At 45.7% G+C, this 288,358-nt stretch overlaps 3 protein-coding genes across 10 annotated transcripts; 2 read left to right on the forward strand and 1 right to left on the reverse strand.

The window, feature by feature from the left end:
• Window positions 1-47,198: 47,198 nt before the first annotated feature.
• RANBP3 (RAN binding protein 3) lies at window positions 47,199-221,429 on the forward strand. Of its 8 annotated transcripts, none has more exons than XM_084614216.1 (19): window positions 47,199-47,611; window positions 83,894-83,949; window positions 100,459-100,509; window positions 103,607-103,807; window positions 119,949-119,985; window positions 120,091-120,177; window positions 129,173-129,244; window positions 142,693-142,758; window positions 144,010-144,102; window positions 144,886-144,995; window positions 164,897-165,016; window positions 170,931-171,034; window positions 174,381-174,459; window positions 175,780-175,882; window positions 176,848-176,957; window positions 178,816-178,936; window positions 185,325-185,467; window positions 209,643-209,826; window positions 219,772-221,429. In XM_084614216.1, exons 1-19 carry the CDS (start codon window positions 47,590-47,592, stop codon window positions 219,813-219,815), a joined length of 1,803 nt encoding a protein of 600 aa, XP_084470342.1. In that variant the 5' UTR covers window positions 47,199-47,589; the 3' UTR covers window positions 219,816-221,429. The 8 variants fall into 8 exon arrangements, with proteins under 8 accessions (XP_084470342.1, XP_084470341.1, XP_084470347.1 ...); XM_084614215.1 differs by having other exon boundaries at window positions 47,202-47,611; window positions 176,833-176,957; XM_084614221.1 differs by lacking the exon at window positions 100,459-100,509 and having other exon boundaries at window positions 47,202-47,611.
• A 21,149-nt stretch (window positions 221,430-242,578) lies between these two features.
• Window positions 242,579-247,693, reverse strand: VMAC (vimentin type intermediate filament associated coiled-coil protein; the record flags this gene model as incomplete). The annotated part of the gene is made up of 2 exons (XM_084614223.1): window positions 242,579-245,117; window positions 247,503-247,693. 2 exons carry the CDS (start codon window positions 247,691-247,693, stop codon window positions 244,760-244,762), a joined length of 549 nt encoding a protein of 182 aa, XP_084470349.1. The 3' UTR covers window positions 242,579-244,759.
• A 2,053-nt stretch (window positions 247,694-249,746) lies between these two features.
• NDUFA11 (NADH:ubiquinone oxidoreductase subunit A11) lies at window positions 249,747-272,589 on the forward strand. Its single transcript, XM_084614224.1, has 4 exons — window positions 249,747-249,904; window positions 253,484-253,576; window positions 270,849-270,971; window positions 272,402-272,589. Exons 1-4 carry the CDS (start codon window positions 249,823-249,825, stop codon window positions 272,512-272,514), a joined length of 411 nt encoding a protein of 136 aa, XP_084470350.1. The 5' UTR covers window positions 249,747-249,822; the 3' UTR covers window positions 272,515-272,589.
• Window positions 272,590-288,358: the final 15,769 nt, after the last annotated feature.

A 288,358-nucleotide genomic window follows, 5' to 3' on the forward strand; every position in this document is an offset into this window, starting at 1 on the left:
ACTTCACCTTGAATGGTCTCTTGCGACATGTGTTAACCCCTTGTATTTAGCTCTGACACTCTGGGCACCTTTCCCAGATCTGAAGAAGAGCTCTATGTAGCTCGAAAACTTGTCTCTCTCTCCAACAGAAGTTGGTTCAATAAAAGATATACCCTCACCCACCTTGTCTGTTTAACATCCTGGAACCAACACAGTTATAACAACACTGCAAACAAGTATTATTATTGTTACTAGCATACTGACAATCACCATATTATACAAAAGCTTTCAAGGGTTGATTCACTCAGAACTATAAACTCTGATCAGTAAAAAGCCTGAAAAGTGTGGGTTTCTTAAGAGCTTCCCTGTGGAAAATGATTTAATTTGTCAAAGTCACAATGACTTCTAGGCTGTGTCCTCCTAGAAATGCTGACCTCCTAACAGAATAGTTCTAATCAGAAACTGGGGCATTAATAGTATCTTAATAGCATGTTCCCAAAATAGACTCTTGACACCAGGGACATGCCATTCTTCTGGCACACAGCTGTCTTTTGTAATTAATTTCTGCAAGTCACAGGGAAGAGGCCTCGGTATGAAGGTAGGTGGAGGTCACTCTGTAGGGAAATCATACAATTCCAGGACCTCATTTACCCTGCTCTAAAAAGAGTAACTCAGTTTATACCCATGGAATTACTCCAGATTTACACCAGGGTAAATTAGATCAGAACCTGGCTTCAGACAAAAAGTGCTGCAGGGACAGAAAGTGATAATGTCTCTCTAATCTGAATGATGCCAATGAAGTTTAGGCTATAACTAGAGCATGATTAGATAACACAGTCTGACCTGCTGTTTTCAGAGACTAGTGATTGCAAACTTTAGGAGGTAAATTTCTTTCTCAGGCCCAAACCCCGAATTACAACTGACAGTATCCTGGCACAATGTCTCTGTAGCTGCTAAGTGGTGCTAAGGTAAAAATATGATTCAAATGCTATGCTCCTAATTAGGTCACATCATAAATTAGAATATTATCACACATTTATTACAGGTGGCACAGACAGCAATGCCTATGCTTAGGGTGACCCAAAACTTCCCCTGAGAAACTTCACCTTGTTTTGAGTTATCATTTTGCCAAACTTTAACCATTTGTGCTGAAGTTTTCCATGCCATGTGTCTGCCTCTGGCTGTGAGGGTTTATTTAGAAAATTTCAGCAAAAATGGTGCAGCCATTTCAGAGAATGAGAGCAAGGGAAAATGTTGCTTTGCCCATGTTAAAAAAAATTTACAATTCTTTTGTAGAGGAGCTCTAGAGCATGCGGACCATCCGGGTAATCTGATCGTGGGCTGTGAGACATTTTGCTGATGTTGACCATCCCCAGGTATGGCCCCCCCAGCAGCTCCCAGTGGCTGCGGTTCGCTGTTCCCAGCCAATGGGAGCTGCGGGAAGCGGCAGCCACCATGTCCTTCTATTGTTTTTCCCCTTAGACTTGCTTCCCATGGGATCTTACCTACCAACTCCCTCAGTTTGTTTGCTAAAGTTTGCCTTCTCGAAATCCATTTTCTTTATTTTGCTGTTCTCACTCCTACCATTCTTTAGAATAATTAACTCTATCATTTCATGATCACTTTCACTTAAGCTGCCTTCCACTTTCAAATTCTCAACCAGTTCCTCCCTATTTGTCAAAATTAAATCTAGAACAGCATCCCCACTGAGTAGCTGTCTCCACCTTCTGAAATAAAAAATTGTCTCCAATACATTCCAAGAACTTATTGGATAATCTGTGCCCTGCTGTGTTATTTTCACAACAGATGTCTTAGTAGTTGAAGTTCCCCATCACCACCAAGTCTTGTGCGTTGGATGATTTTGGTAGCTGTTTAAAAAAACCTCATCCACCTCTTCTTCCTGGTTTGGTGATCTGTAGTAGACCCCACCATGACATCACCCTTGTTTTTACCCCTTTTATCCTTACCCAGAGACTTTCAATAGGTCTGTCTCCTATTTCCATCTAAACTATAGTCCAGGGGTAGACATTTTTAATATATAAGGCAAAACCTCTTCCCTTTTTTCCCTGCCTGTCCTTCCTGAGCAAGCTGTACACTTCTATACCAATATTCCAGTCATGCGTATTATCCCACCAAGTCTCTGTGATGCCAACTATGTCATAGTTGTTTATTTACTAGCATTTTGAGTTCTTCCTGCTTATTCCCCATAATTCTTGCATTAGTATACAGACATCTAAGATACTGATTTGATTCCACTCCGCAGTTCTGTCTTGTCTCTCCTTTACTCCTGCTATAACAGCCCATGCTCCCCCCAAATTTCAAACCTTCTCCCAGGTTTCCATATTCTTGACTTACCTGGGGGCTTTGGTCACCTGCCCCCTTTGAACCTAGTTTAAAGCCCTCCTCACTAAGTTAGTCAGTCTGTATCCAAATATGCTCTTCCCCTTCCTTGATAGGTGGACTCCATCTCCACTGAGCAGTCCTTCTTCCTGGAACAGCATCCCATGGTCTAGGAAGCCGAAGGCCTCCTGGCGACACCATCCTCGCAGCCAGGCATTCACCTCCAGGATGCATCTGTCTCTGCCTGGGCCCCTACCCTTGACCGGAAGGATCACAGAGAACACCACCTGCGCTCCCAACTCTCTCACCCTTACTCCCAGAGCCCTGTAGTCACTTCTTATATGCTGAGGGTCATACCTCACAGTATCATTAGTGCCCACATGGATGAGTAGCGTGGGGTTGTAGTCAGAGAGCTGGATGATTTTCGACAATCCCTCCGTAACATCTTGGATATGGGCCCCTGGCAGGCAGCATACCTCCCAGGTGCCTCCGTCCCCCTCAGAAGAGTGTCACCAACCACCACTACCCTAAGTTTCCTCCTGGGAATGGTAGCTGTGATCCTCCCAGCCTTGGGGGTACATGTCTTCTCCTCCTCCTCCTTTGAGGGTGATTCCTCATCACTTCTGATCCACTTAAGCAATTTCATCCACTAGATTGGTTGTCCTTTCGAGAATAGAAACTGTAGGCCCATATCTTAGTTTGAAACACATAGTGAGGAAGGGGATACTGAATGCTCAGAGGTCAGACCCAGGAAGGTCAAACCTGTGTAAACTTCTTTCCCTAGCGACAGTATGCTCAGTGAGAGCAGGCATCCTCCCCCAGAGTCCTGACTGGCTTCATATGAAGTAGTTCCAGAACATCACCCGGTGACTCCGTGACAACTGGTGGCAGAGGTGGAATAAACTGCACCCCGTGGACAGAGTATCTGCAGTAAGTGACTGGGGAGCAGAAGAATGAAGGGGAATTAGCGAGAGACAGGTGTGCTGAAGGCTCAGAGAGGTGTGGTTCCAGGAGACGAAGGAGCCTATGGTTTAAGCCTGAGAGAGAGTGGACTCCCGAGAAGGGCTGTCACACTGACGGGGTTCCTCCCAGGGACCGTGAAGAGCTGAGACAGCATAGACCTGTGAGTCCATGACAGCTTGGGACAGTGAAGAGGCCTATAACTACCTCCTTAAGAAGGACATTGTAGAGTTGTGCAGAGAGGGCAGCGCATTGGAAAGCTCATCAAAGCACAGCTAATTGCTCAGTTAGAAGAGGATGATAGCTCTAAGGAGCCGGTTCCTGACCCAGCTGGGGCTGTGAGCAGCCAGGGAGCACCAGGGCTCACACCAGTTTCAGACTGAGCTGGGGCCGTGTGAGAGGCTGGGATCAGCTGGGCATCCCCAAGACTTCTGTACCCGACCAGCAGGGGGTCTCCACTGGGTTCCCTGTCAGTGGATCTGAGATGGATGGAATTGGAGCTGAGATCAAAGGAGTCAGAGGACTGTGAGAGACAGGGAAGACATGAAGCAGACCAGCAGGAGAGACAGCAACAGCATGAACTGGCAATGGCTGAGCTGAGAGTCAGAGAGACCTGTCCAGGGGTGAGTGGGGATGGACCCCAGGATGCCAATTCTGCAGGGAACCTCGACACTAAATTGCTGCCCCAGGTTAAGGAGGGGGGAGATATAGATGCCTGTGGGAAGGCTGGCAATTGGAACCAGGCTGGCTCTGCGGAAAGGCTCTGGTGTCTAGCTCCCTTCCTGGGTCCCAAGGCCATAGAGCTGTTTAGCCAAATGGGCGGGGTGATAGACTGGCTCACTCCTGCCCCCAACATATATGTCTGTGTGGACTCTCCTGGGCTCAGGCCCCTTGGACCCCCACTGGGAGCAAAAGGTGATGGTCAATGGGGAGACAGACATTCCTGGGGTGGCAAGACCCTGGGATAGAGAGAACTGTTGTCAGGCCCCAGGTGGTGCAGCCTTACCGGATGCTGAGGGGCTGGGTGACCTGGGTGACGGTCCCAGGGATGAAGCCCCTCGCCGTACCTATGGCCCAGATCCCTGTGCAGACACAGGAGGGGTCGGGCTGGCTGGTCATTGGGGTACCCCAAGATATTGGCTGTGAGGTCCTGTTGAGGGATGACTGTGTCTCTTTGGGACAGGATCCAGGGCCTGCTCCTGTAATGGGCGAGGATTTGAATTTGAATCCAGGGAACCAATTGGCTGAGACTGAAGCAGTCAGTGAAAATGCAAATGACCTGGCTAGTGGGGAGGAGCTGCTAAGCTCAGGTGCCCTGCCTGTCTGTAACCAAAGCCTGGAGCTGAGTGGGACAGAGGGATACTCCTCACCCACCCTGCGCACAGGGGAGGTGGCTCATGCTGGCTCTGATGCTGTGACCAAAGCATCAGGCTCGCTGCCTGCCCTCACTGGGACAGCAGGGGCTTGGTGAGGGCCGGATGGGAGGGGAAGGCCTCCCCCAATGGAGAATCAGTGGTGGAGCATGTACTGACTTTCTGGGAAAAGCTCGCTGAGCTCAAGGGTCCGGCCAGGGAGCACCTAGTCAGGGCCCAAGGGAGGCAGAAGGTCTGGTATGACCGCTCAGCCTATGGCACCAGGGACCAGGTGAGGGTTCTCATCCCAGTGAGGAAGAATAAGCTGCCAGCTGCCTGGCATAGGCCCTTCAAGGTCATCAAGCAGCTGAATGAGGAGAATGATGTGGTGGACCTGCCCAATCAGGCTCGGATGAATGGACAATAAGTTGGATAGAAAGTTGGCTAGATTGTCAGGCTCAACGGGTAGTGATGAATGTCTCCATGTCTAGTTGGAAGCCGGTATCAAGTGGAGTGCCCCAGGGGTTGGTCCTCGGGCCGGTTTTGTTCAATATCTTCATTAATGCTCTGGAGGATGGTGTGTGACTGCAGAGCAAGGGTACAGGGCCCTCTGGCTACTCCAGGTGCCCCGCCCAGGTGGACTCGCTACGGGAAGCACACGGTGTGAAAGGGGATGCTGATTGCTCCAAGGTCAGACCCAGGAAGGTCAAAGCTGTGTAAGCTTCTTGCCCGGGCAACAGTCTGCTCAGAGAGAAGAGGCTCCCCCAGAGTCCTGACTGGCCTCATATGGAATAGTTCCAGAGCATCGCCCAGGGGCTCTGTGACACCTCCAAGAACATAAGGGGATTTTATGGGTTGCTGTATGCCTAATGGCAGCTAATCCTCAACAGGAACCCTTATGTGGTGTGTCTCTGCTTTGGCCACAGTGGGTTTCAATGGCCTGGGTTCTTAGCTAGTGACCAGTGGTGCCTCCACTTGACTGCTTAAGGGAGTCAGGAACCCACCTTCCCTCCATATACGGTTTCAGTTATCCCCGACCCAGTACTTACCCCTATGACTAGCCTGATGCCTTGTACATATACTCTTCTGAGACCTCTGTAATGGATGAACCAACAATCAAGGTACACTTTATTTACACAGGGAAATACAGAGGAAGCATATAAAGGGAAGGGAAAGATGGATTTGGAGTGGGGACATCAGTAACACTATACAACCTGCAAGTAACAACTCCCAGAGTGGATTTCCCTAGATTCAGGAGTCCACTTTAGCCCACACCAGTGGGCCCTGAAATGTGGGGAAACCATGTATCTTGATGAGGCATCAGAGACCTGAAGGTGCTTGAGTGCAGTGAGATGATGAGGGCACGGAATCACCAAGGGGGCAGCAGAAATACGTGTTACTCCCAGTGAGAAAGTCCCCATGGCATAGGGGGCTTCCTCAGTGTTTCCAAGACCAGTTGCTCTCTCCCACAGCAGTTTGGCAAACCACTTTCAAGGCAAAATAGGCAACACCCCAGGCTGGAGGAGACAGTCAGGGGAATGGTCTGGGCTCCCCTCAGGCCTTGTCACAGCTGGGTTTTGAGTAGCCAGATCTAGTAGTGTGAGCCAGAGTCTCCAGTCACAAGACAGAATCAGCCAGGACAGGGTATCAAGAGGTCAGAGTCAGGAGACAGACTGGTGGTCAGAACCACAAATCAGATGCCAGGAGTCACACCAGGTCAGGTCATCAGGAACTCAAGCCAGAGGAGCAGGAAGCACACAGTCCAAAAGAGGGTGGAACCCAGTTCTTGAAATAGCTTCCTGCTCCTGGTGCTGGCTTAAGTAGAGCCAGCAGGCCAATCAGCTGTTCCAGGACTCCACCAATAGGACTACAGGCGTGGAGCCTGAAACTTGGCCTGGGATTCTTGGGTCCCAGGTGAGTAAGCATCAGCAGGCTGTGAGATGAAGGGCTAGTGAGTGGCTGCTCCTGTTAACCCTGCAGGTTAACCCTCTGGGTTTGAGACCTGTGGGTCACGACATCACCCCCTCCTCTAGCGGCACCCTCTGGGCAATGTGGGTTCAGGTTGCTCAGGGTAGCTCCTATGGAAATCCCAAATCAGGGAGGGAGCATGAACATTTTCCACTGGCTCCTAAGTGTGTTTCTTTGGGACATAACCTTCCCACTCAATCAGGTACTATAATTTTCTGCTTGATCTTGGAGTTGAGGACTTCCTGAAGAATGTATTCCTCTTGACCCTGGTGGGGGTAGTGATTGGGTTCTGCAGGAAAATTTGTTCTCAGTGTATTGTTTTAGAAGTGAGACATAGGACACAGGGATTGGGGGGGCTCTAAGGGTTCAAGTGAACAAGTTTGGAGCCCCCCATTGACTTCACAGGGGGCACTCTGGCAGTTCCCCACTTCCCCGGGTGAAGCCTCTTTGCTCCATTCCAGAAGGGGCACTCCCGTCTATAGTGTCCTTCTCACCCACAGGCATAAGAGCTTTTAGGCCCCGGCACCGGCCTCCAGCCCCAGGTGCCCGGTCACTGATGAGATCCATGTGCCCTACCATGAAGCAGCTGAAGCAGTCCCGCTTGCTGGGTGATGAGCCGGACCACACAGGCTCTCCAATAATAGTCCATCTCTGGTCTCTATCCTGTGTATCTCCAAAGTCTCAGATCCAGGCAATAGCCCCACAGTCCTTCTTCTTCCCCTTGTATCAGGGTGACTGTGTATGCCCACATTCTCCACTACGTGTAGCAAAGCAAGGTCAAGGTGGCGCCTCCTGCTGGTCATCTTGGGAATTAGCTCTTTCCAGCCTTTGGAGCACCCTCTTACAGCAGGTGTCTCGCCTGCCTCAGGCCCCATGTCCCTCCCAGACCCCGGTGCCCCTTTTCTTCAGGGTTCTGCCCCAGCAGTACCCCCACTCTCTAAGTCTCCCCTCCCAGGGGAACCCCCAACCCTTCAAGCCCACCTTGCCTCAGTGACTACTGCCAGGCATCATCTAGCCCCCTTTCACTGGGGCAGACTGCAGTCTGTAATGGCCACTCATCATTGGCAAGGGGTTAGGACCTGCTGCCTTTGCCTATCCTCAGGCTGCCCCAGTACCTTTTGGGGCCTTTAACAAGGCCTGCAGCCTGGGGGTTTACCAGGCTGGAGCGCCCCAGCTCCCTTTGCCCTTCCCCAGCACTGCTCCACTTCAGGTACCTTGCTCCCAGGCAGCTAGCCCTTCCCACTCCAGGGCTAGAGTGAGACTTCTCCAGTTCCTGGACCCCAGCCCTCTTATAAGGACCAGCTGGGCCCTGATTGAGCTGGCCACAGCTTTGGCTGCTTCCCCAATCAGCCTATCTGGCTGCTTTTAACCCTGTTCTCCAGGAGTGGGACAGCTGCCCCACTACAGTACCGTACCATAAACTGGTCCAATAGGTCTTGTAGCATATCATTAATGAAATGCTGGAATGTTGCTGGAGCATTAGTCAGTCCAGATGGCATAACTAACTATTCAAAGTGGCCGTAGTGGGCCTGAAAGGTAATCTTCCATTCATTGCCTTCTCAGATACAGATGAAATTGTAAGCGCCCTGGAGATCCAGTTTAGTGAGTATGCAGGTAGCCCCCACACAGTTGTGACATTACCCAGGGTACAATCTGGACTAATGGACAGCTGTGTCTGCTCAATTCTTCAACCTGGGGTGCCTTTTACTGTTTCGCTCTGACAGCAACCACTGCTGATCTGCTCACACACAGGCTCCAGCATGTAAATCACGCCCAGCTCTACTGTATGAATTCTATGGCCAGATGCTCATGAATTACATTACAGGAAACACCAGCAAACTCCCAGTCCCAGACTTCCCCCAGAAATGTATGTCTTGTACTGCCCAGCACTTTCCTGGACAACACACGCTCATATAAAGTTAGGTTTCAGAGTTGCAGCCGTGTTAGTCTATATTCGCAAAAAGAAAAGGAGTACTAGTGGCACCTTAGAGACTAACCAATTTATTTGAGCATGAGCTTTTGTGAGCTACAGCTCACTTCATCGGATGCATATAAAGTTAGTCATTTATTAATAGAAAAGGATATGCACAAATCTTATTATCGAAATTGGAGTTTCCCAAACATTTCAATCCAAACACACTGGTTTAGAAAAAAACAAATTTATTAACTACAGAAAGATTTTAAGTGACTACAAGTAATGAGGCATATAAGTCAGAATTGGTTACAAGGAAATTAAAGGCAAAATGCAACTAACACCTAACTTAACAAGCTAAGTGAATACAAAGCAAACGTTTCTATTTCACCACATGTTCCAGCAGTCCTACTGGCTGAACCTCTTTCAAATAGGATCTCTTCCCCAGCCAGTGCTGCTTCCTTTGTTCTTCAGGGGTTGATGATGCCATGAGTAGAGAGCAAGGGAGAGATGATTTGGGGCATTTGCCCTCTCCTCTTATATCCCTTTCTCTTGCACAAGAATTATCTCCACTTGACATTCAGGAGATAGAAAATCTGTGTGGCCAAAAACCTTGTGACCCGAGTCGCAAGGGGGCCACAATGAGATTGTCTGCCCAATTCTTTGCAGTTTGCCCTAATTGAGCAATCTCCAAAACAGGTGGTTATTCTTATACTTGGGTTCACCAAGCCAGCAACAAAACAGCTTCTACAATACCTTACTGATTACACAGAAGCCATTCTTATACTTGGGTTCACCAAGCCAGCAACAAAACAGCTTCTACAATACCTTACTGATTACACAGAAGCCAAATATACAGTTCCCTTCAAGCAACTCAGCCTTGAGCTTCCACCCAGATAGTCAAGTCAAATATGATGAGAATTACTGAAAATCTTGTTCATCATATAAAAAGTTATACCAATCCCAAAGGATCAGACACATTACCGACCAAGAAGAAGAGGACTTGTGGCACCTTAGAAACTAACAAATTTAAGTCGATTTGTGGGTGAACTCCTGGGCCTGGTTCTCTTGGAGATATTTTCTCAGTGCCTCCAAGTCAGGCTCTGACATGGTGTATATCCATCCAAATGGTATCTTCACCCTGGCTGAAGGTCTGTGGGGCAGTTTTTCTGCATTCTTCTCAAAGACGATCGTTGAGTCATGGTACCTGGGGAAGTGGGCAGAGCCATAGTACCTCAAGTAGGTGTTTCAATGCAGGCAACCATCCCTACTTGAGCCTTCTTGGGTACGGAAGTAATGGTCGCTGGTCTCTGGCCATGCTGTTGGTAGTGTTCGGAAAGGAAGGTGACTTTCTATTCTCACCAGTAAATGAGGAGGTATGAAGGCTCATCCAGGAGATGCCAAGGATCAGGGGAAAATGCAGGTAATGGATCACATAGAATTTTATTATTTCTCTGTTTTCCTGAATAACGGTCTACAGGGAGACAGTCTCCTCCACACCTGGACCTGAGGACAGCAGGGAGCAACCAATAGCTTTGATCGTGTTGGGTTGGTTCTTGCATATCTGGGGGATCTGTAGGGCCAGAGTTGTAGATGCATCCATGAAATTGTCTGCTGCTCCTGAATCAATGAGGGCCTGCTGGAGGGGAATCTGTCAGGGGTTTCCCAGGATGTGCTGCTGGACAGATACCTGAAAATGGGAAGCCTGTGGATGGGGCTCAGGATGTGTCTTGAGGACCAGAGTATAGGGAATTTCTCTTCTCTCAAGGTCCAGACCAGGTCGCTGCACTGGGCCTGGATTGACTTGTTTCTCCATGTTCTTCAGCATTCACACTTGGCAGGCTGAGATGAAGTGGTCAGGGTAAGGGGGTGGGGGGCGCAAGGTAAAAAGTTTTGGGACCACTGCTGTAGAGGGTATAGGTGAACACATTTCTCAGAGAGGATTGACATTTCCTCTGCAAAATTACACATTCCGTTTTGGAACAAGTAGGCAGATTAAATGTTCAGTTCACCTTACCAAACCCCTTTTGTTGCCATCAGTACATATGCCTATCTCATCACTGTGCTGAAAATGGTTGGGTATGTGGGGTGAAAACAGACCTTTGGACTTTCTGTATGCCTGGTGTAGCACTCACAGCTAGCATTTGAAAGCAAATCTAGGGGAGAAGTCACTCTTCTCTACGGGAATGAAAAAAATCTGAAAAAATTGATAGATAAGAAATATTACACCAATAAAGACCAAAAAACAGATCAGCAAACCCATTTCACACTTCATGGAGTGCCAACTTCAGAACCCCTTACTTTTGTCTTCCACATTATAGTGGTTTTGCTGAGAGCACTCAAAAACAACAGCTGGGGTTGGTTCGCTACCCGGTGTGCTTCACCCAATAATCACAACGGGGTGGAGAAGCAGAAAAGTTTATTTGAAGCTTCAGAAAGGTACAGGGAGAATAGAATCTCAAATCCTGCACACAGAGCAGGAAGTTACACAGGCTTTTATACATCCTTTCCTCAGCATACTTAACCAATAGCAAGCTGCCCTAAGTATCCATATAGCCAGCCAATCCAGTTCCCAGCTAGTTCCCTTGTTTTTTGTATCATTTGTTAAACTATACACAAAGCTGCTTTATTCAGCATTGTTCTTCCATATCTGTCCTGTTTGGCCTTGTTTAGTTTCAGGCAGTCTGACTCTGCAACATATTGTTGCAGATCCTCAGCATAACTGCTGTGAGTGCCTCCAGGCCGGGGGGGCAAGGACACTTGGGCCTAGTGCGAGGGGGCTTCATCGGCACTCGTGGTCTTCCATCCCCTCGAGTTACCTAGTGGCCATGCCCCAGTGTCCCCAACAACTCCCTCCTTTGAGAACTCTCAACAGCCTTGGCTCTGAGTTTTCTCACTTGGGCTACTTATTTCTTTATAATAGGACTTTGCATAAGCACTTTGTGATAGTCCTGAAGAGAATGACTTATTAACTTTTGCAAAAGGGCCCGGACACATGATACTGCACAGCATAATACCATTAATACAAGCAATACAGGAAAGAGAAATTTCAATAACCACCCAGGCTAAATAAACCACCAAGCCAAGACGACAAACCCCAGCCTGAAAACAAGGTTTGCAACCAATCGCTCTCTGGGGCAGTATAGGCAACCTGTGGTCCGGCTCGGGCATGGGCCTCAGCCTGTACCACCTTTTCATAGATTTCATAACTGCTATCATTTACATACACACAACATCGGGGCCCGACGAGGGCACAAACCCCTCCTTGGGATGCCAAGGGATAGTCCAAAGCCAGCCTGTTTTGGAGGGAAAACATCCTGAGCTGCTGTACCTCTTTATTTAATGTTTTTACTGCTGACCCTAAATTACTAACCGAGTCCTCTAACTCTAAGGCAACTTTCTTAAGTACCATTTGCAGCCTTACAGTATAGCGGCCTATGCATGCCATGGCTGGCCCGAAAAACAGTGGCGCTATTCCCAGTACAGAGCACCCTACAAGCTTCTCAGTTGTGAGGGAATTCTTCATCTTGCCCTCTAATGCCGTAGTCAGTCGCCGCAGGGTCTTTTCTCGTGACTTAACAGAGGTGTCTCGGGCATTTCTAATCTTTCCTTTGGGCAGTGTGGCAGTTATTGACAGATGAGGAACTTCATGAGCTATATAACAGCTACCTGTCCAGTTGGCTGGCAGCACCTTATAAGCCTTTCGGCCACATACAAAATAGTGAGCCTGTAGGCCCCACTAAGGACTGTTTCTTAAGGGGATTCCTGGGATATTTAAGGCTATTTTGGCTGTTTTTCCAAACAGTTCATATGCCCCTAAGGGGGCATCCCATCCTCCTGATTGGGTACAAGTGAGGGCGTTTCTAATTATGCCGTTCAAATTACACTCGCCATCGGGACCACTACAAACCCACCATTGGCTTGCTACATTGGAGATATTAACTGGATGGCAAGTTATATTTCCAAACCCTTTTTTTGTGGTAAGAGTATTTGTAAGAGTTTCCCTAAAAGGGGAGGAACCATTACACCCACACTGCTGGCCTCCCCTTTTTGTCTTTATCCAATACGCATCAGCCCACTGTGCAATAACACAGGAGCTCTTTCCCACAGGACGCCCATAGTGATCAGATTGGCTTCGGGTAAAACATAACACTCCCTCAGTGAGTACTGCAACTGAATACTCCTGGTCCTGATAGGTGGCTTGCTGTAAAGAAGTCTTATTCCAGAACGGCGAGTCCGTTCTTTCCTGCTCTTTGGTGGCGGCTAATTCTGCTAGGGTCAAGGGCAGCATGTCAAGGGGCATTCCCGTTTTGGGGGACAGTGGAGTTGGAGCACATACCCAGCAATCAGTCTGGTTTGTTAAAGTAGCAACATGGTGCACAAGCGAAACAAAGGAGTTATGCTCCCAATATGCACAATTTGGAAATACCAATACAGAGAATAACAATGTTACCCAATTAATTATCACCAGAGTCTTCCCAACCCAGGGTCTCCAGTACCTGGGTGGGCCCATTTTAGCATTAAGGTGCCCGCTATTTGTGTCTTTTAAACAGTAGCTTTAGCCTGAGATTGTCACTAGATGAGGAGTCAGCAGGTTGGATGGTCCACTGTCCTGCTGACGAGGGGGCAGTTACTGCCTTCAGACGAGAGCGATGGATCCAGTTCTTGTGTCCCTCGATCTTTGCCGCTGTATGGGAGACCAGCAGGACGGTATAGGGTCCTTTCCACTTTTCCTGGAGAGGCTCATCTTTCCAGGTACGAACAAGCACTGAGTCACCGGGCTGTAAGGAGTGGACGGGAGTGTCCAAGGGGAGAGGCTGGAAATCCTTGATATACCTATAAAGAGACAAGAGAAAAGCAGACAGGGAACACATATAGTGTGACAAAAAACCATTACCCAACTCCCATTCCCCTGACAGAACCGGGGTGCCATTCATAGGCCATGCCCTTCCAAACATAATTTCAAAGGGACTGAGCCCTAATGTACCCTTTGGGAGAACACGGATATGAAGTAGGACGAGGGGCAAAGCATCAGGCCATCGCAGTGAGGCTTCTTGGCACACTTTTGAGAGTTTAAGGGTCTGATTGGTACGCTCCACTACCCCACTGGCTTGTGGTCTCCAGGGCGTATGGAGTTTCCAGGGGATCTGTAAGGCATGTGAGATGCTTTGAATGATTTTTGACGTGAAGTGTGTCCCGTTGCCAGATTCCATCCACAGGGGGAGTCCAAAGCGAGGAATGATCTCCTTAACAAACTTGAGGGCCACTGTTCTGGCAGTGCAGTTACGGCATGGGAAGGCTTCTGGCCATCCGCTGAACTGATCCACTATGACAAGGAGATATTTGAACCCTTGGGTCCGGGGAAACTCAGTAAAGTCTATTTGCCACACTTGTCCGGGGCCCGGAGTGGGTTCTAGGGCAGCTGGTGGCACAGGATGTCCCGGTCGGGGGTTATTCTTTTGGCAGACTAAGCAGTCCGCTTGTACCTGGGCAGCCAGGGGTCGGAGTCCGGAAGTGATAAAATATTTTCCCATTAGTTGGATAAGTGCTTCCCTGCCAGCATGAGTGGTTTGATGTAGTTTCTGCAGCACTGGCCGGATTAGGCCCTTTGGTAAGAGGACCTTCCCTTCCGGGGAATGTAGCCATCCCTCCTTTTCCCGGAGACCAAGTTTGTCAGTTAGCTGTCTCTCCTCCCCAGAGTACTGAGGGGTTGGAAGCTCCCCTCCTGATGGGATAAGGGCATGCATATGGGCGTTCTCAGTCTGAGGGGATGGCAGGGTGGCAGCATGCTTAGCCTCTCTATCTGCCCGGGCATTACCTATGGCCACATCTTTATCCTCCTTTTGATGGGCTTTACAGTGTACCACCGCCACTTCCGAGGGAAGTTGTACGGCTTCTAGGAGCCGGAGGATTTGGGGCCCGTACTTGTCTGGGGAGCCTTGGGCTGTCAGCATTCCCCTTTGCTTTCATAGGCCAGCATGAGCATGCAGCACACCAAAAGCATACTTTGAATCGGTAAAAAATGTTGACCCGCTTTCCTTTTGACAGTTCAAGTGCACGGGTCAGGGCTATTAGTTCGGCAAGCTGGGCAGAGGTCCCAGCAGGCAAACCTTCAGCTTCCACAGTGTCATGGAGGGTCACAACAGTATAACCCGCCCTCCTTTGCCCATCTATTACAGTACTGCTACCATCAGTGTACCACTCATAATCTGCATTTGGGAGGGGTACATCCTTTAAATCCGGACGGCTGGAGTACTGGGCATCTATGATCTCTAAACAGTCATGTTTCTGTTCCTCTGTTTCTGGCAAGAGAGTGGCTGGGTTAAGGGAGCGGCAAGGCTGTAAGGTGACTTCAGAGTTCTCTAACAGCTTAGCCTGGTACCGAGCAATCCGAGCCTGGGTGAGCCAAAGCCCTCCCTTTGCATCCAATAAGGCTCGGACCATATGGGGAGTATAGATTTGAATAACCCCTCCCAATGTTAGCTTCTCGGCTTCCTCAAGCAATAGGGCAGTAGCTGCGACCACCCGTAAACATGCCGGCCAACCCTTTGCAACCTGATCCAGCTGCTTAGAAAAATAAGCCACGGGACGTCTCCATGCTCCTAACAGCTGTGTGAGCACTCCTAGGGCCACCCCCTTTCGTTCATGTACATACAACTGAAAAGGCTTAGAGAGATCCGACAGGCGCAGAGCCGGGGCTTCCATCAATTTTCTTTTCAGGATTTTAAATGCCCTGTCAGCCTCTGGGGTCCAATAGAAGGGGTCATGATCTGCTCCTTTTACACAGTCGTACAGGGGTTTAGCCCACAATCCAAACTCTGGGATCCATATCCCGCAAAAGCCTGCCATACCCAGAAATGCCCTGAGCAGCTTACGGTTACTTGGGGTAGGAACTTGACAGGTAGCTTCCTTTCTTTCGCTTGAAAGTTGACGCTCCCCTTGCCTTAGCTGTAACCTGATCCCTCTCCAACTCAGACAACAGGGTTCTCAGGGGGATATTACAGTTGTCTCAGTCCGGCTTGTGACTACTGAGGCACCCCTCTAAGACTGAAATAAACCGGCTTGGGTTCATGGAGAATTCCCCAGCCTGTGTTTTAAAAGCTGCTAAGTTTATTGGATTCAATGGCACATGGGTGTAAGCTTGCATAGTGGTAGCTTGACGTCCCTCTGCCCTTAGGCAAGCCACAACAGTCTCGGTAATCAAAGGATTACCCACCGAGGGGGCAATATCTGTAACCCGAGGCATCCTACCTTTATAAGCTGGAGGTGTGGGGGCCGAAGGGACACCGGCTCTGCCATTACAGTAGGGGTGGGGGTCTGGGGACTAACATTAGCTACTACCGAACCAGTCGGAGTCAAATTACAGCTCTGCAGAATTACAGCTCTGTTCTATCTCTTAAAGCCATAAACACTTGTGCATACAAATGTTTATTCCATTTACCCATTCACTGACAAAACAAAACTAATTGGAGGATCGTGTTGTAATTAATTGACCCTCCTGGTGGCCACCACTCCTGGTCCTCTAGTTGATATTGAGGCCAGTCAACTGTACAGAATTGTTTTAATTGGCTCTTAGTCATCGGATCTGCACCAAATACCTTCCAGTTTGCTAGAATGCACTCTACAGGCGTACACCGTGCCCTAACCCCTGAGCTCTGTCCCTGTCCCATACCTACAGGGTAACTCTGGGCGTCCCCAAGTTCCAACAGAGCATACAATCCGGATTTCAAAAGGTTCCTACCTTATCCAAGGGACCGGTTCCTCACCGTCGTCCGCAGCTGCTCCTACCCCATGTCCAAGGGACCGGTTCCTCACCGTCGTCCACAGCTGCTTCTCCACTATATGAGTGCGTTGCACTGTTGTGTCCTCCGGGGTCGATCAAATCGCGTCTCCTCCGAGGCCGCTGATGAACTCACTGGTGCGCGCTGGGCGTCGGTTCTCGCTGCAATCCTCGACCTCCAGGAGGGGTCCGGGCAAGGCTAAATAGCAGCCTCGTCGCCCACCTAGGGACACCAAAAGCTGTTGCCGGCACCCAGTGCCGAAGGGCAAAACAAAAGCTGGGGTAGGTTCGCTACCCGGTGTGCTTCACCCAATAATCACAATGGGGTGGAGAAGCAGAAAAGTTTATTTGAAGCTTCAAAAAAGTATAGGGAGAATAGAATCTCAAATCCTGCACACAGAGCAGGAAGTTACACAGGCTTTTATACATCCTTTTTCCCAGCATACTTATCCAATAGCAAGCTGCCCCAAGTATCCATATAGCCAGCCAATCCAGTTCCCAGCTAGTTCCCTGATTCTCTGTATCATTTGTTAAACTATATATAAAGCTGCTTTATTCAGCATTGTTCTTCCATATCTGCCCTGTTTGGCCTTGTTTAGTTTCAGGCAGTCTGACTCTGCAACATATTGTTGCAGATCCTCAGCATAACTGCTGTGTGTGCCTCCAGGCAGTGGGGGCCAAGGACACTTGGGCCTAGTACACAAAACTGCTGCGAGTGCCTCCAGGCCGGGGGGGGGGCAAGGACACTTGGGGGCTTCATCGACACTCGTGGTCCTCCATCCCCTCGAGTTACCTAGTGGCCACGCCCCAGTGTCCCCAACAGTTACAAAACAATATCTATTCCAGCATCCTACAAGATACACACTAGGAACTTTCCAAACATTCACCTTAGAGCTAAAATTTCATAAGCTTGGTCAAAAGTAACTGAAAAACAATTGAGCAAACTCCCTTTATGAGAGTGAGGATAACTCAGAAAAATGGCTGAACTCAGACACATCAAGATGGCTGTGTGACTAGGCCCCAGTGAACAGGGAGAGCCTTTGCTAAGTTTGAAACTGAGAGAGATTTTTTGTTAAATATCAAAGTTCTCAATCTTTGAAGGTATGGAACTGAGCATGTTCAGAAAAAAATTACACTAAGCTAGTGTTGTAGTAGCCAGGCAAGGTACTAACAAACTTCAACAGGACTTGATTTTTTAAAGTGGAAACCTCTTTATCAAGCTGCTGCTCAGTAGCTCTCCCTCAGCCTCTTCAACTCCTCCTCCCTCCTTCCTGTTTCCTGTCCTTTCAGACTCCCGACAGTCAGTGCTCCCAATTCTAATAATTACAAGCAACGTCTAAACACCACAGCTAGATACTTAGAAGAGACAATTGACATGCTCATGTTGTTGGGGACACTGGGGCGTGGCCACTAGGTAACTTGAGGGGATGGAAGACCACGAGCGTCGATGAAGCCCCCTCGCACTAGGCCCTGGTGTCCTTGCCCCTCCCCCCCCACGCCCCCGTGTGGAGGCACTCGCAGCAGCTCTGCATACTAGGCCCAAGTGTCCTTGGCCCCCCCGCCTGGAGGCACACACAGCAGTTATGCTGAGGATCTGCAACAATATGCTGCGGAGTCAGACTGCCTGAAACTAAGCAAGGTCACACAGGGCAGATATGGAAGAACAATGCTGAATAAAGCAGCTTTATGTATAGTTTAACAAATGATACAGAGAACCGGGGAACTAGCTGGGAACTGGATTGGCTGGCTATATGGATACTTGGGGCAGCTTGCTGTTGGATAAGTATGCTGGGAAAAAGGATGTATAAAAGCCTGTGTAACTTCCTGCTCTGTGTGCAGGATTTGAGATTCAAATCTCCCTGTACCTATTTGAAGCTTCAAATAAACTTTTCTGCTTCTCCACCCCGTTGTGATAATTGGTGTAGCACACCGGGTAACGAACCAACTCAAGCTGTTGTTCAGCCTCTCGGCACTGGGTGCCGGCAACAGCTTTTGGCGTCCCTGGATGGGCCAGAGGCTGCAATTTAGCCTTGCCCGGACCCCTCCTGGAGGTCGAAGATTGCAGCGAGAACCGACGCCCAGTGCACACCAGTGAGTTCACCGGGGTCTCGGAGGAGACGCGATTTGATCGACCCCGGAGGACACAACAGTGCAACGCACTCATATAGTGGAGAAGCAGCTGTGGACAACGGTGAGGAACCGGTCCCTTAGACATGGGGTAGGAGCAGCTGCGGACGACAGTGAGGAACCGGTCCCTTGGATAAGGTAGGAACCTTTTGAAATCCGGATTGTATGCTCTGTTGGAACCTGGGGACGCCCAGAGTTACCCTGTAGGTATGGGACAGGGACAAAGCTCAGGGGTTAGGGCATGGTGTACGCCCCTAGAGTGCATTCTAGCAAACTGGAAGGTATTTGGTGCGGATCCGATGACTAAGAACCAATTAAAACGATTCTGTACAGTTGACTGGCCTCAATATCAACTAGAGATCCAGGAATGGTGGCCACCAGGAGGGTCAATTAATTACAACACGATCCTCCAATTAGTTTTGTTTTGTCAGTGAATGGGTAAATGGAATGAACATATGTATGCGCATTTGTTTCTGACTTTATGTACTCGACCAGATATTTTACAGCACTGTAATCTGACTCTGACTGGTTCGGTAGCAGCTAATGTTAGTCCCCAGACCCCCACCCCCACTGTAATGGCAGAGCCGGTGTCCCCTTCGGCCCCTACACCCACACCTTGTAAGTCCCCTGAGCAGACGCCAGGTGGATCCAAATGATCAAAGGGATATGACCCGCCTTACCTCCTATAAGGAGTTGCTTTTGCATGGACTCCGTCACTCGGCTGTCCGACATAATAATTGGGCAAAGCCATGTGAAGTAATGCAGGATTTAAAAGAAAGCCCAGGGGCCTTTCTACAGCGTATTCGGGACACCATTCTACAGAACACTAATGCAGACCCCGATGATCAGGCAACTGAGTCAATTATTAAGGGAATTTTTAGGAGCAGAGCAGCCCCTGATATTAAGAGAAAGTTACAAAAAAAGGAGGATTTAATGGGCATGACCCTGGCACAAATCTTAGAGACTGCAAACCGAGCTTATAGTCTGAGAGAGACAGAGAAGGAGAGAAAGCAAGTGAGATTGATGGTAACAGCAGTACAGGCCGGCACTAAGAGAAGTGGCCGGGGAGGAAGGGGCCGTGGACGCGACCGTCTGGGACGGCAGGAGAGACAACTGGGTCGCAAGCAGTGTGCCCTGTGTCGACAGGAGGGACACTGGAAAAATGAGTGCCCAAAGAGGAAAGAAAAGGGGGGTTCCCCTATAATGGTAATGGCAGAGCAGGAATAGGGGTGTCAGGGGAGACGGACCACTCTACCCCTGGAACCCCGAGTAAAGATGCGGGTGGGAAGCTCAGAAATAGATTTTTTAGTGGACTCTGGAGCGGCCCGAACTGCCGTAAATCAGCCTCTTCAGTTGCCAGTAGCAGATTCCCTTACTGTGGTGGGAGCCACAGGCAGGGACACCAAGTGCCCAGCGTATGCCCCAGCGGAATGCACTTTGGGAAACAGGACTATATCCCACAAGCTGGTATACCTCCCTGAGTGTCCAACACCTCTGCTGGGACGGGATCTGCTTTGTCGCCTTGGTGCCACCCTGCATTTTACTGAGGACGAAATAACCCTTACCTTGCCCCCCGAGAATGCATGGATCATGACCCTTGCAGTTGAGCCCTCAGCCATGCAAGCCCCAGAATGGAGCCCATGGGAAGACCAGGTGTACCCCCTCATGTGGGCATCAGGGATTCCAGGAAAGGCCACCCACCAGACCCCCATTACTATTCAGCTCATACCACGGAAAGGCCCAGTGCAAGTAAAACAGTATCCAATCAAGAGGGAAGCCAGAGAAGGTTTACAGGAAACTATAGATCGACTCCTAATGTATGGTATTCTCCGGGAATGTCAGTCAGCCTGGAACACTCCCATTCTACCCGTACAGAAGCCTGATGGCACATATCGGCTGGTACAGGACCTAAGGGCAGTCAATGAACGGGTTAAGACTCTGCACCATCTTGTCCCTAACCCGTATACCTTATTGGCTTCTATAGGGGGACAGTATACCCATTTTTCAGTCCTTGATCTGAAAGATGCTTTCTTTACCATCCCAGTTGCCACCTCGTCACAGGAGATCTTCTCCTTCGAGTGGGAGGACCGAAAAAGGGTAAAAAGCAACTTTGCTGGACAGTGTTGACCCAGGGATTTAAAATCTCCCGCACCCTCTTCGGCCAGGCTCTGGCCAGGGACCTAGAGGAGTGGGATAATGAGGCCCTCCTTTCGCAGTATGTAGATGATTTGTTAATTGCCACTGTGGGCCAAACCCCCTGCCTTAAAGCCACCGTGAGCCTCCTGAATTTTTTTGCACACCGGGGATATCGGGTAGCACGGAGTAAGGCTCAAATTGCCCTCCCAGAGGTACAGTACCTCGGGTTTCACATACGGCAAGGGGAGCGTCAGCTTTCAAGCGAAAGAAAGGAAGCTATCTGTCAAGTTCCTACCCCAAGTAACCGTAAGCGGCTCAGGGCATTTCTGGGTATGGCAGGCTTTTGCAGGATATGGATCCCAGAATTTGGACTGTGGGCTAAACCCCTGTACGACTGTGTAAAAGGAGCAGATCATGACCCCTTCTATTGGACCCCAGAGGCTGACAGGGCATTTAAAATCCTGAAAAGAAAATTGATGGAAGCCCCGGCTCTGGGCCTGCCGGATCTCTCTAAGCCGTTTCAGTTGTATGTACATGAACGAAGCGGGGTGGCCCTAGGAGTGCTTACACAGCTGTTAGGAGCATGGAGACATCCAGTGGCTTATTTGTCTAAGCAGCTGGATCAGGTTGCAAAGGGTTGGCCGGCATGTTTACGGGCGGTCGCAGCTACTGCCCTATTGCTTGAGGAAGCCGAGAAGCTAACATTGGGAGGGGTTATGCAAATCTATACTCCCCATATGGTCCGAGCCTTATTGGATGCAAAGGGAGGGCTTTGGCTCACCCAGGCTCGGATTGCTCGGTACCAGGCTAAGCTGTTAGAGAACTCTGAAGTCACCCTACAGCCTTGCCGCTCCCTTAACCCAGCCACTCTCTTGCCAGAAACAGAGGAACAGAAACATGACTGTTTAGCGATCATAGATGCCCAGTACTCCAGCCGTCCGGATTTAAAGGATGTACCCCTCCCAAATGCAGATTATGAGTGGTACACTGATGGTAGCAGTACTGTAATAGATGGGCAAAGGAGGGCGGGTTATGCCGTTGTGACCCTCCATGACACTGTGGAAGCTGAAGGTTTGCCTGCTGGGACCTCTGCCCAGCTTGCCAAACTAATAGCCCTGACCCGTGCACTTGAACTGTCAAAAGGAAAGCGGGTCAACATTTTTTACCGATTCAAAGTATGCTTTTGGTGTGCTGCATGCTCATGCTGGCCTATGAAAGCAAAGGGGAATGCTGACAGCCCAAGGCTCCCCAGTCAAGTACGGGCCCCAAATCCTCCGGCTCCTAGAAGCCGTACAACTTCCCTCGGAAGTGGCGGTGGTACACTGTAAAGCCCATCAAAGGGAGGATCAAGATGTGGCCAGAGGTAACGCCCGGGCAAATAGAGAGGCTAAGTATGCTGCCACCCTGCCATCCCCTCAGACTGAGAACGCCCATATGCATGCCCTTATCCCATCAGGAGGGGAGCTTCCAACCCCTCAGTACTCTGGGGAGGAGAGACAGCTAACTGACAAACTCGGTCTCTGGGAAAAGGAGGGATGGCTCCATTCCCCAGAAGGGAAGGTCCTCTTACCAAAGGGCCTAATCCGGCCAGTGCTGCAGAAACTACATCAAACCACTCCTGCTGGCAGGGAAGCACTTATCCAGCTAATGGGAAAATACTTTATCACTTCCGGACTCCGACCCCTGGCTGCCCAGGTACAAGCGGACTGCTTAGTCTGCCAAAAGAATAACCCCCGACCGGGACATCCTGTGCCACCAGCTGCCCTAGAACCCACTCCGGGCCCCGGACAAGTGTGGCAAATAGACTTTACTGAGTTTCCCCGGACCCAAGGGTTCAAATATCTCCTTGTCATAGTGGATCGGTTCAGCGGATGGCCAGAAGCCTTCCCATGCCGTAACTGCACTGCCAGGACAGTGGCCCTCAAGTTTGTTAAGGAGATCATTCCTCGCTTTGGACTCCCCCTGTGGATGGAATCTGACAACGGGACACACTTCACGTCAAAAATCATTCAAAGCATCTCACATGCCTTACAGATCCCCTGGAAACTCCATACGCCCTGGAGACCGCAAGCCAGTGGGGTAGTGGAGCGTACCAATCAGACCCTTAAACGGCATCTCTCAAAAGTGTGCCAAGAAGCCTCACTGCGATGGCCTGATGCTTTGCCCCTCGTCCTACTCCGTACCCGCGTTCTCCCAAAGGGTAGATTAGGGCTCAGTCCCTTTGAAATTATGTTTGGAAGGGCATGGCCCATGAATGGCACCCCGGTTCTGTCAGGGGAATGGGAGTTGGGTAATGTTTTTTTGTCACAGTATATGTGTTCCCTGTCTGCTGTTCTCTTGTCTCTTTATAGGTATACCAAGGATTCCCAGCCTCTCCCCTTGGACACTCCCGTCCACTCCTTACAGCCCGGTGACTCAGTGCTTGTTCGCACCTGGAAAGACGAGCCTCTCCAGGAAAAGTGGAAAGGACCCTATACCGTCCTACTGATCTCCCATACAGCGGCAAAGATCGAGGGACACAAGAACTGGATCCATCACTCTCGTCTGAAGGCAGTACCTGCCCCCTCGTCAGCAGAACAGTGGACCGTCCAACCTGCTGACTCCTCATCTAGTGATGATCTCGGGCTAAAGCTACTGTTTAAAAGACACAAATAGCGGGCACCTTAATGCTAAAATGGGCCCACCCAGGTACTGGAGACCCTGGGTTGGGAAGACTCTGGTGATAATTAATTGGGTAACATTGTTATTCTCTGTATTGGTATTTCCAAATTGTGCATATTGGGAGCATAACTCCTTTGTTTCGCTTGTGCACCATGTTGCTACTTTAACAAACCAGACTGATTGCTGGGTATGTGCTCCAACTCCACTGTCCCCCAAAACGGGAATGCCCCTTGACATGCTGCCCTTGACCCTAGCAGAATTAGCCGCCACCAAAGAGCAGGAAAGAACGGACTCGCCGTTCTGGAATAAGACCTCTTTACAGCAAGCCACCTATCAGGACCAGGAGTATTCAGTTGCAGTACTCACTGAGGGAGTGTTATGTTTTACCCGAAGCCAATCTGATCACTATGGGCGTCCTGTGGGAAAGAGCTCCTGTGTTATTGCACAGTGGGCTGATGCGTATTGGATAAAGACAAAAAGGGGAGGCCAGCAGTGTGGGTGTAATGGTTCCTCCCCTTTTAGGGAAACTCTTACAAATACTCTTACCACAAAAAAAGGGTTTGGAAATATAACTTGCCATCCAGTTAATATCTCCAATGTAGCAAGCCAATGGTGGGTTTGTAGTGGTCCCGATGGCGAGTGTAATTTGAACGGCACAATTAGAAACGCCCTCACTTGTACCCAATCAGGAGGATGGGATGCCCCCTTAGGGGCATATGAACTGTTTGGAAAAACAGCCAAAACAGCCTTAAATATCCCAGGAATCCCCTTAAGAAACAGTCCTTAGTGGGGCCTACAGGCTCACTATTTTGTATGTGGCCGAAAGGCTTATAAGGTGCTGCCAGCCAACTGGACAGGTAGCTGTTATATAGCTCATGAAGTTCCTCATCTGTCAATAACTGCCACACTGCCCAAAGGAAAGATTAGAAATGCCCGAGACACCTCTGTTGAGTCACGAGAAAAGACCCTGCGGCGACTGACTACGGCAATGGAGGGCAAGATAAAGAATCCCCTCACAACTGAGAAGCTTGTAGGGTGCTCTGAACTGGGAATAGCGCCACTGTTTACCGGGCCAGCCATGGCATGCATAGGCCACTATACTATAAGGCTGCAGATGGTACTTGAGAAGGTGGCCTTAGAGTTAGAGGACTCGGTTAGCGATTTAGGGTCAGCAGTAAAAACATTAAATAAAGAGGTACAGCAGCTCAGGACGTTTTCCCTCCAAAACAGGCTGGGTTTGGACTATCTCTTCTCATCCCAAGGAAGGGTTTGTGCCCTCGTCGGGCCCCGATGTTGTGTATATGTAAATGATAGCAGTTATAAGATCTATGAAAAGGTGGTACAGGCTGAGGCCCATGCCCGAGCCGGACCACAGGTTGCCTATACTGCCCCCGAGAGCGATTGGTTGCAAACCTTGTTTTCAGGCTGGGGTTTGTCGTCTTGGCTTGGTGGTTTATTTAGCCTGTTATTGAAACTTCTCTTTCCTGTACTGCTTGTATTACTGGTATTATGCTGTGCAGTATCATGTGTTAGGGCCCTTTTGCAAAAGTTAATAAGTCACTCTCTTCAGGGCTATCACAAAGTGCTTATGCAAAGTCCTATTGTAAAGAAATAAGTAGCCCAAGTGAGAAACTCAGAGCCAAGGTGGTTGAGTGTTCTCAAAGGGGGGAGTTGTTGGGGACACTGGGGCATGGCCACTAGGTAACTCGAAGGGATGGAAGACCACGAGTGTCGATGAAGCCCCCTTGCACTAGGCCCAGGTGTCCTTGGCCCCCCCTCCCACCTGGAGGCACTCGCAGCAGCTCTGCGTACTAGGCCAAAGTGTCCTTGGCCCCCCCGCCTGGAGGCACACACAGCAGTTATGCTGAGGATCTGCAACAATATGCTGCAGAGTCAGACTGCCTGAAACTAAGCAAGGCCACACAGGGCAGATATGGAAGAACAATGCTGAATAGAGCAGCTTTATGTATAGTTTAACAAACGATACAGAGAACCAGGGAACTAGCTGAGATCTGGATTGGCTGGCTATATGGATACTTGGGGCAGCTTGCTATTGGATAAGTATGCTGGAAAAAAGGATGTATAAAAGCCTGCTCTGGGTACAGGATTTGAGATTCAAATCTCCCTGTATCTATTTGAAGCTTCAAATAAACTTTTCTGCTTCTCCACCCCGTTGTGATAATTGGTGTAGCACACCGGGTAACGAACCAACTCAAGCTGTTGTTCAGCCTCTCGGCACTGGGTGCCGGCAACAATGTGGATAGCTAAATTTCCAGCCACACTGTGCATGGCCACTGCTGCCAGCATTGCCAATAATAATAGTAAGTAATGCTTAGAATTAAGGTTGCCTAATACTTGCTATTATAAAAACCTGTTTTAAGTTGTTTATAAGCTTGTCAAACTTCAACTGTTCTGGTTAAAATTATGCATGCTTGGTATCTGCCCCTTGCTGAATTGTTCTGGAAATTTTCAACAAAAATGGCTCAGCCATTTCCAAGAGCTAGGTTTCAGAGTAGCAGCCGTGTTAGTCTGTATTCGCAAAAAGAAGAGGAGGACTTGTGGCACCTTAGAGACTAACCAATTTATTTGAGCATGAGCTTTCGTGAGCTACAGCCGAAGTGAGCGGTAGCTCACGAAAGCGCATGCTCAAATAAATTGGTTAGTCTCTAAGGTGCCACAAGTCCTCCTTTTCTTTCTGTGTATATAAAATCTCCCCACTGTATTTTCCACTGCATGCATCGGATGAAGTGAGCTGTAGCTCACAAAAGCTTATGCTCAAATAAATTTGTTAGTCTTGAATGTACCACAAGTCCTCCTTTTCTTTTTGCGGATACAGACTAACACGGCTGCGACTCTGAAACCTCATTTCTGTGTTGTACTATCATTGTAGTCCCCATTTCCCTACTGTTTGTCTGTATAATCTCTGTCTGGTTCCGTGATTGTTTTTGTCTGCTGTATAATTAATTTTGCTGGGTGTAAACTAATTAAGGTGGTGGGATATAATTGGTTAAATAATGTTACAATAATTAGGATTGGTTAGTTAAATTTCAGGAAAATGATTGGTTAAGGTATAGCTATGCAGAACTCAAGTTTTACTATATAGTCTGCAGTCAATCAGGAAGTAAGCGGGGGAAATGGAAACAGGGAATGGGGGTGGGGAAATTGGAATAATGTTTTGCTAAGGGGGGGAAATGGGAACAGGGACACAGGTAAGGCTCTGTGGTGTCAGAGCTGGGAAGGGGGACACCAAGGAAGGAAACTGCAATCATGCTTGCTGGAAGTTCACCCCAATAAACATCGAATTGTTTGCACCTTTGGACTTTGGGTATAGTTGCTCTCTGATCATGCGAGAAGGACCAGGGAAGTGAGAGGGTAAAGAAATAAGCCCTCTAACATGGACTCCTAAACAATTTTGAATGGAGGTGTGGACCCCTTTGGAAATCTTAGGCATAGTCTGCAGCCCCTGGGGGTCCGCGGACCACAGGTTGAAAACCACTGTTTTAGAGACTCCATGCTTTAGAGCAGAGACTTCACGTTTGGCAGTGGGGTTGCTGTGGTGCATGGACACTGCTGAAGGTCTGAAATCTCACCCCAGACCTGAGTACATTTGTTGCTTTGGTGCCCTGCCTCCAGCGGAGTGTTCAGCCGCCAGTATTTTCAAAAGGCAGTTGCAACAATAGTTCATGGTACCAGCTGCTGTTGTGCCTACATGCTGCTAAATGCCAATAGCCCTCTACTCTTCTGGAAGCCAAGCACCACGCAGGAAACTGTCATCTCTGTGGTGAACACTCATTCACTGGAAGACCTAAACAGACCCAAGAAACATACAAGGAGACATCAGAAATATAAAGGATGGGCTGGGTAAAGCATCACATCACTTATATCATGCATGCTCCAGCCAGTTGATGGACCGGAATGTGAATAAGGCCATTGCAGCATAATTTGCCCCCAAAATTATATATCTCAAATAAAAATGCAAAAGCACATCGGGAACCTTCTATTGGCAATGGCATCTTGGATCAGCAAATACCATGCTGACTAAGGACAAGCAGGCATAGTTATGGCGAGCTTATACTATGATAAGCTATGACCTGTGATCTGCACATGGGCCATGGTATGGAGAGAGGATGAAAGATTGTCCTTGGTACTTGCCTGTCACACAAACTGTACCTCTTGTTGCAAGAACAGTGTCAGGAACAATATACGAGGGATGTCACCTACAAATAAATCTGCACAACATTCACCTACCCACTAAAACACCACATGCCAAAAATCACAAGCCATCTCTGAACTTCAATTATTTAGAAAAATGAGGCTAGCCCACATCATGGCAAAATTAAAGCCAGAGGGTGGGACAGGGGATGGAGAACTTTACCTGATTCACTGAAAGATGTGTCAGCAACAAGGATATATTAAAAAGTTGCTTGTTACAGCATGGGGACTGGATGAAGAACAGAATGAGAAATCATAATTTTCTTTGACACTAAACAGTGACTGTGCAACTTTCTAAAATCAAGCCCACCTACAGCGCTAGGCCCAGAGCCTTTTAAGGCCTGGAACACACTACAGAGTTATATCGATGTAAGGCAACTTACGCTGACATAATAATGTCAGTGTCTACACTACAATGTTCCTCCCACTGACGGAACTTGCCCAGTACGTCGACTTAGGAACTCCACCTCTGTGAGAGGTGTAGAGTTTAAGTCGAAGTAGTTAGATCAACATAGTGACAGTGTAGACACTTCATCGCTTATGTTGACTTAATTGGCCTCCAGGAGCTGTCCCACAATGTCCATTGTGATCACTTAGGTCACCGTTTTCAACTCTGCTGCCATGAGCAGTCAGTGTGGTGCGGAGCCACAGACATATCGCTTTTACGTGGCGCTGCATGCTATCCACTGCAAATGTACCTCTTGCTACGATCTCAGAATGATATTCTCCCCCCTTTTCCCCTGTGCTTTAAATTTTACAACCCCTTCCCAAGACACCCGGCACTAGAGTTGCACAGTAGAATAGCTACCCACAGTGCATTGCTCTCTGTACTGCTACTGTGAACGTACTTGGCTGACACAAGGAGTGTAGTATGGACATGCACAACCAACTTAGTTCTTGCAGTGGCTGTATGCCACAGGGAAGTGTTTTACATGATGGTTAGGATGTCAACTATGATCCAAAATCCATTTGAATGACAAAAAAGAAATAGCTGATACCAATGGCTGAGTCCAGCCCCCATCCAGTCCCTTGCCTGCCAATGCTCTGGGCCATCAACTCCCAAATGGCCTTTCATTCTCCCTAAAATAGAGCATTTCCCTCTAATCCTGAAAAGCAAAGAGATGCTTGGGATGTGCAGTTTAATAAGAAAAGGAATTATATTCAGTGGCTCTTGTTTTGGCTTATTTAAGGCCATTTTTAAAGGTCTTTCCCACGGGTGAGGAAAAAGGTGGCTGCATTCTTGCAGGGTCCTTTAAAATCCCACTCAGCTCTGCAATGTTTAGAACTTGTTCAAAATGCTACCAGCGTGAGAGACAGCCCTGGAGATACTTGCATCCACAAGAAAAAAAATCATGTCCCTTTCCCCTAAATAAAAGTGTTCAGCTACTCCAGCCGTGTCAAGTGCGAGTCCATCTTCCTCCCCAGTGAAGAGGTTGCTCCCTCCCTTGCATTTCGCAGCCCTGATTGCTGCTTTTCTGCTCCAGGTACATCCCCCTCCTCCCATTGTATTGGTGTCAGTTTCCTCCTGTTGACACTGGAATATTGTGAATGGGCAGGAAAAGCAAATGCCACCTTCTTTTATTTTCCTTTAACTTTCCCTCCTCCCCAGCCTGGTTGTGTGTGTGCCTCTCCCTCCTCCCAGTCCATGTCTGCTGCTGATCCCTGCTGGTGAAGGGAGGAGAGGAAAGGTGATGGTCCAAAGGGGATCCTCGGCTCTGGGCTTAAACTTCAGAGCAGAGGGAGGCAGAGTGAAAAGGAGACTAGGAGAGAGATTGCAGGGAGTTGCCAGGGCAGGGCATGTGGGCAGAAGAGGGGAGAGGTGCAGGTACAGTGTGGGGCTGCTCGGAACAGCTGCTGTACCCCAGGGCCACCAGCCTGCTCCCCAGGAAGCCCTTGCGTGTTTGCTGCTTGCTCACTGAGCCAGACAAAGAACCCCGCGCCCCGCTCTTTTCCCTTCCCAGCCCGGCTCCCCCCAGCCATCCACAGCCAGGTTCCTCCTCCATCCCTCCGCTCCCCAAAGTCCTGTGCCCAGGTCTACCCTCCCCCCACCCCAAGCTTGGCTCCCCCTCCCCCTCTTCCCAACCTCCGGGTATCCCCCCGCTCTGTTCCCAGCCTTGCCTCCCACCCGCTGCCTGGCCCGGCTCTCGCCAGCTATCCCCAGCCCAGTTCCTCCTCCACCTCCCCACTCCCCAAAGTCCCGTGCCTGGCTCTACCCCCTGAGCTTGGCTCTCCCTCCCTTCCCAGCCTCCAGGTATCCCCCCTGCTCTGTTCCCAGCCTTGTCTTCCTCCCCCGTCCCTGCCTGGCCTGGCTCCCCCTGCTCACGCACATGCAAACTTTTGCTCCTGGCCCCGTGAGGCCCTGCCCAAGCTGGAGCCCTCAGCTGGCCAGCTGAGGAGTGAGTGGACGGAGGAGAGGGGCCAGGGCGTCAGGTCGGGGAGAAGCCTGCCGGGCTGGCCCAGCACGGGGGAGGGGCCAGAAAAGAGAGGAGTCCCCGCTACAGCCAGCGAATCAGGGTGGTGCCCCAAATTTTTGGATGCCCTACACAGCTGTGTATGCTGCGTATGTCTAAGGATGGCCCTGGACAAATGGCTGGCAAGGGCAGCCGGCAGAGCGGAACGGCGGCTGGCGAGGCAGCGAGTGGAGCAGAACGGTGGCAGCTGGCAAGGCGACCAGCCAGAGCAAGTGCTCAGATGGCAGAGCAAGCAAGGTGCCTTCTTCCCGAGCTGGGAGGGGAACTCACACAGATGCACCTCTGAACCCTGGGTCCTCACTGACCAAGGACAATGACTGTGAGTGGGGTATGGTGAGGGAGCAGAAGGGGGCACAGAAAAGCAACTGTTGCTTTTAGGACTCAGATACCCAAGGTGGAAGGCTCTGCCCCACGCACTCTGGGGTGGGCGTCCTGCTTACAACGTTATGATTATGAATCCCGCTTGCAGCATTTCTCCTAATTAATGTCGGTGGTTTCCCTCCTTCCATTAAAAGTTTCTTTTCTACACTCAAACTCTGTGCTCGCGAGTGGAGAAGTATTGCCTCTCAGAGGCTCCCAGGGGTGTTGTGTAATTGTCCCAGGTCACTGGGTTGGGGCTCGAGCCGGTTCTGTGTTGTTTTGTTGAAAAGGAACCCTAGATACTGAACCCAGTTCTGGTCACTGCTGGCTCCACCTGGCAGAAGGGTTACATCACGATGAAAGGGGAGTGAATGCAGTGATCAGAGAGGCTTTGCCAGGTAGTGAGACATGTGCCTTCGCGGCATCTTTGTAACCAATGGCTGAGTAAAGGTAAGTGATGAGGCAGAACCAGGCTTCTCTCATGCGCTGCATGCAGACTAATCAAGATGGAGACACATTAGCACAGAGATGACTGGCCTGTAACTAGTGGCGGATGTTGCCTCCCAATTCAGTGGGTGTATATCACATCCAGCCCTGCTTCCCCTCCCCTCCCCTCCCTCTCCACCCTCATCCAGCCCTGCTCCCTCCCTACCCTCCTGGGGGCATGGGGAAGGAGTTACCATTGCAGCCTGGAACGGGCAGGGACACATGCAGTAGGCACTCCTGCCCTGGTGGTGGTGGTGGCGGGCAGCAGCACAGGTTCGCCAGATCCCTCGCCAGATTTGGACTGGCTACAGAGCTTCCATAATGAGGACAGATACAAGGCATGTGCTCTCTTTAAGCTACTTTAATGCACTGCAACCTATGGGTGTTACCAGCTCAGATAAGGTGTGTTACACACAGTGCCTCCTAGTGGCTGAGCTGTATAATATTCCATTACATCTCCCCCTCTTAGCTTTACATTCCATTTACAATATTTACACATCATGCTATCGTTAAAGTTCAGTATCAGTCTGTTAAGTATCTCTGAATCATACTTGTTTTCTAAATACACACCCTGAACACATAACAGCTTGGTCATCTGGCTTTCCATTAGTTGCAATGACTGGCTGCAGGAGGTTTGGAATCTTGCAGTTCTCTTCTCTCCACCACCTGTAGAGATTGCTCTGTTGCTCTGCTTCTGAGGAGCAAACCAAAGATGTCAACGGTTCTGTCAAACACTCCACTGTCAGTCTTGATCACATGTGATCTGGGCAGTGAATTCTTTTTTATTTTTTAACAACAGCTGGAGTTCTCCATTCTTTTTCTCCATTCAGTTTGACACAAACACAATCACCAGGGTCTAGACCCAAAAGTTCTCTAACTAAATTATGTCTGTTGTAAAATATTCATAAGCTCCTTTTGCCTTTTTATTCAATTTGGCTACTCTCTTTATGTCTGACCACTTTGGAGAAAGATTAATTTCCAAAGTTGGAACAGTAGTTCTGAGATGTCTTCCCAACAGGAGTTCTGCTGGACTGTATCCAGTAGCTGTTATTGGTGTTGATCCATAGCTCAGAAGAGCTAGGAATGGATCTTTCTGCTGTAGGATTTTCTTGTCTGTCTGTACAACTCTCTCCGCCTTTCCATTCACTTGTGGGTAATGTGGACTGTTAGTAATATGATTTGGAATTACTTAAATTCTGCTGTGGTGAATTGTGGTCCATCATTTGTCATTAGTTTTTCTGGAATACCAAAATGAACAAAAGTGCCCTTCAGTTTCTTGATAACACTACATGTTATATCTTTCAAGCATACTATTTCTATATACCTGATAAAACTATAACCAGGTAGTGATGTCATAGAATCATAAAAGATTAGTGTTGGAAGAGACCTCAGGAGGTCATCTAGTCCAATCCCTAATCCCAAATAAATCATCCCAGCCAGGGCTTTGTCAAGCCAGGCCTTAAAAACCTCTAAGGAAGGAGATTCCACCACCTCCCTAGATAACCCATTCCAGTGCTTCACCACCCTCCTAGTGAAATAGCGTTTCCTAATATCCAATCTAGACCTCCCTCACTGCAACATGAGACCATTGCTCTTTGTTCTGTCATCTTCCACCACTGAGAGTAGCCAAACTTCATCCTCTTTGGAACCCCCCTTCAGGTAGTTGAAGGCTGCTATCAAACCCCACCTCAATCTTCTCTTCTGCAGGCTAAACAAGCCCAGTTCCCTCAGCCTTTCCTCATAAGTCATGTGCCCCAGCCCCCTAATCATTTTCGTTGTCTTCCGCTGGGCTCTCTCCAATTTGTCCAATTTCTGTAGTGGGGGGCCCAAAACTGGACGCAATACTCCAGGTGTGGCCTCACCAGTGCCGAATAGAGGGGAATAATCACTTCCCTCGATCTGCTGGCAATGCTCCTACTAAAGCAACCCAATATGCCGTTAGCCTTCTTGGCAACAAGGGCACACTGCTGATTCATATCCAGCTTCTCATCCACTGTAATCCCCAAGTCCTTTTCCGCAGAACTGCTGCTTAGCCTGTCGGTCCCCAGCCTGTAGCGGTGCATGGGATTCTTCCGTCCTAAGTGCAAGACTTTGCACTTGTCCTTAGAATCATAGAATCATAGAATATCAGGGTTGGAAGGGACCTCAGGAGGTCATCTAGTCCAACCCCCTGCTCAAAGCAGGACCAATCCCCAATTAAATCATCCCAGCCAGGGCTTTGTCAAGCCTGTCCTTAAAAACTTCTAAGGAAGGAGATTCTACCACCTCCCTAGGTAACGCATTCCAGTGTTTCACCACCCTCCTAGTGAAAAAGTTTTTCCTAATATCCAACCTAAACCTCCCCCACTGCAACTTGAGACCATTATTCCTTGTCATGTCCTCTTCTACCACTGAGAATAGTCTAGAACCATCCTCTCTGGAACTACCTCTCAGGTAGTTGAAAGCAGCTATCAAATCCCCCCTCATTCTTCTCTTCTGCAGACTAAACAATCCCAGTTCCCTCAGCCTCTCCTCATAAGTCATGTGTTCCAGACCCCTAATCATTTTTGTTGCCCTTCGCTGGACTCTCTCCAATTTATCCACATCCTTCTTGTAGTGTGGGGCCCAAAACTGGACACAGTACTCCAGATGAGGCCTCACCAATGTCGAATAGAGGGGGACGATCACGTCCCTTGATCTGCTCGCTATGCCCCTACTTATACATCCCAAAATGCCATTGGCCTTCTTAGCAACAAGGGCACACTGTTGACTCATATCCAGCTTCTTGTCCACTGTCACCCTTAGGTCCTTTTCCGCAGAACTGCTGCCTAGCCATTCGGTCCCTAGTCTGTAGCTGTGCATTGGGTTCTTCCATCCTAAGTGCAGGACCCTGCACTTATCCTTATTGAACCTCATCAGATTTCTTTTGGCCCAATCCTCCAATTTGTCTAGGTCCCTCTGTATCCTATCCCTGCCCTCCAGCGTATCTACCACTCCTCCCAGTTTAGTGTCATCCGCAAATTTTCTGAGAGTGCAATCCACACCATCCTCCAGATCATTTATGAAGATATTGAACAAAACCGGCCGCAGGACCGACCCCTGGGGCACTTCACTTGACACCGGCTGCCAACTAGACATGGAGCCATTGATCACTACCCGTTGAGCCTGACAATCTAGCCAACTTTCTACCTTATAGTGTTGAACCTCATCAGATTTCTTTTGGCCCAATCCTCTAATTTGTCTAGGTCCCTCTGTATCCTATCTCTACCCTCCAGTGTATCTACCTCTCCCCCATTTTAGTGTCATCTGTGACCTTGCTGAGGGTGCAATTAATCCCATCATCCAGATCATTAATAAATATGTTGAACAAAACCGGCCCCAGGATCAACCCCTGGGGCACTCCGCTTGATGCTGGCTGCCAACTAGAGATCGAGCTGTTGATCACTACCTGTTGAGCCCAACAATCTAGCCAGCTTTCTATCCACCTTATAGTCCATTCATCCAATCCATACTTTTTTAACTTGTGGGAGACCGTATCAAAAGCTTTGCTAAAGTCAAGGAATAACATGTCCACCGCTTTCCCCTCATCCACAGAGCCAGTTATCTCATCATAGAAGGCAATTAGATTAGTCAGGCATGACTTGCCCTTGGTGAATCCATGCTGACTGTTCCTGATCACTTTCCTCTCCACTAGATTCCTTGAGGACCTGCTCCATGATTTTTCCAGGGACTGAGGTGAGGCTGACTGGCCTGTAGTTCCCCGGATCCTCCTCCTTTCCTTTTTTAAAGATGGGCACTACATTAGCCTTTTTCCAGTCGTCCGGGACCTCTCCCGATCACCATGAGTTTTCAAAGATAATGGCCAATGGCTCTGCAATCACATCCGCCAATTCCTTCAGCACCCTTGGATGCAGCGCATCCGGCCCCATGGACTTGTGCATGACTAGCTTTTCTAAATAGTCCTTAATCTGTTCTTTCACCACTGAAGGCTGCTAACCTCCTCCCCATACTGTGTTGCCCAAGACAGCAGTGCGGGAGCTGACCTTGTCTGTGAAGACAGAGGTAAAAAAAAGCATTGAGTACTTCAGCTTTTTCCACATCATCTGCCACTAGGTAGCCTCCCCCATTCATTAAGTGTCCCATACTTTTCCTGACCTTTTTCTTGTTGCTGACATACCTGTTGAAAACCTTCTTGTTACCCTTCACATCCCTTGCTAGCTGCAACTCCAGGTGTGATTTGGCCTTCCTGATTACACCCCCAGATGCTCGAACAATATTTTTATACTCCTCCCTAGTCACCTGTCCAAGTTTCTACTTCTTGTAAGCTTCCTTTTTGTGTTTAAGCTCACTAAAGATTTCACTGTTAAGCCAAGCTGGTCGCCTGCCATATTTGCTATTCTTTCTGCACAACAGGATGGTTTGTTCGTGTGCCCTCAATAAGGCTTCTTTAAAATACAGCCAGCTCTCCTGGACTCCTTTCCCCCTCATATTAGCCTCCCAGGGGATCCTGCCCATCCGTTCCCTAAGGGAGTCAAAGTCTTCTTGTCCTCTGACTTTGCGTATGTAATCCCCAAGGAGCTTACCTAGATTCCTGGGGCTTTGTGTGCTCGTAGCTCAGGGAGAGTTGCACTGTCCCTGGTAGGGAGAGGGAGCCAAGGCAGACTCAGAGTCTGCCCAGCAACCAATAGGGAGTGAGATGCCCCTCCTAGGGAGCTGAGATGGGGGGAGAAACCATTTTTGGGCAGTCTGGTGCCAGCCATGGAAACGGCAGGCCTGGCTGTGTGGGGAGCTGGTGAGTCCCAGGCCTGCATGCAGGGTTCCCCCGAGAACTGGCCTCTCGGGAACTGAAAGCAAAATCCCTCAACTTGAGCCTTTCCCTCTCCCAGGTGACTCCCTGTTTGTAGAGTTTTGCTGGGAAAACTTCTCCCAGCCAGGCTGAGTTAGCCCCCAGCTCCCTAGGTGAGATCAGTCACCACATGGCACCACTGCTCTGGCTGCTAGTCCAGGGCTGCTGTCTGCTGGGAGTGTGTCTGGGCACTGGGGTGGGAGACTAAAGTTTGGGTTTTAATAGAGTTTTGTAATCTGCACCTTGAACCCTACATCTCTTGGTGGTGAGGGGAAATCCTGGGACCAGAAGTAGCCTGACTCCGGCATGAAGAGGCTCCCTGCCAGCAGAGATCAGCCCTTCTGCGGTGACTGAGGAGTCCAGAGTCATCTCTGAACCTGAGTATCATTCAGGGAGTTTGTGAGTGCACTAGTTTTTAGTTAGCTAGTCAGGAGAACTGTTTGGGAGAATCCTTACTCCCTCAACTGTGTCCTCAAGCCAGGGGGTAAGGGTTTGGGGATTTTATTACCTGCTGCCTATTAAACCTGAGGAAGGACTTATCACCTGTGATGTTATATGATTAAAATATGACCATGTAGATCAGTGGTGGGCAACCTGCAGCCCACGGACCGCATGCAGCCCATCAGGGTAATCTGTTTGTGGGCTGCAAGGCATTTTGCTGATGTTGACCGTTCACAGGCACAGCCCCCCGGCAGCTCCCAGTGGCCGCAGCCTGCCGCTTCCTGCAGCTCCCATTGGCCGGGAACGGCAAACCGCGGCCACTGGGAGCTGCAGGGGGCCGTGCCTGCAGACAGTCAACGTCAACAAAATGTCTCGTGGCACACAAACAGATTACCCTGATGGGCTGCATGCAGACCATGGGCCACAGGTTGCCAACTACTGGTGTATATCATTTTTGCTACCACTGTTATACAATTGCAACAAATCTTATACAAAGTATGTCATATAAGGTGTCAATGGAAAAGTTATGATTTGCTGAATATGATTATCCTGTTTTTATATGTATATCATCTTTGTATCTGAAGTTATGAATATTGACTTTGTACGATATTTCAAATGTGTTTGCTCCTGGGATGACACCCACCAGGTAGTGACACCCACATCCAGTCTAGCCAGCACAGTGTGAATGGACCATTCAAGAATGTGTCCATTAATGAACACAATGGGCCATGGAAGAAGCTTATCCCCACCTGATGGACTTTCCTGTAGATGTTTTAGCCAGAATATAGGTAATGGATCCTGCTATGAATCATTGAAGCATGCAAGGTCATGTGACTTGCTCATGTGACCCTAAACTCCATCTTGTGCCTATACTTTTCCACTGACTGTACTAAGAGCAGACCGGCCACATGGCAGGAAGTATAAAAAGCCCTGGAAGCATCTCCATTTTTGCCTCTTTCCTGTTCTGATCTCTGGACTATGGAGTTACACTAAAAGAAGCATTCTAAACGATGGACTGAGAATCTTCCAATCTTTTGGCTGTTACTGGAGACATTATAAACCAGCAGTTTATTCCATCACTGCTCAAACATGATCCAATAACCTTGCAATGGTTGTATGTATTTGATTCTTTTGACCATGTTAACTCTCTCCTCTTTCTTTTCCCTTATAAATAAACCTTTAGATATTAGATACTACAGTATTGGCAAGAGCGTGATTAATGGATAAGATCTGAGTTATATATTGACCTGGGTATGCGGCTGGTCCTTTGGAATCAGAATCCTTTGTCTGATTAAATTAGTTTAAAATAACCTTTCTGTGATGTGTCATTCCATATTCTTTATGAAAATATGCTTATGATATGAACATGACATAAACTGAGATATACTTCATGCAAGATGGCTCATGTGAGATATCATTGGAAAGGTTATGATTTTCTGAATGAGATTATCCTATTTGTATGCATGTATCATTTCTGTATCTGAAATTAGGGATATTGACTATGTATCTGTATTTCAACTGCTACTTTGGGTGACGCTCCTTGCTAACACTTCAGGTACAACAATGGAAAAGGCAGACAGGGCGGATGGCCCATCAGCAAGGACAATGGACTGTGAAAAGCTTGAACCTTCCTGTGGACGCTCCATACTGCCCCTAACTCCTGGATGCTGTAATCCTGCAGAGTCAGGTGGTCTGGTCATCTGATACTAAAACATTACCTGGGACTTCTTGTAACTTTCCACTGTAAGGGAAGGGGAGTCAAACTAGGGAAACAAAGGACTCCCATGTTATGCAAATCCTATTTAAGGGTGGGGAGTGAGGTAATCCAGGTCATGAGTTCTCCCCTGCAACCCCACCCAAGATGACTGCTGGAAACAACTAAGACTGAACTGGGGGAAAGAACTGGACCCAGGCTGGAAGGGCATCTGGCCTGTGAAGAAGATTTTTAGAACCACATTTAGGGTGAGAACTTACATGTAACTAGTTTCTTTAGTGTATTAAGGTTAGGGTGTGTCTTCACTAGCAATGTTAAAGCGCTGCCGTAGCACTGCTTTAACGTGGCTCTGTAGTCACGGCACCAGCGCTGGGCGAGAGCTATCTGAGCGCTGTAAAAAACCCACCCCACGAGGGGAGTAGCTACCAGCACTGGGAGCACAGCTCCCAGCGCAGGTGCACTGTCTACACTGCCATGTTACAATGCTGAAACTTGCAGTGCTCGGGGGGGGGGTGTTTTTTCACACCCCTGAGTGAGAAAGTTGCAGCTCTGTAAGGTGGCAATGTAGACAAGGCCTTAGCTTGCATGCTTTGTTTTATTTTCTTAGTAATCTGCCTTGTTCTGTCTGCTACCTGCTTAACTACTTAAAATACATGTATTATAGTGAATACATTTATTTCTGGTTTATAATATAACCCAGTTTAGGTGATTTCTAACTGGGGGGAGGGGCAGAAGTTGTGAACACCCTCCTCCACATTGAGGGAAGAGGAGAATTTCGTATAATTTTGGGTTTGTACTCCAAGGGGGAGTGGACATCTGGGTGTTGTGGTGGGCCTCTTAAGCTGAGCCTTCCCAGAGTGGATCTCTGGCTCTCTGTGCAGCTGGGTGTGGCCCTGTCTGTCTGCTTGGCTGGAAAAGTCTGGGGAGCCTACCCCAGCAAGACCAGGTAAAAGGGGGCCCAGACTGGCAGAATAGTCTGACTCAGTGGCATCCCAGCACACCAGGTGACATCCCAGGGGGTCCAGCCCATCACACTCATCATTAAGTCTTGTGTCTAGGTGGTGAAACAAGGGCTGGGGTACCTACGGAGACTGCATTTCTGACTTCTGGTTAGCCAGTGTGGTGAGACAGAAGTTTACTGTTGTTGCTGGTTTGGTATATTTTATGGAAAAATAACCACTAATTTAGACGAGAGTCTGCCGTATTTCTCAGCAGTTTGTCCTGGAATCCTCAGCTCTGACCCACTGAGGCACAGTGACACCACCTTATCCCACTTCAGAGTCCTTTGGGCTGTACTGAACCCAGTCAGCCACATTGCTAACTGCTGCACAGATGATATCGTGCTCAGAGCTCATCAAGGGCCCCAACAAAGTACGCACACCAAGGGAACACTAACTTTACATTTGCTATAGCAGGTCACGTGACTGGGGAACTTCACAGGTATTATCAACATGGGCACCGGAGACCATGAGAATAGTGTTTTGCCCTGTTATATTTATCTTCTGTTTAATATAATTACTGTGTTGAATATATTGTATGTGTTTGTGTTATTTCTTGGGAGTCTCCAACTATTTGGCAAGTAAGTGGGGGTTATCCTGTGGTTAGAATTTTCCTCCCAAGCTGTCCTGGTGACCCTGCCAGGAAAGAGTGAGGGGGTGGAGGCACAGCCAAATAAATGGAGAGGGGGTACTACACATAAATCTGCAGCTAATCTCTTCCAAGGTCTGTGTGGTGGAAGTATTGTTATTAAAGGTTCTTTGAGTTGGTCTATTATGTTCATATGCAGATACTTTATTCTTTATGTGCTTACTGATGCCCATCCACCACACTGACTGGCCTGTTCACAGCATTTAGTTAGTCCTTGATGTCCTTCATGGATTAAATTTAGGATTTCTCCTCTCATTGGGTTTGGAATTATGTTGCAAACACTTTTAATTATGAGTCAATTTGACTTCCTTAATTGTACGTCACTTCCCTACTATACTTTAGATTCTTTGGCCAACTGGCCTTAGTGCAACTAAGAACTTCCTGAAGTTGTATGTCTGTCAAGGTTGCTTTCTATAGCTTGGCAAGTCTCTTTTCTGACACTGGTATGTAGTCATCCACAGCATCTACATAAACTTTTACTTCATCTTTGAGCTCAAAGGTAGTTGAGTGTGATGATAGGTTCTGTGACAGAGTGTCTGCTAGTGCCAGATTTTTCCCCTTGAACATATTTAGCAATTGGGTTAAATCACATTAACCTTAGCAAAAGACATTGGAACCTCAGCAGTGTTTGATCTAGGTCTTTTCCATGGATGAGGATTACAAGCAGTTTATGGTCTGTTATCAGAGTAAATAATCCAGTCCACACAGAGATCTGTAAAAGTTCTCACATGCCCATACGCTTACCAGGCACTCCTTGCTAATCTGTGCATATGGTTTTTCTGCTTGTGTGAGTGTGTAAGACCACGATACAACTGGGTTCTACGCCAAGCCATATTGTTGGAACAATGTGCTGTCTATAGCTGCCTAGGCTATAGCTGCTTGCATCCTCACTGACCATTGAGGGTTTGTTCACATCATAGTACTTGAGAACTGGAGCTGTTGAGACCATTTTTTTTACCTTTTTGAAGGCAATTTCTTGATTTGGCTCCCATTGCCATGATGTGTTGGACTTCAACAGTTCACTCAGTGGTTTGTTACTGTAGAATGGTCTTGTAGTTATTGACCAATGTAATTTATCATCCCCAACTCAATTCTGGTACACTCATTGGTGCATTCATAGAATCATAGAATATCAGGGTTGGAAGGGACCTCAGGAGGTCATCTAGTCCAACCCCCTGCTCAAAGCAGGACCGATCCCCAATTAAATCATCCCAGCCAGGGCTTTGTCAAGCCTGACCTTAAAAACTTCTAAGGAAGGAGATTCAATTCTCAAATCACTTTTACTTTCTCTGTACGATGACAGATTCCATCTTTGTTTATTGTCTGTCCCAAAAACTCAATTTGGTGTAGGTGGAAGACACTTTTCCTTCTTTAGCTTCAGTCCAGTCTGATTGATCAATGACCTTCATTGAGGGTTTTGTTGTGTTTTTCCCTAGATGACCTTTCAAAATTTCATCCACGAAAACTACAGTTCCATTTGTGTTCCTTAACAATTCTGCCATCTTTCTTTGGAAAATTTCAGGTGCACTAGTAATCCAAAAGGTAATCTTCAAAAACAAAATCTCCCAAAGGGTGTGATAAATGTAGCCAGTTTAGCATAGTTTGGCTAAAGGAATTTTCAAGAATCCACTAGGAGGAAATAAAGACAATGGATTTCAAGAAGGCAGACTTTAGCAAACTTGGGGAGTTGGTAGGTAAGATCCAAGGGGAAAAACAGTTCAAGAGAGTTGGCAGTTTTTCAAAGACACATTATTAAGGGCACAAGAGAAAACTATCCCACTCATTTAGCACAAAATCAAGACTAGAGAACAAAATTAATCAAGGAACCAAAGGACACAAAGAGAAGATATTCTTTAATTGCATGTACACCAGTGCAAGGAGCCTGGATAACAAACAAGAGGAACTGGAATTGCTTATTTATGAGCATAAATTCAATCTAGTTGGTGTCACTGATATGTGGTGGGATGGTTCCCATGACTGGAATGTTAAAATCAAGGGTTATAACCTAGTTAGGAAGGATCCAGTGTGTAAAGGGCTGGGGAGGAGGGGAGTGGCACTATATGTCAAAAAATGGCATTAACTGTTTCTGAGTCACTGATCACTTGGAAGAAAATGATTTTGAACACTTATGGATCAATGTCCTAACAGATAAATCACAAGATGGGGTATTAGGTGGTGTCTGCTACAGACCACCAAATCACACTAGGGAATAGGATGTCTTTGCCAGACTTTAGCCATTAAGGTTGAAATTTTGCATTCTCAGTGTCTGCCTCAGACTGAATGTTTTTTTTCCCAGAAAATTACAGTGAAAATGATTCAGCCATTTCCAAGAATAAGGCTAGCAGAAATATGCTGTTTTGCCAGTGTTAAAAAACTGAAAATCTTTTAATTGAAAATCTCTAGCTCCCCCATGCTTTGGAGCAGCGACATGAAATATGGCAGGGAGTGGCCTGTGTGTCAGGGATGTGCTATTTTCTGTCCCTGTGAAAATCCATTCAAATATGGCCAAGTTATACTTTTTATAAACTTTTGACCCCTGATGACCCATGTGGTGTCAATATGATGCTGCATGATGGCATTTCTGCTTTTTTTTTCCAGTTTGCTTTTTAAAAAACCTAGGAAATTGCACATCAAAAACTAAGTTAAAATAACACTATTAAAGTTGTAAATTCAGGCATTCAAAAGTTAGAAAATGCCAGAATTAAGGCATAAGCCTGCCCATAGCTCAAGGCCCTCCCGCTTAGCCTCAGGGGAGGAGCCAGTGGACCCAGGCTACAAATGAATATGGGGATGACAACAAATGAAAAATCAGGAAAGTCAGGACAAGTTGACAAGCCTTTTGGATGGGGTGAAGCAGTAGATGTGATACATCTTGACTTTAGTAAGGCTTTTGATAGTGTCTCACATGACCTTCTCATGAAGAAAACAGAGAAATATAGCCTAGAGATTAACCTACCATAAGGTGGTTGCACAACTGGCTGGAAAACCATACTCAGAGAGTAGTTATCAATAGTTCAAAATTCACCTGGAAGGGCATATCAAGTGGGGTTCCACAGGCATCGGTCCTAGGTCTGCTTCTATTCAATATTTTCATAAATGATTTGGCTAATGGCATAGAGAGTACCCTTATAACATTTGCAGAGGATACAAAGCTGGGAGGGGTTGCAAGTGCTTTGGAGGCCAGGATTAGAATTCAAAATGATTTTGACAAACTGGAGAAATGGCCTGGTAATAAATTGTTCTCCTTAACCACTGAGGGGAGGACAAGAAGTAATGGGCTTAAATTGCAGCAAAGGAGATTTAGGTTAGGCATGAGGAAAAACTTCATAACTGCAAGGAAGCACTAGAATAAGTTACCTAGGAAGGTTGTGAAATCCCAGTCATAAAAGATTTTTAAAAACAGGTTAGACAAAAACCTGTTAGGAATGGTATAGGTAGGACTTAGTCCTGTCTCAGTGCAGGGGACTGGACTACATGACCTACCGAGGTCCCTTCCAGTCCTACATTTCTATGATTCTTTGATAATGGTTGAGTGTGGGGCAGGGCATGGGCAGTGGATGTGAGAGAACATGGTGATAACAGGTGGGATATGGGGCTGGGTGCGGGTGATGGATGTGAGGGAATGAGGTGATGATGGGCTGAGTGTGGGACATGGATGGTGGATGAGGGGAAAAGTGGTGATGATGGGCTGGGCGTGGTGGTGGTTGAGAGGGAATGTGGTGATGATGGGCTGTGGATATGGTGATGGTGAGTTGAGTGGGGGATGCGGGTGGCGAATGTGGGGGAACGTGGTGATGAGCTGAGTGTGGTGTTGGGGACACTGGGCATGGCCCCTAGGTAACTCGAGGGGATGGAAGACCACGAGTGTTGATGAAGCCCCCTCGCACTAGGCCCAAGTGTCCTTGGACCCCCACCCCAGCCTGGAAGCACTCGCAGCAGTTATGCTGAGGATCTGCAACAATACGTTGCAGAGTCAGGCTGCCTGAAACTAAACAGGCCAAACAGGGCAGCTATGGAAGAACAATGCTGAATAAAGCAGCTTTATGTATGGTTTAACAGATGGTACAGAGAACAAGGGAACTAGCTGGTAACTGGATTGGCTGGCTATATGGATACTTAGGGCAGCTTGCTATTGGATAAGTATGCTGAGGAAAGGATGTATAAAAGCCTGTGTAACTTCCTGCTCTGTGTGCAGGATTTGAGATTCTATTCTCCCTGTAGCTTGTTTGAAGCTTCAAATAAACTTTTCTGCTTCTCCACCCCGTTGTGATTATTGGGTGACGCACACCGGGCAACGAACCTTGCTGTTGTTCGCCTCTGGCACTGGGTGCCGGCAACAGTGGGGTGCAGGCAATGGATGAGGGGGAACATGGTGATGGGGAGCTGAGCCTGGGGCACAGACAGTTTATGAGGGAACATGGTGGTTCGGGGGGGGGGATGAGTGTGAGATGCAAGTGGTGGATGTGGGGGAACGTGGCAGTGAGGCAGGAATGGTGGATGTCGGGGAATGTGGCAATGGGGCACTGAGTGTAGGGTGGAGACGTTGGATGTAGGAGAATGTGGTGATGGTGGGCTGAGTACGCATAATGATGTGGGGGAACACGGTGGTGAGGAGTTGAGCAGGGCCAGGGTGGTGGATGTGGGGCACATGGCTGTGGAGGAAGGTGGCAGTAGGGGGCTGAGGTGGTTGGGACAGTGGATGTGGGGCATGTGGCTGAGAGGGACCGAGAGTGGGCAGGGAATGTAGGGAAACAGCGGTGAAGGGTTGAGGGGGCAGAGGCAGTGGCTGTGGAGGAAGGTAGCGGCTGTGGAGGAAGGTAGCGGTGAGGGGCTGAGGGGGTGGGATGGTGGATGTGGGGCATGTAGCTGTGGATAAAGTTGGCAGTAGGGAGTCAGATGGTGGATGTGGGGAGCGCGGCAGTGGGGGAATTGAGGGGCAGGCAGGGGCAATGGATGAGGGGGAACACGATTGTGAGGGACTGAGCGGAGTAGGGAGATGGCTGTGGAGGAAAGGGGTTGGTGAGGAGCTGAGGGGGGCAGGGTGCTGGAGCTGGGGGTGAGGTACCGAGGGGGGCGGGGAGGTGGCTGTGAAGGAAGATGGCGGTGAGGAGCTGAGGGGGGCGGGATGCTGGACGTGGTGGGGAGGTACCGAGGGGGGCGGGGAGGTGGCTGTGGCGGAAGGCGGGGGGCGAGGTACTGAGGGGGGGGCAAGGAAGTTGGCCCGGGAAGAAGGTGGGGGTGAGGAGCTGAGGGCGGCGGGGTGCTGGAGGTGGGTGGGGAGGTGGCTGTGGAGGAAGGTGGGGGTGAGGAACCAAGGGGGGCGGGGTGGTGGCTGTGGAGGAAGGTGGCAGGGAGGAGTGGAGGGGGGTGGGGTGCTGGAGGTGGCGGTGAGGAGCCAAGGGGGGCGGGGTGCTGGAGGTGGTGGTGAGGAGCCGAGTGGGCAGGGAGGTGGCTGTGGAGATAGGCGGGGGTGAGGTACTGAGGGGGGTGGGGAGGTGGCTGTGGAGGAAGGCAGGGGTGAGGAGCCGAGGGGGGCGGGGTGCTGGAATCATAGAATATCAAGGTTGGAAGGGACCTCAGGAGGACTCAAAGCAGGACCAATCCCCAATTTTTGCCCCAGATCCCTAAATGGCCCCCTCAAGGATTGAACTCACAACCCTGGATTTAGCAGGCCAATGCTCAAACCACTGAGCTATCCCTCCCCTCTGGAGGTGGGGGTGAGGTACTGAGGGGTGCAGGGAGGTGGCTGTGGAGGAAGGTGGCAGGGAGGAGTGGAGGGGGGTGGGGTGCTGGAGGTGGCGGTGAGGTATCGAGCGGTGCAGGGAAGTGGCTGTGGAGGAAGGCGGGGGGTGAGGTACCGAGGGGGGCGGGGAGGTGGCTATGGGGGAAGGCGGGAGGTGAGGTACCCAGGGGGACGGGGAGGTGGCTGTGGAGGAAGGTGGCGGGGAGGAGCCGAGGGGGGCGGGGTGCTGGAGGTGGGGGTGAGGTACCCAGGGGGGGCGGGGAGGTGGCTGTGGAGAAAGGCGGGGGTGAGGTACCGAGGGGGGCGGGGTGCTGGAGGTGGGGGTGAGGTACCCAGGAGGGCGGGGAGGTGGCTGTGGAGGAAGGTGGCGGGGAGGAGCCGAGTGGGACGGGGAGGTGGCTATGGGGGAAGGCGGGAGGTGAGGTACCCAGGGGGGCGGGGAGGTGGCTGTGGAGGAAGGTGGCAGGGAGGAGCCGAGGGGGGCAGGGTGCTGGAGGTGGGGGTGAGGTACCCAGGGGGGCGGGGAGGTGGCTGTGGAGGAAGGTGGCGGGGAGGAGCCGAGTGGGACGGGGAGGTGGCTATGGGGGAAGGCGGGAGGTGAGGTACCCAGGGGGGCGGGGAGGTGGCTGTGGAGGAAGGTGGCAGGGAGGAGCCGAGGGGGGCGGGGTGCTGGAGGTGGGGGTGAGGTACCCAGGGGGGCGGGGAGGTGGCTGTGGAGGAAGGTGGCGGGGAGGAGCCGAGGGGGGCGGGGAGGTGGCTATGGGGGAAGGCGGGAGGTGAGGTACCCAGGGGGGCGGGGAGGTGGCTGTGGAGGAAGGTGGCGGGGAGGAGCCGAGGGGGGCGGGGTGCTGGAGGTGGGGGTGAGGTACCCAGGGGGGCGGGGAGGTGGCTGTGGAGGAAGGTGGCAGGGAGGAGCCGAGGGGGGCGGGGTGCTGGAGGTGGGGGTGAGGTACCCAGGGGGGCGGGGAGGTGGCTGTGGAGGAAGGTGGCGGGGAGGAGCCGAGTGGGGCGGGGAGGTGGCTATGGGGGAAGGCGGGAGGTGGCTGTGGAGAAAGGTGGCGGGGAGGAGCCGAGGGGGGCGGGGAGGTGGCTATGGGGGAAGGCGGGAGGTGAGGTACCCAGGGGGGCGGGGAGGTGGCTGTGGAGGAAGGTGGCGGGGAGGAGCCGAGGGGGGCGGGGTGCTGGAGGTGGGGGTGAGGTACCCAGGGGGGCGGGGAGGTGGCTGTGGAGGAAGGTGGCGGGGAGGAGCCGAGGGGGGCGGGGTGCTGGAGGTGGGGGTGAGGTACCCAGGGGGGCGGGGAGGTGGCTGTGGAGGAAGGTGGCGGGGAGGAGCCGAGGGGGGCGGGGAGGTGGCTATGGGGGAAGGCGGGAGGTGAGGTACCCAGGGGGGCGGGGAGGTGGCTGTGGAGGAAGGTGGCGGGGAGGAGCCGAGGGGGGCGGGGAGGTGGCTATGGGGGAAGGCGGGAGGTGAGGTACCCAGGGGGGCGGGGAGGTGGCTGTGGAGGAAGGTGGCGGGGAGGAGCCGAGGGGGGCGGGGAGGTGGCTATGGGGGAAGGCGGGAGGTGAGGTACCCAGGGGGGCGGGGAGGTGGCTGTGGAGGAAGGTGGCGGGGAGGAGCCGAGGGGGGCGGGGAGGTGGCTATGGGGGAAGGCGGGAGGTGAGGTACCCAGGGGGGCGGGGAGGTGGCTGTGGAGGGAGGTGGCGGGGAGGAGCCGAGGGGGGCGGGGAGGTGGCTATGGGGGAAGGCGGGAGGTGAGGTACCCAGGGGGGCGGGGAGGTGGCTGTGGAGGAAGGTGGCGGGGAGGAGCCGAGGGGGGCGGGGAGGTGGCTATGGGGGAAGGCGGGAGGTGAGGTACCCAGGGGGGCGGGGAGGTGGCTGTGGAGAAAGGCGGGGGTGAGGTACCGAGGGGGGCGGGGTGCTGGAGGTGGGGGTGAGGTACCCAGGGGGGCGGGGAGGTGGCTGTGGAGGAAGGTGGCGGGAAAGAGCCGAGGGGGGCGGGGTCTTTAGGGCCTCGGCCGCGCTGTGGTAGCGGTGCCTCTGGGCGTGGCTGGAGCAGGGCAGTCACACGCCTGAGCCTCTGCGCCCCGCCCTGGCCCGAGGGCAGAGGCGGGGAGGGATATTATGTGGCTTGGGGTTTAGGAACTGTGGAGTGTGTATTTGTGCGCATGCTCCATGTTCCTCTGAATGCGGAGTCGGACTCCACGCCTCCCTCAGAGTCTCTGATATTCCTGTAGCGGGTGGGTTTGGCGCAGGCGCACTATTTTCTAACCGTGAGCAGCGGAATGAAGAGAACTGTTGTTGTCAGAGCATGCGTACTACGACAGTGAGGAGCCATGTCCAACGGAGCATGCGCTGTGTCTCCTGTCTTGACTGGGGCGCGGGACACGCCGCGCATGCGCTCCATCGCTGTGTCTGTTGTAAGTCGGTGTCCGGCTGGCCGCGCGCTGCACTCTGGGAGTGATTGAGGAAGTAAAATGGCGGATTTAGCGAACGAAGGTAGGGGGGACGCGGTCGGGATCGCAGCTGTGCGGAGGAAGAGTCTGGGTCGGGTGGGCTGTGGGCTGTAGCCGGCCTGGCATAGCCTGGGGGGGAGCTCCATGGGCCCTGTCGGGGATTTCCTCCTCCCTGCCGCCTCCTCCAGTCCCGGCTACCGCGGAGGGAGCCACTGGACAAAGGGAGCGGCTGGGCCTAAGTGGGGCCGGTTATTTCCCTGCTCTCCCGCCCACGGGGGAGGTCGCTGACATCCGCCATGGGGCAGGCACGTGGGCCGGGCCTGTCAGGGGTTGGCTCTTGAGGAGGCGAAAGCATGGGGGTGACGGAACTCGGGGGGTTGGGAGTCGGCGTGGGTACAGGCCTATTGGTGTAGGGTGTGCGGGTCAGGGGCTGTCTACTGAGTCCTTGTCTGCCGGCCTGCTGGTACGGAAGTCCTCTTGAGGTGAGTGACAGCCGTGTTAGTCTGTATTCGCAAAAAGAAAAGGAGGACTTGTGGCACTTTAGAGACTAACCAATTTATTTGAGCATAAGCTTTCGTGAGCTACAGCTCACTTCATCGGATGCATACTGTGGAAAGTGTAGAAGATCTTTTTATATGCACACACAAGATGGAAAAAATACCTCCTCCCACCCCACTCTCCTGCTGGTAATAGCTTATCTAAAGTGATCACTCTCCTTACCATACACCTCTTCTACACTTTCCACAGTATGCATCCGATGAAGTGAGTGAGCTGTAGCTCACGAAAGCTTATGCTCAGATAAATTGGTTAGTCTCTAAGGTGCCACAAGTCCTCCTTTTCTTCTTGAGGTGAGTGTTATTTATTACTGTCCCAGGAGCAAAGCTCTTCTTTTGCTACTAAAACCCCCGATGTAGGATGATAACTACATCCCTTTGTAGAGAGTCTAGCTTGCTTGGTAGGTATGCATGTGTACATTCAGAAAGTGAACAAAACATACATGTATGTTTCCATTAGTCACCCAGTTTAGTTCATGGTGCAAAGTTACATAGCAATGTAAAAGAGACCCTTGAGAGCTGCTGCTTGCTTAATTATCACTTGAACCCCAAAAATTTGAAAAGAAGCAAGCTCAGTACTTCTCACCAGTTTGGGATTAGGTGCCTCCTGATATTTCACCCCTTTCTAGGCAGTGTTCAGGTACCACGTCCCTATGCCCCGTCCCTGGCCTGTCTATATAGTAGTGCCGTGAAATCTTCATTTCAGCTGTTGTTTTCAGTGCTGTGTCCACGCTTATGTCTAGCACTTAAGAAATATGCTTTGTAAGGTTAGGGGAAATTTAGGCATCTTTTGTATAGACATAAATTTGTGAGGGCAAGGGAATTGGTTTTATCCCTTCTTCCCAAGGAGTTTTAGGAAAGGATGGGAGTATGCCCTCTATAGGTCTTAGGGTTTGTCTGCACTGGCACTTTCATTTCTAAAACTTTTGTTGCTCAGGGTGTGTGAAAAAACACCCGCCTGAACGAGAAAACTTTTAGGAATGTAAAGTGCTGGTGTGGACAGCGCTTCATCTGCGGAAGCGTGCTCCCAGGGACGAAGATACCCGCCCCCTCTACCCCCCCTTTTTGGAGGTGGTTTTACTCCTGGCGATAAAGAGCAACCACACAGCACACTTTATAATGACGTGGCTGCAGTGGCAGAGCCGTACTGTTGTAAGGTGCGCAGTGTGGACATGGCCTTAATGTGTATCTCCAAAGTAGAAGATACATAGAAAACTTTAACATAACATAAACTGTGAAGCATTATGTCAGTGTGCCCTAGGGTAAGCACTAAAATCAAAGTTGGAAACCAAGCAAAAACATACAGATAATAGAGAGAAATGTATTTTTAATGTCTTGCACTGTGCCCTTCAGAGTAATGTAAAGAAGGTCGAGGCTTCTAGGGATAGAAAGTGTGTGTGCGTGTGTAGAAGTCACCTCTCTTTTTGGCATTTCAGGTAACTGAATGCTACGCAAATAAAAATGTAGGTTTCAATGGGTTTAATGTTAGTCTTAGCTAATTATATTTGTCTTTCTCATTTTACTATCTTTAAGGTAACGTTACTGCAAATAAGTAGTGTAGATACTTAATGTGGTTTGTTAAATAACCTTGATATGTGACACATCCCTGGGCCAGCTTCTCCAGCTGCCATACCTTGCTTTGCTTCTCCAGCTGCCATACCTTATTCCTTCTTTTCAGAAGATCATTGAATGAGTTGTTTGGAGTTCCTGACCTGCAGATCCATCCAGTGCAGGAAGTCAAACTAGATGATCATAGTGTCACTTATGGCCTTAGACTCTGTGAATCCTAGGTCCTCTCCAGTCTGGCTTCTGCCCCTTGCGCTCCATTGAAACCACTCTCCCCAAAGTCTTTGACCTCTTCCTAGTCAAAGCTCAAAACCAGTGCTTCATCCTCATTCTCAGTCTGTCAGCTGCTTTCAATACAGACCACGCTCTTCTTGACATCCCTTAACTTTTATAATATCTGGCCTCTCATGATTCTTCTCCTACTTCTCTAATAGCTTCTTTAGCATGAACTTTGGAGAATCCTCCTTATCTGCTCACTGACTTTCAGTGGGCAGGTTACAGGGCTCTGTCCTTGGTCCCTTCTCTTCTCCCTCTACATTTTATCTCTGGGTCATCTCATCCTCAAACACAAATTCAACTAGTGTCTCTATGTTGATGACTTGCAGATCTGCCTCTCTACTCCAGATCGGTCTCTCTCTAACCTCTTTTTTGTGGATGTCTAGCCATCAACTCAAGCTTAAGATGACTATAACGGAGCTCTTAGTCTCCACCACCACTACCTTTCTTGATCACTGGACAACACCATCCGACTGTCACTCAGGTCCATGAGCTTGGTATCATCTTTAACTTGGACCTCTGTCTAGGTCCTCATATCCAGGCTATATCTACATTTTGTCGGTTCTTTCTGCATAATGTCTCTAAGATAAGGCCTTTCCTATCCATCTGCACCGCTACAAGTCTCATCTTGATTAATGTCCTCTTCTCTGGCTTTGATGAATGCAATCTTGTACTGCTCACATCCATTCAGAATGCTGCTGCAAAAGTCATTTTCTTATCCTATTGTGCTCTCCTTGCATCCCTCGATTGGCTTCCTCTTCTTTGTTGCATTGAACAGAACTTACCTTTACTTTGAAGGCCTTTTATGGCCTCTCCCCACCATACCTATCATTTCTCATGCAGACTGAGATGTAGATTCCCAGCTCGGATTAGGCATGATGCCACCCTCCATCACCCACTCATTAAATGTTCAAACAAGCACCTTCATGCCTTCTTCCATATTTTTCCTCATGCTTGGAGGAACTCCCTGTAAAAATCCACAAAGCTCTGTCATTAACCTCATTCAAAACTCTCCGTAACGCTCTCCTTTCAGTGTACAAAAAACGTGACCACTTTTAGGCTGCTGGCATGCTGAGGCAACTGCCTATTGTGACCAATTTTGCCTTGTGGTTTCCTTGTACCCCTCTGTCTTGATCCATCTGTGTTCTGTTTTATACTTACATTGTAAGCTCTTTAGGGCAGAGACTGTCGTCTTATTCTGTATTTATACAGTGCCTAGCACAATGGGGTCCTCTTCCATGACTACCACGCCTAGGTACTACAGTAATGTCTCTCTTCTAAGATGACTGGGTTAGTGCTCCCTGACACTTGTTTTGATGAATTCTCCTCTAACAAACTTTCAAGATTGATTTATGTGAATATGCTTGTGACAGGAAGTTGAGTAGCTTTCCATGGTACTTACAGTTATGCCCTTTTGTTTCAGTTTAAACCAATTTTTACCAAAAAAAAATCCTGTTTTTATAAAAAGTATTAGTTTTTTAATTTTCACCCTACTTTTGTATCATTCAAATATATAAAAATAACATGTTTTATTAGGAAAATACAATACATTGCATGAGATATGTATTAGGACAATACATTAGTCTGTTTGTATATGCAAAGCTATCTGAAGTATCAGTCTGGAGCAGTGGTCTCTAGCCTTTTTACACACGATCACTTTTTGAATGAAAGGTCAACCAAGGATCCCCTTCCACAAGGCCTTGCCCTGCTCACTCCATTCCCCCTTCTCTCCATCACTTGCTCTCCACCACCCTCACTCACTTTCACCAGGCTAGGGCAGGGGGTTGGGGTGCAGGAGGGAGTGCAGGCTCTGGACTGGGGCAAAGGGGTTCAGTGTGTGGGAGGGAGGGGGCTCCTCGCTGAGCCTGGGCCGAGGGGGTTGGGGTGAAGAGAGAGGGCTGCATGCTCTGGGAGGGAGTTTGTGTGCAGGGGTCATATAGTCACACTGCACCTAATCTCCTAGAATCCATCGGACATTTCATGAGTTTTACTTTTTATTAGTGTCATTTGTGGTTTATAGATCCAAAATCCTTCAGGGATTGTCACAAATCAGTGTAACGTTCTCAACTATGGGGTGTGCATTGGCTGAGCCTAGGGCAGGGGGTTGGGGTGCAGGAGGGGCAAGGTGCAGGCTCTGGCTGGGAGGCGCTTACCACAGGCGACTTCTGATCCATGGCGCAGCGGGGCTCAGGCAGGTCTGCCGGTCTGCCTGCCTGCCTGCCCTGGTCCTATGTAGCTCCCGGAAGCAGCTGGCTGCTGGCTGGCACATCTCTGCAGACCCCTGTGGGGCAGGAGGGCAGCGGATCTCTGTGCGTTGCCTCTGTCCACAAGCGCCACCCCTGCAGCTCCCATTGGCTGGTTCCCAGCTAATGGGAGCTGCAGGGACGGTGCTGCAGTCACCTCCCCATCCTTCCTCCTTCCAGGGGCCATAGAGATGTGCCAGCAGCAAGCCACCGGACTTTTAGCAGCCCGGAGATCACAATCGACTGGCAGAGGGTCCAGGATCGACCAGTCGATCACAATCGACGGGTTGGTGATCACTGGTCTAAAAGATACACACAATAAACAGACACACAAGCGCTGAAGTATGTGCACATCTGAACTACCACATACACATTTTAAGCTGTTAGCAGAAAATGATTTAAAGATCTGAGCCACTAAAGTAGGAAGAAAATGAAAATCTGTATCAGAATAGTTTTCAGGACACAAGGAAGTATTCAAAAGTTTAAAAAAGAAACAGGAGAAAAGGGTGAAGTTGGGTGTATGCACTGTAAATGGTGTGGCCCAATTATTAAATGTAAATATTTATAGGCTATTAGTTCTAAGTCTATAATAGTAAACTGTTTATTCAAATGAAAGTTTTCTTTTCCACTGAATGCATCCGATGAAGTGAGCTGTAGCTCACAAAAGTTTATGCTCAAATAAATTGGTTAGTCTCTAAGGTGCCACAAGTACTCCTTTTTCTTTTCTTATAGTTTTCTTAAACTCAGAGGTGGCATTGTGTTCTGAGTTCTGTTTTAGTTCTGCAGCAAACAACATTGAATTCCAGTCATCAAAGCATTAATCTACTAAATTTTTTTTCCCCACTGTCCTTCCATCTACCAAAATAAACCCTGGTATTTACCCAGAAGAGTTAATAATTTTTTTCCACCGATTTTTACCTGTTATAATAAACACCGATAAATTCCTGCAAAAAAAATGAATAAAATAAAAACCGAAAATGAAGGGCCCTATTTATAGTTTAAACATGTGTAGTACTAATAGATTTAAAGAGTAATTACTACTAGTATAATACCATTGTTCCTGAAAATGCTCCAGGAATCACTCTCTAAAGGACAGAAAGTATCTTACACTCAGGACCTTAGAGATTCTTTGGTTAGTTTCATGCTCTTCTCCAGAATAGGAGCTGACTTCTTAGAATAAGTGGCTGCACCTTAGTTGAGTCTGGATTGTTGCCTGGGTATTTACATCTTCAGCACTGGATATCTGCACCATTTCCATTCTCCAACTATTTTTTCAAATTCATGAATTTGACCTGAGCATGGATATTGGAGATCTTGATTGTTATGCACATATAATCACTGCACTTGGCAGTCAAAGAACTACAGATCATGATCATAGGCAAAGAGCAGAAGTTTTTTCATCTCTGAATAAATTAAAACATAGAACCAACAAAAATCTGTAACACTTGTTTTCAAAACTGTGATATTGATTTTGTGCCAAATCTGTGTTACAGTGATTTTATTTCTGTTTTGACTTTAAATGTGTAGTTTGACCTACCTTAAAGTTGCGATCTGATTTTTGTGGCGAGAGGAACAAAATGTTTGGAATCTAAATGTGTATCTGTTAAAACAAACCACTCTCCAAATGCTCAGTTGTCCTCTTACTGAAACACTCAAGAGACTGCTAGCTTTTGTAGGGCCTATGAACAACATTATTTTGTTCTTCTCATGCTGGCTTTGTACCAGTTAGCTATCAGATATGAAGTCAAATACTGAATTAGGGCTGTCAATCGCGATTAATTTTTTTAATCGTTTAACAGTGCAATGAATTGCGCTGTTAAACAATAATAGAATACTATTAGTTTTAATATTTTGGATGTTTTCTGCATTTTCAAATATATTTCAATTACAACACAGCATACAGAGTGTACAGTGCTCACTTTATATGTTTGATTACAAATATCTGTGCTGTAAAAAAGAAATAGTATTTTTCAATTCACCTAATACAAGTACTGTAGTGCAATCTCCTTATCATGGAAGCTGAACATAAAAATGTAGAATTGCGTACAAAAAAGACTGCACTCAAAACCAAAACAATGTAAAACCTAGAGCTTGAAAGTCCACTCAGTCCTACTTCTTGTTCAGCCAATCACTGTAAAAGTTTGTTTTATATTTGCAGGAGATAAAGCTGCCCGCTTCTTGTTTACATTGTCACCTGACAGTGAGAACAGGCGCTCTTATGACACTGTTGTAGCCGGCTGGCATAAACATACAGCTAAGGGTAGCATAAAATCCCTCCTTTACCTGTAAAGGGTTTAGAAGCTTAGGTAACCTGGTTGGCACCTGACCAAAAGAATCAATAAGGAGAGAAGTTACTTTAAAATCTGTGGGGGAAGGTTTTTGTTTTGTGCTTCTTTGTGTTGTCTCTGGGACAATGAGGAACCAGGACAGGGAAAATAGATCTCCTAAAGCCATACCTGAACTAAGCATCTAAGATTACAAATTGTAAGTAATAGGAAGGAAATGCGTTAAATTATCTTCTGTTTTAGCTTGTGAATTTTCCCTAGGATAAGAGGGAGGTTTATTTTTGTGTGTTTTGTTTTGTTTGGTAACTTTTAAAGTTTTGCCTAGAGGGGAATTTTCTGTGTTTTTGAATCTGATTAACCTGTAAAATTACCTTCCATCCTGATTTTATGGAGGTGCTTCTTTTACTCTTTCTTTATAATAAAGTTCCGCTTTTAAGAACCTGATTGGTTTTTAGTGCCCTAAAAACCCAAGGTGCTGGTCTGTGCTCACCTTGTTAACCTATTTGGTTGGTATATTATTCTCAAGCCTCCCCAGGAAAGGGGGTGAAGGGGCGGGGGGGCGGGATATTTTTGGGAACAGGAATTCCCAAGTGGTTCTTTTCCTTGAATCTTTGTCTAACTCACGTGGTGGTGGTGGTGGTAGCGGTAGCGATACCGTCCAAGGACAAGGAAGAATTTGTGCCTTGGGGAAGTTTTTAACCTAAGCTGGTAGAAATAAGCTTAGGGGGTCTTTCATGCGGGTCCCCACATCTGTACCGTAGAGTTCAGAGTGGGGAAGGAACCTTGACACCTTCATTGCAAGATATTTATGTGCCAGATGCACTAAAGATTCATATGTCCCTTCATGCTTCAACTATCATTCCAGAGGACATGCGTCCATGCTGATCATGGATTCTGCTCGATAACTATCTAAAGCAGTGCGGACTGATGCATAGAATGTCAGGGTTGGAAGTGACTTCAGGAGGTCATCTAGTCCAACCCCCTGCTCAAAGCAGGATCAATCCACAGCTAAATCATCCCAACCAGGGCTTTGTCAAGCCTGACCTTAAAAACTTCTAAGGAAGGAGATTCCACCACCTCCCTAGGTAACACATTCCAGTGTTTCACCACCCTCCTAGTGAGAGAGGTTTCCTAACATGCAACCTGAACCTCCCCCACTGCAACTTGAGTCCTTTACTCCTCATTCTGTCATCTGCTACCACTGAGAACAGTCTAGATCCATCCTCTTTGGAACCCCCTTTCAGGTAGTTGAAAGCAGCTATCAAATCCCCCTCATTCTTCTCTTCTGCAGACTAAATAATCCCAGTGCCCTAAGCCTCTCCTCATAAATCGTATGCCCCAGCCCCCTAATAATTTTTGTTGCCCTCCCCTGGACTTTCCAATTTATCCACATCTTTCTTGTAGTGTAGGGCCCAAAAGTGGACACAGTACTCCAGATGAGGCCTCACCAATGTTGAATAGAGGGGAATGATCATGTCCCTTGATCTGCTGGCAGTGCTCCTACTTATACAGCTCAAAATGCCATTAGCCTGTTCACTTTCATCATTTGAGTCAGATGCCACCAGCAAAAGGTTGATTTTCTTTTTTGGTGGTTCGGGTTCTGTGGTTTTTGCATCGGAGTGTTGCTCTTTTAAGACTTCTAAAAGCATGGACAGCACTTCAGATTCTTAAACCTTGGGTTGAGTGCTGTAGCTATCCTTAGAAATCTTACATAGATACCTTCTTTGCATTTTGTCAAATCTGCAGTGAAAGTGTTTTTAAAATGAAGACCATGTGCTGGGTTATCATCCAAGACTGCTATAACATGGAATATATGGCAGAATGCCAGTAAAACAGCAGGAGGCATAGAATTCTCCCCCTAAGAGTTCAGTCACAAATTTAATTAATGCATTATTTTTTTAATGAGGGTCATCAGCATGGAAGCATGTCCTTTGCCTCTTCGTGCTTTGGCCATCATTCCATATGAATGTTTAGCATATCTAGTATGTAAATACCTTGCAATGCTGGCTACAAAATTGACATGCGAATGCCTGTTCTCACTTTCAGCTGACATTGTAGACAAGAAGCGGGCAGCATTATCTCCTGTAAATGTAAACAAATTTGTTTGTCTTAGCAATTGGATGAACAAGAACTAGGACTGAGTGGACTTGCAGGCTCTAAAGTTGTACATTGTTTTGTTTTTCAGTGCAGTTATGTAACAAATCTATATTTGTAAGTTGCACTTTCATGATAGAGATTGCACTACAGTACTTGTATGAGGTGAATTGAAAAATACTATTTATAATTTTTACAGTATATTATTTTTATTACAAATACTTGCAAAGTGAGCACTGTAAACTTTGTATTCTGTATTGTAATTAAAATCAATATATTTGAAAATGGAGGCCTTTTGTAGTGATAATCAAGGTGGGTCATTTCCAGCAGTTGACAAGAACGTCTGAGGAACAGTGGGGGGTGAGGGGTGAATAAACATGGGGAAATAGTTTTACTTTGTGTAATGACCCATCCACTCCCAGTCTTTATTCAAGCCTAAGTTAACTGTATCCAGTTTGCATATTAAATTCCAATTCAGCAGTCTCTCATTGGAGTCTGTTTCTGAATTTTTTTGTTGAAGTATTGCCACTTTTAGGTCTGTAATCGCGTGACCAGAGAGATTGAAGTGTTCTCTGACTGGTTTTTGAATGTTATAGTTTTTGACTTCTGATTTGTGTCCATTTATTCTTTTACGTAGAGACTGTCCAGTTTGACCAATGTACGTAGCAGAGGGGCATTGCTGGCACACGATGGCATATATCACGTTGGTAGATGTGCAGGTGAACGAGACTCTGATATTGTGGCTGATACCTTCCACACAACCGTCCTCATGGCTGGACGTTACAAAACATTTACAACACACACTTTGTAGAGAAGCAAAAGAAAAAGGACACTAAACTATCTAAACTACTACATGCCACAAGGGGCCACAACAGTGGTTCCCTTAACCCACCCAACAATATTGTTAATCTATCCAACTATACTCTTAGCCCAGCAGAAGAATCTGTCCTATCTCGGGGCCTCTCCTTCTGCCCCTCCACCTCCACGAACATGATACAGTTCTGTGGTGACCTGGAATCCTATTTTTGACGCCTCCGACTCAGGGAATATTTCCAACACACCTCTGAACAACTTAGAGCTTTCTACCAAGATTACAAAAAGAAGGTCGAAAGAACAGATTGGACTTCTATATAGAGCGCTTCTGCCGACGTGCACGGGCTGAAATTGTGGAAAAGCAGCATCACTTGCCCCATAACCTCAGCCGTGCAGAACACAATGCCATCCACAGCCTCAGAAACAACTCTGACATCATAATCAAAAAGGCTGACAAAGGAGGTGCTGTCGTCATCATGAATAGGTCGGAATATGAACAAAAGGCTGCTAGGCAGCTCTCCAACACCACTTTCTACAAGCCATTACCCTCTGATCCCACTGAGGGTTACCAAAAGAAACTACAGCATTTGCTCAAGAAATTCCCTGAAAAAGCACAAGAACAAATCTGCACAGACACACCCCTGGATCCCCGACCTGTGGTATTCTATCTGCTACCCAAGATCCATAAACCTGGAAATCCTGGACGCCCCATCATCTCAGGCATTGGCACCCTGACAGCAGGATTGTCTGGCTATGTAGATTCCCTCCTCAGGCGCTACGCTACCAGCACTCCCAGCTATCTTTGAGACACCACTGACTTCTGAGGAAACGACAATCCATCGGTGATCTTCCTGAAAACACCATCCTGGCCGCTATGGATGTAGAAGCCCTCTACACCAACATTCCACACAAAGATGGACTACAAGCCGTCAGGAACAGTATCCCCAATAATGTCACGGCAAACCTGGTGGCTGAACTTTGTGACTTTGACCTCACCCATAACTATTTCACATTTGGGGACAATGTATACCTTCAAATCAGCGGCACTGCTATGGGTACCCGCATGGCCCCACAGTATGCCAACATTTTTATGGCTGACTTAGAACAATGCTTCCTCAGCTTTTGTTCCCTAATGCCCCTACTCTACTTGCGCTACACTGATGACATCTTCATCATCTGGACCCATGGAAAAGAAGCTGTTGAGGAATTCCACCACGATTTCAACAATTTCCATCCTACCATCAACCTCAGCGTGGACCAGTCAACACAAGAGCTCCACTTTCTGGACATTATAGTGCTGATAAACGATGGTCACATAAACACCACCCTATACCGGAAACCTACTGACTGCTATTCCTACTTACATGCCTCCAGCTTTCATCCAGACCACGCCACATGATCCATTGTCTACGGCCAAGCTCTATGATACAACCGCATTTGCTCCAATCCCTCAGACAGAGACAAACACCTACAAGTTCTCTATGAAGCATTTTTACAACTACAATACCCACCTACTGAAGTGAAGAAACAGATTGATAGAGCCAGAAGAGTTCCCAGAAGTCACCTACTACAGGACAGACCCAACAAAGAAAATAACAGAATGCCACTAACCGTCACCTTCAGCCCCCAACTAAAACCTCTCCAACGCATCATCAAGGATCTACAACGTATCCTGAAGGACGACCCATCACTCTCAGATCTTGGGAGACAGGCCAGTCCTTGCCTACAGACAGCCCCCCAACCTGAAGCAAATACTCACCAGCAACCACACAACAGAACCACTAACCCAGGAACCTCTCATTGCAACAAAGCCCGTTGCAAACTGTGTCCACGTATCCATTCAGGGGACACCATCATAGGGCCTGATCACATCAGCCACACTATCAGAGGCTCGTTCACCTGCACATCTACCAATATGATACATGCCATCATATGCCAGCAATGCCCCTCTGCCATTTACATTGGCCAAACTGGACAGTCTCTACGTAAAAGAATAAATGGACACAAATCAGATGTGAAGAATTATAACATTAAAAAACCAGTCGGAGAACACTTCAATCTCTCTGGTCACTCGATTACAGACCTAAAAGTGGCAATTCTTCAACAAAAAAGCTTTAAAAACTGACTCAGAGAGACTGCTGAATTGGAATTTAATATGCAAACTGGATACAATTAACTTAGACTTGAATAGAGACTGGGAGTGGATGGGTCATTACACAAAGTAAAACTATTTCCCCATGTTTATCCCCCCTCCCACTCCCTACTGTTCCTCAGACGTTCTTGTCAACTGCTGGAAATGGCCCACCTTGATCATCAGTACAAAACGTCCCCAAGAACCCCCCCCCCCCCCCCCCCGCTCTCCTGCTGGTAATAGCTCACCTTGTTAGATCACTCTGGTTACAGTGTGTATGGTAACACCCATTGTTTCATGTTCTCTATGTATATAAATCTCCCCACTGTATTTTCCACTGAATGCATCCAATGAAGTGAGCTGTAGCTCATGAAAGCTTATGCTCAAATAAATTTGTTAGTCTCTAAGGTGCCCCAAGTACTCCCTTTTTTGAAATAAAGGCTATGTTAACATTGGCAAAGTCCTGTGGCACCTTACAGACTTACAGACGTATTGGAGCATAAGCTTTCGTGGGTGACTACCCACTGTGTCGGATGTAACATTAAAAGTTAACATTCTAACTTTTAAGGTGTTCTTTTTAAAAAGAACATTTTGAATTGTTTTTTTAAACTTTTAATAGAAAGTAGTGAGGGTTGGGGAGGGGGGCGTCTTATGATCCCTACTTAAGGCTAAAAGTTGGCTTTTTTTTTTTTCCCCCCCTTCCAGACATGTTACAGTTGCTTTATTTGATGTATCTGTGGCTTGGGCTGAAGCTGGTGTGGGTGTTTTTTTTTTTTTTTTTCTAAAGTATAGCAAAAACTAGCTGTGCTTTTAAAATAAGCTTTTGGTCTATGTTAGTGCTAAAAGGGAACAGAAGCTGAAACCAAATAGCCAGTTTATACTGGCAGCAAAGGCTTTTTTACATCTTGAATCATTGAATATGATCTGAAATACATTTTTATTTGAAAAAGAAAAAGGGGGACGTGAAAGAGCTACACTATTTCCCTATATTCTCATTGTGCGTATTGATCTGGGGTGGCTGGCTAATTCAGGTTGCAAGGAACAAGTCATTCCCCCCCCCCACCCCTAAATTTAAAGTAGTTGTTTAAACAGAATCAGCTGTTAACTCTGGTTCAGTTCAAGACACAAGAAAAATATTTTGTCAAGAAGAAAGGACTACATTATTTCCAACCTTTTGTGAAAGCAGTACAAATGGCAAGTTTGAAATAATTGTTTTACTAAAGTGATCAGATAGTCCTGTAGTGACAGTTGCCTGGCTTCTAACTGTTGCGTACAAGTTCATTTAAAAATAAGCTGCTCTGATTATCTTGTGTAGTATGAGAGTTCAAGTGTGTTCTCCTGAGTGAGCTGACTAGCTGAAGCCTTTTTTCTTGTTTCTTCTCAACCAGCAATAGCTATCCAGTAATCAGAGGTGCCATTTGCACTTGTGTAAACTGATGATTTTGGTCTATATACATTGCAGTCTATAATAGAGAATATACATATGGTGCCTTTTGCATTCAAATCACTCATACATTAAAGGGAATGAATTGGGATACTAAACGGTCCCTGTACAGAAATTTAGGTCAGACTCTACAATTGATGTTTTTTCTTCCTGTTTGTTTTGGCACCACTTGGAACAAATTACTTGCACTGTAAACAGACACTAGCTACATTTAATTTCACTGAAAACAACTTTTTGAATCCAGAGGAATAAGTGGTGCCAATTGTAGCCCAATATGCTTTTCTTCCTACACACGCAGTTTCCTGACACCTCCTTTTAAATATTTTTTGATAATATCTCTTGTTTTTTCACCAGAATTTTAAGGAAGAGTAAAGAAAAACTTTCTTCGCTAACCCCAAATTAGTTAAAATGTAACTCATTCCTCTATATCCTAGTGCCTTCTCATTAGTATGGATAAACAAATTACATTATTTCATGAGTCCTACAACACTGTGGACAAATTGTGGGACAACAGTACTAGGATAAACAATTATTTTCCTTCTACAATAGAACCTCCGAGTTATGAACATCTTGGGAATGGAGGTTGTTCGTAACTCTGAAATGTTTGTAACTCTGAACAAAACGTTATGGTGTGTTTTTTCAAAAATTTACAACTGAACATTGACTTAATACAGCTTTGAAACTTTTTACTATGCAGAAGAAAAATGCTGCTTTTAACCATCTTAGTTGAAATGAAACAATCAGAGAAACAGTTTCTTTACCTTGTCAAATTTTTTTAAACTTTCCCTTTATTTTTGTTAATAGTTTACATTTATTGCAGTACTGTGCTGCATAGTATTTGTAAAAAGAAAAGGAGTACTAGTGGCACCTTAGAGGCTAACCGATTTATTTAAGCATAAGCTTTCGTGAGCTACAGCTCACTTCATTTCCACTGAACGCATCGGATGAAGTGAGCTGTAGCTCATGAAAGCTTATGCTTAAATAAATCGGTTAGCCTCTAAGGTGCCACTAGTACTCCTTTTCTTTTTGCGAATACAGACTAACACAGCTGCTACTCTGAAACCTGTCATCGAATTTGTGGTTTTTTTTGTTTTTTGTTTTTTTTGTCTCTGCTGACTGTTTGTGTACTTCTGGTTCCAAATGAGGGTGGGTGTGTGTGCGTGTGTGTGATCAGTCAGTTGTAACTCTGAGGTTCTACTGTATTTTGTATGACTCTACCAGTCTACTGTCCTTACCTGATCCTTGTCTTGTTCCCCTAAATTCATTCTTCCCCCACCACAATTTTTCTCTTCTTTAGGCTTTATTATTTCCTCTTTTCATTTGTATATTTTCTTCTTCTTGTCTTTTTGAATCTCATCTCTTTTCTCCCATTCATCCCCTAATTTTGAGAACAAATTGCATACAGCACTATAAAGCTAGAAACACTTTGGCTGCAGTAAAGAACTGACTAGGATTGTGTGGTCTCTGACGTGTTATGTGGCAGTTCAGTCAAGTAGGTGCATCTGGACTGTGTCGGAAATCTGCTATACAAGTTCTTACAGAGAAACTGTCACTTGTATCATGCATTTGTACAGTTGAGAAAATATGCATTGGCTTTGCTTGTAATTAGGAGGTAGTGCATTCCACTCTTATACAATCTGGAGTATAAGGCTCGGGAAAATGTGTAAAAGTGACTCTGGTTTTATATTTAGTTAGTTCCATTTTTGTAAATTAGAACCTTGTGCTGAAGATTTCACTTCTTTTTTGAGCAGAGGGAGCTTTATTTTTGTGGGGGGGGGGGAAGAGAACCTTTAAATTGTGTGTCCCCCTGCTCTCAGCAGGCACCAGTCATCTCTGGCAGAAGCCCCTGAAAACTGCACCTTAACTGTAAAAGAGCCGCATATGGCTCACAAGCTGTGGTTTGGCCACCCTGGACTATACTGTGATATCCCCTGCAAAAGACAGACTGCCTAAGCAGACCTGCTTTGCTTTTTCTCAGAGATGGTATACAGTATAGTTACCACACAGTTCTTTTTAAGCAAGCACATTTCTTCTTATGGTAAAAGCACTAGAGAAAGAGAGCATATTAAAACAATAAAAGAACTTACCTACATTCCCAGAGATCATCCTAACTCCAGAAAGGGCTCTGGCTGGTGAGCAATCCTTCAAACGGCATACAGGCGTTTTTCTGTGGTCACAAGTTCATAACTTCCACTCAGAACAAGCACACTCATTGCTCTGGGTGTGACTCTTTTTTGTCTTTTGTTCTTTGAAGCCACCTTGAATAAGTAATAAGTCAGACGAAGGTTGCCCCCTCTAGGCCAGGCTTCAAAAGGCTGAGTTCAGTATAACTGGAGGAGGTTCCCTAGAGAATTACTGGGAAACCCACTTAATTTGAAAAGTTCATTCTTGTTTTAGCCAACTGTTTAAAAGTTTTCTTTGATACTCCCAACATTTCCCAAGGCATGTTGAATGCATCCCACAATTACACACACACATGCATTTTTAATATAATGGCTCCTAAAATACTTAATTCGGTAACGTTTGTCCAGGATATTGTCATACCTGTCCCGATAAGTAGTTACACATGGAAAAGATATCTGATTGTGGGGGCTTTTCAACTTTGCTGATCAAAGGCATAATAAGATGCAATGGCTGGAAGCTGAAGTTAGACTGGACAAATTCAACCTTGAAGTAAGATGCAATTTCTTAGTGGTAAGGGTAAATAAACATTGGAACAGCTTACCAGGGGAGGGAGTGTACTCTCCATCACTTGGAGTCTTTAAAATGAGATTAGATATCTTTAAAAAAGATGTGCTTTAATCCATTTTTCTGGGAGAATCGGCTCTGGAGTCTGTGGGTCCTCCTGTTCATCCCATTCCTACACGGGCCATGGATAGAATGGATTTACTTGTATTGCCCTCCGTGTACTCATAACACTTGCAGCTGTGCATTAAGATGATGATGATGATCAAATCTCATGCTTCTGGGCTTCAGCCACTTGCCTGAAGGGATTAGAAAGAAATTTGTTTCCCTGATATACAAATGGCTAGATGTATTATGGGTTGTGTGTGGTGGGTTGGTGGTTTTTTTGGCCTTCCTCAACCATCAGAGATTCTCCACAGATGGAGATGGGACACTAGACTGGGTAGACCAGTGCTCTTCAGTGGTACAAAAAGTCTGGCTATGTATGTTACTCACCTATTCATAGGGTCATTCTGATTGCCAGATTTGGGGTTGGGGAGGAATTTTCTCCAGGTACGTTGCCAGGGATCTTGTTTGTGTGTGTGTGTTCACGCCCCTTTCTCTGTAACAAGTGGTATCGTTTGCCTGCTGGGATCAGCTGGTAATATCTCACCTAATAAGTTCCCTGCCACTGCAGGGTCCTCTGGCATTGATTACACCTTGGTTTCTTCGGTTCTCTCCCTGTGACTGTTTTTTCATTTCTTGGGGACGGAAATATTTGGTCTAACAAAAGTCTGTGGACTTAATAAGTGGTATCTGGGTGAAATTTAATGCCTTGTGATATAGTAGAACCTCAGAATTACGAACACCTCGGGAATGGAGGTTGTTCGTAACTCTGAACAAAACGTGATGGTGGTTCTTTCAGAAGTTTACAACTGAACATTGACTTAATACAGCTTTAAAACTTTACTGTGCAGAAGAAAAATGCTGCTTCTAACATCTTAATTTAAATAAAACAAGCACAGAAACAGTTTCCTTCCCTTGTCAAATCTTTTTTTAAACTTTCCCTTTATTTTTTTAGTAGTTTAACACAGTACTGCACTGTATTTGCCTTTTTAAAAAAAATTTATTTATTTATTTGTCTTTGCTGCTGCCTGATTGCATACTTCCAGTTCCAAATGAGGTGTGTAGTTGACCGGTCAGTTTGTAACTCTGGTGTTTGCAACTCTGAGGTTCTACTGTATGCAGTAGATCAAACTAGATATCTGATGGTCCCTTTTGACCTTAAACTCCATGAAACTATGACACTATACCCCATATTCGTCATAGTAATATTATATGATTGTAATAATTATGACGCACTTTGTACCAGATGGGTCATGTAAGGTGTCACTGGAAAAGTTATGATGTGCTGAATATGATTATCCTATTTGTATGCATGTATCATTTTTGTATCTGAAGTTATGAACATTGAGTATAGATCTGTATTTCAAACGGGTTACTCTGGAAAACACCCACAGCCAGCCTTTCAGGCACAACGGTGAAGAAGCTGGGACAGTGCTAATGGCTCATCAACAAAGACAATGGGCTGTAAAATAGCTTAGCCTTCCTGTGAATGTTTCTGCCAGCCTGTAAGTAAGGGTTGCTATGACTCTGCAAGGGCATGTGAACAGATCACATGACTCTGAAGTCCATTCTGGGTACCTGTATTTTTCCACAAACTGGTTTGGGAACCAAGTTTGAAGTAAAGGGTTCCTGCCATATGGAAAAGCTATATAAGGCAGGGAGTGACATCTGTTCTTCACTCCCCACAACTGAACACTTGAAAGAAGTTCCGAAAGAAAAGGATTTGGAATGGGTTGGGAGCCCAAGCTGTAAAGCAAGTGCATCTTGTGCCTTGAGAATGCAAGCCTACTTGTATCATCAGTCAGGGTGGATATGAATTAGCAATTTCTCAATCTTTCTAGTATTTTAGGCTTAGTTTGTGGTTTTGTTTATTTACTAGGTAATCTGCTTTGATCTGTTTGCTGTCACTTATCGCTTAATCTATTTTTTTGTAGTTAATAAACTTGTTTTTTGGCTTATCTAAATCAGTGTGCCTTTAAATTGAAGTGTCTGGGGGAAAATCTCAGCTTGGCTAACACAAGTTTGTTGCATATTCCTCTCCACATTGAGGGAGGAGCAAACTGGGAAATAAATTCACATGGGTCGGGGTTTTGGCCAGGGAAAGAGGGTACAGCTCGTGGGTCTTAGGCTGGGGAGCTGGGGGTTGTCTTAGCTGTAGCTTCTCTATTGTTGGTTCATGCAGTGGCTGGGTCAGCCTGCATGTAACTGCATCTGGGTTTGTGCCTGCCTGTGTTAATGCTGGTGGCAGTGTATTTGAAGACTGTTATCAGCTTTTCCCCCCTGGGTTTGCTTTTTTCAAGACTAATCATGTCCAGTTTTTTAACCTTTCCTTATAGGTCAGGTTTTCTAAACCTTTTATCATTTTTGTTGCTCTTCTATGGACTCTTGCCAGTTTGTCCACACCTTTTCTAAGTGTGACATCCCAAATTGAACACAGTACTCTAGCTTAGACTCACTAGTGCAGAGTAGAGTGGGGTCCTGTGGCTTAGATATGACACTCCTGTTAATACTCCCCAGAATATTAGCATTTTTTGCAAGTGCATCACATTGTTGATTCATAATCAATTTGTGATTCATTATAACCCCAGACCATTTCAGCAGTACTACGACCTAGCCAGTTGTTCCCAGTTGTGTCGCTATGCATTTCATTGTTCCCTCCTAAATGAAGTACTTTGCACTTATCTTTATTGAATTTCACCTTGATTTCAGACCAACTCTCAAATTTGCCAGTCATTTTGAATTCAAATCCTGCTCTCTAAAATGCTTGCAACCTCTCCCAGCAAATTTTATAAGCATCCTATCCACCCCTTTGTCCAAGTCCTTAATGAAAATATTGAATAGTGCAGACCCAAGTGCCACAGATATACCTTCCCAGTTTTACAGCGAACCACTGATAACTACTCTGAATACAGTTTTTCAACCAGTTGTGCCCCCACTTTATAGTTGTCACAGAGTCCCCGGGCAATGCTTTGGAACTGCTCCCTATGAAGCCAGTCAGGACTCTGGTGAAGTCTCCTCTCTGTGAGCAGACTGTCTTCAGGGCAAGAAGCTCACACGGCTTCCACCTTCCTGGGTCTGACCTCTGAGCATTCAGCATCCTCTGCCCCTCTGTGTGCTTCCCACAGCAAGTCTGCCCAGGCGGGGTCCTGGGGAAGCCAAAGGGTCCTGCACCCCAACTTCACAGTCAGACGTGACTCTTAACCAGCCAGTAAAAGAGAGGTTTATTAGATGACAGGAACACAATTTAAAACAGAGCTTGTAGGTACAGAGAACAGGACCCCTCAGCCAGTTCCATTTTGGGGAGGCAGTGAGCCAGCCAACCACGTCTGCACTTCACTCCCCATCCCCAGCCAGCCACAAACTAATTCACTTTTCAGCTCCTCCTCCTCCTCTGGGCTTTGTCCCTTTCCTGGGCCAGGTGGTCACCTGATTCCTTTGTTCTCCAACCCTTTAGCTATCACCTTGCAGGTGGAAAGGGCCCAGGCCATTAGTTGCTAGGAAACAGGGTGTCGGCCATTTATGTACACTGGCCGGCCCTTTGCTCTGCAACAATTACACCCCCTTATCCCACCACCTAAAGACTTAAGAAATGCATAGGGGAAACTGAGGCACTCCTACAGTATTCAGAGGAAACATTAAGAAAAGTCCCACTTCGTCACATCAGAAATTTAATCTAGACCATGTTTCTTAGTTTTGCTTACGAGAGTAGGATAGTGTCAAAAGCCTTCCTAAAATCCAAGTTATATCACATATACTGCTTCTTTCAATTCACTAGGCCAGTAACCCTGTCAAAGAAGGAAATTAGGTTGGACTGGCATGATTTGTTCTTGACAAATCCCATGCTGGCTATTCCTTATAGTTCTCGGTGTTTAAATTAAGTTCTAAATTAATTGTTTAGGACTACATTTATTTGAAATGCCTAAACTGCAAACAGAATTTAGGCATTAGCAGGCATGTGACAAAGCATATTTCTTCATTTTTTTTTTTATCAGACTGAGTAGAAATAATTAAAAAATGAAAATGGATTTTCACTTCACAGAAGAATGCAGTGTTTGAAACAGAGGTAGCAGTGTGGTATGTTGTGGTATGAAGAGTTTATCATAATGAATTTGGGCTGACTATTACTCATGAATTATGCAGTCTACTGTAAACCTGTGCCAATAAAATTAATAGAAGGTGCACATTTAGCTCCTTTTGTAGTGCCAACCGGATACTGCCCCCCATCTCTCTCTCTCTGGTCAGAACCATGGTAATTTTGGTGAAAATGTGAAATCTGTAAAAACCTGACTTCCCCCTAAAATTAAGCTTTTCTGGTTTTCCCATTTTCAACGGAATCTATATGGTTCTGAACTGAGTTAAGGGGTGATGCTGTCTAGTGTGGGTGAGGGCTGGCTGGCCAGCCCTCAAGCTCGGCCTATCTAAGTAACAGTATTTGACACACTAATTGGTAATATCCTTCATCTGTAAAGCCAGGTTGTCTGACTACTCATGAGTGTGGTCTCAGAAGGAGAGAGGTTTTTTTCCCAAATTTTATTTATATGTATATAAAATATATTAGGGTGTGGATTAATTGCAGTTAACTTATGCAATTAACTAAAAATATTAAATGATAAAATACTAATTGAAATTTATTACAATTTTTTGGATGTTTTTAAATATATTGATTTGTTACAATGCAGAATACAAAGTGTACAGTTCTCACTTTATATTCTTTTATTACAAATATTTGCACTGTAAAATGAAACAAAAGAAATAGTATTTTTCATTTTACCTCATACAAGTACTGTAGTGCAATCTCTTTATCATGAAAGTGCAACTTACAAATTTAGATTTTTCTTGTTGTTACATAACTGCTCAAAAACAAAACAATGTAAAACTTTAGCGCCTACGTCCACTCAGTCCTACTTCAGCCAATTACTCAGACAAACAAGTTCGTTTACATTTACGGGAGATACTGCTGCCCGCTTGTTTACAATGTCACCTGAAAGTGAGAACAGGCATTTGCATGGCACTTTTGTTGCCAGCATTGAAAGGTATTTACATGCCAGATATGCTAAATATTCATATGCCCCTTCATGCTTCGGTCACCATTCTAGAGGACTTGCTTCCATGCTGATGATGCTTGTTTTAAAAATAAGTGTTAATTAAATTTGTGACTGAACTCCTTGGGAGAGAATTGTATATCCCCCCCCAACTCTGTTTTACCCACATTCTGCCATATATTTCATGTCATAGTAGTGTAGGATGATGACACAGCATATGTTCATTTTAAGAACACTTTTACAGCATATTTGACAAAATAGAAAAGGTATCAATGTGTCTTTTCTAAAAATAGCAACAGCATTCTACCCAAGGTTTAGGAATCTGAAGTGCCGTCCAAAGTCTGAGAGGGACGAGGTGTGGCACATGTTTTCAGAAGTCTTAAAAGAGCAACGCTCTGATGCGGAAACTACAGAACCTGAACCACCAAAAAATAAAATCAACCTTCTGCTGATGGCATCTGACTCAGATGATGAATACGAGCTTGCTTTGGATCATCATCAAGCGGAACCCGTCACCAGCATGGGCGCATGTCCTCTGGAATGGTAGTTGAAGCATGAAGGGACATATGAATCTTTAGCACATCTGGCAGGTGAATATCTTGCGACGCCGGCTATAACAGTGCCATGAGAACGCCTGTCCTTGCTTTCAGGTGACGTAAACAAGAAGTGGGCAGCATTATCTCCTGTAAACGTAAACAAACTTGATTGTCTGAGCGATTGGCTGAAGTAGGACTGGTTGGATGTGTAGGCTCTAAGGTTTTACATTGTTTCATTTTTGAATGCAGTTATTTTTGTACATTCTACATTAGTAAGTTCAACTTTCATGATAGAGATTGTACTACAGACTTGTATTAAGTGAATTGAAAAAGTTTTTCTTTTTTTACAGTGCAAATATTTGTAATAAAAAGAAATATAAAATGAGCAGTGTACACTTTGTATTCTGTGTTGTAATTGAAATCAATATATTTGAAAATGTAGAAAACATCCAGAAATATTTAAATTGTATTCTATTATTTAACAGTGCGATTAATTTTTTTAATCGCTTGACAGCCCTTTTATTTTTATATATAATTATACAAACCCACCCACTCATCCCCCTCTCTAAAACTTCTTAAAATAGATTTCCTTGTAATAAAAGGTCACAGTTTAAACTTCTGATCTTGTAGCCTACCAGTACTAAAAGCTGTTGTTGTGTCCCCCCCAGGAAATGGAATGTTCCTGACTTTCTGATGGTATAAAGCTCCCGCTTCTAGCTTTGATGGCTAAAGAGATATGGGAGGTTGTACCTGTCACTCTTCCAGGATGGAATATTGCTTAGTCTCAGCAGAGCAGTGCAGATTTATAGTTTCCAAGGCCAGAAGGGACCATTATGAACATCTGGTTTGACTTCCTGTCTAACTCTGTGAAGGGCCCTGGAGCTGGAGAAACCCAGAATGAGGCTCTAGAATGTTGGTGCTAGTCTGTTCTTAGTAGAGTTCCTCTGGCACAGAGTTACACAGCCAGGGTCCGTGAGAGCTTTAGTGGTTTAAATCACTGATCTGAAACATGGTTTAGGTCAGCACACAGAAAACCTTGATTTAAATAATCAATCTTTTTTTGCATTTGTACTGTTTAGTTATTTTCCTACTGAAAGGTTGATTCTTATTGCTTGGTAACCATTAAAACATGTTGATTTGCAACTAAAACAGCCTTTACACTGAATTTCATTCTTATGCTTGGTAACTAGGAAAATATGCCATAGATACATATTTATTTAAACAATTATATAGCTTAACATTTATTTATTCACATTCTTAACTTATACATTTTGTTACAAAATGGTGAGTGACGCCTTTCTATTTAGTAGATTTGTTTTTTTTTTTACTTGTGATTTGTGTCAAGCGCTGTTTGGATGGAAACAAGAATTCAATTATCGCGCAAAACATTTTAAAATTCTATTTTGATTAGTTAAATCACTTTCAATGTGCTGTATACAAACTTTTTTCCTCTTATCAATACATCTTCGGTATTTAAAACCAACTGATTTCTAAAACAAAGAAGATATCTGTAGTTAGTGAATTGAACGGATTTTGTTTCTGGTCACCATTTCCTTCAAGACTCTAGAATTGGTAGATCTCATCCTCACACCTAGTTTTTATTCATAAAATGGAAGAGGAAAACAGGCTTTCCTGCTTTTTCAACTCAGTCACTTTCTGAGCTTTGAATGAACTAGTCATCGAACTAGTTGAATAAACTCATTTGAAGAAAATATTCTCTTTACACCTGTAGAAGAGGCTACTGCTGTCAAGCTGGTTTAGCACTTCAGTAAACTCTGGTACCATCCAGTGTTCAGCTAGTGGCTTCTGCCAGTTCAGTGGCTTGACTTTTTGTAAATCTGTAGCAGTAAACATATACTGCTTTAATGTTGTTGTTGTTGTTGTTTAATTGACTTTAATAGATAATCTAAATTTTAGTCTTTAATCTTAATTTCAGGTTACATTTTAAATTTCTTTTTAAAAATTATTTAATTTAAATAAAGCCAATTTAAATATAAAAAGCCAATTAAAATATCATAGATTTTTATCCATCCTGAAACATTAAAAGGGGACTAAAAAATCCTCCTGTTACTGACCATAAAAAGGGTTAGTGCCCCATCAGCATCCTTCATATAATTCCTGCCCTTTCCTCTTTGATTCAAAGCAAGGAAGGCCCTGCTTCCCAAAAGGAGAAAGTCAGAGTCAAGTTCAGGAGATTGTCTGTCTCCTCCAGGAAACTGCCTGTCTAGGAAATGTAAGCAAAGTGGCAAATTTTTGCAGATGACAACAAAATTATTTAGGATAGTCAATACTAGAGAAAATTGTGCAGAATTTCAGAGGAACTTAACAAAGCTATGGGAATGGACAACACAATTCCCAATGAAATTAATGATTAGCAAGTATGAGGTCATATACCTTGGCAGGAATAATTTGAACTATAAATACAGACTGCTGAATTCTATATGTGCCAATACCATCCAGTAATAAGATCTCAATACTATTGTGAATGGCTCCACTGAGCATTGAGGTGTTCTCATGGGGATCCAAAATAGTAAGAGGGTAGAATAACTGCAACAGTAGTGCCCTCCCCTTGCATTGGCAAGGAGGTTCTGAGATTGACGGGGGAACAGGGAATTCTCACTCATTCACAGCAGACAGTGTGTATCTGTGAAGAGGTGCTTCATATTTGTCAGGTACCTTTTAGATGGAGACTCTGAAAGATGGATGCCCACCAAGCAGGGTCTAGGGACAACATTCTGGTAGACATTCCAGCACCTTCCCCTTTTACCAAGAGCTTCTGTGGGGCTTGATTTCTTTAGGTGTTGCCCCTTGATATTGAGACGCACCACTCTGTATGCTGAATGTAGGGTGTCTGGTAAACTTTTCAGAATGTACATTGTGTCGGTGGAGGTGAGTGAACCGAAAATGAATGATGAGTGAGAGAAATTTGTGGGATTAAAAAAAAAAAAACTCAGGGAGAAGCATGAGACAGCAAACAAGAGGAATGGAGTGTACAACACGGAAGCAAGGCAAAAGCAGACGTGTTACTGCCCCTCATTGTCAAAGTGGTTCCTCAAAGCCCCTCTTATGTTAATAGCAGCCCTCTGGGCTCCTCTAACAGCCCTAGATCTAGCTGTTCAAACTGGGCAGCCAAGCTCTCTGCCTGAGCAAACATTTCACCCTTCGATTCACACAATTATACAAAGTGCAGCCCGTGGCTATGACTACAGGAGTATTATCCTCTGTAAGGTCTAGCCTGCCATTTAAACACCTGCAGTGAGCTTTCAAATGGCCAAAGGCACATTTGACTACTATGTGGCATCTGCTTAGCCTGTTGTTAAAATGCTCCTTGATGATGTCCAGGTGCCCTGTGTAAGGTTTCATGAGCCATGGCTGTAAGGCATAAACTGGGTCTCCCAGGATTACTATGGGCATTTCTACGTCCCTCACTACGGACTTGTGGTCTGGAAAGAAAGTCCCCGCCTGCAGCTTTTTTACAGGCCACTGTTCCTGTTCGTCAGGCCCTACGCTACCAGCACTCTTCAGGACACCACTGACTTCCTGAGGAAACCACAATCCATCGGTGATCTTCCAGAAAACACCATCCTGACCACTATAGATGTAGAAGCCCTCTACACCAACATTCATAGAATCGTGGAGTATCAGGGTTGGAAGGGACCTCAGGAGGTCATCTAGTCCAACCCCCTGCTCAAAGCAGGACCAATCCCCAACTAAATCATCCCAGCCAGGGCTTTGTCAAGCCTGACCTTAAAAGCTTCTAAGGAAGGAGATTCCACCACCTCCCTAGGTAATGCATTCCAGTGTTTCACCACCCTCCTAGTGAAAGTTTTTCCTAATATCCAACCTAAACCTCCCCCTCCTTCCACACAAAGATGGACTACAAGCTATCAGGAACAGTATCCCCTATAATGTCACGGCAAACTTGGTGGCTGACTTTTGTGACTTTGTCCTCATCTACAACTATTTCGCATTTGGGGACAATGTATACCTTCAAGTCAACGGCACTGCTATGGGTACCCACATGGTGCCACAGTATGCCAGAATTTTTATGGCTGACTTAGGGGACGAGAGCTAAGGAGGCGTTGTTCTAACACCCCTACTCGCGCTACGTTGATGACCTATTCATTGTCTGGACCCACGGAAAAGAAGCCCTTGAGGAATTCTACCATGATTTCAACAATTTCCATCCCCCCGTCAACCTCAGCCTAGACCAATCCACACAAGCGGTCCATTTCCTGGACACTACTGTGCTAATAAGTGATGGTCGCACAAACGCCACCCTATACTGGAAACCTGTTGAACGCTATGCTTATCTACTTGCCTCCAGCTTGCATCTAGGACACCACATGATCCATTGTCTACAGCCAAGCTCTGAGATACAAACGCATTTGCTCCAATCCCTCAGTCAGAGACAAACACCTACAAGATCTCTATCAAGCATTCTTAAAACTACAATGCCCACCTACTGAAGTGAAAAAACAGATTGGGAGAGCCAGAAGAGTACCCGCAAGTCACCAACTACAGGACAGGCCCAACAAAGAAAATAACAGAACTCCACTAGTCATCACCTTCAGCCCCCAACTAAAACCTCTCCAGCACATCATCAAGGATCTACAACCTATCCTGAAAAATGATCCCTCATTCTCACAGATCGTGGGAGACAGACCAGCACTTGCTTACAGACAACCCCCCAACCTGAAGCAAATACTCTCCAGCAACCACACAACAAAAACACTAACCCAGAAACTTATCCTTGCAACAAAGTCCGATGCCAACTCTGTCCACATATTTATTCAAGTGACACCATCGTAGGACCTAATCACATTAGCCATGTCATCAGGGGCTCGTTCACCTGCACATCTACCAATGTGATATATGCCATCATGCGCCAGCAATGCTCCTCTGCCATGTACATTGGCCAAACCAGACAGTCTCTATGCAAAAGAATAAATGGACACAAATCTGACGTCAGGAATCATAACATTCAAAAACTGGGAGGAGAACACTTCAACCTCTCTAGCCACTCAGTAAAAGATTTTAAGGGTGGCAATTTTGCAAGAGAAAAGTTTCAAAAACAGACTCCAGCGAGAAACTGCTGAGCTTGAATTAATATGCAGACTAGATACCATTAACTTGGGTTTGAATAGAAACTGGGAGTGGCTGGATCATTCCACATATTGAATTTGTTTCCTTAAGTTCAGTATCCTCACACCTTCTTGTCAACTGTCTAAATGGGCCATCTTGATTATCACTACAAAAGTTTTTTTTTTTTTTCTCCTGCTGATAATAGCTCATCTTAATTAATTAGCCTCTTACTCCTTTTTTTTATGTTTTCTGTATGTATATCTTCTTACTATATGTTCCATTCTATGCATCCGATGAAGTGGGCTGTAGCCCACGAAAGCTTATGCTCTAATAAATTTGTCAGTCTCTAAGGTACCACAAGTACTCCTGTTCTTGTTCCTGAAGATGCGTGCATCATGCATCTTTCCGGACCAGCCTGCATTGATGTCCATGAAACGCCTCTGGTGATCCCCAAGCACCTGCAACACCATGGAGAATATCCCTTCCTACTGATGTATTCAGATTCAAGGTGGTCTGGCTCTCAAATTGGAATGTGTGCGCCATCAGTGGCCCTGCTACAGTTAGGGAAACCCACCTCTGCAAAGCCATCCACTATGTCATGCACATTTCCCAGAGTTACGGTCCTATGCAGCAGGATGCAATTTGTTGCCCTGCACACTTGGAGTAATACAGCCCCAACAGTGGACTTTCCCACTCCAAATTGATTTGTGACTGGCCAGTGGTAGTCTGGATTTGCCAGCTTCCACACAGTGATTGTCACACGCTGCTCTACTGGAAGGGCAGCTCTCAATCTGGTGTCCTTGAGCTGCAGGTCAGGGGCCAGCTCAGCACATAGCTCCATGAAAGTTGCTTTATGCATCCTAAAGTTCTGTACCCACTGGTTGTTGTCCCACACCTGCATGACAATGCGATCCCACCAATCAGTGCTTGTTTCCCTAGCCCAAAAGCAACGCTCTATCGTTTGCAGCTGCTCTGCGAATGCACAAAGCTCTGATAAGTTGCTGCCGTCCTCATTACACTCGGGTACCTGCGATTCATCCTCTGCTAACTTCGCGAGTAACTCTGCGAGTAACTGTGCTACCATGTGCTATGTCCTCACGACAGCTAACAGTTCATAGGAGAGAAGTGCAGGATCCATCCTCTCTCACTGCAGATGCTGGCGCGCACTATAAAAGAATGACAGCTGGAAAAACCGTGCGAAAGAAAGCCAGAGACCTTTGCAGGGGTGGGACACAAAGCGGTGTATGACAGTACATTTTGCACATCCCAGGATGCGCCGTGCTCCATTTCCGCATTCCCACAACAGCTAGCGACGGATGATGTCACCAGGCACTGTGGGATGCATATCCACAGTCATTGCTCTCGCTGTCAACAGAGGTGCCTCAAATGTGGACACAATCTGTCGACAGAGGGAGCAAATGTAAACACGCTTTGGCGACTTTGCTTTTATCGATTTTTTTTCCTTGTTGACATTATTTTCATCGACAAAACTTGCCAGTGTAGACAAGCCCCTAGTGAGTTACACTTAAAGATTATTAGAAAGTTGATGTTGTTAAATGAAGTACAGTGCCCAGTAAACTACTTGGTCCCCTGAAATTTCAAAACATATGGCAGCACACAGGTATTTTTCATCGTGGCTACTAGGAGCTCAGAAAATTTAAAGTTCACCCTAAATCAGTGACAATGTATCCACAGAGTTAAACATTAGAATACCAAAATTTACGGTTATATATTTGGCAAGAGATGACAAAATGTGGAATTGTTTGACTGCAGTTATCAAAAGGCTTCGCAGGGGTGTCTTGGGTTGGGATTTTTAAACTCTCCTGAACATTAGAATGCCCATACTGCAGTGGTCCCCAAACTGTGGGGGTGGGGCCCGAACTAGCCCCCACTGGGGCCTGGGGAGGGCACACCCTCCAGTTCTGCTCCAGCCCTGGCTGCAGCTGCGGCCTTAGCTCCGCTCCTGGCCCACACCCGCAGCCCTGCTTCCAGCTTGTGGTCCTGGCCCCCACTCTCGGTGCCAGGCCTGGCTGTGGTTCTGCTCCCTGCCTGGGAGGGCCCGGGCACATTCCATTACTGGTAAGGGGAGGGAGTGAGAGGAAAAGTTTGGGCACTAATGCCATACTGAATCACACCAATGGTCCATCTAACCTAGTGTCATGTCTTCTGACAGTGGCTGATGCCTCCAGAGGGAATGAACAGAACAGGACATTGATGAAGTCATCCATCCCATGTCCAGTCCCAGCTTCTGGCAGTCAGAGGCTTAAAGACTTCCAGAGCACGGGACTGCATACCTGACCATCTTGGCTAATAGCCATTGATGGAACTATTCTCCATGAATTGATCTAATTCTTTTTTTAACCCAGTTTTGGGCCTTCACAGCATAAGAAAATAAGACTGGTGTCAGGTGTCTCAGAGGGAATGTCAGGTGTCATAAGTGTCAGGTGTCTCAGAGGGAATGAACAGAACAGGTAATCAAGTGATCCATCCCCTGTCGCTCATTCCTAGTTTCTGGTAAACAGAGGCTTGACAGAACAAGGAGTAATGGTCTCAAGTTCCAGTGGGGGAGGTTTAGGTTGGATATTAGGAAAAACTTTTTCACTAGGAAGGTGGTGAAGCACTGGAATAGGTTACCTAGGAAGGTGGTGGAATCTCCTTCTTTAAAGGTTTTTAAGGTCAGGCTTGACAAAGCCCTGGCTGGGATGATTTATTTGGGATTGGTCCTGCTTTGAGCAGGGGGTTGGACTAGATGACCTCCTGAGGTCCCTTCCAACCCTGATATTCTGTGAGCCTAGGGACACCATTCCTGCCCATCCTGGCTAATAGCCATTGATGGACCTATCCTCCATGAATTTACCTAGTTCTTTATTTAATCCTGTTATGGTCTTGGTCTTCACAACATTCTCTGGCAGGGCGTTCCACAGGTTGACTGTGCGTTGTGTGAAGAACTACTTTTATTTTTTTAAACCTGCTGCCTATTAATTTCATTTGGTGACCCCTAGTAGTTCTGCAGTTTCACATTTGAGTTCCTTCAGAACTCTTGGGTGAATACCACCTGGTCTTGGTGACTTATCGGTGTTTAATTTATCAATTTGTTCCAAAACCACCTCTAATGATACCTCAATCTGGGACAATTCATAGAATCATAGAATATCAGGGTTGGAAGGGACCTTAGGAGGTCATCTAGTCCAACCCCTGCTCAAAAGCAGGACCAATCCCCAGTTAAATCATCCCAGCCACGGCTTTGTCAAGCCTGACCTTAAAAACTTCTAAGGAAGGAGATTCCACCACCTCTCTAGGCAACGCATTCCAGTACTTCACCACCCTCCTAGTGAAAAAGTTTTTCCTAATATCCAACCTGAACCTCCCCCACTGCAACTTGAGACCATTACTCCTCGTTCTGTCATCTGCTACCATTGAGAACAGTCTAGAGCCATCCTCTTTGGAACCCCCTTTCAGGTAGTTGAAAGCAGCTATCAAATCCCCCCTCATTCTTCTCTTCCGCAGACTAAACAATCCCAGTTCCCTCAGCCTCTCCTCATAAGTCATGTGTTCCAGACCCCAAACAAAATCATTTTTGTTGCCCTTCGCTGGACTCTTTCCAATTTCTCCACATCCTTCTTGTAGTGTGGGGCCCAAAACTGGACACAGTACTCCAGATGAGGCCTCACCAATGTCGAATAGAGGGGGACGATCACGTCCCTCGATCAACTCGCTATGCCCCTACTTATACATCCCAAAATGCCATTGGCCTTCTTGGCAACAAGGGCACACTGCTGACTCATATCCAGCTTCTCGTCCACTGTCACCCCTAGGTCCTTTTCCGCAGAACTGCTGCCTAGCCATTCTGTCCCTAGTCTGTAGCTGTGCATTGGGTTCTTCCGTCCTAAGTGCAGGACCCTGCACTTATCCTTATTGAACCTCATCAGATTTCTTTTGGCCCAATCCTCCAATTTGTCTAGGTCCCTCTGTATCCTATCCCTGCCCTCCAGCGTATCTACCACTCCTCCCAGTTTAGTATCATCCGCAGATTTGCTGAGACTGCAATCCACACCATCCTCCAGATCATTTATGAAGATATTGAACAAAACCGGCCCCAGGACCGACCCCTGGGGCACTTCACTTGACACCGGCTGCCAACTAGACATGGAGCCATTGATCACTACCCGTTGAGCCCGACAATCTAGCCAACTTTCTACCCACCTTATAGTGCATTCATCCAACCCGTACTTCTTTAACTTGCTGACAAGAATACTGTGGGAGACCATGTCAAAAGCTTTGCTAAAGTCAAGAAACAATACATCATCCACTGCTTTCCCTTCATCCACAGAACCAGTAATCTCATCATAGAAGGCGATTAGGTTAGTCAGGCATGACCTTCCCTTGGTGAATCCATGCTGACTGTTCCTGATCACTTTCCTCTCATGTAAGTGCTTCAGGATTGATTCTTTGAGGACCTGCTCCATGATTTTTCCGGGGACTGAAGTGAGGCTGACTGGCCTGTAGTTCCCAGGATCCTCCTTCTTCCCTTTTTTAAAGTTTAGCACTACATTAGCCTTTTTCCAGTCATCCGGGACTTCCCCCGTTCGCCACGAGTTTTCAAAGATAATGGCCAATGGCTCTGCAATCACAGCCACCAGTTCCTTTAGCACTCTCGGATGCAACTCGTCCGGCCCCATGGACTTGTGCACGTCCAGCTTTTCTAAATAGTCCCTAACCACCTCTTTCTCCACAGAGGGCTGGCCAGATCTGTCACCTAAAAAGAATTGCTCAGTTTTGGGAATCTCCATGACATCCTCAGCCGTGAAGATCGATGCAAAGAATTCATTTAGTTTCTCCATAATGGCCTTATTGACCTTGAGTGCTCCTTTAGCACCTCGATCATCCAGTGGCCCCACTGGTTGTTAAGTTTCAGAGTAACAGCCGTGTTAGTCTGTATTCGCAAAAAGAAAAGGAGTACTTGTGGCACCTTAGAGACTAACCAATTTATTTGAGCATGAGCTTTCGTGAGCTACAGCTCACTTCATCGGATGCATACTGTGGAAACTGCAGCAGACTTTATATACACACAGAGATCATGAAACAATACCTCCTCCCACCCCATTGTCCTGCTGGTAATAGCTTATCTAAAGTGATCATCAAGTTGGGCCATTTCCAGCACAAATCCAGGGTTTCTCACCCTCCACCCCCCACACACAAACTCACTCTCCTGCTGGTAATAGCCCATCCAAAGTGACAACTCTCTACACAATGTGCATGATAATCAAGGTGGGCCATTTCCTGCACAAATCCAGGTTTTCTCACCCCCGTCCAAAAAACACACACACAAACTCACTTTGTTAAGCAGCCTTCCTGCTTCTGATGTACTTCAAAAGAAATTTGCTATTACTTTTTTGGTCTTTGGCTAACTGTTCCTCAAATTCTTTTTTGGCCTTCCTAATTGTATTTTGCCCTATCTCAAAAAAGATATATTGGAATTGGAAAAGGTTCAGAAAAGGGCAACACAAATGACACATGCTTGTTGACCCCCTCAAAGAATTCCAGTAGATTGGGGAGGCATTACTTTCCCTTTACAAATGCTGTGACTTTTCCTCAACATATCATGTTCATTTATGTGTCTGATCATTTTGTTCTTTACTATATTTTGAACCAGTTTGCCTGGTACTGAAGTTAGGTTTACCAGCCAGTAATTACCAGGATCACCTTTTTAGCCCTTTAAAAAAAAAAAATCCGCATTACATTAGCTATCTTTTAGTCATCTGGTACAGAGGCTCACTTCAATCGTCAAGGGGCCCCACTGATTGTTTGGTAGGCTTCCTGCTTCTGATGTACTTTTTTTTTTTTTTCTATTAGTTTTTGTCTTTTGCTAAATCTAATTTACCAATTTTTTTTTGGTCTGCCTAATTATGCTTTTATTCTTGACTTGCCAGAATGTTTTTTTTCTATTTTCACAAGTAGGATTTGACTGCCAAGTTTTAAAGGTTGCATTTTTGCCTCTAGCTGCCTCTTTTGTTCTGTTTAGCCACTGTGGCAATTTTTTTTGTTCCTTTGACTGTTTTTTTTGGGGGTGTTTTTTAATTTTTTTTTTATTTGGGGTGTTTATATATGTTGAGTCTCTGTTGTAGTGTCTTTAAAAAGTTTTTCCATACAGCTTGCAAGCATTGCACTCTTGTGACTGTTTCTTTTCATTTCCATTTAATTAGCTTCTTCATTTTTGTGTAGTTCCCCTTATTGAAGTTAAATGCTACTGTCGTGGGATTCTTTGGTATTTTCCCCCCGACAAGGATGTTTGATTTAATTACATTATGGTCACCATTACTGGGTCGTTCAGCTGTATTCACCTCTTGGACCATATTCTGTTTGTTTCAGTTAGGACTAAATCAAGAATGGCTTCTCCCCTTCTGCTTTCCAGGACCAGCTGCTTCCAAGAAGCTGTCATTAATGGTATCTACAAATTTTTATCTCTGCAACCAGTCCTGAGGTGACATGTACCCAGTCAGTATGGGATAGCTGAAATTCCCCATTATTACTGAGTTTTTTCTATTTTTGTAGCCACTAATCTCCCTGAGCATTTGACAGTCAACATCACCACCCTGGTCAGTTGGTAGCTGGTATATTTCTACAGCTATACTCTTATTATTCAAGCATAAAATTTCTGTCCATCGATATTCTATGGTACTTTTTGAATCATTTTACGATTTTTTTTACTCTATTTGACTCTTTCACATACAGTGCCAGTGCCACTCCTCTTCTCCAAGATGACTTACTCTGTTGTTCCTATATATTATGTACCCTAATATTATTGTGTCCCATTGATGATCTTCATTCCACCAAGTTTCTGTGGTGTCTGTCATATCAATATCCTCACTTAATCCCAGGCACTCAAGGTTACCCATCTTAGTATTTACACTTGCATTTGTATAGAAGCACTTATAAAAATGTGTCAATATTTAGTTGTCTGTCTTCATGTGATGTAATTGAATGGGACTTTTTCATTTGACTGTTTCTCTTCAGTTTCTACCTGTACTTTAATAAGTTCTATCCTCTTCTCTTTATTAGGATATAGACTAGTATCCCTGCTAATAGATCCTCTGTGAAGGGATGTGTTGGTCTGAACCATGTGCTTCTCTGCATCTGTTGCTTTCCCCCAGCCCTTAGTTTAAAAATTCCTCTGCTAACTTTTTAATTTTATACGCAGCAGTCTGGTTCTGTTTATATTAAGGTGGAGCCCATCCTTTCTGTTCAGTACTATAAACTGGATAGCCCTCACTCTGTTGCTGTACTTGTGCCTGCATTCTATTTACTATTTCAGAGTGTCTTTTTTGTGGGGGAAACAGGGTGGGGAGCACAGTCCACTGGCTGCACTGAGGTGGGAGATCACCCTGAAGCCCCCACCTCTCTCCGTACAGGGACTCGGCAGCGAGGCTGCACCTGACCCTGACACAGTGCAAGGGCTGGGCCTGCCACAGAAACACCTCGGCGCCTTGCCCCTCTGTGCCAGGCGCACCAGGTGCTGCTCCTGCTGGGCTGAACCTGCCCAGCCAAGTGTGGAGGGACTTAGTGTGGGGGGATCCAGATGTGGGGTGAAAGGTTTCTGAGTGCTGCAGTCTGGGTGCGGGCGGCTCAGTGGGAGAGCTGGATGCACAGGGGCAATGGGACGCTGCAGGGGATCCAGGTAATGGTGGTTGGGCTGAGCGGGGAGCCTTGGGGATGGGGGGGGTCTGGGTGCTGGGGGAGTGGGGCTTTATGGGTCTGGGTGTGGAGGGCTTGTCGGTGGGGTCCAGGTGTAAGGGGGTAGGACTTGTCAGGGTGAGGGTACAATGGGCTTGCTTAATGGGAGAGCCCCAGCCACTGGTGAGGGGATGCTGCATGCTGGGCTCCCACTTCCCCCTGCGATTCCCCTATTCTTCTCCACCCCTCTCTGCTCACTCCCACATTCCCTTCCCCCTCCCCTATTCCACCCCTCTTCCTTCCCCCCTGCCATGGGCACTCAATGTTCCATGGAAAATTGAAGGCTCCCAGCACACAGAAGGGGAGCACAACTGGGACTAGGACCGAAGAGGCTGCATTCAGCTACAGAGTCAGCGGAGCCTGACACAGACTCCTTCAGCAGGGCAGTTGTGCATTTGCAGAAATGAGGGGTGGGGGCAGTGGCATGTAACCCTGTGTGCTCCCTCATGCCGTGCTTCTGTTTGGGGGGCAGTCCGGCACAAAAACTACACACATGGTCGCCGCTCCCCCTTGCGTGGCTTCCCTTTGCTTCCCTGCCGTTTTCTGCAGGGAAATGTAGAAATACTGGGGGAAGGGGGGAGAAGGGACTTGTGTGCGTGGCATTTTCTGCAGGCGTAGAGTCCCACAGGATCCCCTCCCAGGAGTATATATAGCAAAAGCACTCCTATGCCAGTATAACTGCAGCTACATTAGGGCTTTTACTGGCATTGAAATGTAAAAAAAAAAAATAAATAAAGTAAAAAAAAAATTGCATCCCTGTAGATCTGCCATTAGGCACTTTTGCAAATCCCACCTTAGTTATAACTAGTGTAACTAATACTTGAACTGGGACACATATGGCAATTTCCTGCAATATTCTTGAAAAACCTTACTGTATTAGTATCTGGAGTCCATTTTATTAAATGCAAAAGTAATGATTCCTGGGAGGTGTTGTGAACTTCAAAGGACTGTCTGAACAATGGGCCAGACAAGAATGGATGTTTGGACAAACAATGTTAACTGGTTTGTCTAGGGAATCTCTATGGGAAGGTGAGAGCAAATTTCCAACTCTGGTTATGCAAAAGCCCTTCTTTTTGTATCTACGACCCGAGGAGGGAACTATTTTCTACTGATAATTTGTTGGTGCAATCTCAAGATCCAAGGCCCAGGCTGTAAAGGAAACATTAACCTGTGCATGGTTGTGTTTATTCTGAGCTAAGGCTGTTTATGAATTTGTAACCACACACAAACCCATTGCTGCCAGAGCTCTTGCTGAAGTTTGGAGGTGAGCTCTGATAAGCTTATTAGCAAGTATTTAGGTTCTTTTATCATCTCTAAAATATTTTCACTATAATGGTTTCACCATAAGAATAAATGTGCTTGCTTATAAAGAGCTATTTGTAACTCATAACTGCTGGCAATTACATTATTCCTAACCTTTGAAGAGAAAGCAAAGCGCAGTTGTTGGCAGTTTTGGCAGTCGGATTGCTGGGAATATCAGTTAGGCAGGGAACTGTACAGCCTGGAAAAAACCCAATTAGAGGGGAGAGGGATGCGGCCCTCTACCCAAGATAGGTGACAGCTGAGGAGCCTGGTGTGTGTGCCCTTGAGGGACCAGAGAGGGGTATACAAGTGCAGTTGCCCTGAATTGTGAGGTGAACATTTTCAGAATTCATTCTTTTTCTGTGAAAAACATCACAGAGCATAACTTTGTAATATTTAATGCTGTTGGAAAAAACAATTTCTTTTTTTGCAGAAAAACCTGCCATTGCTCCACCCGTCTTTGTGTTTCAGAAGGATAAAGCACAGAAGGTAAGGAGCTATCACTGTGTATGTACTCATTTTATGGCATATGGTCATCCTGACTAATATTTCAGTAATTTGTATATGGTGTTACTCTTCTGAAGTTAAGGTGAGATACTAGATAGTTGTCATTAGGGTTTGAAATTCAAGGAAAAAATGTGGGAAGACAAAGATTATAGGTTAGTGGGAGGAAAGCAGGAGGGACAGAAAGTGGAGGAAATCTAGAACAATTTCAAAGCAGAATCTTAAACAAAGACAGATGGGAAAAAGGGGCAGACCTTATTACTATGTAGAAATAGAAATGAAAGCAAGAAAAAAGAATAACAAAATGAAAAGGAAAGTTAAAAGGAAAAAAACATGGTTCAAGTTAGTGCTAAAATTTAACATATTACGTACAACTACTGATTGATTTCTTGGTTAATTGCTCATCATTAAATTTAAGTTTGGGGAAATGGAAAAACGTTGCTGTCAGCTGTGTAACTCAGTGACCTCAGAGCATTTTGCATTTTAAATGCACTTAACATTCTTCAACTTGGAAAGAGAGACTGACACGGTTTTTCGAATGAATTCCGTGATCCATTAAGCTAGGTTCAAACAGAAAACCTTCCAGTATTTTAGTTAGTTGCTACTAAAAATTATTTTGTCAAGATGTGAAATCTACCCTCAGATGTCTGTTTTGAATCCAGTGCAGGTCAATAGTGAGTGAAAGATGTTACCAAATTATATGCAAAATGTTTTCTCAGTCCATTTCCAGCCATAAATGATACTCCTCATGGAAGTGTAAGCAGAGATATCATGAAGATTTACTCCTAAAGGTGCTTTATCCAGTTCAGTGTTGAACCATGTTGGCACAGGATTTGGTGGGAGAAGCTTAGATTTCTCTGCTGCCAGTATCCTAGAATATCAGGGTTGGAAGGGACCTCAGGAGGTCATCTAGTCCAACCCCCTGCTCAAAGCAGGACCAATCCCCAAATAAATCATCCCAGCCAGGGCTTTGTCAAGCCTGACCTTAAAAGCTTCTAAGGAAGGAGATTCCACCACCTCCCTAGGTAATGCATTCCAGCGTTTCACTACCCTCCTAGTGAAAAAGTTTTTCCTAATATCCAACCTAAACCTCCCCCACTGCAACTTGAGACCATTACTCCTCGTTCTGTCATCTGCTACCATTGAGAACAGTCTAGATGCATCCTCTTTGGAACCCCCGTTCAGGTAGCTGAAAGCAGCTATCAAATCCCCCCTCATTCTTCTCTTCCGCAGACTAAACAATCCCAGTTCCCTCAGCCTCTCCTCATAAGTCATGTGTTCCAGTCCCCTAATCATTTTTGTTGCCCTCAGCTGGATGTTTTCCAATTTTTCCACATCCTTCTTGTAGTGTGGGGCCCAAAAGTGGACACACTACTCCAGATGAGGCCTCACCAATGTCAAATAGAGGGGAAGGATCATGTCCCTCGATCTGCTGGCAATGCCTCTACTTATATATTCCAAAATGCCATTGCCCTTCTTGGCAACAACGGCACACTGTTGATTTCTATCCAGCTTCTTGTCCACTGTAACCCCTAGGTCCTTTTCTGCAGAACTGCTGCCTAGCCATTCCGTCCCTAGTCTGTAGCGGTGCATTCTTCCTTGCTAAGTGGAGGACTCTACACTTGTCCTTGTTGAACCTCATCAGATTTCTTTTGGCCCAATCCTCTAATTTGTCTAGTGCCCTCTGTATTCTATCCCTACCCTCCAACATATCTACATCTCCTCCAGTTTAGTGTCATCTGCAAACTTGCTGAGGGTGCAATCCACACCGTTCTCCAGATCATTAATGAAGATATTGAACAAAACCGGCTCAAGGACCGACCCTTGGGGCACTCCACTTGTTACCGGCTGCCAACTAGACATGGAGCCATTGATCACTACCCGTTGAGCCCGACAATCTAGCCGGCTTTCTCTCTACCTTATAAAGAAAAGGAGTACTTGTGGCACCTTAGAGACTAACCAATTTATTTGAGCCTGAGCTTTCGTGAGCTACAGCTCACTTCATCGGATGCATACCGTGGAAACTGCAGAAGACATTATATACACACAGAGACCATGAAACAATACCTCCTCCCACCCCACTGTCCTGCTGGTAATAGCTTATCTAAAGTGATCATCAAGTTGGGCCATTTCCAGCACAAATCCAGGTTTTCTCACCCTCCGCCCCCCCCACACAAACTCACTCTCCTGCTGGTAATAGCTTATCCAAAGTGACCACTCTCCCTAAAATGTGCATGATAATCAAGGTGGGCCATTTCCAGCACAAATCCAGGCTTTCTCACCCCCCCCCCCCTTCCCGGGGGGAGACACACACACACACACACACAGATACTCACTCTCCTGCTGGCAATAGCTCATCCAAACTGACCACTCTCCAAGTTTAAATCCAAGTTTAACCAGAACGTCTTGGTGAGGGGGGGGGGGGGTTTTGTAGGAAAAAACAAGGGGAAATAGGCTACCTTGCATAATGACTTAGCCACTCCCAGTCTCTATTTAAGCCTAAATTAATAGTATCCAATTTGCAAATGAATTCCAATTCAGCAGTTTCTCGCTGGAGTCTGGATTTGAAGTTTTTTTGTTTTAAGATAGCGACCTTCATATCTGTGATTGCGTGACCAGAGAGATTGAAGTGTTCTCCATCTGGTTTATGAATGTTATAATTCTTGACATCTGATTTGTGTCCATTTATTTTTTTACGTAGAGACTGTCCAGTTTGACCAATGTAAACTGGACATTGGGAGACATTAGGAAACTCTTGGGAGACAGGCCAGTCCTTGCCTACAGACAGCCCCGCAACCTGAAGCAAATACTCACCAACAACCACATACCACACAACAGAACCACTAACCCAGGAACTTATCCTTGCAACAAAGCCCGTTGCCAATTGTGCCCACACATCTATTCAGGGGACACCATCACAGGGCCTAATAACATCAGCCACACTATCAGAGGCTCGTTCACCTGCACATCCACCAATGTGATATATGCCATCATGTGCCAGCAATGCCCCTCTGCCATGTACATTGGTCAAACTGGACAGTCTCTACGTAAAAGAATAAATGGACACAAATCAGATGTCAAGAATTATAACATTCATAAACCAGTCGGAGAACACTTCAGTCTCTCTGGTCACGCAATCACAGACATGAAGGTCGCTATCTTAAAACAAAAAAACTTCAAATCCAGACTCCAGCGAGAAACTGCTGAATTGGAATTCATTTGCAAATTGGATACTATTAATTTAGGCTTAAATAGAGACTGGGAGTGGCTAAGTCATTATGCAAGGTAGCCTATTTCCCCTTGTTTTTTCCTACAACCCCCCCCCCCCACCCTCCCCAGACGTTCTGGTTAAACTTGGATTTAAACTTGGAGAGTGGTCAGTTTGGATGAGCTATTGCCAGCAGGAGAGTGAGTATCTGTGTGTGTGTGTGTGTCTCCCCCCGGGAGGGGGGGGGGTGAGAGAGCCTGGATTTGTGCTGGAAATGGCCCACCTTGATTATCATACACATTGTGAAGAGAGTGGTCACTTTGGATGGGCTATTACCAGCAGGAGAGTGAGTTTGGGGGGGGGGGGGCGGAGGGTGAGAAAACCTGGATTTGTGCTGGAAATGGCCCAACTTGATGATCACTTTAGATAAGCTATTACCAGCAGGACAGTGGGGTGGGAGGAGGTATTGTTTCATGGTCTCTGTGTGTATGTAATGTCTTCTGCAGTTTCCACGGTATGCATCCGATGAAGTGAGCTGTAGCTCACGAAAGCTCATGCTCAAATAAATTGGTTAGTCTCTAAGGTGCCACAAGTACTCCTTTTCTTTTTGCGAATACAGATTAACACGGCTGTTTCTCTACCTTATAGTCCATTCATCCAGCCCATACTACTTTAACTTGCTGGCAAGAATACTGTGGGAGTCTGTGTCAAAAGCTTTGCTAAAGTCAAGGAATAACACGTCCACCGTTTTCCCCTCATCCACAGAGCCAGTTATCTCGTCATAGAAGGCAATTAGATTAGTCAGTGAATCCATGGTGACTTCCTGATCACTTTCCTCTCCTCTAAGTGCTTCAGAATTGATTCCTTGAGGACCTGCTCCATAATTTTTCCAGGGACTGAGGTGAGGCTGACTGTCCTGTAGTTACCCGGATCCTCCTCCTTCCCTTTTTTAAGGATGGGCACTACATTAACCTTTCTCCAGTCGTCCGGGACCTTCCCCTATCGCCATGACTTTTCAAAGATAATGGCCAATGGCTCTGCAATCAGATCTGCCAACTCCTTTAGCATTCTTGGATGCAGCGCATCCGGCCCCATGGACTTGTGCTCGTCCAGCTTTTCTAAATAGTCCCGAACCACTTCTTTCTCCACAGAGGGCTGGTCACCTCCTTCCCTGCTGTGCTGTATTTACATTCCAGTCCTGTATTTGTTCTGTAAGGAGAGAGCTAGAGAAACCTGTCACCCTGGCTGACAACTTGGTACTATTTAAAGTGGTTCCAATTTAAAGTCTGCCACAATTCAAATTTAAAAATCTGTCTTTTCTACAGATCTACTGTTTTCAAGTTTCACGTTCTCCAATCAAATAAATGTTGTTAATTCTTCCCAAAAGTTAGTTCTTATCGCTATCTGACTGTCATTTTATATGTAATCTAATCTGTAAAAACTCCCAGAATATTAAGACATGAATAGTGAACTACATCTTTACAGAAAGGTAATTTTCCTTAGGTTTGTGGTAAAACTTCAGTTTTGGCCTTTGTCACAATTCTTACCTGCTCAAGAAACATGAGTTAAGGATTGACTCTATTAGTTAAGGATAAATGAAGTGGTTTAATAGATTTGTAGCCAAAGTAGAGATTATTAAAGTTAAACTCCAGTAATTTCTTCCAGTGCTAGGTAGCTCAATTATATTTAACCTCCTAATGAATATTATTTTTAGAAGTACCTGTCACTTGTGTGATACCCAGAATTATGAATGGTTTTGGGAGGGGAGATTTGATGTTAGTGATTGCTCCCATTTTATTTCCCAGCAGTAAATTCAGTACACCTATGTAATGGCATAGTAAGTGTTAGTGGACAGATTAGTCTATGCAAAAAGTTGGGGACTTACTGTTTTAAGGCAACTTGTACAAGTTATTAAATATTAGTGTATGTATTATACATATAAAATGTTAAATGGCCAAAATATATGTAAGGTAACTTAACTTTAAAACAGCCGTGAAAGTCTCCAGGCTTTGTTGGAAACTGAGGGTCAAATCCTGCTTGCTCTATTTGTGCAGATCCTTTAGGTGAAGTCTGTGGAACTGCATACGTAAGTAACAAAAGCATAACTTGACCCCATGTTACCAAAAAACTCAAGATGGCAACTTTGAATTTCTTTGTAATTGTTACATTGTGTAATATGCTTATTGGGATAACCTGGTTTCCAATTAAACAGTCATCTTATTCAACAGAAGTTGCCCAAGATTCACAAAGGCAGCATTTTAGCTGACACCCATCATCGCAATTTTAGTTAAAACAGCATTGTCATTGAGCAGCGGTTGACAGCATTTGCCATTAACTACCACTGGGCTTAGAAACCAAACTACCACTCAAAGAAACACCTCGGTTAAGTGGATTCCTTGATTACATGCCAAACCTGGCAATTCTTTATTAAGATTACTCAGGAAGAATTCCTATTAAAGTTGATGGGAATTTTGCCTGTGTGCATGTCTTTTGGGCAGGAGGGGAGGGGCAGAAGAGCAAGGCTTTATTTTAAGTGTACTGTAAAGAATTTTTAAAAAATTGGCACAATACACAGTTTTAGATAATAGAAAATAATAATTTATACTCTAGCAAAATGTGTTTGGCTGGAGGTAGTTTAAACTTCTGTTAGCTTTACAGTTAGGGTTGCCAACCCTCCCGGATTGTCCTGGAGTCTCAGGAATTAAAGCTCAATCTTTAATAAAAGATTGTCATATGATGAAACCTCCAGGAATATGTTCAACTGAAATTGGCAACCCTATTTGCAATCCTGGTCAAGTTGACCCTTGTCAGACACTATACAGAATGCTTCTTTTCTTCAGCAGGCTATCCTGGAACCATCAGTGGGAGAAGGAAAAAAGTAGCTTATCAAGGTGTGCCCCCATGTGACAGTCTAACACATCTGGGCCATGTCTGATCATTAATAGATACTTAGAATTATGGAGAATTCAGGTACTACTCCAATTTGCTGCAGAAAATGAAACTTGACTTTACAAGGCCTCCTGTTATTGTAGCTGGATTCTGTATCTTCAGCTGACTTTTCTGGAGATAGTACTCTCCATTATTAACCTTTAGGTAGGCTAGGCAGGATTTGATTTTAATCGGTAGTTGTCGGTAAATATGGATTTCAGCTGATATGCTAAAATCAATGAAAAAATATTGCTCAGTAACTTTGCTCAGAACCCTCTTAGGGTTCAAAAAAGAACTAGATAAGTTCGTGGAGGATAGATCAATCAATGGCCAGGATGGGCAGGTGTCCCTAGCCTCTGTTTGCCAGAAGCTGGGAATGGGTGACGGGATGGATCACTTGATAATTACCTGTTCTGTTCATTCCCTCTGGCATTGGCCATACTGGCCTAGGTAGACATTTGGTCTGACCCATTATGACGGTTCTTATGAGTCCCGCTGTTGCGGCCCTGCTCTCTTAGGGCAGCGGTTCCTGGGCAGGGACTGTTCAGCAGCACCCCACAGCGAGGGGCTAGTCTTTGTCCTTGCGTTCCTGGCCAGGAGTCCCTGTCCTGCCCCTCTAAGACTATTTTCCTCCCATGGTCAGATGTTGGCTGTGTGTGGGTTCTCTCTGCATGCTATACTGACTCTGGCCAGATAACCTGTACAGCAGGCTCCGATCGAAGTGCCCAATAACCAGAGACTTGGTTTGTAGTGAAGGAACTTGGTCAGGTTTATTGTCGATGAAGCATGGTATTGGTGCCTTATACTTACTACAAGTACACTCAGTGAATGTATGCGCGTGACAATGGACGCAGCTTAGTTAGTGGAGGGACTTTCCGCTGTCCCCTCAGCTGGCCAAAGACGCTCCCTCTGAGACTCCGTTTTATACATCAGTACAAACAAGTTACATACTGTCCCTCTGATGTAGTTAGTTGACACCCTCTGGCAGAACCGGTTTCCACCTATCACCTGGTACATCTCTATCCATCACACTTTCATCCTGACCTTATCTTTAGGGTGGGTCAGCATGTTCCTGTTATCTTTGGGGAATGTGTTGGTATCGTGGTGTTCTGGTACCACCCTCTTGAAATGTGTTTGTGTGAATGCTCTGTGCCTACCACCTCCTAGGAATGTGTTTTGGCAATATCAGCCCTGTTCTTGCCAGATTCTGTGAGCAGGGCCTTATTTTGTTTTCTATCAGCAAAGGTTTGACCACTACTTTTAGCTCAGGCCTCTGATACTAGGGCTTATGTTTCAGACCCTCTTCCGACTACATTCCCCCACTTTCTGTCTTTTTATGGGGAGGATGTTTACCCATCATCTCAAAAAAGCATAATGCATGGACTGAAGATGACCCAGTGGGCTAAACACTGTTATGTGGTCACCTTACTTTACCATCCATACATTCATGCCCTATCTGTCCCGTAGTCTGCACATTCCCTTGTATGACTGATGGAGAGATTTTATTTTCCAATTGATTGTAGTCCCTTACGGCGGGCCTGGGAATGTTAGGCCCAGGGCTTTGATTGAGCCCAAGAGGCACTCCTAAATAATTAATATATATGAATAATATGGATATGGCGTATATATTTGTAGTGTACGTGGGTATATATGTAGAGTATGTATGTGTACATATGACACCACCTTATAGTCAAGCATAATAATCGTTTTCCAATCTGTTATTGGGGTTTGGCCCTAGTGGTACTGCAGATAGCAACACATCCTATTAGGCCATTTACAGTTACCGCCTGTATTATTTTTGGTAGTAGGCTGAGTGTTTTGAAGTACTGAGATAGGTATTACTACAGTGTGTTTTACAGTGCTATGTATATGAGAAGTACAAGAAATGTTGAGTAGTGACATTACAAATGAGGCCTTTACATATAAATATTTGTAGTTAGTTACTGCCTGGTACTGTCCATTCATGTTATAGGTTATCCTTACTGCTCGTTGTCACTCTGATAAGTTTTGCTGGGCAGGAATCAGGAACGGCTATCTTCTCTGCTGCATTGCTCTGTGATACCCCATTTGTTGATGTAGAGCCAGTTGTTCCTTATGGACACTGTCTTCCAGATAATCTGCTGAGTGGACAGTAACCAACTGATCAAATATTGCTGTGCCAGGGTTTAGTGTTGGTACCCAGACACTGAACAAGATTGTTTTGAATAAAATGTGTCTTGCTTGGGATGCAGAGTCACTGACCCCAAAGTATGACTGGTCCTACCAGGGAATTTGTTTACTACTGTGGAACTTAATTTCTTTACCAATTTGTTTTTCTTGCCTTCATATTGTTTTCTGCCGTTCGTGTGTCGGTTAAGCAGTTTAGCAATGTTATGCTCATTGTAAATGCTGTACAGCAGCAATACAACAGTACAGCAATAGTACAACAATATAGCAGTAATACAGTTGCTTTTACACAGCCGCTTTTACACAGCCAAATTCAAATTAAATGACAGTTGTTTCTAGCTGATTGCCAATGTCATTGTCTAACTGTGGTAGATTGAGGTGTAGTTGACCAGTCTCTTATTTATAAATCTCTTCATTTTTCTTTTCTTGATGCTTGGTGGTTTCTTCACTGTATACGGATACCTTCTGATACTTTTGTGGTGTGATATCTTCTGGTGTCTTTAGTCTGTAGGATGCAATCTTAAACAGCTTGAGGCTGAGTCTACACTTGCAGAGTTTTTGTGCTGTCAGTTTCACCGGTGAAAGAAAAGCGCTGGCTTGTGTGCTCACTTACTTCCACAAGCATCACTGTGTGTTTACATTTGCAGCACTTCCATGCTGATGAGAGCAGTGCACTGAGGGCACTATCCCACAGCGCAGCTCTCTCCGTTTTGACGATAGGTCTTGTGGGAAGGGGGGGAGGGGGAGGATGATTGTGGGGCATCCTGGGTCCCTGCACAGCCTCCTCTCCCCAAACACTGATCAGCACCTTTAGCTCAGCATTGCTCTAAGCCAGGGAGCAGTCATTGTCACCTGGCCAGATGACAAGTGAGCACCTGCCAAAAAAACAGGAAGGGAGTTTACAGCGGGAGGGGTGGATGTCTGTTTACCTGGCGTCAGAGCAGCAGAGCTGCTGGCCAGAGTGGTCACCTAGGCACTGTGGGATATCCTCCGGAGGCTAAAAGCTCTGTAAACAGGAAGAACGTGTCTTCACTTGCGCATCACTGGCAAGAGCTGTACGCCCCTCGTGCAGATGGTTTTCTTTTTGCAGTGAAACTTCAAACTTTCTGTGAAGAACATGAGAGCATAAGCTTTCGTGGGCTACAGCCCACTTCATTGGATGCATAGAATGGAACATATAGTAAGAACATAGATATATACACATACAGAGAAGTTGGAAGTTCCATACAAACTTCAAGAGGCTAATTAGGTAAGATGAGTTATTATCAGCAGGAGAAAAAAACTTTTGTAGTGATGATCAACATGGCCCATTTAGACAGTTGACAAGAAGGTGTGAGGATACTTAACTTAGGGAAATAGATTCAATATGTGGAATGACCCAGCCACTCCCAGTCTCTGTTCAAACCCAAGTTAATGGTATCTAGTTTGCATATTAATTCAAGCTCAGCAGTTTCTCATTGGAGTCTGTTTCTGAAGCCTTTCTCTTGCAAAATTGCCACCCTTAAATCTTTTACTGAGTGGCCAGAGAGGTTGAAGTGTTCTCCTCCCAGTTTTTGAATGTTATGATTCCTGATGTCAGATTTGTGTCCATTTATTCTTTTGCGTAGAGACTGTCCGGATTGGCCAATGTACATGGCAGAGGGGTATTGCTGGCGCATGATGGCATATATCACATTGGTACATGTGCAGGTGAACGAGCCCCTGATGACATGGCTAATGTGATTAGGTCCTATGATGGTGTCACTTGAATAAATATGTGGACAGAGTTGGCATCGGACTTTGTTGCAAGGATAGGTTCCTGGGTTAGTGGTTCTGTTGTGTGGTGTGTGGTTGCTGGAGAGTATTTGCTTCAGGTTGGGGAGTTGTCTGTAAGTGAGGGCTGGTCTGTCTCCCAAGATCTGTGAGAGTGAGGGATCATTTTTCAGGATAGGTTGCAAATCTTTGATGATGCGCTGGAGAGGTTTTAGTTGGGGGCTGAAGGTAATCACTAGTGGAGTTCTGTTATTTTCTTTGTTGGGCCTGTCCTGTAGTTGGTGACTTGCGGGTACTCTTCTGGCTCTCCCAGTCTGTTTCTTCACTTCAGTAGGTGGGCATTGTAGTTTTAAGAATGCTTGATAGAGATCTTGTAGGTGTTTGTCTCTGACTGAGGGATTGGAGCAAATGCGTTTGTATCGTAGAGCTTGGCTATAGACAATGGATCATGTGGTGTACTGGATGGAAGCTGGAAGCATGTAGGTAAATATTGTGGTCAGTAGGTTTCTGGTATAGGATGGTGTTTGTGTGACCATCACTTATTAGCACAGTAGTGTCCAGGAAATGGACCGCTTGTATGGATTGGTCTAGGCTGAGGTTGACGGTGGGATGGAAATTGTTGAAATCATGGTGGAATTCCTCTAGGGCTGCTTTTCCATGGGTCCAGACAATGAATAGGTCATCAACGTAGCGCAAGTAGAGTAGCGATTTTAGGGGACGAGAGCTAAGGAAGTGTTGTTCTAAGTCAGCCATAAAAGTGTTAGCATACTGTGGGGCCATGCGGGTACCCATAGCAGTGCCATTGACTTGAAGGTATACATTGTCCCCAAATGCGAAATAGTTGTGGATGAGGACAAAGTCACAAAAGTCAGCCACCAGGTTTGCCGTGACATTATCAGGGATATTGTTCCTGATAGCTTGTAGTCCATCTTTGTGTGGAATGTCGGTGTAGAGGGCTTCTACATCTATAGTGGCCAGGATGGTGTTTTCAGGAAGATCACCAATGGATTGTAGTTTCCTCAGGAAGTCAGTGGTGTCTCAAAGATAGCTTGGAGTGCTGGTAGCATAGGGCCTGAGGAGAGAGTCAAAAAGGCTGAAAAAGGAGGTGCTGTCGTCGTCATGAATAAGTTGGAATATGAACAAGAGGCTGCTAGGCAGCTCTCTAACTCCACGTTCTACAGGCCATTATCCTCTGATCCCACTGAGGATTACCAAAAGAAACTACACCATCTGCTCAAGAAACTCCCTGAAAAAGCACAGGCATTCACTGTGCAGACCCATGCCTAGAACCCAGACCAGGGGTATTCTGTTTGCTATCCAAGATCCATAAACCTGGAAATCCTGGACGCCCTATCATCTCAGGCATTGGCACCCTAACAGCAGGATTGTCTGGCTATGTGGACTCTCTCCTCAGGCACTACGCCCTCCTTCATCTCCGAGTCTAAGGCCTAGTGCCCTCGTCCATCGAAGTGCATCTGGCAGCCATATCAACCTTCCTCCCGCCTGTCCAGGGCCACACAGTATTTTCTCACGCCATGATCGGCTGATTCCTTAAGGGCTTAGATCGCATCTGTCTGTATGTTAGGCCCCCTGTTCCACAGTGGGACCTGAACTTGGTCCTGGCCAGGCTGACAGGGCCTCTATTTGAGCTGCTTATCACATGCTCCTGGTCCCACCTTTCATGGAAAGTAGCCTCTCTTGTGGCAATCACGTCTGCTAGGAGGGTCTCGGCGCTCCAGGCCCTGACCTCCTAACCCCCGTATATGGTATTTCATAAAGCTAAGGTGCAGCTCCACCCACACCCTTCGTTCCTTGCCAAGGTGGTCTCCACCTATCATATGAACCAAGACATTTTACTTCCTTCAGTCCTAAGCCTCACACGTCTAGTGAGGAGCGCTGTCTCCACATGCTAGATGTGAGACAGGCCCTGGCTTTTTACCTGAAACGAACAAAACCATTCAGGAAGTCTTCACAGCTGTTCATCAGTATGGCTGAACGAATGAAGGGTTGACCGATCTCCACTCAGTGGCTCTCCAGCTGGATCACTTCATGTATCTGTACTTCTTATGACCTGGCGGGAGTTCCCCCGGAGCTGATTGTGAGAGCACACTCGACAACGGTGCAAGCCTCGTTGGCCACCCTTTGGCTCACGTCCCTATTCAGGACGTTTGTAGGGCTGCTACATGGTCATCAGTCCACACGTTCACCTCGCACTGTGCGATCGTCTCCCAGACCAGGAAGGACGCCGGGTTCGGCAGGGCAGTGCTCCGTCCTGAGTGTCTGTGAACTACTTACCTCCAACAGGTATAGTTTGGGAATCACCTACTGTGGAATGCACATGAGCAATCACTCGAAGAAGAAAAGATGGTTACCTTTTCCATAACTTGTGTTTTTCAAGATGTGTTGCTCATCCATTCCACATCCCACTCTCCTTCCCCAGCAAGAAGGAACTGAGGGTCGGGGGAGCGCGCAGCACCCCTTATACCGTGCCATGGTAGTGCCATTCCAGGGGTCACTAGGGGTGCTCCCCTACAGGTACTGCTAAGGGAAGAACTTCAGGCATGTGGCAAGCACAGACACCTACTGTGGAATGGACATGAGCAACACATCTCGAAGAACACCAACTGTCTTTCCTGCCCTGATGTCTTGCAGATTAAAGACACACACAAACAAAAAGCATAGTGGATGTGAATGCATGCAGACAAATGAATATGGACCAGCAATATTACGTGGAGTGTAGTTTAAAAATAAAATAACTGGGATTAGAGGTAGGGAGTAGGGAAAGGAAAGAGGGGAAAGAGGAGAATCACATATTGCTTGCCAAACCATGATTAGCAGGATGTCTGTTGTAGGTGGTATTGCAGTGGGGAACCCTAAGGAGGGATTTTAGTGGGGAGTTTTTTCCATGCATGAGAAAAAGAGGAGTGATGATAAGGGAGAAGCTGACTGGTAGGTAGCAAAGGCTGGGAATACTAGCAGAGCAAAGGGAGAGGGCTGACTTCTCAATAGGTTACTAGGTAAGCTAAGATTGGCATAGATATGAAGGGCTTTAAGAGTAAAGACAAACTTTTATTTGTGGAGGCAAAGGGGGAGTCAGTGCAGGGACTCAGAGTGGGAGAAGGGGTTAATATGGTTAGAGTGTCATGCCAGGAACATAATTTTAGCAGCAGGATAATGAATACACTCTGAGAGCAGAGACTCTGAAATTTGGCCAGAAAGAGGGCATTTCAGACTTGAGTGAGAAAAGTTTCATTGGGATGGGTGAGGGCAGAAGCCAGATCAGCAAGGACCAATAATGGAATTAGATAGTAATGCCAGATGGCACTTGCATACTGCACATTCAGTTAGTTTGGAGAGGAAGGATAGAACAGATTTTGGGCAGTAATTCGAACTGAACACAATAATTCAGTGGTGGTCTCCCTCCCCAATGCTATATTCAGAGATATTGCCTCCCTAGTTCTACTTGAAATTCCCCCCCTTAATATATGCAAGCATCATTTTAATTGTTTTCACTTTTGCATTGCACTGGGAACTCATGTTCAGTTGGCTATCCTCCATGCCCCCTGAATCCTTTTTAGAGATCCTGCTTTCTAAGCTGCAGTTCCCCATTCTATAAATTATGTCCCATTTCTTTGTTCTTAGATGTATTACTTTGCATTTGGTATTATTAAAATGCTTGTAGGATTCTTCCAGCTTACCACGCGATTCAGATAGTTCTGTATAAGAGACCTTGGGTTTGTCATCATTTGCCACTCCACCAATCTTTGTGCAATCTGCGACCTTTATCAGCAATGGTTATAGAATTTCTTCTAGCTCACTTATTAAAAAGTATAGAGTAGCATTAGGAAATGAACAGATTCCTGCAGTTCTCCATATAACCATATCCATTTTATGATGATTCACCATTAGCAGTTATATTTTGAAATCAGCCAATATTGAACCAAACCTGTAGTCTTATCAAAAAATGGTAGTTTTCTTGACAAAACCATTTTCCGTAAAACAGTGATGCTGGGCATTAATTATGTTACCATCCCTCAGTTCTTTGTCTCATATCCGCCGTTCTATTCTTTTGTCCAGGACTGATGTCTGGCTAATGCCACTAGTAATACTAGCCCATTTCATCAGATGCATCCGATGAAGTGAGCTGTAGCTCACGAAAGCTTATGCTCAAATAAATTGGTTAGTCTCTAAGGTGCCACAAGTCCTCCTTTTCTTTTTGCGGATACAGACTAATACGGCGGCTACTCTGAAACCTTTCTTATTCATGATACTACTGGCCAGGGATTTTTCACTGATATCTTTAATCTTCCCTTTTATTAATTGTATGCATTTCTGTTACTTTGAATCTACTGATGTTACCATTTATGTTGTGGTAGCCCCTAAAGGCCACAATTTGGTTAGGCCAAGTTATACTAGGAGCTGAACAGATGTAATAAATGAGTGTCTGTGCCTCAAAGAGCTTAGTCTGGAAAACAAGACATAACACGTTGACAAGACAAGTGGTCTGCATTGGGGGATACAGGGGAGACAAGGTGATAATAGATGTGTGCAGTTCTTAGCCAGTTAGTAGCAGTGATCATAACTTCTCACCTGCCTATTCATTATCAGGTAGTAGTTTTATGTGTGCATTCCAGCAGAGGTGAGTTTTAAGGAGGAATTTGAAGGAGGAAGGGTGATGGCTTTACAGATTTTGATTGGGAGCTTTTCCTAAGGGTGGTCTGAGAAAAAGCATGGAAGTGCTTGTTGAAGAAATAGGTGATGGAAGTTAACATCATCACTAGAACAGAAAAGGTGGGGTTCAGCCTGATGAGAGGAAAATTGTGGAGGGGTTTGAAAGTAAGGATGAGAAATTTTGTGCTGGATGCAGTCGAAGTGGTGAAGCTCTTGGAGAGATGTCAAGAGTGGACGTTGATATAGGTGGAGACCAAGAGCCAGGAAGATGATTGCAGTAGCAGCACTTTAAATAGCTCTGAGAAGTTGAGATTGCCATATTGAGTGGGGCAGAGAAGTTGAGATTGCCGTACTGAATGGGGCAGAGAAGAAAGTTCAGGTCTTGGAGATCTTCAGGAAGAAACAGTAAGATTTAAACATGGCTTGGATGTGTGGGTCACTGGAGAGGTTTAGATCAAAGATGAAGCCAAAACTATGGCCTACTGACAAGTAAGATGGTGGTGATATCCACCATGACTGATAATGGTAGGAGGGGAGGGCTTTGAGGGAAAAGTCAGGCCATTTCAAGTTTCAGGTGAGGGCTAGGCACCAGGAAGAGTTTCGATGGAGGGAGATCTGCATAGAGATATCAGTCAATGCCATGTATGTGGCCAGTCAAAGAACTATGATGTGATTGGAATAACAGAGACTTGGTGGGGTAGCTCACATGACTGGAGCACTGTCATGAATGCGTATAAACTGTTCAGGAAGGACAGGCAAGGGAGGAAAGGTGGAGGAGTTGCACAGTATGTAAGAGAGCAGAATGATTGCTCAGAGCTCCAGTATGAAACTGGAGAAAAGCCTATTGAGAGTCTTTGGGTTAAGTTTAGAAGTGAGAGCGACAAGGGTGATGTCATGGTGGGCGTGTGCTATAGACGGTCGGACCTGGAGGATGAGGTAGATGAGGCTTTCTACAGGCAATTAACTGAAGTTTCCAGAACACAGGCCCTGGTTCTAATGGGGGACTTCAATCACCCTGACATCTGCTGGGAGAGCAATACAGCAATGCACAGAAAATCCAGGAAGTTTTTGGAGAGTGTTGGGGGCAATTTCCTAGTGCAACTACTGGAGGAACCAACCAGGGGCCGTTCTCCTCTTGACCTGCTGCTTACAAACAGGGAAGAATTGGTAGGGGAAGTAGAAGTGGGTGGCAACCTAGGCAGCAGTGACCATGAGATGGTTGAGTACAGGATCCTGAAAAAAGGAAGAAAGGAGAGTAGCAAAATACAAACTCTGGACTTCAGAAAAGCAGACTCTGATTCCCTTAAGGAACTGATGGGCAGAATCCCTTGGGAGGCTAATATGAGGGGGGAAAGGAGTCCAGGAAAGCTGGCTGTATTTTAAAGAAGCCTTATTGAGGGCGCAGGAATGTGCAGAAAGAATAGCAAATAGGGCAGACGACCAGCTTGTCTTAACAGTGAAATCTTCAGTGATCTTAAACACAAAAAGGAAGCTTACAAAAAGCGGAAACTTGGACAGATGACTAGGGAGGAGTATAAAAATATTGCTCGAGTATGTAGGGGAGTAGTCAGGAAGGCCAAAAGACAACTGGAGTTGCAGCTAGCAACGGATGTGAAGGGTAACAAGAAGGGTTTCTACAGGTATTTTAGCAACAAGAAAAAGGTCAGGGAAAGCGTGAGACCCTTAATGAATGGGGGAGGCAACCTAGTGACAGATGATGTGGAAAAAGCTGAAGTACTCAATGCTTTTTTTTGCCTCTGTCTTCACAGGCAAGGTCAGCTCCCACACTGCTGTCCTGGGCAACACAGTATGGGGATGAGGTGAGCAACCCTCAGTGGTGAAAGAACAGGTTAAGGACTATTTAGAAAAGCTGGACATGCAGAAGTCCATGGGTCCAGATCTAATGCATGCGAGGGTGCTGAGGGAGATGGCTGATGTGATTGCAGAGCCATTGGCCATTATCTTTGAAAACTCATGGCGATCGAGGGAGATCCTGGACATTTGGAAAAAGGTAAATATAGTGCCCATCTTTTAAAAAGGGAAGAAGGAGAACCCGGGCAACTACAGACAGGTCAGCCTCACCTTAGTCCCTGGAAAAATCATGGAGCAGGTCCTCGAGGAAACGATTTTGAAGCACTTGGAGGAGAGAAAGGTGATCAGGAACAGTCAACATGGATTCACCAAGGGCAAGTCATGCCTGACCAACCTGATTGCCTTCTATGATATAACTGGCTCTGTGGATATGGGGAAAGCAGTGGACCTGATATATTTTGACTTTAGCAAAGCTTTAGATATGGTCTCCCACAGTATTCTTGCCAACAAGTTAAAACAGTATGGATTGGATGAATGGACTATAAGGTGGATAGAAAGATGGCTAGATTGTCAGGCTCAGTGGGAAGTGATCAACAGCTCAATGTCTAGTTGGCAGCAGGGTGCCCCAGAGGTTGGTTCTGGGGCCGGTTTTATTCAACATCTTTATAAATGATTTGGATGATGGGATGGATTGCACCCTCAGTAAGTTCGCAGATGACACTAAGCTGTGGGGAGAGGTAGATACTCTGGAGGGTAGGGATAGGGTCCAGAGTGACCTAGACAAAGTGGAGGATTGGGCCAAAAGAAATCTGATGAGGTTCAACAAGGACAAGTGCAGAGTTCTGCACTTAGGACGGAAGAATCCCATGCACCGCTAGAGGCTGGGGACCGACTGGCTAAGCAGCAGTTCTGCAGGAAAGGACCTGGGGATTACAGTGGATGAGAAGGTGGATATGAGTCAGCAGTGTGCCCTTGTTGCCAAGAAGGCTAACTTGGGCTGCGTATTTTAGGATCATTGCCATCAGATCGAGGGAAGTGATTATTCCCCCTCTACTCGGCACTGGTGAGGCCACATTTGGAGTATTGCGTCTAATTTTGGGCCCCCCACTACAGAAATGACGTGGACAAGTTGGAGAGAGTCCAGCGGAGGGCAACAAACATGATCAGGGGGCTGGGGCACATGACTTATGAGGAGAGGCTGAGGGAACTGGGATTGTTTAGTCTGCGGAAGATAAGAGTGAGGGGGGATTTGATAGCAGCCTTCATCTACCTGAAGGGGGGTTCCAAAGAGGATGGAGCTAGGCTGTTCTCAGTGGTGGCAGATGACAGAACAAGGAGCAATGGTCTCAAGTTGCTGTCGGGGATGTTGAGGTTGAATATTAGGAAAAACTATTTCCGTAGGAGGGTGGTGAAGCACTGGAATGGGTTACCTAGGGAGGTGGTGGACTCTCCATCCTTAAAAGTTTTTAAGGTCAAGCTTGACAAAGCCCTGGCTGGGATGATTTAGTTGGGGTTAATCCTGCTTTGAGCAGGGAGTTGAAAGAGACCTCAGGAGGTCATCTATTCCAACTCTAATTTTCTATGATTCTGTGTGGATGAGATCACCCAGAGATAGGGTATAAAGGAACAATAGGAGAGGGGAGCTGAGGCATTGCTTTCAGCTTCCCTTTTTTCCACTTGTTATTTACATTTGGAATGTTTATTTTACAACCATAAGGGCGAAACATAATTGCCTTTTCAAGCCCTAAGGGGGAGGGGAGGGGAAAGGGCATCAAAATTATGTAATTCCTTAAATTTTTGGGTGTAAATAAAGTTCTTCTCCACTACTTTCTTCCTGATTTCCTAGACCATTTTAAATTGGTGTTTGGGGTTGGCAATAAAGCTTTGATTTTGAAAACTTAAAACACCCCAGTATCCTGACCATTCCTGAGCAAAACCTTGTCTTTCAGATGAGACATAAAATCAAAGTTTTGTCCTCTTATGGGTCATTTACAATCCAATTCACTTTTCACAAAAGTAGAGATGTAGTTTGCATATTTACCACTGTGCTTGCCTAAAATAAACCCTATTGATTCAGTTGTATATAGCATTCTTGACTTAATGTAATGTTCCTCAGTGCTTTTAAACAGTTTTTGTGTTTGACCTGGAAGGTGGCTGCATTTCAGTGGTGGATGAAATGATCATGTAGTTGTGTATCATCTGATGTTTGAGAAGGGCTTTGAATTCTAAAGGATGTGAGGTGCTGTTTAAATAAAACATGGTAGTGGTGGTAGTTTCTTATTAGATACACTTGGTCCAGAAGAAGGGTTCTCTTCTGTTGACTGCTTTGTAAGAGAGATTCAGCCATGGCTACATCTACCTTACAAAATCTCAAATCTTTGCATTGCTTGGGAAATTTTGTTGTTCTACAGATGGAGAGCTGAGAGACAGGAAATTTAAGTGATTTGGCCAAGATCATTCAGGGAATCTATGGCAGAGGTGGAGCTGAACCCAGATTTCCTAACTATGAGATCCTTTTCATTCTAGTAATGATGTAACATAATTTAATGTAAATTCAAAGAAAAGACTATCTGCCACTGTTTTTCAGAGAATGCATTGACACATGAACACAAAAGTGTTTGTTTTGCGAATATTGATATATTATGTTTAAAAACCAACAAACACTACTCTTGAGCTGCATAGCCTGTAACAGTGGAATAATCCATTATTTCCAGCAATTGTCTGTTTGCTAATTGTTTCTCTGAGTTGTTCCCACTAGGTAGGTAGAAGCTGTCAATCAAGGCTCAACAAAGGGAGAAACTAAACCCCAATAACCCTATGGATCGGGAGGTTGGGGCTGGCAGAAAAGCGGTTTTGGTTAGAGGGCACTAGAAGTTTTGGCTGCCTTTTTAAAGTGTATGTGCTCTATCTGATGCTTATTTGATGGGGGACTAATTCAGTTATAGGTTCTTACCTGTTTCATGCTATCTTTCGTTGGAGCAACAACTTCTGCCAGGTCACAAAAATGGTGAATGTAAAAAAGGATTAGTAAATCCTGTCACTTGGACAACTGCTCCATCATGTTGCAGCCTTGCATTGAAGGGACACTGTCTTTTTTGCTCCCAGTCCCCTGCAGAGCAAAAAGGTTTGTCGGATTCAGGCGAGGACCCACAGGGAGAGGCTGAGTCCCCCCACGGTGGTATGGGTCACACAGAATCAGCTGGTGAGCGCGACTTTGAGCTTCCTGCTCCCGCTGTTGCCTCAGTCAGTGCTCTGATTCCTGCTTCTGAAGCCCAGCTTGCTCCTATTCAACAAGAACTGGCAGGGGTAAGTGCGAACGTACCGAGTACTTCTGCTGCTGAGGGGATTTAATTTTTTTAAAATTCTGTCCATTTCCCTAAAGGGGTTAAGTGATTGCTGTTAACTTTAGGTAATAAGTCTCATTGTTAATAGTTTTCCCAGTTTCTGTATTACTCCCTCCAGTAAAGCCAGTAGTTCAGCTGGTAGAAATAAAAGTTCTTCTATAATAGGACTCTTTTAGTAGGGAGAGTTTTAAGAGACCGGTCCTTTATCAAAAATCTCTTCAAAGGGTAAAAAGAGATGTAGTGCTTCCAGGAGCAAGAATTTTCCCAAGCCAGAAGGGGAGGTGGAGAGGGGGGTTAGGGAGGGAGTTCGCAATAATCTGAAAAGCAATGGAAGGAGCTATTGTCCAGTTATCTGTGAAAGAAGGGGATTTTTCTGACAGTAGGTCATAATCCTCCAGTACAATAAAGCAAGAAGAGCTAAAGAGCATGTCATTCGCCCGTTTTAGAGGATGTAATTTAGAAGCTGAAAGAGAATTTCCTAATGCAGGCAGAAGAGTGAAACTGTAGATTTGAAAAAAAAAAATGTAAATTCAGTTCAGAAAAGTAGGTAAAGTTGTGGCTTTGTTGGCTAAAGACTGTGATCCTTGCAGAATAGGAGACACTATTTTCAGAAAGATCAAATGGACAGACTGGTGTTACCATGTAATCTGTCAAAGCTATTCTAGTATAGCGCTTAGAGACGAAGGACAGTACACCAATCTGGACAAAACTGAAAAGTCCTTAATGAGAGAGTCTCTGTAAAGCCTTTTTATGAGATGCCTCTGTGAAAATGCAGAGATTTTCAGATGGGCTGTATGTTCAAATAAGGTTGCTAAATATCATTGGCTGAGACAATGGAAAGCTGATACCCAAATGAAATAGTTGCTAGTATCCTCTAAATTGGCCAGGAAAAGATTCTTTGGACAGCCCTTCAAGAAAGTGAAGCCCAGAGAAAAGAAAATAGCATTGTTATCTGTCGAACTCTTTTAGAGTTCAAGTTCTTATAAAATCTAAGTAGTCCTATTGTCAGGCTAATTAACCCAGAGTTTGAATAGATTCTGGACATGCAAGAACAGTCTTTGGAGTCAGCATCTGGAAGAGAGATCATACAGGAGTTGGGTCTCCAAGCGGACTCTGACAGCTAATTGTCCTTTGTGACGATCATCAGAGCTTTCAAAGAACCCTCAGGAAGATGGGAGCTATTTACTCACTTCTGTGGGGGAGAATGACATTCAGCAATGGCCAATAATTGACCTCTGGAAGTAGGTTCTATCAAATACTCTCAGGATTCCTCTTGATTTCTAGAACAAGATGCAATTAATCTCTTGCCTCAAAATATACTACAGAACCCCTAGCTTTTTTCTGTGCATCTTCTGAGTGCTGATATCACTAAATTCCTGGTTCCATCATAGGCTTTCAGAACATAATTCATCATTCATGTCCCTCAGAAGGCTGGGGAAGTAAGGCTAATTCTAGACCTGGAGGAATTGTAAGTAATGTTGATCTGGCAGTGCACCTAGCACTACTATTACCTGTAGAGACAGACAGACATTGGCTAGGTTCCCTGTTTGTCAAGTTTACCCTTCGTATCGTGGGGATGGAGGGCTTTGAGAGCTGGTTTCAGTTCCTTGATTTTCTGCTAGTCGTCTGGCCCAGGTTAGCGTACACCAGAGGCTGCTCTAATCTGCACTAGCTTGCAACGGTGCCCAAGGGATCATCTGCTAGCTGAATTTACCTGGAGGAAAGTGTGCTCAGGTCTCTCCTTCCCACTCTCTGCAAGTGAGGCTGCAGGGCATGTGGCATGGTAACTAGCTATGTAAGCTCAACTCCATCTAGGAGAATGCATCTACAGGCTCTGTCCCAGCGCTCTAAAAAACCCACCTCCATGAGGAATGTAGCTACCAGCACTGGGAGCATGGCTTTGTTTACACTGGCGCTTTACAGCACTGTAACTTGCTGCGCTCAAGGGGGTATTTTTTCACACCCCTGAGTGAAAAAGTTGCAGCACTGTAAAGTGCCAGTGTAGACAAGCCCTAAATTCTGCCTGTTTTGCCATGACCCTTTAACAATGATGTATGTAAACAAATTATTGTAGCAGCCAGGCAAGATACTAACAAACTTCAACTGGACTTTATTTTTTTAAAGTGGAAACCTCTTTTCCAAGCTGCTGCTGCTGCACCCTCAATAGCTCTCCCTCAGACTCTTCAACTCCTCCCCCCTCCTGCCTGTTTCCTATCCTTTCAGACTCCCAACAGCCAGTGCTCCCAATTCTAATCATTACAAGCAACATCTAAACACCACATTCCCTGCTCTGTTAAGAAACTTTCCCAATTACAATAAACATTGTTGTTCTAACCACAGGAACAAATAGGAAGCAAGGCACTATACTGTTGATGGAATTATTACACTAAAAACACTATAGATACTATATAACATAGTCTCTAGCCCAGACAGGTGGTTGTCTGGGTCTGACAGGCTGTCTCTCAAGCCCTGGTTCCAGTGCAATGTCTTGTTGTGTTGATACTACGGTGAAGTCATCCAATGCAGACTGGGTGTTGGCATAATCTCCTCTTGGTGCATAGGCAGGTGCAAGATAAGAAGCATTCCATACCCACCCATCAGAAAGTCGATAGGTGTAAGCTCCCTTCTTTTCTCTATGATTTTAAGATGAACTGTGAATTTATGGTCCCCTTTGCATAAAATTACAGGTTTTCGTATCCTAACGAAGGAACCACACTGGAACTTTGGTTCCTTAGCACACTGCCGCTTGTTTGTGAAAGCCTTATCCTTTGCTTGGTTCTGTTCAACTGTTTTTCTCTTGTAATTGTTTGTCTGCAGCGATAGTGAACTTTTCTGCAAAGGACTCACAGCCTGGACTGTGCCTCCTGTATCCATGCCCATTATTTTGGCTTCAGCTGTAGCTGACTCAGTCTGGGTAGCAATGGTTATTGCTTTTTCTAGTGTAAATTGCGTTTCTAGAAGTAAACGTTTTCTTACACGAAGCATGGTTGTTTTCTCAATGAGTGGTCTCTAATCATCTCATCTACCATATTCCCAAAGTCACAAGTTACAATCAGACTCCTCAGGGAAGCAATATACTGCATTATAGTCTCCCTGGTTTCTGCTCATGCTGGCGAAATCTGTAGCGATTAGCTACTACATTCACTTTTGTTTCAAAAAAGTTCTTTAATGCAGTGAGTGCAGTCTCATATTTATCATCTGCAAGGGGAAAAGTGTAAAATATACACTGCCCTTCTGCTCTAAGGCAGTGGATTAGCAGAGCATGCTTGCTTTCTTCAGAAATCTCTGTAGCACTGATTGCAAGCAGGTAAGTCTCAAACATATGGATCCAGGCAGTAAAAGCAATTGGAGGATCACCAGGGCTTTGTAGAAAGGGTGCAGGTGGGTTCAGAGGCAGAAGATCCCACCCTCATCACCAAAATGTTGTAGTAGCCAGGCAAGGTACTAACAAACTTCAACAGGACTTTAAAAAATAAAGTGGAAACCTCTTTTCCAAGCTGCTGCTCAGTAGCTCTCCCTCAGCCTCTTCAACTCCTCCTCCCTCCTTCCTGTTTCCTGTCCTTTCAGACTCCCAACAGACAGTGCTCCCAATTCTAATAATTACAAGCAACGTCTAAACACCACAAAAATATGGAATTTAAGGACACAATGGACAAATAAAGAAAAGATAGTGTTTGTGTGCATTGAAGAGAATATGCTGTCTCTTCAGGCCATGCATTTTACAGGAGAAAGACACTCAGGTGAATTGACTGAGCAGAAAGATGCTACAGGATGAATGACATCTGCATAGAGAAACATTAATGAATACCATTTTATTTAATTTACCATAAATGACCTCTGAAATGTAGTAATCCGAGGTTCTCTTCTTCATCAGGGAATAAATTGAAGTGCTTTGTGTAGATGCCATTTTATATGACTGGCTGCTGCATCTCCTTTTCCTCTAATTTCAAATGTGTATGGAGAGACTTTTGAGTCACCATGGTGGTTCCTTGGTGGTTCCTCTAACAGAGAAGGCCAGGGTCCTCAGTATTGTTTGTTGTTTTTGTACTACTATAAATGTTCATTGTCCTTTGCAAAACGCAGAATAGGACACAGCCCACAAAGAGCATAGTCTAACTCTTTGGTCTTAAAACAAACCCCCTCACCCACTTATCACTGGTGAATGGGAAGCCCCAGTTCTCTCCAGTTTTTGCAGTTTCAGGTTACTGTGTACAAGGGGTGGCAGAACTCTTATGCTTATGAAGATAACATTCCAGATGTTAAATGACTGTATGTTAATGTGGTGTTGTCTTTCTGACTCTGTAAACATGTGACAGCCCACTGCCTCTGCAGCTGCTTCTGTTTACCAACCAGCAGCAAAGTAAAATTAAGATTCTGGGCAGCAATGAAACTGTCAATAAACTTGTCAATATGATGCTTCTGTTTGAGAAAGCATTTGGAAGGTTGGAGTAGAGGCTAAAGTAGTGGAGAGATGCAGCAGCCAGGATGCTGTGAAGGAGGAGAGGAAAGCTCCTCACAGCAGGAAGGGGTGGAATTGCATTTTTTTCAGACTTTTGCTAACTAGAGACTAATACAACAGGTGAAGCCTTTAAGCAGTGTCCAGTTTCAAAGATGACAAGGCATTTAGATGTACTGTCTGAGTCCTTTGAAACATCAAGACCTAGAACACTATATCCTGGTCCCCATGTGGTCTGCAATTCTGTAGGAGTAGAATTTGCTGTGGAACTCACCCTTTGCCACAGAATTGCTCTCAAGTATCTAAGCTTTAAATTAGAAGGCTTGTTTCTGGCCCTCATGTTTGTGAAGGAAACCTTGCTAATGTAACTGTGTAAACCAATGAAATGGTGTCTTCTGAGTTTGTAGGTAGCCTAAGACAACAGTTGTGAATTTTGCTAGTCATATCACTAGAGTGAAAGATCTGAAATCTAAAGACTGCAATTGAAATGTCAGCATTGAAAACTGTATCACTCATAATGGTAGCAAAAACATCCAGCTAATTCCACATGCCTCCAAAAGTGGCAACTGTCCCTGTCCCACTTGCTAAATACTACAGCTTCTCCTTACAGCTTCTGCAATGCAGCTGTTTTGTTAGTACAGAAATCTGAGATACTGAAAACTTGAATGTGTGGAGAATGTAAAATAGAATTTACCATCAAAATAAACAACGTTAGGACACTACTGCATAGATTGTATTTATCATACTTAATTTTAAAACACTCATTCTTTAATTTAAATGAAACTGAGACAAAATTGAGTTTCAACCTGCCATGGAGTACATGGACTATATACAATTACCTGGCTATTGAAGTGAGGTTCCTGTGTACCTTGACCTCATCAATCATATCATGCTGTATTTGACAAAAGGAGGAAATTGTCTTCTTAAGTGTATTCTAAATATTGGATTAGAATCAAGCACTATTTCTGGGAGAGAGAGTACCTGATCCTAGGAATATTCTTCAAGAACTATAAGAATGACTCAAAGTCTGGAAAACTCACCTTATGGTGAGAGACTTAAGAAGCTCAATGTTTAATTTATTCAAGAGAGGATTAAGAGGTGATCATAGTCTGCATGGGGAAGGTATTTCTGATAGTAAGAGGGCTCTTTAATCTAGCAGGAAAAAAGGTCCAGTTGTTGGAGGCTGAAAATAGACAAATTTACACTAGACATAAGATGTTAATTACCATCTTTGTTGAAAATTTATCATTGAAACAATTTACTTAGTGACGTGGTGGGTTCTCCATCATCCAGTCTTTAAGACTGGATGTCTTTCTTAAAAAAGAAGTTTTGGGATTGATGCAGAAATTACTGAGTGAGGTTCTGTGGCCTGTGTTATGCAGGAGATCAGGTTAGATCAGTGGTTCCCAAACTGGGGTTCGTGAAATGTTACAGTGGGTTCTCAGGGAAAAAATTCCCTAATGGCTGACAGAGCTGTCCCTAGGGACCCCGGGGTCAGCAGCCCAGAGCCCCTGGACTTCCAAGAGCTAAGCACATCAAAGATAGCATATGTATCACACTGAGGAGATTTACACTTCAAGACTCCTTATAAGAAATGCAAAGGGAGGTGGATATTTTTTGCTGTTTTTAAAATGAAACAGGCAGCTAGTATTGTTTTAAAAATGATGATGAAGAACAAGTTTAAGCTTCGTTGTAATGTGCGTGGTTTGCCTGGACTGCTCAAGACCTGAATGCTTGTGTAGGAGGAATTCTTGATTTGAGTTGGCTTTTTAAATCCCTGCATGCTGTTTCACATCTGATACTCCTCGATGAAACGTAGGAGCCTTGTTGTATAACAGGCTTATTCAAAGTGATACAAGCGACGGATGTGAGATCTCGGAAGAGTGTTGCCGTTTTCATAATATAATAGATACTGTCATGATAAATAATAATTAATAATACATAGTGTGTAATCAGCATGTCATAAAAACCAATTTTATATGTCCAAGATCACTGCTTTTCTAATTTATACTGAGGTAAAGGAGAAAATTCTTGGAAATGTTTATTTTTAGGAGGGGGTTTGTGAGACTTGACATTTTAGTGAAAGGGGTTCATGGGTTGTTAAAGTTTGGGAACCACTGGGTTAGACTAAAGAAGACTGATTCTTGAGTTGTAGAAATTCAGTGATCTAAGTATTGGCACACTTAGAGCAGAAACTTTAGTAATGATGATGCCTTAATTTACCTTTAAATAAACATTAGGTTAATGTTGCAAAGTCAAGCACTCAAAAGCTGAGAAATGCCAGAATTAAAGTGGTCTGTGCGATCTTAATTTGTCCTCCTTTTGCATATGCATTTTGATAGTCTTTGATTACATGTTATACTGTCCCATTTCCCTCCCTGATCTCTCTCTGACCCAACTGGTTACAAGTTCTCCTCCCTAGGCTTCTGACCCAATCTGGGTCCTCCTTGACCCAGTCTCTTTGCCCAGCGAGTCCCGGTTCTCCCTATGGCTCCTTGTGAAATGTCTCCCTATCCTCTCCAACTGGTTCCCTTAGGTCTCCCCCTGCCCATTTGCCTCAGACCTAGTTTCCTTGCCAAGCTATTCCTAGTTGCTGCCACCTGCTAGCGTTCAGTCCCAGTCTCCATCCCTGCAGGCTCCTTGTCCCAGTCTGTTCCCTAGTCCTCCTCTGTACTGCCTGAGGTCCAGCTGTTGTCCCCTCTGCATTCAAATTACGTGACTTCCTCCTCCGTGCTGACTGGGTGTCAGCAGGGAATACATGGAGAGCACAGGAGAAACTGGTTTCCTGCTTTCTGTTCCAGTGCTCAGTCTGGCCCCAGCCCAGAGCAGCCATTACAGGAAAAGTCCAGCTTTGCCCCTATAGCCTAGGGCTGGAGGATGCTCACTCACTTTGTGGGGATGGTGCATGCATTATCTAATCAGGAGTAAGAGCTGTGAAAGGCTCAGACATAGAATATAAGTGTTGGAAGGGACTTCAGGAGGTCATCTAGTCCAACCCCCTGCTCAAAGCAGGACCAATCCCCAACTAAATCATCCCAGCCAGGGCTTTGTCAAGCCTGACCTTACAAACTGTAAAGGAAGGAGATTCCACCACCTTCCTAGGTAACGCATTCCAGTGTTTCACCACCCTCCTAGTGAAAAAGTTTTTCCTAATATCCAACCTAAACCTCCCCCACTGCAACTTGAGACCATTACTCCTTGTTCTGTCATCTGCTATCACTGAGAACAGTCTAGATCCATCCTCTTTGGAACCCCCTCTCAGGTAGTTGAAAGCAGCTATCAAATCCCCCCTCATTCTTCTCTTCTGCAGGCTAAACAATCCCAGTTCCCTCAGCCTCTCCTCATAAGTCATGTGTTTCAGTCCCCTAATCATTTTTGTTGCCCTCCGCTGGACGTTTTCCAGTTTTTCCACATCCTTCTTGTAGTGTGGGGCCCAAACTGGACACAGTACTCCAGATGAGGCTTCACCAATGTCGAATAGAGGGGAACAATCACGTCCCCCGATCTGCTGGCAATGCTCCTACTTATACATCCTAAAATGCCATCGGCCTTCTTGGCAACAAGGGCACACTGTTGACTCATATCCAGCTTCTCTTCCACTGTAACCCCTAGATCTTTTTCTGCAGAACTGCTGCCTAGCCATTCCGTCTCTAGTCTGTAGTGGTGCATGGGATTCTTCCTTCCTAAGTGCAAGATTCTGCACTTGTCCTTGTTGAACCTCATCAGATTTCTTTTGGCCCAATCCTCCAATTTGTCTAGGTCCCTCTGTATCCTATCCCTACCCTCCATTGTATCTACCTCTCCCTCCCAGTTTAGTGTCATCTGCAAACTTGCTGAGGGTGCAATCCATACTGTCCTCCAGATCATTTATGAAGATATTGAACAAAACCGGTCCCAGGACCGACCCTTGGGGCACTCCACTTGATACCGGCTGCCAACTAGACATGGAGCCATTGTTCACTACCCTTTGAGCCTGACAATCTAGCCAACTTTCTGTCCACCTTATAGTGCATTCATCCAGCCCATACTTCTTTAACTTGCTGGCAAGAATATTGTGGGAGACCGTGTCAAAAGCTTTGCTAAAGTTAAGGAACAACACGTCCACCGTGTTCCCCTCATCCACAGAGCCAGTTATCTTGTCATAGAAGGCAATTCGATCAGTCAGCCATGACTTGCCCTTGGTGAATCCATGCTGACTGTTCCTGATCACTTTCCTCTCCTCTAAGTGCTTCAGAATTGATTCCTTGAGGACCTGCTCCATGATTTTACCAGGGACTGAGGTGATGCTGACTGGCCTGTAGTTCCCAGGATCCTCCTCCTTCTCTTTTTTAAAGATGGGCACTACATTAGCTTTTTTCCAGTCTTCCGGGACTTCCCCCGATCGCCATGAGTTTTCAAAGATAATGGCCGATGGCTCTCCAGTCACATCCACCAACTCCTTTAGCACTCTTGGATGCAGCGCATCCAGCCCCATGGACTTGTGCTCGTCCAGCTTTTCTGAATAGTCCCGAACCACTTCTTTCTCCACAGAGGGCTGGTCACCTCCTCCCATGCTGTGCTGCCCAGTGCAGTAGTCTGGGAGCTGACCTTGTCCGTGAGGACAGAGGCAAAAAAACCATTGAGTACACTAGCTTTTTCCAGATCCTCTGTCACTAGGTTGCCTCCCTCATTCAGTAAGGGGCCCACACTTCCCTTGACTTTCTTGTTGCTAACATACCTATAGAAACCCTTTTTGTTACCCTTCACGTCTCTTGGTAGCTGCAACTCCAGGTGTGATTTGGCCTTCCTGATTTCACTCCTGCATCCCTGAGCAATATTTTTATACTCATCCCTGGTCATTTGTCCAATCTTCCACTTCTTGTAACCTTCTTTTTTGTGTTTAAGATCAGCAAGGATTTCACTGTGAGGCCAAGCTGGTCGCCTGCCATATTTACTATTCTTTCTACACATTGGGATGGTTTGTTCCTGTAACCTCAATAAGACTTCTTTAAAAAACAGCCAGCTCTCCTGGACTCCTTTCCCCTTCATGTTATTTTCCCAGGGGATCCTGCCCATCAGTTCCCTGAGAGAGTCACAGTCTGCTTTTCTGAACTTCAGGGTCTGTATTCTGCTGCCCTCCTTTCTTCTCTGTGTCAGGATCCTGAACTCGACCATCTCATGGTCACTGCCTCCCAGGTTCCCATCCACTTTAGCTTTCCCTACTAATTCTTCCTGGTTTGTGAGCATCAGGTCAAGAAGAGCTCTGCCCCAGTTGGTTCCTCCAGCACTTGCACCAGGAAATTGTCCTCTACACTTTCCAAAAACTTCCTGGATTGTCTGTGCATCGCTGTATTGCTCTCTCAGCAGGTTATCAGGGTGATTGAAGTCTCCCATGAGAACCAGGGCCTGCGATCTAGTAACTTCCGTGAGTTGCCGGAAGAAAGCCTCGTCCACGTCATCCCCCTGGTCCAGTGGTCTATAGCAGATTCTCACCACGACATCACCCTTGTTGCTCACACTTCTAAACTTAACCCAGAGACTCTCAGGTTTTTCTGCAGTTTCATACTAGAGCTCTGAGCAGTCATACTGCTCTCTTACATACAGTGCAACTCCCCCACCTTTTCTGCCCTGCCTGTCCTTCTTGAACAGTTTATATCCATCCATGGCAGTACTCCAGTCATGTGAGTTATCCCACCAAGTCTCTGTTATTCCAATCACATCATAAATAATTCCTTGACTGTGCCAGGACTTCCAGTTCTCCCTGCTTGTTTCCCAGGCTTTTTGCATTTGTGTATAGGCACTTGAGATAACTCGCTGATTGTCCCTCTTTCTCAGTATGAGGCAGGAGCCCTCCCCTCTTGTGCACTCCTGCTCCCTCCTGGTATCCCACTTTCCCACTTACCTCAGGGCTTTGGTCTCCTTCCCCCGGTGAACCTAGTTTAAAGCCCTCGTCACTAGGTTAGCCAGCCTGCTTGCGAAGATGCTCTTCCCTCAGACATGCTCAGTGAGGACAGACTCGTTGGTGATTTTAGCTGTCAAGCTCTAGCAAGTCTCTACTGAGCATGTGCAAGCTGGGATTTTTTTAAAAATTAGGGTGAATTTTTACAGAGGGTGGCAAAAGGCACATTGCTGATATGCAGCTCAGCAATTTCAAGCCCTTGCTCCAAAGCATGGGGTCCCTAGAGTTTTCTAAAGAAAGGGGGTGACCAGGAATTTAGCAGCAAAAAAAAGTATTTTTCTCTAGCTTTGTTCTTGGAAATGGCTAACCGTTTTGGCTGAAACTTTGCAGAACAATTCAGCCTGAGGCAGACACCCAGCATTGAAAATTTCAGCCCAAATAGTTGGGCAAAGTTATAGGCAACTGAAAACAGCGTCTTATAACGGCAAGTGTCATGAAACTTTAAGCAGTGCTACCAGCCCTGCCTATAATAAAGGATTCCAAAATGTTTAAGCAAGTTCTTCGTCAGTGTTCTTTCAGCCACCACTAAAACACAGCAATTGCTGAGTAGTGTTGGTGTGCACTGTTAAACAGTTTGGGACAAGAAGGGAATCATACTTCCTCCAGCTAGAACTGTAGAGGAAATTTTTAAGCAGGCTGAAGTTAATTACCCAAGTTGAATTTTTCTTTTGCTTATCTTATTTTCTCACCCTTGTATGATTTTGTTGCGCTGCAAGTTATATCTTAGTTGTTAGGGTTAGTGGAAATTGCTGATATTTAACATAGTTTTGCTAACATAAATTGCAGCTTGGAAAGTTTTTCAGTCTGGAATTATTGGTGGTTGGTGCTTTCTTGTCTGAGCCCTGAATGACAGCTTTGAACCATCTCTGGATTCTGGTGTGGGGGAGAAACCCAGTCATTCATATCAATGGGCATGCTAAGCAGGAAAAAAATTAGCACATGAGAGATTTTCCTCTTTCTGTTGCTTGCAACCACTGTCTTTTTAAATGATATTGGCAGCATCTGCAGCCACTAGCAAATTTGGCATGCATGCTTTTTATTTTGCCTTAACTGCAAAGGTTTTGGTCTATACTACAGCATAGCAGATTTAGATTAAATCTCAGGAAAAACTTCCTAACTGTAAGAACAGTAGGAAATGGAACAGCCTGCCTTGGAAGGTTGTGAAAGCTCCTTCACTGGAGGTTTTCAAGATGAGACTGGATAGTCATCTGTCTTGGATGGTTTAGACACAACCAATCCTGCATCTTGGCACGGGGTTAGACTAGATGACCCTTGCAGTCCCTTCTAACCCTGTGATTCTATGATCCTGTTTAGGAGTTGGATTAGGACATATTGACTAAACCAATCGTAAGTGCACACATTGTACAGCAGTGTCCAAAATGCTAGAAGTCCCTTGTTGCTCTTGATTATTTGTGCCAGAATGAACATCAGAATGTCTATACTTGCTCAGACGAATGGTCCACCTAGCTCAGTATCCTGTCTTCCGGCAGTGGCTGGTGCCAGATGCTTCAGAGGGAATGAACAGAACCGGGCAATTATTGAGTGATACATCCCCTGATATCCAGTCCAGCTTTTGGCAGTCAGAAGTTTAGGGACACATAGAACACAGGGTTGCATCCCTGGCCATTTTGGCTAAGAATCGTTGATGGACCTGTCCTCCATGAACTTATATAAAATAGTTTTTGAACCCAGTTATACTTTTGACCCTCACAACATCCCCTAGTAATGTGTTCTACAGTTTGACAGTGTGTTGTGTAAAGAAGTACTTCCTTATGTTTGTTATAAACCTGCTGCCTATTAATTTCATTGGGTGACCCCTGGTTCTTGTGTTATGTGAAGGGGTAGATAATGCTTCCCTATTCGCTTTACACACCAGTCATGATTTTATAGACCTCTATCATGCCGCCCCCCCCCACCCCCCAAGTAGTCTCTTTTCTAAGATGATTTAGTTGGGGATTGGTCCTGCTTTGAGCAGGGGGTTGGACTAGGTGACCTCCTGAGGTCCCTTCCAACCCTGATATTCTATGATTCTGTGACTGCCCTAGTCCTTTTAATCTCTCCTCGTATGGAAACTGTTCCTTACCCTTGATCATTTTTTTTTTTTTTTTTGCCAATCTCTATACTTTTTTCAGTTCTAGTAGATATGTTTTGAGATGGGCTGACCAGAACTGCATGAAGTATTCAAGGTGTGGGTATATCATGGATTTATATAGTGGTATTATATTTTCTGTCTTATCCTTTCCTAATGGTTTCTAACCTAACATTCTGTTTGCTTTTGTGAGTGCTGGTGCATACTGAGTAGATGTTTTCAGAGAACTATCCATGATAACTCCAAGAACTTTTTTGAGTGGAAACAATTAATTTAGATCCCATCATTTTGTATGTATAGTTGGAATCATGTTTTCCAGCATGCATTACTTTGCATTTATCAACTTTGCATTCTGCAACTTTTGAATTTATCAACTATTACTTTGCATTTATGTTTTCCAGCATGCATTACTTTGAATTTCATCAGCCATTGGGTTGCCTAGTTAGCAAGTTTAATGAGACCTTTTATGTAACTCTCTTCAGTCAGATTTGGCAGTAACTATGTCAAGTAATTTTATATCATCTGCAAATTTTGCCATCTCACTGTTTATCCCTTTTTCCAGATTATTTATGGACATGTTGAACAGCGCTTGGTCCTAGTACACAGCCTTGGGGGATTCCACTGTTTAGCTCTCTCCGTTGTGAAAACTGACACTTTGTTTCTGGTCTTTTAACCAGTTACTGAACCATAAGAGGACCTTCCCTCTTATGCCATGACTGCTTATATTGCTTAAGTGCCTTTGGTGAGGGACCTTGTCAAAGGCTTTCTGAAAGTCTAAGTGCACTGTGTCCACTGAATCATCCTTTTCCACATGTTTGACCCCCTCAATGAATTCTAAAGATTGGCAAGGCATGATTTCCCTGTACAAAAGCCAGGTTGACTCTTCCTCAACATACTGTGTTCATTTATATGCTTGATAATTCTGTTCTTTACTATACTTTCCAGCAATTTGCCTGGCACTGAAGTTAGGCACACTAGCCTGTAGTTGCCAGGATTGCCTCTCAAGCCTTTTTTTAAAAAAAATTGATGTAACTTTAGCTATCTTCTAGTTGTCTGAGACAGGATCATTTAAGCAATAGGTTACATACCACAGTTAGTAGTTTTGCAACTTCATATTTGAGTTCCTTCAGAACTCAAATTGTCTTTGAAAACTCATGGCGATCCGGGGAAGTCCCGGACGACTGGAAAAAGGCTAATGTAGTACCCATCTTTAAAAAAGGGAAGAAGGAGGATCCTGGGAACTACAGGCCAGTCAGCCTCACCTCAGTCCCTGGAAAAATCTGTACTGTGTCCAGTTTTGGGCCCCACGCTACAAGAAGGATGTGAAAAAATTGGAAAGAGTCCAGCAGAACGCAACAAATGATTAGGGGGCTGGAACCCATGACTTACGAGGAGAGACTGAGGGAACTGGGATTGTTTAGTCTGCGGAAGAGAAGAATGAGGGGGGATTTGATAGCTGCTTTCAACTACCTGAAAGGGGGTTCCAAAGAGGATGGATCTAGACTATTCTCAGTGATAGCAGATGACAGAACGAGGAGTAATGGTCTCAAGCTGCAGTGGGGGAGATATAGGTTGGATATTAGGAAAAACGTTTTCAGTATGAGGGTGGTGAAACACTGGAATGCATTACCTAGGGAGGTGGTGGAATCTCCTTTCTTAGAAGTTTTTAAGGTCAGGCTTGACAAAGCCCTGGTTGGGATGATTTAATTGGGGATTGGTCCTGCTTTGAGCAGGGGGTTGGATTAGACCTCCTGAGGTTCCTTCCAGCCCTGATATTCTATGATTCTTGAGTTCATACCACCTGGTCCTACTGACTTACTGTTTCAGGTTTTTTCTCCAAATCTCCTCTATTGACACCTCAGTCTGGGACAGTTCCTCAGATTTGTTACCTAAAAAGAATGGCTTAGGTGTGGAACTCTTCCTCATCTTATGCAGTGAAGACCGATGCAAACAATTCATTTCGCTTAGAATCATAAAAAGAAAAGGAGTACTTGTGGCACCTTAGAGACTAACCAATTTATTTGAGCATAAGCTTTCGTGAGCTACAGCTCACTTCATCAGATGCATGCTGTGGAAAATACAGAAGATGTTCTTATACATACAAACCATGAAAAAATGGGTGTTTACCACTTCAAAAGGTTTTCTCTCCCCCCACCCCACTCTCCTGCCTGTAATAGCTTATCTAAAGTGATCACTCTCCTTACAATAAGAAAAGGAGTACTTGTGGCACCTTAGAGACTAACCAATTTATTTGAGCATGAGCTTTCGTGAGCTACAGCTCTCTTCATCGGATGTAGCTCACGAAAGCTCATGCTCAAATAAATTGGTTAGTCTCTAAGGTGCCACAAGTCCTCCTTTTCTTTTTGCGAATACAGACTAACATGGCTGTTACTCTGAAACCTCTCCTTACAATGTGTATGATAATCAAGGTGGGCCATTTCCAGCACAAATCCAGGTTTTCTCCCTTCCCTCCTTTCCACACATACAAAACCACTCTCAGCCACACTATCAGAGGCTCGTTCACCTGCACATCCACCAATGTGATCTATGCCATCATGTGCCAGCAATGCCCCTCTGCCATGTACATTGGTCAAACTGGACAGTCTCTACATAAAAGAATAAATGGACACAAATCAGATGTCAAGAATTATAACATTCATAAACCAGTCGGAGAACACTTCAATCTCTCTGGTCACGCGATTACAGACATGAAAGTTGCGATATTACAACAGAAAAACTTCAAAACCAGACTCCAGCGAGAAACTGCTGAATTGGAATTCATTTGCAAATTGGATACAATTAACTTAGCCACTCCCAGTCTCTATTCAAGCCTAAGTTAATTGTATCCAATTTGCAAATGAATTCCAATTCAACAGTCTCTCGCTGGCGTATGGTTTTGAAGTTTTTCTATTGTAATATCGCAACTTTCATGTCTGTAATCGCGTGACCAGAGAGATTGAAGTGTTCTCCGACTGGTTTATGAATGTTATAATTCTTGACATCTGATTTGTGTCCATTTATTCTTTTACGTAGAGACTGTCCAGTTTGACCAATGTACATGGCAGAGGGGCATTGCTGGCACATGATTATCCTTACAAAAGGTTTCCCCCCTGCCCGCTTTCCTGCTGGTAGTAGCTCACCTTACCTGATCACTCTCATTACAGTGTGTATGGTAACACCCATTGTTTCATGTTCTCTATGTATATAAATCTCCCCACTGTATTTTCCACTGAATGCATCCGATGAAGTGAGCTGTAGCTCACGAAAGCTTATGCTCAAATAAATTGGTTAGTCTCTAAGGTGCCACAAGTCCTCCTTTTTCCTTTTGCGGATACAGACTAACACGGCTGCTACTCTGAAACCTGACAAAAAAGTATGTCTCCATTAATGTTAATTACTGAGCATTTGTGCTTTTTGTTTACATCCTGTTAAGTGAGAGTCTGTCTGCTATCCAGTATGTTTGAACATAATTTACTCTAATGTTTTTACAGTTTGAATACCAATCTGTGATAGCAGAAAGTCTCCAAACCAACAATTAAGGCATATGGGATGGTCTAGAGAATGGGGTATTTTTTCTATCAGTCTGTGATATAATATCTTAACTTATCTTGTGATTACAGAGGTCAGCAGATGGGTCAAGTCCAGAAGATGGAGACGGTAAGAAAGGAAGTGTTTTAGTTATTTTTTTAGTTATTTTAGATCTCTAGTTGCTGTCTAATCAGAATTTTGCCTGTTTTATCTCTAAATCCTTTATCTCTACAGAATCTGACCATGAGGATGGGAGTTACTGTCCTCCTGTAAAACGTGAAAGAACTTCATCTTTAACACAGTTCCCTCCTTCACAGACAGGTAAAACGTTTTCTAATTCTTTTACAGCAAGAAAATAAGGGAGAAGATGTACTTCCTTGATTTCTGTCTAATTCTCCAGTCCTGCCATCATCTTCCATTCTGTGGACAGACTATGTAAGGTGGAGGGCGAGCAGATCCTCTTTCCTTTAAATTGTGCTGCTTTTGCCTCTGCCTTCACTCACGAACCTAAGTCTCATCCACATCACTGCCACAACTGAAGCAAAACAGTAAGGAATGTGGACTTAAATCAGTAGACAAAGCAGGGATATTAAACAACTTTCTTTACTCATAGATTAAGGCCAGGAAAGATTATTGTAATCATCTAGTCTGACCTCTTGCATAACACAAACCATAAAATTTCACTCAGTAATTCCTGCATCAAACCCATGACTTCTGGTTCAGCTAGACAGAATCATTTAGAAAGACATGCAATTTTGATTCAAAGAAAGTGCATCTTATTTCTAGTCTGAATTTGTCTAGCTTAAGCTTCCAACCATTGGATCCTGTTATATCTTTGTCTGTTAGATACAGTACAAACTGTATCTACTGAAACCTTCTCTACTGTTCATAGACTTATCAAGCCACCCCATAACTAGTCTTAGATAAAATAAATAGTGACCTTTTTTAGTTTCTCACTGTAAAGCAAGTTTCCAGGCCTTGGATCATTATTTCTGTCACTGTGGATAACACCATCACTTAGGCCTGTAATAGAAGCGTCATCTTTGACTCACCCCCGTCTCTCGATCCACACTTCGGAGCAGTGTCCAAGTCTTGCTGCTTCTACCTAGCTAAAGTTTCCAAGATTCAGACTTTTCTTTCTGTCCAGACCATCAAGGCTCTTGTTCAGGCATTTTCATCTGCCTTGACTACTAGTCTCTTCTCTGGCCATGAAACCAGCCACATCATTCTATTCAAGTCTATTCAAAATGCTGCTACTGGGTTCACCTTCCTGATACATCACCTCCCTCTGTGCCTCTCTACAGGCTCCACCTCCTCCACCGCTTCAAACAGAATCTTTGCTTTTTGAGACTCTTCACCATTTAGTCCCACCCTTTCCTTCAGATCTATTGACTTATCAAGCTGTTGACTTCGCCATCACTGGCATGGTGAAGGTGATCTTCATCACTTGCGTGTCTACTCCTCCCTCCAGCATCTACCAACTCTCTTACACTGTTCCCCATACATGGCATGGGGGGGGGGGAAGAGGGGGAGACACACACACTCACTCACTTACTCACACTCTCTCTCTCTCTCTCTCCCCAACACAAATGGTAAAGCTGCCCATTTTTCCTGCAAGTTGCTCCTTAACGTGTCTGCTTCTGTGGTGCTTCAAAATCACTGTCAGCTAGCATTGGTTAAGCAAGAGATGAACTGAGACTTCAGTTTTTTTGCTAATTTGTTGTTCCTGTTATTCCACCCAGTTTGTATTCTCCACTGTCGTGTCCTGTCTGACATCTAGCCTGTAAGTTCTTTATTTTCTGTCTGTACAGTACTTGCATGATGTGTCTCTGATCCTTGATTGGGGTTCCTAGGTCCTGCTGTAGTACAGATAATTAACAATCATGTTGTAAAAGGGGCAAAGAGTCCTGTGGCACCTTATAGACTCACAGACGTATTGGAGCATAAGCTTTTGTGGGTGAATACCCACTTCGTCGGATGCCGACGAACTGGGTAGTCACCTACGAAAGCTTATGCTCCAATACGTCTGTTAGTCTATCAGGTGCCACAGGACTCTTTGCCCCTTTTAGAGATCCAGACTAACACGGCTACCCCTCTGATGCTTGACAATCATGTTGTAGGTTCCCTGAAAGCCTTAGTGATAGCTGTTTAGTTTCATAGATGTAAAGCTAGAAGGGACCATTAGACAACCTAGTCTGGCCTTCTCTAGATCATAGGCCATTAAATTTCACCCAGTTGCTCGTATTCTTAGCCCTAAAACTTCAGTTAGTCTAAAATATTCATGACTCAGATTAAACAGTGAAGAGAACAGGAGAGACCAAGGTTTCCACCAATGCCTGAGGTCCCTGCAACGGCCAGGTGATGATGTCCAGATGATCCTAGCAGGTAAACTATGCCCCGTGCTGCAGAGGAAGTTGAAACCCCCCAAGGTCCCTGCCAGTCTGAACTGAGGGCAGTTTTTTTCCTAACCCCAAATCTGGCCATCAGTATGACCCTGAGCATAACACACCAGCCATTCTTCTAAGAGGAAAGTGTCCTACCTGAAAGCACCGATCCATCCTATTCAGTGTCCCCTCTCAAGTTGTGGACAGTCTCTAATGTTTCAGAGGGAAGTGTGTATGTGTGGGAGTGGGGGACAGAAGAACTATTCTGCTGACTCAGATTTGAGCCCCTGTGGAGGCAAGATTAGGTTTAATTTTTGCTGTGCTTTGTCTGAGCACCTCTCTGCTGGTGCTCTTCATCACAGTGCTCATTAAATGGAAGTGCATTTGGGACGGGAACTTGGCACTAGACCCATGGTCACTGGCATGTGGCACAATAGTCTCTGGGGCACATGGAGCATCAATTCACAAGGAGTCATCACTGGTCGGTCCTGCAACATGTAAAATTTATAACGCGTTCAATCTTAGGTGATTCACCCAGTGTGGCTAGTAATGAAGAGACACTGCTTGGAGGCCTCATTGAGTTTGTCATTTATTTGAAATCCTACTAAAATGGAGTAACAGCAACTCCCCGCCCCCCAGTTTCATTAGGGAGAACCTCTGCCCTGTGAGACATTTTGGTATTTAGCCTTTGTAGGATGTCTTATTCATCTGGTGGTGATTCTAACCTGGCCCTTGCAGTTGCCCTTTAAGGCAGAGACTGTCCTTAATGTTTTCATTATTTGGGGAATGTTAGTCACTTGGCTAGTTAATTCTCCCCTCTCCAAAAATATTCCAGAATAAACTAGGATATCAGCTTTATCAGCATTGTGACTGGCACTTAATTGGAGGTGTCCGTGTCAGCTATTGTTGTTGCTGGAGGGTAGTAATTTGTTGGCTTTCACTGACTGGGTGTGTTCACGTTGGAAGGATTTACTACTCAGATCTATCTTTTGAGAGGTGTCAGAATATCATTCTGTATGGCAAGATCCAGCTGGTCTTTAATCATGCAGCTGTATCGCACGTGGGTCAGCAAGATGAGACCCACGTGATCCCAAGCACCGCAGGTTTGGCAGACACAGATTGTTTTCATCATTGAGCACCAGTTTTACCTGTACTCTGAGTACATGATCAGGTGACAGCAAACTTTTAGTGTATGACATTGTTGGTGGGGAATGCAGATACAGTGATCTGCTCATCTCAGGACAGTCATCAGAATATTGTATATATATATTGTAGTCATCAGAATAATGACATTAGGATTTCCCTGTCTTGTGCTGACCGGTATCACATCTTCTCCAAGACTGGACCTCCAAATCCAACAAGGCATGAGAAATTACAGATTATATCTGGGATGGAGAGCTCTAGCAGAGGGGATTCTTGGCCCAGAGTACTTGCTTATTGTTGGCTCAATGGGTATTTTATTATTGCTTTGAAGATAGGGAGTGTCCTGAATTCCTCAAAGTTGGAGTTAATTTGAATGGCTCTCCAGATCACCAATATTGTTAGCATTCAGAGAAGACTTGGTGTTTGTGTTACCTCTGTGTGGCTGGGGAAGCCAACTTTGATGTGTTTGCCATCAGTGTTCTTCACATTAAAAACTCTCTAACAGAATCAGAGGTTGCGAGGACTCCATGTTCCAGCAGTCCCAGGGTGGCCCAGATATGATATGATATGATATGATATTCCAGCAGCCCCATGCTAATCCTGATAGGGATTTAGACTCAACCTGGCTTTTACCAAGATGAGTCTCTCAGCCGGGGTCTTGCATTCCATCCCAGTCAAACAGCCTGCTCCCAGGTGACGGGGTCCAAGACTTGAAACACCCTGGTGAGGTAGGGTGAAAAACTATTGATTATAGCAATGGTTTGTGAATCCACTTTGAGCCTCTGTTATCTAATGATCTTAGGGTTTGTTGCACGGGCAGTTATTTTCTGATTTTCTGATTCTTATTGATTTTAAACCTCACAAAAGGCAATTCATAATTGGACCAACCTGGTACCAAATACTTGCTAAGATAAGGTGGTGCATTTAAACTCTCATAAATACTTCCCTTAAGCATTGTCTACGTGAGTAAATTTACTGGTATAACTATACCAGTATAATTCTAGCACTGTAGCTGTGCTGATATAACATAACCCCCTGTGTGGACACACATTTTTTGAATGTGGAGTGCTTTTATTTAGTTTAGTTTTGTCTCTTGGGAAGTAATTTAAGCTAAGTTTCAACTCTTGGTAAGACAGTTGACTACTGTTATCAAAAAATGTGTTCTTTGAGTAGTTGTCCCTATGGGTGCTCCCCTCCAGCTGTGTGCGCACACCCATGCGCTTTTGATCACAGGTTTTTAGTAGCAGTGTTCAGGTGGTCTGTTCCTGTGCTGCGATCAAAGAGTGTATATGGGAGAATGGACATGTGCGATCACTCTAGTTCCTTCCTAACTGTCTGTGGCTAGCGATGGAGTGTTGTGGTGTCTGTTAGCTTTGAGTTCATCTAGCTTGCTTGTCTTTATTTTTTATTCTATTTTATTGTATGTATTCCCTGCACACATTGGGTGCTTTTGGGTGGTTTCCCCATTTTGTTTTTGCAGTTGGGACCTCCTTTCTCCCCCCGAGACCTTGGCCTCTCTTTGTTGTCTTTTTTAGAGGAGCATGCCCAAAACTCCAGGCTTCAAACCCTGCCAGACCTTTAATAAGTCTTTTTCCCCTCAGTGACGAACATTCCAGCTGCCTCTACTGTCTCGGAGAGTCTCCCATTCCATCTGAGTGCAAGGTCTGCACTGGCTTTAAGAGCAGATCAAGGAAGCTGAAAGAAGACAGGCTCAAGTTACTGCTCGTGGAACATTCCTTGAGACCTGCTACTGCTTCAGGGCCCGAATACCCTCTTCTCACTCCCCACACCTAGTACATTGGCCTCAGACAATCTGGGTGCTCCAGCAACTTCTGTGGTTCCAGCTTCAATAAGCAGAGACCTGTGGATAGCTTCAGAGACCCTGACATCTTTTAAAAAAAACAAAACAAAGCAACCCCCCCCCCACCCCCCCAAGGTCCTCCAGTAGAGAGCCTAAGAAGAGGGAGAAGTTGCCCCAGAAGTTGGGACGCAAGGAAACCTAGTGTCTGGGTACGTATACTATCGAGGCTCCTATCCCCTCCAGTGCCGACCTCTCCATACCAGCAAAAAAGATGTCCAGTATTTCACGCACCCAGAAATCTCTCAGTAAGCAGCCCAGCTTGGCACTGATGCTGGTCTTCCAGACACAGAAACTCCTTGAGGAAGCCAGCTTCATCGCTGACCCTGGCCCCCACTTCTATGGGCCATGGGCATAAGGAACATACAGATTGCCCGGCCTTACCATCCCTGGTATCTTCAGCTGCATTGCAGCCAGCCACTCAGTGCCCTTCTTTGCCAGTGCTGACTAGATTCCTTGTGCAAGAGAACTTGCAAGTATCTGAAGAACCTGATTGCCCTCTACTGAGAGGTACCGAGAAGGATCTTCTGCTGGTACCGTCTCACCCTCTGATGACAACATAGCTACTGGGAATGATGCTTCTAGCGACTTGCCCCACGCTCGCACATGCTAGAAACTGTACGATCCCTTCTGGGACTTGGAGATCTCTGTCCAAGATTCCACTGTCTTTCCACTTGACACCCTCTTCCCCCGCCCCTCCTGAGATGTCTATGTCTGGTTAAGACATCTCTCAGGATCAGAATTATGGAGGCACAATGATCAGGTTGGGTTTCAGGAGATGGTGGGAATGGCAGCCAAGGTGGGGAAGCTCCTTCCATCTTCTTCTGACACTCAAACACTCTCACGGTAGCCAGATTTCCCTCCCCACCCTTCGCCAAGGTTTTCTTTTTGAGGACCCTGAAAGAGAACTCTCATTAATTTGTGAACAAATTAGGCCTAATTTCCAACCAAATTTTGGTTCATTGATTTCTGGTTTCACGCTTGTTCATGAAGCATGACTTTAACAGTCCTTGAATTTTAGTAGTAGGCCTTTTTGTTTAGACTAATTTAATCTTTGTCTTCATTTTTCACCTTTTCCCACCAACATGTGTTCTAGGTTATTCTGACATTTTGTGGACTTTCACTTTTCACACTTGCTCACAATTAGAGTAAATTTGTAGGCCCAATTATTGCAACAACAACCATAGGAACAGTTGCTCAAAGGAGAAGGCTAAGTTACTTACTTCTATGGCAATTAGAGTTCATAGAATCATAGAATATCAGGGTTGGAAGGGACCTCAGGAGGTCATCTAGTCCAACCCCCTGCTCAAAGCAGGACCAATCCCCAATTTTTGCCCCAGATCCCTAAATGGCCCCCTCAAGGATTGAACTCACAACCCGGGGTTTAGCAGGCCAATGCTCAAACCACTGAGGTATCCCTCCCCCCATTCTTTGAGATGTTTGTTCCTATGGGTGCTCCACTACCTGCCTTCCTTCCCCTCTACTTCAGAGTCTTTGCCTCTGGCTGGATTTTGTGGTTTGAGAAGAAACTGGAGTGGCATTGGTTCCTTCCTCCCCTATGTGCCCTCAAATCAGAGCATAAAAATGTATAGGGTGCAGGTGCAGACCAAAAATCTCTGTTTGAAGGTGCATGGGTGCATGCGCATCTGGGGTGGAGCACTCAGAGGGACAAAATCTCTCTAAGAACTCCAGTTATTGTATAAGTAAGTAACCTCTCCTTTCATAGATGTCTAATTGCATCTCTCCATGGTATGAGCCATTATGTGTGGTACTGGGAGACTCCTGCTAGTCATAGGGTCTGCTCATTGCTTGCACTATCCGGAGTAGAGAATCTTTTGGCCAAAGTCAAGTCTGTGCTGCCCCAATCACGGAGATGACCGTGTGCTTTTATGTATGCTCTTCAAGCCACATCAGCTTGGCCTCAGTTTCTAGGATGAGTTCCTTATCAGACTATCAATACAATGGTGATTGCTTTTCATTTGAGAAGATTCATTTTCTTCCATCATCTGGTGGTTTTGTTTCTTTAAGGATGTCCTAGATTTCAGAAGCCTGATACTAATGCTTCCACAGGGCACACATTTTATCTTAGCAATTGCCTTGCAATTGGTGTAGCTGTATGCACTTTTTACATAGACATGAGTAGGAGATCTCTTGAGCTACCTACTTGCCAAGACTTTGTCTAGACTAGAATAAAAGGTGTGACGTTAAAGGGTGTTTGCTACAATGTGCTAACAATTTGAAAAGTAGTATAGATAAGGCACGCTGCATACTAACCTGTTAGAGTTAAAGCCTAAAAGAGAGCCTAAGCTTCAGCTTGACCAGTTTAGCAAGTGTTAAAGTATTCGCTGCCTTTCCTACACTAGACTTTTCAAAAGTGTTGATTCTAATATGTTAGAATATTAAGCAAACATACCTTCCAATCCTAGTCTAGGTGGGACCCAACAGAGGAAATCCTGTATGTGGTATCTTTAAAGAAGTAGATATTACTCTTCTGTTGCCAGCCTTGGCATTTCCTAACTTTTGAGTGCTTGACTTTTAACATCTTTTCCAGTTTGAAATTCACATTGATATATTCATAGCTTTTAAGGCTGGAAGTGACTATTGTGACCAATCAACTGTAACCTCCCAGAACACAGGCCATAGAACTTCCATTAAGTAATTTTTGTTTGAACTAGAGCATATCTTTTAGAAAAAACCTCCAATCTTGACTTAAAAATTCAGTGATGGAGAATCCACCACGACCCTTGGTAAATTGTTCCAGTGGTTAATTACTCTCACTGTTAAATGTACACCTTATTTCCAGTCTGAATTTTTGTAGCTTCTACTTCCAGCCATTGGCTCGTGTTAGACCTTTCTCTGTTAGATCGAAGAGCCCATTATCAAATATTTGTTCACCATGTAGGTACATATAGATTGGAATTAAGTCACCTCTTAGTCTTCTCTTTGTTAAGCGAAATAGATTGAGCTCCTGCAGTCTATCACTGTAAGGCATGTTTTTCAATCCTTTAATCATTCTTATGGCTCTTCTCTGAACCCTCTCCAATTTATCAACATCCTTCTTAAATTGTGGACACCAGAACTGTACACAGTATTCCAGCAGCAGTTGCACCAGAGCAAATACAGAGGTAAAACAACCTCTCTACTTCTGCTTGAGATTCCCATTTATGCGTCCAAGGATTGCATTAGCCGTTTTGGCCACAGTGTTGGACTGGGAGCTCCTGTTCAGCTGATTACCTACCATGACCCCCAAATCTTTTTCAGAGTCACTGCTTCCCAGGATTGAGGCCCCCATTGTGTAAGTATGGTCTACATTCTTTGTTCCTTGGTGTATACATTGACATTTAGCTGTATTAAAACACATATTGTTTGCTTGCGCCCAGTAGACCAAGTGATCCAGATTGCTCTGTATCAGTTACCTGTCCTCTTCATTATTTACCATTCACCCAATCTTTGTGTCATCTGCAAACTTTACCAGTGATGATTTTATATTTTCTTCCAGGTCATTGATAAAAATGTTAAACAGCTTAGACCCAGGAACCGATCATTCCAGGACCCCACTAGAAACACACCCACTCAAGCCAGTTTCTTAATCTGTTTAATGTGTGCTTTAAGTTTTATGTTCTAGTTTTTTAATCAAAATGTCATTCAGTACCAAGTCAAATGCCTTTATAGAAGTCTAAGTATATACATAACACTATTACCTTTATCAACCAAATCTGTAATACCCTCACAAATATTGTTAGGATCTGTTTTCCATTAAACTTATGTTGATTGGCATTATTTATGTGTTACCCTTGTTTAATTCCTTATTTGAGTTCAGTATCAGCTGATCAATTATTATATTGAAGGGAGGGACTTTACAATGAGGGAAACTAACTTTCTTGTGTCCGTATATGTGGTTTTTTCTTAGTAACTTTTTTCTTGACTACAGTAACAAAGAACAATGTCTTTATGCCATCAAGCTTCTGTGAACCTTCTGCAGGAAATTCTGACTCAGAACCAGGTGAGCTTCCTAATCTCTTTGCCTTTTTCAGCAAGTTGTTATGGTTTGCGCTTGTGATCTAGAGCAGGCTAATTAACATTTTAAAATTAAGCCCTTAGATGAAAGAATGTAAATTAGCTGCTAGAGCTCGTCTCCCCTCATAAGCAGATTGTTCTTATCAGTCATTCATAGAGGGTTTGTTTTCTGGAGCTTGTAGATATAAACTGTTTGTTTTCAGTTCCCACTTTGCAATCCATCTGAACTTCAGGTGAAGTGGAATGTCATTGTTTTGTACAATGGAAGGTGGTATGATTCAGGTTTTGTATCTGTTACCTTACTAGCTTAATAGCTTGTTGTCATGTCAGCTGTATACGGTTACAAATATAACATAACCCACAAATCATGCAAACATTTCATTACTGAAAAGAGAATCTAATTTAGCCTTATGTGAACTTTTAAAATGTCTTTAGAAGATGGTTTTAATTTCACGCCTTTCTTTTCAGTGCATCAGACAGTTACCACAGCCCCAGTTCTTTCCTCTGTTTGGAACAAGGGACTTTGCCCACTTTTGCAATAACTTACAGCATGTGCTATCTTTAGCACTTCCCCAGCTGTGAGTAGAAGTGTGTACACATGCCCCCAAACGGTCTTTGTGGTCCAGCACCATTCGAAATCACTCCCAATGAAGATTCTCAGACAAACACTACATTAAGATAGAGTTAAAATTGTGGTTACAGATTAGTAATTTTGACTAAAGGTTGTATTTTTTCCTAAACTAAGACCTATAAATTCAGAGTTAATGTTACACTTGTAAGAAAACATTTTAAGGTATAGCACATGTAAAATCTTAACTCTGTCCTTTCGTGACACCATTCAGTAACCATAAAATTATCATAGAATCATAGAATATCAGGGTTGGAAGGGACCTCAGGAGGTCATCTAGTCCAACCCCCTGCTCAAAAGCAGGACCCATCCCCAATTAAATCATCCCAGCCAGGGCTTTGTCAAGCCTGACCTTAAAAACTTCTAAGGAAGGAGATTATGATAATTTTTTAAGTGGGCATGGTCCTACATTAGATATAACTTGTGTTGAATTAGATTTTGTCTTCCACCTTCATGGTGTCACTACAGGACATTCTTCAAATTTAGCCTATGCAGAAGATTTCAGTGAGTTTTAACTATACAAGAAATTTGAGGAGATAGTGTTACTCTGTTACTTGAACCATTCGAGATGAGACAAGGGCCTTAGGTGCTAAATTTCTTAAAGAACTCATTTTAAAATAATCAGTTTTGATTTATCCACTAACAAATTTACTTACAAATTCTTAGTAAACTTATTCTGTACTCACAGTAAGTATTGGAGAAGATCAGTGTATTCTTCATTCATAACAGAGAAGTTGAATCCCTGCTTTAAATACAAAACTGAATCTTAACAATGGAACCCTCACTAGCTCCACCATAATAAAGAGCAGAATGAAACTCCTTAACACTGGTACCCAACTCAAAAGCCTAGGGTGACTTTTACAACCTCCATAATACCCACTGCCCCGTTAGCCTTATTGCTATGCTACTGTTTCTGTTGTACTTTCCTTCCCATTTGTCATACACAGTTTGCAGAATGGTGAAGTGCAAAATCACAACAAATTGATCATCATAAACATCCATGCTGCCTTACCCCCAACACCCATTTTGCATTTCTTCCCCTCAGAACACATACATTTGTATAATTCTCTGTTTGAGGAGAACTGGATTCTTCTTTGAGTTAATCTATTACAAATTCTGCTTGTGGTGACCAGCAAAGGTCCTTGCCATCTCTATTGTCAGGCACTGAGGGTCTGGAACTCAGGCCTGTGGAGTTGTCTAGTGGGAGATTTATGCACTGTGCTGCAGTCAGATGAAACTGCAGCTGATGCCCCACCACCAAATGTTATACCCACTGACTAGCAGATGACTGCTGATTGGACACCACTGGGTATAAAGCTTCCTGTTCCTGTCCCACCACTTGTTCGAGCAACAACTCACAAGATCTGATGCTGCCTAGAACCCAGAGGTCAACTCCCTGCCTCTTTGCTTGGCTCGTACTCCTTGTTCCTGGCTCCTGCTATCTTGCTTTGCTCCTTGTTCCTTTTATCATGTCTAGTTCCACACTCTTGCTACCATGCCCAACTTCTAGTTCCTGTTTCCTTGCCCTGACCACTGCTGCTGACTCCTCCTTTGACCCTAGGTGTGACTTCTGACTCCAATTCTGACTTAATTCTTGACATGGCTCTAAATTTGACCCTTGGTTTGACTTTGGACTCAGACTCTGGCTTTGATCTTCGGCATGACTCCCAGTTGCAGCCCTGACTCCACCCCTTGTTCTGACCATTAGGTCTGACTGTTCTGTCAGAGACTCTAACAGCTTGCTCAAATCCTCTTGGTCTCCTCCAGGACTCGCTGCTGAACCCTTGGACTAAGTATGGACACCTCCGAGGCACTTGCCCCACTGTTGCCCCAAGGGCCTGTGAGTCTGCAGGAGCAGATTGCACTTCTCTATAGGATGAAAACCAGAAACTGAGGGACCAAGCGCTACAGCTACAGATGAGAAATCGCTCCTTGCAGGAGCAAGCTACAGCACTTGGAGCGGCTGTGCATACCCGCTTGTCTGCCCTTATGATGCCAGCTTGGTTGACCAGCCGCAGAGTCCCTCTGCTGGAAATATATAATGATGCCTATGATAAGTTTCATGGGTTCCTTACCTAGTGCAGACTTCGTTTTAGGCTTCAGCCCGAGGAGTACGTCCCAATCAAGTAAATTGGGTCTAGTACTGAGCCTGCGTACTGGAATGGCTCTAGCATAGGTCTCTCCCCTTCTAGAACAGGATCACTCAATGTTGACCAATTGGGACTTATCTGTACAAGCGTTTGCTACTATTTTTCAATGACGCTCACAAAGCCTGCATGGCAGAGTCTGCTGTATGAAAGCTTTGGCAAACACTGGAGTCAGGTCCTTTTGTCACCCAGTTCTGATGTTTGGCCATAGATATTGCCTGGAACAAGGCTTCACTCCTGCAGCATTGTCTTCGCGAAGAAACCGCAACTGGAACATAAGAGGGTCCCACCTACCTTCTGCTCTTACCTAGGCTCAGTTCTCAAGCCCAAGCAGTCTCTGCCTCGTTTGAGCCCATTCACAGTAACACAGTACAGCACCGCCTATTCCCTGGTGAGTGAGAGCATAGAAAATGGGAGACCCTCTGCTTGTATTGTGGAGGAGCAGGGCATGTGCTGAGGTCCCTTCCAACAGGGCATGTGCTGAGGTCCCTTCCAACAGGGCATGTGCTGAGGTCCCTTATATTCTATGATTCTATGTAGTATCTCCACTGTTAAGTGTTGTGGAATGTTACTGTTCTTGGAGCTCCAATATCAGCTGCTCTAGCAGATAGTGCAGCATGTTAATTCAGAAGACCTTGATGTTCCTCATAGAGAACGACCACAGGCTCGGTTCAGTGGTGAAGGCACTCAGCCAGGTTTATTGTTGCCGAAGCATGGTATTAGTGCCCTGACTGGTTACGGGTGTACTAACACATGCATGACCGCGACAATGGTACCTTTTACTCAAGTTAAAACTTCTAAAGGCCACAATCACTTTTCCATAGGTGTTTTACATTTTCCTATAGAATCTAATAGAAAATGTTATCCCTGTGATAGGTTTTTAGATTTTTAATAGGTTATCCCTGCGATAGGTTTTTAATTTCTCAAGGTGCTTGATCTAATTCCCATTGAAGTCAATAGGAATCTTTGGCAAGGCCTACTCTACACACTTAGGGTATGTTTATACTACAAAATTAGGTCGAATTTATAGAAGTAGATTTTTTAGGAAGCTATTTTATACAGTCAGTTGTGTGTATCCCCCACTAAGCGCATTCAGTCGGCGGAGCGCGTCCACAGTACCGTGGCTAGTGTTGACTTTCGGAGCGTTGCACTGTGGGTAGCTATCCCACAGTTCCTGCAGTTTCAGCCACCCATTGGAATTCTAGGTTAAGCTCCCAATGCCTGATGGGGCAAAACATTGTCACGGGTGGTTTTGGGTACATGTTGTCAGTCGCCCCTCCCTCCTTAAAAGCAACAGCAGACAATCGTTTCGTACCTTTTTTCCGTGCGGACGCCATACTGCTCTCAGCAGACTGTGCAGTAGGACTGCTAACCGTCATCACTGAACCACCGCTTCTGCTGCAGCTCTTCTCTCCTGCTCTTGTCTTGATAGCGAATTTCTCCATGTTGGCTGTCATGGGCTCCTACTTCCGCTGCAACTCTGCTCTCATGAATCCATCTCGCAGGTCCTCTCGTAGTTCTCTATAAATATCTATTCTTGTGGCATCCGTCGTCAGCCACCGCTTCCGCTGCAACTCTGCTCTCCTGCAGATGCCATACCATGGCAAGCATGGAGCCCGCTCAGATCACCGCAGCAGTTATGAGCATTGTAAACACCTCGCGCATTATCCTGCAGTATGTTCATAACCAGAACCTGAAAAAGCAGGCGAGGAGGTGATGGCAGCACAGTGACAAGAGTGATGAGGACATGGACACAGACTTCTCTCAAAGTACAGGCCCTGGCAATTTGGACATCCTGGTGGCAATGGGGCAGGCTCATGCTGTGGAACGCTGATTCTGGGCCCAGGAAGCAAGCCCAGACTGGTGGGACCGCATAGTGTTGCAGGTCTGGGATGATTCCCAGTGGCTGCGAAACTTTTGCATGCATAAGGGCACTTTCATGGAACTTTGTGACTTGCTTTCCCCTGCCATGAAGCGCCAGAATACCAAGATGAGAGCAGCCCTCACAGTTCACAAGTGAGTGGCGATAGCCCCATGGAAGCTTGCAACGTCAGACAGCTACTGGTCAGTTGGGTATCAATTTGGAGTGGGCAAATCTACTGTGTGGGCTGCTGTGATCCAAGTAGCCAACGCAATCACTGAGCTGCTGCTATCGAGGGTAGTGACTCTGGGAGATGTGCAGGTCATAGTGGATGGCTATGCCGCAATGGGATTCCCTAACTGTGGTGGGGCGACAGACGGAACGCATATCCCTATCTTGGGACCGGACCACCTTGGCAGCCAGTACATAAACCGAAAGGGGTACTTATTGAATGCCAGCCTTCTGTTGGTTGGGCAGTCCTCTGGGGTGGAATGATTGGGTGCCTGGAGTGCGCCACCCTCCCCCTTCGCTGCAGTGGCGGTCTGTGCTCCTGGTGCCTTTCCTGCAGCTCAGCCATATGCCAGAGCATATCAGTTTGATCCTGCAGTAGCCTCAGCATTGCATCCTGCCTCCTCTCATCATGCTGCCACCACATATCATCTTGCTCCTGCCACCCCTCCTCTCGCAAGTGCCTCCTGTCCTCGCATGCATTTTGTGCTTTCCTGGACTCTGACATTGCTTGCCTCCACGCATTCTGCTGAGCTCTTTCAGTGAGGGAGGACTGCATGAGCTCAAAGAACATTTCATCGCGAGTGCGTTTTTTTTTTTGCCTTCTTATCTGCGCTAGCTTCTGGGATGGAGATGATCATAGAATCATAGAATATCAGGGTTGGAAGGGACCCCAGAAGGTCATCTAGTCCAACCCCCTGCTCAAAGCAGGACCAATTCCCAGTTAAATCATCCCAGCCAGGGCTTTGTCAAGCCTGACCTTAAAAACCTCTAAGGAAGGAGATTCTACCACCTCCCTAGGTAACGCATTCCAGTGTTTCACCACCCTCTTAGTGAAAAAGTTTTTCCTAATATCCAATCTAAACCTCCCCCACTGCAACTTGAGACCATTACTCCTCGTTCTGTCATCTGCTACCATTGAGAACAGTCTAGAGCCATCCTCTTTGGAACCCCCTTTCAGGTAGTTGAAAGCAGCTATCAAATCCAGCTTCTCGTCCACTGTCACCCCTAGGTCCTTTTCCGCAGAACTGCTGCCTAGCCATTCGGTCCCTAGTCTGTAGCTGTGCATTGGGTTCTTCCGTCCTAAGTGCAGGACCCTGCACTTATCCTTATTGAACCTCATCAGATTCCTTTTGGCCCAATCTTCCAATTGGTCTAGGTCCTTCTGTATCCTATCCCTCCCCTCCAGCGTATCTACCACTCCTCCCAGTTTAGTATCATCTGCAAATTTGCTGAGAGTGCAATCCACACCATCCTCCAGATCATTTATGAAGATATTGAATAAAACCGGCCCCAGGACCGACCCTTGGGGCACTCCACTTGATACCGGCTGCCAAGTAGACATGGAGCCATTGATCACTACCCGTTGAGCCCGACAATTTAGCCAGCTTTCTACCCACCTTATAGTGCATTCATCCAGCCCATACTTCCTTAACTTGCTGACAAGAATACTATGGGAGACCGTGTCAAAAGCTTTGCTAAAGTCAAGAAACAATACATCCACTGCTTTCCCTTCATCCACAGAACCAGTAATCTCATCATAAAAGGCGATTAGATTAGTCAGGCATGACCTTCCCTTGGTGAATCCATGCTGGCTGTTCCTGATCACTTTCCTCTCATGCAAGTGCTTCAGGATTGATTCTTGATGATAGGGGGAGCATTGAAACGTTTGCAGCTGCGGGAGGAGAAAAGGGAGCGTAGTATTTAAAAAGACATTGTCGAGAACAATGGGTAGACTCTTTCACGGTGAACCAAGCTGTTAACATTACATAGCACGTGTGCTTTCAGTACAAGGTGTGTCCCCCGTCACCCCCCCCTCCAATTCTCTGGGATGATCGCTTCACCTCTTCCCCCACCACGTGGCTAACAGCAGGGATGATTTCTTTTCAGCCACAGGCAAGTAGCCCAGCAGGAACGGCCACCTCGGAATGTCCCCTTAATAAAATTCCCCTATTTCAACCAGGTGGCTATGAATGATATCTTTCTCCTGAGGATAACACAGAGAGATAAAGAACAGATGTTGCTTGAATGTCAGCAAACACTGGGACCATATGCTGCCATGCTTTTTTATGCAATGATTCCAGACTACGTGCTACTGGCCTGCCGTGGTAAAGAAGGGTTTCTTCAGGTATGTTGGCAAGAAGAAGAAAGCCAAGGAATGTGTGGGCCCCTTACTGAATGAGGGAGGCAACCTAGTGACAGAGGATGTGGAAAAAGCTAATGTACTCAATGCTTTTTTTGCCTCTGTTTTCACTAACAAGGTCAGCTCCCAGACTGCTGCGCTGGGCATCACAACATGGGGAACAGATGGCCAGCCCTCTGTGGAGAAAGAGGTGGTTAGGGACTACTTAGAAAAGCTGGACGTGCACAAGTCCATGGGGCCGGACGAGTTGCATCCGAGAGTGCTGAAGGAATTGGCGGCTGTGATTGCAGAGCCATTGGCCATTATCTTTGAAAACTCGTGGCGAACGGGGGAAGTCCCGGATGACTGGAAAAAGGCTAATGTAGTGCCAATCTTTAAAAAAGGGAAGAAGGAGGATCCTGGGAACTACAGGCCAGTCAGCCTCACTTCAGTCCCTGGAAAAATCATGGAGAAGGTCCTCAAAGAATCAATCCTGAAGCACTTGCATGAGAGGAAAGTGATCAGGAACAGCCAGCATGGATTCACCAAGGGAAGGTCATGCCTGACTAATCTAATTGCCTTTTATGATGAGATTACTGGTTCTGTGGATGAAGGGAAAGCAGTGGATGTATTGTTTCTTGACTTTAGCGAAGCTTTTAACATGGTCTCCCACAGTATTCTTGTCAGCAAGTTAAGGAAGTATGGGCTGGATGAATGCACTACAAGGTGGGTAGAAAGCTGGCTAGATTGTCGGGCTCAATGGGTAGTGATCAATGGCTCCATATCTAGTTGGCAGCCGGTATCAAGTGGAGTACCCCAGGGGTCGGTCCTGGGGCCAGTTTTGAATAAATGATCTGGAGGATGGTGTGGATTGCACTCTCAGCAAATTTGCGGATGATACTAAACTGGGAGGAGTGGTAGATACGCTGGAGGGGAGGGTTAGGATACAGAAAGACCTAGACAAATTGGAGGATTGGGCCAAAAGAAATCTGATGAGGTTCAATAAGGGTCCTGCACTTAGGACGGAAGAACCCAATGCACAGCTACAGACTAGGGACCGAATGGCTAGGCAGCAGTTCTGCGGAAAAGGACCTAGGGGTGACAGTGGACGAGAAGCTGGATATGAGTCAGCAGTGTGCCCTTGTTGCCAAGAAGGCCAATGGCATTTTGGGATGTATAAGTAGGGGCATAGTGAGTTGATCGAGGGACGTGATCGTCCCCCTCTATTCGACATTGGTGAGGCCTCATCTGGAGTACTGTGTCCAGTTTTGGGCCCCACACTTCAAGAAGGATGTGGATAAATTGGAGAGAGTCCAGCGAAGGGCAACAAAAATGATTAGGGGTCTGGAACACATGAGTTATGAGGAGAGGCTGAGGGAGCTGGGATTGTTTAGCCTGCAGAAGAGAAGAATGAGGGGGGATTTGATAGCTGCTTTCAACTACCTGAAAGGGGGTTCCAAAGAGGATGGCTCTAGACTGTTCTCAATGGTAGCAGATGACAGAACAAGGAGTAATGGTCTCAAGTTGCAGTGGGGGAGGTTTAGATTGGATATTAGGAAAAACTTTTTCACTAAGAGGGTGGTGAAACACTGGAATGCGTTACCTAGGGAGGTGGTAGAATCTCCTTCCTTAGAGGTTTTTAGGGTCAGACTTGACAAAGCCCTGACTGGGATGATTTATTTGGGGATTGGTCCTGCTTTGAGCAGGGGGTTGGACTAGATGACCTCCTGAGGTCCCTTCCAACCCTGATATTCTATGATTAAGTGTCCTACCATGGAAGACAGAATAAGGCTGCACTCCCCAGAAACCTTTTGCAAATGCTTTGGGAGTACCTCCAGGAGAGCTTCATTGAGATGTCCCTGGAGGATTTCCGCTCCATCACCAGACACGTTAACAGACTTTTCCAATAGCTGTACTGGCCGCGAATGCCAGGGCAAATTAATCATTAAACATGCTTGCTTTTAAACCATGTATAATATTTACAAAGGTACACTCACCAGAGGTCCCTTCTCTGCCTTCAAGGTCCGGGAGCCCGCCTTGGGAGGGTATTGGCTCCAGGGTGATAAACAGTTCCTGGCTGTTGGGGAGAATGGTTTCATCCTTCTCCTCATCATCATCTTCCTCATCCCCAAATTCCTCATGCTTTTGCATGAGACTCCCTGTTTCAGGAGTCCACGTACAGGGGTGGGGTAGTGGTAGGATCACCACCTAGAATTTCATGCAGCTCATCATAGAAGTGGCATGTCTGGGGGTCTGACCTGGAGCAGCCGTTTGCCTCTTTGGATTTTTGGTAGACTTGCCTGAGCTCCTTAAGTTTCATGTGGCACTGCTGCGGGTCCCTGTTATTGCCTCTGTCCTTCATGTCCTTGGAGATATTTTCATTTCGTCTTTTGGAACGGAGTTCTGGTAGCGCGGATTCGTCTCCCCATACTGCAGTCCTATCCAGTACCTCCCATTCAGTTCATGCTGGAGCTCTTTTGCAATTCTGGGACTGCATGGTCACCTGTGCTGATGACCTCGCCATGCTGGCCAAACAGGAAATGAAATTCAAAAGTTCCTGGTGCTTTTCCTGTATACCTGGCTAGTGCATCTGAGTTAAGTGCTGTCCAGAGCGGTCACAATGGAGCCTGTTATACGACAAGGCTCCTATGTTTCGTCAAGGAGTATCAGATGTGAAACAGCATGCAGGGATTTAAAAAGCCAACTCAAATCAAGAATTCCTCGTACACAAGCATTCAGGTCTTGAGCAGTCCAGGTAAACCATGCATGTTACAACAAAGCTTAAACTTGTTCTTCATCATAATTTTTAAAACAATACTAGCTGCCTGTTTCATTTTAAAAACAGCAAAAAATATCCACCTCCCTTTGCATTTCTTATAAGGAGTCTTGAAGTGTAAATCTCAGTGTGATAACATATGCTATCTTTAATGTGCTTAGCTCTTGGAAGTCCAGGGGCTCTGGGCTGCTGACCCCGGGGTCCCTAGGAACAGCTCTGTCTGCCATTAGGGAATTTTTTCCACAAGACCCCCCTGTAACTTTTCACAAACCCCCAGGGGTTCATGAACCCCAGTTTGGGAATCACTGTCCTATGGGGAATTAGTACCATGCTTTGTAAACAATAAACTTGGCCAAATGCCTTTGCCACCAAACGACGCTTGTGGTCTTTCTGGATAAGTAACATTGACGTCTGCTAAATCAGCAGCTGCGCTCTGCTGGTGCAGCGAACACCGGAGCTCCCAAGTACAGCAGCACTAGCAGCGTTAACAGCACTGTAGCGTCATCCGCTCTCCACAGCAGGAACAGTACCTGCCACCAGAGGTTACACCCACTGTCTAGCAACAGCCTGCTGATTGGACACTGCCAGGGAAAAAGCTTCCTGTTCCTGTCCACCCATTCTCTGAGCAACTAGTTGCAAGGCCTGTCGCTGCCTAGACCCCTGAGATCAAGGCACTGCCTCTTTGCGTGGTTCCTTTGTCTTGTTCCTGGCTCCTGGTACCTCGCCCTGCTCCTTATTCCTGGTTCCTGCTTTCTCTTCCTCACCCCTGCTACTGACTCCATCTTTGACCCTTGGCGTGACTTCTGATTCCAACTCTGTCTTAATCCTTGGCATGACTTTTTACTCTAATTTTGATTTTCGGTGTGACTCCCAACTGCGGCCATGACTCCACCCCTGGCTCTGACTAAGTCAGACCACCCCATTATGGTTCCTGACATCCAACAGCTGATTGTTCTGCCTTCATAATATGTCCTGCTTCTGGTAGCCTGGGGATACCGCCTTTCTCTGGGGGCTGATTGTGCTGTCTCTCTACCAGCTCCTGGCAGGCTGGCACTGTTAAATCATTTTTTTTTAAATTGTCTCCTTTTAACTTGGCTGAACATGTCTGTTGCTCCTTTCCTTTCCACATCATGAAACACAACTGTCACTTTTAAGAAGTCTTTCTGGAGGAGGGAACAGTGCATCCTGTCTTGAGGCCACTGCTCTGAGAGCTGAACAGAGTCCTTGTGTATGTAAATTCTCTGCTTTTTGCAATCATGGGTTTATTTTAGTAGTTTAATTTAGGGATGATTTGCCTTGAGCAACTCTTTTTTGTTTAGAAAAAAAATTTGTTCAGTGAAATCTCTTTAAATGGGTAAAACGTATTCTTCTAAAAAGTGTGTAATATTCTAAGAAGGTGCAGTTAGCCTGCTGGCTATTAGGTGTGGGTTTTTTCCTCCTCCTATGGTAGTGACTATAAATACTGCCAGAGGCTACTTGGACCATTGATGTGTCCCAGAGTGACTTTATTAAGTTAATAGATAAATACTTTTGTGTTCAGAATCTGAGAGATGGGAGTATTTTGCTGAGCTTGTGATGGATAAAGTATTTTGATAGAAGCAGGTATCTATACATATATATAAGTAATAAATGTTTCCTCTCTCATTCCTCTCCTTTGATGCATTATTACATCAGTCACTTACCCTAGAAGTGGTGAAGGAAAATGAATGTCGTCTTTTGGGTTCTCTCCCCCCCCCCCCCCCGGCAACTATTTTGTATGTAATGAATTAATACAAATCCTGGTGTTCCTTAGCTCTCTGGTCTGAAAGTCTTAAGTTGGCCTGTGTTGAGGAAGGTAGGGAGGTTAATGTAATAAGTAAATGGAAGTTCTTGGGGACATAGAATTTTCCATGGTAAGATTAAACATCTGGTCTGCTAAGTCTACTGTTCAGCCTCCAGTATCTGTTGCTTCAAAGTTAAGTAACCCTCTCACTCACTGGTATATCTCTGAACCCATAGTGCAGTGTTCCAGGTTAGTCAAGGTGAGAGATTTTTCTTGACACCCCACAAGCAATTAATTTATGCCCTGAAATATGAAACTTGATTACCTTTATTTTAATGTAGATACCACTTGATGCCATAGACAAATAGAAAACCATGTATTCTGTAGAATTCTGGTTCAGCATAAACGTTGCCTGCCTTCACCAAAGGGTTAATTGCCTTCATAGTGTTGGAAATTTGTTAGTCTTTTGTGCTTTTAATGCTCATTGGATTACTTTCGTGTTCTTCATTTTCTAGTTCCATTTCTGAGCCCTCAAAAAGTATCATTTCCTCCTCGTGTAGTAGTGTTTTAGCAAACTGTATCTCAGCAAAGTGGGGCTACAGAAACCAAAGACTATTCACAGCAAAATGTCCTGTACAGGCTACTTGAACAAGTATTGTTGCTTCTGTGCTGGGGGCATGGCTAAGGATAGGCCTTCTGTAACAGGAAAGTTTGACATATCTGAATAGATTATAAGCGGAGGGGGGAAGGGGGGGTGTTCTGTTCACTATGATAGTGAGCAAACATTGTCCTATACCGGGGGGGAAAGTGGATGGGGTGGTGGGCTCTCTCTTTGACCATACAACAAGTAAGGCCTGGTCTATACCAGAAAACTAGATTGTTTAACTAAGTCAGGGGTGTGAAAAATCCACACCACTGAGCAGCGTAATTAAGACAACCTAAGTCCCCGTGTATACTGCATTAGGTCAATGGAAGAATTCTTCCGTTGACCTAGCTACCGCCTCTTGGGGAATTGGATTACCTATGTCGACGGCCGAAACCCTCCCATTGGCATAGTTTGTGTCTACACTGAAATGCTACAGTGGAGGAGCTGCAGCAGCGCAGCTGTGCTGCTGTAGCGTTTTATGTGCAGGCAAGTCCTAAATCTCGTCTCCCAGAATTCTAGGGTTTTTTTTTTTTTTTTTCAGTTCCTCATTACAGGTCTGTCCCCTTAAACTATTTCTATAATCCTCAGTTAAGACTGGTTCAGTAAAGGCATCTAAACCCAATATAATAAAGGACCTCCGATATCCCTTCCTTTTTTCCCCACTCAGGGAGACCAAGTAGATATATGCTGCTTGCTTGCATCTCTTCCAAGTATATCCTGTCAACAGTATAATCTCTTGTGTTCTTTAATGGTAGCTGCTGTTGGATTTTGCTATGCTTTTAGTTTTACTCTTTAGTCTGATCACTCCACTTGGTTAAAGCATCTTTTGTTTCTTAATAAGTATTTATTTTTATTTTTTGTGCCAGGGAACTCATGATTTACAGCCCAACAAAAAATCTGATTGTATCTTCCTGAAAACAATAAAATTTAAAATGTATATCTGGTGACAACTCATAATTTGGCCCTCTTGATTTAATTTTGATGTCTTGTTGGCTAAGACTGTATGTGGTGTTGAGGAAAACAAGATATCCTTCTCCAAATTGGGGGAAAAAAACATTTTGCAACATTCTTTTTATATTAGGCATTTCTGCTGCTGGTGGGCATTACATTGGGAAAAGTGTGAGCTTTCTGTGGTTTGTGTCTGAAAGTACCATCTCCATTGTCTGCTGTCAGTGTGCTTAATTCTTTGCATTCTGCTTGGTCCCCTGTTTTGGCTACATGCGTCTGAGAACCTACATTCTTATATTTTGTGTTGTACTTCTAGAGGAAAAGAGCAGTGGATTCCGGCTGAAACCACCAACACTTATCCATGGCCAGGCACCCAGTGCAGGTAGGTTTAATATTTTCTGAGGCAGAGGAAAAGCACATTAAATGAGGAGCTTGTTTTATTCAGGAATTTCCTCAAACTAATCTTCCAAATTAGAAGGATTCTAGTTCCTGTTTAAAAAATCTTCTTCTATTGCATGAACACTGAAGTTAAGAAATTTGTTTTGTATATATAAATATGTGATTGAGGGAGCAGTGCTGTTACAATTACCATAGGAGTTTAAAAAATAAAACTGTTTTTCTGTGTTAGTGGAAGCCATGATTTGTAACTTAAACTGTTTTGTTTCTCAGTACAGACTGGAGTTTGTAAAATGTTAGCAAAGCTTATTGCTTTCTCATGTTTTGTTTTGCTCTCTTCTAGTGCTCAAAAGCCAATTTATACAAATCAAAATTAGGGCATGTGTACAAGGATGGAGGCAATCAGTATATCTAGCAGTCTCCTTAGCCTCTATCCAAATTCAGGACATCTTTTTGGATACTTTGGAAAATGACTCACTTTCAGTACAAGTGAAATATTAATGTTAAAGGTGACAATTTTTTCATAACATTTTAATGGACGAAGTGTTGCTTTTTTTTTTTACTTCCTAGGAGAAACCCTAAATGATCGGGGATTTCCATAGACTTCTGGAGTTGATCCAGTTGGGAGGGGTGGGGTGGGGTTCCTAATAGACTTTTTAAGGTCCAAATGTGAATGGAAGAACTGTAGCATATTGTGTTGTTTTATAGAATTCTAAAATGATCAGTTTGACCCCCCAGAGCCGGTCAGGATTAAATGGAACAACGTGCTAGATTAGTGTTTTCAGTAAGTTTCAGTTTACAGGCCGTGAAAAGTGTTTCACCTTCCACAACCTGTAAGAGAATTCAGGGGGAAGGATAAGACCTAGTGTGTGGAGCTGGGTATGGCTTTCAAATACAGCTGGGACTGCAAGTTCTCTGCATTTCACTCTTAATTGAATTTTCTGGCTTTTATTCTGTCTTAATATTTTTTAATGTAACTTTTGGTGGGCAAATGCAGAATGCATTAAGGAACTGTTTAAAGACTAGGAGCAAAACAGTAATCTTACCCTTTCTGAATAAAATTTTTTGGGGGGAGAGAAAAATGTCTTTTTCCAGGGGACAAGTACGATATAATTTGAACTTTGTGCCACTTCAATCTTGCGTTGTCTCAGAAACGGTTAAGGAGAAGACTGAGTAGATGTTGATTTTTGCAGCTAATGTACTTGAGGGCGCTGGAAAAGTTTGCTTTCATTTTTAGGTCTCCCAAGCCAGAAACCTAAGGAACAGCAACGAAGTGTACTACGCCCTGCTGTTTTACAAGCACCACAGCCTAAGGCTTTTTCACAAATGGGTAAATCACATTCCTCTATTGCTCTATAATATTCCCTGCACTTTGATCATGTGTGCATAGTGATGTTGGGAAAGAGAACCAAAAGGCAACGGACCTGTAACTCTGAGGTTAGTTGTGTTTCTCCTCAGAGTGACCTTTTTCTTTGTTTAACGTCTTCCAGATTTCCCTCTGTTTCAAAGGAACCTGGAAGTCATTAGGGTGAAATGCAACTGTCACATAAGAAACAACACACAATGAGATATGCAGCGTTTGTATAGTAAATGCGTCCTGGGTGAACTGTAAGGCATTATCTGTCTCCAGCACCTGAGTAGTATGTTTGTCTCATAGCCACAGACCCTGAAGTCTGGTGTTGTAAAATATAATTAACTTTGAGTAAAACACATTAAGTAATTGAGTCATGCACTTGCTTCATAGTTGCACGATTTGGGGCCTTAGTAAAACCGTTTCCTCATTTTATAAGACTTTAAGTGCACATACATTATGAAACTGATCTTATAAAATACTCAGGAAGAGCATAGGTCGAATTTAAATATGTAGAATTTTCACACTAAACATTTTATAAACACATTTTATAATGGTTCCAAATTGATTTTTTTTAGCCTTCTAGGAATGTAGGAGATGAATGATGTTGGACTCTTAATGGATAGCTACGGACTTCTAAAGCTTCTTAGGGGCTCTAGTGGGTTGGAAATTTTCCAACTGCAATTTTCCATTATTTTCGAAAGCTGAATATCCTTTTGGATGGCTCTCCAAATCTTCAGCATATAACATTTCTCATTACAGTTCCCAGCAGTGGGACCAATGGTGTAAACGTCCTACCAGACTCTGCGGTGGCAGCCACATCAGAATCATTAAGTAACACAACACAGAAAGCTTCTGATGATGAAGACCAGGTGAGTTGGACAGTGATCTAAATGATCAGTCGCAGTTTTGTAAGTTCTCATTTGAATGTTGTTTAAACAAGTATTTTCTAAAAAGCACCAATTTGTATTGCACTCATTAGAAATATGATTGTATCCGTGATAATAGCCCATCATTTATTTTAAATACCTCCTCATACAGCGATCAAGAATTGTAAAGCAGGCTTACTGAATCCAAGCATTCTTAATTAAGAAGGTACCTTTTGGCATAATGAATGGATTTTTTTCCCCTCAAAGATGCTAGTAGAACAGTGCATTTCTTACAGATGACTTCTGTCCTCAATGGCTGCCTGGTTGGATCCACTGCCCAGGTGTCTCTGTTCGTAATCTAGACCCTAACCATTCTGTCTCCTAAGTGATGCTCCTCCCCATTGGTGTCTGCTGCAACCCCAACACACCACCAGCTGCACCAGACTAATCTGCTAAAGTTTGCTGACAGAAGCCTAAGTGTGACGTGATTTAGTGAGGGTTACTGGGCTGGGTCTCCTGTATGAACTATAGATTTGCCAGTATGATAGGGAGGGGGCCATCTTCTCGGAGCTGGAAGATATGCTTCTCGTGCTGCTTTGCCTGCAGATGTCTCCCTTTCTTTGCCCTGTGTGCAAGTTGGGGCAAGAGGGGTAGGAAGCTTTAATGTAAATGTCGCATGAGAAGTGAAGCTTCTCTATGAAAGAGGCACCTGCTGCCTGTGGCAACTGTTGTGCGGCTCACCAGAGGATCCTGAGTCCAGTGGACCTTACAAGGTCAGTCTGACTGCATCTTCTGCTGGCCAAATTTATTAGGTTAGTGGGAAGCTCAGGAAGAGGGAAAAGGGCACAGAGAGAGCTTGATAGAAAGCCTGGCTATGGATTTGTTAGGGGCAGAGATAGAGAGCCTGAGAAACAAGATTCTTTACTGCCCAGTTTCCTTCATCAGCCCTGCTAACTAAACCAATGCCCCAGCTTTTCCCTCCACCCCAATTTCCTGTACCATACATGTTTAAAGTGTTTTTATAGATGCTTATATTTTAAATGCTTGAACTCATTTATTAAACCTTTGAATGTAGAATGTTGCTGAGAATCATAGAATATCAGGGTTGGAAGAGACCTCAGGAGGTCATCTAGTCCAATCCCCTGCTCAAAGCAGAACCAATACCAACTAAATCATCCCAACCAGGGCTTTGTCAAGCTTGACCTTAAAAACCTCTAAAAATGGAAATTCCACCACCTCCCTAGGTAACCCATTCCAATGTTTCACCACCCTCCTAGTGAAATAGTGTTTCCTAATATCCAACCTAAACCTCCCCCACTGCAACTTGAGACCATTACTCCTCATTCTGTCATCTGCCACCACTGAGAACAGCCTAGTTCCATCCTCTTTGGAACCCCACTTCAGGTAGTTGAAGGTTGCTATCAAATCCCCCCTCACTCTTCTCTTCTGCAGACTAAATAACCCCAGTTCCCTCAGCCTCTTCTTGTAAGTCATGTGCCCCAGCCCTCTAATAATTTTTGTTGCCCTCCGCTGGACTCTCTCCAATTTGTCCACATCCCTTCTGTAGTGGAGGGACCAAAACTGGACACAGTACTCCAGGTGTGGACTCACCAGTGCTGAATAGAGGGGAATAATCACTTCCTTCGATCTGCTGGTAATGCTCCTACTAATACAGCCCAAAATGCCATTGGCCTTCTTGGCAACAAGGGCACACTCTTGACACATATCCAGCTTCTCGTCCACTATAATCCCTACATCCTTTTCTGCAGAACTGCTTAGCTAGTCGGTCCCCAGCCTGTAGCGGTGCATGGGATTCTTCTGTCGTAAGTGCAGGACTCTGCACTTGTCCTTGTTGAACCTCGTCAGATTTCTTTTGGCCCAATCCTCCAATTTGTCTAGGTCACACTGGACCCTATCCCTACCCTCCAGCATATCTACCACTCCCCCCAGCTTAGTGTCATCTGTGAACTTGCTGAGGGTGCAATTCATCCTATCATCTAGATCATTAATAAAGATGCTGAACAAAACTGGCCCCAAGACCGACCCTTGGAGCACTCCACTTGATACGGCTGCCAACTAGACATCGAGCTTAATCTTGAAGCCAGATAGGTCTTTTGCCCCCCACTGCTTTCCTTGGAATGTTGTTCCAGAACTTCACTCCTCTGATGGTTAGAAACCTTCATCTAATTTCAAGTCTAAACTTCCTGATGACCAGTTTATATCCATTTGTTCTTGTGTCCACATTGGTGCTGAGCTTAAATAATTCCTCTCCTTCCCTGATATTTATCCATCTGATATATTTATAGAGAGCAAATTAGCAAATTATCCAGAAATTAGCTCCCTTCCCTTTTTTGTCGTTACGCATTTACTTTTAAAAGGGGGAAAAGGAGGAACCGGGGAACTATAGGCCAGTCAGCCTGAATTTGATACCTGGGAAGCTACTAGAGCAGGGGTGAGCAAACTTTTTGGCCCAGGGGCCACATGTGGGTTTGGAAATTGTATGGCGTGCCATGAATGCTCACAAAATTGGGGTTGGGGTGCGGAAGGGGGTGAGGGCTCTGGCTGGGGCCGCAGGCTCTGGGGTGGGGCCAGAAATGAGGAGTTCAAGGTACGGGAGGGCACTCTGGGCTGAGGCTGGGGGGTTGCGGGGGAGGTTGGATGAGGGGTGGGGTTGGATGAGGCTCTGGGGTGGTACTGGGGATGAGGGGTTTGGGGTGTAGGAGGGTGCTCCAGGCTGGGACCGAGGAGTTCTGAGGGCGGGAGGGGGATCAAGGCTGTGGCATAGGGTTGGGATGCGGTGGGGGTGGCTCTGGGCAGCAGTTACCTCAAGCAGCTCCCGGAAGCAGCGGCATGTCCCCCCTCCAGCTCCTATTCGGAGGCATGGCCAGGTGGCTCTGCTGCACGCTGCCCCATCTGCAGGTACTGCCCCTGCAGCTCCCATTGGTCGTGGTTCCCAGACAATGGGGGCTGTGGGGGCAGCGTGTGGAGCGGAGCCCCCTGGCTTCCCCTGCACATAGGAGCCAGAGGGGGAACATGCTGCTGCTTCTGGGAGTCGCGCGGAGTGGCCCCCGACCCTGCTCTCTGGTGGAGCGCCGGTCTGGGGCAAGCTCCAGACCCACTCCCCAGCGGGAGCTCGAGGGCCAGATTAAAACGGCTGGCGGGCCAGATGTGGCCGGCGGCCCGTAGTTTGCCCACCCTTGTACTAGAGCTACGTATAAGACATCCAATTTGCGAATACCTGGAGGACAAAGGGGTAATCAGAAGCAGCCAGCATGGATTTACCAAGAACAAATCCCGTGAAACCAGTATGATTTGTTTTTTTGACAAGGTATCTGGTTTGGTGGATAGGGGCAATGCAGTGGACATATTATACCTGGAGTTCAGCAAGGCTTTTGACACAGTCCCACATGACATTCTGATAAGGAAGCTGCAGAAATGCAGGCTAGATAAAATTACTGTTAAGCAGATATATAATTGGTTAAATAACCGCAAACAACGAGTAACTATTAATGGAATGATGTTGGGAGGGGGGTCTCAAGTGGGGTTCCACAGGGATCTGTTCTGGGTCTGGTAGTGGTAATTACCTGATGTAGGAATAGAGAGCATACTGATGAAATTTGCAGATGAGACAAAGCTAGGGGCAGTTACCATCACTTTGGAGGATAGACCTAAATTCAGAGGCATCTTAATAGATTGGAGAACTGGGCTATAGACAGCACAATGAAATTCAGCAAAGACAAAATGTAAGCTGCTACACTTACGGAAGAAAAACCAAATACACTCATACAAAATGGGGGATAACTGGCTTGACAGCAGTAGTCTTGAGAGGGATCTGGGAGTTGTAGTGGATCACAACCTCGACATGAGTCAACAATGTGATGCTGTTGCCCAAAAAAAAAAAAAAGGCAAATGCAGTTTTAGGTTGCATTAACAGAGGGATAGCATGCAAGCCATGGGAGGTGATTGTACCGCTCTACTTGGCGCTGGTTAGACCTCAGGTGGAGTACTGTGTCCAGTTTTGGTCACCAACATATAGAAAGGATGTAGAGAAACTGGAAAGGATCCAGACGTGAGAGACAAAGATGATCAGAGGGATGGAATGCAAGCCATAATAGCAAAGCCTGAAGGAACTGGTTATGTTTATTTTGGAAAAGAGGAGATTAAGAGTGGACATGTTAATAGTTGTAGCAGAAAGTGAAAATTTGAGACATGGAGGCCTGGTATAAGAGACTTGGTAGGAGGCCTGAACTAAATTAATCAGACCCAGCTGATATAAAGCAAAGTTAGCAATAGTCAGGCTGTGAGCAGAAGTCAGGCCCTGTTACAAAACATGCCTGCTTGCAAGTTCACAGAACCTGGTAAGAATAGGTCTGGTATTGCAAAAACACAAACTCTCCTGAGAAGTGCTAGGCACATGTAAACACATTCCAGAGAGTAGGACCAGAACACACTGATACCAAGTATGGTATAAACACACTCCCCAAAGATAACAGGGACATACTGACCCCTCCTAAAGATAAGATCAGCATGACAGCGTGATGGATAGAGAAGTTTTGATTATGTACAAGGTAAAGGGTGGTAACTCACCACTTCAGAGGGGCAATACATAACTTGTATATCATAGAATCATAGAATCTTTATTCATGTTTATACAATTAACTTAGGCTTGAATAAAGACTGGGAGTCAATGGGTCATTTCACAAAGTAAAACTATTTCCCCCCCTGCTGTTCCTCAGACGTTCTTGTCAACTGCTGGAAATGGCCCACCTTGATTATCGCTACAAAAAGTCCACACCCCCTCCCGCCCCCGCTCTCCTGCTGGTATTAGGTCACCTTATCTGATCACTCTCCTTACAGTGTGTATGGTAACACCTTTAGTTTTGTATGTTTCATTCTTTCATGTTCTCTGTGTATATAAATCTCTCCACTGTATTTTCCGCTGAATGCATCCAATGAAGTGAGCTGTAGCTCACGAAAGCTTATGCTCAAATAAATTTGTTAGTCTCTAAGGTGCCACAAGTCCTCCTTTTCTTTTTGTGGATACAGACTAACACAGCTGTTACTCTGAAACCTGTTTAACTGTAGGAACAGTAGAACGACGGACCAGACTGCCTAGGGAGACCATGGAAGCTCCTTCACTGGAGGTTTTCAAGAGGAGGCTGGATAGCCATCTGTCTTGGATGGTTTAGACACCACAAATACTGCCCCTTTGCAGGGGGTTAGACTAGATGACCCTGGCAGTCCCTTGCAACCTGTGATTCTATAGTTTTGGATGAAGGGGAACCTAAATGTATGGATCTGAGACAGTCTGATCCTGAACACTTTCCTGCCTTGGTACAGGATATATATATATATATTTTTTAAATTTCAACAACAGGAGCTTGAATTGGAGGCCGATTCTTCCCTGGATGAGAATGTGGGTGTTGCTTTGGCATCATCGCCTTCTGAGGATGTTACTCAGTCCCATGGACTAGTGGACAGAGTAGTGACAAAGTTTTTAAATGGCCATCGGTATCTTTGGAAGCAGCCAACCTCCTATTTTCCACTATAAGGAATAATATGTGTCTGCCAATACTAGAAGGACTTCGGCAAACAGCTAAAGCAGAATCCATCCTCATGTCATCCAGTTTCAAAGAAGGCTAACAAATTATACCGTATTCCATATGAAGTGTTTTCTTGCTTTCATGTTCACCTTCCAGCTAATTCACTTGTTGTGGCGGCAGCAGTCTAGAGTTCTAAGTCAGGTCATGTATATTCCACTCCATATGAAAGAGAAGGGAAAACTTTGGACTCTGTAGGAAGAAAACTTTTCTTCAGCTTCTTTAACTATGATAGTGGCCAATTACCAAACAGTGATTTCCAGATATCTATTTCATCTTTGAGAGACTTTTCACTTTCCATCAAAAATCTTCCAGAGCACCAACAAAAATTAATGCAATTATAAAGGAAGATCATAATGTTGCAGAACACACACACACATCATCTTTTGATGGTTCAGACACTGCTTCCAGATTGATAGCTCTCTGTAGACGTGCATGTTTAAGATCTTCATCATTACCTGTAGAGACAGTCTAGAATAGAGCACTTTTTTTTTATTTAATTTAATTTTATTTTTTTAAGTGAGTCATCTCTTCAGGACTAAAACTGATAAAGTTTTAGAAAAGGAAAGAGACATAGTCTATCTCTAGATCTTTGGATCTGCTACATTTCCTTGCTCCTACGTTCCTATGCTGGTATGCAGTGCTATCCACCACCTTCTTCGTATTATGCCCAAAGAAGACAGCAGTCCCCATAGCAGCGACATCAGTAACACAGGAACAGATCCTATGACACCTCAGATGAAGCCAAAGAGTTCTTCAGCTACATCTTCATTGCATAATGGTCAGACCACAGGTTTGACATGAAGATTGAAACCTGTGAGCCTGTCTTAGAGAGCTCTACCCATACTTTAGGAGACAGTCTATCTCATTTCTATGATGTGAGAGTTTTCCATACCTTTGGACACAGTAAAGGAAGGTTATACCATCCAATTCGAATCCCTTCCTCCATACAACCTCCCCTCTCTTTTCAGGGACCCTTTTTATGAGAGGATACTAAGGACAGAAATACAAACTCTTTTACAAGCAGGCCCAGTAGAAGAGTTTCCAATAAGTTCCAGGAACATAGGTTTTTATATCTGTTTTCTGATCCTAAAAGAGGACATGGTCTGTGATTTTTAGATGTCAGGAATCTAAACAGATGTATCAAGGGTTTCAATTTAGAATGCTAATTCTTGCATAAATTATCTCCTCCCTTTCTACTTTAGATTAATTCACTGCTATCTTGAAAGTGCTTACTTGCATATCTCTGTAAGACCTTCTCATTGAAAATATCTTTGTTTCACACTCAGTTGAGACCACTTTCAGTGCAGAATCCTACCATTCAGCTCCTCCACTGAGCCCAGAGATTTTACGAAATGCCTCTCTGTGGTAGCAGAGTATCTGAGAAGATGTGTGTGTGTGCGCTCATCTATCTATAATTAGATGATTGGCTCTTAAAACCTTTCTTCAAAGAGGAATTGAGAAATATTCAGTTCACTTACTGCCTGTTCAAGAATCTTGGCCTTCTAATAAACAAAAAGAAGTCTCTTCTATCTCCATCACAGAGAATCATCTACATTGGTGCAATCCTCGATTCCAGAGAGGGTTCATGAAGCTGTGCTTCAGTATTCAGGGCCTACTTCTGTAGCCCTGTCAGAAAATGATTTACTTGACTTTAATAGGTCTTTTGACCTCAACAACATATTATGTACTGCAGATCCAGAATGAGGTCACTTCAACGCTGGGTATCAGGAAACATCAAACCGAGTATGCACAGCATGTTCAAGACAATCGCTGTTCTGAATTTTTTTTTTTAATATCTCTTAACAGGTTGGCTGAAGCCAGAGAATGTTCTCAAAGTACTTTTATTCATCCCTGCTCCTCCTACTGTAATACTTTGGAAGTGTCTGATGAAACTAGGTTGGGGGGCACATCTAAACAGTTTATTAATTTGAGGCTTTAAGAATCTCCAGGAATCCCTTTTACATATAAATGTGTTAGGTCTGAGAGCTGTCCTTCTAGGTCTCAAGTTGTATCTCCCACAAATGCAGAACTCAGTAGTCCAAGTTCCTATGGACAATATGTCATCAATGTATTAAGTAAACAGACAGAGAGGAGCTTGTTTTGTCTTCTCTTTTCAAGGAGGCAATAAAACTGTGTGATTGGTGTATTATACTCAGATGGCTTACATGTAGCGGGAGCTCGTAGTGAAGTTGTGGGTTGGTTGAGCAGAGATTCCAGGCAGATGCACAAGTGGAGAGTAAAGGATTCGGTGGCTGAGGACATTTTCAACCTATGTGGCTTCCTAGACATTTGTTTTTTTGCCACCAGAGTCCATAGCAAGTGTCCCTATTTAAGAGTGAGCTCACAGTCAGTGACAGGTGCATTCCTCAGTTGGGCAATAGTTGTACTGTCTGAGTTTTTCCCCCTTCCCACTAACGTTAAAGGTAGTAAAGCAGGTAAACCAGGACTCGACCAAAATTATTCAGAATTGCTCCAGTTCTGTCCAAGACAACAATGTATATCGACTTACTTCTCCTGTTCAAAGGGAATTGTAAGATGCTACTGGTGACAGTGGACCTATTTTCCCAGCAGGGAGGGGAGAGTCTTTCATCCAGCTTCCAGTCATTGCATCTAATGGCTTGGGCAGCAGTACTTTAACTGATTTAGAAGTCTTGTTCTATTGAGGTGCAATGTGTTTTTAATTCTAGGAAACCATCCAGTAGAAAATATTATGACCTTGAAATAGGAAAGGTTTGTTTTATGGGCGTCTGATAAAAGCGTTGATCCAGTCTCGACTCCTAATCAGTATATTATAGAATATTTGTTTCACCTGAAAATTATGGGTGTAGCTACCTCCTTGCTTTAAATCCACTGATTAGCGGTAACAGCTTTTCATATACATATTGATGGTAAATCTGTTTTCTCACACAACTCAGTTGAAAGGTTTATTGAGTTTGGATCTGCCAGTAGAAAACCCAGTTTTTCTATGGTATTTAAACTTAATATTAAAACAACTTATGTCCCCTTAGTTTGAAACTCTCTCAAGGTGTTCTTTATTTCACCTGTCCATAAAAACAGTTTTTATAATAGCAATCACATCTGCTAGAAGGATTAGTGAAATACATGCTTTGATGGCTGAACCTCATGTGGTTTTTCATGAAGACTTCACCCCTGATTTCTTCATGAAGTAATTTAAGATTTTCAAGTTAATTAATATTAATTTTACCAGTGTTCTTTCTTGGACGCCAGGCACATAACGATCAGCCCACACTGCATGTTTTAAATGCAAAAAGAGTTGTATTGTATTACCTGGACAGAACTAAAGACTTTAGGGGTTCTCCCAAATTATTTTCTATGTTGAGCATGGTAAGGGCCTAGTTGTTTCTGCCCAGTTCTAGCCTGAGTCTAGATGGCTCAGACAGTGTGTAGAGGAGAGTTATAAGATTTCGTCTCCCTCCTCCTCCTGGTCTTAGGCTATGTCTATACAACAAGTGTTACAGTGGTACTGCTGTGGTGCTATGGCTATGTTTCCTACATTGACAGAAGGGCTTTTCCCATCCATGTAGTTTATCCACCTCTCTGAGAGGTGGTAGCTAAATCTTCTTTTGATCTAGTTGCATCTACACTGGGGATAAAGTTGACATAGCTATGGCACTCCGCATGAAATTTTTCACAGCCCTGAGCAATGTAGCTAGGTCAGTTGAATTTTTAAGTGTAAACCAGGCCTAGAACTCACTCTACAAGAGCAGTTGAAATATTTAAAGCTGACACTTGAGGTTCACTTCACACTTTCAGTAAACACTGTGTGTTAAATTTGCAGCCAGATCTGATGGCAGAGTGATACTTCAATCCTTGTTTAATTTGGACTTCTTGTCCCCCCTCCATTCTTGGAATACTGCTTGCCAAGCTATCCCAAGAGTGGGAATATGCTGAGGACACTCCAAAAAGAAACATAGATCATTTACATAAGCAGAGTTCTTCGATATGGACTCTGTGTATTCATACACAGGGTTTCTACAGGTATATTAGCAACAAGAAGGTGGTCAAGGAAAGTGTGGGACCCTTACTGAATGGGGCAGGCAACCTAGTGACAGAGGATGTGGAAAAAGCGAATGTACTCAATGCTTTTTTTGCCTCGGTCTTCACAGAGGTCAGCTCCCAGGCTGCTGCACTGGGCAAGACAGTATGGAGAGGAGGTGAGCAGCCCTCAATGGTGAAAGAACAGGTTAAGGACTATTTAGAAAGGCTGGACTTGCACAAGTCCATTGGTCCAGATCTAATGCATCCAAGGGTGCTGAGGGAGTTGGCTGATGTGATTGCAGAGCCATTGGCAATTATCTATGAAAATTGGTGGTGATGGGGGAGGTCCCGGACGATTGGAAAAAGACAAATATAATACCCATCTTTAAAAAAGGGAAAAAAGAGAACCTGGGGAACTACAGACCAGTTAGCCTCACTTCAGGTCCTGGGAAAATCATGGAGCAGGTTCTCAGAGAACCCATTTTGAAGCACTTGGAGGAGAGGAAAGTGATCAGGAACAGTCAGCATGGATTCACCAAGGGCAAGTCATGCCTGACCAACCTGATTGCCTTGTATGATGAGATAACTGGCTCTGTGGATATGGGGAAAGCAGTGGATGTGATATATCTTGACTTTAGCAAAGCTTTTGATACAGTCTCCCACAATATTCTTTCCAGCAAGTTAAAGAAGTATGGGCTGGATGATTGGACTATAAAATAGATAGAAAGCTGGCTAGATTATCGGGCTCAGCGGCTAGTGATCAATGGCTCGATGTCTAGTTGGCAGCCGGTATCAAGCGGAGTGCTCCATGGGTTGGTCTTGGGACCGGTTTTATTCAACATCTTTATTAATGATCTGGATGATGGGACAAGTTGCACCCTCAGCAAGTTTGCAGATGACACTAAGCTGGGGGGGAGGTAGATACAATGGAGGGTAGGGATAGTGTCCAGAGTGACCTGGACTAATTGGAGGATTGGGCCAAAAGAAATCTGATGAGGTTTAATAGGGACAAGTGCAGAGTCCTGCACTTAGCAAGGAAGAATCCCATGCACTGGGGCCTGACTGGCTAAGCAGTTCTGCAGAAAAGGATGTAGGCTTACAGTGGACGAGAAGCTGGATATGAGTCAACAGTGTGCACTTGTTGCCAAGAAGGCTAATGGCATATTGGGCCGTATTAGTAGGAGCATTGCCAGCAGATTGAGGGAAGTGATTATTCCCTTCTATTCGGCACTGATGAGGCCACACCTGGAGTATTGTGTCCAGTTTTGGGCCCCACACTACAAGAAGGATGTGGGAAAACTGGAGAGAGTCCAGTGGAGGGCAACAAAAATGATTAGGGAGCTGGAGTACATGATTTATGAGGAGAGGCTGAGGGGACTGGGATTATTTAGTATGCAGAAGAGAAGAATATGGGGGGATTTGATAGCTGCTTTCAACTACCTGAAAGGGGGTTCCAAAGAGGATGGATCTAGACTGTTCTCAGTGGGAGGAGATGACAGAATGAGGAGTAATGGTCTCAAGTTGCAGTGGGGGAGGTCTAGGTTGGATATTAGGAAAACCTTTTTCACTAGGAGGGTGGTGAAGCACTGGAATGGGCTACCTAGGGGGGTGGTGGAATCTCCTTCCTTAGAGGTTTTTAAGGTCAAGGTTGACAAAGCCCTGGCTGGGATGATTTAATTGTGGATTAGTCCTGCTTTGAGCAGGGGGTTGGACTAGATGACTTCCTGAGGTCCCTTCCAACTCTGATATCCTATGATTCTATGTGGACAAGGGGGATCCAGTGGATCTAGTGTACTTAGATTTTCAGAAATCCTTTGACAAGGTCCCTCACCAAAGGCTTTTACACAAAGTGGGATAAGAGGGAAGGTCCTCTCTTGGTTCAGTAACTGGTTAAAAGATAGGAAACAAAGGGTAGGAATCAGTGGTCAGTTTTCAGAGTGGAGAGAGGTAAATAGTGGTTTTCTCTAGGACTCTGTACTGAGCCCAGTCCTATTCAACATATTCATAAATGATCTGGAAAAAGGGGTAAACAGTGAGGTGGCAAAGAGCTAGAAAAGGATCTCACAAAACTGGGTCACTGGGCAACAAAATGGCAGATGAAATTCAATGTTGATAAATGCTAAGTAATGCACATTGGAAAACATAATCCCAACTATTCATATAAAATGATGGGGTCTAAATTAGCTGTTACCACTCAAGGAAGAGATCTCTGAGTAGTTGTGGATAGTTCTCTGAAAACATCCACTCAAAGTGCAGTGGCAATCAAAAAAGTGAACAGAATGTTGGGTATCATTAAGAAAGCGATAGATAAGACAGAATAATCATATTGCCTCTAAATAAATCCATGGTATTCCACACCTTGAATACTGCATGCAGATGTGGTCGCCCCATTTCAAAAAAGATGCATTAGAATTGGAAAAGTTTCAGAAAAGGGCAACAAAAATGATTAGGGTTATGGAACAGCTTCCATATGAGGCGAGAATAATAAGGGATTATTATTTTCATCTTGGAAAAGAGATGAAAAAGGAGAGATATGATAGAGGTCTATAAAATAATGACTAGTATGGAGAAAGTAAATAAGGAAGTGTTTTTACACCTTCTCATAACAAAAGAACTAGGGGTCACCAAATTCAATTAATAGGCAGCAGGTTTAAAACAATCAAAAGTGAGTATTTTTTCACACAATGCAGTCAACTTGTGGAACTCTTTGTCAGAGGATGTTGTGAAGGCCAAGACTATAACAAAGTTTTAAAAAAAAGAACTAGATAAATTCATGGAGGATAGGTCAATTAATGGCCATTAGCCAGGATGGGCAGGGATGGTGTCCCTAGTCTCTGTTCACCAAAAGCTGGGAATGGGCGATGGGATGAATCACTTGATGACTACCTGTTCTGTTCATTCCCTCTGGGGCACCTGGCATTGGGCACTGCTAGAAGAGAGAATACTGGTCTAGATGGACTTTGGTCTGACCCAGTTTGGCCGTTCTTATGTAATGGGCATGCCCAAGCAATGTCTTTACAACAGTTAAAATTATTCCTATTGTTATAGGCATTACATTTGAATATAATGTGTATTTTATTTTTAACTGGCTGTACTTTAACTCAGGCATGTATTTAACAACACAAAATACACAACGCAGTCTTTGTCACAACGGTAGACCCATGGTGTTCTCAGTTGTTCTGCTGGTGCCAGCTTGCCTGTACACTGTTTGAAAAACAAAAACATTTTCTAGCCCCTGGTGGGGACAGATTATGGCTTAAAACACCCTTTCCATGATTTCAACTGAGGAATGGAACCATTTGAACTATGCCTTGTTTTGTTTGCTTGCCCAAATTTCTACCTGATATACTGTTGGGCTGGCTTTTTCTACAATGGTCACTGGACCTTCCCATTTCATCCCCAGAGAATGGTTCTTCTCTGCAAATTTATGATACATTACTTGGTCTCCAGCATTCCATTTGATAGTATTCTTTATCCAGCCCAGTCTTTTATTCACTTTTTAAAATATTAATACACAGTTGTTTTGCTATTTTGTTGTGGATTCCTAGTAGTTTTTCTGTTAGGGCCTGAATCCATTGACCATTTAATACTTTGGGCTGCCACCCATCTGGGATATCTACAGCTAGCCTCCAATGTTCAGGTGTCCTCATGTCCCTTTGTTGCTACAAAGCGGGTATAACCATGGCTCGCTGGAACAGACCTTAAGGCTAGAAAAGTTAAAGACAATGGTTCATCCCAATCTTTTTCATTTTCTTTAAGCATTTTCCTCAAAGCATCCTTTAAAGTTCGATTGGTTCGTTCTACCTGTCCTGAGGATTGAGAGTGGCCCGCAATATGAAATCTTTGTTTGAATTCCAGTATTTCACACAGTTCTTTCATAGCTTCCCCCAATGAAGTGTGACCCTTGGTCCGAATCAGTTTTCTTAGGAAATCCCCATTGACTAAACACTACATTAAACAATTCTTGGGCTGTAGTTAGAGCTGTGTTAATCTTTGTGGAATCGCTTCTATCCATTTTGTAAATGGGTCTCCAATTATCAAACAATACTTATTTTGTTTTGGTGACTGGAAAAGGTCATATGTAATAGACTTGTAACCAGGCCCATGGGCCCTCGATTCTTTAGTGGGTGATAGGACCCTTCTGTATCTTTTGAATCAGCATTGACCACTACACACTGCAGACAATTATTACACCACTGTTTTATATCTTCCCTAAGTGTGGGCCACCAACCTGTATCTTTGACCCTTTCTACTGTTTTGTCCACCCCAAAATACCATCGCTAATGCACATATTGAATTAATTCAGTCCTTACTTGTTTAGGCACTAACCATCTTTTGGGCTGTTCCCTGAGGTCCAAACCATCCAGGTCTTTGTTTATGTACCCTTTCCCTTTGATTGTTTTCTGCTCCAGGATCTGTTCCATCTCCTTGTCCCCTTCTGTATGGCTTGCAAATCCAACATCTCTGGGCTTACCACCTGTTTGTGCACTCTAGTTACTACACTGATTACCTCCTTTTCTTCACAATGTGTGAGCAGAGCCCCTTGTTTGGTTAACATATTTGCTCTGTTATTCCAATCTCCTTCCTCACTTCTCGGTTTCTGATGTGCTTTAACATAAGTATCTCCCTCTCTATCCTTGATTAAGGCCGTCACTTATTCCAGGTGGTGTTCATAAGCTGCTGGCTTTCTATCTCCTATGCACATATCCCTAGCTGCCCAGGTGGGTAACTAAACCACTCTGCTCTGCATACCCAATCCAAATGAGTGAATATTGCCAGTGTGGCATCTCGATCCACTGTCTGTGACACCTTTAGGACTGTCACCACTTCAGCAGCCTGTGCTGAGTGTGGTTTTACTGGTCCCTTTAATTCCTGGTTAGTATTAACCTTTTTACAGTACCAAATCCTGTCTTAGCTCTCCCTTCACTGTAATAGCTGGACCTATTCACAAACGAAATTTGCATGTCTCCTTTCTATGCTCTCTGTAGGGTGAGTCCTGACTTTACTGGCTACTCTACCCTTTTATGGGAGCAGAGGGGACTCATGTTCTTGTCCTTGCACTATTAATCCGTATGGTACAGAGGATAGTATTTTTCCTTTTTCTACTATTATCCCCCAGTTTATGTGGGCAAAAGTCCATTGTGCCAACCGAGGATTGACTATCTGTACCTCCTGGGCTTTTCCTGATACATTATACTTCAGTGGAGAATATGTTGTTTGTACTGTGATTTAGGATCCCCCAATCATGTATTCCCAGTGCTGCAAGGCCCGTACTAGGGCTAAACAGTTTTACCCCTTGTGAAAAAGCTTGCTCCACACTGCTTAGCATTTTACATCCATAAGCAATGGGTTGTAACTTTCTCGTGCTTTGTTTCTGCAACAGCATTGCTCCCAGTGCTACGTCAGTACCAATTGTAGGATAAATGGCTCCTTCACTTTTGGGTATACTCGGGCTGGGCTAGATCCTCTTTCAGGATCAGTAACGTTATTGCCTGATCAGGCCCCCATGCCCATTGCCACCCTTTCTTTAGAAGAAAATACAGTGGGTGACTTTTGGCAGCATACATTTAAATAAAATCTCTTGAGAAATTCAAAGTTCCTAACAGAGCACTTAATGATGTTATATCGGGGGGGCTGGAAGTTTCCCAATCAGTTCCACCCATTGTGCATCTGGGGTTCATCCCTCCTTTTCCAATATAACCCCTAAATATTTTACCTCTTTCAGTGCCAATTGGGCCTTGGCTCTGCTAGCCTTAAATCTGGTTTCTTGGATAATCCTTACCACATTTTCAGTGAGTCTATTGACCTACCCTCGGTCAATTCCATGCGCACATATGTCATCAACATAGGACGCTACCTTCTTTTGGTCTCCAGGTGCCAATTTTTCCCACATTTTGACCACATGGGTGTGACAAAGTGCAGGTGTGTTATGAAACCCTGGGGCATTCTTGTGAAACAGAATTGCTGTCCCCTATAGGTGAAACCAAATTTGTACCAAGACTCTGGATGTAAGGGAATGGGAAAGAAAGCGTTCGTTAAATCTATCACTGAAAACCACTATGCTGTGGCTGCTACTGTGGCAACTCGTTCTTGGTATTTAGCCACCACTAGAGCAGAGGCTGAAGTCACTGCATTCAATGCTCTAAAATCCACTGTCCTTGTTCAAGTCATCCCATACCCCTCAGGTACAGGCCAAACAGGGGCATTGTTGGTACTGGCCATTTGTCCAATATTGCTGCCTTCAAACAAACTTTCTATGGTTACTTTTATTCCTCCGCCTCTTGGGGATATTTATATTGGCACTGTGGGGAAGGATCAGGTCCTCATATCAAGACTTCTGCACCAATTTTCCTGCATTCCAATTTATTTTTGGCCTATACCCCAGGGAACCTTTCCACCCATGGATCCCAGTTGTTTACCTGCCCTCCTTCCGGGGCCTTAATTGCTGTACAGCTGTCTATGAGATTTATAACATAAATAGGTATACTGAATTCCAATTATTTGTCCATAAAAATCCATTGGCTAAGTCCACAACCAACTTTTCCTTTTTAAGGTAGGGCATTCCCAATATTCCATCTGTCTTGCCTCTACCTCCAGCCTGATTCTGTAGCTGAACAAAATATTTTACCCATGACTCCCTGACAAACATGTTACCAGAACTTTAAGATTGCAAAGATAAGCACTCAGATGATAAAAATGCCAGAATAAAGGTTTCAGTGCAACCTTAATTTGGCCCTCCGTGCATATACATTGATAATCTTATCCAACATCATGTACAAAATCTGTAGTAGAGCCAGGAATAGAACTAGCTCTCCTGTGTCTCAGTTCAGTACCTTAAATATAAGAGAGTATCCTATTTCTTCTTGCCATGTTGTGCCTCATTCAGTGTCCATCCTGTATCCTTAATTGAGGGGGTCTGTAGAACAAATAGTATGTAAAATGTAATTAGATTGTGTCCCCCTCTGTGGCAGTGTGTCTTGTGGCTGTGAAGTTCACCCCTTGCCACCAGTGGTGCAAGTAGAAATAATTTCTTGCCAGTACTGCGCTCATGGGAGGGACACAAGGGGGGGCACGTGACCCTCCATGTGACTCCTGCCCTGCCCCCACACTCTCCCCGTCCCCTCCAACATCCCGCTTTGTAATACAAACGTCAACATGCTTAACTACTCACTTTCCCCCCACATATGTAGTATTCAGTCGGTTTATATGGAATATGGGAGTTGGGTGAGAAGCCATTTCAGCATATGTATGACATATTAAAAGACAAATTTTAAGTAGAACTGTATCCTAAACTGCTTTATGGTATTGTACCCAAACATTGCATTTGAATGGGGGATTCAACTTCCTTTCTAGGAACAGAACAAGCTCCTGAAACTCTTACCAGTCCACAAAAGTGGTCCATAGTCATGCAAGTAGTCCCATTGTCTTCAATGGGATTGATCAAATGATTAAGGGTTTACATGATTAGGTTCCAAGTTCGTAAATTGTTCTGGATGAAATTGACAATGCCTGAGGTGTCAGATCAGAAGGAGCTTCATTCAAATAAAGGTGGGCAGATGTGTGATAAGATGAGGAACATATTTTCAACGAGGTTCCTGGCAGATTCCTGAGGCAGCTAGTTTAAGGCCATCAGCGTCTGGCATTCTAATCTTCACTTATAGTTTTCTCACCCACATGGTCCTGCTTTGAGCAGGGGGTTGGACTAGATGACCTCCTGAGGTCCCTTCCAACCCTGATATTCTATGATTCTATGAAAGCTGGAAAAGGAGGCATTTGTTTTCTTTGTTTTGCTGCTCCAGTTCCAGTTAGCAAAATGCATGTTAGACTAGTTTGGCTGCAAAGAAGAATTCTTGGTACACTGGGGACAACACTTGATTCCCATCAGACTGCAAAACTGGGCTGACATCAGAATCCAAACATCTTCTGGTCAGTGCAAGCAGAGGCATTTCTCTAATGATTTGGATTTGATGTGATGCAGTATGGATGTCATGGATAATTCAGACCAATGGGGAGAAACAGAATAAAAAATACTGTTTAAACACCTTCCGTCCCCCCCACCTCTCCCCTGTTGAGGACTCCTGACCAATGTAACAACACAATACATGTGATAACAAACTTTAAACAAAGCGTTTGTTTAAGTTTGTTAGCATATGTATTGTGCTGTTAAAGCCATTTAAAGAATGAATGCCTTTCCTAGCTGCTTTCTGCTCCTTTAAGGAGCAGAGCACAGCCCCACCCCATCCGGGGGGGACGACACCTAGCCCCAAGTCTTTCCGGTACCCCGTATCTGCTAAAATGCTCTTGCCAGTACTGCGTACTGGCGGGTACCACCCAACTTGCACTCCTGCTTGCCACAGAATTGTGCTCCAGAATCTGAACTTCCATTAAAAAAAAATCATGCTTCTACCTCACATGGCTGTGGAAATGTCCTCTGTTCATGTTTTCAAGGTTAACAGATGCAGTGAGTCTGCTGGAAACAATAGCTCTGAAAGATGTGAACTGCCCCATTCATCTCAGTCAGGACCCTGTGGATTCCATTTCCATAGTTGTAGAATTTGGCATTTTCCCAAGATGCTATAGTATTTTGCCATGGACTTCACTAAACTTGGAGCTAGTTGTATTCCAGTGCCTGTTTCCTGCACTGTTCCATGGAGCAAGACAGCAGGGGGTCAACAACATAGAGCTGAAAATCTGGCCTGCAGCCAGGAAGCAGAGGGAACTAGAAGTCCAGGATAGCGAGCTAGCAGCCTGGAAAGTAGTGTAGTGGCAAAGGCTGAGAGAAGTGGGGCAGGAAATGAGCCACTGAAACCAGCCAAATGCTCCTTTCATTGACTCCCAAGGGAGGAGGAAGTTTCTGAGCTGAGTCACCTAGACAGTGGAAGTGACTTAATCATTTTCACTGAAGCTTTGCAAAAAATATGTCCAGGGCAGAGAGCAGACATGGAAAATTTCAGCCCGATGGCTTAAAGTTTGATAAATGTATACACAACTGAAAGCAAGGGCTTATAATGGGAAATTTTAAGCAGCCTTAAGACCGGGAGCTTGCAGAGTGTGTGTGAGTGTGTGTGTGTGTTAACAGGCATCATAATTCCCTCTATCCCCTATGTTTTTGGCCACTTGTTGATATCATCTAAAGAAAAAAAAACAGCCTGCAAGTAAGCGGAACCTTGCAATTATTCTCTTTAGAAATGATCTTTGTGAATGTATCTGGAACATTGCAGTTATAAAGAAACTGTAATGCATATAGGTCTAATAGGTGTCTAGTTGTCTCCATTCTGTGAAGTATTTGCTCTTCGTTATCCGCTTATGTTATCAGTGGTTCTCTAGATGAACTATTCTATCTGGTCCAGTCAATATTTGTATTGGGGTCCCATTGTTCATGGAGGATAGATCCATCAGTGGCTATTAGCCAAGATGGTCAGGGATGTAGCCCCATGCTCTGGGTGTCCCTAAACATCTGACTGCCAGAAGCTGGGACTGGATCACAGGGGATGGATCATTTGATACACTACCCTGTTTTCAGAGTAGCAGCCATGTTAGTCTGTATCCGCAAAAAGAACAGGAGTACTTGTGGCACCTTAGAGACTAACAAATTTATTAGAGCATAAGCTTTTGCGGGCTACAGCCCACTTCATCGGATGCATAGAATGGAACATATAGATAGATATAGATATACAGAGAAGGTGGAAGTTGCCATACAAACTGTAAGAGGCTAATGAATTAAGATGAGCTATTATCAGCAGGAGAGAAAAACTTTTTCTGTTTTTTTTTTTGTTTTGTCCCTCTGAAGCATCTGGCACCAGCCTCTGTTGGAAGACAGGATACTGGGCTTAGATGGACCATTGGTCTGACCCAGTATGGCCGTTCTAATGTTCTTACATTAATTGCTGATTTATTGTGGGTTTTTCCTATCATTATCCATAGACAAATTTTATAGTAACATTGACATGTTCGTAGAATCATAGAAGATTAGGGTTCAAAGAGACCTCAGGAGGCCATCTAGTTCAACCCCCTGCTCAAAGCGGGACCAACTCCAACTAAATCATCCCAGCCAGGGCTTTGTCAAGCCGGGCCTTAAAAACCTCAAAGGATGGAGATTGAAACCATTGCTCCTTGTTCTGTCATCTACCACCACTGAGAACAGCCTAGCTCCGTCCTCTTTGGAACACCCCTTGTTCCTAGTGCATAGCATTAATGAAAATTATTGGAAAGGAAAAAGTATAGTTTTTAACAAAAAATGTTATTCAACAAACTGATCTAATTTCTCTAGGCTTAATTTTTCTCTTTTTTTTTTCCCTTTAGGTCAGAGAATGTCAGAAAAATGAGTCTCACAATACTTCAGAGGATGAAAATGGCGAGAAATCAGAGCACAATGCACAGCAAGCATTTGTATTTGGGCAAAACTTAAGAGACAGAGTTAAGGTATATATTTAATCAGAAAAACAAAGATTATGTGATTGAATTTAAATGAAAGTAGCTACTCCAGGTGAAAACTTTAAAGTGAAAACATCCAGTATAAAAAGCTGGCTTCTGAGTCCTGGGAACAAGGTGATGGCTTGGGCTTAAAATGCCCAGAGTTCGTTCTCTTTTTGTGTGTGTGATGGGGTGTGTATTTGAAAACTCCTGTAATTCTAGTTTGTTGTTCTTTGAGTGCTTGCTCGTGTTGATTCCAAATAGGTGTGTGCATGCTACGTGCACAGTCACCAGAAGATTTTCCCCTAGCGGTATACATTGGTTGGCTCTGGAGCCCCCTGGAATCGCACCTTCCTGGTGGTGCATATAGGGTCTTGCCAACCCCCTGGCCTCTTCAGTTCCTTCTTACCATCTGTGGCGGTTGACTGGAGTGTATCTCTCTTGCATCTGCAAGTGCTGCCATAGTGGTCTTACCGTTTTCTCCCTTTATATAGTTTGTTAGTCAACCTGGGTATATATATTTAGTTTTAGTGTAGTACTTTAGTGTACTTCTTTCCTGTCGTAGGACTGGACATGCCTCAGTCTCCAGGGTTTAAACTGTGCACGGCTTCCAATAAGCCTTGCCCAAGAGCGACCCTCACACTTCTTGTTTTAAGTGTCTGGAAGGATCCCATCAATAGGAGTGCTGCAAGATCTGCAGGGGATTTCGTTCCAGAGCTCAAAAGGAGAGGGATCAGAGGCTGAAGTTCCTCGTGATGGAGATAGCCCTTTGTCCCCACTTAGAGCCAAGTTCAGCTGAACTGGCACCCAGCACGTCCGCAATGGTGCAAAGTTGCACTGGCATTGACGAGGGAGACCTTTACACCAAAAAAGGACTAAGTCTACAGATTCTCAACACCAGCAGGTTTCTCCGGTACATAGAGGCTCTGCTCACGGCACTGCTCCCAGTCACCGGTGCCGCGCAAGAAGCAGAAGAAAACTGACAGGGGGTGCTCATCCACATCGAGGCCAGTACCACAAAAGAACTTGAGCAGAGTGGGACCTGCACCAAGCCACTCAAGCTCTGCACTATCCAGCATGGCACCAGTGTCTCAGACCCCAGTGAGAGACCAGTCAAGTTTGGTGCCAATGGACTCCCCTCCTCGGGAGAGCTGTGGAGAGACACTGGAGCTGCTCTCCAGGCCTGAAACTTTTGAGGCAGCTAGGGAACTAATAGCCTTCATGGCGTTGCCGTCTCCCACCAGGCGACAGTGTGCACTGGGCCCGAAAGCGCCGGCACCACAAAGACTCCTGGAACCATCCTGAGGGAAGCCAGCTATGGTACTGCACCGGCCTCCTTTGCCCCAGCACCACTCCCCAGTACCATCCGGGGGCAAGCCAGCTATGCTGCCACACCAGTTCTCCCCTTTGGCCTGTCAGTGGCCCGTCGCATGTTCACCAAGTACATGGCAGTCGTCGCAGCTTTCCTAGGGAACCAGGGGGTACAGGAGTTTCCAAACCTCGACAACTGGTTGATCAAGAGCCGCAGCAGGGCTCAGGTAGAGGCACACACAAACCTAATAAAATCAATTTTTGACAGGTTAGGCCTGCTGGTAAATGCAAAAAGGCAACCTTCGCTCCCACTCGGAATTCATAGGGGCAGTTCTAGATTCAAGACAAGCCAGAGCATTCCTACTAGAGTCTCGTTTCCAGGCTTTATGCTCCATCATAGAGGACCCCAGACGATACCCCACCACCATGGCACAGAACTGCCTGAAGCTTCTGGGGCACATGGCTGCCTGTACATATGTAGTACAGCATGCAAGGCTGCGGCTCAGGCCTCTCCAGTCTTGGCTGATATCAGTGTATCGCCCAAGCTGAAACTGCTTGGGCAAGGTAGTTGCACTTCCCCCACTGGCCATTGAGACTCTCCTGTGGTTGCTCAATCCTCAGACGGTCTGCGCAAGAGTGCCCTTCTCCAGACCTCAACCCTTGCTGTCTCTATTTACAGATGCATCAGTGATGGGGTGGGGAGCGCATCTAGAGAGGCTCTGGACTCAAGGCCTCTGGTGCCAAGTGGAGCTCTCGCTTCACATCAACATCAGAGAGCTAAGAGCAGTATACCTGGGCTGCCAGACCTTCCAAGCCCATCTGGAAGGAAAATATGTATCGGTCATGACGGACAATACAACAATGATATCTTATGTAAACACACAGGGTAGAGCATGCTCCTCTCCCCTATGCCAGGAAGCCCTCAAGCTGTGAGACTTCTGCATAACACACTTGATACACCTAGAGGCATCTTGCCTTCTGGGATCCCAGAACAAGTTGACAGACCATCTCAGCAGGTCTTTCCACAACCACGAGTGGTCCATTCCCCCAGACATCCTGAACAGCACCTTCCAGTGATGGGGAATTCCCCATACAGACTTGTTCGCAACAAGACATAACAGGGAGTGTCTGCAGTTTTGCTCCTTCCTGAATCACAGCTTAGGCTCGATTGCAGACAATTCCTCCTTCCCTGGAAGGACCATTCGTTCTATGCATTTCCACCCATCCCACTCGTTCACAAAGTTGTCCTGAAGGTCAGAAGGGAAGGGTTGTCTTTGATATTGACAGTGCCAGCCTGACCTCATCAGCACTGTTGTACCACACTCCGAGACCTGTCGGTGGAGACCCCAATCAGCCTGCCCCTAGTCCTGACTTGATCACTCAGGACCACAGCCACCTTCAGCATCCTAATCTCAAGTGTCTCCATCTCACGGCATGGAAGCTCCATGGCTAAACCCTTTTGGAATTGGCTTGCTCAGGATCTGTTAGAGAGGTCCTCCTTGGTAGCAAGAAACCATCCACTAGGGCCACGTACATAGCTAAGCAGAAAAGATTCTCAGATTGGTCAATGCAAAGGGGCACTCCACCTGTACAGTCAATATCCGTCATCTTGGACTATCTGTTACACCTCAAGCAGCAAGGTCTGTCAGTGTCGTCAATAAAAGTTCACCTGGCTGTGATTTCAGTGTTCCACCCAGGCGCTGCTGGCCAATCAGTCTTCGTTAACCCTATTATCAGCCATTTTCTTAAAGGACTAGATAGGTTATACCCTCAAGTGCAACAACCGATCCCTGCATGAGATCTGAACCTGGTGCTCTCTAGACTAATGAGACCACATTTTGTTATACCAATAAATTAAAAACCAGCAGGATCTTATTAAAGGGAAAAAGGCAAAATACCACATTTATTGTGAATACAGAACGAATCATAGTAAGCAGTTAGTTACAGCTATAACATTCCATTCAATCTCATATTTATTCACACATTCATTCACACACACACACACACACAGATTCTGCAAGGTTGTTATCATAGTAAGCAGTTAGTTATAGCTATAACATTCCATTCAATCTCATATTTATTCACACATTCATTCATACAAACACACACACAGAGGTTCTGCAAGGTTGTTATCATAGTTACCAGCCTTAGAGTTGCTCATGCCAAGCCACTGGCCAGGTGGCCTGGACATGAGGAGGGAGCAGGGCCTTGTCAGATGCTCATCTGATGCTCCTGGAAGTTGGTTTACAGAATCAGACCCCAAAGCTCTCACTTTTTAGAGTCTATTTTTATAGGAATTTCTTCCTATGCCAGTCTATGGGAATTGCTTCATCATGCTGTTGCTGAATCAATCAGCAGATAGCACATTCCTGACGGCTCCGTGCTGCTAGATGTTATCTTGTTCTTTGGTTCTCCCATTCCTGAGGCTGTTGGGTGGATTCCAGTCTGCCCTCTGGGAGTCCTCTGGTTATTTCCACTTGACGCCTTCTTCAGCCAATGGACACTGGATTCTTAGGCTGGCACCTCCCTGATCATTCAGTTATTATCCACACCAAGCATCCATCCACATACGTCCTCTGTCTCTATTTTAATCACAATTGTTAATACAACAAAAGGGCGGGGAGTCTCTGGGTGCTGTTTCTGTTGTTAGAGTATTGCTTTGAGTCTCTCTCTCTGTGAATTGCTTTGAGAACAGACTCTGTCTTAGAATGTACTAACACAATTAGCAGCTTGCAAGTTTCACATATAGAGGGAGAGAAACAGCACCAAAAACCAAGAGACCTCTTCATTAGTAATACCCTGGAATTGAAACTATGGGGAATCAAACTCATTTGTGATTTTAATACAGAACTTCTTTAATATGATCCAACAATTTGAGCCCCTACCAACATGTTCACTACTTTACCTTTCCTGGAAAGTAGTGTTCCTGGTGGCTATAACTTCAGCCAGGAGGGTATCTGAACTTAAGTCCCTGACATCCAGTCTTCGATACATGATCTTCTATAAGGACAAGGTCCAACTTCGACCTCCCCCAGCCTTCCTTCTGAAGGTAGTCTCTTAATTCCATTCAAACCAGGACATTTTTATTCCAGTCTTCTACCCAAAGCTGCACACCAGCAGCTGAGAGCAAAAGCTCCATTCCCTCGATGTCAGATGGGCATTGGCTTTTTATATTGAAAGGATAAAACCATTTTGAAAGACAACTCGGCTGTTCTTGGCAATAGCAGACAGAATGAAGGGAATGTCATCGTGGATCATGTCCTGTATCTGAGCGTGCTACAAATTGGCAAAGATACCTGCCCCCACACTGACAGCACGCTCCACAAGGGTGCAGGCACCTCGGCAGCTTTCTGGTGCAGGTCCCGATCCAGGAAATCTGTAGAGCTGCAACATGTTCTTCAATCCACACCTTTGCTGCACACTATTGGATTACACAGTAAGCCAGGGACGATGCCGCATTTGATAGAGTGGTGCTACAATCTGCGACACAATGAACTACTTGGAGTCGACACAAGCAAGCACTTGAAGAAAAAACGGTTACCTACCTTTTTGTAACTGTTGTTCTTCGAGATGTATTGCTCATGTCCATTCCAAAACCCACCCACCTACCCCTCTGTTGGAGTCAGCTGGCAAGAAAACACTGAAGAGGCAGGGTCCGTTATATTGCGCCATGAAGGCGTGACTCCAGGGGTCTCCAGAGCCAACTGACGGATACCACTAAGGGAAAACTTCTGGCCACTATGCACGCGCACACCTACTTGGAATCAACATGAGCAACACATCTCAAAGAACAGTTACGAAAAGATTCCTAGGTAGGTAACCATTTATTCCATCTCCTGGATAAGCAGAACAGTATTAAGCATATAAATGTAGTATTAATTTCATTTCATATTAGCTTCCTATTTCAACTTTCAAACTATCATGAGTTCCTTTTGTTTGAATACATATATAAGGCATTATTTTCTAAAGAAGCCACCTAGAGTGTATTTGCAAATCCTACATTTGTGCAAACTGTGGACATTAGGGCAACAAAATGGTAACCATGTGCTTAAGCCAAATCCATGCAGTACAGGTTCCAAGGGTGTTGCAGGGGCAAGAAGAGAGGACCTGGGGTGAAGTAGGCTTATACCTAAACATAGGCTAACTGAATTAGATTAACAAGAGGTATTGACAACCTAAAGAGAGGGGGTTTATGCAAGCATATCGGGGAGCGTGTGGCCAGTGGGAGTATGTGGCTCCTACACAACCTGACAGGAGAGAGATTGGCCAGAACTACAGAGGGAGCAACACAGCTCAAAAAGTACGTAACTGTGATAGATTTAATAATGAAGGAGAAAAAGGTTTTGAGTATAAACCAATACCGTTTTAAAAGCAATTGCAATGCTGCTTGAAGGTGGCCCTGGTTCTTAATTTAGCTATATATGAATTCAGTACACTGGCACTCCTATAGGAGTGCAGCTTGCAACAAGGAGAAATTTGTTGTAGTGGGAAATACACTTTGGTCTTACTGTTAAGTGTATATGAGCAAAGGTACATATTTTGTGAGACAATAGTTCTGATGATCTTGGTTTTGGTATTGTTAATTGTGTATAAATGTCTATCTCTTTTGTAGTTGGGAAATGAAAGTGATGAAACAGCTGATGTACAGAATGCTGGGCTTCCAAGCTCGGAAACGCCATCGGCAACAAACTACTTTCTGCAGTACATCAGTTCCAAGTAAGACTGCAAATAAATTCAGAGCAACTTACTTTACTGTAGTATATGTAGAGCGTTAATAGTAGTGTTGCTGTCTACAAGAGGAAGGGTTCTGTTTGAACTGGGTTGGTATCCAGCACTTTCTTGAGGCTGCTGCCTTGTTCTTCAGATTCCTAGTTTTTTGTTTTTTAAAAAATACAGTATATTATTAGTTCTTATGGTTGCAAAGGATAGCTTCGGGAGGTGCAGAGTATGACAAATACAGCCTGCCTGAATTTGCGGAGAGCTTGAAATGAACCTGGCACCAAGTATTGCCAAGACCCCCTTCCACTGAAGGGATCGAATGTACTCAGAAAGCTGTTCAGGCTGCATGGATCTGATTATCCTATGACAGCTAACAACCAGACCACTTTCGTCCCTTGAGTTTAACCATTAACTCTAAAAGAATGCATGACGCAAGACCTATGAAGCTGGTTGATAAGAAACCCAAGTTAACTGGTAGTTTTTCTAAATGAGGAAGGAATTAGAAAGAAGGAATTCAGGTGAGAAATAAAGTGCAAATTTTTCTCAATAACTGATCACTGGAGCAACTTACTTAGGGATGTTGTGGATTCTCCATCACTCGACATCTTCAGTATTGAATGTCTTTCTGCAAGAGCTACTCTAGCTCAGCTAGAAGTTACGGGTTTGATGCAGGAACCACGGGGTGAAATCTGTGGCCTGTGTTATTCCGGAGGTCAGACTAGATGATCATATGCTCCCTTCTGTCTTTAAAATCTATAAATAACTCTGAAATGTGTGAAATGCCACATTCCCTTTAATGGGTCGTTGATTCAGATGCTCAGTGATAATTTAAAAGTTGTCATTGTTCGTTATTTCACTGCTGATCAAAACAGGCAAGAAAGGAGAGGGATGATCTTATATTTAAGATCAGCACAATCTGCAAATGTGTGACCTCTCAATTTGGTGCCACCAGTGGATGGTGGTTGACAATATCACCACTTTCCACACCCTCCAATTCTACCTGTGGAGCAAAAGGCCCAAAGGGAAGGAACAGAGCAGATGATTCCCATATTCTTGACCAAAGTAGCAGGGGTCACCCTACTCTGGTGGTGGATATGAGTCCCAGCTGCTTCCTGGCTGCTGCTGGTTCCTCTAATGGAGATTGTCTGCAGACTGAAGTAAACGTCACTGCAACTGTGATGTTTTCAAGTTTTTCTTTGCAACCATGAAAACTCTGTGGCAGCCATGAAGAAACATAATTAGATTTTGATGCTGTCACATGACTGGTAGCAGGACCTGCCTTGGCCTTAATGTGTATGTATCTGAACCCACTGAGGGCCCTATTAAACACCTGTGATCTAGATTGGGCAACTACACAATCTACTGAGAGTGATGTCTCAAGTTGGCACAACTGAGCTTGTGTGTGGGTGTGGAGCTTGAGAATTCAATTCCTTCTCCCTGATTTGAGCCTGACTGTGGTCAGAGCAACAGACTTAGTATTTCAGACTTTGGACACACAGTGATGGTTGCATGACTGATTTTTCTTCAAAGGCTTTATTCATAGAATCATAGAATATCAGGGTTGGAAGGGACTTCAGAAGGTCATCTAGTCCAACCCCCTGCTCAAAGCAGGACCGATCCCCAATTAAATCATCCCAGCCAGGGCTTTGTCAGGCCTGACCTTATTGTGTGTATATGTTATATCAATCTGCATTTAACAGAGAACAGCTTGTGTCTCATGGTGAACATTTTATCTGCAAAAGGCTCTGCATGTATGTTGTGTATTTACAGTTCTTCTAGTATGTGTCAGTGTGGATCCCACTGTTGTAGCACACATTTTTCATGCACATGAGATTAGATTCTTTTGAACATCAGCATTCATCGCTGCTGCACAAGCACCTTGCGCCCTCTCATGCAAGAATAAAGATTCCTGTCATTGCAATCTGTGTTACCCAAGATAAAATAAAACCAGGCTACACTAGTGCAGACTTGCCATGGGTCATTAGGCCATTTGTTGGCATGGACATATGTGATGCTGCTTGCCAGACTTCACCTGTAGCCCTTCAATTCTGGCTCAGGTCAGTCAGCTGGAACTAGTGCTCTTGACTGTAGGAGGTGCCTGAATACAGCATCTTTAGGGCCCTACCAAATTCACGGCCATGAAAAATGTGTCACCAATGTGAAATGCAGTCTCCGCGCGTGAAATCTGGTCTTTTGTGTGGTTTTACCATATACTGTTAAGATTTCACAGGGGAGACCAGCATTTCTCAAATTGGGAGTCCTGACCCAAAAGGGAGTTACAAGGGAGGTCACAAGGATATTTTAGGGGGGTTGTGGTATTGCCACCCTTACTTCTGCACTGCCTTCAGAGCTGGACAGCCGGAGAGCGGCGGCTGTTGGCCGAGCACCCAGCTCTCAAGGCAGCATTCCGCCAGCAGCAGCACAGAAGTAAGAGGGACCATACCCTACCATGCCACCCTTTCTTCTGCACTGCTGCCTTCAGAGCTGGGTGGACAGAGAATGGTGCCTGCTGACTCAGGGCCCAGCTTTGTAGGCAGAAGTGCAATATGATACCATACCATTCTTACTACTTTGCTGTTGCAGACAGCGGCTCTGCCTTCAGAGCTGGACTCCAGGCCAGCAGCTGCCACGCTCCAGCTACCCAGCTCTGAAGGCACTGCTGCTCTAGGGGTTTAAAACCCAAAGCCTCTGTCTCATTAACAAGTTGGAAAACAGCCAGCCTTGGTGCCAACTATTCAGTCAAATGCAAGACTGAGAAAAAACTGCCAAGGTGGCTGCCAAGCGCTGTAAGGGTAGCAGTACCGTAACCCCCCCTACAATAATGTTGCAACCCCCCACAGATCCTTTTTGGGTCAGGACTCCAACAATTATAACACTGTGAAATTTCAGATTTAAATATTTGAAATCATGAAATTTACTATTTTAAAAATCCTGTGACCACAAAATTGACCAAAATGGACCGTGAATTTAGTACGGCCCTAAGCATCTTGCTAGATCTTTTGATACTGGATAGACTCTTAGGATACACTAGGTGATGGTCAGATTTCTCATTGTGTAATTTAAACATAGATATTTGGAGGCTAGTACTCAGAAAAAATCTTCAATTATGATAAAATACTTCTTTATTCTAGGAGAAAGTGTTTGGGGACATTAAGTCCCATAACCAGTTATTGCTGTGTTGCTCAGTGTTGCATCCTAATTAATCAAACACACACTTGTTTCATAGTTTTATTTAACAGAAAACTCAAGTTCAAACCAGTGATAATTCCTCCCTTGTTCTTGCAATTTTAGTGATTATGGAAACGTCTGTTTGCACTATATTAATGAAAACATTTCTCTCCAGTTTAGAGAACTCAACAAACAATGCAGATGCTTCCAGCAACAAATTTGTATTTGGACAGAACATGAGTGAGAGAGTCTTGGTGAGTGTTGGTTGTTAAATGTAATATTTCTTTGAGTATTATCTATGTGATATGAATGCCTCATGCATGTCTGGTCAGCAGTGTCTCTTGGGGCTGCACATGAGCCTTGAGCGTCTTTGTGGCTCCCACCCAAGGACATTCAGATGAGTGTGTGTCCCCCGACTGCCACTTGATTCCTTCCTACCACCCATGGCAGTGAGCCAGAACACAGCACTGTTTGTCCCACTTGCTATAGCAATCTTCTCCCCTGAAACCTTCTCCCTTGCGAATGACTATTGTCAGTCTAATTTAGTGAACTTTCATAGTTAATAGGATAGCTGTCTGCCACCTTGGCAGTTTTTTCTCAGTCTTGCATTTGACTGAATAGTTGGCGCCAAGGCTGGCTGTTTTCCAACTTGTTAATGAGGCAGAGGCTTTGGGTTTTAAACCCCTAGAGCAGTCTTGTGTCAGTTACTGATGGCCACGCAAGGTGCCTGATCTCTCAGAAGGCCATAGCTGTGACCGATGGGATGTCCTTTTCCAGCAGGATCCAACAAGCCGCGGCTGCCACATGAATCTGTGCTTCTTAGAGCAGTCCATGAAGGTGACTTTGGATTCAAATTACCAGGAACCCAGTTTGTGACGAGAGTGATCTTCAGCTAAGGTGCCCAGATCCCTCAGCGCTCTAGTGAGCTGGGACTCTGCACCTTTGTCCCTTGCCACCAATAACAGTGCAAGGAACTTGGCCCCCTCTGTGCGCCACTCACAGTTCCCAAGATAGAGCATTTTGGCTACAGCAGAGCTTGCTTCCTTCTCCCAGGGCTGTTTCTGCTCCAAAGAAACATCTGGCACCAGCACTCCCACTCAGAGCTGAGGAGGGAGAAGATGAGTCACATAAGTCTCCCTTGCAAGGGATTCCAGGTCCAATCCATGTAGCATCAATCTATCTGGTGGAGAAGCCAGCTATCTTGATGCCAAAGACACATTGCATGATTCAGCATCCTCAGCTTTAGATCATAGCTTCCACCCTGGCACCACAGAATTACCAGCTGCTGGTGCTAGTGTGACCTGCACTGACAGCAAGGGGCCCATTATTTCTTTTTCAGTGCTGTACACCACCATCCTGCCATGCTAGCACCCCTCCTTTCCGCAGCATCAAGTTGGTCAGAGTAGTCGGGAGTTTTCCTACAATTTGTACTAAGGAACTATGTACTTCAGGGAGTACCAGATACTGGTACCTTTATAAAATTACTAAAGGTGGAGGACTGCCTCAAGAATCACATTAGTGTTCTTGTTTTTGCAAATCCAAAAGTTCATCTATTCTGCCTCTTTTCCGTACAGAGCCCACCAAAATCAAATGAAGCTGGTACAGAAAGTAGCAAGGAAAATGCTGCTGCAGAATCTGGCTCTGAATCTTCTTCACAGGAAGCTACTCCAGAGAAAGGTAAATAGTGGAATATTTTTTAGAACTAATTCTTAGAAACAGTGTTCTGTTACTGCTTGTTTTATGCCTAATCCTTGTTAAGTGCTTGCACTTGGGGTTTTATTACCATATGAAAATATAAAACCTCTCCATGCCTTTATTGTCCCTTCCAGCCAACGTTTTTTTAAAAAGTGGAGGGGGAGGTTCCTTGGTCCCCTCAAGGTCTGGGGAGGAGTGGGGTGTTGTGTGTTAACAGCCCATCCAGGCTGCTCTAGCACTGTCAGGGGTACTGTTGTTCACTGCATGTGGATCAGGAGTATCTCCAGCAGTGTGAAAGTGGCAGAAATTCGGAGGGCATATAGTCAGCCCTGTTTTATTACAGAAGGTTGGTGGCAAGGGATTATTTTTATTCTGTTTAATGGTTGCTGGATGTAATGTAAACTGAACCTGAGTAAGTAGTGTTTATAGTCAGAGACTATAAAATAAAGGGCTACATTTTCAAATGTTGGTATGTCTGTGTTACCTGTAGCAATGCAGACATTAATGTTACACTGTAGAGGTGAGCATAAGTATCTGTTTTGCACAGATTTTGCAAAATCCTCTTCTTAGGGAGACTCAGATAATTTATGGACCAGATTTTCAGCGTTACCAGTATCTGTGTTTGGGAATTTTTTCCCCCTCTTGATTATGGTTTTAAGAAAAGAAGAGGAACCATACCTGAAAAGACAGACAAAACTTTCTTCAGACTTCATATCCATTTCTAGATCCTGATACAAGCACAATTGGCTGGGCACTAAGAACCTGGCAGGATGACAGTTGCACAAGACAGTTATGCTCCAGAGGAAAAGCATATTAACTGGTAGCTTATTCAAGTAAATGGCAGGCTCTGTGTAGATGCACATGGGTGTCCATCTGTATGACATGGATCTATGTGACTACTTCCCAAAATAAACTTGTAAAATGTTGTTCAGCTAATAATATTTCAGAATCACTGGCAGAGTCTGCAGCAGCCTATACTAAAGCAACAGCAAAGAAGTGTTTGCTGGAGAAGGTAGAGGTGATCACTGGGGAAGAAGCAGAGAGCAATGTGCTACAGGTAAGAAATTGGTCACACAATTGACCTTCAGTCTTGTTGGGATTCATACGATCATCCAGCTGTATTCATTCTATAACGATTGCTTGCCACTATTAATTTCCCATTCACGTTCTTGCGACTCAGCTTCATGGCACCATCCTATATGCTTTCCTATGTTATATAACTGAGACAGGTCTTTTTGTTGAAATTGTTACTGCTCTTTATCTTAAACAGGACACAATTTAATGAACTGTGGTTAGATTTCAGGATTCAGACAATCAAAATAAAAAGTTCTTCTCAAATCAATACTGTTTCCCTAGTTGAGACTGTGGAATGAACCTCTAAGAACCACAAACGACACCACCTTATATTGTAAGAGCAAGGTGCTCTTGCACTTCAACTTGCCTTTCCTAATCAGACACAGTCCATGGCACGTATACATTTAAAAAAATTAAATACATAATTTAAAAAGACGCAACGTAGTATATGTGATGGGATTGGTCACAGAAACCCCCTTGGGACTGTCACCTGATGTGCTGAGACCTCTTCTGAGCCTGTTTTCTCTGCCAGTTTGGGCCTCCAGAACCCTGCCTTGTCGAGCCAGACACACCAGTCTGCTCCAGCACAGACCCAGGGTCTGAACCATGCGCCCCAAAGCTGAAGACTTAACTGAAAACAGCTTAAGAAGTGCTCCTGTCTCTAGCACCCACCCAATGGGTTCCAAACCCCAAATAAATCAATTTTACTCTGTATAAAGCTTATATATATGTCCACCCTCTACAACACTGATAGATATGCACAGCTATTTGCTCCTTGCTAGCTATTTGCTAACTTGTAAGTAAGTTAATTACTTACTCTGGGTTAATTAATAAGCAAAAGTGATTTTATTAAATATAAAAAGTAGGATTTAAGTGGTTCCAAGTAATAACAAGCAGAACAAAGTAAATTACCAAGCAAAATAAAACAAAACGTGTAAGTCTAAGCCTAATACATTAAGAAGCTGATTACAGATGAAATCTCACCCCCAGGGATGTTCCAATAAGCTTCTTTCACAGACTGGACTCCTTCCTAGTCTGGGTCCAAACCTTTACCCTGGTTCAATTCTTGTTAGCTCCAGCTCAGGTGGTAACTAGGGGATTTCTCATGACTGGAACCGCCTTTTTTCTGTTCCACCCCCTTATATAGCTTTGGCACAAGGCAGGGATCTTTTGTCTCTCTGGGTCCCCACCCCTCCTTCTGAATGGAAAAGCACTAGGTTTAAGATGGATTCCGGTACCAAGTGACATGGTCACATGTCCTGGGAGACCCCAAGCCTTCATTCTTCCTGGCCTGACTCAAAGGAAGGCTTGCAAGTAAACAAAGCCATTTACAAGCAATTGTCCTAGTTGAAGGGAGCCATCAAGATTCCAAACCACCATTAATGGCCCACAGTTCGCATAATTACAATAGGACCTGAGAGTTATATTTCATATTTCTAGTTTCAGATACAAGAATGATGCATTTTATACAAATAGCATGACCACACTCAGTAGATTATAAGCTTTGTAATGATACCTTACAAGAGACCTTTTGCATGAAGCATATTCCAGTTACATTACATTCACACTCATTAGCATATTTTCATAAAGTTATATGGAGTGCAACGTCACAGTATATTTTTGAGGGCTTTAGTTGCCAGAGAGAATATAAGACTTTAGTTTCGAGGGTATTAATCCAGCACATTTTAGAAGCCTGAAATTTCACTGTAGTGAATACCTTTGAAATCTATTCAAATGTAGATTGGGAGATTTTTGGTTCAGTAATCATGATATATTCTGTAATTATAGTCAACCATTACATTAAAGAACTTCAGCAAGAAGGCATTTTTTTCCCCCCCCAGATACAATGCAAGTTGTTTGTGTTTGATAAGAACTCTCAGTCTTGGGTGGAAAGAGGTAGAGGACTTCTGAGACTCAATGATATGGCATCAACAGATGATGGAACATTACAATCTCGACTAGGTAAGATGAGCTGTGGGAAGTGAATTATTGGTATGATATTCAGTGTTACTACCACAAAATGCTTCCTTGATAGTTGGAGGCATCCGCTTTGGGTTACTGTGTCTAATCATAGCAGTTTTTTTAAAAAAAGCAGTAAAATTTGAAGTTCATGTCAGTCTCCCAGGATGGCCCTTCTGTTACATTTTAATGGGCAGATTAGAGCTTGTCTGAAAATACCAGTTCATTGAACATGAAACTTCTCTGCAAAGCAGTTGGGTTTGATGGAATCCTCCCAGCTTACCTGCTGTGGAGCTCCACCATGCAGTCTGCCCCAGGACTGAAGACCACAGGTTTCTTGGGACCATGGCTCTGCAGCAGCCCCGCCATGCAGTCTGCCTCCAGAGGACTCCAGGCTACTAGGGTCTGTGGCTCTTGGACAACCCTGTCATACCTGGCTTTCCAGACTTCCTGCTGTGCAGCTTAGGAATGAGAAAGCCCTGGGGACTCTCAGGGTTTCCAGGCTTACTGCTGCAGAAGCCTAAACTGGGAGCCTAGGAGTCCTGGGATTGGCTCCCAGGGTCTGCATCTCTAGGGCAGCCCAGCCAAGTGGACTATTCCAGGGCTTCAGACTCCTGGGGCAGCTGGCTCCCTGGGGTGCCAAGCAGGCCAGGAAGCCTTGGGGTCAGTAGCCCTGGGCAGTCTGCCTGGCAGGGTTGCCCAGAGGTGCAGATCCTGGGAGCCCTGGCAGCTGCTGAGTGAAATTGAGAATGTCAAGAACGTCAGTTTGACTCAGTGAGACAAGGTCTGTAGCTTCTCTTGCCAACAGAAGTTGGTCCAATAAAAGATACTCCCTCATCCACCTTGTTGCTTTATTATCTAGGGACTGACATGTCTATAACACAGCATACAATTTCACTCACTGTCTGCTGGTTCCAGGGAGCAAATTGCATTTCTGAAACATCGTGTGTTGGTGTTTCTGAAACAAATATTTCTGGGAATTTCCAGTTTGCTTATGAGCCAGAAATCCTGGATTTTGGACAGATCTAGTGTAGATTTCCTAAAGCGAAGAGGGGAATCTCTTTGCAGATTTGGTGCAGTGATCGCCAAGCTGCTTGTTATCCCACTGCAGATAACACATTCCTAAAAGCATAAAGAACATAGTTATTTCTGTTGAATGTTTGTCCTTTAAAATCAAGCAGGCTTCAGCAATTGGAATATTGGTGGCTAGAAGTTCTTATAATATCATGTATATCTAATCACTTAACCACATATTTACATCTATAGAAAAACACGGCTCTATAACTTTGTCTCCTAATATCAGCCTTCTCCCAGGTTTCCCTCTGGTTGCTAATGTGTAAACTAAAAGTACAGCTTGATTTAGGGTAGAAAATACCATTCCTGCTTCTGTGGCATTGCTATGCAGCTGCATATTTTGTGGGGGTATATAATGTATCTGCTTAAAGTTGTTGACATCTGTGCATTAGGCTGCGGCTGTTTCTTAAACAGCTAACTGTGGATTAAGTCATATATAGTGTACTTTTCTCTTCCTTGATATAATAAAGGCGCATTAGTGACTAGGTTGAGCAGAGCTTGTTTAATGATTGAAAAATAAATCAAAGTGCTCTAAAATCCACATGTGTAGTCATATTGTTTAGTAAATTGCTGTGCCTTATTGCGCCATGGGGTAGCAATTAGCTGTACAAATTTGGGTAACTTAGTTAAGTGGATCCTGAGATACAGTACCTGGAGTGGGAGATGAGATCAATAAAATTTTGCAGTTTTTGTAACTTTTTTTGCACCTGTCTGTGGCTCAAACTATGGCACTAATCTGCACCATCCTGTGATTACCTGATCAGATTGGACCTTTTTTCCTCCTCCCTGTGGCCCTCCAATCTGACGAAGAGTATGAAGAGGCCACTGAGGCGGGCAGAGCTGATAGATTAGTTGGTAGCAAGGTGTGCCCAAGAAACCACCACAACGGATGCCCATCAGTCATGCCCTTCTCATTACTACCCCTTTCTTTTTTTTTTTTTAAAGGGAATTCGTTGCCAACAAATGTTGTTAGCACAGGCTTAAGGTTGCCAAGCACTGCCTTGTACCGTTCCAGAATTTGAATAGAGTCACAGAGTAAGTCCAAAAGGGGCTATTAGGTCATCTAATTTGACCTCCTGTATATCACAGCCCATTAAATTTCACTCAGTCACTCCAAAGGGTGGCTAAACTTAAACTTTGGAAAACCAGAAAATACAGAGTTAACGTAACGTCTCATACACCACAACCCTCCATTCCCCAACTTTAACCCTGTCCTATTCAAACAATGCCACGGCTTGGCCTTGTCAGAGATCATTAGACTGTTCTTCCTGAGTTTGCAAAGGAGAGGGGAAAGTATTAAAGTAATGGTGGGAAGTGGGAACTCTTAGGCCTTGTCTTGAGTAGGATAAATATCAAATTTAGGTTAGGCTTAGTGAGGAGGAGCTAACTAAGCCTGACCTACATTTGACCACTTTAGTTACTCAAGATAAATCTCAGACTTGCCAGATATTAACAGCTGTTCATCCTTGACCTAAGAATTCATTCTGGAACCTCCCCTTCAGCTATAAGAACGGCCATACTGGGTCAGACCAAAGGTCCATCAAGCCCAGTATCCTGTCCTCTGACAGTAGCCAATGGTAGGTGCCCCAAAGGGAATGAACAGACAGGTTATCATCAAGTGATCCATGCCCTGTCACCCAATCCCAGCTTCTGGCAAACAGAGGCTAGGGACACCATTCCTGCCCATCCTGGCTAATAGCCATTGATGGATCTATCTTCCATGAATCTATCTAGCTCCCTTTTGAACCCTGTTATAGTATTGGCCTTCACAACACCCTCTGGCAAGGAGTTCCAGAGGTTGACAGTGCATTGCGTGAAAAAATACTTCCTTGTGTTTGTTTTTTTAAACCTGTTACCTATTAATTTCATTTGGTGGCCCCTTGTTCTATGAGAAGGCATAAATAACACTTCCTTATTTACTTTCTCTATACCACTCATGATTTTATAGACTTCTATTATATCCCTCCTTAGTTGACTCTTTTCCAAGCTGAAAAGTCCCAGTCTTATTAATCTCTCCTCATACGGAAGCCGTTCTATACCCCAAATGATTTTTGTTGCCCTTTTCTGAACCTTTCCATCTCAAAAAAGATATATTGGAATTGGAAGTGATCACATCTACAGGCAGTATTCAAGGTGTGGGCGTACCATGGATTTATATAGAGGCAATATGATATTGTCTGTCTTATTATCTACCCTTTCTTGATGATTCCCAACATTCTGTTTGCTTTTTTGACTGCCGCTGTACATTGAGTGGATGAATTTAGAGAACTATCCACAATGACTCCAAGATCTCCTTCTTGAGTGGTAACAGCTAATTTAGATGCCATCATTGTATATGTATAGTTAGGATTATGTTTTCCAATGTACATTACTTTGCATTAATCAACATTAAATTTCATCTGCCATTTTGTTGCCCAGTCACCCAGTTTTGTGAGATCTTTTTTTAGCTCTTCGCAGTCTGCCTGGGACTATCCCTGACTGAGCCCTGTGGAGCTTTGAGGTATACCACGAGATTGCTAGAATTCCCCGGAACAGTAGTGCTGCAGAGGACAGGGCGGGTGTATGAACGCCAGTGTGGATGTGGGGTTCTGATAGGCACTGTGAATACGCAAGAGAGTGTCAGAAGGGGATGAAACACTCTTATGTTCCCCTATCTTCTCGACATACCCAGTGAAATGCCTGTCTCTGAATAAGACAGTGGTAGACGTTCCAGCAGCTCCCCAACCTTATAGATATTTAACTCCTTCATACATTTTTAGATTTTTAGAATCAAGAAGGGCCATTGTGATCATGATTGTGTACCTGGACCTCCTGCATAGCAGAGCCCAGAAATTAGATTGCCCTGATTCCTCTAATTGCAGCTGCACTGCTCCTCAGTTGGCAGGGTGAGCTCTGGCAATTTGCTGCAGCTAATGCCTGGATCAACACAGCTCCCTCTAGCACAGTGAGGGGGCAGCAAGTACATCAGAGGTCTTGATGGTATAGAATTGGGTTGGACCCACCCAGCACAACACAGAAGTGGCAGATGTTAGGGATGGGTCAGGTTTGGCCCCAATGCCTATTGCCAGCTACAAGAGAGAGAGAACGGGGTGGGCAAACTACGGCCCACGGGCCGGATCTGGCCCCTCAGGACTTTGGATCTGGCCCGCGAGATTGCCATGAAGCATCCGGCACCACGTCCCTGCGGCTCCTGGGGGAGGGGGAGCAGAGGGCTCAGCGTGCTTTCCTTGCCTGTGGATACCTCCCCCAAAGCTCCCGTTCGCTGGGAACGGGGAACCGTGGCCAATGGGAGCTTTGGGGGAGATACCCACAGGCAAGGGCAGCGTGTGGAGCCCTCTCCTCCAGGGCTGCAGGGACGTGGTGCTGGTCGCTTTCCGGAGCAGCGCGGGGCCACGGCAGGCAGGCAGGGAGCCTGCCCTGGCCCTGATTCGTGGAGGCTGAATCCCTCCTGCCCCCTGGCTGCACCCCAACCCCCTGCCGCACCCCAACTCCCTGCCCTGAGCCCCCTCCCGCACTCTGCACCCCCTCCACCCCAATCCTCTTCCCTGAGCCCCCTTGTATACCCCGCACCCCTCCTCTGCCCCAACCCCTTGCCCTGAACCCTTTCCTTCACACTGCACCCCCTCCCATACCCCAATCCCCTGACCCAGCCCTACATTCATGGCCCTGCATGCAATTTCCTCACCCAAATGTGGCCCTTGGGCCAAAAAGTTTGCCCACCCTGGGGTAGAGTGATGGAATTATGGCTGTATAGAGATGTGGTGTGGGAGACATTATCTTAACTCTCTCCTGATTTTAAGAGGTTTTAATGTAGCCACTGTTCACGTCCTAAAAAGACACAAGGCATTGCTGGATAACTTTGTTAATGCAGTAAAAGTTCTTGGGCAGTAAAAACAACGAGGAGTCCAGTGGCACCTTAAAGACTAACAGATTTATTTGGGCATAAGCTTTCGTGGGTAAAAATCCCACTTCTTCAGATGCATGGATACAGACTAACACGGCTACCCCTCTGATTCTTTGGCAGTGAATACAATATAAAGATTTTATAAATTCCTCACCGTGTCTTATGCATCGATAAACACACAGTCTTTAAAGATGAGTAAATATATGCTAAGGAATGATCCTATGCTTTCTGGAAGCTGGAGTTTTCCATCTCTAGTCTGTAATATATAAATAGAGACTTTGGGACTGATTCTGGTGTCCTCCCTGGCCCCTATACATTCCTTCAGCAAAGTAATGAATCTACTATGAATGACACTAAACTGAGAGGAGTGGTAGATGCCCTGGAGGGTAGGGATAGGATACAGACAAATTAGAGGATTGGGTCAAAAGAAATCTGATAAGGTTCAACAAGGACAAGTGCAGAGTCCTGCACTTAGGAAGGAAGAATCCTAGAGACCAAGTGGCTAGGCAGCAGTTCTGCAGAAAAGGACCTAGGAGTTACAGGGGACGAGAAGCTGGATATGAGTCAAGAGTGTGCCCTTGTTGCCAAGAAGGCCAATGGCATTTTGGGATGTATATGTAGGGGCATTGCCGGTAGATTGAGGGACTTGATCATTCCCCTCTGTTCAGCATTGGTGAGGCCTCATCTGGAGTACTGTGTCCAGTTTTGGGCCCCACACTATAAGAAGGATGTGAAAAAATTGGAAAGAGTCCAGCGGAGGGCAACAAAAATGATTAGGAGGATGGAGCACATGAGTTAGGAGGAGAGGCTGAGGGAACTGGGATTGTTTAGTCTGCAGAAGAGAAGAATGAGGGGGGATTTGATAGCTGCTTTCAACTATCTGAAAGGGGGTTTCAAAGAGGATGTATCTAGACTGTTCTCAGTGATAGCAGATGACAGAACAAGGAGTAATGGTCTCAAGTTGCAGTGGGGGAGGTTTAGGTTGGATATTAGGAAAAACTTTTTCACTAGGAGGGTGGTGAAGCACTGGAATGGGTTACCTAGGGAGGTGGTAGAATCTCCTTCCTTAGAGGTTTTTAAGGTCAGGCTTGACAAAGCCCTGGCTGGGATGATTTAGTTGAGGATTTGTCCTGCTTTGAGCAAGGGGTTGGATTAGATGACCTCCTGAGGTCCCTTCCAACCCTGATATTCTGTGAATCAACCCAAGTCTGATTCTTTTAGTTATGCTTTCTCAGTGCTTTTCCCCTTTGCTGCTTGTCTTGAAGAGCCGTGCAAGTTGTATATAAACAGGACTCTCCTTTTAAAAAAAAAAAAAAAAAAATGTTCTGAAAGTGACAATAGGGTTCTTGGAGTCTTCTGCGATGTCCAAATGTCTAGTGTCTCCTGCTAATTTACTTTGTATGTTGATTCTAGTAATGCGGACTCAGGGGAGTCTCAGGTTAATCCTGAACACCAAGCTCTGGGCTCAGATGCAGATTGACAAAGCCAGTGAAAAGAGTATCCGTATCACAGCCATGGATACAGAAGACCAGGGAGTCAAAGTTTTTCTGATATCGGTGAGTGTTCTTTGTTTACTCTCTAATTTTCCTGCCAAAAAGAGTTGTTCTTCGAGTAGTATTCATATGGTTGTTCCACTTCAGGTGTGCGGGCAGCCCACGTGCCTTCAGTCAGAGATTTTCATTAGCAGTGTCCATGCATCCCACACATGCACCCTTATGCTTTCTTGTGCCCTGCACTGATGGGCAAACAACCCTCAGTTCCTTCTTGACTGCCTCGGCCTGCAATGGAGCTTTAACATGTCCACATTGAGTGTGCCTTGGCTAAAGTTTTTTTTTTATACTAACTAGTTTAGTTTAGCCTAGTCTAGTTTGTTGGTTAGATTAGCTTAATTTAATAGTTGAGAGGATAGGTTTTTTCCCTCTCTCCTCCCTCTGGGGAGGCTCACTTTCCTTGGGAGGGCATTCCCAGCTTGCCAGCGTTCAAACACTGCCTCGCTTAGATTAAGTTGAGGCTTACTAATGATGGAGCATTTCCTTTTGCCCCACTCCAGAGCTAGGTCAGGAGAATCTCTCTCTCTCTCTCTCTCTTCTTCCCGCCCCCAGTACAGCAGTCTCTGGGCGGATCCCAACTCCCCTTAGGCCTTGGCTCAGCAGTCCCCCAGAAATGGGAAGACTCCAGAGACCTCCTCAAAAGATCCCAGAAAGAGGAGCTCTGACTTCCTTCAGGAGCCTGCTCCACAAAGATGTTGGTCTCCCTGTAGGTCGATGGTCTCAGAACTTCAACCTCTCAACCGAGTACTGTTGAGATATCAGTGGGGCAGGAAAATCCTGGCGCTTTTCCAAGAACAAACATGGCTCTGAGAGTGCTTTTGTACTGTCTAGACACAATAAAGATGTCAAGGAGAGACACTTCTCCAAACCAGTCCCATTGGACCTGGCGCTAACCAGGTATCTCCCCCAAAGCGTTCCTCAGCATCATACAAGCCTAAGTATCTGACTCCGTCAACGCCTACCTTGGAGTGCTCTAAATCTCAGCTACCATCTACCTCTACATACAACCTCGGTTGTTACCTCCTCTCCTGTATGGTCCCCCACAATTGTCATCCTGGGCAGCATACCAACAACAGTTGTTAAAGGCATTTAGCTCCACCCTCTGGGACTATAGGGACACAACCTCCTTCTCTACAGCCTCAGCAGGAGGAGATGTTTGAGGAGCAGGAGGGCAGGGCATATAAGGATGCGACCCCTCAAACTACCATTTACTCATCATCACCAGATGCAGCAGTAATGTCTCCACCACTGTCAGTGGTGATGATTTCCAGCAAATCCAGGACGTCATAAAACGGGTATTATGTTCTCACCAACAACTCCGAGTGTTTGTTCTCCCACTCCCCACCTAATTCTCTGGTGGTTGATGCAGCGACTGAGTGGGGAAAACACCACCACACCAGGTTGACAGTGTATGATAAGACCAGAAGTGCCTGAACCTTTTGGGACTAAGTCCTACTCATCTGTTGTTCGAAAATTCCAGATCGCTAATTACCAGGCAATCATGGCAAAATATAATTACTATACCAGATGTATTGTTCTTATCGAGCACCTTCCACTGGAGCAAAGAGAGCAATTTCAGGCCATCGTTTTTGAGGGACAGTTGCTTGCCAAGACATCCCTTAAAACATCCCTAAATCTTGCATACACTGGGGTCTATTCTGTCTCTACCGCAATAGTTAGGTGCAGAGCAGAGGTAGGCAAACTACGGCCCGCGAGCCATATCTGGCCTGCAGGACTGTCCTGCCCGGCCCTTGAGCTCCCGGCCGGGGAGGCTAGCCCCTGGCCCCTCCACTACTGTCCTCCCTCCCCCCCAGCTTCAGTTCGCCGTACCGCCACAACTCTGGGCAGCGGGGCTGCGAGCTCCTGCCGGGCAGTGCAGCTGCAAGAGCTGCCAGCCTGCCACGGTCCTCTAGACTGCGCGGTGGCCTGGCTGCCAGTCCTGGCGCTCTGAGCGGCATGGTAAGGGGGCAGGGAGCAGGGGGTTGGATAAGGGGCAGGAGGTCCTGGGGGGGCAGTCAGGGGAGAAGGGAGCAGGAGGCGGTTGGATGGGGCTGAGGTTCTGGTCGGAGGGGGTCAGGGGATGGGGAATGGGGGGGTTGGATAGACGTGGGAGTCCCGGGGGTCTGTCAGAAGGTGGGGGTGTGGGTAGGGATCAGGGCAGTCAGGGGACAGGGAGCATGAGGGGTTAGATGGGGCAGGAGGTCCTGGGAGGTGGCGGTCAGGGGCAAGGAGCAGGGGAGGTTTTATGGTCGGGAGTTCTAAGGGGGGCAGGAAGTGGGAGGGGGCGGATAGGGGGCGGGGGCCAGGCTGTTTGGGGAGGCACAGCTTTCCCTACCCAGCCCTCCATACAGTTTCAGAACCCTGATGTGGCCCTCAGGCCAAAAATGTTTGCCCACCCCTGGTGTAGATCATCCTGGCTCCAACTGTTCAGGTTCCCTAGATAGGTGTAGAGCATTATAGAGGACCTCCCTTTTGATGGTCTGAAAATGTTTTCAGAGAAAACAGAAAAATCCCTGTACACTTTGTAAGACTCCAGGGCCACTTTCTAATCTCTGGGAATTTACGCACCGATGAACAAAAAAAAAAATCTGGTAGATCACAAACCTTCCAGATATCCTGTCCGATCCAATTCTCTGGTTTCCAAAGAGCCACTGAACCCTCCCCCTTCTCCCCCAGCTGAAAAAAAACAGGTTCTAGAGGAGGATCTGTCTGGCCCAAGTATGCAACAAGGGTAGTCTACTGAGACACCAGTTTTGACAATTTGATTGAGGGTTCAAATCGTCCCCATTCTTTAGTTCACTAGCTGCAACATTTTGTCCCCTTGCCCCTCCTGTTTTGGAGACTGACTTTCCCATTTTCAGCATTTATGGAAACAGATTACTACAGACATGAGTCTTGGAGATTGTAACATCAGGCAACACCATTCACCTTACCTCCTTGCCTCCTTTCCACCCCCTTCTGTTTTCAGGGACCCCTCTTACAAGCTCTTGCTGAGACTGAAAATAAACCCATTTCTTCATTTAGGAATGATAGAGCCTGTCCCTCCTCTACACAAGGGAAAAGTTTTCCACTCAAGGTACTTTCTTGTACCAAAGAAAAACAGAGGATGGAGACCAATTTTAAATTTAAGGCTCCTAAACAAATTTGTAAAGTCTCAAAAGTTCAGAATGGTGACTCTGGGAGCTAGAATTCCTTCATTAAATTCAAGGGAATGGCTTTTCACCCTCAGCCTACAAGACTCATATTTCCATATAGTGAGAGACCCATCTCACAGACGATATTGTTATAGGTCAGGATCATTTTCAATACCAGGTGGTTCCTTTCAGACTCTCCTTGATGCCGAGAGTGTTTTCAAAGGTTCTAGTGGTAATTGAGGCAATTCTAGTGTTCCTATACCTTGACAATGGCTGTTCAAGGGTCAGTTTTATGAAGTGCTGGGAGCCACGCAGAGAGACCTTTTTCTGTTCATGAAACTAGGTCTCTGGCTCAATGACAAGAAATCCATGTTGACCCCTGTACAGAAAATACAGTTCATGTGGCATCCTTCGATTTGTTGGTAGCCGGGACCTACCTTCCCATGGACAGGTTGATACACTGTCAGATCTTGTCAGGAGTATTCAAGAGAGCCCTCAAACCTCAGTGAGAAACTGTCTTCAGGTCCCAGGTCACATGGCAGCCTGCACTGTGGTAACAGATCATTCAAGATGATGCCTTTGTTGCTTCCAGGGGTAGCTCAGAGCAGTCTACTCACCAAACAGACACAACTTAGACAAACAGGTTTTGGTTCCCCACGAGGTGAAAGATTCCCTAGACGGATAGAAAGATTATCACAACATCGATGCAGGAGTTCCCTTCCTCTGACCAATCTCAATGGTCACTGTAACAACGGATGCATCTCTGTTGGGATGGGGAGCACATCTCAGCACTCATACAATCCAGGGCAAATGGTCACCTCAAGAAACCAGTCTCCACATCAACTTGTTGGAACTTAGGGTGCTCAGAAATTCCTGCCTTCACTTTCTGCCTCTCATCAGGGACAAGTTAATCAGGATCATGACTGACAATGTGGCCTGCATGTTTTGTGTCAAGGAGGAGCAAGATCCCCTCTCTGTGCGTTGAAATAATAAAGCTGAAGAACTGGTACATAATCCATCAAATACATATTTCATGCATCCGACAAAGTGGGTATTCACCCATGAAAGCTTATGCTCTAATACGTCTGTTAGTCTATAAGGTGCCACAGGACACTCTGCTGTTTTTACAGATCCAGACTAACACGGCTACCCCTCTGATATTTCGGCAGTGTACCTCTCTAGTATTCCAAATACCGGGCCGATGCTTTTAACAGACACTTTTCCCAGGACTACAAATGGGAGTTGGACTCTTTTACCCTCCAGGGCATATTTCAAACTTGGGGATTTCCGGAAGTGGACCTCTTCACCACCTCCATCAACAGGAAGTTTTGTATGTTCTGTTCATGACAGGGTCGAGGCCATAGTTCCCTGAGGGATGCCTTCCTCCTGCCTGAGACGAAGGGATTGTTCTGTGTGTTTTCCCCCCAACACGTCTGATACTGAAGGTGAACAAAATCCGACAGGACAGGCATGGTATCCTTACCTGTTTCACCTGTCCCCCTCTCCAGCAATCAAGCTTCTGATCATCCCTCATCTCCCAAGACTCTGGTCAATTACTTCATCCCAATCTAAGAGTTCTCCACCTCAAGATGTAGCTCCTCGGTGGTTTGCAGGGTTAGAGTCTACCTGTTCTGCGGAGGTACAGCAGGTGTTGTTAAACAGTAGGAAAGAATCTGCCTAGGAAATAATTACCTTAAAAGTGGAAAAGATTTAGCCATTGATGTGAACTTCAAAGACTCGCACCTGACTCTTCCTCGGTCTCCATAATCTTGGTTACCTGCTGCAACTGAGGAAAACAGGATTATCATCTAACTTGGTCGCAGTTTACTTGATTGCCATAGCAACCGATCATTTCCCCAGTGAAAGGGATTTCAGTGCTTGCTCACCTAACAAATGTAAGGTTCATCAAAGGATTGAGGAACCTTTTTCCTCAAGTGAAAGTTCTCACTCCAGTTTAGGATAGCTCTTACATATCTCACAAGACCTCCCTTTGAACTGATGGCAACCTGCTTCTTACTGAACTTGTGTCTGAAGATTGCCTTTTTGGTGGGTATCACATCGTCCAAAGAGTCAGAAGTTGGGGACTTAATGGCAGACCCTCCCTGCACGGTTTTCTGGAAGGACAAGGTTTTGTTACGTCCACAGGCTAAATTACTGTCTAAGGCAGAGGTGGCCAGTCTGAGAAGGAGCCAGAATTTACCAATGTAAATTGCCAAAGAGCCACAGTAATACATCAGCAGCCCCCCATCAGCTCCACTCCCCGCTCCCAGCGCCTCCTGATCAGCTGTTTTGTGGCATGCAGGAGGCTCTTTGGGGATAGGGGGAGGAGTGAGGGCATGGCAGGCTCAGGGGACGGCGCAGGAAGGAGTGGAGTGGAGTGGGGGCAGGGGCTGTGGCAGAGCCAGGGGTTGAGCAGTGAGCACCTGCCAGCACACTGGAAAGTTGGCGCCTGTAGGTCCAGCCCCAGAGTCGGTGCCTAGACAAGGAGCCGCATATTAACTTTTGAAGAGCCACATGTTGCTCTGGAGCCCCAGGTTGGCCACTCCTGACCTAAGGTGTCACCCAAATTTCATCTTATTCTGACCATTCATTTACCATTCCCCAAACTCCCAAAAAAAAGCATAATTGCAGACAGGAGGCTTCCTTCCATACCTTATATGTCAGACGAGCATTGGCCGTCTGTCTAGCTAGGACTAAATCATTTTGGATGTTTCCTAGTCCATTTGTTTCCATTGCAGACAGATTGACAAGTTCCACAGTCTCCACTCAGATGCTATCAAGATGGATCTCGGAGTGTATTATTGAATGTTTTGAGGCAGACAGCATTCAACCTCCTTCTTAGGTGATAGCCCACTCTACAAGGTTGCAGTGAACATCTATGGCATTACTTAAATACGTTCCAGTAACTGTGATCTGTAGAGCCGCTACATGATCTTCAGTATATACCTTCCGTAAGCATTGCCTTTGCCCATGCCTCTAGAACCAAAGTGGCAGTTGGTGATGCAGTTATTTTCAGTTCTGGACCCAATTCTGAAGCTCTCATCCCTAGGAAGACACTGCTTGGGAATCACCTGAAATGGAGCATCCATAGGGACACTACTCAAAGAAGAAGTTGCTCACCCCATGCAATAATTGTAGTTCTTTGAGATGTTTCCCTATGGGTGCTCCACTACCCTCCATCCCTTCTGCTTTTGCATTCCCTCTGAGAGACTTTGCATTAGAGACGGAACTGAGAGTGGATTGCCCATGCAGCCCTATGTAGCCTCAGTGCACACACAGCACAAAGATGCATTGGATACATGCGCAGACGCTGCTAATGAAAATCTCTGATTGAAGGTGCTTAGGGCGCTCACACACCTGAAGTGAAGCCCCCATAGTGAATACATCTCGAAGAACTACAGTTACTGCAGAAGTGAGTAACTTCTCCTTTTCTTAAATTGCTCCCGTCTCTCCCCTTTCCTCCATAAAAAGGACACTGACAGCCCTTTTCATTGTCAAAGACATTATTTATGGGAGGGGAAAAAAGAAGTAAAAGCATACTTGTTTGACTGAAGTGCTGTGCATTGTAAGGTTGCTTTGTTAAGCAGGATTGTCCAAACAGTGGCCCTTAGAATCCTGAAGTGTTATTCATGGATGCTCTTACTGTAAATGCTGTGTCAGGCCAAAGCTGGTCATTTCTAGTGATTGATGGAGGAAGGTACAAGCCAAGCAAATACTTTGGGTTGGGGCATTTTGAGTACATACGTTGTATTTATCAAAGTTCCTGTAGAATGGAATGTGTCATTGGACTTAATGCCCTTATGCACAGAGCTAGGTTCTTGGGCTTAATTTTACACTTGCTCTCTGGAGAGTGACTGCTTGTGTATGGGGACCTAGTGTCATAAGAACTGAGGCAAATAGTTCAAGTTCATCAGGGCATGAAAGAATCCCTGTGAGATAGTGGTTAATGAGAAGAAGTCCTTTCCAGGGACACTGATGCTGGGTTTTGTGACCGTGGAAGATGAAAGAGGCTATATTTACTGTCAAGAAATTGCTATGTCTTTCAAGCATTACAGATCAGATTTAAACATTCCAATGGCTGTTGGGACTAGACATTTTGTACTCTTTTCATTTCCTTGACCCATAATCAGAGCATACTTTTGGAAAAACCAAGGTATCTGGCTTATTAGTGAAACAAGGTGGTGAGTAGTTTTCTGAAAACTGCTGTTTATATGCATTCATGCTGATCTATCCACAAGAGCACTGAAGGAAGAACAAAGTGTCAGAGTTGCTAGCAAAAATATACAATCGCTCATTAAAATGAGCTGCTATATTAGCGTTTTAGAGGGTAGCAAATGTTGTACCTTTATTTAAGAAAGGCACAAGGGTGATCCAGGCAATTACAGACCAGTGAAGCTTGTTTCCGTACCTCATAAATTCATTGAAATGATCATTAAAATTCTCCTTTGAGTGTCTGTTTGCCCTTTGGGGATTTGTGCTGACAGGTGCAGCAGGACAGTAGACCTTCTTCTGGTAGTAGTGCCTGTTAGGCATTCATGCTCCTCTACCCTCCCTGTTTAGTGCTTGAGCATGTTTTGAGGGCATGGGTATAAAGGGGACATCGCACCATTGCTGCTTCAGTTCCTTCCAACTGCAGCAGCAACAGGACATGACCCACTGGATCTCAGAGCCACTGGTAGATAGTGCCTTTATCTGTTAATAGTTTTTAAAGATAGTAGTCTCTGGCTAGTTAGTTTTAGGATAAATTAGGCTAGATTTAGACTAGGCCATAGTTGTAAGGAATAATTTTATTGTTTGGTATGGCCGATCCCTTTTGAAGAAACAAAGGTTTAAATGGTGCCCGTCTTGCCCAGCAGTCTTCCCTGCATCTGATGCACAAGTTTAGTGTCTAAAGTGTTTGGGGAAGAACTATTCCCCCGCACGTTGATCAGTAGCACTTTCACACCTCAGGTCTGAAAGAGAGACACAACAGACTTCAGGCCCTTTCATTATAAAAGACCATTCTGTTAAGCCTCTGGGATCTGAGAACTCTAAAGGATCCAAAAATAAGGAGAGGTGGCTTGAATCAGCTCAGACTACATCCAGATCCAAGAAAATTGCAACAACGAAAGCTTCTGCATTGACACCAAGCTCCAGTTCCAAATTCTCAAATCGGACTGTTCCTAAGCTTTCGGATCCAGTTCCAAAATTAATACATTTTTCTGTGGAACCAGTTTCAGTCAGTTGTCATAAGGGTCCGAGTAACTTACCAGAACTGGTTACCTCAGTTCAGAGGCAAATGGAAGCTAAATTAAAACATACCTCTGGTAGTTCATCAGACTGTTCACGTGTGGATCCAAGACCAAAAGACAGTAGACCTATAGACTGTTCTAGAGATACAGATCAAAAGGAAAGATTACTGGATCTGCACACATCAACTCAGCAACACACTAATGTCATGATGTGGATTCACTTGGACCCACAGCTACTAACAGATCCAACTGTTCTCGGGATTCTTGTGATAAATATTTGGGACAAAGGGATCCGAGGGATAAAGTCCTCGGATCGCTACCCTTTCCTGCTTCTCCACGTGGGCACTAATGATACTGCCAAGAATGACCTTGAGCGGATCACTGCAGACAACGTGGCTCTGGGAAGAAGGATAAAGGAGTTTGAGGTGCAAGTGGTGTTCTCGTCCATCTTCCCTGTGGAAGGAAAAGGCCCAGGTAGAGACTGTCAAATCGTGGAGGTCAACAAAAGGCTATATGGTGTCGGAGAGAAGGCTTTGGATTCTTTGACAATGGGATGGTGTTCCAAGAAGGAGGATTGCTAGGCAGAGAGGGCTCCACCCAACAAAGAGAGGGAAGAGCATCTTCGCAAGCAGGCTGGCTAACCTAGTGAGGAGGGCTTTAAATTAGGTTCACTGGGGGAAGGAGACCAAAGCCCTGAGGTAAGTGAGGAAGTGGGATACTAGGAGGAAGCACGAGCGGGAGCGCGCGAGAGGGAAGGACTCTTGCCGCATACTGAGAAAGCAGGACAATCAGGGAGTTATCTTAAGTGCCTATATACAAATGCAAGAAGCCTCGGAAACAAACAGGGAGAACTGGAAGTCCTGGCACAGTCAAGGAATTATGATGTGATTGGAATAACAGAGACTTGGTGGGATAACTCACATGACTGGAGTACTGTCATGGATGGATATAAGCTGATCAGGAAGGGCAGAAAAGGTGGGGGAGTTGCACTGTATGTAAGAGAGCAGTATGACTGCTCAGAGCTCAAGTATGAAACTGCAGAAAAACCTGAGAGTCTCTGGATTAAGTTTAGAAGTGTGAGCAACAAGGGTGATGTCGTGGTGGGAGTCTACTACAGACCACCAGACCAGGGGGATGAGGTGGACAAGGCTTTCTTCCGGCAACTCTCGGAAGTTACTAGATCGCAGGCCCTGGTTCTCATGGGAGACTTCAATCACCCTGATATCTGCTGGGAGAGCAATGTAGCGGTGCACAGGCAATCCAGGAAGCTTTTGGAAAATGTAGGGGACAATTTCCTGGTGCGAGTGCTGGAGGAACCAACCAGCGGGAGAGCTCTTCTCGACCTACTGCTCACAAATATGGAAGAATTAGTAGGGGAAGCAAAAGTGGATGGGAACCTGAGAGGCAGTGACCATGAGATGGTCGAGTTCAGGATCCTGACATAAGGAAGAAAGGAGAGCAGCAGAATACGGACCCTGGACTTCAGAAAAGCAGACTTTGACTCCTTCAGGGAACTGATGGGCACAATCCCCTGGGAGAATAACATGATGGGGAAAGGAATCCAGGACAGCTGGTTGTATTTTAAAGAATCGTTATTGAGGTTGCAGGAACAAACCATCCCGATGTGTAGAAAGAATAGTAAACATGGCAGGTGACCAGCTTGGCTTAACAGTGAAATCCTTGCTGATCTTAAACACAAAAAAGAAACTTACAAGAAGTGGAAGATTGGACAAATGACCAGGGAGGAGTATAAAAATATCGCTCAGGCATGCAGGAGTGAAATCAGGAAGACCAAATCACACCTGGAGTTGCAGCTAGTGAGGGATGTTAAGAGTAACAAGAAGGGTTTCTTCAGGTATGGTAGCAACAAGAAGGTCAGGGAAAGTGTGGCCCCCTTACTGGATGTGGGAGGCAACCTAGTGAAGAGAATGTGGAAAAAGCTAATGTCCTCATTGCTTTTTTTTGCCTCTGTCTTCACGAACGTGGTCAGCTCCCAGACTACTGCACTGGGCAGCACAGTATGGGGACGAGATGACCAGCCCTCTGTGGAGAAAGAAGTGGTTCGGGACTATTTAGAAAAGCTGTACGAGCAGAAGTCCATGGGGCCGGATGTGCTTTAGCATCCGAGGGTGCTAAAGACGTTGGCGGATGTGATTGCAGAGCCATTGGCCATTATCTTTGAAAACTCATGGTGATCGGGCTAGCTCCTGGACAACTGGAAAAAGGCAAATATAGGGAAGAAGGAAAACCCGAGGAACTACAGACATGGCAGCCTCACGTCAGTCCCTGGAAAAATCATGGAGCAGGTCCTCAAGGAATCAATTTTGAAGCACTTAGAGGAGAGGAAAGTGATCAGGAACAGTCAACATGGATTCACCAAGGTCATGCCTGAGTAACCTAATTGCCTTCTACGATAAGATAAGTGGCTCTGTGGATGAGGGGAAAGCAGTGGACGTGTTATTCCTTGACTTTAGCAAAGCTTTTGACATGGTCTCCGACAGTATTCTTGCCAGCAAGTTAAAGAAGTATGGGCTGGATGAATGGATGATAAGGTGGACAGAAACTGGCTAGATCATCGGGCTCAACAGGTAGTGATCAATGGCTCCATGTCTAGTTGGCGGCTGATATCAAGCGGAGTGCCCGAAGGGTCAGTCCTGGGACCGGCTTTGTTCAATATCTTCATTAATGATCTGGAGGATGGCGTGGATTGCACTTTAAGCAAGTTTGCAGATGACACTAAACTGGGAGGAGTGGTAGATACGCTGGAGAGTAGGGATAGGATACAGAGGGACCTAGACAAATTAGAGGATTGGACCAAAACAAATCTGATGAGGTTCAGCAGGGACAAGTGCAGAGTCCTGCACTTAGGACAGAAGAATGCCATTCACTGCTACAGACTAGGGACCAAGTGGCTAGGCAGCAGTTCTGCAGAAAAGGACTTAGGGGTTATGGTGGACGAGAAGCTGGATATGAGTCAAGATTGTGCCCTTGTTGCCAAGAAGGGCTTACAGCATTTTGGGCTGTATAAGTAGGAACATTGCCAGCAGATCGAGGGACGTGATCATTCCCCTCTATTTTGGCATTGGTGAGGCCTCATCTGTAGTACTGTGTCCGGTTTTGGGCCGCACACTACAAGAAGGATGTGAAAAAATAGGAAAGAGTCCAGCGGAGGGCAACAAAAATGATTAGGGGACTGGAGCACATGACTTATGAGGAGAGGCTGAGGAGACTGGGATTACTGAGTCTGCCGAAGAGAAGAATGAGGGGGGATTTTATAGCTGCTTTCAACTACCTGAATGGGGGTTCCAAAGAGGATGGATCTAGACTGTTCTCGGTGGTATCAGATGATAGAACAAGGAGTAATGGTCTCAAGTTGCAGGGGGGGAGGTTGAGGTTGAATATTAGCAAAAACTTTTTCACTAGGAAGGTGGCAAAGCACTGGAATGGGTTATCAAGGGAGGTGGTGGAATCTCCTTCCTTAGAGGTTTTTAAGGTCAGGCTTGACAAAGCCCTGGCTAGGTTGATTTATTGGGGATTGGTCCTGCTTTGAGCAGGGGGTTGGACTAAATGACCTCTTGAGGTCCCTTCCAACCCTGATATTCTATAATTCTATGACAGCAAACGTGGAGAATCTCCAGTACCTATTCCACCACCTATTACTCCAAATGGAGTATTAAAAGATTTTTCACCATTCTACATGACCCAGTTTCCTACTGCTGTCATTTCACCTGCAGCTTCAGTATTGGATGCGGGATCGAATTCACTATAAGATGTAGAGTCTGTTCCCACAAGTATGCCTACGACCTGACCATTTTCAGATCAGAATTTCCCTTCTCGGTACCCTGTGTTCCAAACAAGGGATGTGAGATAGGATTGGGGTGACTGCCAGAATTGGGTTCCTTGCTCATATTGATCAACCCTCAACTTACTATTATCACTCCAGGAAGCATGAATCTTCCATGCCAATACATCTTTTACCAAACTGAAGGGTCCAGATCTTACCCCAAGAGAATGTTCCCAATCTTGCCCACAGGAGACATTATTTGAGGAGGAGCATCAGAGAACGTCTCCTCTACAAGAATTTCAACAGTAAAATATGGAGCTGGACAGTGGCTCATCTCCTGATGAAAATGGAGGTGTAGCTATAGTATTGTCTCCTTCTGAGAACGTAATTCAGTTTCTTGAGCTAGTGGATAGAATGGCATTAACTTTAAAATTACCATCAGTAGCTTTGGAAAAAGCCACCCATCCAATTTTTGATATTTTGGGTTCTACTGCAAAGAGTACGATTTCATTACCCATATTGGGAGGTCTCTGGTAATCAGCAAAATCTCTCTTGTCCCATCTTCATGTGAATCAATTTCAAAAAAGGCAGATAAACTATATCGGGTCCCACAGGAAAAATTCTCCTGTTTTCATGTACACCCTCAACCTAATTCTCTTGTGCTAGTAGCATCAGTTCAGAGATCCAGGTCAGGTCTTCAGCACTCAACTCCTTGTGAAGAAGAAGGAAAAAAGTTGGACTCTGTAGGAAGAAAATTATTTCATCAGCTTCTTTAAACATGCATGTGGCCAATTATCAAGCAGTAAAGGCCAAATACCAATTTCACTTGTGGGAGAAGATATCAATCTTAACCAAGAATGTCCGAGAAAATCAGAGAAGACTAACAGTCACTCTCATAAAGATCAGCCAGAATGTGACAAAACATGCCGTTAGGTCAGGAGTAGTCAATTATTTTTTGTCAAGATTCCCATATCTTGATCAAGATATAGTCAAGGTCCTGACTCCAGAGAAACATTTTTTCACACAGCAATAATAATGATGATTATAAGTAAATAAAAAGATTTTGCGGTCTGCTCAAAAAAGTCTGGCGGTCCAGATTTGGCCCGCGATCTGCCTATTGACTACACCTACTTTAGGGCATCATTTGACATTTCTGAGACTGCACCAAGATTTGTGGCATCAGTTATAGCTCTCATCAGACATGCACGGCTATGATTTTCATCTTTCCCTATGGAATCTAAGACAAAAACTGAGGATTTACCTTTTTGAAGGAGATGGATTCTTTAGTGCAAAAACTGATGAAGTTCTGGAGAAAATGAAGAACCCATGCTCCAATATAAGATCTTCTGGGTTACTGCTTCCTTATCGTAGAATGACATCTGCATCTGTGTTCAGATACTATAAACATTCCTTTCCATCTTCTCCCTCTTCTTCTTATACCCATAAGAGGCAACCTTATTATCAGCAACAACAGACATCCTCTCAAATGCAGGAGAGGAAAATACCCTCCAAGCTTAGGATGAGGATGAAGAACTCCTCAGTTGTATCTTCGTAATGTCAGACCTTGGGTTTGATGTGATGAACAAAAGCTTCAAACCTGTTTCTGTCAATACTACCCACGTTTTTGGAAACACTCATCTCTACAGCACATGGATAAATATTGTCTTGGACAGATGGGTTTTAGATGCAGTAAAAAAAAGTTTATACCTTCCAGTTCAAATTCTTTCCTCCATGTAAACTTCCCTTGCGCCCTTTTTAGGGACCCTTCTCACAAGCACATGCAGCGGCTATAGAAGAAGTTCTGTTAGAATAAAGGAACATTTGATTTTTTACTCTTGGTATTTTCTAATCCCAAAAAAGAATGGAGGTCTCAAACGAATTCTAGACTTCAGAACTTTAAACAAGGTCATCAAGAAGTTTCAGGTCAGGATGGTAACTGATTATTCCCTCCCTGTCCACTTTAGATTGATTCGCTGCTCTTGATCTCAAAGTCTCATATTTCAATAAGACCCTTGCATCAAAAATATCTGTTCTTTTTTTTTCTGTTGGTTCAGACCTTTTCCAGTAAAGATTCCTACCCTTTGGTCTTTAACAGCGCCCAGAGTCTTTACAAATGCCTGGCTCCAGTAGCAGCACACCTGAGAAGACAGGAAATTTCCATCTTTCATTACATAGATGATTTTCTTCTGAAGGCTCCCTCCAAAGAATTACAGAAAGCCATTCAGGTTACTCATTCTTTGTTCAGAACCCTACATCTTCTCATCAATAAAGAAGAGTCTCTTCTCACACTGTCACAAAAGATTATGTTCACTGATGTGATTCTTGACTCAATATAGGTAAGAGCTTTCCATCTGAAGGAGCAAATTAATGCAAGTATGTAGGGACAAAATTAGAAAAGCCAAGGCACAAAATGAGATCAAACTAGCTAGGGACATAAAAGGAAACCAGAAAACATTCTACAAATACATTAGAAGCAAGAGGAAGACTAAGGACAGAATAGGTCCATTACTCAATGAGGGGGGAAAGACAATAACAGAAAATGTGGGAATGGCAGAGGTGTTTAATAACTTCGTTTCAGTTTTCACCGAGAAGGTTGGTGGTGATTGGACGTCTAAAATAATGAATGCCAGTGAAAATGAGGTAGGATCACAGTCTAAAATAGGGAAAGAGCAAGTCAAAAATTACTTAGACAAGTTACAGAGTAACAGCCGTGTTAGTCTGTATTCGCAAAAAGAAAAGGAGTACTTGTGGCACCTTAGAGACTAACCAATTTATTAGAGCATAAGCTTTCGTGAGCTACAGCTCACTTCCTCAGATGCATATCATGGAAACTGCAGCAGGCTTTATATATACACAGAGAATATGAAACAATACCTACTCCCACCCCACTGTCCTGCTGGTAATAGCTTATCTAAAGTGATCATCAGGTGGGCCATTTCCAGCACAAATCCAGGTTTTCTCACCCTCCACCCCCCCCCCCCACACAAATGGGCTATCACCAGCAGGAGAGTGAATTTGTGTGGGGGGGGTGGAGGGTGAGAAAACCTGGATTTGTGCTGGAAATGGCCCACCTGATGATCACTTTAGATAAGCTATTACCAGCAGGACAGTGGGGTGGGAGTAGGTATTGTTTCATATTCTCTGTGTATATATAAAGCCTGCTGCAGTTTCCATGATATGCATCTGAGGAAGTGAGCTGTAGCTCACGAAAGCTTATGCTCTAATAAATTGGTTAGTCTCTAAGGTGCCACAAGTACTCCTTTTCTTTAGACAAGTTAGAGGTTTTCAAATCACCAGAGCCTGATGAAGTGCATCCTACAATATTCAAAGTGCTGACTGAGGAGATATCTGAGCCATTAGCAATTATCTTTGACAGGAGATATTCCAGAAAACTGGAAAAGGGCAAATATAATGCCCATCTATAAAAAGTGAAATGAGGCGAGGAATTAGAGACCAGTCAGCTTAACTTCTGTACCCGAAAAGATAATGAAGCAAATAATTAAGCAATCAATTTGCAAACACCTAGAAGATAATAAGGTGATAAATAACAGTCAGCATGGATTTGTCAAGAACAAATTGTGTCAGACCAACCTGATAGCTTTTTTTGACAGGTTAACAAGCCTTGTGGATGGGGGGAAGCGGTAGATGTGATATATCTTGACTTTAGTAAGACTTTAGACTTTTGATACTGTCTCGCATGACCTTCTCATAAACAAACTAGGGAAATACAACCTAGATGGAGCTACTATAAGGTGGGTGCATAACTGGTTGGAAAATCGTTCCCAGAGAGTGGTTCACAGTCATGCTGGAAGGGTCCCGCAGGGATCGGTTCTGGGTCCGTTTCTGTTCAATATCTTCATAAGTGATGTAGATAATGGCAAGGAGAGTACACTTCTAAAGTTTGCGGACAATACCCAGCTGGGAGGGGTTGCAAGTGCTTTGGACGTTAGGATTAAAATTCAGAATGGTCTGGACAAACTGAAGAAATGGTCTGAAGTAAATAGGATGATATTCAATAAGGACAAATCATAGAATCATAGAATATCAGGATTGGAAGGGACCTCAGGAGGTTATTTAGTCCAACCTCCTGCTCAAAGCAGGACCAATCCCCAACTAAATCATCCCAGCCAGGGCTTTGTCAAGCCTGACTTTAAAAACTTCTAAGGAAGGAGATTTCACCACCCTCCTAGTGAGAAAGTTTTTCCTAATATCCAACCTAACCCCCCCACCCCCTGCAACTTGAGACCATTACTCCTCGTTCTGTCATTCAGCTTCCTATGAGAACAGTCTAGATCCATCCTCTTTGGAACCCCCTTTCAGGTAGTTGAAAGCAGCTATCAAATCCCCCCTCATTCTTCTCTTCCGCAGACTAAACAATCCCAGTTCCCTCAGCCTCTCCTCATAAGTCATGTGTTCTAGTCCCCTAATCATTTTTGTTGCCCTCCGCTGGACTCTTTCCAATTTTTCCACATCCTCGTTGTAGTGTGGGGCCCAAAACTGGACACAGTACTCCAGATGAGGCCTCACCAATATCGAATAGAGGGGAACGATCACGTCCCTCGTGAAGATATTGAACAAAACCGGCCCGAGGACTGACCCTTGGGGGCACTCCACTTGATACCGTCTGCCAACTAGACATTGATCACTACCCATTGAGCCTGACAATCTAGTCAACTTTCTATCCACTTTATAGTCCATTCATCCAGCCCATACTTCTTTAACTTGCTGGCAAGAATACCATGGGAGACCATGTCAAAAGCTTTGCTAAAGTCAAGGAACAACATGTCCACTGCTTTCCCCTCATCCACAGAGCCAGTTATCTCGTCATAGAAGGCAATTAGATTAGTCAAGCATGACTTGCCCTTGGTGAATCCATGGTGACTGTTCCTGATTACTTTCCTCTCCTCTAAGTGCTTCACAATTGATTCCTTGAGGACCTGCTCCATGATTTTTCCAGGGACTGAGGTGAGGCTGACTGGCCTGGAGTTCCCAGGATCCTCCTTCTTCCCTTTTTTAAAGATGGGCACTACATTAGTCTTTTTCCAGTCTTCCGGGACTTCCCCCGATCGCCATGAGTTTTCAAAGATAATGGCCAATGGCTCTGCAATCACATCCGCCAACTCCTTTAGCACTCTCGGATGCAGCGCATCTGGCCCCATGGACTTTTGCTCGTCCAGCTTTTCTAAATAGTCCTGAACCACTTCTTTCTCCACAGAGGGCTGGTCACCTCCTCCCCATGCTGTGCTGCCCAGTGCAGCAATCTGGGAGCTGACCTTGTTCGTGAAGACAGAGGCAAAAAAAGTATTGAGTACATTAGCTTTTTCCATATCCTCTGTCACTAGGTCGCCTCTCTCATTCAGTAAGGGGCCCACACTTTCCCTGACCTTCTTGTTCTTGCTAACATACCTGAAGAAACCCTTCTTGTTTCTCTTAACATCTCTTGCTAGCTGCAACTCCAGGTGTGATTTGGCCTTCCTGATTTCACTCCTGCATGCCCAAGCAATATTTTTATACTCATCCCTGGTCATTTTTCTAATCTTCCACTTCTTGTAAGCTTCTTTTTTGTGTTTAAGATCAGCAAGATTTCACTGTTAAGCCAAGCTGGTCGCCTGCCATATTTACTATTCTTTCTACACATCGGGATGGTTTGTCCCTCTAACCTCAATAAGACTTCTTTAAAATACAGCCAGCTCTCCTGGACTCCTTTCCCCCTCATGTTATTCTCCCAGGGGATCCTGCCCATCAATTCCCTGAGGGAGTCAAAGTCTGCTTTTCTGAAGTCCAGGGTCCATATTCTGCTGCTCTCCTTTTTTGCAAAGTACTCCTCTTAGGAAAGAACAATCAGTTGCACACATACAAAATGGGAAATGACTGCCTAGGAAGGAGTACTGCAGAAGGGGATCTGGGGGTCATAGTGGATCACAAACTAAATATGAGTCAACTGTGTATCGCTGTTGCAAAAGAAGGAAACATCATTCTGGGATGTATTAGCAGGGGTGTTGTAAGCAAGACACAAGAAGTAATTCTTCTGCTGTACTCCGCGCTGATTAGGCCTCAAGTGGAGGGAATATTGTGTCCAGTTCTGGGTGCCACATTTCAGGAAAGATGTGGACAAATTGGAGAAAGTCCAGAGAAGAGCAACAAAAATGATTAAAGGTCTAGAAAACATGACCTATTGAGGGAAGATTGAAAAAATAGGGTTTGTTTAGTCTGGAGAAGAGAAGACTGAGCGGGGATATGATAATAGTTTTCAAGTACATAAAAGGTAGAAGGAGGAGGGAGAAAAATTATTGTTCTTAATCTCTGAGGATAAGACAAGAAGGAATGGGCTTAAATTGTAGCGAGGGCGGTTTAGGTTGGACATTAGGAAAAACTTCCTACTGTCAGAGTGGTTAAGCACTGGAATAAATTGCCTAGGGAAGTGGTGAAATCTCCATCATTGGGGATTTTTAAGAGCAGGTTGGACAAACACCTGTCAGGGATGGTCTAGATAATACTTAGTCCTGCCTTGAGTGCAGGGGACTGGACTAGATGACCTCTCAAGGTCCCTTCCAGTTCTATGATTCTATGAAATTAAAAACTACCATATGCAGACTGCTTCAATAGCCCTCTCAAAATTTGTTAACTTTGAGTCTGATGGCATCCACGACCTATTTCAGGCTCAGAATGAGACCATTTTGGCACTGGCCACTATGGAATTTCAGACCCGTTATGGACAGGGGGATGGTATAGCTCAGTGGTTTGAGCATTGGCCTGCTAAACCCAGGGTTGTGAGTTCAGTCCTTGAGGGGGCCATTTAGGGATCGGGGCAAAAATTGGGGATTGGTCCTGCTTTGAGCATGGGGTTGGACTAGATGACCTCTAGAGGTCCCTTCTGACCCTGATAGTCTATGATTCTGTGATTTGCAAAAGGTATTTGCTGTTCTGAGGAAGGTTTGTCTTTCTCTCAGATGGTGGCTATAACCTCAAAATGTCCTCAAGGAAGTTTTGTTCAACCCACATTCTCCTTCTTTAATTATAACCACAGATACATCAAAGAAAGGGTGGTTTACACATTTTTGTAGTCTGTACATTGAAGCTCTTTAGAACAACGCAGAATCCCTATTGCACAAAAATGTATTGGAACTGAGGGCAATCCAACTAGCTTTCAGAGCATGTCTCTTACAAGTATGAAATGCAGTAATTCAAGTGGCCATGGACAGTGTATATGTGAACAAATAAGGAAGAGCTCTGTCTTATCAACTTTTTGCAAAGAGGCAGTAGAACTTTGGGATTGATGCATCACGCACACTGTATACCCAGTTGCCGTGCCTGTAGCAGTTCCATACAATGTTCTCACAGACTGGCCGAGCAGAGATTATTTTAGATGCACAAATGGCCCCTAAAGGATTGGTGATTCAGGATATATTCAATCTTTGGGGATTTCTGGACATAGATCTGTTTGCAACCAGATTCAAACCACATACAAAGTGTCCCCATTTCCATTCAAGAGCAGGCTCAGATAGTCTGTCATTGACAGATGCATTCCTTCTAGGTTGGGGAGCGGTCTGATTTATGTATTTCCTCTTTTTCCCCCTCCTTCCCACAGTCCTAAAAAAGATAAGACAAGATTCAGCCAGAGGGTGATTCTTACTGCTCCAGTGTGGCTGAAGCAGCAGTGGTGCATCAAGTTACTCCATTTATTCAAAGGCAATTACAAAATCCTCTTGTTATCAATGGATCTGCTATCCCAGCAGGGGGGAAAAAGGTCTTCCATCCAGCTCTCCAGTAGTTACATTTTATAGCTTGGGTACTAGCCTTTGACAGAGTTAGAAAGATCATGCTCATCCGAGGTGCAGAGAGTTAATGCCAGAAAACTACCAGATAGATAAAAAATTATAAGTTCGACAGAAAAAGATTTGTTTGATGGACAACTGGGAAAGGTTTCAGCTCCAATATAACTTATTCTGGGATATCTGTTACACTTAAAAATAAATGGGTTGTCTCTGCCCTCCATTAAGTTTATTGCTAGCAGTATGCCATACTCATGTTAATGGTGAATCTTTTTTTTTTTTTTGCATATGCCGGTTAAGAACTTTTTTGAAGGACTATTGAAATTGTCTCCCCGTGCAGAGAAGTTGGGTCTTGGTTCATACCCTAAATATCTTCCTAGTTATGTCTGAGTTTCATGTAAATCAAACCATAATTGACCAGTGTTCTTTCCAAAGCCTTATTCATCTAAAGAGGAGGCCAGGTTATATTTGATGTCAATATGTTGTTGGATGTCAGCATGTACTATCATACTACTTAGATAAAGAACAAAGAGTTTAAGGTCATCTTCCAAGTTTTGTTTCATGTTCTGGTAACTCCAAAGGGAAAGCCATTTCATCTCGGTCCCTGTCTGGAACGGTTAGATAGTGCATTGACACATGTCTCCCACTCCTAGTCTGCTCAGAGTTTATTCTACTGGAACAGTAGCTACAGCTTTTAATAAACACATTCTCGTAATCAAGATATGCAAAGCCACTATGTGGACGTCCGTTCTCTTTCAAGAAGAATGATGCTTAGGATATGGCATTCTAGTCAGATGCCCAATTTGGTAATCCTGGTTTAATTAGAACTCTGCATCCCTTCATCCAGTTTACCATACTGCTTGTGAAACTATCTGAAGAGTGGGAATATGCAGAGGACACTCAAAGAAGAAATTAAGGTAACTTACTTGTAACTGGAGTTCTTCAAGATAGACTCTGCATATTTTCACTCCCCGCCAACTTTGCCTAATCCGCAGAGTCCAAATTAAAATATTTGCATTTTTCGGTATTGGTGGTGGAAGAAACTGAGGCAGCAACAGCACCAAGCCTTCAGAAAACGCTCAAGTGCTAGGCAGGGAGGGCAGAGGATCATGGATGTCTAACCAGTACTGCTACCAGTCAGCATGAGTCCTAAAAGTGTGAATATGCAGAATCCAGCTCAAAGAACTCTGCTACAAGTAAGTAACCTTCATTTATAATTTTATAAAACACCTAGAAGATCATGATATATGACCAATAAAAGAAAATGGTTCCTCGCTAATCTATTAAAAATTCTTTGAACTTGTGAATAACAACATTGTGAATATAAGAGAACTGGTTGATAAAATTTAGACTTTCAAAGGTTCTTTGTCAGAGTGCCACTCAGGAGGCTACTAAAGAATCTAAGTTGTTAAGAGGTAAGTGGCAAAGCAAGGGGGGGGGAGAACAGGAAATAAATGGTCAACTTTCATCATGGCAGGTTAGCAGCAGCATGGCCCACATACCATAGAAGGATTGGTGGTGTTTGATGTAAGTGATCTAGAAAAGGTGGTGAGCAGTGAAGTGACAATTTGTAGATGACAAAATTACTTTGCAAAAAGAAAAGGAGTACTTGTGGCACCTTAGAGACTAACCAATTTATTTGAGCATGAGCTTTCGTGAGCTACAGCTCACTTCATCGGATGCATCCACGGTATGCATCCGATGAAGTGAGCTGTAGCTCACGAAAGCTCATGCTCAAATAAATTGGTTAGTCTCTAAGGTGCCACAAGTACTCCTTTTCTTTTTGCAAATACAGACTAACACGGCTGTTACTCTGAAAATTACTTTGGTTACTCAAGGCCAGAGAAGACTCTGAGGAAGTTATTTATTATTTGTATTCCTATAACACCTAGGAGCCCCAGTTATGGACCAGGAATCCATTGTGCTAAGAGCTGTACAGAATCAACAAAAAGATATGATTCCCGCCCCAAAGAGCTTAAAGTCAAGTCTAAGTATTAAGTCGAGACAACACATGGAGACCGACGGGGAGTACAAGGAAACAATGAGACAGTATTGGTCAGCATGATAGGCAGTTGTCTCTGCACACCAGCAGCCCAATTGTTGTCAAGTTTTTTGTAGGCTTCATGGCAAAGAGTTTTGAGGAAGGTTTTGAAGGAGGGTAATGAGTTAGTTTTTCAGATATTTATGGGGAGATCCTCTCAAGCATGAGGGACAGCATGGGAGAAAGCACCAACGAGGTTAGTGGGCATCAAAATGGCAGATTAAACTCATTGTCAATAAATGCAAAGTAATGCACATTGGAGTGAATAATTTGAACTATTTATATACCTTACAGCAGTGCTTCTCAAGCTATCTGATGTGGGGGACTGGCAATTTTTTTTTCCAATGTGCGCGTGGACTGGCAGCCAATGGCCACCACTTTGAGTAGCACTGCCTTACAGGGTTCTAAATTAATTGCATCAATTCAAGAAAAAGATCTGGGCATCATTATGGAGTGCTCAGTGGAAACTTCCACCCAAAGAAATTTGAGAATAACAAAATGGACATATAAAAATAAAACTCCTCGCCTGAAATAATGTGTTCAGTACTGATCAATCTATCTCAGAAGGAATATTGCAGAATTTGGGGAGGGGAGGGATCAAAGATGGCTGACAAGAATGATTAGGGCCCTGTGTTCCTTTTAAACTGAGCGGTCGCATGGCCACCCAGGAGTGAGTCAAGCATTTGATTAGCAGAGCTGAGCAGATTGGGCAGCGTGTTCAGGTCCATTCTCCCCCACTCCCCCCCTCTGCCTTGGAGCCCCTGGCCAGCTGCTCCTGGGACCCTCCCGCTTGCTGTACAGAGTGGGGGAGGGAGGTGCTGATGTCAGGGTGTCTGCCTCCCTTCTGCCCATGTACCCCATCTTTGCAGAGCAGGATGGGGGGACAGGACAGCTGCTGGTAGCTGCTGTGGTCTGAACAACTAAGCTTTCTGGTGACAGCCTTAAAGAGATGGTGCATGGTCTCTCATAGACTATCCCAGCAGCCAGCACACACACTGTGTCTCTGTGTCTCTCTCACACATATACACTGTCTGTGTGAGTGTGTGTGTCTCTCTCACACACACACACTCTCTCTCTCTCTCTCCCCCCCCCCCCCCCAGGTTCAATTATTGCTGGGATTCATGGTCTGTTACTGTCCTGTTTTTAAGGTCCCAGCCACTTTCAGCTTTGTGACACACATTACTTTATAAATTATACCCTTGCGACAGCAGGGCTTTCAGCTGCCGGTTTGGATAATATCCACTGAATAGTTAGTTTTGAAAAGGCTACAACTTGTTTTGGGACATAAGGCAGCCATTAATTCTTGGGAGCATGCAAGAAAGTCAGAGAGAGCATACTGGGCTTCATGAATCACAGGTCTGATCTAGTCTGGCGATTCCATTATTAAATGTGTTTTGTTAGAGATTTAGGATTTTTTGGAGATACATGATAAAATAATCACAATCAAGTCATTTTAGTAACAAATATGTGTACTGGATGTATGACTGAAAATCCAGACAGATTGTTTGGGGTTCTTTAAAAGGTGAAGATTTCCCTTTGTAAAGAAAGTATAAGCTTAAATTTAGCCAAAAAAAGCTATTTGGCATGCATGGTATTTGGCATGCAGCTGGGTGGCTCTGAGACTCCCCTTTGTGCCCTTTCTTTGTTGCCGGTTCCTCTTGCGTACCTTCTTGGGATGAGGGAGGTTGCACATGGTTTTTTCTGAAGTCAACCAACATCATTCCTTCAGTCAGCCATAGGAGGTGGTTGGAGAGAATCACTGAGTGCATTCTTCCCTTCGGGAACTGAACGTGTCCAGCCCTTGACCACCAACACTGTGATTCCACTGCCACTAAATCTCTGACCTGGTCTGAAAACTTGACCTGGTCTGAAACACTGGAATGCGTTACCTCGGGAGGTGGTAGAATCTCTTTCCTTAGAAGTTTTTACGGTCAGGCTTGACAGAGCCCTGGCTGGGATGATTTAATTGGGGATTGGTCCTGCTTTGAGCAGGGGGTTGGACTAGATGACCTCCTGAGGTCCCTTTCAACCCTGATATTCTATGATTCTATGAAAACACCCATCTGGATACCAGACTTACTGACTCTGAAATCAACAGTGTGAAATTTCAAAGCAGTGAAGTTTGGTAGGAATGTTTTGCTCTGTATAAGAGGTTGCATAGAATAAAACATTTGTAAACTTTTAAAATCTTGTTTGTTTGATATTTTAAAAATCCATAGGCAAGCTCTAAAGATACAGGACAGCTGTATGCTGCATTACACCATCGGATCTTGGCTCTACGGTGTAGAGTGGAACAAGAGCAAGAAGCGAAGATCACAGCACCTGAGCCAGAGGTAACACAATCAAATGAAGAAGATAGTGATGACGATGATGTCATTGCTCCTTCAGGATCTGCTGGAAGTGGTAAGCAAGCAAATGTGCTAAACTTCCTAGTTTCCTGTACTGTTCTCTCATTGTACTTAAACCAAACTGACTCTTCCATTAATGCCTAACTCTCTTAGTTACATTCATGAGTGTTCGTAGTATAGGGTCCATGACATGGACTAAGATATGGTCACAGCCAACTCTTCCAGTCACCTAGTAGAAATCCCCTCACATTTGTCACATCCCTCTAAATGGATGTTAAAAAGTTCCCTGCATGGCTTGGCACAGAGGGTCCCCGGTGGGGCTGTGGCCTAATTATAAGATATTAATTAGTTCAGCATTGCCCACTCTCATTAGTTTCATTGTTTTTTGGGGGGTTAAAAGTTGTCATGAGTTTCTGATTTCTGCCTTCAACCTAGCGAAATGTTGTCCTTACCCAAAAAGTCGGGAGAAGAGCAATTAAAATGATTACAGGCCTACAAAACATGACCAATGAGGGAAGACTGAAAAAATTGGATTTGTTTAGTCTGCAGAAGAGATGACTGAAAGGGAACATAACACTTTTCAAGTACATAAAAGGTTGTTACAAAGAGGAGGGAGAAAAATTATTCTCGTTAACCTCTGAGGATAGGACAAGAAGCAGTGGGCTTAAATTGCAGCAAGGGAGGTTTAGGTTGGACATTAGGGAAAACGTCTAACTCTCAGGATGGTTAAGCACTGGAATAAATTGCCTAGCGCAGTTGTGGAATCTCCATCATTGGAGGTTTTTAGGAGCAGATTAGACAAACACTTGTCAGGGACGGTCTAGATAATACTTAACCCTGCCGGGACTGGACAAGATCAGTGGTTTTCAAACTTTTTTTCTGGTGACACAGTTGAAGAAAATTTGTGATGCCCGTGACCCAATGCACCTGGGGCAGAGGGGTTTGGGGTGTGGGAGGGGCTCAGGCCTGGGGCAGAGGGTTGCGGTGCGGGGGTGAGGGCTGCGGGGTGGGGCCAGGGGATGAGGGGTTTGGGCTGTAGGTGGGGGCTGTAGGTGGGGGGGGTCAGGGCTGGAGCAGGGGGTTGGGCTGCAGGAGGGGGTCAGGGCTCTCAGCTGGGGGGTGCAGGCTCTGGGGTAGGGCTGGGGATGAGGGATTTGGGGTGCAGGAGGGGGCTCTGGGTTTTGGGGGGGGTCAGGGCTGGGGAAGGGGATTGGAACCGGCCAATGGGAGTGTGGAGCTGCTGCTCAGGGTGGGGGCAGTGCGCGGAGCCCCACCTAGAAGCCGGACCTGCTGCTGACCGCTTCCAGGGCTCAGCACAGTGTCAGAACACATAGAGACTAGCCTGCCTTAGCCAGGCAGCATCACTGATGGGACTTTTAATGGCCCAGTTGGTGGTGCTGACCAGAGCCACCATGACCCTGTGCCTTACGTTCTGTGACCCAGTACTGGGTCGCAACCCGCAGTTTGAAAACCACTGGACTAGATGACCTCTTGAGGTCCCTTCCAGTCCTATGATTCTATGAAAATGATGACCACCTCCCATTGTTTCCAGTGGGCTGAATCCAGGCTGACCTTAGGGAAAATGGTGGCCCTTTAGTCACCATGTGAGGGCCAGTCAGAAAACAGGAGAATACAGAGAAGTGGGTAATGTGACCGTGGGGGCAACTGGGAGTGTGGCTGTATTGGGAAATAGGCAGGAGTCAGAGGAGATGGAGGTGCAGAAACAGGAGGGAGACTAAAGGGTGGGGAGCAGAGGGAGAAGGGGCCATTTCAGGACTCCTGGATGGGAGCCAGCTATGTTCTGTCTTCCTATAGCTGGAAACCTCTCCTCCTTTTGCTGCTGCCAGTCCTACAGCCGGTCTCATGGTAGAAAATAGCAAGGATGATTTGCAGCAGTGGCTGGGTTTGGAGCACCAGCTCTGTGCTGGCAGAATGCAAGGCTTAACATTTTAGATGTCTATACACAAATGCAATGAGTATGGGGAACAAAAAGGATATTGGCAGACATTAGAACATAAGCTAAATTATGAATTAATTGGCATCACAGAGATTTGGTGGGATAAATCTCATGACTGACATATTGGTATACGGGGGAAGCAGTAGGTGTGGTATATCTTGACTTTAGTAAGGCTTTTGATACTGTCTTGTATGATCTTCTCATAAACAAACTAGGGAAATGCAACCTAGATGGAGCTACTATAACGTGGGTGCATAACTGGTTGGAAAATCATTCCCAGAGAGTAGTTATCAGTGGTTCAGAGTCATGGTGCAAGGGCATAACGAGTGGGGTCCCGCAGGGATCGGTTCTGGGGCTGGTTCTGTTCAATATCTTCATCAATGATGTAGATAATGGCATAGAGAGTACACTTACAAAGTTTGTGGACGATACCAAGCTGGGAGGGGTTGCAAGTGCTTTGGAAGATAGGATTAAAATTCAAAATGGTCTGGACAAACTGAAGAAATGGTCTGAAGTAAATAGGATTAAATTCAATAAGGACAAATGCAAAGTACTCCACTTAGGAAGGAACAATCAGTTGCACACAAAATGGGAAATGACTGCCTAGGAAGGAGTATAGCGGAAAGGGATCTGGGGGTCATAGTGGATCAAAAAGTAAATATGAGTCAACTGTGTAACGCTGTTGCAAAAAAAGGAAACATCATTCTGGGATGTATTTGCTGGGATATATTAGCAGGAGTGTTGTAAGCAAGACACGAGAAGTAATTCTTCTGCTCTACTCCACGCTGATTAGGCCTCAAGTGGAGGGAATATTGTGTCCAGTTCTGGGTGCCACATTTCAGGAAAGATGTGGACAAATTGGAGAAAGTCCAGAGAAGAGCAACAAAAATGATTTAAAATGATCTCTTGAGGTCCCTCCCAGTTCTATGATTCTTCAGGAAAGCTGGGTAAAAAAGGGAGGAGGTGGTAATGGGGGACTTTACTTTTTCAGCAGATGTCTGGGTAGTTAATTCAACAAAATGCAAAATGTCCAAAAGTTCTTAGAATGTATCTGGGACAATGTTTTGTTTCAGAAAGTGGAGGAAGTAACCAGGGGGAAAGCCATTTTAGATTTGATTCTGACCAATAGGGAGGAATAGGTTGTGAATCTGAAGGTGGAAGGCAGTTTGGGTGAAAGTGATCACTAAATGATAATTGCATAATTCTAAGAAAAGGAAGGAGTGATAACAGAATAAGGGTATGTCTACACTACGAAATTAGGTCGAATTTATAGAAGTCGGTTTTTTTTAAATCGGTTTTATATATTCGAGTGTGTGTGTCCCCACAGAAAATGCTCTAAGTGCATTAAGTGCATTAACTCGGCGGAGCGCTTCCACAGTACCGAGGCAAGCGTCGACTTCCAGAGCGTTGCACTGTGGGTAGCTATCCCACAGTTCTCGCAGTCTCCGCTGCCCATTGGAATTCTGGGTTGATATCCCAATGCCTGATGGGGCTAAAACATTGTCGCGGGTGGTTCTGGGTACATATCGTCAGGCCCCCGTTCCCACCCTCCCTCCCCCCGTGAAAGCAAGGGCAGACAATCATTTCGCGCCTTTTTTCCTGAGTTACCTGTGCAGACGCCATACCACGGCAAGCATGGAGCCCGCTCAGGTAACCGTCACCCTATGTCTCCTGGATGCTGGCAGACGCGGTACGGCATTGCTACACAGTAGCAGCAACCCCTTGCCTTGTGGCAGCAGACGGTACAGTACGACTGGTAGCCGTCATCGTCATGTCTGAGGTGCTCCTGGTCGCCTCTGTAAGGTCGATCAGGAGCGCCTGGGCAGACATGGGCGCAGGGACTAAATTTGGAGTGACTTGACCAGGTCATTCTCTTTAGTCCTGCAGTCAGTCCTATTGAACCGTCTTATGGTGAGCGGGCAGGCGATACGGACTGCTAGCAGTCGTACTGTACCATCTTCTGCCGAGCAGCCATGAGATGTGGATGGCATGCAGTCCTTCTGCACCGTCTGCTGCCAGCCAAAGATGTAAAAGATAGATGGAGTGGATCAAAACAAGAAATAGACCAGATTTGCTTCCCCCCCTCCCCTGTCTAGGGGACTCATTCTTCTAGATCACACTGCAGTCACTTACAGAGAAGGTGCAGCGAGGTAAATCTAACCATGTATCAATCAGAGGCCAGGCTAACCTCCTTGTTCCAATAACAACGATAACTTAGGTGCACCATTTCTTATTGGAACCCTCCGTGAAGTCCTGCCTGAAATACTGCTTGATGTAAAGCCACCCCCTTTGTTGATTTTAGCTCCCTGAAGCCAACCCTGTAAGCGCCCCTCCCAGCGTCAGAGCAATGGCAAACAATCGGGCATCTGAGAGTGCTGTCCAGAGCACTCACAATGGAGCACTCTGATGGGGCTAAAACATTGTCGCGGGTGGTTCTGGGTACGTGTCGTCAGGCCCCCGTTCCCTCCCTCCCTCCGTGAAAGCAAGGGCAGACAATCGTTTCGCGCCTTTTTTCATGAGTTACCTGTGCAGACGCCATACCACGGCAAGCATGGAGCCCGCTCAGGTAACCATCACCCTATGTCTCCTGGGTGCTGGCAGACGCGGTACGGCTTTGCTGCACAGTAGCAGCAACCCATTGCCTTCTGGCAGCAGACGGTGCAATACGATTGGTAGTCGTCCTCGTCGTGTCCGAGGTGCTCCTGGCCACGTCGGCTGGGAGCGCCTGGGCAGACATGGGCGCAGGGACTAAATTTGGAGTGACTTGACCAGGTCATTCTCTTTAGTCCTGCAGTCCTATTGAACCGTCTTATGGTGAGCGGGCAGGCGATACGGACTGCTAGCAGTCGTACTGTACCATCTTCTGCCAGGCAGGCAAGAGATGAGGATTGCTAGCAGTCGTCTTGTACCATCTTATGCCAGGCAGGCAAGAGATGAAGATGGCTAGCAGTCGTACTGTACCATCTTCTGCCAAGCAGCCATGAGATGTGGATGGCATGCAGTCCTTCTGCACCGTCTGCTGCCAGCCAAAGATGTAAAGGATAGATGGAGTGGGTCAGAACAAGAAATAGACCAGATTTGTTTTGTACTCATTTTCCTCCTCCCCTGTCTAGATCACACTGCAGTCAGTCACAGAGAAGGCGCAGCGAGGTTAATCTAGCCATGTATCAATCAGAGGCCAGGCTAACCTCCTTGTTCCAATAACAACGATAACTTTGGTGCACCATTTCTTATTGGAACCCTCCGTGCAGTCCTGCCTGAAATACTCCTTGATGTACAGGCACACCCTTTGTTGATTTTAGCTCCCTGAAGCCAACCCTGTAAGCCGTGTCGTCAGTCGCCCCTCCCTCCGTCAGAGCAACGGCAGACAATCGTTCCGCGCCTTTTTTCTGTGCGGACGCCATACCAAGGCAAGCATGGAGGCCGCTGAGCTCATTTTGGCAATTAGGAGCACATCAACCACCACACGCATTATCCAGCAGTATATGCAGCACCAGAACATGGCAACGCGATACCGGGCGAGGAGGCGACGTCAGCGCGGTCCCGTGAGTGATCAGGACATGGACACAGATTTCTCTGAAAGCATGGGCCCTGCCAATGCATGCATCATGGTGCTAATGGGGCAGGTTCATGCTGTGGAACGCCGATTCTGGGCTCGGGAAACAAGCACAGACTGGTGGGACCGCATAGTGTTGCAGGTCTGGGACGATTCCCAGTGGCTGCGAAACTTTCGCATGCGTAAGGGCACTTTCATGGAACTTTGTGACTTGCTTTCCCCTGCCCTGAAGCGCATGAATACCAGGATGAGAGCAGCCCTCACAGTTGAGAAGCGAGTGGCGATAGCCCTGTGGAAGCTTGCAACGCCAGACAGCTACCGGTCAGTTGGGAATCAATTTGGAGTGGGCAAATCTACTGTGGGGGCTGCTGTTATGCAAGTAGCTCACGCAATCAAAGATCTGCTGATATCAAGGGTAGTGACCCTGGGAAATGTGCAGGTCATAGTGGATGGCTTTGCTGCAATGGGATTCCCTAACTGTGGTGGGGCTATAGACGGAACCCATATCCCTATCTTGGCACCGGAGCACCAAGCCGCCGAGTACATAAACCGCAAGGGGTACTTTTCGATAGTGCTGCAAGCTCTGGTGGATCACAAGGGACGTTTCACCAACATCAACGTGGGATGGCCGGGAAAGGTGCATGATGCTCGCATCTTCAGGAACTCTGGTCTGTTTCAAAAGCTGCAAGAAGGGACTTTATTCCCAGACCAGAAAATAACTGTTGGGGATGTTGAAATGCCTATATGTATCCTTGGGGACCCAGCCTACCCCTTAATGCCATGGCTCATGAAGCCGTACACAGGCAGCCTGGACAGTAGTCAGGAGCTGTTCAACTACAGGCTGAGCAAGTGCAGAATGGTGGTAGAATGTGCATTTGGACGTTTAAAGGCGCGCTGGCGCAGTTTACTGACTCGCTTAGACCTCAGCGAAACCAATATTCCCACTGTTATTACTGCTTGCTGTGTGCTCCACAATATCTGTGAGAGTAAGGGGGAGACGTTTATGGCGGGGTGGGAGGCTGAGGCAAATCGCCTAGCTGCTGGTTACGCGCAGCCAGACACCAGGGCGGTTAGAAGAGCACAGGAGGGCGCGGTACGCATCAGAGAAGCTTTGAAAACCAGTTTCATGACTGGCCAGGCTACGGTGTGAAAGTTCTGTTTGTTTCTCCTTGATGAAACCCCCCGCCCCTTGGTTCACTCTACTTCCCTGTAAGCTAACCACCCTCCCCTCCTCCCTTTAATCACCGCTTGCAGAGGCAATAAAGTCATTGCTGCTTCACAGTCATGCATTCGTTATTCATTCATCACACAAATAGGGAGATGACTACCAAGGTATCCCAGGAGGGGTGGTGGAGGAGGGAAGGAAAATGCCACACAGCACTTTAAGCACAGCACTTTAAAAGTTTACAACTTTAAAATTTATTGAATGACAGCCTTCTTTTTTTTGGGCAATCCTCTGTGGTGGAGTGGCTGGTTGGCCGGAGGCCCCCCCACCGCGTTCTTGGGCGTCTGGGTGTGGAGGCTATGGAACTTGGGGAGGAGGGCGGTTGGTTACAGAGGGGCAGCAGTGGCAGTCTGTGCTCCAGCTGCCTTTGCTGCAGCTCAACCATACACTGGAGCATTCTGGTTTGGTCCTGCAGCAGCCTCAGCATTGAATCCTGCCTCCTCTCATCACGCTGCCGCCACATTTGAGCTTCAGCCCTGTCTTCAGCCCGCCACTTACTCTCTTCAGCCCTCCACCTCTCCTCCCGGTCATTTTGTGCTTTCCTGCACTCTGACATTATTTGCCTGCACGCATTCGTCTGTGCTCTGTCAGTGTGGGAGGACAGCATGAGCTCGGAGAACATTTCATCGCGAGTGCGTTTTTTTTTCTTTCTAAGCTTCACTAGCCTCTGGGAAGGAGAAGATCCTGTGATCATTGAAACACATGCCGCTGGTGGAGAAAAAAAAAGGGACAGCGGTATTTAAAAAGACACATTTTATAAAACAGTCGCTACACTCTTTCAGGGTAAACCTTGCTGTTAACATTACATACATAGCACATGTGCTTTCGTTACAAGGTCGCATTTTGCCTCCTCCCACCGCGTGACTACCCCCTCAACCTTCCCCCCTCCCTGTGGCTAACAGCGGCGAACATTTCTGTTCAGCCACAGGCAAACAGCCCAGCAGGAATGGGCTATACTGAGTGTCCCTGAAGAAAAGCACCCTATTTCAACCAGGTGACCATGAATTATATCTCACTCTCCTGAGGATAACACAGAGAGATAAAGAACGGATTTTGGTTGAATGCCAGCAAACATACACTGCAATGCTTTGTTCTACAGTGATTCCCGAGTATGTGTTACTGGCCTGGAGTGATAAAGTGTCCTACCATGAAGGACGAAATAAGGCTGCCCTCCCCAGAAACCTTTTGCAAAGGCTTTAGGACTACATCTAGGAGAACCGCAAATGCCAGGGCAAAGTAATCCTTTCACATGCTTGCTTTTAAACCATGTATAGCATTTTAAAAGGTACACTCACCAGAGGTCCCTTCTCCGCCTGCTGGGTCCAGGAGGCAGCCTTGGGTGGGTTCGGGGGGTACTGGCTCCAGGTCTAGGGTGAGAAACAGTTCCTGGCTGTCGGGAAAACCGGTTTCTCCGCTTGCTTGCTGTGAGCTATCTACAACCTCCTCCTCATCATCATCTTCTTCGTCCCCAATACCTGCTTCCGTATTGCCTCCATCTCCATTGAAGGAGTCAAACAACACGGCTGGGGTAGTGGTGGCTGAACCCCCTAAAATGGCATGCAGCTCATCATAGAAGCGGCATGTTTGGGGCTCTGACCCAGAGCGGCTGTTCGCCTCTCTGGTTTTCTGGTAGGCTTGCCTCAGCTCCTTCAGTTTCACGCGGCACTGCTTCGGGTCCCTGTTATGGCCTCTGTCCTTCATGCCCTGGGAGATTTTCACAAAGGTTTTGGCATTTCGAAAACTGGAACGGAGTTCTGATAGCACGGATTCCTCTCCCCAAACAGCGATCAGATCCCGTACCTCCCGTTCGGTCCATGCTGGAGCTCTTTTGCGATTCTGGGACTCCATCATGGTCACCTGTGCTGATGAGCTCTGCATGGTCACCTGCAGCTTGCCACGCTGGCCAAACAGGAAATGAGATTCAAAAGTTTGCGGTTCTTTTCCTGTCTACCTGGCCAGTGCATCTGAGTTGAGAGTGCTGTCCAGAGCGGTCAGAATGGAGCACTCTGGGATAGCTCCCGGAGGCCAATACCATCGAATTGTGTCCACAGTACCCCAAATTCGAGCTGGGAACGTCGATTTAAGCGCTAATCCACTTGTCAGGGGTGGAGTAAGGAAATCAATTTTAAGAGCCCTTTAAGTCGAAATAAAGGGCTTCACTGTGTGGACGGGTGCAGGTTTAAATCGATTTAACGTTGCTAAATTCGACCTAAAGTCCTAGTGTAGACCAGGGCTAAGGACAATGGACTTAAAAAAAAGCAGACTTTAACAATCTCAGAGAACTAGTAGGGTGCAGTCCCAAGGGAAGAAAACCTTAGAGATAAAGGCATTCAGGAGAGCTGGCAGTCTCTCAAGGAGACAGTATTAAATGCAAAACTTCCAATTATTGTGATGCAAAGGAAATATAGGAAGAGGCCAACATGGCTCTATCAGGAGCTCTTTAATGACCGGAAAATCGAAAGTGAATTCTACAGAAAAGTGGAAATATGGACAAATTGTCAAGAGGAGTAAAAAAAGAACAGCACAAGCATGTAGGGACAAAATCAGAAAGGCTAAGGCACACCTAGCATTAGCTGAAACAATCTCAGAACCATTAGCAGTTATCTTGAAGAATTCATGGAGGACAGGTGGAGACCCAGAGGAGTGGAGAAGCGTAAACATAGTACCCGTGTTTAAAAAGGGGAACAAAGGGGACCTGGGGAATTATAGATTAGTCAGCCTAACTTTGCTACCTGGAAAGACACTGTAAGAAATTATGGAACAATCAATGTGTAAGCACCTAGAGGATAATAGAATTATAAGGAATAGCTGGCATGGAGATGTCAAGAATAAATTGTGCCAAACCAACCTAATTTCCTTCTTTGATAGGGTTACTGGCCCAGTGGATGGGGGGGGAAGCAGTAGAAATCATAGTGGTCGTTGAGAAACACTGGTCTAGTTTATAGGGGGGAGAGAGAGGCATGGAGCACTGGGAATAGCCAGCTAGGATCTTCATTCCATAGTTTGCATCATAGAATCATAGAACATCAGGGTTGGAAGGGACCTCAGGAGGTCATCTAGTCCAACCCCCTGCTCAAAGCAGGATCAATCCCCAATTTTTGCCCCAGATCCCTAAATGGCCCCCTCAAGGATTGAACTCACAACTCTGGGTTTAGCAGGCCAGTGTTCAAACCACTGAGCTATCCCTCCCCCCCTAAATAGCAAAGTAAGTTTTACAAATAAAATAAATATTTCTTGTAACCATGATCTATTTTTGTTTCAGGTCCTAATGATGAAGGAGATGGGCAGAATATTGGCAGCACATAGCAGCTGTGAGCCCATCTGCCTGCAAGGCTGCTGCAAACACCATCTTGCAGGCATCTCTGTGGATACCCCAGGCCAGCGATTGTTCCAGGCAGTGCTGAAGGCTCCAGGACTTAGGAACTGTGCATCCCTGTTCTGTTTGTTTGGTTTTTTTGGTCTGGATCAGTAGATTCCACACAAAAAAAGCAGACTTGGAAACTGCCTGAATGTGGTTTGGGACATGAAAGCTCATCATATTGATGAGCGGAAAAATAACATTTCCCCTTTTCCTTGTAATTGAAATGGCACATTATGACTTGTCACAGCTTTTCATTGGGACCTTTTGACTGTTTCTTCAGTAGCTCATGTTTTGCAGGCCTCTGAGATAGAACTTTCGAGCACGGTTCCAACTTGAATTCTTCTTTCTTAACCCCCGCTTCTCCCTTTTCAGTTCCTGCTGCCTGCAGAGAAGCTGTGCTCTTCTCTGTTCATGCACTCACTGATTACCCTTCTGGCTTCGTTCTCTTTGGATTGCAGAGAGGGCAGCATTTTCTTACCTTAATCCCAATGTGATTTGTGGATACCATTGTCCTTTGTCGGTCGGTCTGTACACAGAGGTTAAAAAAAAGGTGTCTTGACAGGAAAGCCTTGTACTGAGTTAATAAGAGACTTTAAAGTTCACTGGACATTTTGCTAACCGTTTCCTTCTTCCTGCCCACTTCCAATGTTATTATTTGGGGGTTTATATTGTGCTGATACTTTTGTTTTTATTTTAGATCTGAATAAGTTGCTCTTGTGTGTTGAGAAAGTGAAACTATTGTTTTGTACTGTTCTTTTCTGTTACTATTTAAGGGAGAGCTAAGCCACTATAAATAATAGGTGTTGCATACAATTTTTCATAGTAAACTTATGTTCTTGTGGCTGTGATTAAAGCTTAGGGTGGCATACAGATCACACACCTTCAGAACAGCTGAAACACAGCTGTCTGCCTTTGGAAGAATGATATGGGCTCATTTGGTGAGTTGGGCAAGCCATTACAACAGATCTATACACAAAAAAGCTGTTCTCATTAAAGGTGTCTACATTGCAGTTAGACGCCTGCACCTGCCCATGCTAGCTGATGGGGGGTCCCGGGGCTCGGACTGGTGGGCTGTGTCATTCCAGTGTAGACGTCTGGAGTCGGGCTGCAGCATGAGCTCTGGGGCTCTCCCAACTCACAGGGTCCCAGGACTCAGGCTCCAGCCCAAGCCTGGAAGTCTACACTGCAGTGACATTACCCCCCAGCCCGAGCCTTGGGAGCCCAAGTCAGCTGGCAGAGGCCAGCCGCAGGGTTTATTTGCATCCCCTCAATGACTTGAGTTTCAGTTCAACAAAGTACTTAACCATTGTCCCTAACTTTAAGCACATGAGTAATCACATTCACAGTAAGGGGATTACTCCTATGCTTAAAATTAGCACACATGCTGGAGCACTTGCTGAACTGGGGGCCTTAATGAGCAAATTACTTTCTAAACCTCCCTTTCTTGTCGCCTTAGGTTTTGCAGTATGAAGAATTATTGCTAGCTTTGATTAACTTGTGCTGAAGAATGATGATTCCTGTTTTGCCAAATAAAGGCAAAAAAGTGTTTTTCTGTGTAATTCTGAAGGGTTCCTTCTGTAACCACAGTTCATTTTGCTTTTGTCATTTTCTAACCTTTCGGCCTCTTGTGTCAAACTCACAATGACTGTGTTTTAGTAACCAATTGATACAATATCTCATTCCTGTCCAGTAAAGATGGAATGCATAGCCAGCTAAGAACAGTGTGTAGCCCACTTTCCTATAAATATCCCCATTTTATTTTATTTTCTCATATAATTGCATACTCTTTGTACAAATTTTTCATTTAGATTGGGGAGAACTAAAATGCATCTTCAAAAAAAAAAAAAAAGAAAGAGGAAGAAGAAATATTTAGTGCAGGAAACCTTGAAAATGGAAACCCAAGAGTTCTTGTAACACAAAAGCAGCTGGGGAAACCATTCAGATTGATTAAGCAGCTTTTATATTAATGAAAACCCACACCTTTTATAGTCAGGAGTCCAAAGTGTATTTAGCTTGTTCTCTTTGTATTTTTCCTGTTGTCAATAGCTAACTGTTGCCAGGGGTTTTAGTTGCTTGTTTTCCTGACTTAGCCCATTGAAGGAACTCCTGGTGTTACTCTTTCTGGGGGTGGAAAGGGCTCGGGATTAGCTGTGCCTCTCTGGATTGTCTGCTCATGCAGTCTGTGGGTATTGTTCTTTCTCCATAGAGGGAATTGTATCTTTTGTCATGCACAAGCCGATTGACGCTCTCTTTTCGTGCTCCTCACAAGCAGAAATCTGGCAGAATTTTTTTTTTTAATCCTCTGCAAGTGTTTATCTGCACCCACACACTTTGGGAATTCTTTGGTTTGCATTAAGAGATCTGCATTTCTTTTGGACCTTTTTTACATAGATATTCAAATGAATTTAAAATACTCTCTTAAAATAAATTTTCAAAGTAAAGCTTCTGATTTCCAACATAAAGATTATTACAGAAGATAAAGAAGTTAATAAGGTGTCTTTGTTGCAGGGCCTAACTGTGGAATACTAGATGTTACTTCCTGCTCCCAAACTCCACTTTTTTTGGAGGTGTGTGTGTGTGTAGGGGCTCACTTTCGGGCATTTCACAATAGTGTTACATTGACAAATGCATTAACATCCAGAAGAATGGAATAAGCATGCTTGTTTTCATGGGGTGCAGTAGTATTAAACAGTTACCTACAGAGTTTTCTTAAAATCTGGCAGCTGTTTACTGGTAAAACTTGGGTTTCAGCTAGAAGCCTTGCATATATGTTTATAGTATAATAACTATAAAATATTTCATCTTCGTCCAAAATATTATACTCTATAAACCATTCACAGAATTGGCCAAAAGTTAATTTCAAGCCCTGTCCAGAAAGATATAGTTAGGCCAGATCTAAACGTTATTACACTTATTGCTTTAAGCCTTAGTAAACTAGTGACAAGTAAAACCAGATAATGCCCATGTGTTTTGAAAGATTTATGTAAGATTGTCATATCAATTGTATTTGGGAATTACATTAAAACTTTTAACAAAAACAAAAAACCAGTAACCCAAGCCCTGTGTGTATTCTGTCTAGCAATGAGTGTTGGAAAGAAGGAAATGGTTTTATTATTGCAAAAGACTTTTTGTTTCCTATATCTTTGTTGCTATGATCTTTAGCTGTATTATTGTGTGTGTTGGTGATAGTGTTTTATCAGCATTTACTAAGATGAGCTGCTTGGGGCTGTCAAGTAACCTGGCCATAAATTTTCCAAACCACAATGTGTATTTTTCCAGACAAAAAATACATTAAAGTAGAGTTAAGTTTGAGAATACATATCTGTAATATAGGGGAGAGTAATATAATTTAATATAAGTAATGTAAGTTTGAGAATACATATCTGTAATATAGGGGAGAGACATGCATCTGACGAAGCGGGTATTCACTCACGAAAGCTTATGCTCCAATACGTCTGTTAGTCTATAAGGTGCCACAGGACTCTTTGCTGCTTTCATAGGGGAGAGTGTTACAGGGATATTGTAATTATGGCCCAACCAAGCCTTGTAAAATCAGGAAATTCAGAGTTAAGCGTACGCTTACAAGCCAAACATGTCATGGTATGGAAATGCATGGTTAGTGCATCTGAACAACCTTAACTCTCCCTGTAGTGACACCATCCAATAATGATACACTTTTGATTAATACATAGTAGTTTGTGATACCGGAATAGATTAAAATGATTTTTAGACATATATGATTTTTCTCCACTTCCTTTTCAGTACCTTAACATGCTTAGATTTCTTTTTAGTTTAACTTTTACTTTCAACTTCAACTCCATCTGACAATAGTTTAGTCTAGGAATTCTTAGTCTAGGAATTCTAATTTTTAAATTAAAATTTTCACAAATACATAGTAAAGAAGAACCCAAAAGAGAACATTACTATGTGATATTTCTAGTGATTTGAAAACATGTACTATCAGCTTTAAATAACTTTTTCATTTTAAATTTAGAGGTCTACATTCACTAGTATGCTGAATAGCACAAAGCAACCAGGATGTACTAGCCAGTTAAGATGGGCTTATAGTGACTTTCCATTCCTCAAAGCAGACAGTGTATACCCTAATTTTCCTCTACCTCTTACCCTCTAGATCTGGTGCAACATATTCTTTGGTTTTTTTGTTTTTTAAGAAGTATTTAGTATTAATGGCCTTTTATGCCATTATTTTTTGGTAACTGAAAGCTTGTGTGTCATTTTAAGTGTTCGAAGATTATTATTAGTAAATTTGCCCTCTTTCAAAATAACTGTTATTTCCAAAGAAATGAAGCCAAGCTGCTCTCAGGGAAGGTAGTAATCCACTTTGCTGTCAGGAGCAATGAATGGAAGTGGATGAAGGCAATGGACATCTTTGAGGCCACAGGCTGCCTTTAGCAATCCCGTTGAGAACAATTAGAGATGGTCATTTTGAAAGAGGGCAGCTCTTCATGAAATCATAGAATCATAGAATATCAGGGTTGGAAGGGACCTCAGGAGGTCATCTAGTCCAACCCCCTGCTCAAAGCAGGACCGATCCCAGACTAAATCATCCCAGCCAGGGCTTTGTCAAGCCTGACCTTAAAAACTTCTAAGGAAGGAGATTCCACCACCTCGCTAGGTAACGCATTCCAGTGTTTCACCACCCTCCTAGTGAAAAAGTTTTTCCTAATATCCAACCCAAATCTCCCCCACTGCAACTTGAGACCATTACTCCTTGTTCTGTCATCTGCTACCACTGAGAACAGTCTAGAGCCATCCTCTTTGGAACCCCCTTTCAGATAGTTGAAAGCAGCTATCAAATCCCCCCTCATTCTTCTCTTCTGCAGACTAAACAATCCCAGTTCCCTCAGCCTCTCCTCATAAGTCATATGTTCCAGTCCCCTAATCATTTTTGTTGCCCTCCGCTGGACTCTTTCCCATTTTTCCACATCCTTCTTGTAGTGTGGGGCCCAAAACTGGACACAGTACTCCAGATGAAGCCTCACCAATGTCGAATAGAGGGGAACGATCACGTCCCTCGATCTGCTGGCAATGCCCCTACTTATACATCCCAAAATGCCATTGGCCTTCTTGGCAACAAGGGCACACTGTTGACTCATATCCAGCTTCTCTTCCACTATAACCCCTAGGTCCTTTTCTGCAGAACTGCTGCCTAGCCATTCGGTCCCTAGTCTGTAGCGGTGCATGGGGTTCTTCCGTTCTAAGTGCAGGACTCTGCACTTGTCCTTGTTGAACCTCATCAGATTTCTTTTGGCCCAATCCTCCAATTTGTCTAGGTCCCTTTGTATCCTATCCCTACCCTCCAGCGTATCTACCTCTTCTCCCAGTTTAGTGTCATCACCAAACTTGCTGAGGGTGCAATCCATGCCATCCTCTTGATCATTAATGAAGATATTGAACAAAACCGGCCCCAGGACCGACCCCTAGGGCCCTCCGCTTGATACTGGCTGAAAACTAGACATAGAGCCATTGATCACTATCCATTGAGCCCGATGAGCTAGCCAGCTTTCTACCCATCTTATAGTTCATTCATCCAGCTGGCAAGAATACTGTGGGAGACCGTGTCAAAAGCTTTGCTAATGTCAAGGAACAACACGTCCACTGCTTTCCCTTCATCCACAGAGCCAGTTATCTCATCATAGAAGGCAATTAGATTAGTCTGGCATGACTTGCCCTTGGTGAATCCATGCTGACTGTTCCTGATCAATTTCCTCTCCTCTAAGTGCTTCACAATTGATTCCTTGAGGACCTGCTCCATGATTTTTCCAGAGACTGAGGTGAGGCTGACCGGCCTGGAGTTCCCAGGATCCTCCTCCTTCCCTTTTTTAAAGATGGGCACTACATTAGCCTTTTTCCAGTCATCTGGGACCTCCCCTGATTGCCATGAGTTTTCAAAGATAATGGCCAATGGCTCTGCAATCACATCCGCCAACTCCTTTAGCACTCTCGGTTGCAACGCATCCAGCCCCATGGACTTGTGCTCGTCCAGCTTTTCTAAATAGTCCCGAACCACTTCTTTCTCCACAGAGGGCTGGTCACCTTCTCCCCATGCTGTGCTGCCCAGTGCAGTAGTCTGGGAGCTGACCTTGTTTGTGAAGACAGAGGCAAAAGAAGCATTGTGTACATTGGCTCTTTCCACATCCTCTGTCACTAGGTTGCCTCCCTCATTCAGTAAGGGGCCCACACTTTCCTTGACTTTCTTCTTGTTGCTAACATACCTGAAGAAACCCGTCTTGTTACTCTTGACATCTCTCGCTAGCTGCAACTCCAGGTATGATTTGGCCTTCCTGATTTCACTCCTGCAAGCCCGAGCAATATTTTTATACTCATTCCTGGTGATTTGACCTATCTTCCACTTCTTGTAAGCTTCTTTTTTGTATTTAAGATCAGCAAGGATTTCACTGTTAAGCCAAGCTGGTCGCCTGCCATATTTACTATTCTTTCTACACATCGGGATGGTTTGTCCCTGTAACCTCAATAAGGATTCTTTAAAATACAGCCAGCTCTCCTGGACTCCATTCCCCCTCATGTTATTCTCCCAGGGGATCTTGCCCATCAGTTCTCTGAGGGAGTGAGAGTCTGCTTTTCTGAAGTCCAGGGTCTGTATTCTGCTGCTCTCCTTTCTTCCTTGTGTTAGGATCCTGAATACGACCATTTCATGGTCACTGCCTCCCAGGTTCCCATCCACTTTTGCTTCCCCTACTATTTCTTCCCAGTTTGTGAGCAGTAGGTCAAGAAGAGCTCTGCCCCTAGTTGGTTCCTCCAGCACTTGCACCAGGAAATTGTCCCCTACACTTTCCAAAAACTTCCTGGATTGCCTGTGCACCGCTGTATTGCTCTCCCAGCAGATATCAGGGTGATTGAAGTCTCCCATGAGAACTAGGGCCTGCGATCTAGTAACTTCCGTGAGTTGCCGGAAGAAAGCCTCATCCACCTCATCCCCCTGGTCTTGTGGTTTATAGTAGACTCCCACCATGACATCACCCTTGTTGCTCACACTTCTAAACTTAATCCAGAGACTCTCAGGTTTTTCTGCAGTTTCATACTTGAGCTCTGAGCAGTCATACTGCTCTCTTACATACAGAGCAACTCCCCCACCTTTTCTGTCCTTCCTGAACAGTTTATATCCATCCATGACAGTACTCCAGTCATGTGAGTTATCCCACCAAGTCTCTGTTATTCCAATCACATCATAATTCCTTGACTGTGCCAGGACTTCCAGTTCTCCCTGCTTGTTTCCCAGGCTTCGTGCATTTGTATATAGGCATTTGAGGTAACTTGCTGATTGCCCCTCTTTCTCAGTATGAGGCAGGAGCCCTCCCCTCTCACGTGCTCCTGCTCGTGCCTCCTCCCGGTATCCCACTTCCCCATTTACCTCAGGGCTTTGGTCTCCTTCCCCCGGTGAACCTAGTTTAAAGCCCTCCTCACTAGGTTAGCCAGCCTGCTTGCGAAGATGCTCTTCCCTCTCTTCGTTAGGTGGAGCCCATCTCTGCCTAGCATTCCTCCTTCTTGGAACACCATCCCATGGTCAAAGAATCCAAAGCCTTCTCTCTGACACCACCTGCGTAGCCATTTGTTGACTTCCACAATTCGACGGTCTCTACCCAGGCCTTTTCCTTCCACGGGGAGGATGGACGAGAACACCACTTGCACCTCAAACTCCTTTATCCTTCTTCCCAGAGCCACGTAATCCGCAGTGATCTGCTCAAGGTCATTCTTGGCAGTATCATTGGTGCCCACGTGCAGAAGCAGGAAGGGGTAGCGATCTGAGGGCTTGATGAATCTCGGCAGTCTTTCCATCACATCGCAAATCTTAGCTCCTGGCAAGCAGCAGACTTCTCCGTTTTCCTGGTCGGGGCGGCAGATAGATGACTCAGTCCCCCTGAGGAGAGAGTCCACAACCACCACCACCCACCTCCTTCTCTTGGGAGCAGTGGTCGTGGAACCCCCATCCCTAGGACAGTGCATCTCATGCCTTCCAATCGTCGGAGTCTCCTTCTGCTCCCTTCCCTCAGACGTATCATCTGGTCCACTCTCTGCATTAGTACCTGTGGAGAGAACATGACAACGGTTACTTACCTGTATCTGCGTTGCTGGTACATGGACGTTCCCCTTCTTTCTTCTGGAGGTCACATGATGCCAAATTTCTTCACCATCCTTCTGTCCCCAATGTGCAGCCTGCTCTGAATCTTCAGAACTTTGTGCCTGTAGAAGCCTATCCTGACATCCGTCCAGGAAATCTTCGGTTTCTCTTATGCAACGCAGCGTCGATACCTGTTGCTCCAGACCTTGAACCTTCTCTTCCAGTATGGAGACCAGCTTGCATTTTGTACAGACTGTCCTGTGGAAGAAAGACAAACATAGCATGAATGAAATGAAATGAATCTTTCAGTGAAGAAGAATAATGGCAAAAAATGGCTTTTAATCATTAATAATAAAAACTGAATGTAGCCTGTGCATAGGACTTCAGTGACATTTAACTTTTTAATGGACATTGGAAGAGTCAGCGTTTTTCTATTCTTAAATCATTGGGGACAAAATAGGACTGACACAGAGCTAAACTCCATAAAGGACACATTTTAAAATGAGCTTTAACTCCTAAACTAACCTAGAGATTTACTTTTACATTTTCAAAAAAAATTTGTTGTGAGCTCAGAAGAAGTGCTGTAAAGTTGGAGGGGATACAGCTATTTTTACATAAGAGACTGAATCCCTCCTTTGAGTGCAAAACTCAACTCAGTCTGAACCAAAGAACTGCGACTGTCTAATAAGGTACATACACTATTTTGATCCAAATTTTGATCATATTTGTGCTTTAATTATAAACCTGCTAAACACTGGCCCCTCAAACCCAATATTCAGATTGGTTGGCTAGCTGTGCTCCTATGATAGACAACCAGCATTAACAAAACTTCCTTCTTATGGAGGGAGGGTTCTCTCATTACTATCAACATGGCTGCACAGGAAAAATGTAAGATCTATTTTCAGCATGATGAAATAAACTAGAGGACACTTGACTGGGTTCAAAAAAGAATTAGATAAGTTCATGGAGAAGAGGTCCATCAATGCCTATTGGCCAGGATGGGCAGGGATGGTGTGTCTAGCCTCTGTTTGCCAGAAGTTGGATATGGGCAATGGGTTGGATCACTTACCTATTCTGTTCATTCCCTCTGGGGCACCTGGAACTGACCACTGTCAGAAGACAGAATACTGGGCTAGATGGACCTTTGGTCTGACCTAGTATGGCCATTCTTATGAGTGTTCCAGAAAGTCCTTGGTAAAGCATGGTCCTAATAGCCTTTTATCATTTAAGAAAATGGAGCAGGTCCTTGAGGAATCAATTTTGAAGCACTTCGAGGAGAGGAAAGTGATCAGGAACAGTCAGCATGGATTCACCAAGGGCAAGTCATGCCTGACCAACCTGATTGCCTTCTATGACGAGATAACTGGCTCTGTGGATGAGGGGAAAGCAGTAGGCATGTTATTCCTTGACTTTAGCAAAGCTTTTGATATGGTCTCCCACAGTATTCTTGCCAGCTGGATGAATGAACTATAAGATGGGTAGAAAGCTGGCTAGCTCATCGGGCTCAATGGATAGTGATCAATGGCTCTATGTCTAGTTGTCAGCCAGTATGAAGCGGAGGGCCCTAGGGGTTGGTCCTGCGGCCAGTTTTGTTCAATATCTTCATTAATGATCAGGAGGATGGTGTGGATTGCACCCTCAGCAAGTTTGCTGATGACACTAAACTGGGAGAAGAGGTAGATTCGCTGGAGGGTAGGGATAGGATACAAAGGGACCTAGACAAATTGGAGGATTGGGCCAAAAGGAATCTGATGAGGTTCAACAAGGACAAGTGCAGAGTCCTACCTTTAGCAAGGAAGAATCCCATGCACTGCTACAGGCTGGAGACCAAGGGTCTAGGCAGCAGTTCTGAAAAGGACCTAGGGGTTACAGTGGATGAGAAGCTGGATATGAGTCAACAGTGTGCCCTTGTTGCCAAGAAGGCTAATGGCATTTTGGGCTCTATAAGTAGGAGCATTGCCAGTAGATCGAGGGACGTGATCGTTCCCCTCTATTTGACATTGAGTACATGGAGTACTGTGTCCAGTTTTGGGCCCCACGCTACAAGAAGGATGTGGAAAAATTGGAAAGAGTCCAGGGGAGGGCAACAAAAATGATTAGGGGCCTGGAACACATGATTTATGAGGAGAGGCTGAGGGGACTGGGATTATTTTGTCTGCAGAAGAGAAGAATGAGGGGGGATTTGATAGCTGCTTCCAAAGAGGATGGATCTAGACTGTTCTCAGTGATAGCAGATGACAGAACAAGGAGTAATGGTCTCGAGTTACAGTGGGGGAGGTTTAGGTTGGATATTGGGAAGAACTTTTTCACTAGGAGGGTGGTGAAGCCCTGGAATGGGTTACCTAGGGAGGTGGTGGAATCTCCTTCCTTAGAAGTTTTTAAGGTCAGGCTTGACAAAGCCCTGGCTGGGATGATTTAGTTGGGGATTGGTCCTGCTTTGAGCAGGGGGTTGGACTAGATGACCTCCTGAGGTCCCTTCCAACCCTGATATTCTATAAGTCACGGAATCTTTCTGGGGCTTTGTTTCCCCATCTGTACAACCCCTAGCAAGTTGGTATGAGACTAATTTTTGTTAAAAACCTACATAACCCTTAGCGGCTCTATATAATCCCACTACAGAAGAGGGGGAGAAATGGAAGTGAGGTGAACTCCACACTTCTCTCTCATTTTAGAATCGTTAGCATGAGCAGCCTTCAGGATCTGTGGGTTAGTGGCCAACTAATTGCATGAGTCTCCGCAAAATATTCCCCTTCTGAGGATACTGGAGGGTCAGTGCTGCTCACCCAAGTGAGAGGAGAGTATGAGGTTGCCCTGAAATGGGACAAATTCCCAGTGGTTGTACAGGCCCTCAGTCATGCTCAGACAATGAGGCTTTCTTACTGAGGCTGCTGGAAAACTATAGCAAAATTCTTTTTGCAAAGGGGGGGGTGGGAACCCAGCTTAGATAGAAAACTTCCACCTGGCTCTGCTTCTAGCAAACCAGCCAGTCTGTCGTTGCATTAGTAGCACCCCTATCTATCAAACAATGCTGGAACAACACCCACCTTTCTCCTTGTTGATAAATTGTATAGTCAATTGCTTGAGCACACTTCGGTTCCTTATTTAGTTATGAAATATACTCGAGACCAAATAACCTCCGTCCATCAGGGTTATTAATATGGTGCAGGAATAAGGTTCTATATGATACCAGCCTCCGAAGAGCGAGCAGTCCTGTGCAGCCGTGTTACATTCACATTATGTAAGGTGTGCTCCCCAAAGTTACACCTCCAGAGCCCTCCTTTTATACCCTACTTGTTTTACCAGAAGAAGGTGCAGCATACGTCATTTGGAACTGAATTTAATTAATCAACTTTCTGTCTTTATTTCTGGTACCAAGGTCTACGCCTTTGTCATTTTTTCTGAACACCTGTGTTCCAGGTACTAAGAGGCATAAAGGCACCTCCTATGTTTATGTGGGCAGCTCCTTTCCTGTTGTCATGAGGAAATAATTATATGTCCTGATACTGTCAGTTTTCCTATTTACACAAGCCAAGACTTATGCCAAGTATTCCCTAACATCTTACGTTAGATGGAGTACTGTCATGGATGGTTATAAACTGTTCAGGAAGGACAGGCAAGGCAGAAAAGGTGGGGGAGTTGCACTGTATGTAAGGGAGCAGTATGACTGCTCAGAGCTCCGGTACGAAACTGCAGAAAAAACTGAGTGTCTCTGGATTAAGTTTAGAAGTGTGAGCAACAAGAGTGATGTCGTGGTGGGAGTCTGCTATAGACCACCGGACCAGGGGGATGAGGTGGATGAGGCTTTCTTCTGGCAGCTCGCAGAAGCTACTAGATCGCACGCCCTGGTTCTCATGGGTGACTTTAATTTTCCTGATATCTGCTGGGAGAACAGTACAGCAGTGCATAGACAATCCAGGAAGTTTTTGGAAAGCGTAGGGGACAATTTCCTGGTGCAAGTGCTAGAGGAGCCAACTGTGGGGGAGCTTTTCTTGACCTGCTGCTCACAAACCGGGAAGAATTAGTAGGGGAAGCAAAAGTGGATGGGAATCTGGGAGATAGTGACCATGAGTTGGTTGAGTTCAGGATCCTGACACAGGGAAGAAAGGTAAGCAGCAGGATACGGACCCTGGACTTCAGGAAAGCAGACTTCGACTCCCTCAGGGAACGGATGGGTAGGATCCCCTGGGGGACTAACATGAAGGGGAAAGGAGTCCAGGAGAGCTGGCCGTATTTCAAGGAATCCCTGTTGAGGTTACAGGGACAAACCATCCCGATGAGTCGAAAGAATAGTAAATATGGCAGGCGACCAGCTTGGCTTAACGGTGAAATCCTAGGGGATCTTAAACATAAAAAAGAAGCTTACAAGAAGTGGAAGGTTGGACATATGACCAGGGAAGAGTATAAAAATATTGCTCGGGCATGTAGGAATGAAATCAGGAGGGCCAAATCGCACTTGGAGCTTCAGCTAGCAAGAGATGTCAAGAGTAACAAGAAGGGTTTCTTCAGGTATGTTGGCAACAAGAAGAAAGCCAAAGAAAGTGTGGGCCCCTTAATGAATGAGGGAGGCAACCTAGTGACAGAGGATGTGGAAAAAGCTAATGTACTCAATGCTTTTTTTGCCTCTGTCTTCACGAACAAGGTCAGCTCCCAGACTGCTGTGCTGGGCATCACAACATGGGGAAAAGATGGCCAGCCCTCTGTGGAGAAAGAGGTGGTTAGGGACTATTTAGAAAAGCTGGCCGTGCACAAGTCCATGGGGCCAGACGAGTTGCATCCGAGAGTGCTGAAGGAATTGGCAGCTGTGTTTGCAGAGCCATTGGCCATTATCTTTGAAAACTCGTGGCGAACGGGGGAAGTCCCGGATGACTGGAAAAAGGCTAATGTAGTGCCAATCTTTAAAAAAGGGAAGAAGGAGGATCCTGGGAACTACAGGCCAGTCAGCCTCACCTCAGTCCCTGGAAAAATCATGGAGCAGGTCCTCAAAGAATCAATCCTGAAGCACTTACATGAGAGGAAAGTGATCAGGAACAGCCAGCGTGGATTCACCAAGGGAAGGTCATGCCTGACTAATCTAATCGCCTTCTATGATGAGATTACTGGTTCTGTGGATGAAGGGAAAGCAGTGGATGATGTATTGTTTCTTGACTTTAGCAAAGCTTTTAACACGGTCTCCCACAGTATTCTTGTCAGCAAGTTAAAGAAGTATGGGCTGGATGAATGCACTATAAGGTGGGTAGAAAGTTGGCTAGATTGTCGGGCTCAACGGGTAGTGATCAATGGCTCCATGTCTAGTTGGCAGCCGGCGTCAAGTGGAGTGTCCCAGAGGTCGGTCCTGGGGCCGGTTTTGTTCAATATCTTCATAAATGATCTGGAGGATGGTGTGGATTGCACTCTCAGCAAATTTGCAGACGATACTAAACTGGGAGGAGTGGTAGATACGCTGGAGGGCAGGGATAGGATACAGAGGGACCTAGACAAATTGGAGGATTGGGCCAAAAGAAATTTGAGGTTCAACAAGGGCAAGTGCAGAGTCCTGCACTTAGGATGGAAGAATCCAATGCACCGCTACAGACTAGGGACCGAATGGCTCGGCAGCAGTTCTGCAGAAAAGGACCTAGGGGTGACAGTGGACGAGAAGCTGGATATGAGTCAACAGTGTGCCCTTGTTGCCAAGAAGGCCAATGGCATTTTGGGATGTATAAGTAGGGGCATAGCGAGCAGATTGAGGGACGTGATCGTCCCCCTCTATTCGACATTGGTGAGGCGTCATCTGGAGTGCTGTGTCCAGTTTTGGGCCCCACACTACAAGAAGGATGTGGATAAATTGGAAAGAGTCCAGCAAAGGGCAACAAAAATGATTAGGGGTCTGGAACACATGACTTATGAGGAGAGGCTGAGGGAACTGGGATTGTTTAGTCTGCGGAAGAGAAGAATGAGGGGGGATTTGATAGCTGCTTTCAACTACCTGAGAGGTGGTTCCAGAGAGGATGGTTCTAGACTATTCTCAGTGGTAGAAGAGGACAAGACAAGGAGTAATGGTCTCAAGTTGCAGTGGGGGAGGTTTAGGTTGGATATTAGGAAAAACTTTTTCACTAGGAGGGTGGTGAAACACTGGAGTGCGTTGCCTAGGGAGGTGGTGGAATCTCCTTCCTTAGAAGTTTTTAAGGTCAGGCTTGACAAAGCCCTGGCTGGGATGATTTAGTTGGGGATTGGTCCTGCTTTTGAGCAGGGGGTTGGACTAGATGACCTCCTGAGGTCCCTTCCAACCCTGATATTCTATGATTCTATGAATAAGTGCACAGCATTATAACAAAGGTACAGGCCAGTTTGGGCTCTAGAACTACTATTCTAAAACTTCAGTGTCTGGAGTACATATATTCAGGGAGTATTACCAACGCAATATATATGCTAGCCGGTGTGTATTAGTAAATGCTCCTGCAGGGCTGGTGGTTACAAGAGATGTCTGTGTATATATCGACATCGATATAGATATAAAGTTAGTTAATAGGTAAAGTGACAGTGGATGATGCTTAAGAACACACCAAATAGTTCCTGGGTTTTGTAGGTCCAATATAGCTTATTGTGCAGGCCAAATGGCTTCCTGGGTGCTGCTCTTTGCATCAGATCTTAACAGCAAAGAGGTCAGTCTGTGCATGTGATTTCCCTGCATTGGGCTTCTGTATCACCTGATGAAAAGGGGGGGAAATTGCTCCTGCTTGCATCAGTGTTCCTACAGGAGGTTCAGTCTCCATCTGCAGCGCTCACCTTAGAGAACAGGCTAAACAAAATAAGCTTTGTCTTAAGTTTTTAATGTGATATTATGCATATTATGGTAACATCTCCAGGGCATAGCTGAGGTCAGGGCCCCACTGCACATCCACGCGGTAACAGCCAGTCCCTGCCTTTGTGTGCAGTCTAAATAGACAAGACAGGCAAAGGGTGGGGAAAGGGAAGGATTGTGCCAGGATCAGCATGTCGGGCTGTGCTGGTACCCTATGCAGCGGAGCCCAATTCTACCCCGGGCAGGGCAGGGAGCTCTGCAAAGGAAGTGCACTCACCTTCTAACTAAACCTAGTATGTGCTTGTGGGACTCTACTGTAGAGCTAGAAGAAATTTTATTTGGCATATATAATTTTTGCCAGAAAATGAATTTTTGGAGACTCTGAAACTGAATTTGGTTCAAATTCTATTAATAGTTTTGTCCCCCCAAAAACCCTGAAAAATTGGCCAAATTTGAAAACAAAAACAAAGAAGATTGAAAATACCCCAAATCAGGTAAATTGAAATGAAAAACTCAACCGGGAGGGGAGGGGGAATGCGAAGAATTGTGACCAGATATTTTTTTCTTCAATTTCAAAAATTTGAAAAATTAGTTGTGGTTCAAATGGACCTGGATTTTTTTCTCTAGTTCAGCCCCCAAACTGAAAGATCCGTTCTTTGCCTAGCTAGAACTGGAGGCCACATCTGGAGTATTGCATCCAGTTTTGGGCCCCCGACGACAGAAAGGATGTGGACAAAGGATGAGAGAGTCCAGCGGAGGGCAGTGAAAATGATTACAGGGCTAGGGCACATGACTTACGAGGAGAGGCTGAGGGAACTGGGCTTGTTTAGTCTGCAGAAGAGAAGAGTGAGGGGGGATTTGATAGCAGCCTTCAACTACCTGAAGGGGGGTTCCAAAGGGGATGGAGCTCAGCTGTTCTCAGTGGTGGCAGATGACAGAACAAGGAGTAATGGTCTCAAGTTGAAGTGGGGGAGGTTGAGGTTGGTTATTAGGAAAAACTATTTCACTAGGAGGGTGGTGAAGCACTGGAATGGGTTACCTAGGGAGGTGGTGGAATCTCCATCGTTAGAGGTTTTTAAGGCCTGTCTTGATGATTTAGTTCGTGTTGGTCTTGCTTTAATCATAGAATCGTAGAATATCATGGTTGGAAGGGACCTCAGGAGGTCATCTAGTCCAACCCCCTGCTCAAAGCAGGACTGATCCCCGACTAAATCATCCCAGTGAGGGCTTTGTCAAGACAGGCCTTAAAAACCTCTAAGGAAGGAGATTCCACCACCTCCCTAGGTAACCCATTCCAGTGCTTCACCACCCTCCTAGTGAAATAGTTTTTCCTAATATCCAACCTCGACCTCCCCCACTTCAACTTGAGACCATTACTCCTTGTTCTGTCATCTGCCACCACTGAGAACAGCTGAGCTCCATCCCCTTTGGAACCCCCCCTTCAGGTAGTTGAAGGCTGCTATCAACTACCTGAAGGGGGTCGGGTGGTATTGTATTTTGAACTCTTCAGCTGACAGCTCATCCCTAGTTCTTCTTACCGAAAACAAAGGGTTGGTTAAATTAGGACTTTCTAAACATAACTGAATGTAATTGTCAGGGGCAACCCTACTGTTAACATCATTGAGAACTAACTATCTCCCTGTGTACGGCTTCGACGACCTGCTGAGCTGAATTTATTCACTCAAGATTGACAAAACAAAATTACTCACAATACACTGAACCCGCAAATCTAAGTAATTCTCATTACCAACTTCTCACTCGCTCCATTTACACGTCTGTTTGGGGGTCTGCATTTGCATTTTCAGAGTTACTTGGGGGGGTTCCTCTATTGGACCATCAGCTGTCTTCTACGTCAGACGCTATTTGAGAGTCAGACTCCGAGGGGCCAACGCGAGGATCATCAGGAGTAGAGAGGGACCCTTCCAGAGAGACCTTTGGGGAATTTTCTAAATCAGACTCTGTGTGAGAGTCACCACCGCCCCGCAGGTAAGATTCCGCCTCCCCATTCTCAGACACACCAGTCTGAGAGCCTCCAATAAGGGGCATCTCTTTGTTTTTTTTTCTCATCACCTCTTTAGCCTTTTTTAAAATTTTTACAGCGACCCTGGCCTGTAACTTTTGGGCAGCCGTCCGTTTACCCTCCAAATGCTGTCCCCCCTTTTGTGTACACCTTAGCTAATGTGTTGCCTTGAAGATGCCCCTTTTACCCAGGCCCCTTTCCACAACTAGTCACGCCTGCTCAGAGCCACCCTCTGGAAAAATTGAAGTATTTTTCAAAAAGTCACCCGCAAGAGCTTTTGCATTTTCGAGGTAGTTTCCAGCCCTCCTCCTCCTTTTTCGAGCCCCTGCGGACATGGCGCCCACCAGCTTTCTGAACAAGGCGGCACATTTTCCCCAAATCGTTTTAGAATACCGAAGAGCTGCGCCGAGCTCCTTGTGCTGGCAGAATGGTTCGTAATAATTTTCAGAAGCCTGCCTCTGCACCCTGGCTGCGCTGCTGACCAGGAGCCACCGGATAGAAGTTGGCGCCCCAATCCCCTGCCCCAGCCCTGAGCCCCCCAAACCCAGAACCCCTTCCTGCACCCCAAAACCCTCATCCCCAGTCCCACCCTAGAGCCCTGACCCCCTCCAGCACTCCAACCCCCTGCCCCAGCCCAGAGCCCTCTCCCACACCCTGAACCCCTCATTCCCGGCCCCACCGTGCAGCCCTCACCCCTGCACCCCAACCCTCTGCCCCAGCCCTGAGCCCCTCCCATACCCCAAAATCCTCATCCCCAGCTCTGTTGGGTCACGGGCATCAATTTTCTTCAACTGGGACCCCTCATAAAGAAAAGGAGGGGGTGACAAGATAATGGATTTGAAGGTATTATTAAACCATGAGGGAAATCCTCAGGGGGGGACTCTCAAAGTACCTGCAAACTCATTAAGCCTCACAATAGCCATGAGAAGTGGGTATTTTCTCCTTTAACAGATAAATAAATTCAGGCTCCAAAGTTAGGGCTTGTCTACACTGCCCCTTTACAGCACTGCAACTTTCTTGCTCCAGGGTGTGAAAAGAACTCCCCTGAGCAGTGCAAGTTTCAGCACGTAACACGACATGACAGACCTGCCCCGTGCACCATGGCAGCGCTGTAAAGGGGCCAGTGAAGACATGCCCTTAGCTGAGCTGCACACGCTCATGAGACACCTGGGCTCCAATTCCTAGTTGCCCACTTTCACCCCTCGGGGTCACTGCCCCGCCTGTTGTTTACTCTTCTGTCCGCACAGGTACGCCAGCTCTGCCAACAAGACTGTGCTCTGCAGCATCTGTGATGCGTAGAGTTGACTGTCCTGCAGCAGCAGATTGACTATCAGCCAGGGTTTGTTGGCAGACGGCTCTTTTTCTGCAGAAGACGTGTTTGGTTCACCAGGCAATAATTGTCCTAGCAACTGAGGAGCATTTAGTGTAATGCTGCAGTAGCTGGAAGCTGGACCAGCCGGCCGAAGAGAAACATGCGTTTTCTATTGCTGCTCCAGGATCACTTTTCACAGCTGCTGACTTGTGCAAAGGTACTCGAAAGACAGAAGGGTTAGCAGAAAAATAAGGTGCTGCCACGTGTTCCCCTTAAACAGCCTCCAGCCTGCGGACAGCAACCCGGTTCTACCTGTACCAGCAGCAGCTGCTGTCGAATAGGGAGGGGGAGCAGCCCGGCAGACGCCACTTCCTCGTTCTGGATCCCGGCTGACTCTTGGCAACTCAGATATAAGTGCTAACATAATAGACAGTAAAAATTTTTAAATAAATCCTAGCAACTGGAGCTTCATTACATGAACTTTGAGTTGATTTCTCCCCATCACTAGGACACCACATACTCAGCTTCCACGTGTAAGCGGGGGACTGGACCCGCTATTATACACTACACCGGTGAAACGGGCTAGTGAAAGGATCCACGTGCTCACTCCCACTCCCTTTACCCAGAGGCCTGCCTGACCTCGAGGGCTCCTCCCTTCCACTCTCCTGTCTGGCAGAGTCCTCGTAACCCCAACAAGGCTGGGCCGGGGATTCCTGGGGGGCTCATAGTCACTTAGGACCAGGAGCGGCAGGTTATATGGGCCCATGGTGCCCAGGCTCCAGGGCCTTGGTTCCACCAGTGGTCGGGTCGGGTCTCTCTCCCAGCCCCGCCTGCTGCCCCACACACCTCCCCCAGAGCTTCCCTGCCTGTACCCTGGGCGGCTGCACTGCCCCTTGGAGCTGTGCTCCTTCCCCGGCTGCAAAAGGGAGTGGCGCTGGCAACAGGCTCGGGGAGGAGGGGAGGAGATGCACACATGATGGCAGCCCTCCCCTCCCCAAGCTCTCACCATAGGGGAGGCGAGGGGACTTCCTGACCTGAGAGGGGCCCAGCCCCTAGGAGCACGTGCAGTGACAGTGTTGGGTGAGTGTGCTCTCAGGGGCGGGGGGGGGGCCGCTCCCCTGGAGCTCACTGCTGCCAACAGGGAGAGAGCTGGGGGGAGTGGGAAGGGGACGACTGTGGTGTCCTCCTCTCTGGCCCCAGCCCCAGGGCAGCCTGCCTGCACCCCAAACTCCTCATCCTCAGCCCCGCTGCACCCCAGAGCCCACACCCCCAGCCAGAGCCCTCACCCCCCTGCACCCTAACCCTCTGCCCTAACCCTGAGCCCCCTCCCACACCGCTCATCCCCAGCCCTCATCCCCCCACACAGCCCCACATTTTCCCTATATTGCCCACTGTTAAATGCTTACTGTTTCCAGTCCATTTTTACATTATTTAAAAAAATCTCAGCATACAAGGCAGCAGTGGGGGGGAACTTGGAACCATTCTGGACACAACCAAAAATTATACAAACCTGCCACCCCTGCTTAGGGCAGGGGCTAGAGTGTCCCCACTCTGGGATGCTCTCCCCACACTGGATGCTTCCCTGACCCACTGATCATTAGATTCTGTTCAAAGCAAATAAAATGTATTAATCAGCAATCAACTTTAAAAACATAAGGAAAATAGGGGAAAGGTTAAAGGAAAACACATCATAGAATCATAGAATATCAGGGTTGGAAGGGACCTCAGGAGGTCATCTATTCCAACCCTCTACTCAAAGCAGAACCCATCCCCAGCTAAATCATCCCAGCCAGGGCTTTGTCAAGCCTGACCTTAAAAACTTCTAAGGAAGGAGATTCCACCACCTCCCTAGGTAACGCATTCCAGTGTTTCACCACCCTCCTGGTGAAAAAGTTTTTCCTAATATCCAATCTAAACCTCCCCCACTGCAACTTGAGACCATTACTCCTTGTTCTGTCATCAGCTCCCACTGAGAACAGTCTAGAGCCATCCTCTTTGGAACCCCCTTTCAGGTAGTTGAAAGCAGCTATCAAATCCCCCCTCATTCTTCTCTTCCGCAGACTAAATAATCCCAGTTTCGTCAGCCTCTCATATGTCATGTGTTCCAGTCCCCTAATCATTTTTGTTGCCCTCCACTGGACGCTTTCCAATTTTTCCACATCCTTCTTGTAGTGTGAGGCCCAAAACTGGACACAGTACTCCAGATGAGGCCTCACCAATGTTGAATAGAGGGGAACGATCACGTCCCTCGATCTGCTAGCAATACCCCTACTTATACATCCCAAAATGCCATTGGCCTTCTTGGCAACAAGGGCACACTGCTGACTCATATCCAGCTTCTCGTCCACTGTCACCCCTAGGTCCTTTTCCGCAGAACTGCTGCCGAGCCATTCGGTCCCTAGTTTGTAGCGGTGCATGGGATTCTTCTGTCCTAAGTGCAGGACTCTGCACTTGTCCTTGTTGAACCTCATCAGATTTCTTTTGGCCCAATCCTCTCATTTGTCTAGGGCCCTCTGTATCCTATCCCTACCCTCCAGTGTATCTACCTCTCCTCCTCCAAGTTTAGTGTCATCAACAAACTTGCTGAGGGTGCAATCCACACCATCCTCCAGATCATTTATGAAGATATTGAACAAAACCGGCCCGAGGACCAACCCTTTGGGCACTCCACTTGATACCGGCTGCCAACTAGACAGGGAGCCATTGATCACTACCCATTGAGCCCGACAATCTAGTCAACTTTCTATCCACTCTGTGGCATGTTGTCTCTGGAATGTAAGGGAAGTTCAGTCTGTTCATCACATTTCCCAGGCCTCCTTCTCAGGCCTTGGCAGTGCTACAGGATGGGTCAGACACTTTCTCTGGCAGTGGCCACACACCTTCAGGCTCCAGGTGGCAAGGCCCTTCTTCCCAGTGTCAGCCCCTCCACCCCATCAGGGTTATGAGCCCCCTCCAAGTCTGGCCTCCACAGCATCTTGGCTGGGGGCGTCTCCCTGTGCTGGGCTCGCTGCCCAGGGTCCCCCCCTCACTCTCCCCAGCTGCTCACCACACCCAACTCCAGAGACTGCTCCAGCCCCAACTCCACTCTGCCTCCAGCCCCCTCGGCTGCTTTTTTGGCCCCTCTGGCTCTCTGCAGCTCTCCTCCCAGTATAGGTCTGCTCTGTGGGCTGCTTGTGTGCATCTACTCCCAGCACCAACCTGTTTCCAGGGCTGCTTTTCTGGCTTTTGTTGCTACGGCTCTGCTCCATGGACTGCTTCTTTGGCCGCCATGGCCCTGCTCCCCAGCTCAGCTCGGGCCCCTGCTCTTCGTTAGCTCAGACCCATTCTGTTCCAGCTCACACGGCAGACGGGAGCCCTCTGGCCTCCTGATTCCATTAGCCTGCCTGCTCTGTCAATCTGGCTGACCTGGAGCATTGGCCTCCCCCCATTGTTCCGGGGTACTGTCAGTCTGAGTCCCTATTTCCCATCGACCCTTCCCCTTTCTTTTGGTACTGGGAGCTAGCCAACCAAAACTCCCCCTCTGAGTTTTAGTAAGGGGCCAACAATTCTCTTACAGATGGTTATGAAAGACTCTAATACCACCTGCTGCCCTGGAACTGTCCCTAGGACTAAAATATGCTTGTAAAGGTTAGGACTCACTCCCAGCCCCGATCACAATCCCTCTGTATCCCGCACACCTGACAGCTCACCTGCTCCCATTTTCAAAGCAGACTGAAACCCAGGCTCCAAGAAGCCAAGCCAATCAAAGAATGCACTAGTTACCTAACAGGCACCCAATTTGGGTAGGCCTTGTTCCCATATGCCTGCACACAGCCCGCCCTTCCTTTGGCTACAAGAAAAATGGCACATACAGTAGACGTGGACGATAAAGGGAAATTTACAACCCAGCTGGCAACCTTCATCAAGGGCTTTTTATATTAAATAATATACTGTTTCCTATATACTGGAAACAATAGTGGCTCTAGGTACTATCAGCAATGACTGTGCCCCTGGATGTTGGTGCCAACTCTCCTTCACCACTCACACACACTACACAATCATGTGCTGGAGAGTTGGGAGTGCAGGACTGCACCTATCCACATGCAAAGGAGATTCTACTGCAGGTAACTGATGGCAGCACTGGCCTCATGCCCCTTTCATACAAAGGTGAATTGGGTGATAGGTGACAATATTGTAACAGGGAGATTCAATAGTAATTATACATCTTGAAAGGATCATAAACAAAACATCCCAGGGGACTAGGGAGGTCAGAAAAGGATAGCTAGTTGTGTTTTGCAAATGTGTTAACGATCCAAGAACAACCAGAATTATTTACCAATGCCGGGGAAAAGGGCATTTCAAACTAGAGGGGCCAAGTTTGAAAGGAGATCAGATGAGACAATACAAAAGTAAACAGCCTAGTGAAAACACTGGATAGATGGTTCCTGGGTGTTGCTGACCAGTTGAGTCACTTAAAACTGAAGAGGCAAAGAAAACCTATGGAAACAACATGACTTGAATATGCCAAAATATGTTTATTTTGTATCCTGCAAGAAAAACTTAAGCGAGGACATATGCAAGTGCAAATAATAAATACAGGCAGCTGGATGATACTGGTAGAATAATCAGTGAGAAAAATGAAATGAGTTTTTATTTAAAACAGTAACTAATTGCTTAGCCCTTCACCCACAGTAACAAACAGATGATAAACGGATTAAATGTTGACACAAGTTTACATCCTTAAAGTTTAGAGAGAGGCCTGGAAAGTTAAGGAAGGCAAAAGATTTTAAAAACTCTGAATTGGACAGGAGGTGAAGGAAAGTACAATATCATCCTCTTTCTCAAAGGATTTAAAGTAGGTACATCTGCTTGGGATTTGCACATTTACTGTAGACTTGTAAAGAAATAATAATCCCTTATGTTTACATAGCACCTATAATTCCAAATCAACAAGTGCTTTTACAAACTCTTCAAACAAAGGTCAGTCACTCCACCCACTACAAAAATACTATTCTCACAGTATGTAACTGTGTCCATCCTGTGCCACCAGCACTGTTCCCACACATCTGATGAAGGAGAAGTTAAGAATTATTTATTGACTGTAAATGGCAGAGACTATATGGAGGCAGAATGTATTTACCTGAGTTAGCATTTGGCAAGGACATAATTGCCAAAACCCTGTTTTTCAAGAAATGCAAAGGAACCTTTAGTGACCAAGAGTAGTCAGGGGTTTAGATTTATAAAAATACAGGAAATTCACTCTGGTGGTATAAATATGTTGCATGTGTTTATAATAGTTTCTCAAAAAGGAATTTTAAGAGTTTTTCTTTTACTCTTATTTGCAGTGGAATACCCATTCTCACATTTTGTTTCCCACTGAAGAATTTTGAACAAGGAACATCCCATATAAAAGCAGGTCTTTATGAGAGATATAAAAAAGTACTTAGCCAGCTACAGGGAATTGCATATAGAGCTGCTGTCAGTCAGAGTTTAAACAAGATGAATTTGGAAAAGAAATCTGGTTAGACCACAGAGAAAATCTACATGTTCTAGACAAAGGCAGAGAGGTTACAGCTGGCCACTTTATGCAGCAAAGTTTCCAGGCAGTGACTGGTGCCAATCTTAAAGCTGTAAGAGGACAGTAGAGGCTGAATTTTAAAAAGCTTAAAATAGATTCATTTTTCTACCAAGTTTTAAATGTAACTCAGAGTGATCAAGTCAGAAACCAACCCTTCTACCCAGAAACTTAAATTTATGCATAATATTCCTTAAAATCCCACCACCAACTCTAGTGACTACACCTCTTACTAATGAATGTGATATTTTCCCCTTCATTCCTCCACTCTAATTTTAAAACAGGTAACACACAATCTGGAAAGAAGGTGAATTTCAGAAAATGGATTCCCTCCAGTTACATTGTGAATCTGCCTCAAATCCATACACTAGTTTCCTTCTTTCTGTGCTAACTCCATAGAGCAAAAGAAAAGAGATTTGATTCATCTTAACTAACAAATCTAATCTCAAAAACAAAACAGCAGGTTAGGAATTCAACATATAACTCAACCCAATGAAGCCAAACTTCCCAGAAGAGATAGCTTTTCACTAATTTAACAGTCCCTTAGCTGAAACATGTAGAACTTTGAGCGCTTAGATTTTTCATTCCCAAGACTGCAGAATATTTTATAGGTTTATAGACTCAGACATCAGATGTCCTAGATTTTGGTATATAAACATCCTGCTCTAATCAACCACCGTCTATGGCTCTGATATACAGCAGACCTGGATGAGGAGCAGCATTTAGGCCAACAGAAGCTGAAAGTCGATGGTGATACATTTGGCCACCAGTGCTGGAAGGTCTACTATACAGCATTTGACTTAAGTATCCTTAACATGAAGTGTTTTGGGTCAGAGAGGAAAGTAAAAACTGAAGGACAAGAGGAATTAAAAGATCCCCATGATAAAGGAACAGTGGAAAACCCTTAAGTGCCCATTTCACCAAGGGTTAGTATCCACTCAGGTAGGTAGTATTGCATAGAGCCCACTTTCCTGAGTCCTCAATGAAGGAGATATAGAAAAGGCTACTTGCAAGAACTGAGGGGGTGAGGGACAGACTCCCACCTGAACCTGGTTCTTTCAGGACAAGATTGAAAAACAGAACTGGAGTGTTTGTAATAAAGGTCATGTTCCACACTCAGTTCACACTGTCGTCCCAAACTGGCTCGTATCCAATTCCTGATCTTCCAGGTCATCTTCACAGAGAGAGAAGTCTTTGTTCTTTGATATCTGGTTGGTGATGCAGTTTGACTCCTGGAACTCGTCATGAACCGGAGAACTGGAATCACTTTGGGTCCCTGGAAAGGTACTTAACTGTTCCCCTTCTGCCATGTAAGACAGAAGATTGTCCAGGATGGGTCGGTTTCTGCAGATTTTAGTCAGAAGATGACTCCTGTGCTTCAGCTGTACAATTAAGTCATCTTTTTTCTGGATGACATTTAACAGCTTCTGAATCGTCTCCTCAGATGAAAGCAGCTTCTGCTGCAGAGCAGTAATTTCTCTTAGAAGAAAACAGAAGAAAACTAGTCTCAAAACAAGGCTACTAGAATGTAGCCATGCACAGAACTACTGTTCCTCACTGGACAGCTTTATTTGCCCTCATCCTATAAAGACCTAAGGGGTTTTTTAGTTTCAAAAAACAGAGGGTTATATAAAATGTTGAAGAAATGATCCCCGTACCCTTTCAAGCTTCCTGAATCTCTCTCTCATGCCCCTCTCTTTGGGTCAGCTGTTTATGTAGTTCTAACACAGCACTGGCAGTGCAAATCGTGATACTTAACACTTTCCATTATAAGACCTTGTTTCTTATAGTTTTGCCAAACTTTAACCTTTCAGGCTGAAATTTTGCATGCTGGGTGCCTACCCCGTGGACTGAATTTTTCTGGAAGTTTCAACTAAAACAGTTCAGCCATTCTAGATAAGGAGTTTAGGGAAAACTACATTGTTTTGCCCATGTTAAAAAAATTCTTACAACCATTTGTTTGAGAAGCCCTGTAACAGGAATCTGAAATTTAGCAAGGGAGATCAACTGATGTCAGTGTTTTGCTGTAACTGTAAAAATTTGCCTACATACGGGCAAGTTAAAAGCCAGTGAAAACTGTAGTTTGCACATGCTCAGTAGAGGTTTTTTAGAAGCCAACAGCTAAATTCTCCAAAGACTCTAGCTGCACTGATTTCAGAGTAACAGACGTGTTAGTCTGTATTTGCAAAAAGAAAAGGAGGACTTGTGGCACCTTAGAGACTAACCAATTTATTTGAGCATAAGCTTTCGTGAGCTACAGCTCACTTCATCAGATGCATACTGTGTATGTGCTATCTCCATACAGCTCCTACATGCCGACTGGACTGCACATGTCCCCCACCACGATATTGTGACTGAGCATGCTTCACGCATGGCTGCAGGAGCTCACCAGAACTTTTCCCGTCCTTGCACCTCTGTTGTAGCACCAAACTCCAGAATATGGAGACGCTTGCTCCTTTTCCTTTCATCCTGCTAGCATCGAGGCAGCAAGGAGGCAGCAGAAGCAGCCTTACTCACCCCTTTGTATCTGAGGAACAGAGGAAGGACACAGGCTGGAAGCAGAAAGGAACAGGTAGACAAGTGGATATGCATGTAAGACAGGGAGGAGAACAGAAGACAGGGACAGAAGGGTTTGTAATCACTAGAATATACTCTCCTCTGGAACCTAGAACTGAACCCAGGATTCCTGAGTCTCAATATTCCTCTGCTGTCAGCAGATAGTACCAATCCCACTAGCCAGATAGGTATCTCTTCCCCTCTAATCGGTCCACATACAGGATAATAGCCTATTAATGCTACCAGATGTTCAATTAACTCAAGTGGTAGAAGTCTGCAGTTTGATCTAAAGGTCCTGATCCTGCTAGTAACACATTTGATAGTGAATATAGTTCACATGAAGGTATTTCTATTGTTTCAGTTGGCTTTTATAAAATTTAAGAAAACCCATTAAAAGAACACCAAATTTTCAAAGTAAAGCACTGAAAAGTTAGGAAATACCAGAATTAAGGAATATATGACCACATACTTTTTCTGCAGAAGCCCTGTCTTATTCAGTGTGCAGGATGAGCCATGTTCAGGAAATCCCCATCATGCATGCACACAAGGGGACTGAATTAGAATTGCACAAGCAACCTTAGGCTTGGTATTTCCTATCTTTTCAGTACTTGACTTGGCAATTTTTACTACGAAAGAACATGGGCATAATTTTTCCCTACCACTGTTCTCAGAAATGGCATGACTGTTTTAAATGAAACTTTCCAAAACAAATTCAACCTGAGACAGAGACTGGATATGGAAAACTTTATCATGACTGTTTGGCAAAGTAACAAGCAACTGAAAATAGGGTCCTCTAATGAAAAGTTAAACAACCTGAACCTAACAAGCTCGGCCAGCTATTGTACACTACATCAGTCATGTTGGGGGGGATGCTTGGTCAAGATCAGAAGTAAGCAATCCAGTGACATACTTTCCATACGCCGCTACCATCGGCCAAAAGCCCACCCGGGGGCCGCTCCCTGCCCACGCTTTTCTACCTCCGGGCACGCTCCTGTGAACGCGCGTTTTACCTCGGCTTGCCCGCGCGTGGCCCCCGCGCACCCAGCGCTAGCCAAGGGTCTGCAATTCCCCGCCGTCCTCGCTATTCTGGGCCTCCGGGCTGGTCTCACAGCGGGGCCCCCCCGGGCCGGCCCAGCCCAGCCCAGCCCCTGCCCGGGGCGGGACGTCGGCCAGGCCAGGCCAGGCCCGGCCCGGCGGGCGGGCGGGACGGGGCAGGTGTTACTCACTCCCCCGCCCGCCCGGCCGGCGCCCGCTCAGCCCCCGAGCCGGGCCGGGCCGGGCCGGGCCGGGCGCTGCCCCCGGCGCTACCTGTCCTTGGCAGCCCCCAGCTCCCGCAGCGCCGCGCGCAGCTCGCCGTCCTTGCGGATGAGACTCTCCGCCTGCCCGCGCACCGTGCGCTCGGCCGCGCCCAGCCGCCGCTCCAGCTCCGCCACGCGCCCGTGCAGCGCCGCCAGGTGCGCGTTGGCCTCGCGGATCTGTACGGCCGGGGGCACCGACATGTCGGCCAGGCCCGGCCAGGCCCAGCCCGTCCTGTGGGCTCCCGCCCCGCCCCGCCGGCCGCGGAGCGAGGGCGGGGCCTGGAAAGCCCCGCCCCCGCCAGCCCGCTCCATCGCTGGCCTGGGTCTATGGCTTGGGGGCCCCGGGGTCGCTCTGGGGGCAGAGTGGCCCTTTGGGGGCAGGGAGATGCCCCCCCCCGACAGAGGGGCCCTTTGGGGCAGGCGGATGGCACCCTGGGAAGAGGGGTGCTTTGGGGGCTGGGGCAGCCCAGGAAGAGGGGTGCTTCAGGTAGCGTGTAGGGGAGTGCTAACTTGAAAGATCCTTACAACTCTTTTGCCCAATTTCACCTCGTCTCACTTTTGATAACACAACAATTTAGAGAGCAAAGGGGTATACTCACTGTTTGTGAATTGGTTAGAGTGCAGCCAGAAAAGCAATGTTCATGAAGTGTGGAAAAAGATGGATTTAGATAGCTTCTGGTTTACATTCATAAATAATGCATAAAATTCCAGTCCATTTCTATGCTAGCAGGGTACTGTAGCTGCTCTGTATTTCTTTCCATAAAGCTCTTTCCCAGAACAAGACACACACTTGTTGCAGGAAAGAAAATGGTTTACAGTTTGATTGGGGCACAAAGTTTAGCAAGGAGAGAGTTCCCGGACAGCAGTTACACCATAAAAACAAACACGCGCGCACCAGCTGCTTCAGCCTGATCCCAGCTGCAGTACTGGACTAATGTACAGACTCTACAGTGGGGAAGGATGGCTCTTTCTCATGGCCCAAGCACATTCCTCAAGTTTACAACAGGTATGTCTACGCTGCACCTGGGAGCGAGCCTCCAGCCGCGACCAATAGATTTGAGGTAGGAAGGCTTATGCTATCATGACAGGTTTCAGAGTAGCAGCCGTGTTAGTCTGTATCCGCAAAAAGAACAGGAGCTCTTGTGGCACCTTAGCGACTAACCCATTTATTTGAGCATGAGCTTTCCTGAGCTACAGCTCACTTCATCGGCTGCATGCCGTGGAAACTGCAGCAGACTTTATATACACACACTCTGTATATATATATATACTCTGTGTATATATAAAGTCTGCTACACTTTCCACAGAATCCATCCGATGGAGTGGGCTGTAGCTCAGGAAAGCTCACGCTCAAATAAATGGGTTAGTCGCTAAGGTGCCAGAAGAGCTCCTGTTCTTTATGCTATCACGCTTTGCTAGCCTGAGGGGGCCAGAGGGTGAGCGCACGAGCTACAACATCAAAGCAGTGCCCACGTGGCTATGGCCGCTACTCTTTTGAACACAAATGACATGACCCATACAAGCCTCAAATCCCAACGTGCAATGCCTCCTCTTGATGCAAGCGGCGGGGCTGCGCAAAGCTGTTTTGATGTTGTGGAAAGTAAACCCTGATTGTGGGAAAGCCTATTTCCTACGTTTCTTTAAACTCCAGGTCCTGAGCTAGCGGCCTCTGGGATGAGGCACAGTAAAAAGTCCTTTACAAAATATAAGGTCTTGTGCCGCCACAGTTCTCGCCCTTAGCAGAGCCCCAAGTGATTCTGTAACGGCAAACTCCTGGCATGGCTCAATGCCCCACGAAAGCGGGCGGCGCTCCTCTCTTCTCGCCCAGGGAAATGAAAGATGGAGAGCGAGGCTTGGCACGCGTGGACCCTCCATCCTCCTGCCTAAACGTCCCCCAGTGACGGGTTAACTCTCCAGCTCCGCGGGCGGCCAATCGCCACCCGGCGGTTCTCTCGGATCGATTATCGACTTTCCAAACCCACGTCCGAGAGCTCCGCGCCGGCGCTGCGAAGACCCTTGTGGCCACGGCCCTCACTCGGCATCCGTGCCAGCTAGGCCTCTCCCACCCTCCCCGCCCCGGGGGACTGCAGCTGGGCGCTGCGCCTCAGGGCAGCGGCCGGAATCGCACCTCGCACCGGCGGCAGCCCCGCGGCTGCGGCGCCGGCGCCGGGCCTCGCCGTGCGCATGCGCGCGGGCGGCTAGCGGAAGTTCTTTCACAGAGGGGGACGAAGGAACGCCCGCGAGAACGAGAAGGTGTCGCGAGACCCCAGCTGGCCCGCGAGTTCTCGCGGTGCTTTGTTTCGTGCCCTTGCGGAGCCGCGGCCGCTGCGATGTCCGGCTACTGGGAGATCCCGGAGGGGACCGACTGCGCCCGCAGGGCCTGGATCACCGGCCGCCTCGGGGCCGCGCTGGGTGAGGAGACTGGGGTGGCTTCGCAGCCTGCCGATCCCGCTCGGCCCCGTCCGCCCGGGCCAGGCCGCTCGGCTCCCCTCCGCGCAGCCCCCGCTGGCCGCCATGGCTCGAGCCCGCCTGGGCCCGCGCTCGGCTAGCGCGAGCCTCCGCTGCCGGCCGGGTTGCCGCGTCTGTACCCGCGGGGCGGCTCCGCGCCGCAGCGTAGCCGTATGAGGCCCGGCTTGTGTCCGGCTGGCTCCTGCCCGCCTCTGGCTGCGGCGCTGCTGGCTGGTGTCTACACTACCGCGTTAAGTCGACCTACGCGGTGCAACGCCAGCTACATGAATAACACCGCTGCAGCCGACGTGCCTGGGGTCGAGATCGGCGGGGTCCACTTACCTTACTCCTCTCCTCTCCTCTCCTCCCGGGGAGAGTAGGGGGCTGACTGGGGAGCGATTGGCTGTCGATTTGGCCGTCTTTACTAGACCCGCTAAATCGACTGCTGGTGGATGGATCTCAGCCCTGGTCTGCGCTGGGGGGATGGGGATCGATCTAAGTTACGCAACTTCAGTTATGTGAATCAGGTAGCTGAAGTTAGCGGGGTGTCTCCACCGCAGTGAGTCGACTGCTGTAGCTCCGCCATCGCTTGTGCCTCTTGCAGTACGGGAGTCGACAGGAGAGCCGCAGGGATCGATTTATCATGTCTAGATTAGATCCGATAAATAGATCCCCGCTGGATCGATCGCTGCCCGCCCATCTAGTGGGTAGTGAAGACATACCCTTGATCCCCACTGTAGTGTAGTCTTGGCCAAATGGGATGAAAGCTGAGCCCTCACCTGCTCCCTTTGTGGGCGGGACTCCAGGAGCTGGGGCTTTAAGCAAAGCATGAAGTCTCACAAAAGCAGCCGGCGCCAGGAAAGGCAGCTTGAAAACTCCTCAGTCCAAAGAGCCCTGGGGAGACCCGCTCCCTTTCTTAAAGCAAGTTATATGCAAAAATTGTAGCCATTAAAGTTGTATTAAGGGCTGAAAAAGTCAAACACTTAAGATGCAAAGTCCAAAAGTTAAAAATTCTACAATGTTAACCTTGGTCACATTGCCTGTACATAGTTTTCCAAATTCCCTTTTAAATGTAATTTTTAAGGTATTTACCATAAAATTTACAGACTATACAGGGTGGTTAAAGTAGTGCTGTAATAGCAATATTTGCTTTTGAATGTCCTTGGTGAAAGCATTTCTAAAAGTTAGAAGTGCTCTGTTTGTGTGCATTAAGTAGTGTCATTTTGCCATGAAAGTAATGAATTAGTGCCCTTTTACTGAAATTTTATTTCATTCTTAACATGCAAATCACATTAACCTGGGTAAATTGCTTTATCTCCTTGCCATTATTTCCCCATTGATAAAAAGAGATTAACATTTGCCTCATAAGGATATTTGACTTTTAATGGTGAAATGGTTGGGGTGATTCAGAGAGGAAAAGAGTGAAGTATTTTTGTGTGGGGAATGGTCAAATGCTGCATCCCTCTTTGTGCTCCTCTTAATGTTTATTACTTTTAATTAATGCACAAACACTTTGCATATCTGTAGTATTTTTCATCCTAAATAATCTCAAAGTGCTTTGTAAATTGTAAAGGGATCACTTCACCTACCTCTGACATGTTATCACTTCAGGGGCAGATTGCAGTAGCTATTTTAGCAATGTAAAGCAAAACTATAGCTGGTTTAGGTCAGTGAATAAGTTGTGGTAGCAGTATGCAGTTCACATGTGTTCACATGTGGAATTTTTCAGGAATGGCCTTTAAATTCATACTCTATCTTAGTCCTGATTACACCTAAAATTTCACACCCTGTGTGACATCGTTAAGTGATCCTAACCCCCACTGTAGATGCAGGTTGGTCAGCAAAAGAATTTTTCCACTGACCTAGCAACCACCTCTTAAGGGTTGTGATTTCTGGAGGTGGCGGTGGGTCTGATCTTCCCCATGCTGCTTCAGAGCTGGCAGCAGCTACAGAGCTTCCTGCAGCCAGGATGGTACCTGGAGGTAGGTCTGATTTCCCCTCCTGCCCCTGAGCAGCCATGCAGGGGAAGATGAAGTCCTGTCCTCCCTATCCCAGTGGACTAGCAGTTTGGGCCCGGTGAATGGTAGGAGCCACCAGCTGGGGCACCCCAGCATTCCCTCTCCCCCACCCCTTCAGTAGCTAGATTTCATGGGGGAGATTTAATTTCACAGTCCATGATGTGTTTTTCACAGCCATGAATTTGGGAGGGCCCTAATCATAAGTGACTGAAAGTTGAGGAAAAAGAAAAGGAGTACTTGTGGCACCTTAGAGACTAACCAATTTATTTGAGCATGAGCTTTCGTGAGCTACAGCTCACTTCATCGGATGCATACCGTGGAAACTGCAGCAGACATTATATACACACTAACCAATTTATTTGAGCATGAGCTTTCGTGAGCTACAGCTCACTTCATCGGATGCATACCGTGGAAACTGCAGCAGACATTATATACACACAGAGATCTCTGTGTGTATATAATGTCTGCTGCAGTTTCCACGGTATGCATCCGATGAAGTGAGCTGTAGCTCACGAAAGCTCATGCTCAAATAAATTGATTAGTCTCTAAGGTGCCACAAGTCCTCCTTTTCTTTTTGCGAATTCAGACTAACACGGCTGTTACTCTGAGACCTGAAAGTTGAGGGGAAGTGATTTTCATTTTAGTTTTTGATTCATTTAACACCTATTTAACTTGAATGCTTAATGAAGAGTCTTTGATAAAGAGTGAACATCTTTAAAATGTGAGGGCTGAATCCTGGATGGTGCCGAGCAATCTGGTCCAGTCCAGCAAAGCACCTATGCATGTCCCTGGCACCCTTCCGGATTGAGCCTTGAGGACTTGCAGTAAACTCTGATGCCCCCCAACAAGTCCTCCAACAAAGCCTAGAAAGCTCAGGCTTGATATTATTAAAATAAAAACACAAGCAACAAAAGACTATTCAGAGTAACTGCCTTCTTTCCCAACAAAACGCAAAACCGCTTTACCTTTCAGGCCTTCTGTATGCATTAGAAAGAAGCAAAAAAAGGGTTAGAAACCCAATTTAAAATAAAACCCTTTAAATTGCCCTGTAGCATCAGTATGACTCAGCCATGCGTATCTTGCGTTTGGTGGAAGATCAAAAGCGTGGCTGCACCACTAGCCTTGTAAATCTCCTTGAGTTTCAGTGCAGGGGATGACAGGCCCTTTGAATGCAAATCTAATTTTGTTCCCTAGTTTTACTCTTGCACCTTCATATTGCTTGAGATACAGCACAAACAAAGCATAACATTGGGCTTTAGATGGTTAGGCTGAAATCCTGGCTCTATTGAAGCCAGTGGCAATAATCCTCTTGACTTAAATGAGGCCAGGATGTCACCCGTAATGCGTCTCTTGTCCATAATACTGGTGGTAATAGAAGTAGTAGAGGTTTCTGGTGCGCATTGTGCCATGTAGGCCAAGCACAGTAATAAACAAGCATGTTTTGTGCTCATGGAACCTGCGTTTAGGTTGTGCTTCTGCACAGGCTCTGACCTGCTGCTCATTAAAACTGTTTTCCCTTTTATAGGCTTGATTGGTTCGGCATATCATATTATATTGTTCCAGCCTGAGTCGGCCTTTAAGGCTGTGCAAACGGCAGCCACGAGCACTGTCACGATGGGTAAGGAGACCTTGTTTCTTTCAGCAACTGAGTTTCTTGTATAAAGATGCCTTTATTCAGCTAAATGGACAGCCCATTGTTGAAATTATTGGCCTCTCAAGTAAAGTGACTGGTGAGGCAGGTATGGTCTGGTGATATTATGCGAGGGATTGAGTGCCGGATTTCCTGGCTTCTGTCCCCAGGTCTGCCACTGAATTTATGTTGGCTATTAGGTAACTCAAACTTCACCACTCGGCCTCTGAGTTCCAATCCATAAAATCCACTTGTAAGGTAACTCTTCTCTTCATGTGCCAGTATATTTATGCTTGTATCTGTAATTTTCACTCAATGCATCTGAAGAAGTGGTTTTTTACCCACGAAAGCTTATGCCCAATAAATCTATTAGTCTTTAAGGTGCCACTGGACTCCTCATTGTTTTTGTGGATACAGACTAACACGGCTATGTTAGAGGGCTTTCCCTCAATCCTCCCACTTCTCAGGTTCTTGTCACGCAGACAGCAAGCAGCAAAAGACCAGAAGTCCGAAGTGCAGACAATGCGATGTTTATTGGGGTTAGTTTCCAAGAAAGCATATTCCAAAGCCCTTCACACCAGTCAGGCTTATCTCTATACGCTGACAAAGTCTGTTCCCCAGTATCCCCCTTCCCAGTTCTGATGCTGCAGAGTCTTGCCTGTGTCTCTGTTCCCCGTTCCCTATTACCTGTTCCCATTCCCTCCCTTAGCAAACATGATTCCAATTTTCTTTCCACTTCCTGTTTGACCCCAGTTTATATAGTAATATTCTCAGCTATCCCTTAACCAATCTTTTACTGAAATTTAACTAACATATTGTAACATAATTCTCTAAACTTATGAGGAGAGGCTGAGGGAACTGGGATTGTTTAGTCTGCGGAAGAGAAGAATGAGGGGGGATTTGATAGCTGCTTTCAACTACCTGAAAGGGGGTTCCAAAGAGGATGGATCTAGACTGTTCTCAGTGGTAGCTGATGACAGAACAAGGAGTAATGGTCTCAAGTTGCAATGGGGGAGGTTTAGGTTGGATATTAGGAAAAACTTTTTCATTAGGAGGGTGGTGAAACACTGGAATGTGTTACCTAGGGAGGTGGTGGAATCTCCTTCCTTAGATATTTTTAAGGTCAGGCTTGACAAAGCCCTGGCTGGGATGATTTAGTTGGGGATTGGCCCTGCTTTGAGCAGGGGGTTGAACTAGGTGACCTGAGGTCCCTTCCAACCCTGATATTCTATGATAAACAATTATATCCTGCTACCCTAATTAACTTACACCTAGCAAAATTAATTATATAGCAGACAGAAACAATTAGAACCAGACAGATTAACAATAGAAAAGTGGGGGCCATAAAGATAAAACATACAGAAATGAGGATTTCACAACCACAACTATTAAGTGATTTCTTGCCTGACAGGATGCTATTAAACTTTGTTTTTTTCTTTAACCATCTTTATCTGGTGGTGATAGACACTATCAGGACAGGATTGTATTCCTAACAGCCCAATACCATCTTATTTCAATGTGACTCATTGGGAATGTGAGGATGTGACTGTTCGCTTCCCAGCTTATGGCTGCCCCTGCTGCTTAGCCAAAGGCCTTAGCCTAAGAACAAGGCCTCAGACTATCCTAGTGAGAGAAGGCCCATATGCAGGCAGACTTGTGATTTTGATTCTTTGTTTTTATACCCATGTAACTAGCTAAGTGATAAAAATACACTTAAGTTCTTAAAGTATAGGCCTTTATAGGCAGTCCTGAATGTCTGTATTTTAACAGGCTACCCCTCTGATACTTGACAGCCGTAAAATATTTACATGCACACACTTGTGTGGTGTGAGGCTTAATTAATTTTGGTGAAGTGCTTAGAGCAGGGGTTCTCAAACTGGGGGTCACTAGGTTATTACATGGGGGATTGCGAACTCTCCAAACCCCGCTTTGCCTCCTGCATTTATAATGGTGTTAAATATATTAAAAAGTGTTTTTAATTTATAAGGCAGGGGTCGCACTCAGAGGCTTGCTATGTGAAAGGGGTCACCAGTACAAACATTTGAGAACCGCTGGCTTAGAGATCCTGGTATGAAGGGTGCAGTGTAAATTCAGGACATTATAGTTGGTGTTTCCTTTCACTCTTTCTTCACTACTGCTGCTCTTGAAATGTCAAATTAGTCTGGGTATAAATTACATGTTTTGAGGCGGATAATTTAATATCCGTAACTGTACGTGATAGCTTAAGGAGCTGCTGTCCGGATTCAACACTCTCTGTAGGTATAACTTAAAACTGAAATAACTTAGGCTATGTCTATACTGGCAACTGAACGACAAAAGTTTTGTCTTTCAGAGGTGTTAAAAAAACACACACCCCATCCAAAAGACAAAAGTTTTGCCGATGACAAGCGCCGGCATGAACAGCTCTTTGTTGGCAGGAGCACTTTCCTGCTGACAATGCTAACACCTCTCATTCAGGGTGGAAGTTTTTCGCTGGCAGGAGAGCCAACAAACAGCAGCAACACAGCCCTGTCGCTAAAAGCTGTGTGGTGTAGACATAAGCCTTACTCCTTAGAGTTTGGACTCTTCAGAGCTGGAGGGAAAAATTTTATGGAAGCAAATCCCATACTTTCCTACTTCTTGTTAGCACTGATGGTCACAAATATCATCAGTTCCTAAGAACTTACTGTGACCCAAAGAACCCCAGAATGCCAATTGGCTAAGGGTTTACTGTTGTGTAACAGCAGTTAACAAACCTGGCAAATCAACAATACCTAACACACTACATTCATGTTGTTTATCCAGTAATGATGTCACGTGAGGTTTCTAATTAAAAAGCTCATATTGTACTGATCCTTGTAATTGTTGCATGATGTATGTACTGATAATATTTAACAAGCTGTGAATATGTACTGAAAATATGTTTTAAAGTCTGCCACCAACCAAAGAGAGAACAAGGTTTCTTCAAGTCAGGAGGTAAGATGTTTATCTGTCTATCAAATATAAATTAAACATGGTAAACCATTGCAATGGAAGCCCTATTTACATACGGCATCAACAGAAAAAGATCACGCAGGGGTAAAAACAAGCAATGTGTGTTCTACTATCTCTGAAGACCTACAGTGAGCTTTGCAGGTATAAGCAGAAGGCAAAGAGACACCTCTTTATCTTTCACCTGAGGAAGTAAATGGACAGCCTATTTACGTTCATGAAAACAAGATCTCAAACAGGCTTGATTGAAATGCTGCAAAAGACATTTGGAGTGAGATAAGCTTCTTTACACAGTCGGTTAGCCTGTTAAAGTTAAGTGGTTTCTAGGAATCATGTTATGATTTTGTTTTATATGTAACCTTTCTGTTTCTATTATCCTAACTCATTCTCTCTTAAATCTTAAAAAAGTGATAATAAACGTATACATAAGAATGGCCATGCTGGATCAGACCAGTGGTCTGTCTAGCCCAATATCCTGTTTTCCTACTAGCCAGTGCCAGATGCTTCAGAGGGAATGAACAGAGCAGTTATCGAGTGATTCATCCCCTGTTCAGTCCCAGTTTCTAGCTTTTCACTATAAATCTGTCTCAGTACTGTGATATTAGACAGGAGTTGATCCTGAGCTGAATCAAACAAGCTGCTGTGTATGCTGTTCTTTTGGGGACAGCTGACTAGTAATTCTGTGTGCTTAGTGGATAAGGGGCTAAATACTACAGGAGAATGCTGGAAAGGGTCTTGGGGACTGGGATACATCTATTGGTTAATCTGCAAGGCAAAGCAAGGGCTGGCTAGCCAGAGACGATTGTCTGGGTGGCCAACAGACTGATGGTGTCAGGGAGCTGACACCCAGTGAAGCACAAGCAATTGTGGTAGACCCAGGCCAGTTGGGTACAGCAGAGTAGTAGAAGGCAGATATACTGGCCACTGGATAAGCAGTTTTTTGTTCCCTGACTGACCAGAGCAGGGGCTTCTCCAGACTGGGGTGGACTGTGATGAAGTGGGACTGTTCTTAATGTTTCCTCTGAATACTGTAGGAGTGCCTCAGTTTCCCCTATGCATTTCTTAAGTCTCCAGGTGATGGGATAAGGGGGTGTAATTGTTGCAGAGCAAAGGGCTAGTGTATATAAATGGCGGACACTCTGTCTCCTGGCAACTGATGGCCTGGGCCCTTTCCCCCTGCAAGGTGATAGCTAAAGGTGTTGGAAAACAAAGGAATCAGGTAACCTCCTGGCCCGGGAAAGGGACAAAGCCCAGTGGAGAGTGAGACGGTTTGGGCTGGCTGGGGACGAGGAGTGAAGTGTAGACGTGGTTGTCTGGCTCACTGCCCTCCAAAATGGACCCAGCTGAGGGGTCCTGTTCTCTGTACCTATGAGCTCTGTTTTAGACCGTGTTCCTGTCATCTAATAAACCTCTGTTTTACTGGCTGGCTAAGAGTCATGTCTGACTGCAAAGTTGGAGTGCAGGACCCTCTGGCTTCCCCAGGACCCCGCCTGGGCGGACTCGCTCTGGGAAGCACACGGAGGGGCAGAGGATGCTGAATGCTCCAAGGTCAGACCCAGGAAGGTGGAAGCTGTGTGAGCTTCTTGACCTGAAGACAGTCTTCTCACAGAGAGGAGACTTCACCAGAGTCCTGACTGGCTTCGTAGGGAGCAGTTCCAGAGCATTGCCCGGGGACTCTGTGACAACACCTGACTCCAATTAACCTGCAAAGAGTCAGGTGAGGCTGTTAAGCTAATGTGAACACCTGACTCTAATTAAGGCCCCTCTGATACTATAAAAGGGCTTACTCCAGTCAGGCCAAAGAGAGCCAGGGAGCCAAAGGGCAGGAACTGCGGCTGAAGGGCTGGGTAATGAAACACCCTCAAGCAACTGGGAAGGGAGCCCTAAGGTAAGGGTGAAGAAAGCATTAAGAGAGAGAACCGGGGGAGCTGTGGGGAAGTGGCCCAGGGAAATGTAGCAACTCTGGCTGTAAAAGGTCAGCTGCCAACAGCTGCTGCCATTAGGGTCCCTGGGCCGGAACCGGGAGTAGAGGGCGGGCCCGGGTTCCCCCCACCTGCCACTACAGAAACACCTCCTGGGAGGGGAAGACAGGCCCCTGTCAGGACAGGAGGTTAAACTGTTCTGGAATAAGCCCGTAGGAGTTCTCTCCCCAACCTCCTTGCTGGCTTATGATGAAAAGGGCTCAGTAGACTGTACCCTGGCCCTAGAGGGAGAAGGGTTACGTGGAGGGTCGCAGTGAGCCTCTGAGGCTAGCATAAACTGCCTGGAAGCATGGGACCTTCGTGGACAAAGTTTGAGCTCTGCCACACAATTCTCTCTCTCACTGGAGGTGAGGGTTGGAGTAGGAAGGTGCACCCTGGGCACCCTGAGAACTGTCACAGTGGTGTAGTTGTGGCAGGATTTACACACAGTTTGCTGGTTAGCGAAGGATCACACTCTAAGCACTGGTGAATTTGATTCTAAGATTCTGAGAAGGTTGGAAACAGACAAAAATAGGTTACCGTTTATTTTTTGTTTATTTCGGGTAAGGGAAATAGAACAAAAGAGAACCCCCAAAGTGAGCAAAAGAAAAGGGGGTGCAGCCATAAACATTCAGCCTGATACAACCTTCAGAGAAACAGCCATACAGTTAGAGCTGGTCAGATTGAAGATACAGTGGACAAGGAATGAGAGCTTCAGAAGTGGGAAGCTTCACAGAGAGCCAAAGAGTGACAAGCAGAGAGCCCTGGAAGCTGTACGTCGGCGAACCATGGAGCTTGATGAGCAGAAGTATGAGAAGAGAGCACAAACACAGGATGCTGGAGATGCAGGTATAAAATCCTCAAGCAGCAAGCAGTCCTCCCCAAAAGTCACCCTGCTGGGATAAACTGTGACCTACCTACAGATAGAGGGGTTGTATTGAAGAGTATTTCACCACTTTTGAAAGAGTATGTGAGCTGCACAAGATTGCAGAAGGAAGGAAGGTACCCATGTTGATCTCCAGTCTCTCGGGCAAAGCATTGCAAATGTTTAATGAGATGGACATAGGAGAGGCATTGAAATATGAGTTTAAAAAAAGCTGTGTTGCGAAGGTTCAGAAATATCAAAAGGAATGATTAGATGAGTCCTAGAGAATGAGTATAGAATGTGTGGTTTAATGAAAAAGTGGGCAAAGGGGTAGAGGCTTATGATTTGTTTGACCTCTTTGCACAGGAACACTTCCTGACTACATGCTCTGAAGAAATCAGAGCCGCAGTTTGGGATACAACCCCTGCCACTATACAAGAGGCAGCTGATATTGCTGTTTCCTATGTACAAGACAGACTGTTCAGTGAGCATAGACCACAGAGGGAGGGGCAGAAGCCCAGAGTAAAGAGGGAGTCCCTGTTTTTATCTCTGTGACTCGTAGCAACAAGGAATACATAGCTGAGTTCCCAGATGTGAACTGTGAGGAAGGAAAGGTAGCTGAGTGGGGAGGAGGCACTTCCAGGCTATATTAAGAAGCGCATAGCAAAGTGTCTCAAGGAGGATGGGGGAGGAGTCGTGCCTCATACCTGAGACAACTCTTAGGCCTTGTCTGCACTATGGGGGGAGATGGATCTAAGTTACGCAACTTCAGCTACGTGAATAACGTAGCTGAAGTTGACATACTTAGATCTACTTACCACAGGGTCCACGCTACGCAACGTCAACTAGACGCTCTCCCGTCAACTCCCCTTGCTCTTCTCGTTCAGGTGGAGTACAGGAGTTGACAGGAGAGCGATCTGTGGTTGATTTAGTGGATTTTCACTAGACTGGCTATATCGACTACCGATGCATCGATCACCGCACGTCAACCCCCCTGAAAGTATAGACAAGGCCTTAGTGCTGGAGCAGAGCAAAGAGCATCTGCCTCCCTAGAGGGTATAAGGAAAATCCTCTTCAGTAAGGCCCAAAATAAGGAAAATGGAAAGTTTTTTTGTAAAAGAGGGAAAAATTTTCAGAGAAGCTCCCCTGGAGAAAAATAGAAGTCCTCGGGAGCCTTAAACAATTGATTGTGCCTGCTAATCATGTGGGGAGTTGATGTTAGGCCATGACTGGTTTTGCAGGTCACTTGGGATCAAGGGGGACATCTGAGAGGTTAAAGAGCAATGTTCATTGGTACAGTGTTCAGAATGAGGTAAAAGAATGAGTCTGGTTACTTACGTCAGAAGCGGAAGAAACCTGTGGGGCACCACAAAAAGGCTCCTTGGGCCCCTTACTACTAATCAAGGAAGCATTTTTCAGAGTGGCTGTGGATATTGTTTGGCTGATGCCCTGGCCCGTCCAGAGGGGAGAGAAATATATTCTGGTAGTAATGGACTTTGCCGGTAGACTTTGCCAGTTGCTGCCTCTAATATAGAGGCTGACACAGTGGCTACATCTCTGTTCACTGTGTTCAACCGAGTATGTTTTCCAAAGGAGAACTTATCAGGTCAGATTTATGGTCTAGATTATACTTAGTCCTGCCACGAGTGCAGGGGACTGGGCTAGATGCCTTCTCGAGGTTCCTGCTAGTGAAGTCCTATGATTCTATGAAATTTAATGTCCTAGTTATTTAGAAAATTATGGAGAATGTTTGGGGTAAAACAGCTGATATCTGCCCCATAGCAACCAGAGACAAACAATGTAGTCAAAAGGTTCAGTTGGACTCTAAAAACTATGCTAGGAATGTATGCAACCTAGCAGGCAAGTGACTGGGATGTAATGTTACCCTATCTGTTGTTTGCTTATAGGGAGGTACCTCAAGAGTTAACAGAATTCTCCCCGCTTCATATCCTGTATGAGAGAAGGGTCAGAGGTCCCCTGGGTTTCATCAGGGACTCCTGAGAAGGTGGCACTGATGCTAGGGGGAACCAGTGGTTGATTACATACAGAAGGTTATTGTATGGTTGGAAAATGAGTCATGAGTGTACTCAATTTAGGCTTAATCAGTTTTTGCCTTCATAAATTTTCAGACAATCATTGTCACTTACAGTTTATCATATATTTATTCTAGTCAGAGAATAAACAGACAAGGCGTAACAGGTGGGGCTCGGGCTTCGGCTCCAGCAAGTCTCACGCTGTGACAAAGTGGGGTTTTATTCATCTTGTTATGTTGCATGTGAGTCTTACTGTCTTATATGAATACTGAGCATGCCTCAGTTTCCCTGTGTACTGCACCAGTGCTTAGGTGATGGGAACTGGGTGCGTGATTTTTTTCACTGAGGCCTTGGGGCAGGTGAGGCTGCCCAGCAGCTGTCTGCACATAGGCGATGGCCAATACCCTTCGTAACCTGAGAACCAGGAGTGGAATGCGACCAGGTGACACCTTTTGCCCAGGAAGCAGAACAAAGACCAGAAGGAGGAGCAACGGGCGCGTTTGGGGTAGGTTTGCTGGAAGCTGGGCACTCAATTGTGGGGGACTGGAAGAGGGGGAATCCGAGGCAGTAAGGACAAATGCAAAGTACTACACTTAGGAAAGAATATTCAATTGCACAAATACAAAATGGGCAATGACTGTCTTGGAAGGAATACTGCAGAAAAGGATCTGAGGGGTTATAGTGGATCACAAAGTGAATAAGAGTCAGCCATGTAACACTGTAGTAAGAAAACCAAAAGTCATTCTGGGATATATTGTTGTAAGCAAGATGCAAGAAGGAATTCTGCTACTCTGCTCAGCCCATTTAAAGCCTCAACTAGAGTATTGTGTCCAGTTCTGGGCACCACACTTCAGGAAAGATGTGGACAAATTGGAGAAAGTCCAGAAGAGAGCAAAAAAAATCAAAGGTTAGAAAACCTGACCTAGGAGGAAAGATTGAAAAAAATTGTTTAGCCTGGAAAAGAGAGGATTGAGGGGGGCATGCTACACCAGAGTCCTGGCTGTCTTCATGCGGAGTAGTTCCAGAGCATTGCCCCAGTGACTTCGTGGCAGATGGAAAAAGGCAAATATAGTGCCCAATCATCCAGGACCTCCCCCAATTGCCATGAGTTTTCAAAGATAATGGCCAATGGCTCTGCAATCACCATCACCCCTGCTGTTGTGTCCTGGGTGCTGCTGTCAGCAGATGGTGCAGTAGGACTGCTAACCGTCATCATCCACTGCTTCTGCTGCAACTCTGCTCGCCTGCTCTTGTAAATGAGCTCTGTCTCAATAGCAAATTTCTCCATGTTGTCGTCATCCACCGCTTCTGCTGCAACTCTGCTCTCCTGGTGCCATGAATCCACCTCGCAGGACCTCTCGTCGTTCTGTATAAATATCTATTCTCGTGGCATCCGTCGTCATCCACTGCTTCTGCTGCAACCCTGCTCTCCTGCAGACACCATACCACGGCAAGCATGGAGCCTGCTCAGCTGACCGCTGCTGTTGTGAGCATTGTAAACACCTCGCGCATTATCCTGGAGTATATGCAGAACCAGGCTAAGAGACGCCAGCACGAGGACGATTTTGATGAGGACATGGACACAGACGTTCCTGAAAGCACAGCCTGTGGCAATTGGGACATCATGGTGGCAGTGGGGCTGGTTGATACAGTGGAATGCTGATTCTGGGCCCGGCAAACAAGCACAGACTGATGGGACCGCATAGTGTTGCGGGTATGGGATGATTCACAGTGGCTGCAAAACTTTCGCATGCGTAAGGCCACTTTCCTGGAACTCTGAGTTGCTTTCCCATGCCCTGAAGTGCAGGAGTACCAAGATGGGAGCTGCCCTGACAGTTGAGAAGCGAGTGGCGATAGCCCTGTGGAAGCTTGCTAAGCCTGACTGCTACCGGTCAGTCGGGAATCAGTTTGGAGTGGGCAAATCTACTGTGGGGGCTGCTGTGATCCAAGTAGCCAATGCAATCATTGACGTTCTGTTATCAAGGGTAGTGACTCTGGGAAATGTGCAGGTCATGGCTGCAGTGGATGTGCTTTGCTGCAATGGGTTTCCCTAACTGTGGTGGGGCAGCAGACTAAAAGCATATTCTTATCTTGGCACCGGACCAACTTGCCAACAAGTATGTAAACCACAAGGGATACTTCTCAATGGTGCTGCAAGCACTGGTGGATCACAAGGGACATTTCACCAACATCAGTGTGGGATGGCCGGGAAAGGTGCATGATGCTTGCATCTTTAGGAACTCCGGGCTGTTCGAGCAGCTGCAAGAAGGGACTTACTTCCCAGACCAGAAAATTACCATTGGGGATGTTGAAATGCCAATAGTTATCCTTGGGGACCCAGCCTATCCCTTGCTCCCATGGCGTACACAGGCAGCCTGGACAGTAGTGAGGAGCAGTTCAACTGTAGGCTGAGCAAGTGCAGAATGATGGTAGACTGTGCCTTTGGATGTTTAAAAGCTCGCTGGCGCTGTTTGCTGACTAGGTTAGACCTCAGTGCAACCAACATTCCCATTGTTATTGCTGCTTGCTGTGTGAGAGTAAGGGGGAGACATTTATGGCAGGGTGGGAGGTTGAGGCAAATCGCTTGGCAATTTTGAGCAGCCAGACACAAGGGCAATTAGAAGAGCATAGCAAGGCGCACTGCGCATCAGAGAGGCTTTGAAAACCAGTTTCATGACTGGCCAGGTTTCGGTGTGAAAGTTGTGTGTATTTCTCCTTGATGCAAATCTGCCCCCTTTGTTCATTTTAATTCCTTGTAAGCCAACCACCCTCCCCCCTTTGAAATAAAGTAACTGTTGTTTTGAAACCATGCATTCTTTCTTAAAAAAAAGGAGGGGGGGGTAACTGACAAAGTTAGCCTGGGTGGGGGAGGAGGGAAGGACAAGGCCACATGGTTTGTTGTAGCCACACTACAAATCAAACTATTTGAATAACAGCCTTCTGTTGCTTGGGCCATCCTCTGGAGTGGAGTGGCTGGGTGCCCGGAGCCTTCTCCCCTCCCTCCGCCCCCCTTGCGTTCTTGGGCATCTGGGTGAGGAGGATATGGAATTTGGGGAGGAGGTCAGGTGGTTGTACAATGCATGCAGCGGGGGGCTGTGCTCTTGTTGGCTTTCTTGCAGCTGCACCAGGCGCTTCATCATGTCCGTTTGCTCCCCCATTAGCCTTAGCATTGCCTCCTGCCTCTGCTCTTCATGCTCCTGCCTCTGTTCTTTGCGCTCACTTAATGCTTTCCTAGCCTCTTTCACTGAATGGCTCCATGCATTCAGCTGTACCCTATCAGTGCAGGAGGACTGCATGAACTCGGAAAACATGTCATCACGAGTGCGTTTTTTTCGCCTTCTAATCTGTGATAACCTCAGGGACGGAGATGATAGGGGGACCTAGAAACATTTGCACCTGGGGGGAGATAAAAAGGGAGAGTAAAATTTAAGACAATACATTTCTGAGAACAAAAGGGAGACTTTCACAGTGAATCAAGCAATTCACAGCAGACAGCACATGTGCTGTAGGTACAAGGTCGTATTTTGCCTTTTATATTGAGCACCTGCCGGTATGGTGACATATCACACATGGCTGGGCAGCAGAATTTGGTTTCCATGCAGCCATGGTAACGTAAAGGGTACGCGGGATTGGCTTCTTATGCATAACATGTAGGAATGGTTTCAAACTGCAGCGCCATCCTTTCCAATGGCAAGCAATGGGTTGAGTTTCACATTTAAAAGGAGGGGCTGTGGTTTTCGGGTGGATGTGTAGCACACACCTCCTCCCACCCCAGCGCGTGTCTGTTCTCCAGGATGATCCCTTTTAGCCAAGCGCAAACAGCCCAGCATGAACACGGTCCTTTTACTGTTCCCTTACAAAAATTCCCCTATTTTCAACCAGATGACCATGAATGATATCACTCTCCTGAGGCTAACACAGAAAGATATAGACCGAATGTTGCTCTAATGTGACCAAAACCCAGGACCATTCGCTGCCATGCTTTATGCTGCAATGATTCCAGAATACTTTCAGGGTACCTCCAGGAGAGCTTCATGGAGATGTCCCTGGAGGATTCCTGCTCCATCCCCAGACATGTGAACAGACTTTTCCTGTAGCTGTACTGGCTGCGAATGCATCCCAATTCTTCAGGGCAATCAAACATTAAACACTATTGCTTTTAAACCCTGTACTGTAGTTACAAATGTGCACTCACCAGAGGTGCCTTCTCCAGCTTCAGCATCGGGAATCCCGCCTTTGGAGGGTATTGGCTCCGGGGTGATGAAAAGGTCTTGGCTGCCAGGGAGAACGGATTCACCGCTTGCCTGCTGCACATTCTCCTCCTCCTCCTCCACAAAATCGTCCTCCCTGTTGCATGAGACTCCCCCCTTGCAGGTGTCCACGGACAGTGGTGGGCTAATGGTAGGGTCCCCTCCTAAAATGACATGCAGCTGATCATAGAAGCGGCATGTATGGGGCTCTGACCCAGAGCGACCATTTTCCTCCTTTGTCTTTTGGTAGGCTTGCCTGAGCTCTTTAACTTTCATGCGGCACGTCTGTGTTTCACTGTTGTAGCCTCTCTCCAACATGCCCTATGAGATTTTGGCAAATATATTTGCATTTCTTCTTTTTGATCAGAGTTCTGCCTGCACAGATGCTTCTCCCCATACAGCGATCAGATCCAGTGTCTCCCTTTCAGTCTATGCTGGAGCTCGTTTGCGATTCTGGGGGGACTGCATGGTCACCTGTGCTGCTGAGTTCGCCATGCTTATCAAACAGGAAATGAAATTCAAAAGTTCCCGGGGCTTTTCCTGCGTACCTGGCTAGAACATCGGAGTTCAAAGCGCTGTCCAGAGTGGTCACAATGGAGCACTCTGGGATAGCTCCCAGAGGCCAATACTGTCAATTTGCATCCACATTACCCCAAATTCGACCCAGCAAGGTTGATTTTAGCACTACTCCCCTCGCTGGGGAGGAGTACAGAAGTCAATTTTAAGAGCCCTTTAAGTCGGTGGAATGGGGTTGGTTGTGTGGATGCATTCATTTTAAAATCGACCTAATGTGGCTAAATTCGACCTAACCCTGTAATGTGGACCAGGCCTCTGTTAAGCCAAGCTGGTCACCTGCCGTGTTTGCTATTCTTTCTGCACATCGGGATGGTTTGTTCTCGTGCCCTCAATAAGGCTTCTTTAAAATACAGCCAGCTCTCCTGGACTCCTTTCCCCCCTCATATTAGCCTCCCAGGGGATCCTGCCCATCACTTCTCTGAGGGGGTCAAAGTCTGCTTTTCTGAAGTCCAGGGTCTGTATTCTGCTGCTCTCTTTTCTTCCTTTTGTCAGGATCCTGAACTTGACCATCTCATGGTCACTGCTGCCCAGGTTGCCACCCACTTCTCCTTCCCCTACCAATTGCTCCCTGTTTGTGAGCAGCAGGTCAAGAGGAGCATGGACCCTAGTTGGTTCCTCCAGCTCTTGCACCAGGAAGTTGTCCCTAACACTCCCCCAAAACTTCCTGAATTGTCTGTGTATTGCTCTCCCAGCGGATGTCAAGGTGATTGAAGTCCCCCATTAGAACCAGGGCCTGTGATCTGGAAACTTCTGTTAGTTGTCCAAAGAAAGCCTTGTCTACCTCATCCTCTTGGTCTCGTGGTCTATAGCAGATGCCCACCATGACATCACCCTTGTTGTTCTCATCTCGAAACTTAACCCAAAGACACTCAACAGGCTTTTCTCCAGTTTCATACTGGAGCTCTGAGCAACCATACTGCTCTGTTACATGCTGTGCAACTCCTGCATCTTTCCTCCCTCACCTGTCCTTCCTGAACAGTTTATACCCATCCATGACAGTGCCCCAGTCTTGTGAGTTACCCCACCAAGTCTCTGTTATTCCAATCATATCATCCTTCCTTGACTGTGCCAGGACTTCCAATTCTTCCTGTTTGCGTCCCAGGCTTCTTGCGTTTGTGTACAAGCACCTAAGATAACTAGCTGATGGCCCTACTTTCTCAGTATGAATCAGGAGGCCTCCCCTGTTGCATCCTCCTCCTTGTGTTTCCTCCCGGTATTCCAGTTCCCCACTTACCTCAGGGCTTTAGGTCTCCATCTCCCAGCGAACCTAGTTTAAAGCCCTCCTCACTAGGTTAGTAAGCCTGCCTGTGAAGATGCTCTTCCCTGTCTTTGGTACGTGGATCCCATCTCTCCACAGCAGTCCTTCTTCCTGGAACAGCATCCCATGATCGAAGACTCCAAAGCCCTCTCTCCAGCACCACTTGCATAACCATGCATTTACTTCCACAGTTTGATGGTTCCTACCTGGGCCTTTTCCTTCAACAGGGAGTATGGATGAGAACATGACTTGCGCCTCAGACTCCTTTATCCTTCCTCCCAGAGCTGCATAGTCTGCAGTGACCTGCTTAAGGTCATTCTTGGCAGTATCATTGGTGTCCACATGGAGCAGTAGGAAGGGGTAGTGGTCCAAGGGCTTGATCAGACACAGTCACATTCTGATTTCTAGCTCCAGGCAAGCAGCAAACTTCTCAAGTTTCTCGGTCTAGATGACAGGTGGATGAATCTGTCCCCCTTAGGAGGGAATCCCCAACCACCACCACCCATCTCCTCCTCTTGGGAGTGGTGGTCATGGAACCCCCATCCCCAGCACAATGCATCCCATGCCTTTCGGTCAGTGGGGTCTCCTTCTGATCCCTTCCCTCGGATGACTCTTCCAAACCAATCTCCGCCGTAGTACCTGTGCAGAGAGCCTGAAAACGGTTTCTTACCTCTATCTGCACTGGGGGTACGTGGGTTCTCCTCTTGCTTCTTCTGGAGGTCACGTGCTGCCAGTTTTCTTCCCCATTCTGCACTGCCCTCTCTGATTCTTCAGCATGCTGTGCCTGCACTACCAAACGCTGACTTCTGTCCAGAAACTCTTCACTTTCTCTGATGCAACGCAGGGTTGATACTTTGATCTCTAGTCCTTTAACCTTCTCTTCCAATATGGAGACCAGCTTGCACTTCATACAGATGAAGTCACTTCTGTCCTCTGGGAGAAAGACAAACATGGCACATCCTGTGCAGGTCACAACAACTGATCGCTCACTATCCATATTGTCTTCCTTCTAAGAGCCTCTTCAGATAATGTATTTACTGCTCACAGAAGCCTGAGAGGCAAAAATTCTGTGGGAACTCCGCCCCCAGGCAAACTCCCTCTGTTCGCAGCTCACTCAGTTCACAAGTGGCTGCTTCTTTTTATAAGGCTTCTGACTCAAAACAATTGCCCCAGCTCAAAGCCTTCCCTCCAATCAACCACTCAAGGCCCACCTGGAACAAAGCACTCCCAAATCACACTTTTCAAAGAAACCACCACACAATCAAACAGTCACACTTTTCAAACAAACAAACACATGGTCAAACAGTCCCGGCAACTAGCACCAGTCAAACAAATGGTCACAGCAGACAGACGCTCGGATATTCAACCCACCAGCTCACAACACGGCCCCACAGTGCAGCACTCACCGTAGCTCCTCTTGGATGGTTCCCAGGCAAACTCCCTCTTTTTGCTTCTCTGTTCGCACTAGGCGGCTCCTCGCCTAAGCTAGCCAGTGAGCTAGCCAGGGAGGCACTATGGGATATTCTGTTGTGAAAGGTTTCAGAGTAACAGCCGTGTTAGTCTGTATTCGCAAAAAGAAAAGGAGTACTTGTGGCACCTTAGAGACTAACCAATTTATTTGAGCATAAGCTTTCGTGAGCTACAGCTCACTTCATCGGCTGCATACTGTGGAAAGTATAGAAGATCTTTCTATATGCATGGAAAAAATGCTTTGTGTGTATATAGAAAGATCTTCTACACTTTCCACAGTATGCATCCGATGAAGAGAGCTGTAGCTCACAAAAGCTTATGCTCAAATAAATTGGGTAGTCTCTAAGGTGCCACAAGTACTCCTTTTTCTTTCTGTTGTGAAACTTCATCAGTCTCTTCTGTTGACACTGTTGTGCTCTGGATAAATAGTGAAAGCATGACCCAGTGACTCTTAAGTGTTTATCTACGGTGAAATAGTCATTTGGCCAGAGACAGAATGGGAATCACGCTGTAGTTCAGTGGTTAGGGTACCCACCTGGAAGGTGGGAGACACTGGGTCCAGTCCCTTGCTTTAGTCACTTTTTCATTAATTATCCACAGTGGAACAGCTTCAGCAGGAGAGACTGAGAGTACCTCACATCAGAATAGCCCATAGCTCAGTGGTTAGAGCAGCCTCCTGAGAGGTGGAAGACCCCAGTTCAAATCCTTTCTCCCCATCTGGCAGAACTTGGTTATCCCAAAGCCCAGGGAGTGCTCTAACCACTGAACTAAAAGTTACAAGGTGGGTGGCACCATCTCCCTCCAGCTGGATTTGAATGAGACCCAGTCTGGGAAGCTGTCTCTAAGCATCCATGCCTACTGTAGTAAGCCTCTTAGGTGGCTGAATGCTTGTCCTTCCCTGGTTCATGAATCATTCTGAAGCATAGGCAGGAGTAGGTGTCTGGATGCTTATGCAGTGAGGAAGCAGTGCATGTACCCAGAAGCAGGATTTTTCAAGGTCTGTCATCTAGGAAGCTTAGCTGACTGAACCTAGTTGGGTTGCAATCCTTCCTCAGACACTTCCTAAGAAGATTCAGTGCGTATATTGGGGGAAATGCTAGCAAGAAAGAGTGCAGAATAGTGGGGTGGAGTTTAATATTCGTGACGTTAGGAAACTAATAATCCCTTTAGCAGTCCTCACTCCTGAAAAGGAATTTGTTGATCGTTATTCCTAAGGCCACCCAGTAGTTTGGAGGTAGGTGCTCTGCATTACTGCATGAGATGCTGTATTTTGATTCCCAGGTCCAAGATGGCAGAAGCATGGAGGCTGGGGTTGTGTGCTCAGTCTGTTGGGATAGTTTCATGTTCTCTAGTGCTCTTTTTAGCAAGAACTGGCATTGATATTTTCTAATTGAAAACTGGTGTAGAGCCTTGTAATGTAATGCTAGTTTACAGTCTATAGGCTGACTTGTGACTTGTATCATAAACACCCTTCTGAGTTCATGCCCAGGGGAGAATGTGCACCGAAAAGAGAGTAGACTTAGAAGAGAGGGTATAGAGTTGCCCGGGTGCGGGGGGTGTAATAGTATATCTGAACAAACAGGAACTTGTGTCACAAAAATGGTTTGATTTGTTTTCTGGCAGCTTTTTGCTTACACAAAACGTGGGAGTGTGGATGCTGAATCCAGCTGGTCAGGCTGTCTGCTTCACCTGACTAGAAAATGCCATTTTTCTGTGACTTACTGATATTTGTTCATGGCGATAAATATTTAGAAAGGTAAAACCATAGCTTTTCTGGCTGTTCCTGGTGCACCAGGCCTCTGGGTAGCATGTTTTCTGCTCTGTAGATCTCAGTTACTTGCTTGCTGTACCCATTACTATTTACCTTTTCCTTACAGCTACTTTGGGAGCAGTATTTGGATTGACCACTTGCCTCAGTGCCCAAGTCCGGGAGGATCCGGAGGATGCCCTGAATTATTTCATAGGAGGTTGTGCATCAGGCATTGTCTTGGGTGCAAGAAGTAAGTTGTGGTCAGCATAGAGGTTGAAATGTATCAACAGCATGAAGTATTTTTAATGTATTTATATAAATTCTATAAAATTGTCTAATTCTTAAACCCCTGCATAAAGGAAGTTACCTCCTTCCCATGGAAGTGTATTGTTTGATGCATAAGAATCTAGTCCATGGATATGATTAATATATTAAAATTGGATCTGTTTAGTTATCATGGTGATATGCACATCTCTCAAACATCAGTCTTTAATTGCCTGTAGTGGGCCACTGAAATGAACCCCATCTCAGTTAACAAATTGCTCACCAAGGAAAATGGCAAGATGCCCTCATAGATTCAGTCCTTTCAGGAAAAGGCATCTCCCAGAAGATGAGTGGAGGCCATGCCAAATTCAGAAGAGCTACATTGGACCAATCCAGACTGGTTAAGGTCCAAAAAATTAAGCTGCTCCGGTCTGGCACCAAAATAAACATTGATAGATCGGGGGGGCCAAAGCTAGCTTCAAAGATGAACTGCAAAAAAAAATGGAGTTAACCCCAAAAGCCAGCTTGTGGGTACAGAACAGAGTTTAACTACTCTCGGACATTATTTTTCTCTGAAATTCTCTTGACACCTCAGTTCATAGAAGATGACCCAGAATACATCACTGTGACATTGGATACCAGAAATCCTGTTGCAATCCATGATGCAACCCAGTAGTGCATCCTGGGATATCTTCAGCAAACCGAGAAAGGTTTACAGAGATTAGGGAAAGAAGGCTGCGCTTGTTTTTATGCTGAATGCACCTGCAGCCTAGCTAATGGGGCAATATGTCTGTTTAAATTGTAGTTCTGATCTCAAATGTGATGATGTAACCAATTAACTATGGGGCTCCATGCTTACTGTTTAACAAATGCAACTCATTTTTCATGTAAAGAGGTGTTCTTAATTTAGCTGCTAGCTCTGCAAATTCTCCATGTACTCTGAGAGACAAGCTGATTTCTTGCCTCTTGCACATCACTAACAGTTAGGCCCTCAGGGATACTTATGGAGCCCTATTTTCTTCAGTGGGTTTTCTTCAGGTATATATGATTTGAACTTAAAAAATGTTGATCAGGAAGAAATCAAATCTGGCTCTACTTTTCTTAGCTGTGTTGGCTGCCAAGTTAATGGGAGTAAAAACCAGGGAACATTTTAGTTCCTAAAGTAAGCAGTTAGGACTTGATTCACATAGGAGACGGGTCTGTGGGATAAGGGCTTGATACCTCAAAAACTGCCTGGGTTGGAAGCAGGAACACCATGTATCTTTAAGAAAAGAAATCCTAAATTTCTATTTTCCATCGGCCCTTTGGGCTGCCTGTAGTCAAATATCGGTATCAAAAGAGTAATCCAAGTGTGTTAAGATTTACTCATACTTTATACTGCTAACTTAACATATCTTTCTTTCATTCTCTTCCCAGCTCACAGCTATGCCACTGGTTCCTCAGCATGTGTGGCGCTAGGACTTCTGGCTGCTTTTACAAAGATAGGCAAGCGAGAAGGCTGGAGGGTAACAGGACCTCCCAGACTCTAAATGTAGGCTGGCTCCTGTCTCCGAAATGTTTTTCAAATGTTCTGTGTAATAAATTATCCTAGAATAACAAAGATACTGCTGACTCAGAGTGTCTCTCATTGACTTTGAAGTTGAATGAAGTGTGAATGATACTCAATGAACATAGTTTTATAAATCAAATAGTAACTGAGATGCCAGGAGATCTAGTAGTCAGAGCAGAGAACTAGGACTTGGGACTCCTGGGTTCTATTCTAGGATGTGCTGCTGATGTGCTGCGTGACCATAAGCAAGTCACTTTGTCTACATACTTCTGTATTATTGCAAAAAGAGATTGAGAGGGAGAACTAGAGTGAAAGTGTGTTTGTCTTTAGAAGATTCCTCTCCTTGTCTGAAGAAGAGAAATGATGAATTGACAGCTTCATTGATTCCAGCAGAAAGTGCATGGATGTACCAGATGTAACACAGCTTGTAATGTATTTTGTCACATCTACAAAAGCCAAGGTACTATAGGCATTACAAAATCCATTATACAATGTACAAAATGCATTAGAGGCACTAATTTCAGGGAAAGTACAAAATCTTGCAGTCTAGACCAGAACTTCCATTTTTCACGGTATCTGGCTTTCACGTGACTTGAAGTGGGCACATCTTATTTGAATTAGAGAGTTCAGGGGCCATTTACTGAGCCTTCTAACAATGACTCACTGAAGTTAACAAACACTTCAATTCAAACATAACACTGGGTCGGTTTAGATTCAAAGTAAAACAAGTTTCAGAGTAGCAGCCATGTTAGTCTGTATCCACAAAAAGAAAAGGATGCTCAAATAAATTTGTTAGTCTCTAAGGTGCCACAAGTACTCCTTTTCTTAAAGTAAAACAAGTTTATTAACAAAGTCAGAAATGGTTATCAGCAAGTTAAAGTGAAAAACACTTTCTAGTGAGTGAGACTTATCAGTCACTGTGGCCTCCAGTATTCCAGCCAAGGAATTGCCACTTTACTATGATTGGCAGTTGCACCTGGATGGAGGCATCGGCCTTTCCTTTGACTGAAAGAAACCTGTTTACTAACTCCGCAGATTTGGCCAGTTGAAACACATTTTATTGCCATATTTTCTTCACATTTGTATAGTCCTTTGGGTATTTGCCCCAAGTACACCATGCAAGCATATTAATGGTCAGTGTGATATTAGTTTTCCAATGATACCTCACACAACACCTATTAGATACAGACTATGACATAAGAGAATTGGGGTACATTCAACTGGTCAGGCCAGCTGAAACTCAGTACCTGATACCAATGAGCCCCTTGTCCTCTGGATTGGGGGTGCTCTTAGGATCACAGTAGTTTTTGCCATATTCTGGGAAGTCATCTCCCTCTTTCCAAAACCAGTCTGTCCAGCCACCTCTCAAGGAGATGGATTAACTATCCCAATGGGAGAATCCATCCGTCACCATAGTAAGAGACTACATTGAAACGCTACAGTGGCACAGTTTCAACATTTCAAGTGTAGACTAGCCCTAATATATGACTCCCCACAAAGGGATTTCCACTAGCCTCTGCAGAAAAGGACCTAGAAGTACAGTGGACAAGAAGCTGGATGGGAGTCAACAGTGTGCCCTTGTTACCAAGAAGGCTAATGGCATTTTGGGCCATATAAGTAGGGGCAGTGCCAGCAGATTGAGGGACATGATTGTTCCCCTCTATTCAACAGTGGTGAGGCCTCATCTGGAGTACTGTGTCCAGTTTTGGGGGAGGTTTAGGTTGGATATTAGGAAAAACTTTTTCACTAGGAGGGTGGTGAAACGCTGGAATGCGTTGCCTAGGGAGGTGGTGGAATCTCCTTCCTTAGAAGTTTTTAAGGTCAGGCTTGACAAAGCCCTGGCTGGGATGATTTAATTGGGGATTGGTCCTGCTTTTGAGCAGGGGGTTTGACTAGATGACCTCCTGAGGTCCCTTCCAACCCTGATATTCTATGATAGCCCTTGTACATGGCATTAGAGAGAAAAGCAATGAGAGAGCAGGGTCTATTTCTGTGCAGAATGCCTCCTCCTCTTGAGGCTGACCCAGCACTTGGCAGAGGTGACTAGAAAGATCCCTGACTCCAAGAAATGAATGAGTCCCAGGGGTTTCCTTCCCATGGCACAGTCCCCATCATGCTCTCACATGGCTCTGGGTGAACCAAGCCTGGGTCTGTAGTGCTCAGGGCCCTGCATGTGACCACATATTAGGTACGTGAGCACACAGTTTGTTCATGCACTCTGTGCTCACACACAGAGTGCTCATGCTACGTACATAAATGCTCACATTCGGTGTGCACACGACACGTGAGCACACACACTGCAGAAAAGCTCATGGACATATGACTCATGTTCAAATGCACTCGCAAACTTCAGGAGCAGACACTAAGCATGCCTGCAATCGCTGTGTGAATGGGGTTAATATGAATTTACCAAGGTTGCAATTGGATTTTAAGATGAAGTCTGACAAAATAGTTTTGCTAATTTGGTAAGTGTGGTAGCCAATATCATGATAGAATTTCATTAGAAATAACCCTTTTTATTGTGTCCAGCTTACTCATTTTAATGCTGTGTTCATTTCTACATTTACGGACTCTATTTTTCAGATCAAGAGATTAGGTTATTCTTAACCAATCAGTCGATTAATTTACCCAGAACATATAAATTCATCAATCAAATGTAGACACAACCAACGATCTAGGCATGTACTGAACACACCAATACAGATGCTGTCTTGTAACCAGTTAACTCTGAACTCTAGGGTACATATGTGTGGACCTGCATGAAAGACCCCCTAAGCTTATTCTTACCAGCTTAGGTTGAAAACTTCCCCAAGGTACAAACTTTGCCTTGTCCTTAAACAGTATGCTGCCACCACCAAGCAATTTAAACAGAACAGGGAAAGAGGGAGACATCTTCCCCCAAAATATCCCCCCAAGCCCTACACCCCCTTTCCTGGGGAAGGCTTGATAATAATATCCTCGCCAATTGGAACAGGTGAACACAGACCCAAACACTTGGATCTTAAGAACAATGAAAAATCAATCAGGTTCTTAAAAGAAGAATTTTATTTAAAGAAAAGGTAAAAATCACTTCTGTAAAATCAGGATGGTAAATACCTTACAGGGTAATCAGATTCAAAACATAGAGAATCCCTCCAGGCAAAACCTTAAGTTACAAAAAGACACAAAAACAGGAATACATATTCCCTCCAGCACAGCGAATTTTACAAGCCATTAAACAAAGGAAAATCTAACGCATTTTCTAGCTATATTACTTACTAACTTTACAGGAGTTGCAAGGCTTGCATCCTTGATCTGTTCCCGGCAAAGGTATCACACAGACAGACAAAAACCCCCTCCAGATTTGAAAGTATCTTGTCTCCTCATTGGTCATTTTGGGTCAGGTGCCAGCGAGGTTACCTTAGCTTCTTAACCCTATACAGGTGAAAGGATTTTTCCTCTGGCCAGGAGGGATTTTATAGCACTGTATACAGAAAGGTGGTTACCCTTCCCTTTATATTTATGACATGCCCCCCCAGATCACAGATAGGGTGAAACACTGGCTGTGATTTCTCCTTGGAGCTCTAGGAGAAAACAGTTAATAAGACACATGCATCTCTAAATATACTATTAACTGTATAAAGACTAACAATATTTTCCACATCTCAAGGACGATTTTAACCAGTTGATTCTGGGAAACTTTCATGGGAGAGTGCATCAGCTACTTTGTTAGAAGCTCCTGAGATGTGTTGTATGTCGAAATCAAAATCTTGGTGAGCTAAACTCCACAGAAGAAGGTTTTTGTTATTTCCCTTGGCAGTACGAAGCCACTGTAGCGCAGCATGGTCGGTTTGCAGGTGGAAACGCTGTCCCCAAACGTTTCCAGAGCGTAGACAATGGCATAACATTCCTTTTCACTGACTGACCAGTGGCTTTCCCTCTCAGACAGCTTCTTGCTGAGAAACATTCTTGATTCCGTCCTTCCTGCATTAAGACTGCTCCCACACCACGCTCGGACGCATCTGTGGTTACTAGGAACGGTTTGTCAAAGTCTGGGGCCCTTAGCACAGGGTCAGACACGAGTGTTGCTTTAAGCTGGTTAAAGGCCTTCTGACACTCTTCAGTCCACTGAACTGCATTTGGCTGTTTCTTTTTGGTTAGGTCTGTCAGTGGGGCGGCGATCTGGCTGTGTTGCGGTACAAAGCGCCTGTAATATCCGGCCAAGCCTAAGAAGGATTGGACCTGTTTCTCGACTTTGGGACAGGCCACTTTCGGATAGCATCCACTTTGGCCTGTAGGGGGTTGATAGTTCCTTGACCCACCTGGTGTCCAAGATAAGTCACTCTGTTTAGGCCTATTTGACACTTCTTAGCCTTAACAGTTAGTCCTGCCTCCCTTATGTGCTCGAAGACTTTTCATAGATGTTCCAGGTGTTCTGCCCAGGAATCCAGAAATATGGCCACATCGTCAAGTTAGGCGACTGCATATTCTCCCAATCCCACTAGGAGACCATCTACAAGTCTTTGGAAGGTGGCGGGTGCATTCTGCAGCCCGAAAGGGAGCACATTAAATTCATACAGCCCAACATGTGTGATGAAGGCTGACCTTTCCTTGGCGGATTCATCTAACAGTACCTGCCAGTACCCCTTGGTTAAGTCCAAGGTAGAGATGAACTGGGCCCATCCCAGTTTCTCCAATAGTTCATCTGTGTGTGGCATTGGATAGTTGTCTGCGCAAGTTACAGCATTTAGCTTATGGTAGTTCATGCAAAAGAGTATCTCCCCATCTGGTTTGGGAATTAGAACCACTGGAGATGCCCATGCACTGCCAGAGGGGCGGATTACCCCGATCTGTAGCATATCCTGGATCTCCCATTCTATACCAGTTTTAGCGTGAGGAGACACCCAATAAGGTTGGGCTCTGATTGGGTGAGCATTACCTGTGTCAATGGAGTGGTATGCCCGTTCAGTCAGCCCTGGGGTCTGAACGTCGGCGCGTGGCTAGTGCACAGCTCCTTGATCTGCTGTCGCTGCATATGCCCAAGGGTCATGGAGAGGTTCACCTCTTCCACGCCACCATCACTTTTCCCTTTGTAATGGACACCTTCAGGCCACTCAGCGTCATCTCCTCCCTGGGTTGTAAACTGACAAACCTTTAATTCTCCGGAATAAACAGGCTTTAGAGAATTAATATGGTACACCTTCGGCTTTCAGTTGGAGGTGGGGAATGCTATGAGATAATTAACAGCCCCCAGGTGCTCCTGGACTGTGAATGGCCCTTCCCACGACGCTTCTATTTTATGGGCCTGGAGCGCCTTTAAGACCATGACCTGGTCCTCTACTTTGAAGGAACGCTCTCTGGCATGTTTATCATACCAGGCTTTTTGCTCTTTTTGAGCATCCTATAGGTTTTCTTTAGCAAGGGCTAGAGAGGTTCGGAGGGTGGTTTGTAGGTTGGTTACAAAGTCCAGAATGTTAGTTCCTGGAGAAGGTGTAAACCGCTCCCATTGCTGCTTCACCAACTGTAATGGCCCCTTAACCTCAAGGCCATATACAAATTCAAATGGAGAAAACCCTAAACTGGGATGTGGTACAGCCCTGTAGACAAAGAGCAACTGCTGTAACACTAGGTCCCAATCATTGGAGTGCTCATTTATGAATTTACATATCATGGCCCCCAAGTTCCATTAAACTTCTCCACCAGGCCATTTGTTTGATGGTGGTAAGGGATGGCAACCAAGTGGTTCACCCCATGAGCTTCCCAAAGGCTTTCCATAGTTCCTGCCAGGAAATTACTTCCTGCATCTGGGAGGATGTCAGAGGGCCAACCTACCCTGGCAAAAATGTCTGTTAGTGCCTGGCACACACTTTTAGCCCTGGTGTTGCTTAGAGCTACTGCTTCCGGCCATTGAGTGGCAAAATGCATGAAAGTCAGTATGTACTGCTTTCCTCTGGGTGTCTTTTTCGGAAAAGGACCCAGAATATCCACAGCTACTCGCTGCAATGGAACCTCAATGATGCGGAGTGGCTGGAGAGGGGCTTTGACCTGGTCTTGGGGTTTTCCCACTCTTTGGCACACCTCTCAAGACCGGACATAGGTAGAAACATCCTTGCCCATTCCCTCCCAGTGGAACGACTTTCCCAAATGGTCTTTGGTTCTGTTCACCCCAGCATGGCCACTAGGATGATTGTGGGCTAAGCTTAATAGCTTGACCCGATACTTAGTTGGAACTACCAACTGTCTCTGAGGATGCCAGTCTTCCTAGTGTCCACCAGAGTTTCCTTGTATAAAAGTCCTCTTTCTACAACAAACCTGGATTGATTAGAAGAGCTGAGAGGTGGTGGGTTGCTCCGTGCTGCTGTCCAAGCTCTCTGGAGGCTTTCATCTACTTCCTGTTCAGTCTGGAACTGTTCCCTTGATGCTGGAGACATCAGTTCCTCATTGGATTGTGGACCTGGGCTTGGTCCCTCTGGAAGCGATGTAGGGGATGGGGCTGTTTCCGTTGACTGTGAACCACTCTCCGCTGGGGCACTATGTTGGGGTTCAGGCTCCGGCTGAGCCTCTTGTGTAGGGTTATCATCTGCTGCTGGTTCAGGTTCGGTGGGGCCCTCTGGTGTTGGGGTTGCAAGCACTGGATTCAGTGCTGGCAATGGTTCTGGTGCTAGTTGTTCCGCCGGTTCCGGTTCTGGGACTGGCTCTGTCTGGGTCTCTGGGACTGGATCCACTAGTGCTGTTGCAGACGTTGGCATGGGGTCCGGTTCCATCACCTCTGACCGGGTCCTGGTAGAAGTCTCCGGAATAGAGCTAGGTGTGACAGCTTGCTTAGCCTGGCTGCGGGTGACCATTCCCACCCTCTTGGCTAGCTTCACATGATTGGCCAAGTCTTCCCCCAACAGCATGGGGATGGGATAATCATCATAGACTGCAAAAGTCCACGTTCCTGACCAGCCCTTGTTCTGTACCGGCAACATGGCTGTAGGCAAGTCAAAAGAGTTTGACTTGAAGGGTTTGTTGCCGGCACCCAGTGCCGAGAGGCTGAACAACAGCTTGAGTTGGTTCGTTACCCGGTGTGCTACACCCAATAATCACAACGGGGTGGAGAAGCAGAAAAGTTTATTTGAAGCTTCAAAAAGGTACAGGGAGAATAAAATCTCAAATCCTGCACACAGAGCAGGAAGTTACACAGGCTTTTATACATCCTTTTTCCCAGCATACTTATCCAATAGCAAGCTGCTCCAAGTATCCATATAGCCAGCCAATCCAGTTCCCAGCTAGTTCCCTGATTCTCTGTATCATTTGTTAAACTATACATAAAGCTGCTTTATTCAGCATTGTTCTTCCATATCTCCCCTGTTTGGCCTTGCTTAGTTTCAGGCAGTCTGACTCTGCAACATACTGTTGCAGATTCTCAGCATAACTGCTGTGTGTGCCTCCAGGCGGGGGGGCCAAGGACACTTGGGCCTAGCACGCAGAGCTGCTGTGAGTGCCTCCAGGCAGGAGGGGGTGGGGCAATGACACCGGGGCCTAGTGCGAGGGGGCTTCATCGACACTCGTGGTCTTCCATCCCCTCGAGTTACCTAGTGGCCATGCCCCAGTGTTCCCAACAACTCCCCTCTTTGAGAACACTCAACAGCCTTGGCTCTGAGTTTTCTCACTTGGGCTACTTATTTCTTTACAATATGACTATGCATAAGCACTTTGTGATAGCCCTGAAGAGAATGACTTATTAACTTTTGCAAAAGGGCTCCTGACACATGATACCGCACAGCACAATACCAGTAATACAAGCAGTACAGGAAAGAGAAATTTCAATAGCAGGCTAAATAAACCACCAAGCCAAGACGACAAACCCCAGCCTGAAAACAAGGTTTGCAACCAATCGTTCTCTGGGGCAGTATAGGCAACCTGTGCTCCGGCTCGGGCATGGGCCTCAGCCTGTACCACCTTTTCATAGATCTCATAACTGCTATCATTTACATATACACAACATCGGGGCCCGATAAGGACACAAACCCCTCCTTGGGATGCCAAGAGATAGTCCAAAGCCAGCCTGTTTTGGAGGGAAAATGTCCTGAGCTGCTGTACTCTTCATTTAATGTTTTTACTGCTGACCCTAAATCACTAACCGAGTCCTCTAACTCTAAGGCCACTTTCTCAAGTACCATCTGCAGCCTTACAGTATAGCGGCCTATGCATGCCATGGCTGGCCCGGTAAACAGTGGCGCTATTCCCAGTACAGAGCACCCTACCAGCTTCTCGGTTGTGAGGGGATTCTTCATATTGCCCGCCAATGCCTTAGTCAGTCGCCGCAGGGTCTTTTCTCGTGACTCAACAGAGGTGTCTCGGGCATTTCTAATCTTTCCTTTGGGCAGTGTGGCAGTTATGGAAAGATGAGGAACTCCATGAGCTATATAACAGCTACCTGTCCAGTTGGCTGGCAGCATCTTGTAAGCCTTTCGGCCACATACAAAATAGTGACCCTGTAGGGCCCAATAAGGACTGTTTCTTAAGGGGATTCCTGGGATATTTAAGGCTGCTTTTACAAACAGTTCATATGCCCCTAGGGGGGCATCCCATCCTCCTGATTGGGTACAAGTGGGGGCATTTCTAATTGTGCCGTTCAAATTACACTCGCCATAGGGACCACTACAAACCCACCATTGGCTTGCTACATTGGAGATATTAACTGGACGGCAAGTTACATTTCCAAACCCCTTTTTTGTGGTAAGATTATTTGTAAGTGTTTCCCTAAAAGGGGAGGAACCATTACACCCACACCGTTGGCCTCCCCTGTTGGTCTTTATCCAATACCCATCAGCCCACTGTGTAATAACACAGGAGCTCTTTCCCACAGGATGCCCATAGGGATCAGATTGGTTTCGGGTAAAACATAACACTCCCTCAGTGAGTACTGCAACTGAATACTCCTGGTCCTGATAGGTGGCTTGCTGTAAAGAGGTCTTGTTCCAGAACGGCGAGTCCGTTCTTTCCTGCTCTTTGGTGGTGGCTAATTCTGCTAGGGTCAAGGGCAGCATGTCAAGGGGCATTCCCGTTTTGGGGGACAGTGGAGTTGGAGCACACACCCAGCAATCAGTCTGGTTTGTTAAAGTAGCAACATGGTGCGCAAGCAAAACAAAGGAGTTATGCTCCCGATATGCACAATTTGGAAATACCAATACAAAGAATAACAATGTTACCCAATTAATTATTACCAGAGTCTTCCCAACCCAGGGTCTCCAGTACCTGGGTGGGCCCATTTTAGCATTAAGGTGCCCGCTATTTGTGTCTTTTAAACAGTAGCTTTAGCCCGAGATTATCACTAGATGAGGAGTCAGCAGGTTGGACGGTCCACTGTTCTGCTGACGAGGGGGCAGGTACTGCCTTCAGACGAGAGTGATGGATCCAGTTCTTGTGTCCCTCGATCTTTGCTGCTGTATGGGAGATCAGCAGGATGGTATAGGGTCCTTTCCACTTTTCCTGGAGAGGCTCGTCTTTCCAGGTGCGAACAAGCACAGAGTCACCGGGCTGTAAGGAGTGAACAGGAGAGTCCAAGGGGAGAGGCTGGGAATCCTTGGTATACCTGTGAAGAGACAAGAGAACAGCAGACAGGGAACACATATACTGTGACAAAAAAACATTACCCAACTCCCATTCCCCTGACAGAACCGGGGTGCCATTCATGGGCCATGCCCTTCCAAACATAATTTCAAAGGGACTGAGCCCTAATCTACCCTTTGGGAGAACGCGGGTACGGAGTAGGACGAGGGGCAAAGCATCAGGCCATCGCAGTGAGGCTTCTTGGCACACTTTTGAGAGATGCCGTTTAAGGGTCTGATTGGTCCGCTCCACTACCCCACTGGCTTGCGGTCTCCAGGGCGTATGGAGTTCCAGGGGATCTGTAAGGCATGTGAGATGCTTTGAATGATTTTTGACGTGAAGTGTGTCCCGTTGCCAGATTCCATCCACAGAGGGAGTCCAAAGCGAGGAATGATCTCCTTAACAAACTTGAGGGCCACTGTCCTGGCAGTGCAGTTACGGCATGGGAAGGCTTCTGGCCATCCGCTGAACCGATCCACTATGACAAGGAGATATTTGAACCCTTGGGTCCGGGGAAACTCAGTAAAGTCTATTTGCCACACTTGTCCGGGGCCCGGAGTGGGTTCTAGGGCAGCTGGTGGCACAGGATGTCCCGGTCGGGGGTTATTCTTTTGGCAGACTAAGCAGTCCGCTTGTACCTGGGCAGCCAGGGGTCAGAGTCCGGAAGTGATAAAGTATTTTCCCATTAGCTGGATAAGTGCTTCCCTGCCAGCATGAGTGGTTTGATGTAGTTTCTGCAGCACTGGCCGGATTAGGCCCTTTGGTAAGAGGACCTTCCCTTCTGGGGAATGGAGCCATCCCTCCTTTTCCCAGAGACCAAGTTTGTCAGTTAGCTGTCTCTCCTCCCCAGAGTACTGAGGGGTTGGAAGCTTCCCTACTGATGGGATAAGGGCATGCATATGGGCGTTCTCAGTCTGAGGGGATGGCAGGGTGGCAGCATACTTAGCCTCTCTATTTGCCCGGGCGTTACCTTTGGCCACATCTTGATCTTCCCTTTGATGGGCTTTACAGTGTACCACCACCACTTCCGAGGGGAGTTGTACAGCTTCTAGGAGCCGGAGGATTTGGGGCCCGTACTTGACTGGGGAGCCTTGGGCTGTCAGCATTCCCCTTTGCTTCCATAGGCCAGCATGAGCATGCAGCACCCCAAAAGCATACTTTGAATCAGTAAAAATGTTGACCCGCTTTCCTTTTGACAGTTCAAGTGCACGGGTCAGGGCTATTAGTTCGGCAAGCTGGGCAGAGGTCCCAGCAGGCAAACCTTCAGCTTCCACGGTGTCATGGAGGGTCACAACAGCATAACCCGCCCTCCTTTGCCCATCTATTACAGTACTGCTACCATCAGTGTACCACTCATAATCTGCATTTGGGAGGGGTACATCCTTTAAATCCGGACGGCTGGAGTACTGGACATCTATGATCTCTAAACAGTCATGTTTCTGTTCCTCTGTTTCTGGCAAGAGGGTGGCTGGGTTAAGGGAGGGACAAGGCTGTAGGGTGACTTCAGAGTTCTCTAACAGCTTAGCCTGGTACCGAGCAATCCGAGCCTGGGTGAGCCAAAGCCCTCCCTTTGCATCCAATAAGGCTCGGACCATATGGGGAGTATAGATTTGAATAACCCCTCCCAATGTTAGCTTCTCGGCTTCCTCAAGCAATAGGGCAGTAGCTGCGACCGCCCGTAAACATGCCGGCCAACCCTTTGCAACCTGATCCAATTGCTTAGAAAAATAAGCCACAGGACGCTTCCATGCTCCTAACAGCTGTGTAAGCACTCCTAGCGCCACCCCCCTTCGTTCATGTACATACAACTGAAACGGCTTAGAGAGATCTGGCAGGCCCAGAGCCGGGGCTTCCATCAATTTTCTTTTCAGGATTTTAAATGCCCTGTCAGCCTCTGGGGTCCAATAGAAGGGGTCATGATCTGCTCCTTTTACACAGTCGTACAGGGGTTTAGCCCACAGTCCAAATTCTGGGATCCATATCCTGCAAAAGCCTGCCATACCCAGAAATGCCCTGAGCCGCTTACGGTTACTTGGGGTAGGAACTTGACAGATAGCTTCCTTTCTTTCGCTTGAAAGCTGACGCTCCCCTTGCCGTATGTGAAACCCGAGGTACCGTACCTCTGGGAGGGCAATTTGAGCCTTACTCCGTGCTACACGATATCCCCGAAGTCCAATAAAATTCAGGAGGCTCACGGTGGCTTTAAGACAGGGTTTTTGGCCCACAGTGGCAATTAACAAATCATCTACATACTGCAGAAGGAGAGCCTCCTCATTATCCCACTCCTGTAAGTCCCTGGCCAGAGCCTGGCCAAAAAGGGTGGGAGAGTTTTTAAATCCCTGGGCCAACACTGTCCAGCAAAGTTGCTTTTTAACCCTTTTTCGGTCCTCCCACTCGAAAGAGAAGATCTCCTGTGATGGGGTGGCAACTGGGATGGTAAAGAAAGCATCTTTCAGATCAAGGACTGAAAAATGGGTATACTGTCCCCCTATAGAAGCCAATAAGGTGTACGGGTTAGGGACAAGAGGGTGCAGAGTCTTAACCCGTTCATTGACTGCCCTTAGGTCCTGTACCAGCCGATACGTGCCATCAGGCTTCTGTACGGGTAGAATGGGAGTGTTCCAGGCTGACTGACATTCCCGGAGAATACCATACATTAGGAATCGATCTATAGTTTCCTGTAAACCTTCTCTGGCTTCCCTCTTGATTGGATACTGTTTTACTTGCACTGGGCCTTTCCCTGGTATGAGCTGAATAGTAATAGGGGTCTGGTGGGTGGCCTTTCCTGGAATCCCTGATGCCCACACGAGGGGGTACACCTGGTCTTCCCACGGGCTCCATTCTGGGGCTTGCATGGCTGAGGGCTCAACTGCAAGGGTCATGATCCATGCATTCTCGGGGGGCAAGGTAAGGGTTATTTCGTCCTCAGTAAAATGCAGGGTGGCACCGAGGCGACAAAGTAGATCCCATCCCAGCAGAGGTGTTGGACACTCAGGGAGGTATACCAGCTTGTGGGATATAGTCCTGTCTCCCAAAGCACATTCCGCTGGGGCATACACTGGGCACTTGGTGTCCCTGCCTGTGGCTCCCACCACAGTAAGGGAATCTGCTACTGGCAACTGAAGAGGCTGATTTACGGCAGTTCGGGCCGCTCCAGAGTCCACTAAAAAATCTATTTCTGAGCTTCCCACCCGCATCTTTACTCGGGGTTCCGGGGGTAGGGTGGTCCGTCTCCCCTGACACCCCTATTCCTGCTCCACCATCGCCATCATAGGGGCACCCCCCTTTTCTTTCCTCTTTGGGCACTCATTTTTCCAGTGTCCCTCCTGTCGACACAGGGCACACTGGTTACGACCCAGTCGTCTCTCCTGCAGGCCCGGACGGTCGCGTCCACGGCCCCTTCCTCCCCGGCCACTTCTCTTAGTGCCGGCCTGTACCGCTGTTACCATCAATCTCACTTGCTTTCTCTCCTTCTCTGTCTCTCTCAGACTATAAGCTTGGTTTGCAGTCTCTAAAATTTGTGCCATGGTCATACCCATTAAATCCTCCTTTTTCTGTAACTTTCTCTTAATATCAGGGGCTGCTCTGCTCGTAAAAATTCCCTTAATAATTGACTCAGTTGCCTGATCATCGGGGTCTGCATTAGTGTTCTGTCGAATGGTGTCCCGAATACGCTGTAGAAAAGCCCCTGGGCTTTCTTTTAAATCCTGCATTACTTCATATGGCTTTGCCCAATTATTATGTCGGACAGCCGAGTGACGGAGTCCATGCAAAAGCAACTCCTTATAGGAGGTAAGGCGGGTCATATCCCCATGATCATTTGGATTCCACCTGGGGTCTGCTCGGGGGACTTGTGCATCCGGGTCAGGGACATTAATACGATCCCGGTCGTACCGTCTCTGTGCCTCCTCCCTTGCCTTGGACACAACCTGTTGTCTTTCAACCTCAGACAATAGGGTTCGCAGGAGGACGTTACAATCATCCCAGTCCGGCTTGTGACTACTGAGGCACCCCTCAAAGACTGATATAAACCTGCTTGGGTTGGTGGAAAACTCTCCTGCCTGTGCTTTGAAAGCAGCCAAATCCACAGGATTAAAGGGCACATGAGTATAAACCTGCATAGTTGTGGCAGGACGCCTGTCTGATCCAGACCGGGCGACTTTAGTTTCAGTGATTAAGGGGTATAGGCCAACCATTGGGGACTTACAAGGTGTGGGTGTAGGGGCCGAAGGGGACACCGGCTCTGCCATTACAGTGGGGGTGGGGGTCTGGGGACTAACATTAGCTGCTACCAAACCAGTTGGAGTCAGATTACAGCGCTGTAAAATATCTGGTCGAGTACATAAAGTCAGAAACAAATGCGCATACATATGTTCATTCCATTTCCTTGTTCTCTGACAGAACAGGAGTAACTGAAGGATCGTGTTGTAATTAATTGACCCTCCTGGTGGCCACCACTCCTGGTCCTCTAGTTGATATTGAGGCCAGTCAACTGTACAGAATCGTTTTAATTGGCTCTTAGTCATCGGATCCGCACCAAATACCTTCCAGTTTGCTAGAATGCACTCTAGGGGCGTACACCGTGCCCTAACCTCTGAGCTCTGTCCCTGTCCCATACCTACAGGGTAACTCTGGGCGTCCCCAGGTTCCAACAGAGCATATAATCCGGATTTTAAAGGATCCTACCTTATCCAAGGGACCGGTTCTTCACCGTGGCCTGCAGCTGCTCCTCCCCCACGTCTAAGGGACCGGTTCTTCACCGTGGTCCACAACAGCTTCTCCACTATATGAGTGCGTTGCACCGTTGTGCCCTCTGGGGTCAATCAAATCGCGTCTCCTCCGAGGCCCCCGATGAACTCACCGGTGCGCGCTGGGCGTCGGTTCTCGCCGCAATCCTTGACCTCCAGGAGGGGTCCGGGCAAGGCTAAATTGCAGCCTCGAGCCCACCCAGGGACGCCAAAAGCTGTTGCCGGCACCCAGTGCCGAGAGGCTGAACAACAGCTTGAGTTGGTTCGTTACCCGGTGTGCTACACCCAATAATCACAACGGGGTGGAGAAGCAGAAAAGTTTATTTGAAGCTTCAAAAAGGTACAGGGAGAATAAAATCTCAAATCCTGCACAACAGAGCAGGAAGTTACACAGGCTTTTATACATCCTTTTTCCCAGCATACTTATCCAATAGCAAGCTGCTCCAAGTATCCATATAGCCAGCCAATCCAGTTCCCAGCTAGTTCCCTGATTCTCTGTATCATTTGTTAAACTATACATAAAGCTGCTTTATTCAGCATTGTTCTTCCATATCTCCCCTGTTTGGCCTTGCTTAGTTTCAGGCAGTCTGACTCTGCAACATACTGTTGCAGATTCTCAGCATAACTGCTGTGTGTGCCTCCAGGCGGGGGGGCCAAGGACACTTGGGCCTAGCACACAGAGCTGCTGTGAGTGCCTCCAGGCAGGAGGGGGGGCCAAGGACACCGGGGCCTAGTGCGAGGGGGCTTCATCGACACTTGTGGTCTTCCATCCCCTCGAGTTACCTAGTGGCCATGCCCCAGTGTTCCCAACAGGTTGAATCGTCACTTGGACCTCTGGGTCGATTTAATTGGGGTCCACTAAGGAAGTGTGGATAGCCGACACTTGTGCTCCGGTGTCCCTCCATGCTGTGACCTCCTTCCTGCCCACACTCACAGTTTCCCTCTGCTCTGAGGGTATCTGGGAGATGGTCAAGTTCAGGATCCTGACATGAGGAAGAAAGGAGAGCAGCAGAATACAGACCCTTCAGAAAAGCAGACTTTGACTCCCTCAGGGAATTGATGGGCAGGATCCCCTGGAAGGGGAGTCCAGGAAGCTGGCTGTATTTTAAAGAATCCTTATTGAAGTTACAGGGACAAACCATCCCGATGTATAGAAAGAATAGAAAATATGGCAGGTGACCAGCTTGGCTTCACAGTGAAATCCTTGCTGATCTTGAACACAAAAAAGAAGCTTACAAGAAGTGGAAGACTGGACAAATGACCAGGGAAGAGTATAAAAATATTGCTCAGGCATGCAGGAGTGAAATCAGGAAGGCCAAATCACACCTGGAGTTGCAGCTAGCAAGAGATGTTAAGAGTAACAAGAAGGGTTTCCAACGAGAGACTGCTGAATTGGAATTAATTTGCAAACTGGATACAATTAACTTAGGCTTGAATAAAGACTGGGAGTGGATGTGTCATTACACAAAGTAAAACTATTTCCCCATGTTTATTTCCCTC

This window comes from Lepidochelys olivacea (assembly GCF_965140295.1).
Source record: "Lepidochelys olivacea isolate rLepOli2 genome assembly, chromosome: 25".
Taxonomy (NCBI): domain Eukaryota; kingdom Metazoa; phylum Chordata; order Testudines; family Cheloniidae; genus Lepidochelys; species Lepidochelys olivacea.

What these genes read in the sequence shown, in the direction of transcription:
- RANBP3 (XM_084614215.1), top strand. Translation starts at nt 47,590, where the DNA reads ATGGCGGATTTAGCGAACGAAG. An exon ending in TGGCCAGGCACCCAGTGCAG is followed by an intron (nt 142,759 to 144,009) that starts GTAGGTTTAATA and finishes TTTCATTTTTAG; the next exon opens with GTCTCCCAAGCCAGAAACCT. An exon ending in TTCAGGATCTGCTGGAAGTG is followed by an intron (nt 209,827 to 219,771) that starts GTAAGCAAGCAA and finishes TTTTTGTTTCAG; the next exon opens with GTCCTAATGATGAAGGAGAT.
- NDUFA11 (XM_084614224.1), top strand. Translation starts at nt 249,823, where the DNA reads ATGTCCGGCTACTGGGAGATCCCGGAGGGGACCGACTGCGCCCGCAGG. An exon ending in CCGCCTCGGGGCCGCGCTGG is followed by an intron (nt 249,905 to 253,483) that starts GTGAGGAGACTG and finishes TCCCTTTTATAG; the next exon opens with GCTTGATTGGTTCGGCATAT. An exon ending in CATTGTCTTGGGTGCAAGAA is followed by an intron (nt 270,972 to 272,401) that starts GTAAGTTGTGGT and finishes TTCTCTTCCCAG; the next exon opens with CTCACAGCTATGCCACTGGT.